A 288,358-nucleotide genomic window follows, 5' to 3' on the forward strand; every position below is an offset into this window, starting at 1 on the left:
AATCGGCCCAGTACTAATATAACCGAACCGAACCGATAGTCCTCAGGTCCACTAGAATTGGGGTCGAACAGGACTGGGGCCTAGGCTACTAGGCCCCAGTCCTGGTTAAGTCAAGCTACGGTCACACTCGAGCTTTCCGTGCAATAAATCCACAGTAGCATTTTATCCATAGGCAATAAGTCAACGGTACGATCCCAATACTAGTCACACTTGCGAAAGGAACCATTGGCCAGGCGTCCAGTTTATGTGGCTAGTTTGAGCTCAGATGAAGAGCAGGATGGCTTCACTGTTTGTTTCTATGATAGCATTAATCACTTTAGTGAGATGTGTGGTCCTGTTAAAGAAGCCCAAGACGAAAAATAAACGACTGTAGTGTCAAAGCGATGTTTGTTTACAAAAGAGAAAAAAGTACTCTAAGAGTCGAGTGAAATTCCTGTTGTGATGTATTCTTCTTACGATTATTTTATATTTACTATGACATTTTTGCTCGTGTTTTGTTACTGATATACACTTTTTATATTTTTTTGTACATTTTAACATTAGTAAGAAAAAATAAGAACAGTGTAAATTTTATAATACAATGGACTCTCTATATCAAATTTCAATTCACTGTACCGAGGATTTTCGGACGCACTGTATCGTCCGACTTTCGACAAAAAATTTATCGCTTTAGAGACAACTTGACTAGTTCGTTTAAAATTCAATGCAAAGGTGGATTTATTTTGGGTAGAAAGTCGAGTGTGACCGCAGCTTTAGGTTATTATTTGAATCTATTAAGACTGAAGCCCATGAATCCTTGGAGACCTTACTGATACTGCTACTGTACATACAAAGAACAGTACTGCACAGTACTCTGGGGGTAACACCCAGTAAGTTAAAGTTAAATTTTCTTTTATAAGTTCCATCCTCAACATCACTCCTCTCTTATTTCAAGGACAGGTAATCAAATTAATACTGAGGAAGACATTAATCATTAATTCCATTTGTTTTTGTTTGTTTTTATAATACAAATAGGTACAAAACAGGACTACATTTAATCACTACTGTATATTGTTTAAAAATATGATTTGCTAATTTACTTTTTGCTGAACCACTAAAAGTGACTAATGAGCAAATACATGCTCAAAATAAGCTATAAAGGCATTCAATATTAAGTAAATACTGAGTATATGTGTATACTAACATTACATAAATATTATCTATGCTCTACCAGGAACAATTAGCAAAGAAAACTTTAATGTGATTTTTTATGTTATACAAAATTTCTGCATGAACTGGTATATTATTCATTAACAAACACTTAATTCCTCAATAAATGTAAAGTGTAAAGTGAGTGAAATACCAATACAGTACTATTTTAGTTCTGTAAACCTATGAATCACATTATTCAGATCTGCTTCATTGGTTTACTTGCCACTAATTCAGATCTCTAATGGTGTGTATCACATATATTAACTAACCTTTTAAAACATACTGAGAATCATTCAACTCCAACTTAATTACACAGCACAGTACTGTACACGGTCTAGAACGTAAACATACCATACATTTATGTTGAGAAGACCTACTGTTAACAATGGGTAGAGTAGAATGACAAATATAAGAGACTCTTAGGCATGATCACTGCAACATACTACAACATAATCATTCTCCTCAAGAACACTCTCTCTACACCTGAGAAGGCCATCAACTGAATGCTTTATAAAATTTGATTAGTAATGGATGTAGGACATTTAGTTATGGACCTACAGTACAAATACTATTTTAATGAATATTACCAAGTTTTAAATTTCCTGTACAATTCCTGTGCTCATAAAATGCAAACGAAATAAATGTAAAGGAAATGATTGATGAGGTAATTTTGGAATGTAATTTCGAATTATTCCCACCTTGCAGCTTCTAGATGTCCATGCACAATAATTATATTATCAAATACTTGACTGATAATTAAAATTGAGATTGTCACAATATCTACTCTCAAAGAAATACAGTACACAATGAATATCATTATAGCATGTATATACTGTACTGCACTGTTCTATACTGTATAATGTATATAAAATTCTTCCACTCCCTAAGGAATATGCAGTTTAGTTTTACATAATGTGCTGTAAATAATAATAATAAAAATATATATTATCCAGTAAGCATTATACTAGAAGCACTCTTTAGCCCACTATTACAATAAAATAGTGCAGCAGCCATATTGGTCACCGGTTTAATCCTGGGGCACTTCCAGTCCACCCAGCTATAAATAGATACCTAATGTTTTACAGAAGTTGGGAAAGTGAAGGAGTGTAATGCCAACTATGATGCCTTCTGAACTGAAGGTTTGGTATAAAGTGAGCTGCATCCCTAATGGGTAGTCATGCCTGGGGGACCCACTTTCACCGTTGACAATGTAACAAAATTAACTTACCATTTCCCATCACACTTTATCCAAGCTAGTTTCTATGCCACATAAACTAGATAATAGATACCCCTGTACTTCTATTTTCCAGACTTAATAAATAAAAGCTTGCATGAAGATACACCTATAACATCCAGATAAACAATGGCTTGCTAATTACTACCAAAGATGAACCGTACTGTACTAGTCAACGTCATAATAAATATAAACTTAAGATTACAGTTGTGTATATGGCTTTTGGTCCCATTTGTTCTGTAAGTGCTGTATAGACTTCATACTACTCTACTACAAACATTTAAAAAGAATTTCATGTGAATACAAACACACGGACCCATACAGTAAACCCTGGTCATGTGTTCCTGCATAACACTACAGATATCAAATCCATAAAAGTAAATATTAATAACTTATTAGAACAAAAGAAAAATAGACTGAGCAGTGGTGAGCCTATAATATGCAACTGATTTTAGGTGCCACCACTGTTAGCTAACCCACGAAAGCAGAAAAAATGGTTGTAAAATAATAATGATGATGATGATGATGACCACTACACATACTCAGCACTGTGGATACCATACCTAACTGGAATGCACTACCTGCTTCTGCCTTCTGTTTGTAGGTACTGTACAGAAAAACCTGCCTGGAGCATGAGTTTCTACACTATGATCAGCTAGCAGGAGCTACTTCACAGGGAACATTGTTTAGCAGTGGATGGCCTTCAAGCACTGAGCAATATCAAGATCACTAGAGGTCAATTTCATATGATGCTTGGGATAAAATAAGAATACAAATATTTCATCTGATAGATTTGTAGGAAATCTCATATGGATTAAAAAAAATCAATTAAAGCCAAGAAATCAGTACACAACTGTCTCTGAGCTTCTAAGCAGAATTAATTGTGTATTTTTGCTGTGGTTGGCTGATACACAGATTATTCCATGAGCTGTGATGCATATGTGTCCACACTAACAATACTACCAGTATCTAAAACAGAAAACAAGTAGATTCCTGGCACCCAAAAACAAAAACAAAAGAGAGAGAAAATATAATAGATGCTAGAATATTAAATATATGGTTAAATACTGAAGTTAAATACATGGTGAAAGTGACCTATGTGAAACCTACGATTTACCCTCTAGTAACGAGAGGGTAAATCGTTGACAAACCTTGTCTCAGGGGGGATATCTGGCATCTACTTCTGAGTCATTAAAATCCCAATCTTCCTCACCTAATGATCCTCAAGTACTTACATGACAGATACTGCTAATTGCCCAAGGAATTTTGTCTACAACTGTACATACAGAGTAAATGGTTATGATAAATGAATTTTCCTCTAATGTAACCACTTCCTGTTCCTTCACACTATTGGCAAAAATAACAAGTGATGTTTTCAGTACAGTACTTGCTGCATTGTGCAATATTCAACAGCCCTGTTGTTTGATGCTGTCTACAAGCCCACACTGTTTATGTATATGTTGACCCAAACTAAAAACTTTTTATGATTTTCACTGAATAAGCATTTATCTCCCACTGTTTCTGCTACTACCTCTCCAACATACAAACACAATACAGTACTATTACACATCCAAACTTTTTCACACACTCATACATAAACTTAGGTACAGCCTCACCCAAGAGTTTGTTAACTCTCCCAGCCAGCTACTGCTACACTGCCTGCTTCAAATGTATGAACTCGAGTCTGTTACTTCGAACCTTTAGATTCATTCATATCAGTTTCATGTTCTGGTTGGCACCGAGACAGTTTCAAACATCTGAAGCAGGAAGTGCAGCAATAGCTGGCTGGGAGAGTTAACAAACTTTTGGGTGAGATTGTACTATTACAATTTTTCACACTTGTTACACACCCACACTTTCTACATAACATACTTACTGTGTTTTATTATAAAATACAATACTACAGTATATGTAATGTACATAGATGCTATAAAAGAAATACAGGTACTGTACACTACTGTTTTAGTAATTTGACCCTTTTATAGTAAGAATACTGAACAGCAGCAGATGATACCATTGACGCTATTAGAATGACACATTACAGGTAATTACACTGTTGTGATTTTAATCTATTTTCCAGTTCCTTAACATACATGTATATAGTACTTTATATATTTTTAAACAGTGCTATATTGTCATAATTTCAATATGAACTTTCTAATCACTATGTTATAAATATACCTGTAAGTTTACTGTAAGATATTTTACATGCCACAAATTATTTCATTTTAATAGTCTGAAAAACTTTCACAACTGTATTAACAAATCATAACGAAATACTATACACTCAGAATTAAGTATTGTAGATTGTAAGATTGTATACAAGAGCCTGAATACTTACAAAAACTAATATACTGAGCCAGGCCGTACTTTACTGAAGGACACTTTTAACAATCAATTATGTAAGTCATGTTGTGCTCTCATATGGAATACTGAACTGTTGTCGTCTGTGGACTAAATGTGGTCTTGGTGGGTACTTCACCTCCTTGATTCAGTGCAGAAGAAAAAATCATGAAAACAATCAACAATAATGAACCTTCCAGAATGTTTCTAGCACTGCACATTTACAGGGGTATCTCAGTGACACCACTGACCATTATCAAACACTTTATGAGGATATCTTGGAGGGGCCATGACTTTTCTGTTGAAATTCCATTCTACAGATTTTTTGGCTACCTAAACTCAACTGATACCCCAGATCACACTGCTGGTTTAATGATAAGAAATGGGTGCACAGACCTCAGATCACAGTCATCATTATCATTATAGGAGTTACAGTTATAGTGATCTACCTTCACTTAAGGCACTAAATAATCATTTATAATAAAAACAAATGTGATGAAGACACTGGAGACATCAGGGAAACAACTGAACAATGACAGGAAGACCTCACAAGAAGTGATGACAAGGGACAGAATGAAGCAATTACCACAGTTCAGGAGGAACAGTATCCATAAAGGGGATTGTTGAGTTACTGCAACAGTTAGTCATGTACCTGTGCACACCAATAAAATTTGGACTAGGTGGCAGGAGATGTCTATGTTTGGGGCTAACTAGAACTATTCTAAGAATGTAAGACAAAGGCAATTCTTGTTATTGGTTGAACATTTGTAATTTCAAGGTTTGAGGAACAGTCTAGTAATGTGTCAAATCACTTCCTTGTATAATTCTACAAACAAAATTCTGGACATTTGCTGTTATAGTATTTCACTGTTCTAGGGTGAGCCTTGGGTGCCATACAGGGGCTTGTGGCAAGCTGTGGTGTAATGATCAGCAAGCTCGCCTCGCAAGCAAGAAGGCCTGGGTTCAATCCCAGGGCAGGGTGAAACTATGGGCAAGTTTTTTTTATGCCATTTGCCTCTGTCTACCCAGCAGAAATTGGGTACCTAGATGTTAATCGATTTGCGGATCGTGTTCCGGGTTAATGGTTAGCCAGCGCAGTTGACGAGTTGTCCGGTCTGCTTGGACTATTCCTTGACACTGGGTCATGCAGCTCGTTAATTCAGGGTCTGGGTGTCATGTTGGCGACAGCTTCTACACTTTAAACAAATTCATATCTAGGTGGCCCTAGGGCCAGCCATCCTCGAACACTAAGGGGGCAACCATCAATATTATTACTGTATTTTTATTATTATTATTATTAATGGGGCTTATAAATATACATGCAGTTGTGTGGACTGTAGGATGTAGGATAACTCTAGTAGTGGGGTATGAGGTTAGTGACTCAGGTGGACTACCGGAGGATTAGCAGTGTCACAGTACGGTCAGATCATGGTCTCATACTTCTGCTCCTGTATGGTGATGAAATATATGTGTTAATTATTTGCTTCTTAACATGTTGGGTTGACTATAGGGCTGCACCTTGTGGTTCTGGAATGCCAAGTGAGGATGACATCACTCACAACTGAGGGGTGAAATTACCAGAGCTTTTTATATTTTCCATAAGTGTCATTTTTTATTTTATTTTAAGGGGACACACACTATTTGTTTGTGTTGTTGAAGTACAAAAGCATGGTAAGTATCATCACTCATCATAGGAGCAGGAGTTGAAGGCAGTCATCAATAAACAACATTTCTCACTACAATACATCCCACTAAATTATGACATAATTAAGTGCTCTTTAGTATACTGAATTAGATCCAATCAAAGTAATTGTTTGTATGTGTGTCTCTCTTGTTTTATATTCTATCCCTTTATAATATGGAGATAATTTCAGAGGTAACAAAAATAATGTCCAATATGAAACTGCTGCGACACTAACGATCACAAACGACAACTGCACATACTAACCAGGCTTTACTGTATCTTCATTTTAATAGTTTAATTTTATATTCAACTTGAAAGAAACTGTTTACGAATAACCTCTTTGTCATGAAAACTTTGGACTAATGGAATATATGAGGCCCCAGCTATATTGGATAAGTGTTGTACTTCATTCAATAAGATGATATTAAATTTTTTCACTAATTATTCACAGTACTGTACAATACTGGGATTTTTTCTTCTCCAGAAATTAAATACCGGTAACCTACACAGTTTTTACCTTCAGTTCCCAGCAATACGTTTGTGATGTAGTTAAGACGACGGCGTGGATATGGAAATCATGGTCTAACTTGGTTCACGATAAATCAGAATCACAAACTTTGTACCGCTGGAGACTGAGGGTTACTCTATAGTATATTAGGGATGTGATGCACTCTTAACAATGATGATAATAAAGGGGGGGGGGGGTGTTCTAGATGGCCACCAAGGTCCCTAGGGGCAGCATTGTGGTAGGAGTACAGAGGAGCAAGAGTCCTAAAAGCTCCAGGATTTTCACCACTTAACTATCCTTAAAACAATGAAGATACAATTAATAACAACATAACTTTACTTCTCTGCACCTTGGACTACTTCAAGTCTGATTACTACAAATAAACACACTTCAGCACCACTGCCCGGGCCACATAACATCACGTCACCCCATAAAGATTTTCTAATCAGATCAAAATTATTTACACAACTCATCAAAACAGTTCCCACCAAAAACTGAATTTCCAGAAATATAAATATATTTAATAGATATACAGCACTGTACTGTACAATAAACCCCAGCAACTTCATCTGTTTTAGACACTTTATGGCTACTGAACAAACATATGATTTTAAAATAATTCAGAATCCTCACACTCACCTGGTGACCTCACATGATTAACATTGTTGCTGCCTGCATCCACTTGGCTATTTAGTAACCTCATAAAAGTGGAGCATTGTTGGGTCACTTACCAACACATATTGTCTTTATATGAGTAGCACATAGTGTGGAGTCACTGCCCATATGTGAACCTCTCATGAAAAGTGTGTTATGTGGGAGGTAGCTGGCCAACTCTGCTTGTCCATGTGGTGACCTCACATGAGTAACAGCTTTATGTTGGGTTTCTCTGAATTACTCCAAAATTTTTGAGAGTTTGCCAGACTGTATAAAGTATTGTACTTTTATTCAATGTATTTACTAAAGCTTCAAGTGAATTTTAATGGCTGCATAAAACAACTTGGATACATATGCTTAAGCTTTCTTTAATATCCAAAATAATGAGGTGATATAATATTTTCAGTATCTAAAATGGTATATCGTCTTATTTTAAAAGTAATAAATATTGAAATAAAAATATTTGTTATATACTTTAAATAATTGTTATAAAATAAATAAACTTATTGCATAATTCACTCCCCAAATTATTTGTTCAGATCACCATTATGTAGACCAATTACATACCATCAGGTCCTATTCCCAGCCCTCGACTACAGCACCACCCAACACACCAGTACGTTAATGTGGACGCCAACATATGAGAGACCCTTCCCTTGAACAGTAACCTTGACCTCTGAGCATAAAAAACAAATGGTAAGCGTGATGACTACCAAGACTCAAACTGATCCGCCCAAAACTGTAATATTAGAGACAGACACACTCGATGAATGACAATATCCTCGACCAACACTGACCAAGGAGTAATGAGCTATATGCCATGCTAACTGTGGCATGATCCACACACAAACACAAATCATTTCCTACAATGTATAATAAAAACAGGAAATGTCAGGGCCATCATACTGTCTTATCATCTGCCATCTCAAAGTTTTCACTGTCTAAGGTGGCGGCAGATGAACTTAAAATGATTGTTACAGTATATAAAATCTATGAATACCAGTTTCTTTGTGAATAATTGTAAAACTATCTATTGTTTGCAATTACTTTTCTTACTAACACAGTTAAAGTACAGTACAGTACAGTACAGTACCTGCTATTATAATCTGCCACATACCAATTGTTTGTATATAAATATTTTGTCATTGGCAACATCCCAGTTCTAATTACTTTTGAGTTCTCTAATTCTCTTATTCTCATAACTGACAAAAAAATACATTTAACCCCTTCTCTATGGAGATGCCACTTTTAATATTTTATTTGGCTAATGCCAAATCATTTTATTCACCTCAGAGGCAACCCCATACACAAGGGGTTAAGAGCTGAATTCTTTAACAAATATATATACCCTGTCTTGTTTTTCACCTCATTCACACAACAGGTTGCCATAAAAAGCAATGTTCAAGGATCTCTACCATGAGCAATAGTGACAGAAATGAGAGACTAATCTTAATCTCATTTTAGAACAGCACCACTAAAGCCTTGGAACCCAAGGAAGCCATAAACTAGAATCTGAGAGGTCAAAGTTGCCCTGAAGGCTGACCACTCAGGATAGTGAGCTTGTACAGCACATATGCTGCCTGTTCTTCACTCGTCACGATCTGCCAAAGGGCAGGAAGCAAGATCAACCCACCAACCTCCAAGGCAGACCCTAGAGAGATGGCTGGAATCTGAGTCATTCTTTTCAGTTTGTTATAAAACGAGATTCAAGGATTCACAATAATGTGAATGTCAAACTTGAGCATCAAACCATGTTTAATGATAAAAATATTATAGTAAATCAGTGTTGGCAAACAGTGCACATGCAAGCAGGTGTGCATGTGTGCACACACACACACATTTCTTTTTCTCCTGCAACACAGAAGAGGGGAATAATAATAGCTACATATGCAAACACTTATAACAAATGAACTACTAAATGCTGGAAGGGAAGAGTTAGAAGGTATGGGGGAAATGAAGTCTTAACTGGTTAAGTGGAAACAAAGGGTAAAAGTTGCCAGTACTGTACCACTTGTTGTACTGTACATGAATACCAATGTTATCTTACTGACATGTGTAGAAAGAAAAAAGCAAGCTGAACATTTTAGGTGTTGATGTAATTGTTGTGTGTGCGACTGTATACATTTTTTACATCCTAGAAACACCAAGGTAGTGAGAGGAATAAATGTGTTGCTAAAGCTATGGCATCTCAGCCTAGATCCTTAAAGGGCCCCTAACTTAAATAATTCCCCAAGCTGGAGTTGTAATAATGTATATAACCAGCTCACTAATCTATGGTGTAATATTGGTTGCTAGAACACTGTCAAAGCACCAAAGAGACCAAGTAATAACTATATGTGTTATCTTATCCTCAGTTACTTTAGAAAAATCTCAGAGAATCAGGCCTGTTATACGACGTGTCCGTGAACTAAATTGCCTTATAATCCTTTTTAGATAAAAAAAAAAACAAGGCACGGGTAAAACGTGCCAAGCTCAGTTCCCTTTGCTTTGCTTGAATTTACTAAATTCAAATGTTTCAATGGTAAGTCAGTCACAGACGGTGTTGGACACCCCTGACTTACTTCCTACCAGGCTATATGTGTAATAAAACCTCCAACATTATCTGAGTGTAACCAACTCAATGACCTATCAGTAAACTACTACCACCTAACCTTAAGCCAAGTAAACAATGTGTTTTTGCTCGTAACAAGGCTACCTGGGTTCATACAAAGGAGTTTTAGTTACAAGACTAGCGAGGTCATCCTAAAACTATATCTTGCGCTTGCGAGACCTCACTTGGATTACGCAGTTCAAGTCTGGTCACCGTATTACACAATGTATATAGAATCCCTAGAAAGAATTCAGAAGAGAATGACAAGACTAATCCTGGGCATTAGGAACTTTGAGTAGAGAGACAGGTTAAAGTATCTTAACTTGCACTCCCTCGAGAGATGTAGAGTGAGGGGCGATGTGTTAGAGGTGTGTAAATGGAAGTCAGGGCTAAACAAAGGTGATACTCAAATTATCCAACCAGGAGCGAACTCGTAACAATAGTCTTAAATTAGACAAATTAGATTTAGACGCGGAATAGGTAAACATTGGTTTGGAAATAAGAGTAGTGGATGAATGGAACTAGTTACCAAACATCATCATTAACTCAAATACGCTGCATAGCTTCAAACATAAGTTGGATGCTTATATGAGCAATAGGGGTTGGGTGTAAATGGGACTGCCCAGTATGGGCCAATAGGCCCACTGCAGTTTTCTCCATTCCTATGTTCTTAAACTGGAGAGACAAAGTACCTCTCACAAATATTGTTGGTGTGTGAATGTGTGTTAGTGCATGTGTGCCTGCATATATAGTATGCAGTACATGTCAATGTGCTTGATTGTTTCATACATCATTCAAGGCCTTGCTTGAAATTACTACAGTATGTGATCTCCAGTCCAAATTCTTTGGGTTATGCAATGTTCAAATTATGGACATCTTAAGATTATACAACATGATTTTTTTAAACAAAAGTGTTCAAGAACTTGGTACACCTTCACTGCAGAGGAGCTTAAACAACTCATGCACAAGGTTAAAATGTTCAGCTGGTTTAACTCCATGCATGTTTTTAGTTAAATCACTCTCAGCATAAAAATTCAAAAGCCTTTCACACTCTTTCTTGATACTGTACATGGTCATGCACAACATAACACTTCCTTTAGTTACACACCAACTTGCACTTATTCAATTTCTATAGAATTTCAACTTTCTGCAGAATACAACAATCAGCATCATCAGTTGCTGAACACCACAATAAGGCCAAAATGAGTTTAAAAAGGGAGTGTGTGAGTGAGCGAGAGAGAGAAAACTATATAGCTGACTACTTTGGATTCAAAACGGTAAACAGTGACATGAGGGTGACGACAGTGAATGGTAAACAGAGCAGTGATCTTCAGAAACTGATGTGCAATTTTGATGGGAAAGTTTTGGATGCCTTCAAAATTTTGGATTTTCAGACTGGAGATCATGTACTGTGCTGTATCTCATAGATTTCATTAATTATATTTATTCATCTTTCTTCATCACTGCCACTGAACTACAACCTGAATTTCACCCACATTCTTCTCTTATGAGACACAACTTAAGATACAATTTTCAATTAAAGAATACAATACATCCTATTTAAATCCTATGTATAAGCTGTTTTACATTTTACTTACTGTATATATAAAAGTTGACTCAGTACAGGATTCCCTAACATGACATTATATATCATGAATATTACACAAGTCATATATCCTGTTCCCATAGTTTACAAAGTGTATTCATGGTACAACTAGTACATACCAGTTAAATACCATTTCACATAATAGATAAGGAAAAATAAACTGAATACTGTACAGTATTACAAAAGTTTTTCTTTAATACTAGCTTCAATTTTTGTAATTGTGGCACCTTATTTGAGATAAAAAGTGTTTGTATACTTATTAAAACTTTGTACCAATCATTGTTTCATTGTTTGGAATATTTAACAAATATGAAGTCATTGGCTAACCAGTTGTAGTGTCTAACTTCCGAATGAACGTAATAGCCCCTCTCCTTCATATAATCCTGTATGGCATCCTTCCCTTCTGGGTCGTGAATGAACTCCACTGACAGAGTCTGTAAATACACAACAATCATAAGAATTAATCATCATAAGATGAAACAAAACTTTCAAACTAAGTAAATTTTACCTCAAGCATATGTTTAATATCATTTTCCATCTTAAAAAATAATATTGTATAAGTATGAGACAAATATTAATTTGCTCAACCTTTCTCATCTGGGCCAAGTAATTTATACAGGAAACATTTTCCTTTATAATAATGAGCATAACTTCATACAACACATATCTCTTCTGTTCCTTGTTATGAACTTTAGTATCCAGTGTTAGTTCAGTATTGTACAGGAGGAAACCAGAGTATCCAGAGAAAATCTGTGATGTTTGGTAAGGTCACACAGGATAACACCCTTTTCACATCCAACCATGACTAAGTGGGGCAAGAACAGCCCTGCTGTTGCTGGTGTTGTGTGTTTATGGGTATTAAATCACTACTGTACCCCAGATTTATAATATATAATATCATATAAGTGACCCTTAAATACTCCTGGCTAGTTCTCCCAAGAGGAAGACACACACACACACACACTGACCACAGTACAGTATAACAACTATGCAAAACACACAATGTTGTTTAGTGAAATACTAAAGGTTCCCTATGGCTTCCCCTTGTACAACGAGACTCCACGATATCTATCTAGTTTTTCTCTTTCACTACGCATCCATTAGCACCAACCATTAGTCCATCCCCATTATATACTCAATACCATATTTTCCTGTTACTTTAATGAACACACAAAATCTTCATTCACAATAAACAGCAACCTTCCTAATGTATTAATGTTAGTTTATGACAAAAAAGGTGTAATAGTGAACATGTGGTTTTAAGCCAACCAAAACAGTGAGAAACATACCGTAATATCCACTTTATCCCAGGGTATAGTCTTGAGCACAGCAAACTCTGCCCCCTCTACATCCAAGCTGAAGTAGTCAATGGTAGTGACATTAAGTGCTACCATGTAAGAGTAGAGAGGAAAGCACTGCACTTCTACAATATCACCAACATCAGACCCACTAGATGATGGGTGTTCTTGTTGTTTTCCAAGAATATGGCCTTGGTTATCTTGCTGTTGAAACATTACCTATCAAAGATGAAAATTTTATATATATATATATATATATATATATATATATATATATATATATATATATATATATATATATATATATATATATATATATATATATATATATATATATATATATATATATACATTACTAAGAAAACATAGAACTATCAAGCTATGACCATAAGAATATCTTAATATTACCATTTCACATTTCTCACACATTCCTTCACAACTAAAAACCTGGAACGTCAATGTGGCATTTAAAAACTCATGCACTGTTAAACAAATGTTAATCAAGAACTCCCCCAACAACACAATTGGTTGCATTTATAAAGTTCCTTGCAAGGAATGTAATATGTTTTACTTAGGCCAGACAGGTAAAGATCTTGCAACTAGAATTAAACAACACAAATACAGTGTTAGGACAGGCCAGGAATCCAATGCTCTGTTTGTTCATTTGAGGGATAACAAGCATTGCATTGACTGGGATAATGCCTCCTCAATATTACCATGTAATTCAATTGATAGTAGGAACATCATAGAATCTAGTCTTATTAAACATACCAAAGCATTCAACATAAATTTGAGTAACAGCATGTACAAGCTGGACAATTTTGTAATTAAGAAGATTTGTAACCAGGTGAGAAGGTCGGGTCACCTGACCATCTGACCTGACCACCAACCGTTGTGTGCTATTTAAAGATTAGTAGGGTCATTACCTAATACCTGACCATTGTGGACCTGGTCTCACCCTCCTCTGTATATATACACCTTGGTTTGTATTTCTCTTTAGTCTGTACTCACCCCTGAAGATGTGAATTACACGAAAGCGCTTGGGAACTTCGTGTTTTCTTCTTTCCTTGTGGTTATCAGCATATATATATATATATATATATATATATATATATATATATATATATATATATATATATATATATATATATATATATATATATATATATATATATATATATATATATATATACAGTGGTACCCCACTTAACGCGGTCAATTGAACCCAGAGGGTCCCGCGTTAAGTGAAAACCGCGTTAAGTGAATAACAGAACATATGGGATTAATTCCAATAGAACCCAGCCCGACCCCCAAACTCCACTTTTTGACGACAAATAACTATGTTGTAGTAAAAATAACATCTTAATTTTATGATGGTACATGCACACAATTAATACTTAAGAGAAATACAGTCGCCAAGTTAATGTCCATTCAAATAATGGACTCAACTCCCTCCCCCTCTCACACTACAGTACACAGCCAGCTAACAGATGGTCGGTCGGTCCCTCCCTCCCCCCCCCCACCCCCCACCAACCGTCCCAAGGAGATGTGTGGGATAACCTCAAACTAAAGTTAGGAAAATATAATTGACATTGCTGGATTCCTTGTAAGACCAGGAATATTTTGAATATAAATGTCATATATTTTTCACAAAAGATAACATACTTACTCAGATTAAACATTTTATCTAAAAATTGTATGTTTAATGCAAAAAATATGTTGTTTATATTCAAAATGATCACCAAATTATAAGAATTCCAGCAATGTAAATTATATTCTGGCCGGATAATTTGTATGAATTTTATGAGCTAAAACAAATATCTACAGTTAATAAAAAAAAAATATATTCTTCAACACTATCTGTCAATCAAAGTACCCCACCTTGCCTCCCCCCCTCTTCCAACCGCGCGGTCAGTCCCAACCCTCCCCCCACCCCCCACCAATCCTCCATTCAAGAGTTTTTAACATTTAGTAATAAATAATACCTCAGATTAAAGTTAGGATAATATAATTGACATTGCTGGATTCCTTGTAAGACCAGGAATATTTTGAATATAAATGTCATATATTTTGGACAAAAGATAACATACTTACTCAGATTAAACATTTTATCTAAAAATTGTATGTTTAATGCAAAAAATGTGTTGTTTATATTCAAAATGATCACCAAATTATAAGAATTCCAGCAATGTAAATTATATTCTGACCGGGTAATTTGTATGAATTTTATGAGCTAAAACAAATATCTTCAGTTAAAAAAAAATAATTCTTCACCGGGTAACAGATGGTCGGTCGGTTGGTCCCTCCCTCCCCCCCACCCCCCACCAACAGTCCCAAGGAGATGTGTGGGATAACCACTAAATTGTAATAAATAATACCTCAAACTAAAGTTAGGATAATATAATTGACATTGCTGGATTCCTTGTAAGACCAGGAATATTTTGAATATAAATGTCATATATTTTGGACAAAAGATAACATACTTACTCAGATTAAACATTTTATCTAAAAATTGTATGTTTAATGCAAAAAATATGTTGTTTATATTCAAAATGATCACCAAATTATAAGAATTCCAGCAATGTAAACTATATTCTGGCTGGGTAATTTGTATGAATTTTATGAGCTAAAACAGGCAGTCAGGCAGGGTGGCGGGTGGGGGGTGGTGCGAATCTAAAAATAGCTCTCGAGCCGGACACTCACCGCGTTGCTGTGGAAAAATCCGCGTTAAGTGAAAGTTCAGCTTTGGCAAGGCACCGCGTATATGCGAAAACGCGTTAAGTGAAAGCGCGTTAAGCGGGGTAATACTGTATATATATATATATATATATATATATATATATATATATATATATATATATATATATATATATATATATATATATATATATATATATATATATATATATATATATATATATATATATTTTCCCCCATGTTATAGATAATATTATTTTCTATATCACACATGAAACACCAATATAAAAGTAGTAATGAGGACCAACAACTACTGTACTATACATACAATGAATGGTACCAAGCAAGATGTTAGTCATAGTCTTATGAGCCTCAACATAAAAATTCTTGGTTTCAGACTTAATGTCACGTTAATTTAGAGTCCCAGAATTTGTTACTGATGTCAAGATATAAGCGGATCTGTTGCAACGGGAAGAACTTTACGGTGAGGATAGTAGGTACTGTACACGTGATATCATTATGGTGACTAAATTTCACTAACTGTAGTAGGATGAGTCGTAGGAGCGAGGCAGCTGGAAGACATGTATGCCTTTCTGTGCTTCTCAGTCATTTGATTGAAGTTCTTTGGGTCAGCTTCAATTAGTATACCATTCCAGCCTCTCTTTCGTTCAAAAAATAATGTGTTGGAACGAATTTCTCCATCGAGGGCGCCACACTCCACGTAAAACCCGTTCCGCTGAAAATGTACATAGAGTCAACAATATAGTACTGTAACTGAACACTGTAGGGCCTGAAGATGTTTGGATACCTGTGATAATAAAACTTTTTGGAGGGATAGAATGGTTCCCCAGGTAGAGTACAGCTGCATACAGAAAATAGTTATTGGTCACCAAAATTACACTAAAAGAAAATAGATTAATGCTTTACCTACATGTACTCACATAAAAAAGATGAAGCAGTCCTCTTCTGGTCTTCATATATTATTAATAAGTGCTGGACTGCATTACTAGTTGGGTGGAGCAAGGGTAGAATTAGATGGCCTCAACACTTTTACTATCTAATTATAACTTAACCAGATCATGTTTTTGTAGTAAATTATCATTCACAATTGACTTTCCAATATTTCACAACAAATCTCTAGTATGGGAGTGCCATGTTTGACCTGCTGTATGATGTCTACTTTTTGCTCAATGCTGATCACCTTCCACTTTCTTTTCTGCTCAGCAAATGTTGAACTTGCTGAAGCTATGCTAGTGTTTTTATCCATTACTGTGAGGAGATTCATCCAATTTTCAAAGATATAATCAAAATGCAAGGCAGGAGGCACTGGCACACGTGTCTGACTGGCACCAACTGCAGTAGATCAAAACAAAGATACTGTACTGTACCATCTAGTGGCCATTTTGTAAACTTCTGCATTTGGGAAGTATGTCTACTTTTCTGAATGGGATTTTTCAGAAATAGACTGGATAACTAAACTTTCTGTGTGTTAGACATTTACATGTAGTTGACAGTACCTGTATTCCTAATAATAAATAAAGGTTTCTGGTAACATCATGAAAAAACTTGGTTGTTCGGTTATCATATTTATTCATTTTGAAGATATTTTTACTGTGGAAGTAATCATAAAAATCGCTTTACCTTAAAGCGAGATTAAAATGAGTTGAATGATTGTCATGAGAAAGAAAGAAAATGAATGAAAAGGCAATGAATTAAAAGAACCTTGATCTCCTGGTGACAGATAAATGACAACAAAGAACAGTGCTGGTGCCAAATCTGCACCTAGCAATGCATACATCAATTCATATACAGCACTGTAGCAGCCTTTACTCACCCAGTTATATAAGTTAGACTCTCTTGTGTGCAGGTTCTCAGAGAAGAGTTGAAATGACCTGTGTATGCTATGTTGTGAGCAGTTCCTTCACAAAACTCTCACCACTACCACTAATCCTTAAGGGCCACCATATTACTTGTAGCTTGGTTCATTCACATTTCTTCTGAGCTTAAGGAAAAGCAAGAGATTTCAAGCCCCAAATCTTGCCCCATATGGAAAACACAAGTAGGCTTTACTCCCTCAATTCCTCTTGTGGGAGTACAATATCTTGCTTCATAGCCTCTCTAAGAGCGATGGGTCATGAAACGGCGGCTTGTTACCGATCTTTTACCAAAGGGAGAGCCAAGTGAACACATTTAAATATCTTTTAATAGTGTAGCATAAAGAGCATCCAGCCCTCAGTACACAATAACCTTCAGGAACTAATACAGTATTAGATAAACTATGCAGAAAAAACACCATTTTTGATACCTCATCATAATTATTTATACTTAATAAGCTTTGCTGCTTTTATGTTATTTATATTACCGGTACAGTATAGTTTTAACTTATACGTAATTGTTATTTTCAGTGTCATATAGCAACAGGCTGCTGCGATGCCAGATATTCTACCTAATTAATCAATCGTCATAATTAATCAACGACGAGCATCCTTGGTCAAATTCCGTAATTGTTTACTATTGTTGTATATCTGCACTGTCTAAGTTCTGTAAATGGGAAAATGGCATAACTCCACAGTCTATGTATATTATACAACTGCATTGTTTATACACTTGCTGAACTGTATACCTATACAGTATAGTAACATATAGTCTACATACATGCCAAACCTGCTGTAAACCTGTGTGGTGATTTTACTGAATAAATAATACCGTACTACCCTTACCTTTCCTTTCAATATGAAGTCGATTCTCTGAGCCTGACCCATCGAAGGATTTTCTTCCTCTGGCTGAGACAAATTGTAAGGCAGCGTTGATGGTGGGACCAGGAATTGCTCTCGTAGGGCACGTATAACTTCTGGATTGTCGGCTGCCATGCTAACACTATTATAATCTAAAGAAAAGACTCTTTGAAACTTAAATTCTGACATTAACCTCATAGACAATAAAACCCTAGTGTCAAGACATGTCACAGTGTTCCTCTAAGTGTTGTGTTACTCTGTGTTTTCTTTCTTTAGCCCATCTACACCATTAGTTAAACACAGTGCTGTACTCTGTCTAATACTGTATACATGAACCCTCTACTTCTATTGGTGCTATCAAGACAAAAATAGAAAGAAAAATGTGAACTTCCTGGCATTAAAGCAAGGATAAGCACCGCAATGTCAACAACCTTCAAATATAAAAACTTTATTCACATTCATATTTAGTACTGTACTGTACTGTACTGAACTATACTGTACTGGCCAGGTACAAATGACTACTTCTTAGTCCCCTTAACTGTAGCAGGCAGCCTTAGTAGCTATTATCCTTTTCAGAGAGATAATTGTGACAAGGAAGGATGAGTTATTATAAGATCAGTCCTCAGCTGCCAGTTAGTCTACCCAACAGCTAGACCTCCAAAACAGCTTGTGCATCAACAGGTGCACCTGGCTAGGGAGAATATGAAAAGAAGGACAGTTGTCTCAACAAACATAAATTAAAGGGGGAAGTATGAATATTAAACTTACCTTGTGTATAAACTTTACTAATACGTGGTGAACGAGGGGCAGGACGGAGGAAACTATTCAGGCTGAACGACTCAGACGTGAAGGCCACCATGAAGAGAACTAGTACAAGCGCCAGACCAATAACAATCATTCCCCGCATACGAATCATTGTCACACATTAACCTGCCAAAGTATGTGCAATTGAACGTTGATATAAAATGCCAACTAAGTACTATACAAGACATAAAAGCCTTAAAATAAATGATCCATACAATATATTAATCCATAATTAAAACATAATAATAAATAAGTTTTGTTATATTATGTTAGGTTAGGTAAGTGCAGCTTTCTAATTTCTAAGCAGACAGCCTCTTTTTCTTAGTTGAATATCCTCTTCACCAGTTGTCAGTTTATATATATATGTCAGTTTGACCCTTTAACCAGCAACTTGAGGAACTTATTCTGTGGAAGACAAATGTGTTCTCATCTCATGAAAAGCCCCAAAGATGGGCAAAATATGTTTTTCACATTATTTAGAATAAAAAATGTGTCCTAAACATATATTTAGCAGCGCAAGATGAATTACCAGCTACTGCTACATTAAATCTTTTATCAGATATACTATGAACAAATGTAACCTATCTTAACCTGGGTTAAATAGGTTAGATTGGTTCTGTCTATGACCAGTAAATGACATAAAATAGATATAGCTAGTAAGGATGTAAACAATGGAGAGATATGGTAACTCAAGGACAGTGCTCAGAGTAACCAGCCACTTAACACAAAACATCAAAAGAAAAAAATATTTCTTACTCAAGAATAAATAAAATCAGACAAAGTAATGACACTTTTCATTCTCAGGATTTTTGCTGGCACCCACAGGAGGCCACCATCCTTGTTTACTCCACAAACACATCAGGTGGCATCATAGTTGTCATGTGAATGTTTCACACACAAATAATAACACAAACCCATTTTATATATCACTAATAAACACAGCAGCAGCACCAACACTAACTTTTCCTGTCGACAATGATATATTACTTTCAGTTAGTATGACTCGTGACCATCAGTGGTTCAGTAATTATGAGGGATTTTAGACACAGTTTTGTATTCTGATTACTTTCACATCTAGTCATTTTCTTGGGCAAATGCTTAGTTTTCTAGTTACAGTATATGCGAGTTAAGATGTAGGTTAGGTTAGCTCATGATTTCAGCAATTTCTATATTTTTCCCAACATATTACAGTAACCTCCAATAACATCAGTGAAAACTGGGCATTTTTTAACCATTTTCAATGAAAAGCAGCGGACGGTCACGATTCAAATAATTACCCTTTCTTCTTATAATACTGTACTAATAATATAAAAAAAAAGTAATAAAATGGTATTACGTACCTTAGTTTCAGTCATCTGGGGAATTTTAGGGGGTCTGGGGGGCAAAGTCCCCTGGTTAGGTTAGCATGGTTTGGTTACGTTAAGTTAAGTTAGGTTAGATTTGTTTGGATATCTAAATACAGGGATGACAGAAACTAAAATTTTACCAATAAAATTACTACGTGGCAGTAGCAGCAGCGTCTTTATTTATGGAAAAACAAAAATCAGGATAAAAACCTATATACAAAAAATCACTATTCCTCCATCCAACTTGAGTGAGTCTTGAAGCAGGACATATTCAACTCTCAAAATATTTCATCAGGTGACTCCATAACCCGTGGTACTCTCCTTAAATATTACCACATAGATCAGGATTTGAGAAGGAAAATTTTTAAAAATATTATCAATAATTTCTTCCCATTTCTACAAGTTGATTTTGATAACTTTTTGAATAAACAAGACAGAAAATATTGTCTATACAGATACCTAGTGTTAACCCCTATGTCCTGTTGGTCGGGTTAATGGCCGCAAATGGAATAAAGTACTCCTATATTTTTCTTAATTGTCAACAAATGCATGAAATTATAAAATGACAGATGATATATATTCAGTAATTAATTATACAAGTTCACCAAAGAGAGGTCAAGAAAGGTGTCAAAAACTTGTGGCCATTGAGGAGTTGGCCGACCTTCTACAGACACCAACTGTAACACCCATTGTTGCCGAGTTGCTCATACATTCCTGACACTTTATAGTTACAAGTGAACGAAGGATAAACTTACCGATTACCTCTAAAACGTTAATTAAAAACACTCTCCACATTGACTTCCGGAGGGGAATGTTTATGTTCAATGATAATGAGAATTGTAGAAAGAGGAAAACAAAAATTTACGAAAATTAGAAAAACAAGTAATTATCTTAATTATAATGTAACTAATAACATATTTAAGGTTATTAAATGTGTTATTAGCTCTTACATTTAAAATCTGAAAACTAACAATTGAAAATAAAATATATTGCCCCGTATTATGTCCCCGATGTTCACAGCTCATCTAACACACATTGTCCCAACCAAAAGATAGAGATTAATAGCTATAAATTTATCTATACAAATATTTATATTTCAAATCGAACTTCCTTTAGTCCAAGTCTAAAGAATATTACAACAATGAATGATATCCTGTCGCTGAACTAAAGCAAATAAATCAGCAATTTACTACATTTCATACTTTCTTCATTCTAAGGCTCCTATTTCAGTTGGCCTTATTGATCTTAATATTTGCCGAGTTAAAAACTACCATTCAGAAACAAAATTATACCCACAAGTAGTGTACAAATATAAGTAGTAAGGTAGAACAGTGGTAAGGTGTCTGGCTTGTGTCGCCGGGAGAAATATTACGTGTTTCCTCCAGGTCCTCCTGTACCAACATGAGATAATAAATGTACGAGTAAGCTTATGTGTGCTAAAATTATAAAAACAAAATATTTATAAATGGTCACAAATACAGAACTTAAAACTATAACTATACTGTACAATACATGATCAGTACTTGCCAACAGTGAACTAACAACTCGGTTATTGCTGGCTGGTGTAAAAAAAAAAAAAAACCCACTTCTGGTATATTATGTGTGTGAACATTTTTCAAGAAGGTATTCTTTCTTTATATCAAACGTAAGAAATTCCGTCTGTAAGCGTAATCACACTTTGGACTACTTTCAGTTCTAACCACTGGAAAAATATATCGTGTTCCCTAAATATTCGTCTCCACTGATTATTTTACCTAAAGATTAACCACCCTAACCTAACCGCCCGTCAACTCCCCTTCTTTCAATGCACAAGGTACAGTATAACATCTCAAACATTAAAAAAATAAGTCACTGGCTGTAGTTCTCTAAGGCTTTCTCGGTATTGATAAAAAAAAAATATGTTTCAAGTCAGTTATCCCTTCATGCGCATGTTGGGTACCAATGACCTTCATCCCTGATAATTAAAGAGAAAATTAGCATAACAGGCTAGAGGTGCAGCAGCCAAGTGTATCCTGTGCTTATCTCTTGTCCTAAGGATCACTAGTTTGTGTTTAGGGCACCCACGGTAAATGGTTACCTACCTTTATAGTTGAGGAAATATAGGGCATTAAGTACAGAACTAGTTACAGTGACTCTTGTGAACCAAAAAATTAGTTAGTTTATAATCTGCTGTATCTGCACAACTCCTAATGGGCTGTCAGGCCAATTGGACCCAGCTTCATGAAAAACCCTGTGACTACCCAAGATTGAAACTGGCACACAAGGGTTATAAAGATTTGATTTTGTTCACTTTGTCTTTTCATTACCTGTGCTCATATGGAGAAGGAAGCAGTAGTAGGCATAGAGGTTAATATAAAACGACATATATAGACAAACAATCTATTTTTTGTTCTTTAGAAAAGGTGACAATTATGCTGTAATAACAAACTATGATATCAAACATGCACAAATAAAATACCCGCTATATTACAATTTCAATACAGTACTGTACTACTAATGTTATGTTAATGAATAAAGTGACAAACTCTAATTCTTGCACTACGTCTACTTGACAATACCATATAGTAAACACTCACTCTATGTTAGTAAAGGTGTTTATATTTAGAATGTTTACTGACCATAGAAAGAAGTCTATAACGTTATAAACTTTTCCAGTGTTATAGGAACAATAAAATGCTGTTAATATATCATACATGTCTAGTCTAAGAAATTACTTGCACTATAACTACCAACTACTGGATGACTAGTATACTGTACAGGCCTTCCTTCGTCGAGTTATAGAGGGGTTACGTTCCTGAAAAGTTGTCCATAAATCAAATTTCATAACTTAAAACCCATCTCCCCATAGACTTTCAATAAACACTTTTTAAGGTGTGCTTAAGTGACTGGTCAGCAAGCAGCCCGCTACTGGCTACATCAATCATCCATCACTGTTTTGTTAAATGACTTATTTTTATTCATGTCATGTCATCCAACCAGAATGTAAAACCCTCTTCAAGTTTTCAGTTTAGGGATAGTCTTAAAATCTCTCTCTTGAGCACCTGGAGCCATATAACCTTTAATTTCCAATGATTCTGTTCCGGGTATTTTAAGGGCGCAGCAGCTGAGTGGTACAACACTCGCCTCCTGGCATTAAGGTTGTTGATTCACACCCAGAGCAGCCCCCAGTTCACCCAGCTCTTATTAGCTACAGCACCCACTTTTACAGTTGGGGAAATGATGGTATTTATATGCAGTGCTGGCCAAGGTGCCTCCTTATGTACCAAAGGCTTAACATAGTGTGCTTTACTGCACTGTCTTTAATGGTCTGTCAGGCATATGGCACCCAACTTTGCTCCATTTAGGAGTTTTACTGTATTTGGATGGAGAATTAAAAAATTACACATTTAATCATGCTATGTCCCATTTGACTTAGAGTTACCATGGTGAGGTTTCAGTCAATTGATTTTGCCGCTTTAACTCATTCACTGCAGTAAGCTTAACAACTGATACCCACCTCCTGTACAGTAGACTTGGGGAAATTAAAACATATCTTTTATTTTCACCACAACAGTGACTAGAACTTATATCGCTGACTACTAAAATATTTAAATAGGAATAAAATTATTTATACACTACAACACAGTGTATGGAATCTGCTGAAATTAGTTAAACTGTGCTGCCAGATGCATGAGTACATGTACACAAAACTTTTTTGTTTTATTATGTTATTTCTCGTTTATTATACACCAATATATATTATTACGCATCACTGTGTAAGTAGATGATATAATTCATCAAACTTAATGCTATTCAGTCAAACCATAAAATGTGGATTATTTCCCTTGCCTCTGCTGCCACATAAAGCTCTCACACAGGAGTCTGCAACACCTAGAGTGAGACTACCACACAGAAGGTGTTTAACAGTCGACTCATGTAAGGCAACACATGGTGGGATTTCATTGGATAGTATCACCACTAATATTTATGGGTCAACACCTCACATGGCAAACTTGAAGGCAAGAATCCAAATATTTCACAGCCACAGAGAAGGGAAAACATAGAGACTATTACAGTACCAGCTGCAGTGAAAGGATTTATTTATGCTTTCCTGCATTTAATCACAACAGTGCCTTAAATAATTGTCTTTCAATGAAGCAGTAACACTGGATACTGATAAATGGTTGTGTTTACTTAAAAATTAGTACTGTACTGTATACCTGTAAATATATGACTAGCCTAATTAATAAATTATCACAGATGTTTATATTACAATTTCATAGTAGCATCAACCTCACAGTTTCTCTCATTACTGTACTCAAAGTATAACAAAGTAACTATACAGACACACTCTTAATGGCACTAAGATAAATACAAAAAAATTTACACTTTTCACACACAGTTGTAATGCAAAACTAATCAATTTAAAATTCACATATCTCACTGAGCAGATCTGGTGTGGGGTTACCGATTCATAATATTCTATAATGACTGTGATTACAGCTCATCTCTTTGGACCACTTCATCATTCTTGTTTTGGACAGAGTATTGTACTGTACTGTAAACCCTCTTAGACTTACGCTAATCCTGATAAAATAAACAATAAATTTTTACATACTGAGTTCTCTGAGTTGGATACATTGTAGACTGACTAGTTTGGCTGACTTTATAATCACAACCATAAGAAAAATAAAGGAGATACTGAACTCCTTCTCCTAGAAATGGTACTTCTCTGAGGCAGCATCTCCACTTGGTACCACCTCACCACAATCCTTATAATAATTACTATTTTTCCATCAACTTATTTTTTTTGTTTTCTTCAGTTATGCATTATTGTTCCCTTTCTATTCCTTCCATCTCTTTCACCACATATTTTCTTTCCTCAGTTCTAACAGATGATGCTGCTTCATATACTGTAATGCATATAATATCCCAACAAATGTGAAATACTGTAAATCATGTTGTTACAGCTCATAAAACTGTAACAACTGAAATTTTATGTAAGAATCAACATGAGGTCAACTTTCTGTCTCATCATATTTCCTCAACACTTAACCTTAATCTCCTTATTCATAAACATTTGTCATCATTACATATCTACAACGATGTTCTCTGACACAAAAGCTCCTTATCAATATTGTACCTACGTAATACTTGGGACAACTGACTAGATACATACAAATAACAACTGTGGTTATAGATACAGTAAGTCTTGCCTGAGAACTGATGAGAAACGGGAATAATAACAAAAACATAAAGGAGTAGAGACCGTCACTCTTGTTGCCGTCATCAGCCACATTCACTGCTGGGGAAAATAATGAGAATCCAAGTTGATTAGCAAAGTATAACATTATATTCTCAAGCAAAAATTATTTTACTGATACACAGAAAATATTTTTATCAGTATTTAAATGGATAACTTTAAACTTTATAAACTTTTAAAGACCACTGCACTCTCACACATGTACAATACTGTGTTAGAAGATGTTATAGCAGCTGCAAAACTTTATATTATTCAGGGTGAAATATTAATCACTATGGGTGTACAGTATACAGTAGTGTTATAATAAACATCCAAATTTAATTGTACCACCTTTGTCTATAGAACAGATCACCAATTCTCTGTACAGTAATAGAGAAAATTACTTTCAGAACAATGCATTACTAACCTCTATTACGCACTGCCAGTACGAATTATTTTAGTCAGAGCGTTTACATTGTTGTTCTTTATGGCTTGGCGGCAGGCACTTATGACCGCCGTCTTGGATTTCCCTGCTGTGAAAGGAAGAATATTAAGAAATACTCTCATACATTATTTCTGAGAATACCTGTACTTTACATCCTCTTATCAATTACTTCAGACTAGCTGTCTTCAAGTGGCCATGAAAGAACTAGTAAAATAAAAATATATATATATATATACGTATATATATATATATATATATATATATATATATATATGTGTGTGTGTGTGTGTCATCCCCCAGGGTGATATTTATGCTGCAGTATCACCTGGGTGTTGTAATAAGCCTTAGCCCCCACACTATCCAGACAACTCCCCAGTACAGAAGGCACCACCTAGTGTAAGATGGGCTCTCACTCAGGTGTAGTCTAATTAATGTTCATGTTAGGATTCACACTCATTACAACAGTTACTAATGACATTAATCACAGTTATGACTCAAGCACACAATTTACTGTATGGTGTATTTCACTCACTTCTAAGTCTTCCAGCTTTCTGTATTGTCTGGTTGACTTGCTTAAGGCAGTTGAGAAGCTCTTGGTGATTATTACAGCGGATTTTGTAACCACTTATAAGGTCTTTATTAAGGTTGTACAGCTCACCATACCACTGACGCATACTATGCCTAATTGGGAAAAAACAGATAAGTTCGATGATACATTGCAAGAGTCTGTGTTAGTATATGTGCATAAATAGGGAATTGATCTTAATATTACATTTTCTGATCAGAAGTGAACAAATGGCTCTTGACATACAATTACTATCTAGGATGAGAGGCCAAGATGGTTACCCATGAAATGATCATTTGTCTGCTATATTGAAATTAATCACAAAAAAATGGATATCTAACCATTCCCAGTAATTCCATGTTCTCCCAAATCTTCCAGCTCCTTTCCACACCACAGGGAGGAAGGCTAGTAACCAGAGCCATCTGTTCACTACTGGTCATAAGCAACATTCTATAATTACTTCTCTATGATCAAAAAGTTCTGCAGATGGGTCATGACACATAAACCAGTAAATCATGAATGAAGAAGATTAATCAGGACACAGAATTAGTTTCTAAATTAGCTGAGAAGCCGTGAAAGTGGGTCCTAGAGACCTGAAGGCCTATAGGTTCAATGAAGGACAATACAAACAAGCAGAAAAACTTCATTAAGAATAAAATTGAACAAATAAGTAAACACAAACAAGAGAGGAAACTATACTAACATATCAGACATGAGCCTGGCATCCTCTGCTCTGACTACTAAGGTGCGAATAACACCCGAATGATCTGCCATCTCTGCTGAGAGACGTTGACGGGTGGCATGGTATTCCTCTACTCGCTCTAGCACTGAGCCAAGTTGATCAAGTTCCACTGGGAAGTCAGCCTCCACCTGATTACCAAGAAACAGAAAGTGGCAATTATAATCTTTTTTACTTAACATAAAAGCATGAGCTTTTGAAACTATTTATTGAGTAATACAAGAATTACTGTTGAGATTAGAGAGTGTGCACACAGGGGTTGAATATGTTAAAAAAAATCCGAAGAAAAATTTATATAACAAAATTTAAGAAGAAAAGTTTGTTTATTACTTTATAACTTCAAGAGAACTTGCCGGGTACAAAAGTTACTTTAATAGCTTGTAAAGAAAAATATGATCAAAGTTTTAAATAGGTAAAATTCCTACCTGTAAATCTTCCAAATTCAGATAATTACTGAGTGCCTGCATTATGTCACCAGCCAAGTCCATGTCATCTGTACGTACAGTGATTTCACACTGAGGCGAGGCCTGAATAATGAGCGGCATACTTGAGCGTAGTGACAAGAATGACACGTCCAGTCCACCATCTTCATCTGCTTGCAAGTCTTCTAAGAGCAGGAAACTTGAGTTTATCCACATTACAATCTGCAGAACATAAATCTTATTTATTAAATTGTACTTCACATTTGTACCACCTTCCTCATTAACATCACTTGTCATGTTATTCAGATATCATTTACAGAATATTGTCAAACACAAAGAGAGGCAATCAGAAACTTTATTTCAGTTATTTTACAGTAAATGTTAAATCTAATGTTAAGTCTTTACTGTGCTCTAAAATAATGGAGGACTCAGATACAATATACCAACCTATGGTCAAGGGAAGAAGTGTGTACAGTACTCTGGTGATATCCAGACAAAAATTACCAGTTGACTGAGTCCAACATCACACTAAGGCTTATTTGTTTAATGACACAATACACTATCCTTGCAGATAATACTTTTATTGTTTATTCTTTTCATCTTTTGTACTGACCTTGTGTTGGTTCTACAGATGGTCTCATTGACCAGGTCACACCAGGCATCACTGTACAGTACGTACTATGATCCCCGTCCCCAAAAAGCATCCAAATCCAAATTCACATTTACCGTACCTACTGTACTGTTTCAAGAGTGGAATATCCAGGAAACTCACCTGTTTTCTCAGCTATGGTTGTCTTCCATAATATTAATTTTACAGTACTGTATAAACTCGACCTACAGACTTCACTAACTGATATAATATTACCATTAAATCTTATTCCTTTATTACTACTCAAAACTTTCTCATTAATAACCTACATACCTACTCAATAGCTGTTATGTACCACTGGAAATAGCATGCAGCCATATTTAGCTCCCTGTCTAACTATAAAGCAACTATGGTACATTATTTACTAATACCTCTACTACAGTTTCCTGATGCCAGTTATAATTTTTTCATATCATAATATCTGTAATATTAATGACTATTTCATCCAAGACACATTTAACATAATTGACTTGACACAATCTAGTCCTTTTTCAAAATTCACAAAACATAGAAATTGGTTTGAACCTCTAAGGCCCTCTCACTATATGAATGTAAAACATACCCTTGCAACTCGTTCACTCAGTTTGAACTTGACAAATCCCTGAGGTTGATTGACTGCAACCGTGCAGAGAGCGTACATTGAGAAGCGTGGCAGCTGCCGAGTCAACTCAAACACGTGATAATGTAATGACCCTTTGTATCCCACCATGGACTTGATGTGGAGATCAACTGGAACATCCTCCAAAGAAAAGAAAATTAATGTCACTTAAAATTCTATTCCATTTTCATACAGGTATATAGTACAGTACCAAAATTTTGTGGGGGTAAGTGCACGGAGACTATACTGGGTTACAAACAGGTTATAGGCCATAAAAGGGTTTTCACATGGACAAAGGCCAACACAAAATACAGTACATAGTTTTATTTTATCAAAGTCTCGACAGTGAAAACAAAACAATTAAATTTACCTTAGGTGGGTACAAGGGGATCCTTATATTGCTACTGAGTGCTGCTTCCCTGGGATGGAAGACATGGCTCTCCCCTTCAAAGATTCCTTCAGCAAATATGATGACAGCACGGATAACAGTGTCATTCGTGGTGGCAAGAGCAATCTCAACATGGGGCTGGCAAAAAATCAGGCATTATGTCACACAAATTAATATTGGCAGAGCTAGATTTAAATATAACTTCATGATGATATTCAAGACAAACCGAGCAATGAAATATAGAGTTAATAAGAGTAGCTGATATATTTTTCCATATAAGTACTGTATTATCAAAGCAGAAAGTATTTATTTTCTGTCTACATTAACTACTGGCTGTAAGTACTGGTTGTGGTGCTGAAATACTCTACTGTTTATCTTCTGCATCAACACGGAATTCTGAAAGGCAAACTCAAACAATACTTCTACCACTACTAATTCTCAATTCCATATTATTTATATTGTTTACAAACAGTCAGCCCAACTCACACCTTTCCAGACCTAACACAGACACTGTGCCAAGGCTGTAATGTCACCAAGATCCTCCAATATTTTCATGAATGGGTAGTAAGAGTGGTGAAAGCAACAGTAAGGATAAGGGAAGCAAGTTTGGTATGTAGGAATAAGGAATACAAATGGGAGATGAAGCTCTGGTAGGTGAATGAGTTTGAAAGATTGTGGAGGTGATTCTATATGTTTCAATAAGCATTATGATATTTAAGAGACATTGGTAAAACAGAAGTTCAATTAGCACACAACCTCATGATCCATATTTTCTTATTTTATTTCAGATGAGCTAATAAAATTCTAAGCATGTGATCATAACCTAACTTAACCTAAATACTTACAGGTTTATTTTTCTCTTCACTACCCATGTTAATAGCCAATCCAGTCTGAAGTTGAGTATTAGCCTAAAAATAAAGAAACACAATATTTTATCACATTTCAAATAATTCTACAATTCTGGTCAAGGAGAAAATTAGAAAAGTGTATCATGAGTAAGCTGACATGGCTTTTGTTTAGGGTTCAGACACACACAAACATGTATACAAAAGAGAGGCCAGGCTTTATGAACACATCAGGAAGGTTTACATACTGTCACTTATATTTAGCCCTTGACTGTTACTGTGATGGGAACTTACAGGTATGACACCAACTTGATCTCCAGCAGTGGAAGGTTTCCCATATAGAATCTCTCCTGATGATCCCATCCGCTGGTTCTCCTCATAATTTTTCAGCTCCAGCAAGAGGTTGTGGCGCCTCTGACTCAGTTCTCTGATTGTTTCTTGCTCAATATTCACATCCATCATAGAGTACCGGCTCTCAGGCGAGGAAGACTGGTAGCCTCGAACTTCAGGAAAAACAGGAAATTATCTTGGTGTGTATAACAATGATATATAGAATCTACTTACTTCATTTTTTCTTTTATTTTACACCTTCCTGTTTTACGTAATGCCCCTTGTGGAACATGCTTCAAAATTTAAATCACACATACACGAGCGCAAATAAGATCTCATAGCGTTTTATGAAAGTTGTTCTCACTTTGCTTTACTTTGGGAATACTCTCAGGAGTCTAAGACATTGGTTTAATACCCCCATAGACTGTCGACTGTAACATGAGCTGCCCAAGAAGTGTATAGGCTATTAAACATTATTTCCAGTTCAGCACAGTCCATACTAACCTTCACCATCAATGGAGCAGCATATGAGCTGATTTTTGCCATCCATGCGATAATCTCCTTGAACAATACCTGCCACAGTTGACTGAAAGTTGTCCTACAAAGAATTAACTTTATTAACACAAGGATATATTTTGAGTAAACAGTCTATCTACCATTTCACTTCCATTGCCTCCTCTCCTATGGAAGTGGAGAGATCAAGGACAGGACAGTATAGTTCATTATGACTTATCAAAGGCAGCGGCTGATACTCCAAACAATGAACAAACATTTACATCTTATATCTTTATGTGTTTATGTACTTATTTCTCTCTTTACTGTATAGCAGATTCACAACTATTCACTGCTTAATTAACTATGAATGATAAGTACAGTTACTCTTCTATTTTAGTTATCCTAAATCTATCTGTAATTTGCTCAGCCAAATGCACAATGAGTGTTAGCAGTTGATAGCTTCTTCAATCTGTGGACAATCAACCAATAAGTGAATTTTTGGCCAAATATCTAAAGCATCTCTTGACACTAGATAGTACACAGACAAAACGTATCTGAATACAGAGGAAAAAGTCTACAAGTAAAGCTAGGAAATGAAACAGGTAATACTGATGGAGAACTACAAAGATAATAAAATATAAATATTCACTAACTTTAAACAAAACTTCTCCACTACGATCATTGCGAGCATCCATCTTGCCATTACTCCAGCCTGTGATCAGTTCAGGAACACCATCGCCATCAAGGTCATAACTGAAGATTGAAACTGCCTGGTTCTTGGACTGGAAAAAAAATAAAAACAATTACACAATAAAAAAATTATGTGCTTCAATTTTTATTCTAAGGATATTTTACTGATGCTACTGAATAAACTCTTCCTTCTCTCACTGATGGTGACAGATACTGAGCCACAACCACACACCTGACTCCTGGGTACTATGGCACTCATTCTCCAACTTAAACGATTCTCCACATATTACCTCCATCTCTTTACATTTACCACAACAGTGTCTCTCGTTTTCTACTTCCCCAGCATTACATCACCTCTTGTGAGTACCTGCTAAGACACCCACCACCAACAATGTGTCTCACAGCAAGGAAGAGCAGTGGTTGAGGATGGGAAGGCTGGTAAGGGGAGTGGATGGATAGGATCACTGTGTTAGGAAGGACTTGGGTAAGGTTAGTTATAATGGAAACTAGAGGGTGATGGCTCAGGGTAAAGAGGAGTGGAGGAGGAAGATAAACAAGCCAGAGTTCAAAAGGAGACAATAAAGAAAGTGATACTGGTGGTAAAAAATAGAAATGTAGACAAACAAGCAGCCATCTTAGACAACACCTATACAATACACACCTTAATTCTCCACCACCTTGCCAGCTTCTCGTACACTCCAACAGTCCCATTGGCAAGAGCATAACCAAATCGAGAGCCTTGCATGGGGCACAAGGCTGTCACCGCCTCAGTTTCTGACATTTCAAATAGAATCTCTTCATGCTTGAATACCCTTATCTCAAAATCCTCAGAACCCACCAAGAGCTGAAAAAACATGAATTAAATATTTTTTATAAATTTTTGCCATAGTCCATAATACACATACCTGTATCACTGAAATACAAACCTAAAAAACCTGTCAATCTAAGTATTACCAACACTTCCTGCTCAATCTTCATACAACAGGTGAAAGCTGAAAGCACTGATAGACAAAGTAAAAGAAGAGAGTGAAAAATAAAGACTAAATTTAAATCCAGCACAGGTATAAGAAATATAGTAACAATGGTAATATCCAAAGACTATGAATCCCCACATGTAACATTACAGTGAATGGAAAAGCATTAAAACTTAGCAGGTATACTAGAGTATCTGAGCACAGTACAGCATTTTAATACTAAATATTACATAGATACAGTATACTGTAAACAGAAGAACATAAAACAAAAGCCACCATGACATTCACCTTAATGTACTTTGGAAGTTAACTAACTGCTCAAGATAAGGTAAAAGGGGAACTAACTTTACATACCTTCCAAAGTCACACAGTCACACTCTTCACAACACCCGGGTACTGTACACCATAAACACTTCTACTCTCTGGGCTGCAGCTGAGCAAAACATTGACCATAACAGCCTTCTGTGTTTCATATTAAAGCAAGATGAAATATATCATGAGAGATATTTTTAACACAATATTATAATGAATCTTTTAAGTACGTAATCTTTGATATCTACCTCATTCTCATCATCTCCATCAAAGTCCGTGAGGGTAATTGAAGAAACATTATCACCAGTCACAGTCCAAAATGGGTCGTTTCCCTCGCTGTCAAAGCCGTGGATGGAGCAGTTACCCCCAATAAGTGCCAGAGGAGATGTATAGTGACCTAATTTACCTATTGTGATAGCATTTGCTCCATCAGATACCTGTTGGGGTGAAGCGATATTAATTAACAACTATGTCGAGATCTGTCTATTAGCTGAGAGAGGATTGTCATATTGGCCAAATCTGGTAAGAGTACAGAGAGTGTGTGTGTGTGTGTGTGTGTGTGTGTGTGTGTGTGTGTGTGTGTGTGTGTGTGTGTGTGTGTGTGTGTGTTTGTCAGAAGATTTTTAAGAGCTGCCAATGTTGAACATCACAGCAGCCACATACATTGTTCCTCTCATCTCTATTTTCCCCTGCATTGTACCGAACAAAAGAGGAAAAAATAACAGTACAGTACAGTAGTCTTCAAGAGAATATCATCCTCCTGAAATGATTACCTGTACTTGGGCAACTTTTGTATTTTACACTAGTATCCATTGATTCTCATACATCACAACTTTTACCAAAACTTTATGCACAAAGTATTGAGGATTTTTATGTTAATACACAACATGAACCTCTAAATTTTGGGTGATAAAATTAGTTTTCATAACATATATTTTCCTGTGTATTAGGCAACTTAAGCAAGAGATCACAAAGTAAAGCTGAAACTCCATCCACTATAATTATTTCACAGACACAAATAAAATATTTTCCTAATAATGTATAACAAATAGTGGAAGATAAACTTACATCTTTATAGAAAACATCCGCATTGTTTTGGACGTCATAGGCAAGGACGTTAGTTGGTGTTCCCACGACGAGTATGTCGCTATGTTTAGACGGGGACAGTCTGCCGGCCGTGAGTGCTGAGACTGTCTGGTTAATGTTGAGGAGGGAGACTTCAGCACTACTCTGGCTGATGGACATGCGGCCTCCTGACACACCAAGACGCTGATGGGAGTTATGGATGAACACCTGTGAAATGTGATGCATGGTACAGTAAACATGAGGTGATAATTATTATACAGGACACAAGTATAATCATGTACTGGACTGTATGCAGGTAAACCCAGTCCCTTGTATTCTTTGGCATTTCAAATATGTAATGACATGGATCAATCAGCTTATTATATCAAACAATTGATTATCCATTTTGCACTGAAGGTCAAACCAAAAGTGCATTATTTTGTACTATGGAATGTCTTTATAATCCTCCAGGAGGGTGAGAGGTGAGGTAGAGTGAACCAGTAAGGAGGAAGCCCACTTAATCAGGAATAAAAAGTAGGTAAGAAATCTTTACTTAATTGTGTTGAGCAGATCTTCTAAGAATTATACTGGACTGTACTAATATTCTAGTTACCTTGTCAGCAGTGGTGGAGGCTGTAAGGCAGGAATGAGCACCATCATATTTGCCGATACAAACTCGTCCAGGCAATATCTTCTGGTTGAGATTTATTGTAAATACTGGAATTAACATGGTGGCCCCTCATGCACTGTACTGGAACCAAAAACAGTTATTGGTGTGATGAATTACTATATACTGTATCAAACTAAATGATATCGGAAAACCATAAGAAGGAAATTCGCAATTCTTCCACCCATTTTTCTTTACATGAGGCAAGAAACAAGTGTTCTACAGAAAATTTCCCTAGAGTGGCTCCTTCCCATGAGTCTGACATGTACTCCACTATAGTATTGATTGTTGCATTTGAAAACTCCTCTTCGGAATTCAAAGTCTGAATGTGAACATCTAATATCTGGTTGGGCTCTACGACTCCTTTGGCAAGCAGACAGAGTTTATACAGACTTGTCAAGAGATGTTGAAACTTATCTCTTGAACTCTACTAGAAGGAATACTCAAGACCAGTAGTATAGCCAATGTTATCTTTCATAACGTCTTACAGGTTATACATAAACCCTAACATATTGACTTACTTTAATACCGGCAATATAAGTACTGTAACGGATAAAACAAACAAGTTCTTACCCAATTTGTAAAGGTTAAAATAGACAGAAACTCTTAACCTGAGACGACCATTTGTTTACTGTCACGGGAATTTTTTGTCCGAATCGGTTTGTCGTATTAAGTACTGAGTTGATTTTAATGTTTCCCATCCATAAGATACTTTTTAATCAAAATATATAATTTAAAATAATTACATTTGTTTAAAACGCAATTATATTTAATATCCATGTATTATTATACTTTATTAATTTTCAGAACACCACTAGAGAATTTGAGAACGATCGAACGAAAATAGAGTGTGCTGACTAATACTATTTATTGTAGACTTGGGCTAAATATTTTTAAATAAAACTATGGAGGTAATGAGACAAAGGCTGCTGAAAGGCTTTATATGGCAAGGTCTAGTTTATGGTGGACACTCAGCAGATAGCACAAAGAGGTTGGAGGAATGGAGGATTTTGAAATGTGGTGTTAAAAGCCAATGCTATATACAGTATGTTAAAAAAGCTACTGTACACTGAGGGAAAACAATAATATTGAAGAACTACCAAGATTAGCAAAAACTTAAAGAAAAATGATGTACTTGAAATATACAGAAAATGAAAAATGAGATACTTTGGTTATAACATTAGGGATGAGAGGATAATAAAATAAATATTAATGAGCAAAGTTGGGGTTAGAGGGCCAGGGGAAGGCAGAGATGGAAAAATTTAATTAATAACTGGGTCCCCAGAGATATAAAACCTTAGAAGATTGGTAAAAATATCCCGTGAACGTTTAGAGTGGAGGACTGTGGCCACCAACTCTCAGCTATCAGGACTATACTCTTTTTAAATAGCGGAACAACCAAGGTTTTGTAACTTCTAACCACTTCTAGTCTGTCTACATCTATGATAATGAATGATCACCGGATTAGGGACACTTTTTGGTTTATCTCGTGAGTGTTGATATGATCTCCAGAAGCAATTTATTGTCATCTATCAAACACATATCCCTTCTTTCTCTGTTCTCCCTCAATCAATTTGATCACTTCCATCATGCATTTAAAATTATCCATGCGTTCTTTCTTTTGTCTTGCTAACTGTCATCACCTGGAGATCGTCTAAATTTATGAGAACCTTGGCCTGCCTTGAGCTGTGTTAGCAGTTGTGAGACCAGGATGAATGGGAAAGGGGGCGATGGAACTAAAAAAGGGTTAGTTATAAAACGCTTTGGCTAATGACCAAAGCTATTTACTATTGTGAGTTCTGACCAAGGAATTAAGTTGGAACTTCAGGAATTATTTTTACTTTGTTAACAGAAAGTTTGCCAAAGTTACAGGCAGTATAAATCTGCAGTAATTTAAATGTTTCCAGTTTCAGAATGAGACTTGTTTGTGATCAGCTGCCCTTTGACAGGAAAGCTTGTGTGTGTGTGTTTATGTGCACATGTTCCTCTGTATTCACACAACCAAAAGACGAAGGTAGCAGTGCTAACACCATGAAGTTTGGTGCTAATGTATGGAACTTGGGGTTAAAATGAAACAAAAATTACTCAAATAAAATATTAAAATTGCATCTGAATGAAAACAAGTGTCTTAATATAGTTAAATAAATAACTTATTTGATTAGTAAATAACTTATAGACAGAGATTAACAGTCTTATGTACAGTATTATATTATATATATTAACAAAACACTTTCATCTGGAAACAGTTTAATGTTACAACTATATATGGATGTTAGTTGGTTCACACATCATTTGTAAATTTTACCAAAATAAAATGTATCATATTGTAAGAATTTTATTTGATGGTCTTAAATGTATATGGAACTTCGATCAGACGAGTCATCAGGACCCATGAGTGTTTGCCTCTCCTCATGTGTAGTCCTGCCAATCTCACCATCTTCTCTGTTGATGCCAGTAATGTATGATTCATAGTCATCGTCGTCCTCTAGTATACATCTGCCTATCTCGCTGCAGTTGTCAATCACATCTGGCAACTTTTCATTTAGAGTCTTCATAAACATTCTTGGCAGAGGAGTCATCTGGGGATCGTGGACTGAAATCGAATCCATGCCTTCAGTAAAACCTCCTTGCATTGAATCAGGACACTCACCACGTCCTTGCCTGCCATGAGGTTTAACGTTATCATGGTTATCACATTTGTCTTCACACAACGCCATTGCTTGAGAGTGTACATAGTCGTCTCTAATCCCGCTATCTCTCATGAAGTCTACAAAGTCTTCCATGACAGCCAATGTCTCAGGGGTCCTGGACTCATCATCCGCGGCAGCGTCCTTCCTGAGAATATCCAGATAATAATGAAACCACTGTAGAGACGTGCGACTCTTCCATTCTTCGGGGATGTTGGGGCTGGCCCTTAGTCTATCCTCGACGTCTTGCATGACAGCCTGGCCCTCGGGGGAACATGAATCCAGGAGCCTCAGACTCTGCGTCTCCTCATCGGTGGAACATACACTACATCTTCTTGGCGGGGACTGCTCATGCTCCGCTCTGTGGGTCGTGTAACTGCAGACATTGGCAGATAAGTTTTTGCCACTGTTATCTGTAAACAGTATACAACCCAATAATAAATACAATCAATATTACTATCAACCTTTATCCTCTTTTCAGCATTCAAACACTTCCTTTTTTTTTATAAAAGGCTCAAATAAGGTGACTGAAGGATTACCTGGAGAGTCGAGGGCCCCAGCATGGCAACACTCCTCCTCTGATGGATAAACCTCTGCTTGTGTTGTGGCTGTTCTCTGGCAACAGTGACACCTCGTTATTAGTCATCACTTCAGCATTAATCAAAGAGTTTGATGAAAACTGTCGAATTATACCATAATTACAATGAAGTAATGTATATTCAAATTAGTAATTAGTATATCAATATCAATAAGACAGTATACATGTGTGTGGGAGGGGGGTTGCAGGGCTGCCGAGAGCTGGTCAGGGCCCCAGGGAAAGATAAATTTATGGGCTCCCTTTACAGATATATTTAATATTTATATCCCACTATTCCCAGGTACAACAAAAATTTTTTTTATATGAAATACACCCTGGAATCACTTCCAATGTAAGTGTTTTTCCCACTTTAACACTTCCCAAACACCTGTCTTCAACACCTACCTGATCACCAACCTTTAACAACCCTCCGACCTCATCCATGCTGCTAACACCACCACCACCACCATCACCACCACTACCACCACCATCACCATCATCTTGCTGCTGCAGATGGCTGTCGTCACTCCCTCCTCCTCCTCTGCCCTGCGTGGGGTTCCTCCAGCGATCGTAGATGATCTCGACGAGGATGAGGAAGGTGCCACTTAAAATACCGCCAGCGACCATGATGAAGATGCCCTCCAGGTTCTTCAGCCCCAGGCGCTTGGAGAAGTCCAGGCTGTGGTGGTCGTCTTCAGAACACTCGGACCCTTCAGTCCAGATCCACTCCTTGTCCAGCACCTCCATGTAGCCTCCTGCCCATGACCACCACACATGAGGGACTGTCGGTGTCATTAGCTGTGTGTACTATTGTGTAGGTGTTGTGTGTACGTGTTGTGTGTACCATCAGTCGCTGTATAGTGTATAATTTCTCAAGTTTATATCGGTGATAGAAAAAGTGAAATAAACTAGGCCATTAATTTTATTTATTTCATATTACAGTATTTAGGGATGAATAACCAGTAAGTTTTATAGTTCAGCATCATGTTTATACTCACGTTCATGTAGATCTAGTATGTCGAGGGTGATCTTGTCAGCCCAGGGCGACCCCTTCTGCAGCCCGATGCCATAGCCGGACCGACCGAACAGCTCCCCTACAGTAACCAGCTCACAGTCCCGTGAAGCCTCATACTCCAGTCGGGAACTCTCCCAGATGAACGCCTGCAAGCTTCTAAAAGGCCAGGGAGTAAGTGTAAAAGACAGACAGACAGACAAAGAAGAAAACCGAGTCAGACAGAGAGGCAAAGAGACAGAGATGAAGATAGCTTATATATGTTTAGTAGAATATTAGGGTTAAGGCCCATTTAACCAGTCACTAATTCACACCAACCCCAAGTTCTAGGCAAGCTAACACCACCTCCGACCAAATAAGTCCACACCTCCAGAGACCAACTCATAACACTCAAGATATCCAAGTTCAACCCTAGACCATATATATCACGCCAGACCAATCTAAGCTTACGTGTCGTAGACTATTTAAAACTAGATCCACGACCATTCCAGAACAACTCCTGATCAGATTAAGCTTTCCCAGACCAGAAAAAGCCAATGCATCGGAACCTAAGCTTTATTAGACCACGCCTGACCAACACAGATATCCCCCAATCAATCTGGTCAACATTATGAACATCCCAAATTCAGCCTATATATTAAACCTGTCCTACCAACTAGAACACACCTCAACTACCCAGGGAATGTCATGATGAACCAACATGAGCCATATTCTCTAGGACTTCCATAAGGTTACTCAAAGACACCCATGGACCTATCAAGATACACCCAGGGAAATCACTAGATCAACTTACAGATCATATAAAACCCTAGTAAACCTGTCCAGAACACCAGGACCAATTTATTCCAGCATACATGAATCATACTGACCCATTGCGCACGGCATGGATAGCCTGGTCAACGGTGGGGTAGTTATGTGCCTCCATCACACGGTACATGTTGGCCCACTCTGTCTTGCGCCTGAAAAACATGTCCACCGAAGATCCCCGCACCGTGGCGAAGGTAAAATTCTCCACTGGGTTCCTCAGCTGTGGGGAGGAGGAAAAGTTTTAACTGTGGGCAGAAGGAAAAAGAAGATATTTAACTGTGGATAGGAGATTTATTTCCTTTGGGGATGAGAACTTTTAGCTGTGGGCAGAAGAAAATGTGTTTGCTGAGGGGGAGAAATTCTATCTGTAGGTATATGGAAAAACCTCAGCATAAAATTGGCATCTCTGTTACAGAAAGAAGAACAAGTAAACCCTCATCTGTGAGTGGAGAGACGAGTCTGATGTTCTCTCAGCTGATGACAGAAGGAGATATAGCATATTAAAAATTTGAAGTCTCAGTTATGAATGAAAGGAAAAATCTCAGACCTTCATCAAAGGAAAGACAAACTTATCTCTACTTTTCTCTCTCTGTCTGTGTCTCTCTACTATCTCTAGCTACCTTTGTCTGTCTCTCTCTCTCCCTATCTCTTTTGCTCACCCTGGCGTCGTTAATGCCGGTGATGGCACTGATGGGAGTGTCCAGTACGAGGAAGGCTGCAAGGTTGGCCGTGTAGGATGCCACGATGATCATAGCGAAGCCTCCCCACACGATACCCAGCACCCGGCCACTCACACACCTCGGAGTACCTACACAAGGATCACACATCAACATTAAGAATACGAGATCTTGGGCGCAAAAACACGAGTGATTTACAGGGTGTATCGTTTCATAAATTTCTAGACAAATATATGAATTTACAAAGGGTCTCATGAATTTATGAACTTACATATTCACTTCTCATCTAATCTATGTATCTGCTTATCTAGCAGCTGTATGTATCTATCTCACTTCTCTTCACTCATTATTAATTATAAACAGCTAAGCTTTATCCTCACCCTGACTAGCATTATTGTGGCTAAACACCAAGATAATGTAAAATACAGTACCAGTAGTAGTGAGTGGGAGGAGGGAGAGGGTAGTGTGTGTGAGTGGGAGGAGGGAGAGGGTAGTGTGTGTGAGTGGGAGGAGGGAGAGGGTAGTGTGTGTGAGTGGTAGGAGAGTGGGAGGACGGAGAGGTTAGGTTAGGTGTGTGTGGTAGGAGCTGATGTGTGTTTACCGTCGGTCAGGCCGCTATTGAGGATGACAGACCACGAGAACCAGAAGGACTCCGACAATACGAGTGAATCTGTGTCCTTCCCATCAAGCCTGTGTGAGGAGAGAGAGAGGACCTGATGGTAATTCTCTCTCTTTCTTTCTTTTCACCCTCTCTTTCTCCCCCCCCCCCTCTATCTCTTTCCCCCTCTGGATTAAAGGCTTTAAATTAATTCTGGTTTAATTTGTCTTGAGTTCATTACTTAGAACAGCTGTGGTTCATCTTATTTTAGTTATTTATAGAAGGTAAAGACATTGTAGTGGATTCCTTCTCTACAAGCGCCGAACCTTCTCGAATTCCCCAGCCTACGCCTCCAGCGCCGCCTACGGAGCGGGGGTCAACTATCTACCCACGCCTACCCCCGCCTTATAAGACCTGACACCGCTGTGACCACCCTCTTTCTACCCAGTGCCACCAGCAAGCAACACCTCCTCCTCCTCCTCCGCGCCAGCCTGGCAGCTCCCGCACCCTCGCCACCTTGGCGTCCCTCAAGCCACATACTCCTCTGGGCACCCTCACCAACCAGCTCTCTCCTACTCAACGCTTGTTACCATGCTGTCTACCCAGCAACAAGCTGCACTGTACATCCAATACAATATGTATACAGTGAGCACATTGTGAGTTTCCTTTCTCCATCCCATCCTGAGTGTGAACCAATATACTACCCCCACAACATCACCCGCCTTGTACCTCCAATCCTCCCTCGTGAGACCACCAGACAGACAGACAGAGGTACTGTACTTGTAGACGGGGCTGAGACGGTCCAGGAGCCAGATGAAGAAGGCGATGATGTGGACGGTGACCAGCAGGAGGAGCCAGAGAGTTCCTCGGAATGGCTGTAGGATGGACACCAGGGCAGGCACCACAAGGGTCTGCCGAGGAGATGCAATCAGGGTCAAATTGGGTCACAGGTCAAACAAGGGTCACAAACCATCAAATGGGGTCACAAGTGGTCAAATAAGAGTCACAGAGAGGTTAAACAAGGAACACAGAGAGGTTAAACAGAGGTTACTTAAAAGAAGTTGGTGTCATCGTGACCAGGGGGGTCAAGTTAGGTTAGGTTAGGTTATCACAAGTCATAAGAGATGATTGGTTCCTTCACTCTCCAGGATGGGGTCATTAGTGGGTGCTGCCAGGATTTCGATCAACGTGTGAGTCCAGTCAGGTAAATCAAAACACCTCTTTGGTCTATTGTGAGGAGATAACCAGGTGATGAACTGCAGTGGTTTGTTCCTCTGATGGTCAACACCCTTGGGTCTAGTGACACAATGTTATCGTTATGTTATGTTTTATTTGTTTGTCTCTTGGGCTGTCTAAAAGTGATTTAATGACTGCTCACAGTCTCTCTGTCTCTTTCTTCCTGTCTGTCTGTCAGTCTGTCCGTCTGTATTTCTCTGTCTGCTGACCCGCTTGATGAGGATGGTGATGCCGTGGTACTTGAAGGGTTTGGTGAAGTGCAGTGCCTGGGATCGCTCCGGGTTGATGGTGAGGGGCGCCATGATCATGTCCAACGCCTCACTCTCGTTCACCAGCTGACCAATCATCCCATTCCAAGTCTTCTGTCCTGTGAATGATTAATGCATAATAGTCACTCTCCATTGCTCCAGGTCAGTCATAAACACACTGTGGTAAATATATAGTTTGAATGTTTGTGTTTACTGAAGATCTGCTGACTTTGAGAGGTAATCGTCTCTCTTCCTCCTCTTTCTTTTGTTTTCTCTTCCTCCTCTTCTCCCATTCCTCCTCTCTCACTCATTCACTCACTCCCCCACTCCCTTTTTAACACCATCTCCTCCTCCTCTCTCCCTTTCTGTCCTGCCCTCTCTATATTCTACAAGCTTTCTCTCATTCCCTCTCTCTCTCTCCTTCCTCACTTCCCCCTCCTCTCCCCTGCCTCACCTTCCTGGTTCTCCTCAAGCTGGCCGTAGTTGCCGTCAGCAGAGAGCGTCAGGTTGAAGGTGAAGCCGTTCTTATCGGACAGAGTGAAGAGCAGGTCCAGACAGTATCCCCAGCAGCACATCCTCTCCCACTCTGAGGATAATGATGCTTGTTGTGGTATATTGGTACACTCGAGAGACAGACAGAGAGAGATATACAGACAGATGGACAAAAAGATAGAAAGATAGACATACATCCTAAACCATACTTACCAACCCAATCTTTAACTTTGTAACACTACTAATGCGATCCATACTCTACCAATTTTTCTCCCTTTCAACCACCCCTCCCCCTCTCTCTACCCTCCCCCAGGCATTACCTCTGGTGGTGGGGTTCAGGAGGGGGCACAGTTCCTTCCCCTTCCCCTCACACTCCTCGTCAGCGTCAATGGCAGCGGCATACACGAAGGGCGTCTCCAGGAGAGTCATCACCTGCAGGAAGGGGGGAGAGAGAGAGAGAGAGAGAGAGAGAGAGAGAGAGAGAGAGAGAGAGAGAGAGGTCATAAATAAGTATCTAAGATCTATGGTGGCTGTCTGTATGGTAAGTGGCTAGTTGTAATAAGCCCCAAGTCATAACAGGCCCCAAGTCTTAATGGGCTCTAACTACAGCAAACCTATTACGACTGAGAGCCATTTGATCTTCAACCACTAATATCAGGGTTTTTTAGTCATGAGAAAATAAATTTTTTTATGAAAAATGAAAGGAGACAAAGGGATGAAAGTAAAGACTTACAATTTTTGTAATTTTCGGCCAAAAAACGGATTTTGTTCAAAATCTCAGTATAGGTACTCCTGAATGTGCTGCTTAAGGATGTGTTAACCAAAATTTGATATCTTGATTATAACTTGTTCAAATGGCTTTTAGAAAATGTTCAAATGTTTTTTAGAATATTTTAATTACTTTTGCAATGCTAATTACTCGCCCACTTATGGGTTTTCGAGGTCATTTCTTGGTGCTTGTGTATTATTCTGGATGTACTTAAATAGTTAGGCACATTAAATTTTAGTTCAGAGAGAAAAAGTATTTTTGGCCAAAAATCCTTTAAGGCATAAGACTTACAATTTTTGGCATTTCGTCCAAAATTAGATTTTGCTCAAAATCGCAGTATAGGTACTTAAAGGATTTTTGGCCAAAAATACTTTTTCTCTCTGAATTAAAATTTAATGTGCCTAACTATTTAAGTACATCCTGAATAATACACAAGCACCAAAAAATGACCTCGAAAACCCATAAGTGGCGAGTAATTAGCGTTGCAAAAGTAATTAAAATATTCTAAAAATCATTTGAACATTTTCTAAAAGCCATTTGAACAAGTTATAATCAAGATATCAAATTTTGGTTAACAGATCCTTAAGCAGCACATTCAGGAGTACCTATACTGAAATTTTGAACAAAATCCATTTTTTGGCCGAAAATGACAAAAAATGTAAGTCTATTGCCTTAAAGGATTTTTGGCCAAAAATACTTTTTCTCTCTGAACTAAAATTTAATGTGCCTAACTATTTAAGTACATCCTGAATAATACACAAGCACCAAGAAATGACCTCGAAAACACATAAGTGGCGAGTAATTAGCATTGCATAGTAATTAAAATATTCTAAAAATCATTTGAACATTTTCTAAAAGCCATTTGAACAAGTTATAATCAAGATATCAAAACCCATAAGTGGCGAGTAATTAGCATTGCATAGTAATTAAAATATTCTAAAAATCATTTGAACATTTTCTAAAAGCCATTTGAACAAGTTATAATCAAGATATCAAATTTTGGTTAACAGATCCTTAAGCAGCACATTCAGGAGTACCTATACTGAAATTTTGAACAAAATCCATTTTTTGGCCGAAAATGACAAAAAATGTAAGTCTATTGCCTTAAAGGATTTTTGGCCAAAAATACTTTTTCTCTCTGAACTAAAATTTAATGTGCCTAACTATTTAAGTACATCCTGAATAATACACAAGCACCAAGAAATGACCTCGAAAACACATAAGTGGCGAGTAATTAGCATTGCAAAAGTAATTAAAATATTCTAAAAATCATTTGAACATTTTCTAAAAGCCATTTCAACAAGTTATAATCAAGATATCAAATTTTGGTTAACAGATCCTTAAGCAGCACATTCAGGAGTACCTATACTGAAATTTTGAACAAAATCCATTTTTGGCCGAAAATGACAAAAAATGTAAGTCTATTGCCTTAAAGGATTTTTGGCCAAAAATACTTTTTCTCTCTGAACTAAAATTTAATGTGCCTAACTATTTAAGTACATCCTGAATAATACACAAGCACCAAAAAATGACCTCGAAAACCCATAAGTGGCGAGTAATTAGCATTGCAAAAGTAATTAAAATATTCTAAAAATCATTTGAACATTTTCTAAAAGCCATTTCAACAAGTTATAATCAAGATATCAAATTTTGGTTAACAGATCCTTAAGCAGCACATTCAGGAGTACCTATACTGAAATTTTGAACAAAATCCATTTTTTGGCCGAAAATGACAAAAAATGTAAGTCTATTGCCTTAAAGGATTTTTGGCCAAAAATACTTTTTCTCTCTGAACTAAAATATAATGTGCCTAACTATTTAAGTACATCCTGAATAATACACAAGCACCAAGAAATGACCTCGAAAACACATAAGTGGCGAGTAATTAGCATTGCAAAAGTAATTAAAATATTCTAAAAATCATTTGAACATTTTCTAAAAGCCATTTCAACAAGTTATAATCAAGATATCAAATTTTGGTTAACAGATCCTTAAGCAGCACATTCAGGAGTACCTATACTGAAATTTTGAACAAAATCCATTTTTTGGCCGAAAATGACAAAAAATGTAAGTCTATTGCCTTAAAGGATTTTTGGCCAAAAATACTTTTTCTCTCTGAACTAAAATATAATGTGCCTAACTATTTAAGTACATCCTGAATAATACACAAGCACCAAGAAATGACCTCGAAAACACATAAGTGGCGAGTAATTAGCATTGCAAAAGTAATTAAAATATTCTAAAAATCATTTGAACATTTTCTAAAAGCCATTTGAACAAGTTATAATCAAGATATCAAATTTTGGTTAACAGATCCTTAAGCAGCACATTCAGGAGTACCTATACTGAAATTTTGAACAAAATCCATTTTTTGGCCGAAAATGACAAAAAATGTAAGTCTATTGCCTTAAAGGATTTTTGGCCAAAAATACTTTTTCTCTCTGAACTAAAATTTAATGTGCCTAACTATTTAAGTACATCCTGAATAATACACAAGCACCAAGAAATGACCTCGAAAACCCATAAGTGGCGAGTAATTAGCATTGCAAAAGTAATTAAAATATTCTAAAAATCATTTGAACATTTTCTAAAAGCCATTTCAACAAGTTATAATCAAGATATCAAATTTTGGTTAAGAGATCCTTAAGCAGCACATTCAGGAGTACATATAATGAAATTTTGAACAAAATCCATTTTTTGGCCGAAAATGACAAAAATTGTAAGTCTATTGCCTTAAAGGATTTTTGGCCAAAAATACCTTTTCTCTCTGAACTTAAATTTAATGTGCCTAACTATTTAAGTACATCCTGAATAATACACAAGCACCAAAAAATGACCTCGAAAACCCATAAGTGGCGAGTAATTAGCATTGCAAAAGTAATTAAAATATTCTAAAAATCATTTGAACATTTTCTAAAAGCCATTTCAACAAGTTATAATCAAGATATCAAATTTTGGTTAAGAGATCCTTAAGCAGCACATTCAGGAGTACCTATACTGAAATTTTGAACAAAATCCATTTTTTGGCCGAAAATGACAAAAATTGTAAGTCTATTGCCTTAAAGGATTTTTGGCCAAAAATACTTTTTCTCTCTGAACTTAAATTTAATGTGCCTAACTATTTAAGTACATCCTGAATAATACACAAGCACCAAAAAATGACCTCGAAAACCCATAAGTGGCGAGTAATTAGCATTGCAAAAGTAATTAAAATATTCTAAAAATCATTTGAACATTTTCTAAAAGCCATTTCAACAAGTTATAATCAAGATATCAAATTTTGGTTAACAGATCCTTAAGCAGCACATTCAGGAGTACCTATACTGAAATTTTGAACAAAATCCATTTTTTGGCCGAAAATGACAAAAATTGTAAGTCTCATATGAATATTATGAATGTTAAATCAAGGAACAGACAAACAGACGAGAAAATAACTAAACGACAGGGAGACTAACAGTAAGGTGTAGAAACAGTTGAAGATGAGAAATACTGTAGGTGCTGGTGAGAGATGCACAGTACTTACGTTGAGGTGTGTAGGGAGGGAGTACCCGGGCGGCGCCGTAGATGACCCCCCAGGCCACACAATACTACTCCTGTTTACCTCCAGTACCATCTGACCTCTCACCTGCCGAGACGATACCACCATCTTCAACAAACACACTAAGCTCTTTAATATGCAGCGCCACCTATAAACATGCTATAGTCAGTGTTATATTTCATTTAATTCCAAAAGAACAGTAGGCCTATAAGGGCTAAATAAATAAACTTGTGGGATTGTGTACCAGTCTAAAGATGGCACAAAGTATTTTAATTTTCTCCAAGTGGCCTTTTAATTGAAATACATTCTTCTCCAAAATTTGTCATCATGATCTAAATTCAGACAAAATAAACTGATTCCTTGTCTTATATATAACTTTCATATTATCACATCCACCACTCATCAGTTTACTAACCGTTCAGGCGTTTGGTCTGTTCTTTGATACAACCGCCATTACCGAGCGTTAGTTTTAGTGATATCCCAACCTTAAAATTCTATTACCATAAAAGGTTAATGAATAAAAAAGAAACAAAAATTACATTATTCACTGTTAATTTCGCAACACTAACTCTGCCAGCTTGGCCTCCAGATAAGACTGTATACTGTGCTTGTAACCTTAGCAAAGATAAAGGTACACTTTTACTTTTATCCTCTTCACCATTGATCGGCTCGTTAGCCGCTTGGGCGATCGGTCACGTCTCTGATTACAGTATGTCTATATCACATAAACACAGTATATTCTCTGTCTTACGCTGAGTAATGTGAATATTCTTCTTATATCTAACTTGTATAAATGAGCTTAAGTTACGTCACACAGATTTCTAAGTTATATAACCGTACAAAATATAATTCTAAACTAATCCTGGGTTATATTAAACAGAATATTTTTATGAAACTCTCTCTCTCTCTCCCAAGCTATACCTTATCATAAAATAACTCGCCAACGTGCTGAAGGTTCCTTTGGCCGAAGTGCTCCTGGTGGTGATCCTGGACGTTGACCACGGAGTACTCGGCATGGGTCCTGTCCCCGTGGCCGTCGAAGGCCACCTTTCCCGTCTTCCCGTCTGTGAGCACCTGCTGTTGTATAAGCCTGTAGGGGAGGAGGAGGAACCATGTCAAAAGAGAGGAGAAAACTTAGTACAGTACTAAAATCATCCGATCAAGGAGCACGACATCCTATCGGGGAATACAACATCCGATCAGGGAAAACAACTTCTTGTAACAACACAACACACTTCATCATGCCAAAACAAATATCCTAAGATAAATCCTTGAGTTGTTCTCATTATATCATCTAGAAACTAAAATCAAGGAATGTAATAAATTACAAAATGGAAAATCCAAACAGAGTAAGACCATGAAGCATCTCCCTGATAGAACATAATGTAAAAATGTTAACAAGAGGGTTCCCACACTGAGGCAATTTCAAATTTCTGGACTTTTCCATTTAGGTTTAAAAACAAAAGAGATGTTATGTAGCTTCAGGGCTTTGTCAACCTTTTTATACAGTTCCTAGCTGATATAAAGGTCCAACTCAACCAGAAATAACAAAGCCTTTCCTTTTAAACAGTTTGGGCAGCAGCTTGGGGTCCCTGTAATTAGAGTTAACAGACCTGAAAAGCCGGATGCCGGTTTCGTCCCAGCCGCCCTCAGCCTCGCAAGTGATGGGCGGGTCCGGGATGACCACCTCCTGCTCGTGCAGTTGACGTAACGCCAGTGCCACCACGCGTCTGTCAGGGCAATTATTAAAATACTGTATATAATGTCAATGGTACGAGGCAAATCAATAAACATTAAAAGTTCCACCAAGGATTCTATGAATCCTTGGTGGAACTAACGCCACTGCTTCATATCAGATCAGAATTAATTGTTTACAATTCTTCGTCACATTGGACAATAACACTGTGAAAGTGGGTCCTATAAGCATAACTGCCAATTAGTAACAGTGTGAATACAGCAGACTGTATCGTAAGACGTAGGTATGTAAGGAGCCAGCATGGTCGGTGTAACAGGTCACATTACATCCCCACCAGTTTAATCCCGGGGCATATTCTGGCCTAGACCAGGTAACACCCCAGGGATAAACCGGGTCTATGCTGTTTTGCACCCCCCCCCCCTTCTCTTACAATTTTAAGACAATCATAAAATTTGAAAAAAATTAAATTACTTCAGTAATATTATTTCTTAACATATTACATGTTAGGCTGGATTAGGTTAGGTTGAGTTGAATGGGATTGGGATGGGTTGTGTCCCTCTGGAGCCCCCTGAGACTTCCTCGATCAAGACCCTTTAGTGCCCAATCGGTTCGGTCCTCCTGGGAACCCTTACAATCCCCTGGGACCCTCTTGGAACCACCCAGGGCCCCCTAGGACCCCATAGGAACTGGACCCTCTAGATATCAGCACGAGAACACAGGAAGAGGAGATCAGTGTTAACCTATGATCGTCTAGAAGTGACACTGTTTATTAGAAGCTTATATTGTGATGATAGCATAGCATCTCTCAGTCTCCTCCTGCCCTAGCAACTCACAGACTGTCGGTGATATGGGCGTCGTAGTCGTCAGCATACTTAAGCTGGAGGCCAAGAGCGCCAACTGGGACGTGTTGTGAGTGGAGGGCCTGCTCGGTCACCAGCCACACATAACCGTCCTCCATCATGTTGAGATAGGCGGCGTCATGGAAGATTCTATCAGCGTCCCTCTCACTGCCGGGGTGACCACAAGAGATCCTTAGTGTATGAAGGCCTTACAGCAGCTAAAAATAATCCAGTGCAATAATTCTATCAAGAGCAAGTAATTAATGAACTATTCCATAGTGTAAATTATTTAGTTACCAATCATGGTCTCAAGTCCCCAATTCCTTAGTTTTATCAAATGATATTTACAAGTGTAATATTTACACCCATCAAGCCAACAGGGGTTTTCAGTGTTTGAATTTTTGTTTATACTGTATAACATTATGAAGTTAATAAGACTCTGGCAGTACACTCACTTGGCATACAGCAGGATGACCTTTACCAGTTCCTCGCGGATGGCAGCTAACTCCACCACGAAGGAGTCCTCCCCGGTGGTGAACTCAATCACTGACACCAGCTGTAACAAGGACGCCTTGGCTTTCACACGCAATGAAAAATTAACTCTAAAGAGTTTATGAATATTCTTTAGACATCTTTGAGTAACTTTGTTTTAATAAAGTAATGTGGCACAAATACTGTAGTATCGCTGCTTGTTTTACATTTTTTATGCCAACCAAAATTAACTGTGACGTCATCAATCAACAGTTGTAAAGCTTATGTCACTTAGTTGACTAAAATAAATCATATCTTTCCTAATGTTTAATAGTCGTTGTTTAGTATAGATAATGACCTTGTGTTCTGTGAAGCATGTTAACATCAACAGCATGACTCTATGATACTTACATTATTGCAATATAACTGTTTCCCCCACTGGAAGTTAGCATTAATGTCTCCATAACTCTCAAAATGGCGTGTTGTAATAATTTTCTCTCCAGCTTTACTAACCTTGATACCCATGTCGTCGTCACGGTGTTGTGCTAGACTCTGGAAGCGCCTGTAGAGGGCGCGGCCGTCGGTGTCGGAGGAGTGGAGGAGGATGACCTGTTGGTACTGCAGGTGCTTCAGGAGGGTAACCCACACGTCCGCCTGGTGGTTGTAGGGCGGCACCGTCCGCAGTAGTGATACGTGGATGTTCTGGTGGGACAAGTGTACAGTACACCTGTACACTCTTGTACATCATGTGTATCGATTGCTACTTAAATGTGTGTAAAAAACTGTGAAAATAAGTACTGTACACCTTGAAAACCACCTTTTTACTTTTTTTTAAATTAACAATTAACAGAATAAAACTATTAGTCTATCAAGTACTGTACATTACAGTATATAGAAATGTCTATAGCTTATCAAAACAAAACAAATAAGAATAACAAGAACATGGCTGACTATCTGGTTCTCGTATTGAAGCAGATGACAATGCAGACGAACCTTGTTGGAGAAGGATGAGTCCCTGGAGTGTGTGCAGATGACGGGGATGTGGTAGAACCCGCACGTGTACGACACAGCCGCCGTTGTCACCGACCCTCCAGGGGGACTGGCCACCACCACAGTGTACACCTACAACCACAACACACCACACTAAATATTATAAACATGATATTAAGCTAATTCTGGGTTCAGGTCATCAGCCAGAGCCAGAATGTTATTGTTATCTGATTTGTGTTAATTTCAGTGGTTTACCTAAACATCCTCCATCTCGTAAAATCATGAATGGTTTACAGATATCCAGAAATTATGGGTTGAGACATACCTATCTTATTTCACCACATGTGATGACTGTGTCCACACCTAATTACTGTGAGCTGAGACTTGAGAAAAAAGCTCGGTGTCGCCAAAAAAGCCGAGCTGTCTTAAAGATAAGTGTTGTACTTATGGTCCGGTTGTACTCACAGCCTGGGAGATTAGCATCTGGCAGAGCTGTAAGGAGGCTGTGATGGGGCTGCCATGCAACACTGTTGTCACGTCATACAGCGTAGTCTGCTCTGCCACTGATACTCCGTCGAAGTTGATCATCTACAATACAAACACCAACAATATTATTGTCATATTATTGGTTGTAATAGATGCAAACTTAATACGTATTGGGAAAGCTTTTTTGAAGTTTTTCCAATACGTATTAATGTCTCTCATATCATCGGACAACTGGTATTTCAGATCCTTCATAAGTACACTTCTATTTCTTCCCTGAGAAGCAAAGATCAAATATATTTTGTGTGGATATTTCCACAAAGATTAATGTTTACTGGAGAAACATTGATATTACAGTTAATTTTTCATTGCTTCCTCCTTTACGTAAATCCTGTACTAGTGCTGCATATATCCAATTTTAGAAACTTCCACACCAGGATCGTCAGGTTAGCTTTGCATCTGCTTAAAAAAATATAAAAACCGGAAGAATCTGTTTTATTTGTGGTTTTACCTGCGCCAACTGATTAGAGTACTGTATGCACTTCAAGTTTTGCAGGTTTATTACTGTTCTCTTTAATACTTGTATTATTATTGTTATTGAGGATAAATTATATCACTTCATATGATTTATTATTATACATGTGTAAGTAATTTATTATTCTATATGTATAGGTATTGTCAAAAATTCGTATCCTTGAAATATAAGTAGGTAAATTTGCATTTACAACCAATTTGGCTCTCGAGTTGAGCAATGTGCTTTACCGATGGTCGAGACATTTTAAAAACACTTCTTTCTGTGTCTTTTCCCTCGCAAATTACTTAAATATACTGGGGGATCCAGGTGGCGAAGCCCTCCCACCAGTTATAGCCATATTGGTTGGAGATGCAAATTTCCCCGTATAAGTATGGTGAAACATTCTTACCTTAAGCCTAAACTAATAAACAGTGTCAGAGAGAAGCAATATATAAATGTGAATGTACCCTTAGTACTGTACTATGGGTACCTAAAATGAAAAAAAAGGCCACGTACCCTGAGCGCCCTGGTGAAGTGGTCTTGTGTTTGGTTATCGTGTAGGACGCCACCGATGAAGAACCTTCGGGAGGGAGGCGTCGCTCCTCCCACCCTCCTCACAGACGTCACCAGGACCACACACGCCGCCCACTCTATCCATCTGTGGTAGGTTTACGCCTTTATCTTTCTGTCACGTCGGTTTGTTTTGTCACATTGAATGTTTAGAAAGACGTCTAGCAACAGCCAGCGGACTAACGGCCATGTTTACAGTGGGGAGGAGATACGTACTGTACATGTTGTGCGGCGTTTGTCCTTGACCAATACAAGTCACCTCAATCTCAGGCCCGTTTAGGATAGGACGGTCCGACTAATTACCCAAATGTAGCCGCAATGAAGTCAAATAATGGTCCTACAAGCGTAAATCGGGCTGTGAATCACTTCTCGATTATTATTTGGTGTCATAAAGTCACTAAAAATTGGTAAACTTAATTTAATCTGAGTTGTGTTAGGTTAGATTAGATTAGATTATGTTAGGTTAGGTTAGGTTAGGTTAGGTACATGCACTTGATCTATTAACTCAAATTAAATTACGTTTTCCAATTTGTTTTTACTTTGTGACACCAAATACTAGTCGAGAAGTGATTGGTAACCCGATTTACGCTTGTAGGACCATTATTTGACTTCATTGCGGCTACATTTGGGTAATTAGTCGGACCCCCGTAGGACGTTGATATTGAAACACCACGCCTATATAGTTTTATTTAAATTTAGTATCAAAGGGAAATGTACTTGGCAACAACGGGTAAACAAACCGACCCTCTAAACTGCGAGTGATGGTTAAAATTGGGGTGAGCGAGTATAGTATGGTGGTGCTTGGGTTTTTTATTGCGTTACTTGCTATTTATAGTGCGTGGTCCTGTAGGGGAGAGGAGCCACTACAATAGTCCGCTTTCCCCCACGTGTATATGACAAGTTGTTAAGCCAGAGGAAAAATGTGTGATTGTACTCTTAAAAGCAAGTTCTGAGGTAACGAGTGAGCTACTGTGCAAGGAAGCATAAACATAAAGGATGAAATATTGTAATGAAACTGTGTAGAACAATATCTCCGTTCCGTTTTTTAGCACATCATCACACTATCAAAAATTTTATTAATGCCATTAATCAATCAGTGTAATACATTAAACTTAGATATGAATAAGTAATAATTATGAGTAAATTGGTGTAAGGAGATGACAGGCTGAACGGGTGCCAGCAGGTGGGGGTAAGCGTGGGGCATATGTTCCCGTGTGTGTTTACAGCCGTCTAAACTAAGGAACATTATATGTCCTCACCTGCGTCTTTCACCTTTCACAATGTATGTTTCAAATTGTGTAAGAAATGAAGAAATACCGAGAAAAATTAGACGAATACTGTATAGTGAGACCACTGGCGCATTGAGGGGGAGGTGGGTGGTAGCTGAAATCAAGGATAATATACTTTTTTAATAGTCCTTGGCTGAAATTACAGGGTGTTAGGTAAAAATGTACTGGAGGATACTGAACATTAAAAAAATAACAGTGGGTGCAAATAATATCATGCTTGGGGGTGATGCAGCATTGATGTTTGAAATGAACAAACACAAATTGCTCAGAAGGGGAAATAAACAAGGACATGCAGCTGGGAAGCAAACATTGGAAATAACTGATTACTAGACCACCACCAAAGGTTTAAACTGTTGCGGGAGAAACTGAAAATGTAGGAGGGGAAATATGTGAACAACGAAACTGCTCTGGATACTGAGAACTGCGTGATAGTGGGGGTGGGGTATGAACATACTGAAGGGGGGTGAAAACTTTGAAACTTATCATGGGGGTGACAAACACTGGACATACAGGGGGAGAGAGAGACACAAACATAGGCATTTGATTACTGAGGAGCAATGCAGCTGTTAAGTGTTTACGTCTGCCAATAATACAATGCTCCGAAAGACGCAGTATATAACAGCGAAAATTGTAATAACAAAATCTATGAAACCAAACACAATTGTACAAAACTTTAAAGAAAAATTATGGGATACATAATTTACGTTAACTATAACAGCCTACAGAGTCGGTGTTCATGTCCGCATTGTCATATTACAGTACTTTATCTTCACAGCATAGCACAGCGGTTTAACTTCGCACATTGCTTAACACAATAGATTACACAGCACATCAGGTAGGGCTTAACAAGACTCAGTAGGTCTTGACAATACGGATCAACACAGCATGACAAGGGTTAACGCAGGTCAGCACGGTGGTGTGACATCACTAAGCTACCTGGACATTGTGGAGTACTTGGGCTAAGCATCAGTGAGACACACGAGCACTGAGACAAGCTGCCTGGCACTATTGGCATCAGGGACACACTGTGTTGTCATGGGCAGGGGCATACTGCCAAGTGCCTACCCCGACTTCTATCATCCAAACATCTGCTTCCCGACATTATTAAACACAATTTTCCTTGACACTGTTTAGAACCATAAAGTGATTTTAAACTTTTTACTAAGGAAGGAAGTTATTTAATACATTTTTGCATTATATTCTATTCATCTTGTACGCATACTTTTATTATTCACTTGATGCATGAAGACTATCTTTACGTTCATCAATACCTTAAAATAAATTATAAAGTCTGTGTACAAAAATTCCATAGCTAGCTTCATTCTAATTCTTATGTCACTGCCATGGGCCAGGAGAGTTGATGTGTTTGTCATATGCTACAACTTTGTCATACCACATCCTACATCTTAATTGTGTCTGGGTTGGCCTTAAGCACAAGTGTTCAAAATTCCAAAATACTACAGGGTAATCATTTATGGACACCCTGTACTTCACTTGGCATTATTATTCATTTTAGTAAACAAAAACGTTGTGTGAGCTTGAAAATCGAGTTGCAATACAAAAAAATTTTATGATGGTGTCTGATTAATTACATATGCAAAACACCATTAGTGCACAAGTGAATCCAACAAAACGACTACTTAATGCGCCCTCTTAGTGTGATGCACACTTAAGGATGATCAAAATTACATTGCAACATAAGTTGTACAGTTACTTGACCACGATTCCATTACTGAATTTCTCATCCCTTAGGTATTTAATTTCCTTATCACAATCACATTTGATACGAAAGACTTTGAAACATTGACCTGTATATCTCTCACTAGTTTGTCATGGGCTCGAGTCCTGGCCCAGTACACAAGTGGGAAGGGTGCTATCCAGTGTGACCCTACCAAATATCACAGGTTTTCTCCAGTATTAACAATGAATTTCATGACAAAGTGACAAATAACAAACCTACCAACCCAATGGCTAGAAAGCTTATTAGTGGTGAAATGATAAATTGTGTATGGACTGTACAGGTATCACCGAATTACAATGGGGTTACATTCCTGAAAAACACATCGCAAATTGAAATATTATAAATTGGGAGCATCATAACACGGGGTTCAATGGGATACATTGCCAGTCAGTCCAACACCCACATGTATCACCGAAGAAAAAATTCCTACACTAATAAAATAACTACAAGACAATTGAAAAACACTCACCACATCATTAAAAACAAGCCTGGTGATCATCACATGTCCCCTTCGAGGCCTTATAAGGGGACTCTTGTAGGTGGAGTGGAGACGTCACTCTGACTCACACAGCTTCACCTCCAGACACGGTTTCCCTAGGTGCTTTGGCCTCCCAGAAACAGGAGCCTTGCCAACACACTTGCTAGACATTTTCAAAGTTACACTGCTCACTTCAGTCACAAAAACTGAACACAATCTGAATGCTATTGATGTCCTCTCACTGTAAGGGGGAAAAACACCGATGAGAACGTAAACACATTGATAGCAGTCAACACCGCTCACATCATGTTCACAACAGAGGCAAAGCACTTTACAGTCACAAAAAATATAGGAACAATCACTTCCTTCATCAAAACAGAGTAGTGTGTACATTAGTGATATCCTCTCACTGTAAGGTAAAAAAAAAAAAAAAAAATTAAGTGATAAGTAACAACACTGATACTGACTGATAATTATCATTGAGCTACACTATCACAGGCAGATGCGATCACCTTGGAACAAAGAGTGGGAGTGTAGTGCACGGGCTGACAAGTGCAGTAAGGGATGCAATAACATATTCCGCACATCAGCAATTTTGACCGGACGAAGACCATCATTCACAAATTTTTTTTTATCGTAAATAGGGAGATGGTATTAAATTATCACCGTCATTCAAGCAAATTAATGTAAATAGGGAGATCGTATATTGGGGGATACCTGTACTGCTGTATGTTAATTAGTGATGTAAAAATATATTTAGTGTCTATTAGATATTGAATGAAACCACGTGAATGATAAATTAGTAAACAATACAAAGGCTCTGCTGACTGATAAACAGTTAAGGAACAAAGAATCCAAGCCTTTTGATTTTCTGTTATTTGTTTACTATAAGAAATTCTTAAATATAAAAATACTAATTGTCTTCTCTGAGGAATAATTAAAAAGTAAATGATTTCATTTATATTTATTACAAGAAGTGCAAATTGTGAAAATACTCATACAGTATCTTGATACGATATATTAACATGTTTGGTGTCACACTTGCAGTATCCCTTATATCAACAGCACAGTATTAGTGAAAATAAATTGGTTCACATCATAATCAGAGCAATACACTGCAGTACATATACTTAATTTTTTATCATTACGTGCTAATAAAAATTCTTTTTGCAGTACAGTAGATTCAAAATATGTTAACTTTTTTTTTTAAACTTACTGTATAAAACCTCCTCAAAACATTCTGACTGCTGATAATTTCCAAACATTCAAATATCCATCAAAAACTCGATACCAACTCTCAAAACATTTGCCCAAGTGAAGCAGTCATTATTTGCATACTGATTAAAATATGATAAACCAATGAAGGAATTGTTTGCCAATGAGCACATGGAAGGTGTTAGTACAGACTATGAGAGGACACATAGGATGTAAGGAAAATATTGTCATCTTGGGAGGATGGTCTGGGCTTTATGAGGGCCTGACTCACTACTAGGAGAAAGCACAATCACTCTCCCATGGCTATACATCCTTACATGAATAAAATTGACTAATTTCCTCCAAGTTTCAAGTCTACTGTACCTGTACTGTACTTGTGAAAATAAATCTAACAGCATTAAACTTTGGCCAAAGTAACCACTTTTAACAACTGTTGCCTGTTCTGCATAATATAATTTTACATGATCACTGATGAATTGTAAGATAATAATTTTCTTTGACATACAGTTTCTTCAGATGATCTGGTACTGTATAATGTTACTTCTAAATACTGAACTGTAGTCAAAATGTAACACTTCTCATGTAACTCACCTAAAAAAAAAAATATATATATATATATATATATATATATATATATATATATATATATATATATATATATATATATATATATGCAGTAGAATTTAATAAGTGTTAATTTCTAAGTTCCATAATATGAGCCTTTTTTTCATCTCTAATCTTTAGTTTAGTTCAGCCACAGTAATAGCCACACCAGGGAGTCTTTGGTACAGTTTTGTGTTTACATTTACTGGTAACAAATAGTACAGGAAAGATAACAGTTTATTCCAACAGGTTTCTCACACACCAAAATCTTTCTCATTAATAAGAGTAAATTTCAGTATGTAGTTAAGGGTTATAAAACTCTGGTGTGAAGTCACTCAAATAACTCTAATACAGCAGTGATGTGGAAAATGGTGAAAAAGGATTACCAGGAGACCTTTTTAATTAAAATTAGTCTACCGGTACTCTTCAAAGATTTTATAGAATTCAACTGAGTATAAACAGAACATGTTATCAATTAAATACTTTATAATATTCAATGTATTCTAACTTAACTTAAATATTCATGTAACAAAATTGTAAATGCTTAAAAAAAAGTGTTTGTGGTTAGATTCAGTCAACCTCCAAAAGTAACCACTACAGTACACATACAAGCTAGTTTGTTCAGGTTATCACACATGTGTACATTTTGTGACTGGTTCTTTTTAATTGTGATCCTTGGACTATAGGAGTGTAATATACAGGTAATTCTAATATAGTTTGATAATTTGAACATTATTTATCCTGAAGCACATTCTACAGAGCTAATATATATTGAATCACAGTATACTGTACTACTTGTATACAACTAAATTAAAAATTATTTATAACTTACTTTTTTTAGAGAGAGAGAACTAAAAGCAGTCAATACACAGTTAATTTTGTGTGTGTATGAAGGAGGGAGGGAGGGAGGGAGGGGGGAGGAGGAAGATGGTACTATGCCTGTGGGATATATATGAGGTGTGCCTGTGGGTGTATAGTTAAGTCAATCAACTATGAATCTCCTGTAAATCAAATTTACAAACTAAGAAGATGAGGAAACCATATAACACTGCATCATACTCTGAATGGCCAAAACACACAAACTACACACTGCTATAAAATATTTAAATCACCTTATTTACCTAATGGCCACTCAACCTGTGGCTATAATGAGGTAAGGAGGCCAGTGGCCTGTGTAGGATCCCCCCATTTATCTTGATAGTCTTGTCTAAGGCTATTTTAAAGTCTAGTACTGTTTTCAACTCTACAGCTGGTAGACGGTTCCACATTTTGAGTGTGAAAAATAAATAAAATCCATTAATTTCCAACTTTTGCTGAATGTAATAGTGAATTAGGATACTGTATTTACAGTAGGCTCTCGCCAATAACGACTTCCACAATAACGTTAAGTTACAATAGATACCCATTTTCGATAATAACGTCTGGATTCTCTTGAATAACGGAAATTTCGCGGGAAGCGTCCGAGCGCATCAATGATAGTGTTTGTTTGCTGCCATGTTGATGACATAGTTGTCCGCTCCGCCTCACTGTCACACACGCTCAGTGGAATACAGCGCTGCGCCCACGTGTGAGATTTTCGCCTCTATAACCAGTGGTTGTTAGAGTCGGTGATCAATAATGGCTTCTGCATTTTTGCCTGTGGGGGCTAGGGGAAGTGGTGGAGGGAGTGATTTGCCACCTGAATGACTGGGAACTTTTAAAGTGAGGAAATTGAACTGTCCTGAGTCTACAGTGCGAAATATTAAGAGGAACTTAGAGGAGACCAAGAAGAGTATTGCGCTGGCTAAAAATATTTCGATAGTGATGGAAATGCGAGGCGAGCTATGAATGATAAAGGCGATAGAAACAGGTTGTTAGTGATAACAGAGCATTATCTTGTGAAATGGTTAGCTTGTAGAATGAAAGACAGTGCAAGTGTTAGCGGCCCTCAGATACAGAACAATCATCACACCAAGCACCTCAAAAACTCCCCCAAGCTAAGTGTTATATTACTCAAACTCTTTATTTTGATGATTGAATCGCAATTCTTTTTATTTCAGCGAACAAAAAGTGTAAGGAGGGCTTCAAGGGGAAAAAATGGGTGAAATTCTTGTGGCGGCGGCACCAATAAACCCTTTTTACATGTATTTTAATGTCACACAAATAACGTTTTCGCTAATAACGGTGTTTTTCAGGCACCTACTAAACGTTATTGGTGATAGCCTACTGTACATTGCTTAAACACTACATATATTCAGTAGAGTATTCATTTCAGTCAGTTACAAAGTTGATTTGTCAGAGATTTTTCATATCCATTCATACATTCACTTTCAAACTGACTTCTTCTCCAATGTCAACAGTCTTGTGTCACTCTTGGCATATTCCTGCACCTTAACAATTCAATATTGATTAAAATCCTGTTTTACCCATTTTGCTTCTCTTGTTCATGCTCCTGTAGTGCTCAATACAGTACAGTATACAATCTTCAGTAATCTACCATTCAATGTACTCTTCATGACCATATCATATTAATATACTTTCACATAGGTATTTTGCAAAGCGTTTTGTTGTCCCACATATACTGTATTTCACACATCCACCATCATTTCCAACATAGGAAACGGTACTAAAATAAGTATGAAAGATTTATGATAAATCTAACATATTTAATTAACTGCATCAAACCCAGAGGACAGAAAGGCTGGTGACAAATAACATACACAAGGGATCCAGCACAATCTACTTATGCAATAAATACTACCCTGAGCACACACACGGTTTTAAACCTCTATGACAAGTACAGTTACAGAGGAGAAACAAAGGAACATTGACAGCCATCATCATATTCCTTTGTTTCTTAAGCCAACAAGGGGAACAAATTGACACCACACAAATGTAAATAACAAATATGACACACTGTTGTATGTATCTCTATGTATTAATTTTGGTTCACTTGAAGATTCACACCCCAACCCCAAGCATATTTCAGCTGGAGATTAACCACCTTAATGCTACCTGGTGGAAGGTTAATCTTCAGGTGATCCTTACTACCTTCACTGGGTAACTTAATTGTCATCATAAGTAATAAGTTATTGGTACTAGTACAATATACTTCCCTAAGAATGTACAGATAATTCCCAGAATGATTTCTAGAAACAAATTTAATAATGTCAACAACTCAATATCTTAATAATGAAGTCTTGGTAATTTGGAATGTATGGTAAACTTTAAGTGCATACAAATAAAACTATTCAATATGCTCTATATTCACAACCATTAAAATAATATACGTAGGTATAATTCTAGGCCCAGGAGGCACTAGTGTTATCCCAGAACAAAACAGCATAGATTTATACCTGAGGCCAAGTTGAGTTTTAAATCAGGGTTAACTCAATCCTGGGGCCAAGAAGTAGGTTTCCCTTTGAGCTGGGAGATAGAGGTTTGATCCAAGGGTCAAGAGTTGGGAGTAATTCTAGCACAAAGAACCAAGGTTTCAATTTTTGGGCAATGAGATCAACAACTAATTTTACACAAAAGATATGGGCTTAATTTTAGTTATCAAAAGGCCTGAGTTTTGTTGGGGGACCAAGCGATTAAGTTAAGTTTTAGGTCATAAGCCGAGTATAATTCTTGAGCCAAGACATCTGGGATGAAGGACCTTACATATTTAACAAGGAACAGTTTGCTACAATCACTCTCACATGCACACAACAAATTAATCTAAGTCTAGTATGTTACATTTATCATTTAACACTGTGTAATTTAAAAAGTTGTTAAACAAAACAAAACACTTCATAATCTTAGATTTTACTAATTTATCAATCAATAATTACATAAATCACTGTTTATCATATGTCTCCCATGTTCCAAATGTTTTGATTGTAAATAGTGACACTTAGTCTTTACTGAGCCCTAATAATTGGTTAGGACTGGGCCGTACTTGACTAGTTACCTATATAAACTGCTGGACTTATCTTCCAGTTCTCTTTAAGTGACAAGTATTGAGGCTACCACAATATAATTTTACAAATTACTGTTAACTCAATCCAACACAGTGTTATCACTGAGCCAGTGTTTTTATCTTTATCTTAAGGAAAGTACAGTACAGTTTTATGATTTATATATTTAAAATATGTTTTCACGTTTATGCTTTACAGTGACAATTATGAGATGATAAAGAAAAATATTACAGTGTTGTATGCAATACACATAATGATACACTAAATACAAAATACCCATAAGCTAAAACACACATACTGTACATACATACTGTACATTCAAACATATATCTATACAGTCACACTTAGGTACATGCAAATATATACCTATACATTATATCTAAAACTTAAAACATAATTGGTAACAAGCACAATGTCCGTAAGTCTCATTAAAATTATAACAGTAAATATTTTTCCAGTCAGAAATACATAGATGAACTTAAACAATATACGTACAACATTAATCTTCCGTCACTGGTGTAATGTGTCTGGGTATTAACTATGAGTAACTACAAACAAATTATTTAAAATTGTCTCCAAACAAATAAACCTTAGGTACATTCGTTATAAAGATCACAGCTAACATTGAAGCTTTAGGCACACGTGACATACAAATAAACACTAGGTCTTATTTACACACCTGTACTGGGTATGTGACAAAAGATACAGCAAAAATTTTATCATTTCATAAACGATTACAGTTATATGATTCTTCCCTTTAACAACACAAAATAGTTACCAATACCAGTACAGTATCAAGCACCAGTTACATAATCAGTATCCCCAGAAATAGTATTACAAATCATTCAAATTTCCATGAGACATATGAAGAAAAGTCTTAACAGTCTAAGACACTGTGTCACTTATACCCTGAGACAAAACCACCTAAATCAAGTTCCTCAAGATGGTCGACGAGCTGCTGATCTCTGAGACTAAATGGCACTATAATCTTAGCTACATCTCAGAGAATGTTGTCAAAACACTGTACTTGAACATTTTGGCAAACATATTAACTAAAGTATCTCAAAATACTTTAGTCAGACAAATCTTCAACATATTAACATAAAAAATTACTATTACTTGTATGTGAATTACTAAGACTAACATTGGCAATTTATTCTGAAAAAAAAAACCAAGGAATTTAGCTGTGACTAATAGCAGGTTGCATTTAAATAGCTGTATAAACAACCTCTGACTAGTATACATGTTATCTATATAAATTCTAGTTAATATGGAGATTAGTGGAATTAGGAAGTAAGGAGGGTGTGGGGGACGTCTTGCTAACTACTGATCCTTCACCACCAACGTCTTCATTGTTCTTTAGTTTTTTCATTTGGGCAGAAAACTGTTGGAGAGAGACATAAGAGAAGAGAATAAAATACTAAACAGGTAAGTCAGGTGCTGTAATTCAACACAAAGACTAAGTGTCAATTGAAGAGGGACTTAAATTTTCTCATAAATTAACTTCACTATTGATATAAGAACACACTGACAACCAATACACAAAGATCATTAAAAAAGAAAATACCAAAGAAATAGAAAAAAAAACACCTTTCAAATAATTGTAAGCTAGGGCAGCATTTTGTAGCATACCCAGTCTTTATCAGCCATGGTAGATGATCACAGGCCTAGTGCTTTTTATACTTAGATCTAGAAGGGAACTACACTAATGCAGTATAGTTATGTGATTTATGGAGAGCACGTATGGTAAGTTTTCTGCCTCGATATATGTTTGTCTTCCTACATAAGGTAGAACTCATGTTTCCTCCTCCTGCAAAGTCAAGCTGATTTTGAATACAGTAACACAAAACCACTAAGAAAGTAGAAAGGTTCTAGGAAATGTTTACGTGGTTATCAATGAAAAAGAAAAAAGTGTGATATGTACAATTTACCTTATTCGATTCTTTGTGCTTCTTTTTAGTGAAGTCCACAATGCAAATTCTGAAGAAGAGCACTATGTTCATCAGCATGATCATTGCCAGTCCTGAAAATAACAAGTCACTTAATATACTGTACTACTGTATGAGAGGAGAGTCATTACCAAAGCATTAAACATCAGAAACAAAGAATATAATAATAAAGGAACTACAGTACAGTAAGTATTAAAATATCTATAACTAGGTAAAAAATAGAGGCTATATAACCGAGAGCTAAACTACATTGAAAAAACATTTACACTCCAACGTACAGTATGTGTAACAAAACAAAATGTGATAGAAAGTATATTTAAATGCTAATTCAAAACTGCAAGATTCTAATTCTCTTTAGGTGGCTGAAGAGTTTAAACAGCCATCGGTATATCACCTTGTAAGGATAAACTTCCAGTGTTCGACATTTGAAAATTATGAATGATACATCTAGCATAATAATCTAGGCCACTTATCAAGACATACCTGTAGTAGTATATACATAAACATACAGATTGTCTGAAACCTATAGGTACTCTATATATACTGTCGACTGATTTAGAGACAGGTAGACACATACAGTTTAAGATATACTGTATATACCAGATAACTTTTCATTCCTTAGTTTAATCTTACGAACTACAATTACTGACACATACTAAAATATCTTAGATGTATATACTCAACAATGACAGTAACCCTTAGAATATACTCATCAAGAACTAAATATTCAATATAATGAGATGAACAGTAACCATTACATCTTGATGGGCATTTCTCTTTTACACTAGAGAGAGGTATAGTGTATAAACTAACTGCTCATTGCTCTTACCAACACTGCCTAATGTATATACAGGCAAAGAAAGGTCGTCTTTGTGTATAACAATCCAGCGCGTCATCCATCCCAACACAGCAATTCGAAATACTACAAATGTTCCAATGTTGAGCATAGAGTTGAGACGATATCTTGGCTCCTCCTTGCTTGCTCCTGTTATGATGTATATCTGACGTATGTGTAAGAAGACGCTGTTCACCTCAACAAACAGAGCCACCACTGCATACCTGTTGGTTGTTATTTTTGTTATGAACAAATTCACTGTTACAGTTCAACATTGATAATTCAAGCTATAATAATTCAGAATTATCTGCTTGGGCCACTAATATTAATAGACAGTTGTATTAATTAAAGAAACACTCACAATACCTCAAACTTAAGATATAGTTTTGTCAGGAACATGGCACATAGATCAAACACTAGGGACCAAAGGTGTGTAAGGGTGCATGGCTTCCTTCTCTCCCAGTTTCATCAGTACAGTACATGTATGGAGGCCAAGACCCAAGACCCTCATTGTCAACTCATAAAAATGATCATTAATTTTTAAGTACCTAAATATACTGAAGGTTGTATGGACATAAATATCCTGAGTCATTATGCATGATCTATCTCTAAAATTTGTGCTAAACTTGAAATTAAAATAAGCAGTACAAGTCTTTCAAAATACATAATGATGATTGGTTGAATTCTTCTCCCTTTAACTTACCTCAGTTCTCTTACTTTCATAACTTTAAATACAGCAACATATTATGAGAGAATTCAAAGGAGATAATGACCAAGAGTGGAAGATAAACAAAATCTTACCCTACAAACATGGCACCCCAGACAGCCAGACCAAAGCAGCATATGACACACACGTGGTGAACCATCAACTCATACGAGGAACGTTTCCGGTGGCACAGAGCCATATCCAAGAAGTCGTGTATGAAATAACCTGGGGTGAAAGATATTACTTTTGAATACAGTTTTAAGAAATATATAGTTCAGTATAGAAATAATGACACTATGCACTCAATACCACACTCATGCTATACTGTAAATTCTCTATATAAACTATTGCTATATTGTACTGCTATACTGAGTAACGTGTTTCGTTGAAGGAAATGCGAAACTGCTCGGAGAAAATGAGAACTAACAGAAACCTTCAGGAGCTGTAGAACCAGTTGTCTTCCTGCAAATAATTTCTACATAACCATTAAAAGTTCAACTAGATGGATTGTAGTGGACAGCTAAACGCACCCACTTCAGATACCACGCCCACCAAGCCAGGTCACGCACCTCACAGCCAATCAGAGGGAACTAGTAATTTATATGCACACCTCTCCACCAGTCAGATTAGGCCATGCACCTCTATCATCCAACCAGAAGAAAGATCACCCTGGTTGGCTCCTCCCACAAGTGTTTTGATAAAAGGTTTGAAACTTGCATCAAGGCACTCACTCTCTCTGTCCAGCCACACACTCCACCAACACTTATCCAGTGACCCAGTGTAACACCCATCATCTCTGCCACACCAAAACCATGTGCATAACTAATGCCACCAAATAACAGCATTGACCCTGTTTTAAGTGAAACTCGTCAACATTGAATGGACGAATGGACAGACAGCTATATTTATTTTGCTTGTAGGTATCTTCATATATCTCGTGTGCGAATATAATAAACATGTGTAAGTGAAGTCAGTGTTTCTGTTATCCCTTAGCTGGTAAATTATACAGGGTACATGTAACAAAGGGATTTACCTATAGTGGTAACCCCAGAGTGACAGCAAAGGGTATGGCAGCTCCACGCCTAGTGATTTCCACCTTCCACCATGACCTAGATGACTAGCTCTCCTCACCTCATCCCCCGCCAACGACAAACAAAACACCATGCTATGATGGGAGCCTTCCCCACTGATGTTTCATTAGGGTCAAAGAGGCCATCACCAATCCTCCTGAAGAAGGGGCATACACAGCCCTTAAGATTGCCCTCACTACCTGCTTCAAGAAACCACGAGCACTTCTAGCACATACAGAGCCTCACCCTCAGAGACCAGACGCCCACAGCACTCCTGGAGAGCATGCAAGAACAAATTTCTGCTGCAGAATGTCCCTCAACAGCAGCCTCCTGCGTCAGATGCACCTCTACAAACTACCACGTGCTGTCCAAATAACACTGTCCACAATCGTCGACGACTATGGACTGTTATGGTAAAGTACAAGACAGTCAGGGCAACAAGTAGACATACTTCAGACACACTTTCCCTCATCCCCAAGTTGCAAACATGGCCTCAAGTTGCAAACACGGTACATACCGTAGCTATACAAAGTTAATCCTTAATCTACATATTGATTTACAATGCTTCCTATCACCCACTGTGTGCACCAAGTTGACGTAATACATATAATCTAAGCATAACATGAAATGAAACCATATAGCTCTTTGCACTAAACAACTAGGTAACAGTTTGTAATAACAAAAATGATAAGCCATGCGATCAAATTCTGGAGATACGGGCACAGTATATCTATGTATAAAATAATTATTTTTGCATCATCTACAGAGTACAGTATAACCATTATCACGTCTGTTAAACCTATTCTCAAAGAACACAGTGTATTTTATGGTGAGAAACATGTTCACCAAAATACAAGAGCATCACCAAAGTTTTTAGGACCACAAAGGAAATTAAATGATTGAGGCAAATTAAGGATTACTTTTACCACCGTGCTATCTAACATTATGATGGCTTGTTCAATATTCCTTGTAAACATAACAGAAATAAACTAACTTGTTTTAATAAATAAATATCCATATAAATCACAACCCATAAAAGTGTAAATAAAACTATAATTACATCAGAATAATCAAATCAATGTAGTGTTATTTAATGCATAGGAAGCCGAGAACGGGAAAATATATTGCCAAACTGTAGCTCATAGCATCTACTGTATATGTACACCATACTGTACATGTTAAGAAGCAAGACAGAGTAGGGTAAGGGAGAGTAGCTGTAAGAAGGCATTACCTACAGCCAAACATCATACCAGTAAGAGAAGTCACAGGAGTGGATCTTATCTTCTTGCTGTCAGACATTCAGGGAAGAGAGAGAGAGATCAGTGCACATATTACACCCCCCTCCCCCAATTCAACTCCTTTTAGACAGGAACTTTCAACATATAAGCTTCATCTAAATCATGATAAGTAGCTACCTGGTCTGCAGTGATACTTAGCGTTAACACTATGGTAATATGGGCCCCCTCCGATAAAAAGATACTCTCGGTAACATGTCGGTGCATCGGACAACATGATCTGACACATTACATTACTGTACTTCCAGTAGCCAGAGCCACTGAACATGTCATGCATACGCGGTTTAAGGATTAGTGGGTGAACATGAGCTACAATACACGCTAAACCATATCCACTCACCTACTGAGAATGAGATGAGCATGTGTGACGAACTAGTGTATGTATTGATGAGGTCCTCGGCAAGCTTCGGATGTTCGTAGAAACTGCAAAATAAAGTTCCTGTTTTAGGATGATGAAGAAAGTCCATGAATTAGGTTTGATAAATGGAATGTGTTTATACTGCATCCCTTCATTACTTCAAAGAGTGCCTGCTGCTTGGGAGAACATCTGGATGGTTAGATCAACTCTGGAGAAATTCATCCAGAACCAGGTCATCTCAGATTGACTTACACTGCCCTAGACATGTCCTGGACACTCGGGTTAAGATAATAAACCTTTTGACTTAATCGTCTGTTAGGTGGTATGGTGAGGCTATCACCGTTCACAACTTCACATTCAGTAAAACATGCTCCCCTACCCTAGTTCCTACCCCTTAAAGTCATGTTCACTATTTAGAATTGCATAATCTCCTCGAGGTCATTTTAAGTATGTCTACGAGCCCTACGAGCTGCATGACCCAGTGTTTAAGGTCTGGAAGCTGTCGTCAACACAACAACCACACCCTAAGTTAACGAGCTGCATGACCCAGTGTCAAGGAATAGTCCGTGAAGACCGGACAACTGTCTTCTCGGACTTGTATTGGTGATTACTGGACACTTCGCCGTTAGGCTATTTCGGCCGTCTCGGACTTTTTTTTTTCGGACTATATATACGTTGTAGGAGGTAGTGAGCGTCGTGGTGCTGCATGCGGGTGGAATGTGGATCGCCCGGATATGTGAGACGGACCCCAGCTGCCCTCATTTTACTGCGTACCATCTTTTTGTTTACATCTTTACTGAATAATTACATATAAACGAACGTGTGTCTGTGTGTTGAGTGCAAGTATACCCGGGTGTGGCGAGGCAGTAAAGAAGCTGTGGTGAAGCATTCATATTAATAGCCATGATGCGTCTACTGTCGGATACTAAAACTTTTAACACCCACACTGTCCACCCCCCCCCCAACACTACCCACGCCACCCCAACACTTCCATCCTTCTACTTTATATTAATATGGAGGAACACAGCCCCACACATCCAGCATTGGCCAGAGAAGGGAGCCTCTTACTGAACACCATTCATAGTAAGCTGACACAACACACAGACACAAATAGAGACAGACTAACGTATACATAAACAACACACACCAGACAGACACAGATACACACAAGCACAGTTACCCGAGTCCGAGGTCACATTCTCAAGGGTTCCGAGTACAAGGTCACATTCTCAAGGGTCATTCTTAAGGGGTCGGTACATGAATTGTCTTATAACTAGTGCTAAGGAAACGTATCTTATTTAAGGTTAGGTTAAGTTAGGTTAGGTTAGTTTTTTTAGCTCAAGTGTATCAGTTCCCTCACTAAGGTCCGTTCTTGCATCTCCAATAGAGAAAAAATAATAAGGTGATTAAGATAAATACGGCCAATATTTTTTCTCGTAAATGATGGAGGAAGAATACAGTTAATGGCATAAAAAAAGACCCAAAACGGCATTAACGTTTTCACTACGGGGACGCCACTTTTACTATGTTATTTAGCTAATAACTTATTCAGTACAGAGAAACCTCCCCCTCCGCCCCCGTACATAAAGGGTTAATAAACTAACCCCACTATAACCAAAGTGGGTGGACCCCATAGTCTTCACTGTACTCAACAAGGTGGCTAATATTTCAGCGCTGACTATCTATCTCTAAAGGCGTAATTCTTGGGTTCTGCTTGGCATCCAATCTTCACCTTGACTTCACCTTAACGATTACTGGATCACGTGAAAATTAGCCCTCAACATAACCTAACCTAACATAAACTAACGTAAATTAACCTAACCTAACCTAACCCCCTGAGGTAGCGTAAGGGGGTGGCTAATCTTCAGGTGATCCTATTTAGTATGTGATCACTACGAACTCAAAGGAAAACTGAATCTATATGAATCTGATCCTCGAGTCGTGTAAACCCTCAGAAACAACGAATCACTGCACCTGTACGTCTAAAAGTTCTCAGACAGACACTACAACGCGCACACGATTGGACTAGCAGGCCAAACACCCACGCAAGCAAGTAAACATATGTAAATTAGCTGTCGAGTACAATATACCTCTGACAGCGAGCGTTAGTTTGTAAATCTTAAGTCAACAAATATTTTTTCCTCACACTTCAGAATAACCTGATGATTTATTAACTGTAGCCAGGAAATCGAACGAACTAAGAGGTAAACACTGAGGAATTATTAGGTACACTTACGCTACGCTACCACGTTTTCTCTTAACTAATAACCCATGTCCCCAGTTTGTGTGTGTGTGTTAGTAAGAGGGGACGGGCGGCAGGGGGGATGGCGGGAAGAAGTCAGTCAATTCAACATGGGTGCATCAGTGTTGCCAACACATTCTCATCGGCCTCACCAGATTGCACTGTGTTGAATGAGGCCGCACACCTTATGGTCATGTTTTGCTTCTGTCACACCACAATTTGCTTTTAAGTAATCTTCCTATACATATTAACGTTAGATTACGTGTATATCTGAATAGACAATCCATAATAAGTCACTACACTACCGAGAACACCAAAAATATTTAGAAGATATTATAACTGGCAATTATAATTGTCATTGTTATAATTATGTTGTGTGAGTATATAGTCATTACAATATAATTTCAGAGAATATAAATTTTAAGTTAAAAGAGCGTTAAATAATAGATTTGTCAGGAGGCAAGAGCGAGGATCCCGTACAGTCAGGAACACGTCCACCGGCAGTGTTCCTTTATTATGGGTAAAATAACGATATGTTAGTAAAACTTAACTTATTTAATCAATTACATGACCACAAGCACTGCGACGGATTTACACTACAGAGGAGTGACTCGTTTGTAATAATTATCTACTTGTCAACTTTAAACTCCTTATAAAATGATTCCACCAGTCAGTAGCCCTGTGGAGCAATACTTAAAAAAGAAACGTGGCATTTTATACAAGGACAATGGCAAGTCAGTACGCTGTATAAATTAAGACAGGAATATACACTGCGACTCCTGTTATCTAGGTCATGGTCTACTACGACTCCTGTTGTCTAGGTCATGGTCTACTACGACTCCTGTTGTCTAGGTCATGGTCTACCACGACTCCTGTTGTCTAGGTCATGGTCTACTACGACTCCTGTTGTCTAGGTCATGGTCTACTACGACTCCTGTTATCTAGGTCATGGTCTACTACGACTCCTGTTGTCTAGGTCATGGTCTACTACGACTCCTGTTGTCTAGGCGTGGGCAGATGTTCACAAACAAACATCACATGCCTAGTGTAGTGAAGCAACAGGTTGAAGGGGGGTTATTGTTCACCCACGCCAGACTAATGCGCCTCCTACCCCTTGCAGCTGCCGTTTAACACTACAACTTACCACACACGTTAAAGTGATATATACAACCTTCTCGAGGGTGAGAGGAAGATGCATTTGAATTGTTCTGTACCTAAAAGAGCTAAGTTAGTTGATTCATAAAGTGAACTCTATGGAACCACGGGGCAATGTTCGGTCGCTTTCACTCTGTAATATCACCAAAGTGTCGTAACACCTTTAGATTATAACACTGTTATTTATAGTGAAGTTCTTCTTGGCGAGAAGTGAATAATGTGAGAGTGAATGTGACACGACGTGACTTCAGATTTATATTCGAAAAAGCTGGACCATTAACGACCAACCGCCTGGCATTACCCGTCATCCAGTAACTGACGCGCTTATGTTAGATACACAAGACGAATGTTGGCCAACCTTCTATATGTAGTGGTAAGAGGATAATATACAGTAAGCCGACCAGTTTTTCAATAACCAAGGAATTAATCTTTATTTGGGAGTGTTAACACGTGGCAGGTCCCGGCGCCGTCTGCCATTTCGCTCACGGTCGTGTTTGTGTACACCTCCCGCCCAGCAACTAAATGCGTGTGGCCACTTGTGCAAAATGTTAAACGTAAAACAAGATGATAGTTGTGTAAGATGTGTTGAGGTAGAATATCCATTACATGTATTTTACTTCTGCTTCCATAACAAAGAGATAATTAAATGGTTTAAAAGTATCCTGAATACAGTCTGCAATGTCAATAGCAAATTATTTCTGCATTTCTTAATGTTTAATATTAACTGTAGTGATAATAAGGATAAGAATACAATGATCATGCTAATGTCAGATTATATTTACTGTATGTGGTTAAGTAGGAAAGAAAATTATAATGCTAAGGAGACTATAGCCTTTATTAAAGGCAGGATATATTATAATAAATGGATGATCAAGTGTATTTTAAAAGAAAAGTCATCCAAATATTTCACTTACAAATATGTTAATATGTAATATTATGTATACAGTATATATGTAAATTGTATAATTTATAATAATAAAAAAAGATGTCTGTCATATGCCACACCAATAATTTTTGTAGTGTGTGTGTCAACTACCCTGTATTTTCATCAACTAAAATATTCCACCACGTTCATTATCATTATAATTGCAATGAACACGATGGAATTCCTCTTAATATACCAAAATTTATAAATATATATATATATATATATATATATATATATATATATATATATATATATATATATATATATATATATATATATATATATATAACCAACCCAGAACAAAGGTGATAACTATAAAGTTTCACACCCACCAGGCCCCTTTTTCAGACACTACATAATTATAATACAATTCCATGTAGTAAATTCTAAGCACACTCCATCGATTAACCAACACGTTCCCCAAAGATTTATTGTCTAAGGAAAAAATGTCATCCAAGGTATTCTCGCGTGATTGCTGGTAGAAATGATCGGCGTTGACGCGGAGGGAGTACTGTAGTCCCGTATCACGACCTCTCATAATAACAATACAGTATATAAGCCGTCTCTTGGGTGTCGCCACTTTATCTATTTGTAATCATATTTCGCGTCTGAGTGTAAAACATGACTTTTTATATAAGTACTTATAATTATAGTTGGGAATTCCGACGCCCCTCACACAAATACGCGCACCACAAACCACGTGACTGGCCATAAAGCGACCGATCAAGGCTGCCAACCCTACTGACACACGTCGAACCTTACGTAACTCCACATTTCTAATATTTTTAACGTTATTTAGATATTTGACCATTTTTTAACATGTTATATTGTTCTATATTTTAATTTAATGTGTTTTAATTAATCTTGTTTTCAAACATCGATTCTCAAACCCATCAAATAAACGTTCAATGAAAACGTTTGAAAATCACTGCTTTCGTATATTAATACGGGATGGTTATATGATTTATTTGTGTTGATGTGCCATTTAATATTATTTTAGTGATCCTTATATATACTGGACATATATGAAAATATATCTTGCATACAGAACTGTGTTTAAATGTCTTATCTCTCAAGGCTGTACCGTGGGAGCTGTTTTGTAATGAACTGACGAGTTTTTTTTTTAAATGGTGTCACCCTGACCCAGCGGCGTATAAGTTCTTATTATAAGACTATATCGAAAAAGTTATCAACGTAAGAACTGAATTATCTTTTTTCATAATTCACTGCTCGGGATTTACTTATGGGTCACTTGTGTAAGTCATGCTCTCTCTCTCTCTCTCTCTCTCTCTCTCTCTCTCTATATATATATATATATATATATATATATATATATATATATATATATATATATATATATATATATATGCCTCTAACGTCAATGTTTTAGAGGTAGATGAGCTGGATATACTGTGCAGTACTGTGCATGATTGGCTCCGTAGACCAGGAAAAAAACACGAAGTTACGTCAACCTGACGACTGACGAGGATCACGTAAATCTGAAGACCACCTCCATGTTGGCACCCCCGATACCATTAACTGCTTCCTGTCATAAAAGCATTAAGTGGTGGCTATTCATTGTGCCATACCCTCAATTCCTCACCAGTGGCGTGACCTCAAGGCGCATTACCAGCTGGTCATAGAAGGTTTTTGACAACCAACACATGTTAAACTAGTCACTCTTATATGTAGTGTTGTGGCCAGCGGCAAAATATATTCACACTCATTTTTATTTCGCAATATGTAATTCACGTGATATGATAATGAGTAAGATCAAATACAAACTATGATGAAGACATTATGGAGGACTACTGTGGTGAAGCTTATAGCCGATTTCATTGTTACTAAACACTTATTTCCGTGGCGTTGAGTTGATAACATTTACCTGTGTGGTGGCGCCAAGAATCGAGACAGGGCTGCCAACCGTACCATTCCTCCCGGGCTTGCATAAGCGCCCATGACGTGAAATTTCATAACGGAAGAATCTCCCTCTTTCATAAAAATCATCACCGTTTCTCATTTTCACAAGTATAATGAAATAAGAGTAAATACATGCTCTATTTTATTCGTACCATCATGATAACTATAAACTAAATTAAAACCTATACACGGAGTAAAAAATTAATGAGTCGAGTTGACCCATCCAAGGTGATGTCCAGAAGCTTCCGGATACGTAAAGATCGCGTAACAAAATAGCTAAAATTATGGTCTTCACACTGACAATAACAACTAGAGGTATTTACCATTTCAAAATATTCCTGAAGTCAGTTGTAGATCACCATATAAATATTTCCTATGGTAGCCGTTAGGAGGGGGAAGTTAACGTAAGAAAATACTCCATAGCCTTGGCACCTCCGACACACCCTTCACTGTTCCGAGGCCTCGTCGCGGATAGGTAATCACTTTCTTGCATGGCTACAATATACAGTATTACCCATTCCTTTTCCTCGCCATTACTTTATCGAACCCCTATAATTTGACCATCGCCCACACACACACACAAACATGACTACTCTTTACCACATAAATTTCAAAGGGATAATCACAGTACCTTTTAATATGTCAGTTATCAAACACTAAAACTCTACGGTAGTTGTTCGTTACATCCTGCATGAGAGAGAGAGAGAGAGAGATTGATTTCTGGTGACGTCGTCAGTCAGCAAACCAACGTTCCCGCCCAAACCAGAACTACTCAACAGTTCACCATCAACAATACAGTCACACTACAGTACAGTTCAGCATATCGGTGGCAGCTATGAGTGGTTGTCATATCGCCACACACTCAGTTCAAAGTGTATCGTGTTCTCACAAAATTTGATTTAATAATTCACCGCTTATGTATGGCACTACACTGAGAACTTGGGACCCTTATCGTTAGTCAGACTATTTACGAGAAACAGTACAAGAATTACCACCAGGGATGCCACAGCTGTGAACCTAAATGATCCCAACCCCAAAAGCCTACAGGTCATGTAAGGTCAAGTTATAGGTTAAGTTACAGGGACATAAAATAATTGGGGCACAGGGGCTAGTTTATTGAGCACCCACTTTATGTACCATCATATAAGACGCCCAATAAGGACAAGATGTGGCGTTCATGTTCTTCCTCTTAAGTTACGTATGGCCTTGGGTCCATAAGTGTCCATAGGTCAAGTCCCAAGTCTATCTGTATGTTGCTGGACGCCACTTACAAGGCCAATCCTAAGTCCTATGGATGATAGCAGTGTTTACAGAGGCGCTCCCTGATCATGAGAGAGAGAGAGAGAAAGAGAGAGAGAGAGAGAGAGAGAGAGATAAGACTGTCAGTCGGTGCGAAAATCGAAAACTTTGACAAGACACTTTCACGTCAACCCTCTTTTGTGGAGGAGAGGGAGTGAGGAGGAAGTAAATATGGGGAGCAACGAGGAACCTTACCCTCTGACCTAACCCCCCCCCCCACACACACCCAGGTAGCATTAAGGTGTTTAATCATCAGGTGTAATAAAGTGCAGGGTGGCTAATCTTCCATCATGCTATTTTCTCCTACTACTTCATCTTCACGAGAGAGTAGCGATTCACCTAACCTTCTACCTTTCAGTCAGTGTATAAAGCATTCTCGTGGCTTCAATCCAACAGGTAGAACCACCTATCACGTCCCCTTCCTCTCCCTGTCCCCCAGGGACTTCCCACCATGACATTAGCCTTTATCAGTGAAGAAAAAGCGTGATGTGTGGATCTGACTGTCTGGTGATATGACTGCACACACACACACACACACACACACACACACACACACACACACACACACACACACACACACACACACACACACACACACACACACACACACACACATCAGGGCCTGGACAGAAAATATAATAATAATAATAATAATAATAATAATAATAATAATAGTAATAAACAAAAGCCAATAATAATAATAATAATAATTTGGAGACCATATGATAAAATATGAAAATTAAAAAATAAAATTAGAAACAATATATGTATGTTGTGTTGTCAATAGTAAGAGAAACAATTGAGACCCTGCAACTGTGTGTAAAATGGGGAGAAAGATGTCATCAACCCTGGGACTTAGTCACATGTGGGGTCTGCACCATTAGACAACACATTAGCGCAGCCATCTTTTCGGGCGGTAGTGCACTCTGTTTCATATGCCTCACACCACCATATATATCCTTGCTGACATAATTTACTACACAAGTTGTATATTTGAGAGAGACCCCACATAATCCAACAGAGACAAAAAACTATACCTGTACAGTACAAGAACGACCTAACCTAACCTTGCATAAAAAATATAACACGACATTATCTCCAGACAACAAAATTATCTATCTGAACATCGTAATTACTTCCTGAGATAATAACACACACATACAAAACTCCAGATTGTGTTGTGATAAGGGCATTACATATACCCAGGGTCACCACACACACACTACTGCGCCACTCTTACAACTACTACAGTACTTCAGACAAACAAACTCATCTCACGTAACCTCCATCTCCGTTTAATCACCATCTAAACACGCTAATATAATCCCTAAGTCTCATTATTGATTGAGAATTCACTGATAGTAAGATAAAGCAAACCTTCCTAATGACAGAGTTGTAGTTTATTTTTTATTGTTTTGTTTTCAGGGTGGAAGTAGGAGCCAGGGTCGAGAATGGTGCAGAACCTTCTCCCCCAAATTTGCAGATGACGTCGAGGTGATAATCAGAGAGAGTCGAGAGGGTCAGTGTGTTGAGCGCTTCTTGGTGTGTGTGTGTGTGTGTGTGTGTGTGTGTGTGTGTGTGTGTGTGTGTGTGTGTGTGTGTGTGTGTGTGTGTGTGTGTGTGTGTGTGCCATCCAAAGAAAGAAACTCCTTAAGATATTCAAGATTCCCTCGCTCGCACCAAGGCCATCACGAAGGGAGTAATTTTACGATTTAATGTCTCTGGTTTTTGTTAATAGTCTTGATGCTGTTCTCTGTCTGTCTCTCTCAGCGCTATACATACACACACCTCACCACCAAGGTTGATCGCGGGCCCTCACAAGGTACAAGTCATCTCCACAAACTAAGAACATCTCCCCTCCCTCCACGACCCCTTCCTTCACCCTCCCCCTCCCACTTCTACGATCACTTCTCTCACCCACTCCCCCCTTTTGTGACCCTTTCGCTCACACCCTCCCCATTTCCATGACCCTTTCTTTCACCCCCTTCCAGGACTCATTCCCTCACTCCCTCCCACTTTCATGACTCCTTCCTTCACCCTCCTCCCCTTCCATGACCCCCACTATCATCTACCCCTTCCTTCACCCCCTACCACTTCCCTCGCATTAGTGTAAGTCTGTTTAAATTATTATATATACCATGAACTTTGAACATAACAGACTAGAAAAAATATTGTCCAATAAAAATTCCGTTTCGTCATTATTGTGCAAACATTGAGAGGTTTATGATACAGCGCTTCTGTTTGTGACACGTAAACCGGTTTTAACTAACGTGAGTTTACGACAAACCACAAACCTTTAGTTTTTAGTCTTTTAACATATACAGTCCTCTTCACTAGTGCGTTTACAGGAGCTCGTCAGGTTTTGTGCAGTGTGGCAACCCTGTGTTTGTTTACATTCGACAGGTAGAAACTCGCAATAGTAAACATACTCTGGAATCAAATTAAAACAATATTAAAAGAAATATCTCAATGTAATGATTTGTAGGAATGTTTATATGAGGAGCCCCTGTAAACGCACTAGTGAAGGAGGGACTGTACCTTATATTTTCCGAGTTGTTGTTGTAAGTTGAAGATAACAGTCATTCACGTCTGTATTGGTGGAACTTAAAGAACACAACAAACATATTATATTACGAGCTTCTGACATAACCACTTGTTGCTCTTGTGGATTTACGACCAAAACAACATAAAACACTCGTATTGCTGTGAGGTGACGACAAAACAAAGTGATCATAAATAGTTAGCACAGGACGCAACACAGTGAGGTTAGCTTCAACAAATTAAACTCAAATAGCCTCAGCACCGGGAATTAGCCGGTGTGAGAGTCTTTGAGAGGGTAGTGTGTGTGTGTGTGTGTGTGTGTGTGTGTGTGTGTGTGTGTCTTGAACACCCACTCACTCACTCAGAGGAACTCAAGCTTAAAGTTCATTGTATAACAGATTTTGATGGTGTTTCCGATGATGATGGTGATGGTGATGATGGTGGTGCAGTAGTGCTTCACGGTAATAATAATAAACACAGTGATGACGTCAGACAGCCCACAAAAATTCTCAATATCACACGAACAAACAAACAAACTAGCAGGTGCACTCGGCAACAGGTGTACACACACATCAACAGGTGTGGCGGCGCATCAAGCAACACACCCGCGGTCAATGAACACCTGTGGACAAGGTAACTAATTATAACCACACACCAACAGCCGGAGGTAACGGTACGTGTAAGCACAGGTGAGGGGGACAGAGAAAGAGGGGAGGGGGACGGGGAGGGAGGGACGGGGGGGGAAAGGAAAGGTGGTCACCCTCCCAAAAACACGATGACCTTCAGAGACGACTGGACAGGCAAACATTTCAGCAGACGATAACGACGACTAGTAAACTGATCAGTGTTGCAAATGATGTCAATTAACACAGCCTTTACAGATATGTCATGACAGTAATACAGTATTATACCCTTACTCACCAAGCACACGCGCGCGCACACACACACACACAGACGGACCACGATGAAGGGGGTGAGGATGGGGGTGGGGGTAGGGAGGCACCTTGTTCCCTTGTCCCCACTACGCCAACCCCCCCCTCCCCCCCTCCTCTTGCCCTGCTTCCCCTCCTCATCATACCCACATTGTCCCTCCTCTCATTACACCTACCCCACCCCCTCCCTCCCTTGTTAGTGTTCAATTTCCTCCTATCCGCAAATCAATACAAAGCCTCCCCCGCCCCCACCCACCAACCCCCTGCTCCCGTGACCACCGGCTATTCCCCACTACCCACGCCTACCATACAGTATAGACACACACGTCCTCCACTTTGTTCGCTCACTCACTGCATCAAAGGTAATTATAATGAATTTACTCTTTCAACTCACTAATTAAACTGCGTGCGTGTGTGTGTGTGAGGGTACAGTACAGCCAGTAGAACATGATACCAGGTGTACACAGTGTGAAAGACAAGTTGGGTAGCTTATTCCTCCACCTCCACTTACTACTAATAATAATAATAACAGATAGAAAAGTTTGTCATAATAGATAACAGGTGAGTGAGGGAGAGATCAGGTAAAGGTGACGGAGAGGGCAGGTTAGAGTGATATAGGGTGTGTGTGTGGGTGTGCGTGTGTGTGTGTGTGTGTGGGTAGGGTGTGTGGGTGTGTGTGTGTGGGTAGGGTGTGTGTGTGTGTGTGTGTGTGTGTGTGTGGCGTACAGTTCAGGTAGGCGTAACCTCAGATAGCGTTACCACCAAGGTTATATAAGTAACTTCCCAAAAGTTAACTTTCCCCTTTCCATAACAGCTCAAAACAATCACAATTTAACACAGAAACCGACACCCACCACCCATTTTATATAACATACAATATAACTTCATATTCCCGCAGTATGTTAAAAAAAATAGAACAGAGAAACAAGAAAAAAAACAACAAGTACTAGTATAAGACAACATCGTAAACAAAGGTAAAATAAAAAATATATTCACTAACTGGTTTCTCACCCCTGGGACGGGTACGGTTTTTCGCTTATGACGTCATATCCTAGATGACGTCACGGACAAAGGCGGGAGTTTTGGTCATGTCTCTTGTTTTGTTTTGGTGAAGGTGACGTTGTCTTAACCAGGGACGCGGCCAGACCATGTTGGTGGCATATTTCACGACCCTACACTCGGCACTGTCAACGTCCAGGGTAGATAGATAAAGAGATAGATATAGTCCTGACAAGTTAAAGAGTCGTCGTTAAGGGGTTAAAACACCGTCGTCATGAAAGGGTGAAATCATTATCATCACAAAAGGTTAAATTATCGTCGTTAAAGGGTTAAATCCTCATGGGTCACAATCAAAGGGTTAAAGCATTCATCAAAGGGTTAAATCATCATAATCAAAGGGTTACAGCAGTCATCAAAGGGTTAAAACAGCCATTAAAGGGTTAAATCATCGCCGTCAAAGGGTTAAATCCTCATGAGTCACAATCAAAGGGTTAAAGCAGTCATCAAAGGGTTAAAACAGCCATTAAAGGGTTAAATCATCATAATCAAAGGGTTAAAGCAGTCATCAAAGGGTTAAATCATCATAATCAAAGGGTTAAAGCAGTCATCAAAGGGTTAAAACAGCCATTAAAGGGTTAAATCATCGCCGTCAGAGGGTTAAATTTATTTCCAGGAACCGAAAACAATAGATCAAAGGAAATATATCCTCTTTATGCCTTTATTCCATATTAATTACAATTTTGTATCTTACGTAAATAAAATCTGGTTGACGTACGCGCTATAAATTAACAGTTATGGATGACTATGTATATTTAGTCTATGTTTACTACTCGTGCAAACTCAGGACAGGTTTTTGTACGATAATAGCAACAAGAAGAGTGTCCTTGATCTTTGATGTTGTTTAACTTTTGATCAAATACTACGCGTGTGTGTGTGTGTGTGTGTGTGTTGTCTTTTGTGGTTAATAGACAGTCAATAATCTCTACAAAAACAGAACTAGCTACCACCACCATCATCACTACTACTATTACTACCATCACCACAATCACCATCACCACCACTACTACCACTACCAGTACTCACATCTGCTAAGGGTCAAGTTGATTCACTGATGGTTAGCTACTTCCTGTTCTACCACACTACCACCACACTCTACTATAGTATTATCATCACACACCACTACACAACACCACGCTTTACTATATTATCACTACACTATATTTTATCACCACAGCACCACACTCCACTAAATTATCCTCACACTCCACCCTATCACCACCCACCACCACTATATCGTTAACAAACTGAAGAAAATTTTCCACCATACACCACCACACCCCATTACAAATAGCAACGCCAAGTACCACTATGTTTCAATCTAAGTGCAAATTTCTCTATATCAAATTTTTCTATAAATAAACTTAAAAAAAACCCAGCCCACACCACCACATTTTGACCCATGAAATAAAAAAGTTGAAAAAAGGAGAATATTTTTGCTCACTATTAGAGGACTAGGTGTGATGGCTGGTGAGGGAAGAATAACTGGCTGAAAAGAAAGTCAACAAGTGATAATGAACCAATATTCCAATACTGAGCTGAGGCCTTCGTTCACTGACACTATCTACAGTACAGCGAAGGGGCAAAATGATATGAAGGTCTCTTTGGATCCTCGAAGGTACAAAATATCGCTAAGGAAAACTAGTAACGAGGCGTCCCTAACACACACACACGGCCTCGCAATGTTACTACTTCTACGTATTGACAGAACACATCAACTGATCCTGACATTTTGTGAGTCCGCGGCGTCACTCGTTTAATATTGACTCTGAAAACATAGAAGACCTCGTGATTTTATTTGTTGTGTTGCATTATCAATATTTACACACAGTACAACAAAAAAGACAACGCCACTTTATGCATCAAGAATTTGGAATGAATTTATACTTAATTTTACCATTCTAAAATAATGAATAATTATGAAGCTGGAAGCCGAAGTTTTGGTATTTACTAACGAGGTGAATAACTTTCTTTAGTCTTTCATCACCTGAAGATTAAACACCCCAAGCTTATTTCACCTGATGATTAAAACACCCTAACTTTAGTTGTGGATTAGGTTAAGTTAGCGTAAAGGTGTTTAATCATCAGGTGAAATAAGCTTGGGGTGTTTAATCTTCAGGTGCTCCCACTCCCGCAACCGATTTCCCGCCACACCGCCGCATTCAGTGTAGCCAAAAGGAAGTACAACACAGCCTCTCCCTAACTGACCTGTCTTAAAATCTCTCTAAGACTACCTAACCATTTAAAAGACGACTGTGGTTAATAAAAGACCATAGGCTGCCGTGGTTTTGGGTGATAGGCAGAGTACAGGTCGTTTACACTCCCAAACAATCAAGCACTGAGATACATGACCGAGAAGACCTCATATAGTATAATCGTCATCAAAGTATTCCCAGAAAAAAAATGTTTCATTAAAAGTTTGCGCGTGCTGAGAGCAGAGGACGACCTGACACCAGCCTCTGGAACGTAAAAATTTGTTGTTTATGAATTAAAATGTCGTAACTCCTGATTCTCGGTTCATATTCGTGTGACCGTCTTTTACGATGTTTTTAACATGTATTGGAAAAATTAGCCGAATCCAAGAAGTATTTTGTTGACACGTGAACATAAATCATTGTAAAAGCGTTTATTAGTCCCTTAATTGAGGAGTAAAGGGTGAGGTGACAGTACCCATGGTGAGGCGACAGTACCCATGGTGAGGCGACAGTACCCATGGTGGTGACAGTACCCAGGGTGAGGTGACAGTACCCATGGTGAGGCGACAGTACCCATGGTGAGGTGACAGTACCCAGGGTGAGGTGACAGTACCCAGGGTGAGGTGACAGTACCCAGGGTGAGGTGACAGTACCCAGGGTGAGGTGAGGTGACAGTACCCAGGGTGAGGTGACAGTACCCAGGTGAGGTGACAGTACCCATGGTGAGGTGACAGTACCCAGGTGAGGTGACAGGTGACAGTACCTAAGGTGAGGTAACAGTACCCAGGGTGAGGTGACAGTACCCAGGGTGAGGTGACAGTACCCATGGTGAGGTGACAGTACCCAGAGTGAGGTGACAATACCCAGGGAGAGGTGACAGTACCTAAGGTGAGGCAACAGTACCCATGGTGAGGTGACAGTACCCAAGGTGAGGTGAGTTTTGGTTTAGGAGGGAGATAGGAAGGAACTGGTTCACAAATAGGGTGGTGGACGAGTGGAACACGCTTAGCAACTTTGTAGTAAGTGCTGGAACGCTGGAAAGTTTAAAGAAGGAGGCTGGATAGATTCATGGATGATAGAGAGTGGTAGTAACTCTCGACAGGAGCTGCCATGCACAGGCCAACCGGCCTATCGCAGACTCCTTATTTTCTTATGTTCATATGAATACTTAACCTCGTATTATTGGCATGATGTTGCTGGTTGTATAAACAGCAATTAAAACAAAAACTAAACAATAACAATCAAGTAAACAATATATAAACCCAAGAGATTCTTTTTTTTATTTATACTTTGGATAGATAATAACATTTTAAACTAACGAATTTCGACAAATCCCAAATACAGTGAGAAAATTTAATATTTAGAAAAATGTCCAAATCAAACTGAATCCCCCCCCCCCAAAGGTTATAGGGTCTAACTCTATAGGAAGGGATAGGGAAGAGAGGGAGGGGGGAGGGGAGGGGGGGAATGGTGTTGGGTATCGATTCGGTCGTCTCCCAGACAGGAAACACGTGGCCAAGCATAGCAACGAACACCCAAGTAGGACCAGCGGCATCATCACAGAACCCTCAAGCCTAGCGTCATTCCTAAGATAAGGTCAGGGTTTTCTTCCTACCCTCGCTACCATTGACTACTGTATGTTAAGAACTATAGCTCACCACTTGCCCGGTTACTTATACAACAGGAAAATTATTTATAAGGCTAAAAAAAATTATATCAGCATCTCTTGCTCCTCTTAGGCTGTGTCTATATGTGTGTCTTATATAACACATATACACACTATTGTCCTACTTCTATAGATAACATGTAGTAATTGTGCATATCTCTGGGGTAGACAGCAGATAACATTATCACACACACCTGTCTCTTGCCTAGTCGTTTTTCTTCAGCCACTTGTTGACCCAAGTCACTTTTAAGGTAAATAAAAATGAATGGTAATCATAACCCCACAATCTGACTGTTATAAATATGACCATCGTTAGAATGGGTGTGTGTGTGTGTGTGTGTGTGGTTAACTACGAGTATATGCAAGAAAAGGGTCCGGTAAGCACATAGATATGGTTTAAAGTTCAAACAAGCCTCATTCATACAAAAACACCAAACCTAACCTAACCCAACACCTAATTAGGCATCACATGAAGATTAAGCACCACAGTTTATATCCCCTTAAGATGAGACACCCTAGCGTATTTCAACTTATGATTAAACACACTAACTAAACAACACCGAACCTAACTTAACCTAACCAAACAACACCTAACCTAACCAAGCAACACCTAACCTAACCAAACAACACCTAACCTAACTTAATTAATGAACCAACCACACCACACCCCCTCCCGCCTGTCTCGTCTTGCATTGAGTGCCATTCTTGACTCATTCCGCATTATAAAATGTATTTCTCCTGTACCAGAATAATACCATCGTGCGTGTTTCATTACAATGGTTAAAAATGTTCGATGGATTGGAAAGTTCATTGATAGCAGAGGGGAAAATTAAAATATGAAAAGGTGATCGGCTAGAAATTTGAGTTTTAAGCAATTCACAAAGAAATTCAACAATAACAGAAAGAGAAAAATAATGTACTATATGCAAGGGTACACGAGAGGGAAGGTTCACGGTCGACAGCTACTGACAGGAGACGAGCGGGAGGAGGTGGCGCGGGGAGTGACGGAGTTATGGGGTGGGAGGTAGCACGGGGAGTGACAGGTACTGTATAGTATATGTTACGTATATATGTTACGTAACGCAACGCCGCGAGAAAATGTCAACAGCAAAATCATGTTCGGTGTTTCAGTATTGACAACGACTGATACACCACCACAAGGTCACACTCGATAGCTACGAGGTAACTAAAACTGTACGTAAGATTAAATAGATAACATCATCACTACTATTTTTGTTTAGTGAGATGCAACAGTTACCGGATGCGTCTGTACGAAAGATGAGAAGATTCACCACACTTGACACTAAATGTTCTGTTGTTGCTGTCGTGAGGTGATTAAAGGCAAGGGTTGTTAATAAGTAAGCTTGAATGGTAAAAGGATTGTTAATAAGTAAGCTTGAATGGTAAAACAGTTCTAAATAAGTAAATTTGAAAAGAGAGAGAGAGAGAGAGCAAAGCTTATGTACCCCCCCCCCTGTACCCTGTAAAGTGAACACCGCAGATGTGACCAGAATAATGCATCAGTGTAGGCGGCCGATACGGTGCGTGACGGTGTAAAGGCAGCCTGGGAAGTACATAATGGAACGACTGATAAAAAACCATTATTGACCTAAGGAATAAGGAGATGGGAGGAGTTTTCAATTTAAATAACGTATTGATGTCGAGCTACATAAAGAACGTCTCTTGATTCCCCTTCATTAATACCAATCAACACCAAAATGCAAGAGACTGAATGTAAGAAAGTAAGCACAGCCTACTGTTAAGGTCGTTAACTGTGGACTAGTACTGATATTAGTTAGCTTACCTAAGAATTATTTTAAGTGTTCTTCAAGATGGCGGATATAAGTCGCTTTACCGAGAACAATGTACCACCAGTTATATACATTTTTGACTGAACATTACCTAAAAAAAATTCTGGGGAGAGAGTGGAAAGAAAGTTGAAGGTGAAAATAGATACATGATAGGAGTGAAGGGGTGTACTACGTGAAGGGAGGTCAGGTTTGTGAAGGGGATGGGCGATGGGGAGCAGCAGTGTGTGTGGGGGGAGTGTTTAGGGGAGGTAAGAGGGGAGGAAGGACATAACTGCCATCCATCGATTTCCAGCACCCCCAGCACCATGGTCCTCCCTACGCCTGGCATCACAACAATTCGACTAACTCAACAGTGAAGCTCTCTTATGGACAGTTACCGTAAATGTAAAGCCACAATGAAGAAATACCTTTGTCTTGGGGATTTTTCTTCTTTCAGTACAAAACCAAGCGTGGCAGTCTGAACCATACTTTGGACACTTTATAGACAATAACATAACACCATGAGACCTGAAAATATCATCAACAACGGTTTCATTTTCAAACACAGAGAAGCCATCTTGCCACTGTATGCAATTCAAATTCTAAAGCTACCAAAGACTGCACATGGTCAGTACACTTGTAACTCGTGACATGAGACTTCCACTGATGGGCTGAGTAAGAAGTAAACAGTGTTAGGTTAGGTTAGCTCTTATCTTCAAACGTGTGGGAGTGCATCGGAGGCCGGAGGGTTCGTTTTTGCCCCTGCCCAACACGAACGGACGAGATACAGTACACGACCATCCCTGGGCCACCCACATCTCCCCACGAAACTTTAGCTCCAGTATCTTGAAAACAGTGGAAATATGAACATAAGGAACACACACACAATATATATTCAATCGGAACAGACAAACAGCGGAAGGAAGGGTCTGTTACCCGGCAAATAACCACTCCGATGAATAAATAAATAAATTCATACTTTTACCTTACCTTTATCCTCTTCGCCACTGATGCTGCTTGGGTGGTCGGTCACGCCTCTGTTACGCACTGTTGGCAAGTACTGGGCATGCACTCGCTCCTGAATGTATCTGAACCTGGTCTTGAAAGAGCTTACACTCAATGTCGTCACAACCCTCTCCAGTAGATTGTTCCAAGAGTTCACAATTCTCACTCCGAAAAAGTTTGCCCTCACAGTTTTCTGGAGTTATGGCTTCATCAACCTTGAGCTGTAACCCCTTGAGGCGGGCGTCCATCAACTCCAGGTATGGGACACTCGACTGAGATGTTTATACACCTCAATTAGGTCACCCTTTGCCCGGCTGTAGTATAAGCTAGGTAGTTGCAGGCGCTCTAATCTCTCTGGATAACTGAGGTGCCGAAGTGGAGGTACCAGTCTGGTGGCCCTTCTTTGGACATTTTTAATCAACTGACAATCTTCAGCATATCTCGGGGACCTGACGGGGTGACAGTATTCCAGAAGGGGAAGCACCTCACTCTTGAAGAGCGTTACGGTGTGTTAGGTGAGGCTGAGGTAGGAAGACCCTTGTGACACGTCTGGTCCCGGAGGAACAGTAGGTAGTAGTAAACCAAACAATAGAATACCCCCCCCCTCCCCACCAGCTGCAGTTAAAGACTTCCGGTAAGTAGTTCTTACGGTGTGGGGGAGCTCTTGGAGGGTGGGGGGGACGAATGAAGAGTGCAATTCGCCCTTCCTCGTCGTAAGAACTCTTGAGTAACTCAGGAATTCTTACGGGGTGATGTTGTCTTGAAGGCAACTCGGGACTAAAAACTCACCGCAGGAACTCTGCACAGGTTTACAAAAATGAAATTATGTCCGAGTGTATATATGTGTATATATATATATATATATATATATATATATATATATATATATATATATATATATATTATGCCAGTGTAGGCGGCTGATGCGGCTTGAGTAAGCCTAACGTGTACGTTTTCTAAATATGTAGGCTATAACACACAACAGAAGACCTATTCTTGGCGCATGTACTGTAAGATGGTGCCTCATATTTATACCGTATACATCTACCATGAGAAATACGCCAGTACCATTAGGCTTTTCACCCTAATTTGGAAAATATGGGCGTGTGCTTAACTCTAACGGCCTACCGCCCATCATTGGCTGGCTCACATAACTAAGATGAAATTAAGCCATGATTTACTAGAATCAGATTTACTCACCAATAGAGCGACCAGGAACCCGTGATGAGGGAGTGTGTCAGCGACACGGCAGTGTTTTTCCATTTCCAGGCCTGAGTAGGTGTGTTCCTCGCACTATGGGGGATGACAAAACGCAACAGTTGATTCCATAATGCGAAGAATAAGAAGCCCCCTAATACCCATTTTGGACCAGATATAATGCCTTCCTTCAGCATATTGTAATATTTGTGTCTTTCACCTTCTGATGATGTAAGAAAATAATAAGGTTTATTTGGTATTAACTGATGCCAGCAGAGCAGTCCTGCGCGGCACCCTTCCCCTGCGCTGTTACAAACGCTACTAACCTGTAACGGCGAGCCTGGGTGAGGCGGGAACCTCGGCGACGATGGAGTCGGTCTCGCTGTGGACAAGAAGCTGCTGGCAACTGGCATCAACGCTCATGATGCCAGAATCGTTCGAACCATATATTAAACAGATTCTCATAGTAATTCTTCTTAAAGTTTTCTGATAATTTGGTGTCTCTTTCAAAACTATTCTCACTTGTTTGATGGCACACTGTATCTGTATACGCTGAAGAAGGCTCCCACATGATGTTTGATCATGCATCATACATCTCCACACATTTTACAACTAGAAAGACTGAACTTCAGTTGGTGTCTTGGTACGCGCCGCATCAACATTGGGTGACAGCATGAGTAAGGAGCCAGCCTGTATTGCTATTAAACTTGCTCTTGAAACAAGGACTTCAAAGAAAAAACGAAACAGAAAATTATGGATGAAGGAATGGCACAGAAAGAAACCCAAGTTCTCTCACGGCGCCTTATTAAAGGAACTAGTGGTACCATCTCAAAATTATAAGAATTTTTTGAGAATGGATAATGAATCTTTCGTTGAAGTGTTGGAGAAAGTGACGCCATACATAAAAAAAGAGGAAGGAATTAATTTTCTTAGTCACTTGCCTTGGTCGCAGTAGGGATGATTTCTTTCATCTTTTCCACTAATTTCCCATAACATTCTTGTTTAAGAGATCTATTCTTGTAATCTTCACTTTTTGTGCCACAATGATGGAAATTACTTATAAAGGTTAATAAACTCTCCAAAACTCATGGGAGTCCCGTGCGCCCGCCAGGGCTACTGCTTCTCGACTGAGTATGTTTGATCATACATTGCCACACACTATCCAAAGTGATTGACAAACATCATGTTGGACGAGAAATTATCAAACTTGTTTAATTTTCTTCAAACATGTTGGTATTACCTTCAAACTTACTAACACACTCTCAAAGTGTATGATCAAACACCATGTTTGACAAATATATTTGATAGTGTGTGGGCGCAAGATCCGCGATAACTAATTAGACTTATCTACAAAACAGTACCTCTTTAATTATCCTGTTTACCTAGCGAACTTCATTGAGTATTTATGACTCAAATGGGACTTTTTTCAAACTACACCTACAGCCAGACAGCACCTGCATCAAACTGCGGTAGCGTGCATGCCTCTCACAATGTCGCCCTGGGTTCGATTCCTGCATGGGTCGGATGTAAGAAATACGTTTTCCAATAAGACCCAATCAACCATCGCAGGTTTTATCTGGGTACAGTACTCAACACTGGACAATGAAGGTCATAACAGAGAACAGACTGACCGGATGATAAGCTGCCATGTGGCGAAGACTATAGAGAGCGATGATATCAATAAGCTAAAGATCTTTGAAATGTCGGTTTGAAGTTTAGAGATATTGCAGGAAATGACAGGATACGTGACGAAGCAACACCAATAATTGAGATCATATGTGAAGAGTGTGCATGTTGATAACGAACTGAAGTTGTCGGACAATTATAAGAAGGTAAATCTAATATGATGGTCGTTCACATACCTAGGAGGTCTGTCCCTCACATCTTTCTTCATAGGTGAGGTATACCTGTTTGGAGGACTGTCTCGACCCCGAGATGTGCTAGACTGTCAATTGATCGAGAACGTCCAAAAGAGGGCTAAACATTTTGTGGGGGCCCCTCGCTATAGGCTGAAATTAGCCAAAATTGATAGGGATGTGTATATAAAAATTGATAGCCCCTTTTTAAATTAATATGTTCATTTTTTAACATAAACTAGTACAATTAAAATATACTGAATTGCTGATTATGTACATAAATTTATAAAGTACAGTATCCCAAAACAAGTAATTTTCAAACTTAATCAGTATTTTTAAATGCCGGCCTGCATCTCGAGGCCCGTGCTTTCGTTCTAGTTGTAGTACTTGGCTGAAATTCACTATAACGGGTTACGAACATCTTAAGTGCTTAGTCGTCACCAGTGCGTGCGATCCAAACTAAGTAAACTAACTTTTACTTTACTGTTATCCTCTTCACCACTGATCGGCTCGTTAGTCGCTTGGGCGATCGGTCACGTCTCTGTCACGCACTGTTGGCAAGTACTGGGCATGCACCGGCTCCTGAATGTACCTGAACCTGCTCCAGTGTTGGTCAAGTCTGGTCTTGAAAGAGCTCACACTCGGTGTCGTCACAACACTCTCTGGTAGATTGTTCCAATAGTTCACAACTCTCACTCCGAAAAAGTTTGCCCTCACAGTTTTATGGACTTGCGACTTCTTCTATCTTGAGCTGTGACCCCTTGTGGGGCGAGCGTCCAAGTAAGGACACTCGACTTGAGATGCTTGCACCTCAATTAAGTCACCCCTTGCAGGTCGGAAAAGTTATAGAAAAGCCTATAATGCAACCTGTTATCTATTTATGAAAAGTTCACTCTTCAAATTTGTTTTGTCATTCTATCTGATGGTGCGACACCCAGCCTTGAAGGCCCTTACACTCAATATCAGTGGCGGCTCGTGAAAAATAAAATGGAGGGACTGCAAGCCTCACACAACAGTAGGATACACAAATTTGACCTACCTCAGGTATGAGTTGTAGTTGATGTCCACGAATTCCCAGGGCATGGTAGTAGTGTTGGTGGTGAAGGACCAGTATTAATTGAAAATAAAGTCCGCGTGTCTGCTCTTTGATGTAGCAAAATTGTTTATTACTATTTCATTAAAATCCTTTATTTCTGTTATCATTTTATTTTCAATGGATATCACTGCTAAAGCAGACAGTCTGTCATTCACCATGGTACTGTGCAAAAAAGTTTTAATTCTCTTCAAAGTTGAAAAGCACCTTTCTGCTTCTGCCGTTGTCATTGGAGTTGTTATTAAAATTTTCAGCAACTTGACAGTGTTTGAAAATGTTGACTGTAGATTATTGTCATTCATCATCTCCAACAAGTCTATGAGACTTTCTGATTTACACAAATCTTCTCTTGTGTTTCACTATTTTCTGTGGCAAATGCCTCAAGTCAGTCACACCACTTTTCGTCCATGCCGAGTCCCCACCAAACAATAAGCATGGAAAGCAGAATAAAGTATTTGCCTCGTCACAACCACAGAGCCATAAACACTCATGTTAAACTGGCGTGTATATTCTTTGTTCCTGCTTGTACTGTTCTGTTCAATGGATAAACCTGGTGTAGGTCTTCCTCTTGCTTTGATTTCAGTCTTTTCATTTAATGTCAGCTGGGAAAAGTTGATGTTTTGCAAATACTTCACTCGATTTTCCATCGTCAAAGGGTAATTAAAGAAAGCACGATTTAACCACACCGTCCACACGTTGTACGAGACTGAGCTGCTTCAGGTGTGGCGGCGGCGGCGATAATAACAGACATGAATCGTACAGCATTGACAGCAACTATGAAAGTAACTTAAATTTTGGTCTGATTTTAATGAAAATTCACTTAGCAACGTATTGAAAATAATTAAATAACATATAAAATGATATATTTGTTGGTAGTGTATTATTCAGCTGTCTCTCTAAAGGAATCATACGCCTGGCAGTGAGTGTCTGGGGGGACTGCACCAGCCGCCACTGCTCAATATTACAAAATATTCTCGACTTTTGTGGGGCGGCCCCGGGGCATTTGCCCCAAATGTCGCGCTTTGTCAATTATTGGCACATGACCGACCGCCCTGCCGGCTAACAGGCCAATCTTTGGCGAAAACGTTCAAGAAAAATACAGTTATAAAGTATTCTGAATACAGTTAACTAAAAATGATAGAACGGCTGGTCCTACACCGATGACTAATGATGATAACGTCAACGCCCTCTGAAAATAATAAGAGAGGGTTAACACAAAAGAAAAGAAGAAATAGATGCCGGAGACCTACTGCACAACAGAGAAGTAATGGTCATAATATCATATACACCATATCAACATATATTTTAATAAGAATGTTATGAAATGACATAGAAACATTTAGAGGTATGCTCCTTCCTCCGCTACTCTGATTGGCTAAAGTATGATAGTATCTCCTTGATGATTGGTGACACCTGCCAGTTACAGCTGATGACACAGGAGGTGAAGTGGGCGGATCATGTTGGTGGTTTGGTGAGAATTTAACTTATATGTTGTACAGGACTATGTTATTAAGGTGACATTATCTATAAATTGTGCAGTACTTTTGAGCAGCAAGTATGGCACTGTAAGAGCTTGGCACTAACTGTAACACTGCGTGAGAGCCTTACCCCCAGGGAAGGCTGAGAGAGTACAGTATAGTGTGATGGTATAGTTATACCTAGTCTAATTCACAAAGTGCAAATCACATTAAAGAGCCAATGCATGTAAGAAATACTAAAAAAGAGTAGTGCCCTTTAACTATAGTGGAAATAAGTACTGTGCTGTAATACTGCTATGTTGTGCTGTCCTCTGGTGGTAATGCCTTACATGGCAGACTCATGGGAACAAGTCACTTTAAGGAAATTTTCTATAGAAGGAAATTTGTTTCTTACCCCATGAATAGAAAGAAATAGTTGGAGGAACTGCAGCATTCTCACTGTTGATTTCTGAGGTTAGGTTGCATTTATTTTTCTTTTACTTTTTTTTTTTACTTTTATCTTTTATCATTTTATCTTAAATCATTAGGTAATGGACCAGCAGTTGTGAGAAGTAACCGGTGGAATCATTCCCCAAGAACGGGGAATATTCGTTTATAAAATGAACCAACCTAACCTAACCTAACCTAACCTAAAACTCTCGTCTATAAAAGGAACCGTTAAAGTGCCATGACAAATTGGTTAAAAACATCCATTAATTATCTATTTTATAACAGGAACAGGAATTCAGTGGTTAATGTTTTGCCATAGTGTCTAAGGCATAGAGGCCATGGCCCACTAGTTGCTTAATAAGTGCTGAACAAGGCCATAGAAAATAACCCCTGGAATTGGATTGAGATAACTTGTATCGTATGTTAGTTTTAGGGGATAATATTTTTTATTTTTTTATTTATTTTATTTTTACAAGGTGGTAATGAATGCAAAGATAAAACCAGGTAACTCTGTATTGTACTTACCTTAAACATGTAAACTACTTGACTTGGGAATGAAGTCGAATAAATAAATGATAAAGTACAGTAGTTAGAAAGATAAAGTACCTGTATGTTCAAATATTCCTTCTGTTATATTCTAAACACCCATTCTTCTCTCTATCACTTAATACATTATATTTGTCATTTACAGGAAAGTGGCTGCTCGACAATGGGGCTTAGAAAAGAAACCATTGATATCAAAGCCAACAACAAGTCATCCACTACAAGGGGTTAGTTAAAAAGAAGCACAGTTGTATTCTGGTGACCTATAAAAACTCTCATTGAATTAGTTTCCTACGTGGTGTTGTTAAGTTATTGACAATCACCAGATATAATAGACTGTTGTGTATATCGTATGTTTATGTGTGTTGTATATTTCTGTATATTGTATGATTTTCCTCACATGCATAGTAGAGTTATGCTCACTACGTTTACTATGAATTGTGCATATTGGTTTATTCATTAAGTCATTGGTTACATAAGCTGGTCTCACAGCCTCAGAGAGAGAAGTACAGTATATTAGTAAAATCATAAAACCCCAATGCATTTTTGTGTCAGGATTCAGTATGTTCTGTTTTGTGGTGTGAATTTCGTAATGTGAATATTTATGTAGAGAGAGAGAGTGTATGATAAACCATTTTTATTTATTTTTCGCAGGTAAAGGACCGAACGCTGAAACATGCCGGATCACCACACGACAAGAGAAGCAGGCCCGTTGTTCAGCCAGTAAGGAAATCAATTAACATATATATAAGAAATTCACCCTCAGAGCTGTACTACCTCTTTATCTTTTGTGTTTTATGGTCATTTTCCACAATTGTCTGGGTACTATAGAATGCAGCTTAATCTAGAAAGAATTTATTTCATTAAGTTATCTTTCTTGTCACTGTTATGTACTGTATCAAGTTGATGGTCAGCTGAAATATTGCATTTAAGTTATTTGAGTATTTGGTACAGTATTGTTTTGTTATTGTATTTATTATTATTTTTTTAATATGAAATTTGTCACATTGTTTCTTATCCTGATAAATTATAGATAATGGTTGATCCCTTATCATCCGTTCTTGATGGACCTGACCCTCTGAGTGACCTGCTTGGTGCCCCAGACCCTCTCTCTGGCAAGAATTTTTTGTCTACTTCCCGCCAGGTGACCACAAATCGGCTCTTTGGTTTATTTATTTTTTTTCTAAATGCTTTATTTTTGCATCAGATGTTTGACAATGATTTACGGTAGTTGTACAGCCAATCCAAAAAGTATTGATACCCCAAGCATTCAAAGCATCAGGCAGAGACCAACCCAGCCGGTACCTGAACGCATTTGAGGTTATCGCTTTTTCTATTCCACCGTACCCTGGAGTCTCGATATTTTTATGATTGACTGTACTTCTTTTCACTGTTCTAGGGTAAATTTTGTTCCCAGAATGAATTTGTTTATGTTTGGCATTTACAGGTTAGTTAAAACTTCTTATTCACTGCCTTGTAATGTTCATGATGTACTGTAGTGCTGTAAAGATATTGAGATCATAAATTTTTCCCATTGCTCCATTGCTGGTTACTTCTATCCTCTTGGTTAGTTACATGAAGAGACTTTCTTTTATAGGGAGTGGAAGACATTCAAGGAGCAGAGATGACCATATCTGACAGCCGATACAATACATGGGAACAGTACCGAGCATTTATACTGTCTAACTTCACCACCACGGGGACACTCACGTTCACGTCAAGTTTCCTGCAGCCGTCGGACTCGGGTGAGGATGTAACGGAGTCTTAAAGCTACCTCACTGATGGGATATAATGTACAGTATTCTGCTTAATAATGGTCTGGGCAGGATAATATGCATTACTTACACAGAAGCAAAGTTTTCTTATCTGAATATAATAGCGAGTACCTGTATTTATTGCACATACTGTATATTGTTTTAAACTCTCTCTCTCTCTGTTTGATTCTCTTCCACTCAACATTCTCTCTCTTTGGACTGACTTAACCCTCTAATGATACATTCTTATCTGCTAGTGTGGAAGTATGCGGCACTCACTTTGTTGATATAACAGCCAAACCAAAGTGCAGAATGTGATACCATGTTACTCTCCTGTTTGGTGGTATTGTCCCTTCACTAAGATTTATTACATGATGACTGAGGAAGTTAGGTACCAGAGTAATTTATTTTTCCTTCCATAGTGTAAGCTACTTAAGTTACCAGATCTTATGGTAAATATATCATCATCACTGCTCTTCACTGGAATAAGATGCTAAGCGTACTTGATGGTGATCTTTAATATGACATTTCCAGTCTCGTCAATAGGGATTATATGAGCAAAGTTTTCAGTGTGGGTCTGTGCCAGTCTCTATAATGGCAGCAGTGTAATATATTTGTATAAAATATTCACCATTTATTTTAGCATTATGCTTAGCTTTTTCATGGTATGTTTTTCCCTTCATGACTGCTTGTGTGAAGTCAGTATATAAGTATTTTTCTCAGGTTTCTGCTTTCCTTAAAGTCCAACCTTGATGTCTCATGTGCTTTTGGCTATTTAACTATTGAGCTGTTTAGGTAATGTGTTTGATTATACAAAGCAGTAAGAAAAAATATTAATTATAATAATAAATTTTTAAGTTTAGGGGCAATAAAGGAAGAGATTTTGTCATTGGTAAATTACATACAATAATTTTATCAGAAACAACAAAATCTTCCTGTGATGTGAGATAAAATACTGTTCTTTTGATGCTTAATATTATACTAATGAAAGAGTTTTGCATTTGACTTTTTTTTATGTTTATTCAAATAGCACCCTTGAAAGTCAATGCCATATGTCTCTATTGGTTTGAAATCTTTGTCATCTTATATTCTTGCTGTTTTGTGTTATTTCAATAATGTTCACTTATAATTTTGCCTATTAAGTGTTAGGTGTTACCGTATTTAATAAATGAAAACTGTTATGTGTTGTCAGAAGATTAGGCATATGAGTTGAGTGCTTCTTTTATGTTCTGTCCCAATTCTACCACTGCTTAGCTGAGAGCAGAGCCGTGCCATCCCAAAGACGTAAGTAACATTCTCTCAGTAGCGCTTATAGTATGTATATAATGCAGTCCACCTCATTCCATCCAAGTATTCATCTTTGCATAGTGTGATGTGAAGTCTGAATTATTTTAGCTGAATTACTTGCAGTTCTAGAGAATTGAGTTCAATATTATTATTATTATTATTTTAAGAGTAGTGTAATTAATGACTTTGTAGGGTATAAATACTTTGGATTCATAAGAGAGTGACAGCATTTTGTGTCTTGTCTCTTATGTGTAGTAGTAACTGTAGATGGTAGAGAGAAATATAATGATTGCTTTTTAGTCTTCAAAATTAGAGTACTGTAGTGGTGTAGTAAGTCAAGAATCATGTCTTAAATTTATTTGGTGTTATGTTCTTAGCTTCTAGGTTGTGGTTGTCTGATATACGATGCATATTCTGAATATTCTAGACGATCTTATGTGACATACACTCCTGTTTTAGATAGAGTACTTTATACTTTAAGGTCCAATGATGCTCATCTACAGGTATATCATGATTGTTGTTCTTGTTAAGGAAATGTCCCTCTGCCTTGATAAGCATGTTGTACCAGTATTATTATGGAGGTAAGTATATTATTTGGGAATGTGAGTATGGTACGGTACTTGTTTTATATTTATTTATTATCATGCCCAGGCTGTTTGGGTATGTTGACCTTATAGCAAGTAGATAAGAGTAATTTTTCTTTGCTTATATGTGGATAGTTAAGTTGCCAGTCGATTTATTAGTATTTTTGGCAGCAGGAATATTGTTAGACGTTGTTAGTAGCAAAGTTTGGGTATCTAGAATATGTCTAAAGTACCGGGTATCTTATTGACAGCATCTTGTTTGCACTAAAATTTTATATAATAAATGATGTAGAAATTACTCAAGGTTGAAATGTGAATTTCCCCATTTAGTTATATCAGAAACATTATAATTTGTCTTATGTATTTTTTATTTTAATAGATTTGATTATTATTACATTTTATTTGGGGTTTATGCATGTGTGTCCATGCGTGCATGCGTGTGCGTGTGAGTAACTCTTCTTCCGGCCTAAAGTACAGTTCTTAGGTTGAATCCCAGTCGGCTTTATTATGTTGTGACCCATTGTACAAGAACATGTCTTCACACTCCTTCATTTTGTGTGATACACATGATTATTTTTCTATGTTATTTATTTAGTGCATTGTGAATTATTAGGTAAATTCCACCTACCAATAATTTGAAAGGTTTGAGCCTCTCCTACAGGCAGTCCAAGTAGAAGAAGGATTACTGTAGGTAAGAGGTTTGGATTTACTGATGGATTTTTAACATCAGAATGTATCCAGATCAATGATGACAACAATATTAGGGGACGGCCATGCACCGTCCAGTTCTAAATGGGATAATTTCCTTATTAGTAGAAGGGGCATATACTGTACACTGTAGAATTAAAAGTCAAGATACTTACAGTACAGACAGTTGTACTGTATTAGGACAGCGCTGTAAACATGAAAATTTGAATTTCTTAAGTTGCAAAATACTACAGAATCTGTTGTACAAAAACAGAAACATTATAATACATGTCCCTGTTTAACAAGTCATTGTACACCTCAGCTTCTTCATCTTACTATTTTACACACTGAAATTGCGCAACTTTGATACAATCTGTTAGTATGGATGTATAGCTCAAGAGAGTAAAATGCTAAATGAATAAGTCTAGAATTTCTTTTTCAGATAAAACATCATCATATAAAAAGACAAAACAATAAATTAAATCAAATCTTCTCAAAATGTATACAGTATATGATCAGTGCAGTGGACTTACTCTTGGCACGTCACTACTTGGCCTCCATAGTCTTGTACTATCATTGGTACAGTTTCTCAGAAATTTCCATATGCTCTACTGCCTGTACTGGTATTTTACTTCTTGTGTTTATTATTGGATTATAATCATTGTGTACACCAAAATTTTGTAGCCTTTTAAGACTTTTTCTTTGGAATCTCAACTTTAATTATGGGAGTCTTTTTCATGTTTGCTCCATTTTTTTTTTTTTTTTTTTTTTTTTTATAACTCTTTTATAGTTTGATCCCCTTTGCCAAACAGCTCTCCTCTTTGCACTAGCCAGTTCTAGGTGCTTGGTGTTACATCTGTCCCCACCTATTCTTCTTCCTCATAATCATCACCCTTGACACAGGAAGATTAGAAGCAAAGATGACCCTCTGGAGGCAGGTCTTATTGTATCTGAGCTACTTGACTAATACCTTACAGACACTGTTGTGAGTTACCACCTCTGATCTCAACACCAATCCACCATCTTGCTTCGTTCCCCAGTTAACATTCACAGAGAACAATCACACTTGCTTTACTATTCTCTGCTTTATGGTTCAGCTCAGTTTTGGCCAAATTTGAAAATTGAATCTTAAATCCAAATCCTTACAGGAAGTTTAAACTACAGTACCTCTATTTCCATCAGCCTCCAGGCACTTAAGAATCACAAGCTTATCCACAATTTTTAGGTTTTTGTGCTTATAGTTTACTTTACATGCCATGACAAGATCAAAATGTACATATTATGAGTAATTTAATTTGTAGGATTTTAATAACCCAGGTGACACTATACTGCATAGCAATATGAGTCTCTTAACCATAGTCATGTTGACACTGATGGAGACAAACCTTTAACTAAACTTGTAAAGCTGAAGTACTGCGCAGTTGTTCCCTGAATGCTTGTGATTCTTACAGTGATGATTTTACTCCTCCCAAGGCATATAAAATTACCATTATTTCGATCAGAAATGATTTCCAACTGCTAGTTGAGTAAGTCCGTGGCCTGTGTCAGGAATGCACGGAGAGTCATCTACTAAGCATTAGCAGCACTGTACTGTATGGTGTAATGCCTTGCTGTATGAACCCTTTGACAAAGCCTTTATTTATAAATGACTGGGACTTGGATCCAAAACCTTGAAATTTAAGTAGTTCTTCAACCATTGACCCAAGGCTGTAGACATAAAAATTCTTTGTGCAGTACTTGTGAGTACAGTGTAAGAGATTTAAAGAACACATTCCTGTATGTCCAGATCTAATATTTCATGCCAATTGTTCCTCATTCTTGCTCTTCCCTTCTCCTGCACCACATTGACAACTGATCATCAGAGGAGTAGATAGATTTTCAACCATGTTCTTGCTTTCCTTTACCTTAATGAAAGTACATTGACAAACAAAGTGTGCCAGCAAGGCATACTTTTACATGAAGCTACATTAAGGGCTTACCGGTACAGTATATGGATTTCAGTTCCCCAGTAATTTATTTATTTATAATATAAATTAATTTTAAGTATGGTACCTTGTGGGTTTCATAGGAGACCAAGTAACATCAAAACTAAAGCCATTTGCATGATATTTTTGATTGGTTTGTTATTATTAATTTTTTATTATTTATCATTTTGTTAACAGGCGTTGTGAAGACCCAAACAGCAGTCACAGAGAGACATCGGGCACAAGGTAAGCTGACACAGTATACAACATAATTATGAAAGGCGGAATATTGTGTATTTTATTTATTGACTGGTAAGAACACAAGTCTTAGTATATATGTAACAAAATATCTCTAGTTCACTGTAATTTATATTTTTGTGTTATAGGTGTTTTGTTTTCCTTTGTGTGCATGTTAAGGATGATTGTAAAATACTTCAGCATTTTTAATTTTGTTTTTGTTTTTCCAAATTACAAACTAGTCTTTATATAAGAGTTATTTTATATTTATTCATAACACAAATTATAAATGGATAATGTAATAATTACCGGGCACTCACCTAACCTAACCTATTATGGTACATACAGTTTAGTTATTATATGATATTAAACAACACACTACAAGGTCAGTATCTTAAATGTAACAGACATCATTAATTATGATAACATACCACACTATATACTTACTACATTATTAGGTTAGCTAATAATAATGTTATGTGTATACACTTTGCACAGTATGAGATTATCTACTTGATGGTTTGTATATACAGACTAGTTTGTAATTATGAAAAATAAATACAAGATACAGTACTGTTAAGGATTTTTTATACATATACACCCTGTACTGTACTGTCAACTTATAAACACTGTAACTTATACTGTACTCTGCTGTTTTGTCAGGTATGAGCGGAAGTGAAAGAATCCGAGCACGATTGGAGCAGATGGATACACTAGATGAAATTAGTGGAGGTGTGGTGCGTGAGGTCGGCGGGTTGACGCAGGAAGAGTTCACCCATCGCCTCTTTGGTCTGAAACAAGAGCTGAACGAGGCCTGGCAGTCTGACCAACGCATTAAGGCTCTCAAGATAGGTATCCAGGTAAGTAATTCCATGTGTGCGGTTTGTAATTCTTTCTGTAATGGTTTAGGATTTATTTCTGATGGTATGTTTATGAGTAGAAGTAACTGTGTGTTATATATTGGTGTGTTAGAGTTGTGTTTATCTGGCAAAACAGTGAGGAGGAAGAGTTTACCTGTTATTTTTGTCACACCATGAAATAATTAGATTGGTAAGGGTGGGTCTGGCATCATCCAAGGTGTGTCTGCAGTCTGTTTTCTTGTAGACCTTGTGACCTTAATAAATTCTATTGTAATTTTAATTCTCATAAAACTAGTTAGGAAAGAAGTTGTCAGTAAGATCTTGAATGGCTTTGTATTTGAGCTGTCTGTCACTTATCTCCATCAAATTGAGAGATAAAAGGAATATGAAAATAGTACAGTATTTCTTCCTCATCTGGTAGTGTGTGAAGCTGCTGAGTCTCTCTGCTCCGGAACATTTCTACCCAAGTAAATTTATCCTGGTGATGGAAATTTTGGACACCTTGGCTTTTCTCGTCTATCAGCGGCTTAAACAAAAGTACCAGGATGACAGGTGAGTATTGGCTTTGCTTCAATAGGCTGTTCACAAAAAAAAGTCAAAGGTGAAGCATGGAAAGACCTAATGAAGTGGTAGTACAGTATTGTATTAGAAAGCAATAGAGGCTGAGCATTGAGAAAATCACAGTACTGTATATGAAGAAAAAGGTGGTAAAAAGGGGCATTTGTTTAATATATATTCCAAACAAATGCTTCCATGGGTGACTACCGTACCTTCACAAACTAGTACTGTATCATAACTCAGTGAAGACAAGTGTTTAATATGTAATAAGTTTTGATAAAGTAGACATAATAAAAGACTTTCACATAATAAAGGACTTTCTCTGTGGTACTTTAGACCTTTCTAATGTATGAATGTGTGTAGTCCTTCAGTTAGTGGCGGGAGCACAGGAAAACAAGAAGCCCAAGAGACAGCTCGGAATTGGTTCTACAAGGTGGCATCCATCAGAGAACTTCTCCCAAGGTTATATCTTGAAGCTGCTCTCCTGCCTTGCTATTCGGTCATCGATATGCAGTAAGTACATAGGTATACTGTACAGTACTTATGAATGTGTCACAACTTCAAATATTTATATTTTTCACCTTAATTGCAAGACATAAACAACCTAGATTTAAACTACTGTATTTAAGTTCAGTTCAAGGCTATAGGCATTCCATCATCTATACATTTTACTTTTTACTTTTATCCTCTTCGCCACTATCGGCTCGTTAGCTGCTTGGGCGGTCGCTCACATCTTTGTTGCACACTAAATCTATAAAGCAGTTTTACTTGATAATTGTAGCTTAAGGTCTCGGGTCATTCGGCTATAACTTACCTGCAGTATTATGATTTAGTTAACATCAGACTAGGATTACACGTGCAAGTCACAAGATTCAGTTGACATGGGTGATTGCACTGCCTCATTAAATATGTTAGCCCAAACATAATTACCATGTAATATAAATTACTATTGTCATTAATCAATACAAGTGATATTTTGCAATAACTGTACACTAACTGAGAACCAATAATAAGTCCCATGAAGATATTAAACAACTTAGTTGACATTATGTAATTGTATTCATACACTAAACCAGTTTCCCTCTTCCTGATAAACCCTTAATGCCAGCACTGTATATATTTCATTGGGGAAAATATGAAATATTTTTTATAACAGCATAATTTTTTCCATGTGTTACTTTTTATGGTGAACACAAAACTGATCTCTTGCTTCACAAGTGCAGTAGTGTTAGTTAACATAAAGAACTTTCTTGTGCTGAGTTCATTTTAAAACAGTCTACAGTATGTGTATGATCTTGTATACTGTACTCTACATTAGAGGATGTTCTATTTGATTTATGTAATTTTCAGAGAAGGGGAGCTGGCTCTCTCGAGGATATCACGCATGATTCGAGGTATTGGTGATCCTCTGATGGCTGCTTATGCACGAATGTATTTGTGCCGTATGGGCATTGAGGTTGCTCCTACCCTTACACAGTATATATCAGAAAGCATAGAAGATTTCCTGCATGCCCTCAAGCAGGTACAGTTAAAAACAACTTTATAAAATGTGTTCTATACACATACTTTAATGTTTTAAGATTTATTAATAAAACCTATTTTACTAATTGTTCAAGATGTTAAATTGTCTAGTCCCTGGAAGCATCACCTGGCAATAATTTAATGGATTGTACTGTTCTTATTGATCTATTATTTAACCACTTTTAAGATTGTTAATCTGCCAGCTGTTCTCAACCTTTGCTTTGTGGTTATCTGAAGAGAAATGTTAGTTTGTGTACTTTTCAGTATTTCTTATTGGTTCCTCTTTTTTATCTATATTTATTTATTTTTATAGTTTCATCCCCTTTGCCAAACAGCTCTCCTCTTTGCACTAGCCAGTTCTAGGTGCTTGGTGTTACATCTGTCCCCACCTATTCTTCTTCCTCATAATCATCACCCTTTACACAGGAAGATTAGAAGCAAAGATGACCCTCTGGAGGCAGGTCTTATTGTGTCTGAGCTACTTGACTAATACCTTACAGACACTGTTGTGAGTTACCACCTCTGATCTCAATACCAATCCACCATCTTGCTTCGTTCCCCAGTTAACATTCACAGAGAACAATCACACTTCTTTTACTCTTCACTTCTCTCCAAGCTTGACCTGGTATACTAGCAGTAACAAGCATTGGAATCAATATTTGTGAACTTGGTGAACTTGTGGTAGAAATGGACAGTACCTTAGTGACCTTTCATTATTAGTGGCTACAACTAGCATTTTGTGGATCGATCCAGGCAAATTGGTGTCAAGAGAACTATTAGCCTGCTACACTATGTTATGTGTTATGTAGGAAACATTGTATGATCCCCATTGAGATTTTAAATACTCTTGCACAGGAAATATCCCCTATGGTATTTTATGATACTTATGATTTTTATAGTTAAATCATGTAGAAACCCTTTGGGGGAGGTCTGAAAACTACGGTACTGGAAGTTCAAACAAGTCAGATATGGTCAATGGGTATATTTTTGCAAGGTAAGGGGGAAACATTCAGAGCTGAGGTACCCCCTATTATCAGGTTATATACTATGAGAAATCGGTACAATATGACAGCTCCAAGCCTTTCATACATGGGGGACACAGTCTTCAACTGTGCAATAGAAACAGTGTTTATAGAGTGTGACATGTTAAATAAATGATAAGACATTTTATATAATATGTACGCTCCCTAATGTAGCACTTGTGGAAAATCCTTCGTGGAGGTGATTTCATGACATATCTTTGTGAGAATTAAGACAGTCTTAATGATACAATGTGTTGTTCATGAATTAAATATTTTGTGTTCCTAGGGGTTGTGGCCAGAAGGAGAAGCAGACATGAACATGGGCGAGGATAAGGATGCTCTGGCAGCTCGGCTTTTCTCTCCTCCTCTAGAGTGGATGATGCAGTGTCTGGCCACCCGGGCTCCACATCACGTCTTACAGGTGAGGAGGAAACTGATGATTTTAATTTTGGATCTGAGATGTTGGTTAGCTCCTAAGTGGATCATACACCCCAAGTTTGAGAGAGCAGACTCTTTTCTTAGGCTATTTAATAAGTGGATTGTAAGAGGAAGAGAAATACAGGCTTACAGTTTCCCTTCATTCTGGTGTTATATTGAGATAGTGGGAAGTGCAAGATAATTAAAATGTGTATGATTGAAAAGTGAAGGATAGGAGATTGAAGGGATTTAAAAAAATAAGATTAAACGACGGGCGAGAGAGGGTGTTAGTTATCCAGAAGGCAGACGTGTGCATGAACGACCGAACCTCCTCTTGGCACGGAGTTGGTCTACTGGATGAACATGTTGTAGATGGTGATGCTAGGTTATGTGAAGTAACTGGGATAAACCGGATACTAGATACATGTTGGGGCTTTGTTGTAGACGGGGCTACAGTACCATAACAATAAAGTACAGGGTGTCTCATAAGTCATGTACCTTAAGTAAAGTTATGTTTGTGTTTGATTTGTTTTTTTAGGAGAAGAAATAAGCAACAAGTTAACAAAGATGGTTGAGATATGAACTGAATCTTTCCTCTTGTGTTAAATTACATTGTCATCTTTATTAATTTGTTATTATGCCTTTACCATCGTTGTTAATTTGTTGTTTATTTTTTCTCCTAAGGAAGAAAGAATATTATTTTTATTATGGTGTGTGACCTATGAGACACCCTGTACAACTGTTAAAAAAATGTATCAAGGAAGAGTCTGTGTATGATATGTTATTCTGGCTACACTGCATCATAGTGGGAAAGGACTTGGAGAGGAGAAAAGTTGATTTTGCATTATAGATGTAGAATCCTCAAATGCATTATACAGTTAAAATGATGAAACTGTAAATACTACTGTAAAATAATATGGTAGAAGATGCTTAAGATTGAAAAAAGTATGTAATGGTAATGTATGTGTGTGTTTACAGAGCATACTACGTCAATGTGAGAGTGGAGAGGGTCTGGGTCAGAACCTGCTTGTTGGAGCTGTTCTCACTATGTTTCCTCATCACTTCATAGCATTGCAGGCTCTCCCTCTCACCCACCTTATTGCTGGCTGCTCATATCCAGGTCAGTTGGGTGCTTTGATTATTTTCAAGTTTTCTTATAATGCATCCAACACTTTCTCCTCCTCCTCCCCTTTACTCTTTTGATTTTATGCTTCACTTGTCATTATAACATTATTTAACCTAACTGACTTAAGTTTTACAGCCAGTGTTCATCATAAAGGATCTATGCTTAGATAACCTCAGTCAAGATCCAACACTTTTTATATTTCCTACAATCATCTCTCAACCCTTTAACTCAGTCTCAATCAAAGGTCAAAAATAGTAACCTCTTGTTTTGTACAGATGTTTGGTACTTTCTTGTTCTTTGGTATTATTTGTTTCTATCACAGTCTAATCAGTCAATCATCTTCTCAGGCTTATTATATTTTTTGTCATTCAAACTCGTGAGACCTAATATATTTTTGTTAATATGTACATAGTGCTATTGGGTAACGAGTCATCATCAACAAAAGTTAATGACACCAGTGATCAAATAAACTTTTCTACCATTTTAGGTAAAAAACAGCATGAACTGTTGTCAGTCCTCGGGAGTTGTGTCAACCAGGTTGCTCCTCCTCAGCAGCAGCAGCTCCCTCTCTTGAATGCTGTGTGGAAACTCATCACCCGTATTCCTGAAACAAAGGACTACCTGTCTACTGCAGGAGTATGGCTGGAGTTTACTGCCAAAAACTTTACAGTAAGGTTTTTGTTAAAGTTTTAATGGCCTCGGGCTTTGGTGTAATTATATTTTGAGTTAACTGAAAATGCCAAGCTTACCTCTCACTAAATTTAGGATAACTATGAGGCTAAGAACCTTTTTACTTCCTCATAAATATTAATACAATTATTTCTCATATGAAACCTCATGCTTTACAGTCAGTGGAGGTGAACACTCTACTCGGAGATGTTTTGAAGCATGTGGGGACAGAGGGTAGCCACGAGCAGGTGCACTACCCTGCTCTTCTAGCTTTGGTCTCCACAGCTCTTACTAACTCCACAGATTCCCACGCACTCTTCTCCATGGTAGGTTCCTTCTGGTTATTATAAACAGTTTATAAGAGAGAGAGAGAGATATTGGCTAATGTGACTTGATTCTGTAGTGTGAAGTATTTTGGTGATAATTGGTATAGGTCACATCTTCCTCCCTTTCCAGAACAACTTCCTGGGTCTGCTGAATGTATTCCAGCGTGACAGTGTTAGTGCAGGTGATGGGGTGACCCGTGGAGTGGTCGAGGCACTGCTCGCTCACCACCCGGGGGACTTCACAGATCCTACCTTAGTGCAACACCTCCTCACTCTGTGTGGTGCACTGCATGACTCTATAAAGTGAGTAAAGTGAAGTTATAATCATTCTTACATTATAGGAATAGAATTATAGTTTTCCCAAAAGGTTATGTTATTTGTGTAATACTATAACACATATTTCCAGCTGTGCTTTAATTTGACCTTTATTATATAATTATTTCAGATTAGCTTGAATCAGCATTGCCTACCAATTTTCCACTTTTTACTTTATATAAATTATTATATCATAGTATTTGTAACTGTATTATGATTATTAGTGTGCCAATACAGCACTACTGAAAACTCTGATCAATGTTGTGTTTGTATCAGACACAGCTGGCCTGATTCCACTCACAGTTAGTAAGTTAACTTTTTTTAGGGCTGAAATCACTATTTAGAAAATATAATGCATGTGTAGAGAAGTAGAATATACTGAACTGTTTAGAAAGAAAATAATGGTTATCTTTTTCTGCAGTGCTCTAACAACAGATGATGAAAGACGGCAACTATCCCAGCTCATCATCTCATTTATTCGGCAAGTTAATTTTGGACGAGACTTTGAGCAGCATTTGGATTTTTATGTGAACTCCAGGGCTGCCTTCTCCAACCTAGACCCAGTGTTGGTCTCTCTGGTGCAGGTAAAATACAATTACTACTATTACAAATACAGTACAGTATAAGCGAAGTTTTAAATTACAGTGTTCTCAAAAACAACAAAAAGTCTCCTGTAGAATAATTCTTTGCTGTTTAAACTTTGCTTGTAATTTACTGAGTTATAGTTGGACAACTTATTATATAACACCTTTAGTTTATGGGAGTGATCCTCTTATTACAAGCTTTAATATCCTAATTACCTGTGCTATTTCTCTCTCCCAAGTGATACCATTAATATCTATATTAAATGTTTTGATTATGATGCAACTGTGATGACTGGGTCTTAATGAAATTGATCAAAGAATTATTTTAGAGATTAGTTGGAAAATGTGATGGTAGTAAGTTAATTCATTATATTGTACCAGACCAAAGCTCAGATGTGGAATTCTAAAAACTTGTTTCTTAACATGAGTCAACTTAGTGTGGTTTGGGTCGAGAATGGCACTCTAGGATTAATGCATGAATTACAAACATATTAGTCTTACAGTGTATTGATTTCGAAATATTTTATAGAAATTGAAAAATATATTATTAGTGTATTCAAATAATTATTATATATGTTTTTTATTTCAAGTGTGTGTGTCGGTTGGCCATGGCAACCTGGAGTGTGATGCACGGGCAACACTCGGGCAAAACAGCAGCATTTGTACGTGCTTGTGCTGCCTACTGCTTCATCACTATACCTTCCTTGACGTCATCTGCAGCCCGCCTGAGACTATACCTACTCTCGGGAGCTGTAGCATTACTGAATAATTGCTTGGGTCAAGGTAAATGATGTTGCATAAAGTAAACCCACAATAACCTCCCATTATTTTCTGTGAGCTCTATAGGATGTGTCACATGCTCTTAAACCAAATATTACAAGTCAGTGATCTTCATGGTTATAAAGTAAGTCCAGCATCACGAAGATAACGCAAGTGGGTGATGCTGTACCAGTGTGACTATGCTTAAAATGATAATTGTCATCTCAAGTATCAGAGGTTCATCTGTAATTGCAAGCAAACAAAGCTTATCAGTTAACCTGCAGTGAATGTGTATGGTGATGTACGGCTCGACAATTAAGTTAAATAAATTTTTTTGGTATAAATGACACCTTTATAATTTGTCTTTGTTATACATTGGCAGGAATAATTATGTGCATGAAGTTTTAATACCTCAGATGAATTTTCAAGAATCACTGTTACTGTAACTTTTAAAAAATATGCTCCTGACATATTGTACAGAGGGTTATTAGTGCAACTGCTGCCTCTTCTTTTTGTGTTTATAGTTAGTACCAATTATGTGTAGTTGCTCAAAAAAGTATCTGAAAAATATTGTTCATGACAATATGACACATCTGACATGTTTTGGGGAAATGGTAGAGGACCAGGAAACAGGGGTTTGTATTATTCATTTTGACATCCATTGGATCCCACTTTTCAGATACTTTTTTGAGCGACTGTACATACCATTTGGAGTTACATGAAACACTGCTTTAATGGTTCAGTAAAAATTTACCATTTAAACCGTGTGATGTAATTTCCAACAATTTATTATTTCAGGAGATGCATGCATGAAGGCAGCTATCAGGGAGGTAGTGGAAGTAGACGGCTCACAGGACACAGAAACAGCAGGGCAGGTTGCCGAAATTCTCCGCTTGTCAGTTGCCAATTTAGCTTCTACCCTGATTGCTACACCTGACCCCCCCGATGCCTCTCCACCACTATACTTGCTCCGTGGTCTCACAAATGCTGTACGCTCCAACACCTGGCAGAAGGATACTGATATTCAAGTGTTACTATCAATATCATTACTACATGCACTGTCTGCTGCATCTCAGGATAATTTACCTTACCATATTCACTCAGGTGAGGCTCAGTATTTTATATATGGATCATTAAATATATCAATCTGTTAATTACAGTTTGTGACTAAGTAAGAACTCGTCAGTCATATATTTTTCTTATATTCAGTTAAACAGATGCTGATATGTTGAACTAGTTTAGGTCTTGACAGATGTATTGATACAGTACATCTCTGTTGCTGCTTCTTAACATTTAGGTTGTTGTATGTTTTGTGAAGAATGAAGTAACCCAAATTCAGACAGCCATGAAGAAACATAGATAAAGACAATTGGAAATAATAGTTGGTAGTATTCTAGACTTGCAGCCCAAAGACTTGGATTCAATCTCAAGGCCAGGAGGATTGGTGAGGCATAATTTATTGTGATGTCTTGAGCTGGACCCTTACTGTAAAGCCTCGGTCTAAACTAATCTGGCATTAAGAATGCTACTTTTTACATGTGTTTATTGTTTAAAAAGCTTAAGATTAAGAAATATTTCACCAGTGAGCCTCTGCTCTGGATCTTTTTATTGTGAAAGCATTAATCAGTGACCACTATCCTGGTGACTGGGAGCCTGTCAGGATGCATTTAGATTAGACGGTCTGTTTATAAACCGGATTTAGATGCCTATTGGTGTTGCACGTGTATTACTCTGGTTAAAGTGTATTTTTTCCCAGCTAAGAAGAGATGTCCCGCCCCCTCCTCAAGAATTACAGCTGATTGGCTGTTGCAAATCTGTTTGAATTCATCCTGAAGTAATGATGTACTGTATTTATAAATAATACTAAATAATACTACATTATGCAAAAACTAACCTTTTAAAGGAACAGAATCACATTGGAATATTACGTGGCCTCTGAAAGTTGGTGGATGAGTGTGACAGACTTGCCTGCTTGAACGAACAGCCGTCAGCAGAGGCGGGAAATATGACTGCGAACTTCATATAACCTGCCTCTGCTGACGGCTGTGTAATAATATTTCAGTGTGAGTCTGATCTTTTAAAATGTTAGTTTTTGTATAATGTAGTTTTACTTATACATAATTTGTCTTAGTATGACTTATTGTGGGCAAAAATAAGTAAACTGTACTACCAAAGTTTAACAGTTAATTCATGTATATAGGATTTCTGATAAACTTCCTATGTGCTCATGTTAGAAATAATGAATGTATGTATCTTTAAATGATTTAGCTAAATATCTTTGTCGTCAGAAACGGTCATCCCAACGATTATGAATAAACTCATTTATAAATACAGTACATCATTACTTCAGGATGAATTCAAACAGATTTGCAACAGCCAATCAGTTGTAACTCTTGAGGAGGGGGCGGGGCAACTCTTCTCAGCTGGGAAAAAGTGCGCTATAATTGTTGGATAATATTTTTGCAAAACTATAAGTATACTGTACTCTTAAGATCATAAGAGTTCACAGGGTCAGGGAGAGAGATCTTTACATACGACGTAAGAAGCTTCAAGTTTGTCATGCCCAGTAGAGGTGCTGCAGCAGTGAGTCAGCTTCCATTATTCTGATATGGTGACTTATTTTGTCTAAGTAATAAAGAGTACTATGGTTGATTTTTTGGAGGAAAGTTACGTATTATTTTATTGTAGATGATTCTTGAATATAATTTAAGGGATTTCTACCACTGACTCAATACCTTTGTGTTGAAAACTGAATGAATTTTTTTTTTTTTTTTGGGGGGGGGGATTAGCAATGTATCTAGTTTTTAATTGAATAAGGCATCAAGCATAGGTTGATTAAAGTAATGTGTTCTTCAGTTGAGGGTAATGATTCACTCTATGGAGGAGACATACAAGTACAGCAAGAAGCAGAGCAACTGTGTACAACTTTATTACAAGATATTCTCTCACATATACAAGTAAGATACATACCAGCATTTTGTATTGTAGAAGAAAAGATTAGGGAAGTTCAAATGTTGAAAGACATCATATTTTGCAAGAGCTGAAAATAAAGACAGAGGAAAGGTTAAGAGCTTGGTAGTACTGTATGGTGAAGTTTATTGAAAGATTGATGGACCCTTCTCCGTTGTAAACACATGATACATTGTTTTACAGTTTTAGAACAACTAGTAGATAATGAACTGAAGGAACCGCAGTGAAAAGGGATGAAAGAAATCAGAGATCTATAATCAAGATATCTTTCTTTTCAAGTTTTATACATTCTCAATTTTTTTTTCTTCTATTGTGGGTAAAGGTATCTAGTACACTACAGTTAATGGTTATAGACAGATAGACCATGCAAAAATAATATGCATTAAAGATGAGCCATACAAGATAAAATGAACTTATATAAAGAGGGGTATTAGTTGATGGAGAGGAAACTGAATGTAAGACAATTAAAATAGTTAAAATTTTTGGTACTTTACCTGTAATGGATTAATTTTGATTGTGGAAGTGGAGTAACCATGATGTTTGAAGTAGGGTGAGCGTAGGCCCATGTTACTAAATAGTAATACAGCATTAGAGGGTTGGAATGTGACTTCCCTAGAAAATTTAAAAATCTAACTGAGAACTGTGTATGCTACTTTGTATTTGTAGTACCGTTAATTTGTTAATACAGTACAGTTCAGTATAATGTACCATAGGTAACAGCTGGAAGCATTGTGGAGAGTGAAAATGAGAGTACAGTAGATGATATAGCTGATTAGTACAGAGAACAAATTATTCCTCTCAGTGCTGGAAGTTTTCTCTAAGCTGAATAAAAAATTGTGTCGGTAGCCAGAATGAAGTCCTAAAGTATCAAGAGCACTGAATAGGTTAAGAATTGAAATGTCAAGTATTAACCTTCACAGTATAAAGACAAATACTGTATATTGTAATGCTTTCATATACAGTCCAGTATTCTGTAAGTGTATGTCCAATCATGCTACACTGTAATGAAGACTTTATTACATCACATTCATTTGTCAAAAGTTTCTAGAGATTGTTTTCAACCATCACATCTTCTTTTTGCTGTTTACTATTTCATATTTTAATTAGTGTGTGTTTCAGGGCCTGACTGGAATTCATGAGAAACGTTGTGGACCGTTGGCCTTAGGATTGTTTTGGTGCATAGTGACCTGGTGTGACCTAAGGCAGCCCCAGATGATGAATGTGGCTTCTCTGATGTGGTCTTTGGTGCTCAAACACAACCGTCGAGAAGTAGTGGTTAGTTACCTTCAGTTTGGTCTGTGGAATGACTTACAAGTTTAATTTTCTCATATAATTATTTTACTTACCACCGAATCCCACATTTGGTAATTGGCTTACAATTGATAACTGACTTACAAGTAATATGAGTGAATGGATTGATTGTCTGTGCAAAATTTACCTTTCTTGTTCCATAAATTTTACCCTTTATGAAAGATCTGTGGTAAAGAAACACATTTCCTCTTGTTACTGATTGTTTGTTTCATGTTATTGGTAATATATACCGAACAATAAGGAAAGTATCCAACAGCCTTGAAATGGACAGAAGGGGTAAATAAAGGTGCTACATATGAGTGCTGGACATTATGAAGTTAAAATACATTGTGACTAGAGAAACTACAGTACTGCCTCAGTTGGTTTACCTGCTTTATGAAATACCACACAAATATTTGTGAGGGACAAATTATTTGATCATATTAACTACACAATTTTCCATGATGAAAATTTTAACAAGTTTTGTTATTATTAGTTGTGTGTTTTGGGGGAAGTGTATTACATAATTTGAGGCCCCCGCATCATAAGGGTAACTCAGACCACCCAGTTGAAACCCGTTTTTTGTTGGAAAGAACTCTTTTTGGCCTAGCTCTATATGATGGTAGTGGATAAGATCTCCTTACTAGACTGTAAATAAGGTTGAAATCCCTTTGAAAATAGGGTGTAACATCGGTTTGTGGCAGACAGGAAAGTATGTGCTTGGCTTTCACGTCGTCAAGTGCTCTCGTCCCGTCAGTGAGTGAGTGAGAGGAGCGGGCGGCCAATCACAGCAGCCGACCTGCAGCCTCCTCCCCCGTCTCAGCCAATGACAGTGAGCATCTGCTATCTACGTCACAGCCCCTCCCGCCAAAGATTGCTGAATCCCTCCCTCTCTCCTTCAGTTCTCTTTTGTTGTGGTGGGATCTACACTCTGATATCGATTAAAGTAAAAAAGCCATAAGCAAGTGGGAGTTTTGTTGTTTCAAGTCAACATTGCAACAACCCAGTACATTACTTAATGATGCGCTACCTACCATCTGCAAGTACAGTTCTTCAGCTTCAAAATGCATACTGTATCTCAAGAATCAACAAAATTATGCATGTTAGAATTTGGAAAAACTTAAAACGCGGTTTTCTCGGTTTCAAATTTTGGCGCGAGTAACCCTTACGATGCGAGGGGCCTCATTTGATATCCTGCATTATTTGTTTCTTTCATCAGGTCCACACAAGTGAGTGTATATCAAGACGCTCACAACAGTTGAAGGATGGAAGCCTCGCTCAGCTGGTTAAACATTGTCAAGTATAGAAATTTATACTATTATATTTATTTAGTTTGTGCCGTGTTTACAACTGTGTAACACATGATTACTACAGTAAGTTATATAGTTCTTGTTTTTCTTATTAGAAAAAATTTTGTCTGTATTATTGCAACTTGAAAGTAAGATTCCATTAAAAAGTAATTAAGCATTAGTTTACAGACCTGTCTAAATTTGTTTAAATTTTATTCCTATTTTTTTTTAATGTCTATACTGTACTATACATGGTTCTTCCAGTATCTACAACTGTGATAAACTTTGAGATATAATTTTAATCAAGATTTTTAATTTCCCTATACAGTATATGATCTCAAATGTTCTTATTGTTGTTTATATGAGGTGTGACAATTAAGTTCGCGAACTCGCCGCATGGCTCAACAGGTGGCAGCACTGGAACGAGTGTGAGTGGCGTGCGTGTGACCTTGATCCCTTCTCTTACTACTACAACTGTGTCGTCGATCTCAAGTTAGTCAGATGTGTGCAGTGGCAGCTATTGTATTAGATAGAGCGTGTTCTGTTTTTTTCGCAATTATGACAGATATTGTTTTAAAGCAAAGAACAAACATCAAGTTTCTAATGAAACTAGGGAAAACTGGTCCTGAAATTCAGGACATGTTAATCCAAGTTTATGGGGATAATGCACTAAAGAAAACATCAGTTTACAAGTGGATTAAGTGATATTCTGAGGAAAGAGAAGACGTGACAGACGATGACAGAGAAGGACGATCAACAATGAGCAGGACTGAGGAAAACACTGAAAAAATTTGTTCCCCCCGGGCAGAGTGTGAACCAGTTTTACTATCTCGGCGTGCTTAGAAAACTCAGAGAAAAAGTTAGACGAAAACGCCCAGAACTTTTCACTGGAGACAAGTGGATCTTGCATCATGACAATGCCCCAGCACACACGGCATTGATTGTGCAGGAGTTTTTGGCCGAGACACAAATCATCTTACTGGAACACCCTCCTTATTCACTGACCTGGCCCCATGTGACTTTTTCCTTCGCTGAAGAAACATATCAAGGGGACACATTTTCAAGACTTGGATGACATTCAGAGTAGCACGACAACAATTATAAAAGCTATTCCAGAAAGTGAGTTCCAGAAATGTTTCCAGTACGTACGTACGTACCGGCGCCTGTAGCATTAGTTCACGAACTTAATCGTCAGACTGTGTATTTTAATACTGTAGTACTGCCTGATACACTCACTCTCTCTCTCTCATCATACATTCCTTCAAACACTATCTCTCATATTTTCTCCTACCTCAGCTGTATCATACTTTTCTACTTCTAACTTCCCTTTTAATATTTCCATGCTGACGCTCTCCTTATTTTCATTCTTTTTTGTGGCCTTAAGGGACTTTGTTTCTCTACTCTCATATATTTTGGTGCTACATTACCAGCCTTCAGCTTGAAAATGCCAACCCTTGTATATATATACAGGTACCAACAATTGACTTGTTACATGGAAAGTGTAGTTTCATAATGAAGAGGAGATCCAGGGAAAACACAAACATCTTGACTATGTTGGGTTTATTTACTAACCCAGCAGTAAATTTTATGGCAACCTGTTGTGTGAATGAGGTGAAAAGCAAGACAGGGTATATATATTTGTTAAAGAATTCAGCTCTTAACCCCTTGTTTATGGGGTTGCCTGTGAGCTGAATAAAATGATTTGGCATTAGCCAAATAAAATATTAAAAGTGGCATCTCCATAGTGAAGGGGGATTAAATGTATTTTTTGTCAGTTATGAGAATAAGAAAATTAGAGAACTCAAAAGTAATTAGAACTGGGATGTTCCCAATGACAAAATATTTAAATACAAACAATTGATATGTGGCAGATTATAATAGCAGGTACTGTACTGTACTGTACTATAACTGTGTTAGTAAGAAAAGTAATTGCAAACAATGGATAGTTTTACAATTATTCACAAAGAAACTGATATTCATAGATTTTATATACTGTAACAATCATTTTAAGTTCATCTGCCGCCACCTTAGACAGTGAAAACTTTGAGATGGCAGATGATAAGACAGTATGATGGCCCTGACATTTCCTGTTTTTATTATACATTGTAGGAAATGATTTGTGTGTGTGTGTGCGTGGGGATCATGCCACAGTTAGCATGGCATATAGCTCATTACTCCTTGGTCAGTGTTGGTCGAGGATATTGTCATTCATCGAGTGTGTCTGTCTCTAATATTACAGTTTTGGGTGGATCAGTTTGAGTCTTGGTAGTCATCACGCTTACCATTTGTTTTTTATGCTCAGAGGTCAAGGTTACTGTTCAAGGGAAGGGTCTCTCATATGTTGGCGTCCACATTAACGTACTGGTGTGTTGGGTGGTGCTGTAGTCGAGGGCTGGGAATAGGACCTGATGGTATGTAATTGGTCTACATAATGGTGATCTGAACAAATAATTTTGTGAGTGAATTATGCAATAAGTTTATTTATTTTATAACAATTATTTAAAGTATATAACAAATATATTTATTTCAATATTTATTACTTTTAAAATAAGACGATATACCATTTTAGATACTGAAAATATTATATCACCTCATTATTTTGGATATTAAAGAAAGCTTAAGCATATGTATCCAAGTTGTTTTATGCAGCCATTAAAATTCACTTGAAGCTTTAGTAAATACATTGAATAAAAGTACAATACTTTATACAGTCTGGCAAACTCTCAAAAATTTTGGAGTAATTCAGAGAAACCCAATATAAAGGTGTTACTCATGTGAGGTCACCACATGGACAAGCAGAGTTGGCCGGCTACCTCCCACATAACACACTATTCATGAGAGGTTCACATATGGGCAGTGACTCCACACTATGTGCTACTCATATAAAGACAATATGTGTTGGTAAGTGACCCAACAATGCTCCACTTTTATGAGGTTACTAAATAGCCAAGTGGATGCAGGCAGCAACAATGTTAATCATGTGAGGTCACCAGGTGAAGTGTGAGGATTCTGAATTATTTTAAAATCATATGTTTGTTCAGTAGCCATAAAGTGTCTAAAACAGATGAAGTTGCTGGGGTTTATTGTACAGTACAGTACTGTATATCTATCAAATATATTTATATTTCTGGAAATTCAGCTTTTGGTGGGAACTGTTTTGATGAGTTGTGTAAATAATTTTGATCTGATTAGAAATTTTTTATGGGGTGAAGGGGCAGAGATCCAGCTCCATGGTGACTTGATGTTATGAGGCCCGGGCAGTGGTGCTGAAGTGTGTTTATTTGTAGTAATCAGACTTGGAGTAGTCCAAGGTGCAGAGAAGTAAAGTTTGTTGTTATTAATTGTATCTTCATTGTTTTAAGGATAGTTAAGTGGTGAAAATCCTGGAGCTTTTAGGACTCTTGCTCCTCTGTACTCCTACCACAATGCTGCCCCTAGGGACCTTGGTGGCCATCTAGAACACCCCCTTTATTATCATCATTGTTATGGAGAGGAAAAACAAACAGGTACTCAGTCATTCACTCAAGACAAACTAGAAGATTAAAGTAATTTTTATTATCTGGGTACAAAATTTTCTTATTTCTATTTACTGTACATAAAAAAAATATATATATATATATATATATATATATATATATATATATATATATATATATATATATATATATATATATATATATATATATATATATATATATATATATATATATATATATATATATATATATATATATATATATATATATCACCTCATATTTTATTAAAACTAAAATTAACAGATTTTTTATCTTACTTTGACAAGAAAGTAATAACAAAAGACACTGACATTTAAAAATCCCTTACTTTTTTACAAATGAGGACAACTTATACATGTACAGTACACTATTACTATATCTAACTGTACACACTTCTATTAATTGCAATATGGAAAGATAAAACAGAGCACTGTATATTTTTACCCTAACCTACACTCATTTTCAGCAGTGTGGAAAGAACAGATACAGAGGGAGTTTTTATAGGGACGTCAAGTGACGTGGCCAGGCAGGTGACTGCGGCAAATGTCAGGTAAGGTCTAATGAACAGCCACCGAGGTGATATAGGGTCGTTACACCACCCGACCGGTTGGGAGCATCGTCAGGTGTGGTTATTCATGGGCGCCACAGACACCAAAGGCAATCCCGGTGGATCAGGTTTGCTATTGGGATCGTTGGAAAATTTCACCGGGAAGTGGTAGTTGCCCAATCCATGGCAGTTCCGATGAATATAAAAAAATTTCACTCTCCAAACTTAGATATATTGAGATAGAATATATTAAAAATTTGTTGGAAATTAGTTTGTTGGTAACAGAAAGTCTTGTTTCCATTTACATTTAGAGAGACAGTTATTTACAAGTGTTAAATACATACTCCCAGCTGATCATGAGCGTGCAGCTGTATGTAACCAATACCACGCCACCAAATACCCCAGGCAATATTTTAGAGAAGGAACAGACACATTTACTTGTAGAGATGTCAACATACCTGCATGTTTATGTACATGATAACAGATGTTCCTCGAGTAAGAATTGTAATTTTCATTTGGCAAGAACAAATTATAGGCATCCTTTGTGATACAAAAATTCACTTGTACAAATTTTTTAAATTGACACCACTTTTTTTAAATACAAAAGCTTTGCCTGCTTTTACAAATTTGGGTCCAGGCAAAAATAATGGATAAGGGTTGCGTGACTCAGTCCAGTAATGGGAGGGTTTACTGTAGTTTGATACTGACATGATGAAGGGGGAGGTGGGCAGTGTGTGTGCATGAGCACGCAGCGGCCATACGCTGATATGAAAAAAAGCACTTTTGAAATTTGTAGTGTTGATAGTTTTCACACTTTATACCCTTGGCAGAATCTGTCAGCCATGCCACCTCCAAGTACAGTATAATATACAACCTGTATTACAGAGGTGCTATTACCCATGATGATATCACACTGTTAGGAAAATAGTTCTACCTGCAGTTTTCCTTGTTCCAGGTCGATTCCATTCTTTGTTTTATGTATCCCAAAATGCCCCGAAGTAACTGTAAGAGAAAAAAGTGGAGATTAGTATTCCTGATTATTGGTGAGATAAAAAATATCACTAACACTCTGTATGTCATTCTCAATTAAAAAACAAGAAAAAATGTCATGTTATGGCACTAGATTATCATCCCTTCACTAGATGGCTCCTATAGTGGCATCAAAGCAGAGCCGCCTTTATCTAAGACTCTGCATCAAAGTTGAACCACTGGTGTCATTGAGTTTAATTGACTTTGTGGAACACTATTACTTGACCGTCATTTTAAGTTATCAAGGATCATAAAAAAAAAAAAAGATGGAATGATGCTGGATTTCTATTTTTATGATGGAGTCAGTAACCAGGAGACTAAAGTAGTTAGCAACAAAGCATCTCTAGACCTTGCCGTGAGTAACACTCTGAAACATCGGGTGACGAATTGAAACGTATTTCTGTGGTTATTGTTGTACAGGAGAAATCCCGGTTACCCAACACCTACCAAGATTGAGAGGTGCCCGATAAAGAGTTTTCCGGTTAGTTGAACCTCACTCTTAGGATCCCCCAATAAACCCTACAATGCACAGTGCTACAGGCTGACTTCGCCAATTCGTGTCTTAGATAAACGTACTTCTTTAACACTTATTCCACTATATAAATAATATCTTATTTGTTCCTATGTTTTATGTACAGAACATTATCTTGGTTGTGTATAGAATATACTGTAAATGCTTCTTTAATATGTGTATTTTCATAATGGAATATAATGAATTGTATTAAGAAAAATGACTTACTGGCACGTGGCAAAGTTCACACATTCGTGTCTCAAAACAAACCTTTTAGTACTTCATAATCATAACATTGTATTCACTGATACTATCACTTTTGGAATAAGAGGAATAACTCTCAGGAATGGAGGCGTCCAACTGGTAAAAAAATATGTAGGAAGTTAACTTGATGGTGGATCTGGTTCAAATTTGGAAACCAACAGCTTGTGCTTTCTTCACGGAGCATCATGTCATATAGTCAACGCATGCTTGGTAACATTTCAAGGTCATGAGTGTGTGTAATTCCACTTTGTGCTAAATCTGAGTGTGGGTGGAATGCTTTCCTCACCCTGGGCATTTAAATCAACCACTTTAGCTCTACCGACTCTTATGCATGGATAATAGCACATTCTAACTATTTTTTTCTGTTCTGAAGTGGTTGAATGGTGAGAACTGCTTTGGGGTGTGGAATTTGACTATTACTTCTGTGAACATGTTGGGTAGATAGTGTTCAACCTTGCTAACTAACTGCTTTGGTTCTGCTAACCTAACTTATGCATGTATAATAGGGCATTCCCACAAGGAACTTAGATGCCAAGGACTGGTAAATATAATTACAGTATTCATTTATTATTTGTATTATCGTGAATTATATATATTGAGGGACATGGCATATAGGTAAGTTCATTTGCTTTATAAAAACATGTAGTACAGTATCCCAAAATATAATCATGTTATACAGTGCAATATGTTTTCTACAAGAAGTTGTGCTCAGATAAAAACGTGCATAAACATTACAATCGGGACGTAATTTCTCTTTTTTTTTAAAGTCTATTACACCATCAGTTTTTACAACACATAATTTCTAATAACATCACTGTACTCTTGAGCTTTTCCTTTGTTTTGCCATGAGCAACACAAATTATAAAATACAGTACTGTATATATATCCACTGCAAATAGAAAAAATCTACTTTTCAAAAGCACTTTACACTGTATTTTGAATTTATTTATTTTATGTGATTCCTCGCATCTTTTTATGCTGAAGACATTATTTACATCATTTTGAAATTCTTTAGATGCAACGAGTGCTCCAGAAAATTATGTTGAAAGCACTTTAGAGTTTTCCTAAATTTTTATTTTGTATTCCACTAATCTGTGAATTAACATAAATTTTTTGAGAGTAGCCTGTACAGTACATCCTTTTTATGACAAAAATAATGAAATTACAATATACTGTACCTCATTCTGCTTCTTCAGTTTATTGTGCATCTCATCAGTTTTGAGTTTAGCATCTCCCTGGTACACTAGGGTGACATTGTGCAGAGATTCGGCAATCTTGAACATCAAATCAATGGCTAGCTTAGCATCCTCTGCAGTTTTAATATCACTCTCTGAAAGTAAAAAATGGGTTTTATAATCAAAATACTGTACACTGTTTATTTACATCAGTATAAAAACAAGCAATCTCTTCAAAATGTGAACACTTAGGTTGCCTCCATGAATTAAGGGATGGATACAAGTACTGTAGAATACTTCCCATATACTTTTATTTAACTCCTGAATATTTCCACACTTTCTCAGTTAACCCCTAAACCTTGGGCCACCTCAGGCTGCTTCATATGAGGGTTTTGATTTGATGACAAAATTTTAAAATCTAGTCACTTATTTGTTTGACACTTTAAATCTGGAGGCCTATGGCATCTTCTTGAGTAAACCACAGTCATATTCTGGACAGCATAGACAGTGCTACATCTAGTGACCCCAAGCCGAGGAAACCCTCCCTCCCTCCAAGATAAGATTAGGAATAGTTCTATACCAATCAGGTATATAGAACATGGTGACAACTTCAATGTTCACTCTAAGGTCAGCACCACAATGACTTCTAAAAAAAAGAAACCCAAATCAAATACAGGGGGTCCCCGACTCTGAACGCCTGCTGATACGAACGAGGTTAAACTTTAAATTTACAGTATTTTATTTACCTGATGACTTGTTTTTACTTTCATTTACTGTATTTTGTCATTCTATTTCAATTTTCTCTTAAATTTAGTGATTTTAGAAGTATATAAGAACTTAGGCTATGATATAGTGGGATTTTAAACAATGTTCTGTAAGTACAGTGCATGTATTTCAACTTACGTACATTTTTGACTTGAGAACGTCCTCAGTAATGAAACCTGTTCGTGACCCAGGGACCCCCTGTATAGAGAGGCTGGAATTCACCTTACCTTCTGCCACCGGCAGCCCCCCACCCACCTCGCGCAGTCCGCCATGTTACGTTTTAAGTGCAGGGAAGTGGCTTTCTTACCGTAGAACTCGGATACCTTCACACTGGTTACTCACCCAAGAGATTATGGTGTATCACTACGTAGAATTTTGCTCTGCTTCCGGCACTCAATGCGTTATGTACTTGATAAATGATGATTTAGTGAATTCCACTAACTTCCAACATCCATCTAAGTTATTGGTTATACTTTGTCATAACCAATGAGTCATTAACCTTGGTAATAATGATAATAGAGGGATCACAGATACGGGCAGATGATTGCACTTACGTTTATTTGGCACAATTCCATACACTGGACTTATAATTTGCAGGGATAGGTCAGTCACTCACATTCACGCCACAGTACCGTAAGTTATAAGGGAGAGTTTGTCAACCTGGTGAATTAATCGTTTAGATCTATTAGGCCGGCCTGGAGTGCTCTTGTAGCAAACAGGCCCTCACCATTGATCACTTCCTTTACAGGGTGTGTTAACTTGTCGCTGGACTTTACAAAAAAATCTCGGGGATTTGCACACACAGACCCGTAGCACTGGTAGGACTGTATGGCCCCTGATAAGTCCGCGGAGCAGGAGGTCTTCTCTAAACCAAGGTCTAAAGCCCACTCGCTAAATTGGTTTTTTGAGGCGTGAAGTGAAGAACAGTACACCACTGTCTCACTGGCCTGCCCCCCCCCTACATGTCCCAGTCATGGCTGGCCGGTTACCTTATCTCTACCGTAAACAAACATTTGGGATGGGTTGTGCGGGAGGCCCAACGCAACCCATGACACGCCACTACAACAAAATTCAGCCCATAAGAGCCCACACCGACAGATATAAGAATAGCACCATCCCATCTATTGTTAAAATAATAAACAACTCCTGATTTATGTACTGTACAGCCCTGTAAATATATTCAATGCATATTATGTCTAAATAAAATGTAAGTCTGTATATTTTCAGCCACCAGCTGCAACTCTATTAATAAACAGTTTTTTATTATTAAAAAATGTGTGGACAGCTATACTGTATATACCCTAAGTGTTATATATGATTCTAGGAGGGATTTAGCTGGACTGAAGCTTGTTACTGGAAATACAGTATGATCTGTGATGGGGAACGTTTCAGTACCCCTCTCAGGTAACTGTCACTTTAGATCTCCCTCTTTAAGGGTGACCTTTGTACTGAGAGAAAGATGCATTAATATTTGACTTTATGGCTAAAAAATAATACTAACCTGACATGGTGTGAGATTTCACAATAAAGTTGAACTGAATCATAAGTTCCTCAAGATCATGTTTTTGAACACTCTTATCTCGGCTTTCCACAACTGGTGGGGCAGGCGGTTGTAGTTGTGGTGGGAGAGGTATTGATAGTAGTGCAACAGTACCTGCAAAAATAGTAAACACACATGTTATTCCTTTTTATAGATCTCATTTTTATCTGTGTAATTTGGAAGAATGAAACTTCAGATCAATACAGTACAACCTCCAGAATCAGAACTCTAAAATCTGGCTCCTTCAGTTATCACCATAATTTACTAAAGATTCTTGGTGTCTCTTGTCCAGAAACCCCCAGGAAATTTGCAAGGATTTTGTCATAGGTACTTATAGGGCTAGTTCTGTGGGTCAGTATATACAACATTGTTTATGAAGCTTGTATGTACAGAGGAAACCTTGAATATATCTTCTGACTCCAAAATTAAAACCACGCTAAAGATAACTATAGGGTGACAACATTTTGGGGGGTCACCATACAGTACAAAGTTGGCACAATTGATTTGAGCCAACAGACAGACTATTGACATCACCAGTGTGCACGTAGGCCTCTAAAACTGTAACATATTAACTCAATTATTAGAATTGGATCCTTTAAATTTCACAGCTGAATGATGGGTTAACACATAATGGTAAAACAGATTTATGGTACTTTTGTCTTAATCAAGAGCCACAGATTAACAGTAAAAAATGTGCCAAGTGAAGACAAAGAAATAACACCAACAAATCAAACCTGATCCACCTACCAGAGTTTGTCTTTGCAACAACTGGCACAGAGGTAACTGTTGGAGGTGGAGATTTATTCCGATAGTTAGACAGTGGAGATCCATCTCTTGACTGTGATCTTACTGGAGACCTGAGTGAGGGTTTTGGGGATTGTCTAAGAGACGGCATTGTGCACCGTCTCTTGGGAGATCTCGGAGGTGAACGTTTGGGAGAGTGTTGAGGAGATCTTTGACTGGAAAGGTGATAAGATCTACTCCGGGAGTCCTTGCTTCTTGATGGTCCTGGTGATGGGGACCTAGAAGACGATCTGAGAACACAGTTAATTTCAATGCATATGTATAGAGTGGTACATATACACCTGGAAAAGCTGTAATGCTCTGTACTGTATGTAAGTAATAAGAAAAAGACAAGTTAAAAATTATTGATAAACTTGAGAACTAAACAACCATTATCACACATTATGCTTCACCTCACTTGTTACATGCTCCTTTATCCTGTGAGCTGTATATTTCTTATGTTTATTTTTCAACTGGTAATTTCTAGTAGATATACATAATTTCCTTTTTGTTTTTACTCCATTACATGCACACACACTTCTAAATACAGTACAGAATGTGAAGCCATGTGGCAAGCTTGTGGAGATTGGAGGGTGTGGTTTTTGTGTTTACGACAGCATCTACACCTTAAACAAATTCAGGCCTAGGTGGCCCTAACGCCTTCTATCCTTGAACGTGAGGATCAATCATTATTATTATTATTACATGTACAATACAGTACATGTGTGTGTGTGTTTGAGTACCTCGCACAGTTTATACATTATTGCTTTCATCCAACTACAAAATACAGCACTAAGTGATTTAATGTGATATAATTTTCAATTTTTAGGGTACCTGGGGAGCTTGCCCTCTATACCTTGGTCTTGGGGCAAGTAATTAGTTCACAGTAGAGAGGGGCTACTTCTTATTACATTAGTATTTACCAGGCATCAACTGTCATGCCCGTTTGTGAAGTACTGAACACGTAACACCGAAATTTTATTTACATATGCTGTTGTAACACTACACCTCATTGGATGCCACTATGCTTAAATTGTTCTTATGTAATGATCCCTAGTTTAGACAGTCAAGCACACCACCAGTTCACACACTAACTACAATAACCAACATCTCAAATGCCCTATTTACTGTACTGTACCTGGACTCTCTTTTGGACAGCTTTGCCATTCTTAATGCTGTACTAGTAATTGCTTCTGCTTGCCACTTTTTGGGGAATAATTCTTGACCTGGAATAGACAAGTAATATATGTTGTAGCATTATCTACAGTAAATAACTGCACTATCATCATTTAATGAACATACTGAAAAGGAATGATACTTCCCCTCTGAGTTTACTAATCCCCGTTGTTTAACATACAAAACCAAAAGAAAAGATGCAACTTTTTTTTACTTAGCACTAGCCTTCAATGTAAATAAATAAATATATTTCTTTCAATAAAAATTAAGAAAAATTAAAGCTAGGCTACCGGTATGTACCAGGATTGAAATACTCATTGCAAATATTACCTGATAAGATTTTATAAAAAAAAGGGGGAACTGATCCAGACATTCCAGTTTATATTCAAATGACTTAAGTTATGGTTCACAGTCCCTGGGGGTTGAATGAAAACTCAGGATCTGGAGCTTTGATATGTGTGACTGGGTGTTAAATGTTAATCCCTGAATCTGGATAATCCTTAATCCTTCCCTGCCAGAACCATGAGGCCTAGAATTTACAATGGTCAATATTTAAAAATAGGCTACACTTGAGTCAAAATTCTTGTAGCACATTATTTGCTTCAGCAATAACTGGTCCATCAGGTTTAATGACAACCATATGATATTTCATCTCAGGGTTATTATATATTCCTACCTTTGATAGTTTTTAAAGCTCGAACATTAACACCTTCTTCTTTCACCAGTTTACGGCGGATTTCTTCACGTTCATTTACAGTTAATATCGAGGATTCCAATACACAACCAGATTTCTGGAAAGAAAATCATAATAATACAGAAATATATATCCTCAGCACTAAATCTCTCCATTAATAGTACAGAATTCTTTCAGAAATTTAAGTGAGATACAAGTGTTAACACTTAATATTTCTTCCTAGGTGTAAATTTTTTTTACAATGCTAGAGGTACACTGGTAACAAGGTACAGTATCATATGTAACATTTAACAATGCTTCAAATTGTATACAGAACTAGAATGGGTACAAATAAGCCCTTGAAAATGGTGTGCCATGTTTTATATTTTATAAATAGTGCTCATTAAGGTATTCATGAATGTATTGAATTCAAAGATAATTTCAAATGTATTTGCACTGTATTCATATTTTAATTCTCTTTTTCCCTGCATTCATATTAACATTTGTATTTACAGGAACATGAAGTACAGTACACTACTGTATAGTTTTCACATTCAAACACCAGTACTTTTTAATGAAAATTCTTTTGCAATTCTGACAAATAATATTTTTTAATCAACGATGCATTTTGTAACAAGTAGAAAAAGTACAGTACGTACAATTAAGCCACTTAAACCCTACCTAACCTAACCACCCCTCTCAGAAACTCCCCAACACTGAAAAGGTACGTACGATGTACTTATCGGTGTGTTTTTTTCCAATTAAATGGTGGTACATTGTGTCCAGCTTGCCATGAGCTCCACAAAGGATGCATTTATAATACGTCGTCCCATGTCCGCGGTCATATTCTTCTACCATCTGCAAACCTTTTGAAGAAGAAATCACCATGATATGTCAGTCCTGAATAAAAGAAAATATACGTATCAAAAATTTTAAGTTTTATGTATGAGGAAGCAGAAATTTTGATGTTAATATTTTACATGAAGGAACCATCTATGGAACTGTTAAACCACTAATACAGTATCAAGGAACAGTGTACTGTCAAATGAAAAGAATACTTAAGCTTAATAATGACAAAATCCAGAGCAGTGCCAAACTCACTTAACCTTTACCGGATCCTTCCAGCCACAGATACGTCAGGGCCAAATACTCCTCAGATATAAGGTTATTATATCGAGCAAATAAACACTACTGTACTTCTATAATTACTGTAAGATTAAAAGGCTAGTTGAATAAGTAAAACCGACTTGTGTGGCCAGAAAAGAAAGAGTTTTGGAACCTGTGCAAAACTATACTGTACTCTAAGTCTGGATATATACAGGCCTATACAGTTGACTACAGTGAGACCATCAATTACAGTGCAGTATATACTAAGAGTCATACTGCCATTACATGCAACACAAGAGAGTAGTCAAATGAAAATGAAGAATTTATCCTAAAATACCATTTTATGGCCCAGCTGAGAACTAAGTGCCTCCTGTAATGTGCTCACTACGCCGTCAGTCTAGACCCTGGAGATGTCACTATTAAGGCAGGGTCTAATATTATAAATGATTTGTCTCCCCAACTGATTCCTTGATAGTAAGCACATTTTGCTCTCTAGTAAACTACACATATAATGTACATTGAGAGTGTGTAGTGGTGTTACATCCATTAGTATTCCACCTTGTCTTATTTCTCAAGCTCAACCAAAATGGTCTTCAGGAGTCAATCCTCACTCATTTAAAGTCTTTGCTAAACAGTTCTTGTTCACTAATAAATTGGGAGAAAGTTCTAAAAACTATTGTTACACCTCGCCAGTCAAAAAAGAATTGCTTTCACACAAAAATTAAATTTACTCATTTCTTTGCAGCTCTACAGGGCTTCACTTCTTGGCTGTCCAATATCCAGGATTCAAAGGGAGGAAGTGGAACATGGAACAAGCAAAATCAAGGGTAATTATGATTTTTAATAGACAAGGAATATGGTCAACAGATTACAAGCCTAGTCCACATAGGAATTCTACTACACAATACTAAACCTAAAATCCACATACCTAAAGGGTTGACTTGGCTATTAAGCAGTTTAAAATGAATAGAATGAGGTGAATAATTTGCAGACAATGCATCAATGTTCACTTCTCCACTCTCCCGATACTTCTTGTCTCGATTCTGAGAAAGAAAAAGTACAAGTGATTTTTTTAAATAACATGCAACATAGAAACAATAGATATTATATTAAAGGTAAACAGGTAAAAACATCTTACAAATATTGAAGATATACTTTGCTACTCTCACTTTTACATCCAATATGCTAAATTCTTGTTAAATTCAAACTAAATCACTTTACCTTTTGGTGGCCCCCTGATCTACAATGCTCTGCCAGGGCATGCTCCGAGTTCATTTCTCTGTTGCAAATCTGTGAGAGGAAAATACAAGTACTGTACATATAAATTTCACTGCAGAATGTAGAAAAGATATATACAGGTACAGTACACACAAAATCTTTTTATGTTTATAGTCACTTTAACCAGCATACCTGATGTGGTATATGACAGAAGAGGAATCAGTTTATTTGGCACTAAAACGAATAACAGAGTCAAATGCAGAACTGAGGAAGGAAGGCCGAGTGAGGTACTTATCCAGGTACTTCTATAATTATATGCTATTATTATAAATCCTTTCATTTCTACTGAGCTATGACCATATTCAAATAAAGAACAAATATACATGTATTGGGGTAAAAATGGTGATGTTCAAGTAGTGATTGCTGTCGGTACTATACTTCACAACAAAATAATTTACCAGTTACCTACCAAGGACTAATAATTGTGTGCCTTACAGGAAATTGGATTTAATGATCAGGTTTTAGACCAAATTTAGTCTGGTAATGTAAAGTTCTCCTGTATCACCTAAGTTAATTGTTGATGACCTATAAGTTATTAAACAAGGCAATAAAATACATAACAAAGATACCAGACAACACATGAAAACCTGTTACACCAAATTTTTAATACAGTATCACTTTACAACTCTTTCAAGCCTTTATCACTACACCACCACTACACTAAACTTTATCCAGTCCTAATAAAACATGGTAGCAATTAAGAGCTAACACACACAGACTCTGCCTTCATTCATTCTTACTGCTGTTATACATGTGTACAATATAGTAGTAGTTTTCTTTTCAATCCAGGGGCCAGAATCCTTAATCAGTTTTACTTAAGTCTAAATAAGATCTTACCAAACAACGGAACTGCAAGCGCTTGGAAAGATCAATACTCATGACGAAATCTTCACTGTACAAAATACCTGAAAATAACAAAGGCTGAGATGTTACAATTGATATTCCGAATACATTTTCTCCGATACAAATAAGTATCAGAAAATCATTTTTACCAACTCATAAATTAGTTACACTGAAAAAAATAGCTCAATGAGGTATTTAAAATGTTACTAAATATTATAACATCTGAGTAGCATTTGAAAATATATTACAGTATACAGAACTTGATAAGAACACCCCGCATTCTCTTTTCTTTCCGTAATATTAAGTCCCACGATTAATATTTTTGGCTGTCATGACAATTATCAGGGCGAATTAGTGCAATATAGTGAAGGTTTACTTTATCTCAAAAACAGTATTCTCTTCCCACCTTGAAGAAAAATAAAACTTACGAATTGCTTCCTGAAATATATTTATATGAACCAGAGAATATGCCATGTCCGAAAACTTCTTCATCACATCCCTGGCGCTAGACTACAAAAGAAGGAAAATAGTTGTCAAATTAGTGTACAGTAAAACAAGAGACATAAAAAGCCAATAATTTTCCATAATTATGCAAACAATATTTATGAATCTATTTTTGGGATAATCTATTCAATCATTAATACTGGATTCAGCAATAAGTAAGAAATAAGGTCAATCATATCGAGACTCATAGTAGTAACAAAATGCAGAAGAAAAAAATCCAATAGTTATTATTATAAATTTCATAATCTAGCATAACGACTAAACTTGATGGTACAGTACGGTACTAGAAGAGAGCCCACCTGATCAATGGGGTACTTAAGTCGAGACATGGTTCCTGTATTGTATTGAGCAGCACTCATGGGGCCAATCTGTAAAATGAAAACAAAAATATTTACACTTCATTTAGAAATTCCAACAAATTAAGTTTCAGTACTGTACTTGGAAAACAAGAGAACTGTTACCCAAAAATTATGGTAGTACCTGTACATGTATTTGTTATAGTGACATATTGTAGTGTATACTTAAAGGACAATAAGTTGACAATGAAGAGTACACCAACCATCTGAATGGCTAGTACCAAGAGCTGATAAGTAGTGAGATAATCAAGTAATAAAAACAATTCTCTGAGTAGTAAGTTAGCCTGGATTCTTGTCCTTAATTATTACTCCAATTGGCAATTTCTGAGAACAGCTTTACCAACATGACGCTTCAACAAAGTACGTAGTTTTCATTGGTACTAGGTAAGGTTAGGTAGGTTTCTCTTTGGTTGGTTAAGTCTGGTTCTATTAGGTTCTTATAAATGTCGCCTCTTTTAAAATATTTACTACAATGATAATAACATCTGTGAACAAATTTAAAGAAATCGAAAAACTCCTTCTGGTGGTAATCGGCAAATTTTTAGTTTTCATCATGCATGTATTTAGATACCCAAAGAACCTGGGGTTTTGGGAGGGGGGAAATCACAAAAACTAGTTATTACCGACAGATAAAAGTCCAAATCGTTCAAAACACACAACAAAAACAATTGCATATCTAATTTAATCTAACCTAACCTTTCCACAGCTTATCAAATTCCGCCAGGTTAAGGTCCAGCAAAATCAACAACCTGTGAGCGAGTTTGGACGACACTTGAGCTTTGAGAAATTTACCATACTGATATAACCTTAGTGTATAATAACCTTTTATCTTTATGGTGAGACAAAATATGAAATATATACGAGATAGAAAATAAACTTATAAATACTTTTCAGTGGTGCTCCTCCTAATGTTTACACTCTGGAGAAGTTAGGAGAAACATCTTTTAAAATACTTCACTTAACATTTTTTTTTATCTGATAACTAGATTAAAACAGAAATTAGAAACTCGTATGTGTTCTGAATAATAAAAAAAAAAAGATTGAGATAGGTTAATTATAATTACTAATGATAAAAAATAAGAACACAGGCTATACATATTTTACAGTTTCCTAATATCTTTTATGGCTGATTATGGTTTGGTAACTATTCTATTTTCGCCAATTCCTTTCTTTTAATATGACCATTTCTTTCTGCTTTAGTTAAATATGACTTTCATTTCTTGTGCAAATGAACTTTGTCTTTCTTTAGAAAATCGACCTGACCTTACCTAACCTGGTATGATTTAACTAATAGACGAGAACAAATGCAAATGTTCTTTTAATTATTGTGTTCCTGTGTAATTTACAGTTTGGGTAATCCATCAGTCCGTTCCTGGCTAAGGATCTGTAAGGATTTATATATTATACCAGAGAAGATATGTATAATATTTTGTGTCCCAGGAAAATTGTCCGCTCTCTTGAGGTACAGGACTCGCTAAGTCCCAACAATGTTTCCATAAAGACCTACAAGTGCAGCTGCTCTCAGTCTCACCTGGGCGGTTGTCGGTCGGTCACCAGCTGTTCAAAGTTCAAACATGGGTTAAGCTGCTTTGGTTAAGGACGAATATTTTTTGTTGGCTTGAGAGTGAGTGAATTCCATAATATTTTGCCAAAGACAAGGAGTTGTGGGTCGACTACAGTAGTAGTTGCCAACAGCTACTGTACATATATAATGAAGCAGAGGGAATCATTATGTGGGGTGTACAGTACAGTCTGTGTACATGTTACACTGTACTCCTTCATGTCGCTGGGCAGTAGAGGCAGTTCAGCTGTTGTTCAACTGTGGAATGCTCCAACTACAGATACAAATGTCCAAATTTATAATTTTTCCTGTTCCTTACAGATAAATTAAGGTAAGCTTAATATTTTGTTACAAGTTTTGCATGATTAACTGTAGAATTACAGACACGTACAATAGACGGGCAAGGGGTGACCTAATTGGTTGATAAATACCCCAGAGGGGTCCGACTAATTACCCAAATGTACCCATATGTAGCCGCAATGAAGTCAAATGATGGTCCTACATGAATTAATCAGACTGCCAACCATTTCTCGACTAGTATTTGGTGCCACAAAAAATTGGTAAACTTAATTTAATCTGAGTTAATAGATCGAGTGCATGTACCTAACCTAACCTAACCTAACACAACTCAGATTAAATTAAGTTTACCAATTTTTTGTGGCTTTATGACACCAAATAATAATCGAGAAATGATTCACAGCCCAATTTATGCTTGTAGGACCATCATTTGACTTCATTGCGACTACATTTGGGTACATCTGGGTAATTAGTCGGACCGCCCCAGAGGGCACTACTCAATCGAGTGTCCATACCTGGACCTGGGGGACGCCTGCCCCACAAGGGGTCGGTGAACGGAAATAAAGTCACAGGAAAAAAAGTCACACGACTTGTACACATTGACAACACAATGTATATATGATGGCATTGCATGTAGGTTAGGTTTAATTAGGTTGGGTTTTTCCGTGCCTTTTTTTGTGACTTTCCTGGATTCAAGGGGTCACAGCTCTAGGTTGAACATGTGAACATAAGAATGGAGGAAACTGCTGCAGGCCTATTGGCCCAAACTGGACAGTCCCGTTTACACCCAACATCTATCGCCCATATATCCATCCAACCTATATTTAAAGCTATCCAGCGGATTTGAGTTAATTGTGATGTTTGGTAACTTGTTCTACTCATCCACTACTCTATTTCCAAACCAATGTTTACTTATCTCGCACTTAAATCTAAATTTGTCTACTTTAAAACCATAGCTACAAGTTTGCTCCTGGTTGGATAGTTTGAGTACCTTTGTTATACCACCTTTGTTTAGCCCTGACTTCCATTTATACACCTCGATCATATCGCCCCTCACTCTACGTCTCTCGAGGGAGTGCAAATTAAGATTCTTTAACCTTCATGTGAGCATGAAATTCTTGTTCCTTTAGCATTGGTTGTATCTACTGTATATAGTAGTAAAGAATAGGTAGGTCACATCATCAAGTACTACAGTACTGTATTTTATTTTCCCCATAAGACGTGCTTAGTTTCTCCAAAACATTAACTTTGATTTTTCGTGGAACATTACTGTACAGTACTTTCTTGACATCTGAGTTTTTTGTGCACATACGGTATACAGTTTTATGTACAAGGCTTTGGATGGGGTGATTGTGTTAGTAGCATTATCGGTTAAGATTTACTCTATCTGCTTTGCTACTGATTGGCTCGTTACCGTACCTTACTGGTAATAATAAAGAACCATAAAGAAATACCAAAATGAAAAAAAAATCAAAATTGAGAAACAATATACTGTATGTATGTTGTGTTGTCAATAGTAAGAGAAACAATTGAGACCCTGCAACTGTGTGTAAATGAGGCAGAATGTCAGATCAGCATCCTGGGACTTGGTCACAATTTTCGTGATGCCATATCGCAGCAGGGTCTACCATTAGACAACACATCATGCTTCCAATATCTTCCCAGGCGGTAGTGCCTCCCTGTTTGGTAGCGGCAAATCTCGAGTTGTCACTACTCTCAGTATGTAGGGACTCTAGGTGCAAGCGTTGGGTTGTCAACTGCAGAAGGAAGGATTTGGACAAATTTGAAGCGGTATATCTTTATGAAAATTGTCGTCTCTGTGCTCTACGCTTTGAAGAATTGTAGTTTGTGAATCCTACCTTGAAAAAACAAGCTTGTATGGAGTGCTATACCAACATTATTCCCAAATGTGCCAAATCCCTCTTCACAGCTACAGTCTACAAGACCTCCATCTAAGCAGCATTATCTTAGGCAACTTGTGGCAGAAGCCTAGGAGAAGAGGAGCGCGTAGGTAAGTGAAATGGCCGACAAAATCATTTGGTGTATAGTTTGCACGTGTTACTGTACAGGTATCCTCCACTTTAGGGAAACTCAGGTTATGGACATTCACCCATACAGAATTTGTAAATTGTAGCCACTAAATTTGTTTCCATATCACTACTGAAATGGCAGTCTGTTAAAAAAACTACAATATAATACATTGGTTAACTGTCTGTGATATATAAATTTTCTTATTAAATGGTGGGGTGTTTTTGGTTACATGTACTGTATCAAAAAATAAATACAAATACTGTAAATGTTTTTGAATGCAGATTTTCTTGATTCCAAAAATATAATATAACTTAACCAAACCTAATAAAAATAATATATATATTTTTCACAAATAATTTCTTAACAAAAAAATTCTGTACTATATATTTTTGAATCGGTGAGACATTTTTCATTCAAAAACATTATTTATATATAATACAGTACTGTACAGTACATGAGGCAGAAAAGACCCAAATGGTGTAAAACTGGTGTAAAGATGTGGCTACCACCAACCCTTACTGAACAACTGAAGGAAGAATATTACCTTAAGTAGGCAAATAATTAACTATAACTGCAAAATAATCAATGTGTTGCTTTGAGAAATTATCCCCAGGTATCTAAAGTTGGATGTCAATAACTTACGATGTATAAACTGTTTTTATTTAATAATCTGGTATTATCGCACAATCCTGTAAGGCACAATGGGCTTAATTTGATTTTTACTTTCCAGCCGCTTGGCGATGTCACCGTCACGGAGAATAACAAATTTAACATTGACTGGGGCTATCCTCCAACTGTCTCAGAATCCTTGGCTGGACTCGGTGTGTTTTTATCTCATCCAGCGTGTACACTTGACCCCAGCTCTTGGATTTAACTCTTACGTACATCTTATTCAAGACTGTCCAGTGTATTACCCTTGTTCACAATGAGTGAAAAGAGGCCATCAAGTGCAAGTGAAATCAGTCGTGCTAAAAGAGCCCGTAAAGGAATCACATTGGATATAAAACTTGATGTTTTACGGAGGTTTGATGCGGGAGAAAAACTTACCCAGATTTCAAAAACATTAGGGCTTGCCACATCTACAGTGGGTTCAATACGTTATAATAGAGACAAAATTAAGTCAAGTGCTCAAGCAGCTACTCCTTTAACTGCCCGTACGTTGTACTTTCATAGGAGTCATGTGATGCTTAATATGGAGCGACTCCTTAGTGCGTGGATCGAAGACCAGACCCAACGTAATGTACTGATAAACACGATGATCATTCAAGAGAAGGCAAAAAGTTTGTATAATGATTTACAGAAAAAGGAAGATGCAACTTCTGAAGCAAAACATTTTCAGGCTAGTAAAGGCTGGTTTGAAAGGTTTAAGAAGCGCCATAATTTGCACGCCATTAAGACGATTTGTGAAGCTGCCAGTCCTGATACAGAAGCCACACGTAAATATCCTGACGAGCTGAAGAAAATTATTGATGAAGGAGGCTACACACCAGAACAAGTGTACAACGTGGATGAAACTGAACTTTATTGGAAGCGCTTGCCTGCTACGACATTTATTTGTAAGGAAGAAAAGTCTGCATCAGGTTTTAAAGCTTCAAAAGATCATCTAACAGTTCTTTTGGGAGGAAACGCTGCTGGTGATATGAAATTAAAGCCCCTACTTGTGTATCACTCTGAAAATCCAAGGGCTTTCAAGGGCTATGCCAAGTCTAATTTACTTGTGATTTGGCGTTCAAATAAGAAGGCTTGGATGACTATAGGTCTTTTTCAAGACTGGTTCACAAATTATTTTTGCCCTGCTGTTGAAAGGTATAGTGACAAGCATAATATATCCAACAAAGCATTGCTCCTCTTAGACAATGCACCAAGCCACCCAGTGAACTTGAATGATCTTTCTAATCATGTGAGAGTGGAGTATATCCCCAAGAACACAACTGCCTTGCTCCAGCCAATGAATCAAGGTGTGATCACAAAATTCAAGGCATATTATCTAAGAAGAACTTTTAAACAACTCTTAAAAGCAATTGATGGGGAGGATAAACCTACAGTTAGGGACTTCTGGAGAAAGTTCAACATCATGGATGCGGCGGAGAACATAGCAGAGTCGTGGGATGAAGTGACACCATCAGTTATGAATGGTGTTTGGAAAAACATTTGGCCAGAGTGTACTCACGACTTTCACAGTTTCCCACAAGCAGAAAGTATACATCAAATTCAACAAGACATTGTGACACTTGCAAATGATGTAGGCTTTGCAGAAGTCATAGAAGATGATGTGGTTGAGTTGTTACAGTCCCATAGAGGAGATCTGTCTAATGAGGATCTGATGCTGTTGGAACAAGAGCGAGCTGCAGGAGAAGAGGAGGCTACAGAAGCTCCACCCACCCCACTTCAGTTGACTACAAAGCAAATGGCTAAAGGGTTTGCACTTATTGAGGAAGGTTTGCAAATCTTTGCTGCTAATGATCCCAATCGTGAACGTAGCCTTAAAGTTGCAAGAGCAGTTCGTAATGGCCTCAGTTGCTACAATGAGCTGCATAAAGAGAAGATGTGCCGTAAACATCAAAAAACAATATTTACAGGTACAGTGCGTATATATTATTTTATGTACAAAGAATAGCCCCTTCCACACTTACACCATCCTCTGGGCAATGTGATACATTTCACCCACTTAGTTGGGTTGTCACCCAGCTGACTCACACCAGAGGGAGGGAGAGCAGACTGGTGAGCTGTTTTTACTCAGTTACAGCTCACTGCCCCCACACACAAAAGTTCACATCCCATACATACACACCTATACCTGTACTCTTCATTTTTCTTATTTTATAGTTCTAGATTATATATTCTTTATTTTTAAGCCACATTAGAACATTGCAATTATTTGATTTGATTTTTGTCAAACGAATACAGATGAGTAATAAACACAATGTGCTAGCAAGAGATGGTGGGTTGATTGGCTCACACAAGGGCGAGACTCAAGTGTAAGGGTGGTTCAGGGGGTCAGACACGAATGGGTTGAGTCGCATTCTATGGATACATATACTGTGAGACCCTATTGTATTTATTGTGGGTACTAAAAAACTCAATAGTTTAGGTGATTCCATGTGTAGGTGCTTCATTTTTTGTGTCATTGCATTATTTGAAAATTACAGTATAGCAGTTTTGTTTTTCATTATGTCCAAGGAGCAACGACACCTGTGAGCCAGCAAGAAGCATCAACAAAGAAGAAACATAGAACTAAAGACCAAAGGTTGAAGGTTGTCACAACAAAACAGAAAACCAGTATCAAGAGTTTGGAGCACACTTACACAACAAAGGCAGAGAAATGTGTAAGTTCAGTACAGTACCATTTTTTATTGTCCTCTTGAAAAGAAATGCATTGTATTGAATTACTAGAATGTAAATTTAATAATAAAGGAAGTCATCTGAAAAATTATGTCAAAACCCTGTTTGTCTCAATGAGATTACACATCAGTCTCAAACTCAACAAACATGTACTGGATTTGTTACATTCAGTTTTATTTTCTCCTGTAGGATAGTACTGTACTTATTCTTTCCACATTTAACTTAAACCTAAAATTTGATATGAGGACATTAATGGTACCAGGTACTGTACTGTATAAATATCCTAAAACAAGACCATGAATATATATACTGTTTTATTAACTGCTTGAGTCTGGGGCCCACTCTTTGTTGAATAAAATCGTCTGCCATTACCCAAATAAAATACCAGAAGTGGTATCCCCATAGTGAAGGGTTTAAAAATAAGAAAATATGAATATCTTTTATATGAATACAACTTATGTTGTCATAGTGCCCAACATTGTTTTACTGAGCATATTTTATGATAATGATTATTTAGTGTACAGTCATGGTCAAAAGTAGAATTACAATATTAATCCTTTTTAAGACCTTTGACTTGCAAAGGGATCATATTCCCAAACCAAAAGTCTTCAGGGTGATAAGGAAATATGGGATACAATATTATGAAAGATTTACGTAGTGAGTAAAACTGATCGTGAAGGTAGTTTCTGCTGCACCATTACAACCAGGACCACCTCACTCTGCCCTGTTCTATGTTTTTACACTATTAAATATTTACCTAAATTATTTTCGGTTTGTTTTGGTTGAACATTTTTCATCTATTATCTCTAAACTGAATTAACATGTTATATTCTGTTGCAGAAAGAGGTATTGGAGAAGCATGACTCGGCCGCACCCACTGCCGGGGAAGCTGGTTCTGGGTGGTTATTTGGCAAAGCATTAAAGGAAGAAAATATTAATAATAATGTGGATGTTCAGAAAGAATTAATGAATAATGTTTATACAAGACAAGATAACCTGTGCAGTATTATAAAGGAAGAAGAAGCAAGTGATGTGTGTTTAGAGAAAGACGACCTGAATAGAGCTGTATATTTAGAGATAAATACAGAAACAGTTTTAAGTGCCAAGGTGGAGGACAGAAACAGTTTTGAATCCATAAAGAAAAAACACAAAAATACAAAGAAAGGTAGTGCGGACAATGTTGTGTTCATGGTGGAAAAATCTGTCAAAAATGAAGTGGTGAACAATGAGGATTTAGAAATGCATGGCATATTGTCTACACAGCCAGGAAACCAGTTGTGTACGTTGCTCATGAAGGAAGGATCAGACGGTATTGGGGATTTCAAGGAAGTAGAAAGTGATGGAGATGTACAACAACAACAATTTAATTATATTTGTAAGGAGGAAGAGGTACTGGATGGAGAATATGTTTACTGAATGTCAAGAGAATCTACTACATACAGTGAAGTGTAATTACCAGGGAAACAGAATACTGTACGTAGTGATAAGCTCTACATTTGAAGGTACCGGTAAGGAAAATGCAAAAGTAGAAAATACATAAGAAAGTATAAATAAGTGTTTCCCTTAAAAACAAGTTGGTATTAAGACTTTTTGTAACTACTTGTTGGATTTGTGATAATTGATTAATTATGATCATATAAAATTGAGTATGTCTTTCTTGTTCATAACAAACCAATATTGAACTGTAAATTAATAATACTGTACTGGAAATTCACTAATGTTAATACTGTGACATGCCACTAATGACTAAGAATATAGAACATTTAAATCTTAATAGTAGAAAGCACTAGCAGAAGTGGTCAAACTTTTGTTGACCAATTAAATACAAGTCACGAGTGTGTGTGACGATTATTCACAGCTACACACTAAATGACAAGGAGTTTCTTCACTTGTACCAAGACAGTTATTGGTTGTAAAATGCCAAAGCAAGTTTATGGTGCTGTTAGAATTTCCTGCTATTGTACAAAGATAAAAAATATTTCCTTGTAATATGAAATTCATATATGCAACATTTACAAAAAAAAATGAGAAATACGATTGGGCGGAATCCTAAAGTTAACATGTTTCTAAGATAATTGCAGAAGTGAAGTATGATAAATAGTACAAATATTTCCTTTAGTTGTATCACGAAATGTTATGCAAGTGACAAATGTTCATACCTGTAATGAACATTGAAAAAGAACACTGAAATAATGTATGCTGTACAGTTTACAGTCAATTATTTGAGCGTAAAAGGTGGGTTTGTGAAGTGTGTTAGTTATTGTCTTGTTATGTCAGGAGAAAAAAGTAAAACCAAATGAAATAAGTGCATTGAGTTTTCTTTAATCTGTCAAGTGATGGCCACTAGGGATTGCAAGTGTGTACTGTTCAAGCTAATCAAGATCATCACTCTAAATACAGTAAAAGTAACTTAACCTTTGAATTTAAATAGTTGTCAGTGGGTGAAGTTTTCAAGAAGAGAGAAGTTGGTTATGATGGCTCCTTAGGTGACAAAATTTTCATTTGTTTGAGATGGTGGCCGGGACATGGCATTAGGGGTAAAGTTTGAAGAATGGGGCCGGACAAAAAGTGGAATGGTGGTAATCATTATTATTTAGTTATTTCCCCCCCCCCCCCACATGTAACCATAGAATTGAATGACTGGGTTCATTCTTTTATACTTTACCCACAAAACTGAAGTTACTTTTATACTGTATTAGGAATCAGATGTGCCTTGTTATTATCACTACTTTATCATCAGGAGCTCAATCTATCTGAATGTACTGTACATCGTTGTTCTACGTCTCGGGTCACAACTGTCTCGGATTATCATCACAACTCAGCACTTCATTTCTAGAATTTGTGAAGAAGCCCTCAAAAGTGTTCACCCTCAACTGAAAAGAAAACACACTCAAAATTACTGTACTGTGAGTTGATCTATAATCTTCTCATTTATAATGTATGATTACTCTTCCTAATATCATAAGATTTGATGGGTTTATCGTTTCTGTTGGCTCAACCAGATCCTGCACTTACTAGACTACTGCTGGTCACAAGTGCACTCCTGGGCTACCATATATGTGAACAATCCATTTAATTTATTTCTGCCCCTCATCAGTGGACCCCTTAACATACATACATTTATCTCTTACATATAACTTGTAGCTTTTAAGATATGGAACATTAGTCATCCCTTGATCTAAAATAAACATTGGCCATTTTTGCACCCAGCCAAAGAAGTCAGGGAAGCCAAGGATCACTAAACTGATGATGTATATAATACCTCCAGTCACACAAGCTGAAGCCTTTGTTAATCAACCTGTTATGTGATGAAGTAATGTAATAGTCGGCATCACTCAACTAAGTGCATATATAGACCCAGTAGCAGAGGTTGAAAATAATAAACACCCCGGCCACTATGACTCTGGTCGCCATCACCATCCGTTGGCCATTTCTGTTTGAGCTAACGAAGCCACCTCCACTTCCGACTGGAGACACTGTGATGGTGTTGACGAACGCCTTCCCGGGTTGTTCCTTGTCCGCTACCTTCGTCTGATTCACCATGTAGTCCACCAGAACATGGAAGATGATGGTGAGGAAGGTGAGGCCGATGCAGAAGATAAGCCACACGTCCACCATCTTGAAGTAGGACGTCTTGGGCAGCGAGGCAGAGACCTGGGTGAGATTTACCTCATTAACAGGACAGGGACAGAATTAAGTTTGTGGGTTATAAGTGGTTATTGTAAGTGCACACATCCCTCCCTGCTCCTCTCATCAGCCAAATGGTACCTGGCGGCTACAAAAGGGGAACCACCTTTCGTGGACAAGAAAACACCAAGACAAACCCAAGTCAGCCTTCATCGACTACGACTAGGGTACAAGTGCTCCTGGCAGATGATCGGAAATGACGTCATGAAATGCACCTACTGCCAGGAGCCAGCAGCCAACCCACTTGAACACTATCTCCTCGACTGCGAAGTCACACAAAGCCTCCGAAACAGAACTCAAGTCTCCCAAGAAGAACACACAACACCAGCGGCCACTCTAACCCGAAAGGCCCAAACAAACCACATTCACCACCTACTCCGGGTCATCACACGATACCCACCACCCAGATAGCTTAGAAAGTATCCTCTCCCAGCAAGTGCGGACCCCAGTTTGGGGGGTGCGCCACTCCGAAACTGACCACGTCCAAGAGTGGGGGTTGGTGGTAAGCGTCCACTGATCGGGGGTCCGCTCACACTTGCAACCTGCAGTATCCTTCCAAATCTGCAGGTAGGACCACCTCCAATCCCAATCCGGTCTGGCTGCTTCAGGAGCTCCAGCCGGAACCACCAAACGGGCCGCCTATAGGCAAAGGCCCGTGTCGGACTACGGTCCGACAATCTCAACAGCATAGGTTGGATGCTCATATGAGCAATAGGGGTTGGGTGTAAACGGGACTGCCCAGTATGGGCCAATAGGCCCGCTGCAGTTTCCTCCATTCTTGTGTTCTTAGGTTCTTATGTAACACTGCTACTCTCTTCCACATGACAATGAACATCTCCCTACCTGTAAAACTTTGTGAATTAATCTGCTGGGTGTATTCCTGGGACAATTATTCTAAGCTGCAATGTATAACAGTTAAACCCATGTCAAAATATGAGTATGGTTTGCTAGCTACAACACATGAAAGATGTTGAAGTAATGATAGTGAGATTGGAGTGATACAACCGTAGATTTTTGGGTAATTTTATATACTGTACTGTATATGGCTCTACACAATGATGCAGTTGCGTTATTTCATTAAATTTTCAAACTCTCTCTCTCTCTCTCTCTCTCTATATATATATATATATATATATATATATATATATATATATATATATATATATATATATATATATATATATATATATACCAAATTTGTGAGGACATTTTTTTTACAATGGAAAGTCAAGAATGCATTGTAAGTAAATTATAAAATACTTAAGAGTGTAAAATTTTTAAGCTTATCAAATTGCATTATTTTTGTATCATTCCCCGAGAAAGATACACTCGTGAATTTTATGTATTTGCTAAGTGATACAATCAATAATAGAGGATTTAATTTGACCATTGTGGGAACAGCTGACCCATGACCCGGCGAGGCGGAGACCGTCAGTTGTCACTTGGCGGGAAGACAGGTGTTAGGGTTGTGAACTCTTGGAACAATCTGCCAGTGTGTTGTGACGATACCAAGTGTGAGCCCATTAAAGACCAGACTTAACCAACACCGGCGCAGGTACTACATAATTATATACAGTACATTCTGGAGACAGTACTTTCATAAGTGTAAAACAGACGTGACCGACCCCCCAAGCAGCTAACGAGCCGAGCAGTGGTTTCGGGAATGGTTTGGTGCAGTTGTCAAGACATCTTACAGAGAACACTTCGAGTCTATTAAGTAAGTACATAATATTAACACATCTCGGGTTATTCTTATTGTGTTGCTGGGGTTGGGTGACTTGGGCGAGTGTTGAACTGAAGCACCATCTACAACTGTTGCAGTGGTGTCGTACGTACTGTATTTGCGTGACGAAAGTGATAAAACAATAGTTCAAGACACCTACTACTGCACTCTTGTTTACAAAATAGCTTTAGTATTTCTGAAATTCCGTTATACTGAAAATAACATCGTAAGTTTTTTTTTTTAATTATCCTAACCTAACAACCTCGGTTAGGTTAGTTAAAAAAATTAATAAATCTTAAAAAAAAAATGCTGGATATAAGGGAAAAGTGCCGTATTTCTCATTGCAGAAACAGGTTGGGGAGATTAGGATAAACTACATTAGCGTGAAACGAACCGCTAAGTGTATGGGGGTCATTTACTGGTGAAATTAGACGTAATTCCGTGTTTTTGTTTTGTTTTTAATCACCAAATAAGATGAACGGCCGAGTTATTGTGTATGACAGTAATTTGTGCATGTATGTGTGTGAACCTCTGTTTTTTTTCTGAAAGAATTGAAATTTTAGGGGAGAAAATTTCAGTCGACTCCATCCCCAAATCCCTAGTCAACCGCCAAACTCAACCCCAATAAATTTATTGATCTCAACCACCTGTATTAACCTCATCCATCTATATTAACCTCATCCATCTATATTAACCTCAACCACCTGTATTAATCTCATCCATCTATATTAACCTCATCCATCTATATTAACCTCAACCACCTGTATTAACCTCATCCATCTATATTAACCTCAACCACCTGTATTAACCTCATCCATCTATATTAACCTCATCCATCTATATTAACCTCAACCACCTGTATTAATCCTTCCCTAACCCACCTGTGAGAACAAGGTAGCAATCACCAGCTGTACGGTCAAGGCAGACATCATCCTGGTGTCGAAGATGGCCGGCCTGAAGAAGAGGGTTACGTAGCTAACGACGAGTAACACCAGCGTGGGGATGTAGATGTTGAGGATGGCGTATCCGTAGCGTCTCGTCAGTGGGATCCGAACCATCACCTCGCTGAACATCCCCGCCTCTCCGTGCTGCAGGAACAGTTCGCCCACCTGAGGGAGGCAGAGTCAACACGCTTAAAGATTCTCTAGTTGTTGAAGCGCTGTGATAACATGATTATCGTCAGCGTCCTTCCGTCCAGCACCGCGGTAGAGACGAGAGAACACAACAACAAGAATAAAATAACGATGAACTTAAGTGTCTACCACTCACTCTCAAACCAATAATAATCCATTGCTCATTGACGTTCCAATAATAGTATGAAATTAATCTCCACGGACAGGCACTGAATATTAACGTAAAGAAACTAATGTTCTTAATCTACTGTACATCCATTATTCTAGACGATAATCATAAATCTTAAGACGTAAACAAAATAAATTCGAAAAGATCCATTCTCTGCAAAATCCATAACATTGGCAAAATGGTTAAGGGAACAAAACAAGTCCTCAGTGGAACTATTATAGGTAGTGCCATTAAGAATGCTAATAGGTGGTACAATACAGCACAGTATTTTGTTACCACAACTTATTAGTTAAATCTGCTTAGGCTATGCTGTAGCCATAATAAAAGATACACACACACACATATATATATATATATATATATATATATATATATATATATATATATATATATATATATATATATAATGTGTGTGAATGTATATAAGTGTTTGCGTGTGTATGTGTGTGCGTTCAGCCTCCTCCACTCACCTCATACTCCAGGAGAAGTTTGTTGGCCGTGGAATTAACGGAGGACTCGATAGTGTCAAACTCGAGGAAGGACTTGGAGGCCGAGCTGATCCTGAGACGCATGTAACACTCCTGGGCGTCGAAGGGGTAGAGGGCGAGGTCAAGGTCACACATGAACACTGTACCGTACTTCCTCCTCGTGCTCAGAGCGTTCTTGTCCCCCGAGAAGATGTCCACTAACACAAGAAGAGAAATTATTCACAGGTGAAGGAATATTGCCATGTGAAAGGAAGTGAGTAGTGTTGTAACTTCAGTAATTTAAGATTCTTGTGCAGTTCGTTACAGGGTAATGGCTGAGATTGATCCGTGACATGTGCGGGTTATGTTATGTTTGTTGTTGTGTAAAGAGTGAAGGCTTACCCTCAGCAGGGGCGGTTTTGTCTCTGCCGATAGCATCAGCGCGGCGGTGCACTACCATGGTAGTCTCAGCGTCTATGAGGGTGCGCTCATTGTTTTTGGTGTTGACGAAGCTCACCTGCGGCGTCCACAGCTTCATCATGGTGGCGGCTGGCAGGCTGTTCATTGTGTTATCCTCTTTCAGGTTTTGGTAGAGCAGTCTATTGTCTATCCAGGATAAGCCGAACTCATGCGATATTTCCATGGTCATCCCCATAGTCTTGACAGACAAGAACTCCACGTTTATGGTGAGAACTATCGCTAAACTCTTTTCCCCCCTGCCACCGGCCCTGGGTGGTAGGTGGTTCTGGTAGTCCTGAGGGAAGGCCACCAGCTCACATTCTACCTCATCACTGTTGTCACGACAGTCGTATTTGAGGTCACAGCGATTAAGGAGAGGTATACAGGTGGCGTCATCACAGGTAAATTGGTCAGGCAGGCAAGGTGAGAGCAGGAGTCGTCGCCGCCCCCCGGGTTTCTGGCCACACACCAGTTGGTTCAGTCGCCACCACCGTCGGCCCATCGGGAAGTTTGGAATAGTTTCTTCCATGCGAGCAATTGTTTGGTTGGTGACCGCGTTAGTCCACGTCCATACCCCTTCTACTTTCTTGATGTAGTACGCCCCGTAGCCTACAAAGTCTATCTCGCCCGTTGTATACTGGAATGCTGTCAAGTAAAAATTACGCAGTTCTGTCTCACATGTACCTTGAAGAGAGAATCTTTGTTGTTCTTCGAAAAAACAAGCAATGCACTTCGTGTTTGTGCTGCAGTCAATGTCAGATACTCCTCCTTTAGTTACTGCAGCGCAGTTTTCGTATTGTAATCCGTTTGGTTCTTGTCTGCTCCAGCCGATGGTGCTCATGTCCACTGGGTCGTCGCCTGCCTTCCACACTCCTTCTTCCTCTATGTCGTTGACCTCCAGCCAGTAGTCCGTGTAGCAGTTGTCACTCTCTTTAAACTTTCTTTCTCCCACTTCAAGCATAGCAAACGCCTCCCCAAAAGTCCTGGGTAGGCGAGACCCCAGTGCCGGACACAAGTACTGAACTAAGGGATACTGACCCGCAGGAAACCAGAAATATGTTGGACCCAGATCACGGTCACAGAGATGCGCCAAAGGTACCTCGTAGCTGGTGACGTTATGCAGGATCCAGCCTTCCTCCCACGCGACGTAGTTCCCTTGTAGGTTGCTCCTACACTCTGCAAGGCTCTGTATCTCCTCCGCGCTAAGTGGTTTATCCCAGACGTTGACCTGTAGTATAGGTTTTCTTTTAATCATCCAATATGGCATGAGGGGAGCATTTCACTTACCAAGAGACTATACACCGTTTACAGTTGACCATTTTATACTTACAGAAGAGCAAGAGAAGATTGATAAAAGACGTACAAGGCCCTAGAGGTCAGCCTCAAACTAAGGAAGCTACAAACAAACAAAAATGTCAGTACAAACATATTAGGAATGAAAATAATGAACTCTGAGAGATCGTTATGTGAGCACCAAGTGAAAAACTCCTTTATCTCCATACAGGCTACAGCAACCATGCACACCTAGTCCTGTCAACAAGGAACTGACCGACCGGGTATAATAAACTGACGAGGATAATCGTAATCATGAGACTACTAAATCGCCATAGTTTTATTATACTGTTTTTCAAGATAGTAAAAATGAACATGTTTCTATCGGTCAAATATTGTAGGTGTGTGTTCTGTTTTTGTCTTTCATTTTATGTTCTTTGTCGTCTTTTATACAGTTACAAAGAGAAGTTTAGGTGTTGGATGGCACTGAACACTTCACTCAGTACACCTGTTTACCTGCGCCCAAGTCACCCTCACACCTGCCTTACTTTTGGCCTGTACTGAACATTTATATGTCCGGAAGTTTCATTATTCTCCGCTTTATTTATGATTCCTTGTTTTATTAGTTCTCTCGTGTTTAGGCTACTTATCTACTGCTGCTACTCTTGCTACTAATAATAATAGTAATAGGAAGAAGGAACTGGAGGCAACAGATAAAGTGAGAGGGGGGGGGGGCGTAGTGGGATTGACCTGGGTAAGGTCTCCACTGAAGCTCCTTTCCGGGGTGTAGCCCTGGCCCAGCCTCGCCCGCGCTGCCGACATGGTGCGGATAATGTCGTACTCCTGGTGGTTATTGAGGCTCCCGTCCACGTAGGTGCTGATCAGGTGCCGCTTATGGTCGTAGGTGAAGCATAGGTGGTGCCATCTGTAGGTGACGTTACTAGTTATACTCGAGTTTATTTATAATTATTTGATTACTGTAATAAGAACTTGCCCGCCCCTACACACACACACACACACACACATATATATATATATATATAGAAAGACTTATGGTATTCACATGAAGGTCAGGCCACCGAGTGTTTGGATAATGACAGGAAGCTTCGTCGTCAGATTGCGAGTCGCGGCAGGAAGAGCCACAAGTCATGAAACTCCTTCATATGTAATTTACACCCATTGATTTGTACGGCTCGTTAATATTACACACTCCACTTTGGACAATTACTGTGGTCTTCAATATCAATCGACAGTTCAATAAGAAGAGACGCCATTACCACACCCAACGCCCGCAGACTCTCCCCGTTACCATTAGTACACGATACTATTACCTGTACTGTTGCCCAGCCGCTTTCCATCGACACATGACAATTAAACTACCAATAATTATACCACGAATGTCTTATTTATACTTAGCATTTATTCTATGTTTATCTCTATATTCCTAAGTTCTTTATATGCCCCTTCCTTATTTATACATTTACATAATTCAATTCTTTACATTAATAACCCTCACTGATCTATACCACGACTTTGATCTTACACACCGGAAATATCAACTGATTTTTTTATATATACTCTCCAGGCCGTAGTTGAATACTCCATTATATATCCTAACACGGAAAACTCCTTCATTTAAGTACAATAACAAGATCATAAGAATATTGGTGCTAAGGAATGACATATTGTTGTTATTATCGAATCCCTGCATCCGAGTTCCCATGCCGTGATATAACTACTGTATTTGTGATGGTGTTTTGAATTTCATGAGATAAACTGTGATTTAATGTTGTAAAGATAGTTACTAAGATTAAATGGTAATGGGTTTTGAACATTGACATTGAATACAACCCATTTGTGTGTGTGTGTGTGTGTGTGTGTGTGTAAAACCAGTGTCTTCAAACGTCATCCCAACATATCTGAATTTTCTGTCCACATTTAATTTGGTGTGACACTGATATTTTTTTATTCCCGTAGACACACACACAAGAGCAGCATCAGAGTCATACCAGCTCTGAGCCTTATAGGTATGACCCCTTTATAAACTTCAAAACGGAAAAGGAATTGTTGATGGACAGACAGGCAGGGTGATTACAGTAAGATTCCAGTGTAGTCGATGTAGTATTCTCATATAAATCGATTAAATAAATTACCTTCAGGACTGTAATGATGAAATACGATGATACATAATACAGTCTTTTTATTACAGAAAGTACCCGGCAACTTATGTGTGCATATGGCGGACCTTACCTCGGCTTCACTCTCTCGTAAGTGTTGGCTTTTATGTGTATTGTATAATATTTACGTGATATTTCAACACAATGCAATGCTCACTTATGACGTAACAGCTACCATCATAGAAAACGGTACCTACTAAATAGCTCCGGGTACGGGAGTAGGAGAGAGATTTGAAAATATTATTGTGGGGTTACCAGGGCGTGAATCACCTTGACTTATTTTTAATTTACGTATCTGTTAGATTTAAGACTTTTTTTTTACGTTATCGACGGATGTAAACAGAAGGTCAGATGTAATCCTGTCAGCCCGAGTCGTTATCCCTGTTAAAGGTTTGTTGACTGATGGACGACTCACTCCTACCCCACACACACACACACACACACACACACACACACACACACACACACACACCGTCAATTAATTATTATTATTATTTATTATTACACACACTCAAAAGGGGGAACTCACCTGAACACCCACATCTTCTTTTTAAGTAATTGAAAGTTCCAGTTTTGAGCAAGGACAGGTCTAACCCTCTCCACCCACACGTCTGGGGGAAAAAGAAACAACCCTGTGTCAGTCTGAATCATGGTTCCTACACTCATAAGTTACTCACACCGATAAGTAAATATTGTTTGTCATTGAGCTAGTAACCATGGTAGTACTTCTAGGGGTGGGGAAAGCAGTGAATACAACTCATCTTCGTAAACAGACTATGAAAAGATGAGTCACTGTTAGCTTTAGGTGGTGGATTCTGTACTGGTCATACATACACAGTTAAAGTAAAGGATCATGCAGTACACAGTGTTGAGAAGTTTTACGTAATCAATAAGTAACACTACACAAGTTGGTCATAGTAATGTAGTGTTGTGTAGTAGTGCTGTGTTGTGTAGTATAGTGTGCAATAGTAGTTACTTAACTGGGAGAGAAACGGCCAAGATCACTATTCTACAAACGTTATACAGTGGAGGGTTAAGTCGTGTCATTCATCGTCAGGACACTCAGAGGTCACTCGCCTCCTTCAAGGATAGTTAAATCTCCGCTGGGGCTGACGAGGACGAAGATGGTGGCCCAACCGTGGAGGGTGAAGAGGAAGAACCTGGTGCAGAGGGTGACAGAGTACAGCTCGCGGGAGGGGTCTAGGTCGTGCTTGTACCAGGCGTAGGTGTCCTTGGTGGCCACACGGTCCTCCTGGAAGCGTAGCACCAACACCGCCTCCCCCAGACCTGAGACATACACACAACAGATCACCTGAAGTTTATCCCCTCAGCTTATTTCACCAAGTAATTCCCCTCTTTGACCCACATGGCTGACACTATGAGTTGACATAGGTAAATATGTCAGCCTTGAGCGTATGAATGGCTAGTTAGTTGTCTTTATAACTCGCATAAGGTTTCACTGTAGAGAGACAGACAGAGAGAGAGAAGAGATAGACAGACAGACAGACAGAGAGAGAGAAGAGATAGACAGACAGACAGACAGAGAGAGAGAAGAGACAGACAGACAGACAGACAGAGAGAGAGAGAAGAGAGACAAAGATGAAGGATGTCATTACTCACGGAGGTAAGGCCCGGGGGACGTACAATACACCAGTAGTATCGTCAAGACTGTCTTCTTAGTCCACATGATGACCTAGAATGGTAACACGTGACCTGGGGTGGTGCCAAGTTAACCTGGTGACCTGGGTTAATGTAAGTTAAGATTAGGGTAGACTAGATATAGGTTGGTTAGCGTAGGACAGGGTAGGTGTGGGTAGATTAGGTTAGGGTTGGTCAATGTCTAGGTTAAGGTTAGGATGGGTTAGATTGGATTAAATTATAAACCTAAAGCAATATAGACTCCCAAGTAATCAATTCCCAGCGACACACATACACACCCCATCAATTCTCACTAACACGGACCCAAATTACTCGCTACACCGCGCTGAGTAATGATTTTGAAGTATTATATACAGTACGGTCCATTCACGGTCTTTATGAAGAATGGCAACTGTCCCTTAAATCATTGCGGCCGCGGGAGTCTCTAGCCCTGGCGCTGTAATAGTGAGTCTTGATAATGTGCTTCACCTTCCTACACACTCGAGGGGTTATTACTGTCACCTGTCCCTCAAGAACCTGTACTTTAATGATCGTTGTTGATAGTTGTTGACAGTGATTGACGTAATATTGAATTTTTAAAGGGTGTTTTTGAGGGAGCGGTATTGATACACTAGCCTTTTATATTTGGGTGTTTGTTTACATTCATGCATACGTTTGTTTACATTTATCCACGTTTGTTTACATTTATCCACACGTTTGTTTACATTTATCCACACGAACAGCTTCCAGCGGTGTATTGGCAACTGACACACTCCCCCTCCCTCCTCCGACATACACTGATAATAATTAAGTCAGACGACATTAATATATTATTAGGTATAAGGAAATTATTATATTCTCAGAGGGTTATTTGTCAGTCCCTTATAGAGGTACACACGACCCAGCCCTCCTGCCACACACACACACACCATAACCCAACTAGTGCCCTGTAATGATGTATTAACACACTCCACATCATCATCTGAAACAAATTGTCAGCTATTCATCTACTGCCACTTATGACACATGGCATCATTCGGGTGTATATTGAGTATGGTGATTTAGTTGTGGGGAAAGGTTGATGGCTGAGAGAGACAATTGTGTAAATATATTAATGTCAACACAGGGGGGGGGGAAGGGTCCTGGTAGTAGAGTGCTGCTGACCAGAGAGTTTGTTTACATCTGCAACACCAGCTTATAAAGGCTTTCTAGTCCATATTGTTTACATGTGGATCATCTCTCACGTGTTTACAACTTGGAAGAAACAACTGATAGTACCCGATATGTTTGTAATAATGATATAACGTAATGTGACCAGTATTGGTGGATGCACAGAAGACCGACATTACTGTGTGGGCCTTGTGTTTAGTGGCGGGTGATCCGTGAGTGTTGTGAATAAATGGGCTAAACGGAGGCAGTTGTTTTGGGCTGTCTTTTGCATACACAGAATGTCAACCCTAACTGTGCACTGAAGGGGTTAAAAGGAAAGTTGTTAGTGCTGTAAACTTAATCCACATATTGGGAGTTGAGTGGATGTGTGGACACTAAAGGAGAGATTAATAAGGGATAGGAAAACTAACGGGAAGCTCATTTGATTAGGGAGAGTCAGGGAATAATTGATTTGTTTTTTATTTTGCTATATACAGTCCCCTTCACAAATCATTATCTTTGAGATATTTGTTTTAATGCTGTTTTAATTTGATTCCATATATGTTTACTATTGCGAGTTTTCTTCTGTCGAGTGCAAACAAACACAAGGTTGCCACACTGCACAAGACCTGACGAGCCCCTGTAAACGCATTAGTGAAGGGGACTGCACAGTACAGCGGCTTGTTTATTGTGCACCCCAAAATAGAGGTCACGGAAGGTGTTTATAACAGACCCCAGTGCTCAGGATACGTGGCTTTGGATGTTACAGAATATTTCAAATACATTGTGTGTTTAGTTCTGTTCAAGTGACGTTCACAATTGCGCGAATGCAGCAGTGTGAGGTAATATGCCTGGTCACACACTTTGTTTTACAGTACACATCTGCGTGAGAGGTATAGGTCCTGGGATGACAGAACGCCACGCACATCAGCGAGGTCTTTGTACCCGCCAGTGAATACTTGTACAACAGAGATACACTCGCAGGAATATGAGACCTGTTCAGAGTGGTACAAGGACATATGATAGTAATGTCACCTTCATGTTTCTCAAAGAAGCTGTGACAAAGGTAACTGTACAGCTTCAGTCAGGAGAGGAGAGCCGTGACGTATATAACTAAACACTGTTACACCAGACTATAAGAACTTGATGAAGCGCTTCCTTCACGAGTCACGAATTGATGGATGGTGCGTGTCTATTTTTCCTATGATGTGTAAATCCTGAAGTTTTATTCTTATCTTATGCACCGTGTTCTATTTATAATATATTTGAGATTATTACGTTTTAAAATACGTCAGAAGATCTACACACACCCTGTATGGTACATAGTAAATACTTACTGAACTTAAATTTGGATATGAAATAGGGGTAAGTTAGATGGGGGGGGGGGGTGGTGAGGACTAGGCTACCGGCGCGTCCAGACCAGACAGCAGCTGAACCAACAGTCGGCGGTCCTCAGCCATCGCGCGGGAATACACCATCATCGAATACACTCCAGCCATGCGCGAACACCCTCTTACTTCACATCTTCCCACACATTTATTGATGATGCTATAAGTACCTTGTTGTGTCGGGTAATAAACGAATTTCAATTTTCCATTATTGAATAAGAGAATATGTTTAAAAGGATAATATCCGCTTGTCAATGAGTTTTCAAATGGTCGTTAAGCTAGGATTCCATTCACGCGTTATCGGTTGCGTTAGCATTATGCGTTTGCAGTACGTGTCAATCGCTCCCTGTAGCGATTGAAAACGAAAACGCGTTAATGGAATCCTAGCTATATATTCCATCGGTTCTGTAAGTCCGTCCCATCAACCCTGATATAGTACGACATTTATAAAGTAATGATAACGTGAATTCTGTCTACTGTATATTCTCTCTATCTCGTTCCATGATTTATGTATTCATATTGGATTAAATAATTAACATCATTAAACTGATTTTTTTTCTTGAATCAACTCATTAAACAGTGATTATTCTTAAAATAGTTCGAGAAGAAAATCACTGTTATTGAAAGTTAAAGTGGTTCCCATAAGCATGACTGGCCGTTAGGGACAGTGTGGATACAGCACACTGCACACAAGGAGGCATCAACTTGGCCGGTATTGCTCTCGACCGCCTTTACTTTCCCATTTACAGCTGAATGAACTGGGAGCGCCTGGGGATCGAACCACCGACCCCTGAAACAGGAGGCGAGTGTATGTTACTTTCCCCAGGACGAACATCACCCTTACTCTTCCTCCAGGATGAACAAAAGTACGTAATATCATAAACACCGGTGATTTGAAGAATAAAAAGACAATGTTGTGTTCTAACAATATATTTCTACAGTTTTTGATTCAATATTCGCCTCTTATAATTACACAAAAAAATAACTACAAATTTTTGGATCACCTGAAGATTCGTCCACCCAGCTGATTTCACCTTAACATACCCTCACGCTACCTGGTGGACTAGGTCAACTTAGGTTAGGATTAGGATGGTTAATCTTCTGGTGATCTCAATATCCTTCCACCTATTTCTAATCTCACCTAAGAACCACAGAACATCCACCCGTAAGTGTGCGCAAAACCTGAGCTCTCATTCTCAGAGACACGTGTACAGTACTTTACTTTTCCCGTGTATCTGAGAGAACTTTGAACCACACGGAGCTGGCTGACGCACGATACGACTCACAAAAACAAAACTGGTGCCCGAATTGAATTGAAACCACCATACTTGCTACCATAAATAAGTGCGTTGCCTCATGTAAGGGTAAATTAAACCTTTGATATTACGAAAAGGAATATAGCAGTGGGTGTTGTAATGTGTGTTTGGTGATGGTCGTCCACTTGGCTCTGTTGCAAAAATGTCGTCCTCCACATCTTTCGTGTTTGAGGGTCGTCCACCGCCTACGTGTGATGGAAGTCGTCCTCCTTCGTGTGTTTGAAGGAGGTACAGTGTTTCTACTTACAACGTGTGGAGAAGAGCCTGAAGAAGGTCCTCCTCCTCCAACATCTATAGTGTCGCCCTCCATCCCCCGTGTGTGGAGGACGAGTTACTTAGTCAGCATAAAGGAAGACCACGTGAGGTAGCCGTCTTTAACCCACTGGAGCTGAAAAGACAATTATTGTTATCAGTGACTAGAGATCCTGTAGGAGTTACTGGGAGCCTTTAAGTCTTTATAAAGTGAATTATTAGATACTGTTTTCCCTCTTGTAATATAGTTATTTATCAGTACATCTCCTCATTAACACTCAATTATTTTCACCACCTGCATTATCTCTCAGTGCTGCGTGTAAACATTGTCATTGGGGGTGATATGTGATGCTTAGATCTGTAGTCAAGCAAAAAAAAATCACGTTGTTTCTTCATCTTGTGAATGGTGCATCGTGATGTAAGTGGTGCGTCACAAGTGGTCCAATGGTGCATCAGACAGTCAAGTGATCCCAACACAGTGGTGAGCGCCCCCCCCCCCTCCCCACCTTGGAGTTCCAGAGGGCGGTGACCTGACTGTGATTCATCTTATCTTCGTCAGTATCACCGCAGGTAGTGACCAGGATGCTCAGCTCATCCTGCAGGGCCTTGATCAGCTCCTGACTCAGGTCCTTGGCCACCACGCCCTTGAAACCCGCCATCCTCATCTTCTCGCTGTAGGAATCCACCGTCTCAAGGTAACATGCTGGAGACGTAACAACCGTATGTAGGATTATAACACTGTAGAGACGCTCATGTTGTCGTTTGAGCAGCAGACATACTGTACTCACTCATATTGTGATGCGCGTTATTATTCCTCACAACCTCCGTATTAATAACGTAATAATATTCACGTGAAAAATTATTACACCGTGATTCTGATGTCCGTATCGGTCAGATTATTCTATTGCTATCCAAGAGGTGACTGTGGCTTCAAATTATACATATGAATCGTGTTGTCGCCAATCACAGAACCAGTTAGGGATTTAGAATCATTTGGGTAAAGTTCACTAAATTTGGCTTTGTAAATTAACCCAGTATCTGCCTTCCCTGACGTGACTGATGGATGACTTTGACGCTTGAGAGATTTAGATATGACATTTACAAACTTAACATAATTGTACAGTATTTATGTTGATCACTATCGTCTGACTGGAGTGTGTGTGTAGGTTAATGGAGACTTACGTGCGATATCGTGAGTATGGGCGAGGAAGGGCTGGGAAGGCGGGGAGGAGCCGAGGCAGTAGTCGGTGATGAAGACGGTCCCTCCCGGCTTCACACACCGCTGTAGGGAGATGCAGTTACTACTACTACTACTACATGATCGTCTGCTTCACACTACACAGCAGTCGATCATCACGTAGTAGTAGCAGTATATTAATAGTAGTAGTAGTAATTGTAATAGTAGTAGTAGCAGACAACCGGACTTAACATACAGTACATAAAACAATGACTGATATGAAAGAATAACAGTAAGATATAGGAACACCTTTTCTTCAATGTTTACAAAAACTTAGGTGAATTAAGACTGATTAATTTACAGACAACAATACTCGTCCACAACACCGTCCCCATCTTATTGTTGACAGATAATGGGTTCACATTCACAGGTGAGCAAACTTAGGTGCAACTTATGCCAGACGAGCAAACGTAACTTACAAGTAACTTATCAAAGAGGTGCTGCTTCTCTGACACGTTATGACAGGTCTCCCGGCTGTGTATGACATCGTAGGTGTTGATGTCACAGTCCACTGCCAGGTCAGGACTCATCTCGAAGTGTAACTGAGAAGGAAGAGACAAAATGAGTGTTTCCGTCCTCTCTGTGATGTGTGACGTAGGGATAAAAAATAACATTAACCAGAATTGAAATGTAGACAAAAATCACCAGAATACGTGAAATATCTCAGTTAAATACAGAACAATGGGTGGTAACTGTGTAGCCTGAGGGAGGAAGTGGTGGTGAAATTTGTATATTTAGTGTCTACATCCCTTTTCAAAAAGACGCATTACAGAGTCAGTAGCCGGTCTGTAGGTGTTGATGTAAGGTCTCTGCACGTGGCTGGTAGTGGGAGCTGAAGAATGATTAGTGTATACATTGATTGAGGATAAGTTTAAGATCGTTTTGACCGTGTGTAGGTAATGTACCACACTCCCGCTACGTCTCTTCGTTCCGGTGTGGTGAGGGAGTTGATATATATATAAGTATATGACAAGTCTCGGGCCAGGAGGTGTCACTGAGAGTAAGAAAGATGAAAGACTGTACCATATTCGAGGAACTTCAGTGTGCGTGTGTACTCGTGACCGAACTACAGATGTGTAGTTGAAAATGGTTGTAAACATTCCCTAGAGTTATACTGACCTTCTTCCTCACTTCCTCGTCAACTTGTACTTGTCGCTCGATGGCTTCGTGGATCATGTCGGAGGAGAGGTCGACGCCGTGGACGTGAACACCATAGTGTCTGGCCATGAAGGTGGCTGACCCGCCCATACCACAGCCTACGTCCAGTACCCGCTGACCCGGCCCTAACCCAAGACGAGCACAGAAGTCCTGGTGATGAGAAACAGTGGTGACCTCTCCCTACAAGGTTGACCTGACCTGGCACCAACTCAGGAGAAACACACACACACAAACAACCAGTGTTCACCCAGCCACGTACCCTGGTGGAGACGTCGCCGCCCACTGTGACACACGGCCCCTTGAACACCTTCTGGAGGGCCGCGGCGTTGAGAGGAGAGAGGCGACACTGCTGCTTCTGTGGCTCCTGAGGTATCCCGTCCCCGCCGCACACCTTCGCCAGGAAACACACTTGGTTGGGAGCGTTCTGGTACTGTGAGGGGAGGAGGAGACACCGCTGCTTTCAGTACTAGTTCATTCACTTATTCTACCAACCTCCATCATTTTCTTTCAGTCTTAATACCATTTTACCACACCTCTTTTAAGATCTTGAAAGGAATAATAACATGCCCTATAATTAATGATAAACCTATATATTTTTTTCCCTTGACGTAACAAAAAGATTCGTTAATATAGTCTAAATTACTCTTCAAAATTTACTCTATAATCTACATCAGCGAAACTCACAGACACACACACAAAGCATCTTTACGGAGGGGCGGTCAGATGAATTTCAAAATACACAGAGCGAATGCCCGTCGTCTCGGTAGTCTTGTCAAAATCATCCTTCGTCCGGTTATGTCATCTTACCTAACACAAAATCGTAAGGATATTTTTTTTTAGCGTATGTATATCAGTAAAGTCCAACAAACGGAAAAATAGAACCTAGAGGAAAAAAAAATAAGGATACTTAATACGAACGTTGATGTAGGCGAGGATGTTTTTGACGCGAACGAGTGTGAAGGCGGATTCGTCGTCCTGAGCGGGTATGGCGGTGAGCTTGTCGCAGTAGTAACGAGAGGAGCGGTACATAGTGGGGTTACCGTTCAGCTCCTCAGTGCCTGCCAGGGGAGAGACGCCAGATGAGTTTACTGTGTTGTTGGATGACTTGATTTATAGAAGTGTTAGGAAAGTTATCTATATATTAATCTTTTTCTGTATATCTTCTCTCCTTCTCTTATTCTATCTAATTATTTATCGTTTTTCTCTTTCTTTTTTATCTCTCTCTCTCTCTCTCTCTCTCTCTCTCTCTGCCTTACCTGAGTGCGAGGTAGCAGTTCTAACTAATGGGGTCAGTGACTTTACGTAAATATTAAGGTGATTGACCTGACCTAATCTACTGAGGGTGACTGACCTGACTTAATCTACTGAGGGTAACTGACCTAACCTAAACTATTGAGGGTGATTGATCTAACCTAAACTACCGAGGGTGACTGACCTAACCTAATCTACTGAGATAACTGACCTAACCTAAACTACTGAGGGTGACTGACCTAACAAGCCGTAGCAAGACTCCCTGAAGAAGATAAACCCGCCGGGGGAGAGCCACTTGAGGGCCCGGGTGAGGAAGTGAGTGATCTCGGCGTCACTAAGGTACTTAAGCAGCCAGTTACTGAATACCAGGTCCAAGCTGCCGGCCGGGAAGTCCAAGCTGGGAAAGGTGATGTCAGATTTTAGGGTGAAGAAGTCATGGACTGTAGAGGGTGATGCTAGCTTTAGGAGGTCCAAGCTGGGGAGAGTAATGTCAGCTTTAAGGATGAGAAAGGCCAAGCTGGGGATAATGACGTCAGCTTAGGAAGTTGGAGCTGAGGATGATAACGTCAACTTTAGGAATCTTGAAAGTAAGCTGGAAAAATTAATGTCATTTAGAAACGAAGAAATATAAATGCAGTGATAAAAGCTTCTCTTTTTTTACGGGGAATAGCTCACCTGGGACCTGGGGGGGGGGGAGATAAGAGTAAAAATAAATTAAAAATAGAAGAGAAAAAGACTATATCTACAGCACGGAGTAGTTCGTTAAGTGGAGGTTTTCCTATATAACGGACCCTCGATATAGCGGACTTTTCTCTCTATATGGTCCGGTAAACAGCCCTGATTAGGACACTCACTTGACCACATCGTCGCAGATGAAGGAGATGTTGCCGAGGTGTTGGTTGGCGACTCGGTTCTCCATGATAAAGGCCTGAGCTACGTCCACCGCCGTCACATGCCTCGCTACCTTGGCCATCCGCGTCGTGAACCTCCTGTAGTAGAAGGTGGAAGTGAGTGGGGGTAGGGTTACTTTGTTGTAAAGATTTGCTGGGTTCAAATCTCTCTCTCTCTCTCTGACTCACCCTATCCCTGCGGCTAGATCTACGACCCTCTTGCCAGTGAGGTCGGGAAGGTAGGCCATGATCTCGTCGGCGTCGTCGTCAGCCAGGCCATCGGAGCTGACCGTCTGTATCATGGCCTGAAGGGAGGGCTCCTGCTGGTCCCAGAACACCTTCCTCCGTTGCAGCAGGACCTCATCTACCCTGTCGCTCATGGTGTTCCTGCTGAGAGAGAGAGAGAGTCGGGTAATATGAGTGAGGTGAATTGAGAAAGTAGTGAGTGAGACCCTGTTAAAACTGCAGGTACGAGGATCCCATTCTTAGTGCTAAAATCTCTCAGAGGAACAGAATCGTTTAATGACCTCGATGATCGCTGCACCACATGGGGGGGGGGGTCACTGTCTTCGTGGGAGAGTTGGAGTAACTTATACTAACTTTCACCCTGAAGGCAAGGCATTAGTTGTGAATATTTCAGAGCAGTGTATGTAATGCTACGAGAAACCGGTATCAGTAGCACACGCCTCCGTATTTTTATATAGGTTGTACAAGTGTGTGTGTGTGCAGATACATCTCTCTTTTACTATGTTGGTTATTATACATTTTGTTTGGATATTTGAACTACCGTGAGATAAACAAGACGCTGAGATTCAAGAGTTAAAGCGAGAAACCAGTATGAACTAGGCACGACTACTATCCTCGGGGAGACAAAATAACTCACTGGGTAATGTGGACGTGTGGAACAGCTGACTATTATCGTGAGAGCAATAGGCATTCAGGCCAAGCGCTCAAACCTGATGATAACCTTCGAGAGACGACTGGGCAAGCGAGGAGGGAAAGAGATCGTGACATTTGTGCGATTTGATAACTGATTTGATATTTGAAAATCTACTCAAACCTATTTCCCGTAAACCTAATTACTTATTAAAAAAATCTAATAAAAATTTAAATAAATTGGGTCAAACCTTTCTACCAGAAATATAGAAAATATATTAATGTTTTTATATTTATCGACACCAAGTAACTAACGTGTGTCAACGCAAGGTAGGTTAGATACCAGGTAGCCTCACGCAGGCCCAAAGGAAATCACTAATTGGCAACTCTACTCTCGAGATCGCTAAACCACGCCCCTTTTGTCACTTCATGCGTTTGTAATATTAGGTTTTATTACCTGTATAGATCCTTTCTCTAATCAAAATATACTAGCATAAAATGTTATTAATCTGATATCTACCTATCTTGTGTCAACCTGCCTGCGTGTGTGTGTGTGTGTGTGTGTGTGTGTGTGTGTGTCATTGCAGCCCCAGAGAGGAGTGCGTGAAGCCATGGGTTGATTCATTAATATTTCATCGTTCTTGTGACCTGTGACTCTCATGGCTTTTATTATAGAAAAAAAAACATTCAGTGGTCCATGTTGTCATATTCAGGGGTCCGTGTTCTGTTATACTCTGAACATGTTCTACTCAGTGAACTATGTTATATACTCAGCTTATACTCATATAAAGCTTACTCATCGATCCACACACACAAAGGGCAATTACAACGCGCGCAATGGATAGCCTAACACGGCCCCAACAGTACCACCTAACCTAACACGGCCCTAACAGTACCACCTAACCTAACACGGCCCTAACAGTACCACCTAACACGGCCCCAACAGTACCACCTAACCTAACACGGCCCTAACTACTTCCTAACCTAACACGGCCCTAACAGTACTTCCTAACCTAACACGGCCCTAACAGTACTTCCTAACCTAACACGGCCCTCACAGTACTTCCTAACCTAACACGGCCCTAACAGTACTTCCTAACACGGCCCCAACACTAGCACCTACCCTAACACGGCTTTCTTAGTACCAACGAATATAACACGGCCCCAACAGTACCACCTAGCCTAACATGGTCCTCACAGTAGCACCCAACCTAACACGGCCCCAACAGTACCACTTAACCTAACCTCTAGACTAAAATACACCACGTTGTACAGGGCCGCATTCCACCGATATGGACCAGAGTAGAATAATTAATGAAGCAATAGGAACTCCCCCTATACGTTGCCCCGCGATGATATCTGTATATAGCAGCACGAACAACACGTCTCACGTTAGGTTATGGTGAAAAGACCATTCAGGTAGTTCTATATCCATTTAGGTTTATGATTTCTGTTCGACACATATTTGGAGCTTCTCTTGTTAGATCAACGTGGATGGAACAGGTGAGTATGATGATAGTATGACGTAGCTTAAAATAATTTGAGTAAAGATTAAAAAGAATATAGTGAGCGTGAGGATTGTAGTGGTGTAACGGGCCGAGTTCTTCTCATTTTATAATTTACCATCCAGATATTCTTTTCTGTTATTATTCTTCGTCTTTATTTATAAATATATTTTATACTCTTGCCCTGGGATTCTAATCTCGCCACCTTAAAGACATCCTTCGAGAGCCATCGTGCCCATAGGCGGCTCCCGAACCTCAGTCGTTTGCCAACACACACCAACAGGGTCTGGAGACGTGGAGGAGATATCACAGAGGGATTGAATATTTAACTTCACTAAACAAACATACGTCTGGCAACGGTCCAGACGATATCTAAATCGCTACGTTACTCGACTTAATTGGCACGGGAGTTACTATGTTAAAACATGAACACTGATATTCACAAAATTGACTAAGTTAAACTGAATAAATATGGCGGCGCGGAACACCCGTTAACATACCTGGAGACGTGGAGGAGAAATCACAGAGAGAGTGATTTTTGAATGAACGAATAAAAGCTAGTGACAGGGGGGAAAGAGGTTCAGGGGAAGGATAAAGGGAGGATAGAAGTGAATTTTAGAAGGAGAGAACAGGTGCAGTGGCTAAACACCGCTTGCGTGAGGGGGTAGGCAATGTGCCCGGATGGTGTAACAATCACAATCAGGACGAGGCAGAGGGGGGGGGGAGCAGGATCGGGCAGGCAAAGGGCCAACGCGGGTGCTCTGGATGTCGTCTTAGCTGAGGCAGTGTTGGCAAAGCGGAGGAAGAACCGCCCCACCACGGCGGTGGCTCAAGCAGAGAAACGCAAGTGGACGGAGGCACAGGCACACTCGGTCAAAGTAACAGGGAAGGTGAAAATGGAAATGTAGCTAGTCGTAGGGTTGTTTGGAGAAAGATGAAGGTAAAGTCTTTCCTCACGCGCCGGAATATATATACGGGCCTGAGGGCATATCCCTACTAGAAAGACTAATTTTACTAACAATAGACCCTCTATTCAAAGCAGACGTTGGACACCTAGCTGTGACCGTCAGTGTCACAGATCAGGCTAATTTTCTACATCTATATTTATGATCTAATCAGAGATTGAGTTTGTCAGTAAAGAGGTGAAATGGAGTTATATATGAGCTCGCAACTCTATTGGCCTGACCGCAAACCACATCCCAGGTCAAACGGCCGTTAAGTCTTGGAGAATTTTGAGTTTGACAGGAACTGTTCAGGAGATTAATGACTTTCTTTTCTAGACAACTGACACTAACTAAACTATAAACATCAGATTCTCTGATGTCGGGGTGACAAAATAATATAACTTCAGTAGCGATCAGAAACTCATGGGTATCCCCACGGACGACATAAAATACGCCACTCTAGCTGGCCAACTCGACACTCACTTTCTTGACACGTCTTACTAACACTAAGGACAGTTGAAGCGTTCAACACCACTCACAATGGATCTTGAATGTTCCAACTGTAAACAGACATATCTAAGTTGACTCAAAACAAGGGTGTTCTCTCTCACATTCAAATTCATTTTATAGAGAGGTTGATTTCAATAAGTCAGAGAAAATGGGATAACGGAGGGCTGAGGTGTCTTGAAGTGATGAGAAAACGGACTCCTCAGATGGAGGACTCAAACGAAAGCAGAGGTACTTGTTTTTTGGGCTATTGAACGTAATATGAATCATTAGATTTTGGCGCTAACTGACGTGTATGACCGTGGTCGTTACAGTGGAACATTAACTAATCTATATTATTGTTCGCTTCTTTCCCCAACAGACCAGGACTCCCCTGATGTGAAGTAAATCTAAACTTACATAATAGTGTGAATGAATTATCCGTCATTGCAAAATAAGTTTGCTTTTATTTTTTTCGAAATCGTATCGCCCCATTTGTATGTAACATTGCGTTAATTATATTTCCTTCCATTGTTATTCCTGTGCTTATATATAGTGACCCTTTTTTTTTACAGCAATTCAAATGTCTTGGAGTGCAATGCTTAGTCACTTTATTGATATATCGATGCACAAAATAGAATTATATATTTTTTTTAACCTCACTTATAAACAAACAGTTAATCATAATTACCTGTACCTATGGGTGATAGAGGAATGTTGTGGCAGGTTGTCAGGGTCTCTAATTTGGCCTCACAACGTCCGTACATGTAATATATCCAACACTCAGGATTGAGGTAGAATAGAAAGTCACAATGTGTTTCCCGTAATATATATTGTTGCACAGCACCGTGTTAAAGAGATACAGGTCGGGCGAAGCTTGCTCAGAGTTCCTGTAGGGCGAGGAGCTTTCTGAGAGCGTGTGGTGTGGAGCTGTTGAGAGATGTTGCTTGCTTGTGGCGGTAAGTAGAAAGAGAGTGATGCCGGCCAGGTGGGGTCTTATATAGCGGGGGATAAGCGTGGCTTGATGGTTGGCCCCCCACTTTGTTCGGCGTCACTGGTTACCTGACCGTGACCACGACGGATACCTGGTAGATTCGCGGGGGGTCGGCCAGTCAGCGACACACAGCGTTTGTAGGGGAGGAATCCACTACAATGTCACTGAACGTAATTTTATACCTAATCAACGTAAATTTACAAACACAAAGAATATTTATTTTGGTAATTCAATTGGTTGTTTTGAATGTTCTTATATTTCAAGGTAATTTGTAACTATAGAAATTAAAACTAAGGCCGTATTACATTAACGAGTCGCTCACCTGTGTCCTGTGAAGACGGTAACCACAACACAAGTCACACAACCACCACACTCACTACCTCGCCGCGACAGTCACAGTCAGCCACTGGAATCGCTCAACTAGTATTGATATTCCACAAACTCGGCGGCCAATCAAAATCTCATGAAACTTATTCCTACCCTTGTGACTGGTTGCAAAATCACTCCCCTTCTATAAAGGTGATCTCTAGTATATGTATGCAATTCTTCTTGCCGATAATCAGGTACCAGAGGTATGCCTTCAGCCTAGGGAAGTATAGAAGGTACTCAGGAAATCTTTGGAGGGATATGTTACAACTCGTAAAACTAAATGTCAGCAGAGCTTGCCAAAGGTCACCGACTATCGACTAGGTTTATGTGTGGATCTTCCTCGCGGTATAGACTATTTTTTTTTAATTCTTGCTTTATATACCCGATTTATGCCTTTTCTTTCATTTTCCTTCCGTCATTCTCATGAGTGTCATAAGGTAAAATTACTTTAATCTGAGACACTCAGACATTTTTCCCCTAGGAAGTGAGTAACGTTATGATATCGGAATGTTATAATTCCGTTGTTGATGTTATGATGTACCATACATTAGTCGAGTTACCCTGGGTGGAGAGGCAATAGAGTGCATACCATCACCTACCATCTGTGCATGGGAGTAACGGAGCTACATTTCGGTAGTGATTTATCAGACTTTAATGTCTTTTATAGCACAACACTTGTGATAATCATTTTCGTCATGCTGGATGTAAGTCTTACCAACTTGTAGCATTTACTGCCATGAAGCCTTTTGGTCTTTGGGAGCAGAGGATGCTGGTCATCATATCTCCCTGACCAACAGACAATTAGGGTTTTGATTTGACCCTTTTGTTAGTCTGTCTTAATATATATAAAATAATTATTTCATAAACATTATCTTTATTCTAAGGGGTGGTCAGACTTACCAGCTGCACTGTACAATTTGGGATCTAAACTGACCTAATATTAACCTTTAGCAGGGCCGTGCACAGGATGTCAGATGGGGGCTGAGTTTTGCAAAAAAGGGGAACCATCCTTTGAGGGCTGATCTGGCTTATTTTTTCATGGCTAGTGGGTGCCCTACCCTCATGTTACTGATGATTGAAAAACAAATCGAGGGCACTTTGTAACTGGCAGGGCAACGGGTCCTACCTGTGCCTGACCTTTTGTGTGTGTATATTTCATGAATCCTTGGTGTTATTTGATATAAAAGTACTGTATTTTTTGTTTTGTTTTTATCAATAAAATTATTTAATTCAACCACACAGGTTGGTAATTAATTAAAGGCTTCAGGACAAATCTTCTGAGTCTTATGTTAGATTTTTATGAACAGTCTCCTTGATCTCTTACAAATGTGTGTGGCTTAGTGAATCGTTCTTTGTGGTTTGGGACGTATAAAAGGAAACTGAAATAATACTGGATTCTTATTTTATTAATATTATTTCATTATTATTAACCTATATGAAGGACTCCTAATAGCTTACATAATGGGAAGTTTAGGCACCCCCCTCAACTGTACTGTATATGAAAAAGAGTAATTTTTGTGCATACTGACACATCCTGTGTTAATTAAACCTTTTGTGAAGTAAATATCTCACTCTGCAATAAAATTCATGGGGGGAGCCCATATATTTTATCCCCATTCTGTTGTATGAAAAATACTGTATATAAATATTTTTGTATTTTTCATTCTTATTCCGTCACCTTGGGTTATTTGGCATTTTTTTTTTTTTTTTTTTAAGGAGCAGCTACCTAACATTACAGTATTTACATACTGGACTAAACCACCATGGAAAATTAAGAGTTGTACAAAATTGAAGAAAATTGCAACAAGTGATGTAGTCTTTCCAGTACCAGGACTTGCAGTGAAGTTGCTGTCAGTAGGTAACTAACTTGCCGTCTCTCTTGAGCTACCAAGTTTGAATTTTCATTAGACCGCTCATTGCAGCCTTACATGCCTACTATCCAAGCCTTTGAAGGATCCTCCATTTGTTGTTACAGTGGTGATCTTAAATGTTGGATGGTCTTGGGTATGGATGGCTGTGCATATTATGCACAAACTTTGCGAGTCTTCAGTTTCATGCTGTGAATCATAGTTTCATTTACCATTTCAGTGTGTCACAACTGATGCACTTCACTGAAACTCAGTTTTTAATTTATCTTCTAAATTAAGCATCTTTCTCTACTTATTCTCACTGAGCATTTAGACATCTTGGTAAGTGGTACAGGTGTTAAAATTGAGGGTAATTACGACTGAGGAAGTGTGCGGAAGTTGTAACAGCACAGTGCTCGATTGGAAATCCTAGTTTTTCATGGGAAATAAAGAAATTCTTGCAATATATGAGAAAATGGTAGTACAGTACTGTACTCTAATACTTTTAAGCATTGTTTAGTAAATTATTTTGGTTTCTACTCTATAACCCATTAATTTGTACTGGATTACCTGTATAATTTGTACATGTATTTACCGGGTATATATAAGAATTTTTTACATAACCATTCTCAGTTCCTATCTCGTGAAATAACCTAAGGCTACTGTACATAGCAGAGTACAAACTTACAATGATTAACAATATAATGACAACAAAGTGTCTAATGACAATGATTAACAATATAATGACAACAAAGTGTCTAATGCTGATAGACTATTGTGCAAGTGTCCCATCCCACTGTTAAATGCCTGATGATCAAGAGTAACTTTTATAAAATGGCCTTAAATCCTGGTTCAAGGGTAAAACTAACAGGGTTTAGGTTAGAGGTGAATAAATACTATGCAAATATAGAAGGAGTTACAATATTTAGCATAAAAAAGAAGGTAATACTGTACACTATATATTTAAGAAAATCTATGCACTACAATTCCTGTGTTTGACTGAGTTTACTGGTGTAAGCGGCCTTAGAGAGACGGTGAAGATGGTCAAAGGCGTGAGGGAGAAACGGTCTTATGCTGTTGATTTCTAGCAATGTGAGTCGGTCTAGCTTAGCATGTGTTCCTTCAATCTTGATGAACTCTGCCACAGATGATCGTAGCTTGGAGATTCTGAGGTCCCACATGTCCTGTAAGTGAAGAAATTATTTTTTACATCCATTCAAGGAAATTTTATGCAGTGTTTGGCATTTTGAAACTTATAACCTACATCATATATTACTGCAATCCATAAAACTGTATTTGATTGTTTTTCCGTCTCAAACTAATCCCGTCTCTTACACTAACCTAAGCATTAAGTAGTACAAAAACAATTACTTCATTTCTAAAATTTAATAGAAAGTAATATTTGCTGTTCTGCATGGTGGCTGTAACTAAAATCATACTTAAAACTCTTCATTTGGTGTCATATAAAAGAATCTATACAATTACTTCATAAAATAATCCTGATTGTGAAGCTTGGCATTATATTGTTAATTTGTATGGAGCAGGACATTAAGGTATGTCTTACCTTGACAAGTGTTTTGACCTGTTGAGAATTTGGAATATCCTCAGGGGCAGCTGACAGCAGCAACTGAGCAACCACCAGATAATGCTCACATGGCATTTCTGTGAACACCTGTCGGGATAAAAATAGATAAAAAATATACCAAATTTGGCCCTAGCAAGTAAATCAGATTATGTTAATAACAACTGCAGGATGTTCCAATTCCTTGGAACTAAGCAGTGTAGAGCGAGAGGTTAGTGAAGAATAAGAGAAATCTTTTGTTCATACAGTGTGTTAAAGTTACAAAATGTTGGAAAGTTCAAACTATAAAGGAATAAATTTTCTTATTTCCTAATCCTAACTAACTCTAACCCTGTTTGGTTCCATTTAAACAGTGAAACTATGGGCAAGTTTCTTTACGCCATTTGCCTCTGTCTACCCAGCAGTAATTGGGAACCTGGATGTTAATCGATTTGCAGATCATGTGTTCCGGGGTAATGTTTAGCCAGTACAGTTGGCGAGTTGTCCGGTCTTCTTGGACTATTCCTTGACACTGGGCCATGCAACTCGTTAACTTAGGGTGTGGTTGTTGTGTTGGCGATAGCTTCTACACCTTAAGCGAATTCACGCTTAGGTGGCTCTTGGGTCGACCATTATCCCATACTCAGACATTAAGTCCTTACAAGAAAAGCGGCAATTAGGTTTTGGATATTTTCATTTGCTTCCTTACGGCAAATATTTATTCTTATTCAATAACATGAAAAATCTCTGTTGTAGGGTGAAAGGTGGAGACAAGTGCTACATACTGTCATCAGGTAAACCCATTTTACAGAGTAGAACTTCTAAGCTCCCTCTTAACTGGCAAGACAAAGACGTGCACTAACAAAATATGCTCATGCCGGAAGATGGCAGAGTAATCAGCATCATCTCAATATTTGTTTGTGAGAAGAGACTTTTAACACGATTTTTACGGTGACATTCACAAAAACACTCGTAGTACAGTATCACCAAAATCAAAAGACGGAGTTGGCTAAGGTTACAAAGGTTTGACTATCATTAACCCTGGACCATCTAGGAGCTAAGATATCAATAGTATTAACATCTGTATACCTTTGATTGGCTTTCTTCTTCTTTCTTCTCAGCCAGCTTCTCTGCATCCATCCAAGGAGGTATAACTAGTCGACACTTTCCTCGCTGGCGAAGGTTCATGCCCAACCACATTGGCACCTCCAAGGGTATACCTACAGGTACAGAGTAAAAATCAGATTTAGTAATGCAGATACCAAAACTTTCCGTTCATCCTAACTTGAAATTTTGTTTGAGGTTGTATATACAAAGAAGCATATTCCTTACAAACACTCACTTTAAACAAATATTCATAAGTATACTTAGAGAAAGAGGTGACATAAGTTATGAACAAAACCTTTGACTGATTATTTAATAGTTGGTGTGATGATCAGAAGGACTTACAGTAATGTGGAATAAGATGACAGGTGAAGGATACTGTCTGGTGTTTGAAAAAATTAAAAAAGATGAGTGTAAACACAAAAGAAAAAGTCAGTCCTCATTATATGCAATCCCATTAAACGTATTTTTGCATATACGTACTGTACTGTACTGTACTGTACAAAGTTAGAAAATGAAGTGTACACTACACTAAGCACAGTGAGTATTTGCTGATATGCATTTTTCCTGTCATCTAACCAAGCTTCTTCGATTAACACCACTCTGCCACAACCTGAACCACTCCACTAAATAGAGTTCACTGCACAGGTACTATTAATTTGCCAACACAAGAACCTCAGGTCAGGTACCTGTCCTTTGTATCGAGTGACTTATGTTTTTGGCAATTTTTTTCCTGTGCTTTATTTTATAAACAAAACTCTAGTTATAACTCTTTTTTCTTATCATCGGAAGATGATAAGGTCCTGACACAGGTATCTGGGAGCATCCTTACTTCAGTCAGTTAATGATCTGGGTTTTACATAGATTAGAGAGGAGGAATGCATGGCAGCTACACTTGTATCTAACCCTCCCTCTTGTAAAGGAGGAACAACTGGCCACTGTACCAATGTCCTTCCTTCTGTGAGGACAACCTACAAGAAGTTTCTGAAGTGAGATAATACTGCAAATAAGTCAGATCCATCCCTTATAATGTAAAAAAAAAAAATATGTTTTGTTTTAATGTACTTCTGGCAAGATGTTATTTAATTGTACATTAAAGATGTTCTGTATTTATTTATACTAGCCAATTAGAAAAAATAATGTTTAAATTTCTCTGCATCACTGTGTACAATATGTCGAGTCTCAAGGAATTATGTCTATATTCATATGGATATGAAAATTTTATCACATTTACTTGAGATCTTGTGATACATCTATATTTTACATCTTAATACTGTACATAGTTATTTGTTTGAGTCATTGTTCTAACAAATATGGATGAGCATCAGCACAATGACAATTACCACTTTTTTTTTTCTTGCCAGAGTAGCAAAGGTTCTTAATTAACAACAGTGTACTGTACAGTAATCCTTAGATGCAAAAAGCTAATTAAACACGGCATTTATTTCATGATTAACAAAATCTTTTGTAAAAGACGAGAAAAGTTCTCACCTGGATTAAATGGCCCCACATCTCCTGATATGAGGTACAACTTCTCCTGAGCAAAGTTTGGCACTATAGTAATGGGAAATTTCTCTGCCAAGAACTCTATCTCAGTTGCATCCATTATTAACCTGTAATATACATTATTATGATTAATGATATACGTACATTACATCTACTATATAGCAATAAACTCGACTACTTCTTAACATTTATATAATTAATATATTCTATACAATGTACAGTATAATGGATGCATATTCATAAACAATACACGTATATCCAGGGATGTCTGTACATTATTGCATTTCACAACTTAGCATAAACTTGGCATAAAAATCAGCTGGCGTCAGCCAGAATAAAATACGTAAGGGATACTTCGCCCTTCAAAGGGTTAATATTGCAATACACTGTACAGGTACAGGCATCTCTTGATTCGTGTACATGTTCCGTTCCAGAAAATGTTTCATTAATCAATCCTTTGTAACTTGAGATGCCTGTACAGTACTGTACAAAATTAATAGTACTGTATATTCAAATACCCTGTATTACAACAAATCACATTTGGGCTGTCATAGGAATAGACAATCATCTGAGTGTGTTTTATTGCAGAAAACTGTTGGTGAGTAAAAATAAAGGTAATCATGTATATAATGGGAATAAAATCTCATGTCGTTGTTAACATTGGGTAACTTTCCAAATTATTGTATCCAGATGTTATATAATTATTGTTCATTAAGTGCACCAGACTAACCTAACCTATTATAATAATAGTTAGGTCAAGCTTAACTTTACGTTGGGTTGGGTTAGGTTAGGTAGGCGAGTTTGGTTCATTTTATCAATTATAAATTATAAAATGTAACCGAATCCGATAGTTCGAAAAGCTCCCAGACCCAAGTCTCACCGAACGTCAACACCTTTTAAACAGAACAAAATAAATTTTAATTTGCCAGATCACATTAAATGTGTACAAAAGCAACAGTTTATTTCACCGCCCTAACACTGTTTCGGGGTAAAGTTAGGTTAGCATTAGGGTGGGTAATCTTGAGATGAAATATATGGTGGAAATTTTTTACGTGATCCCATACACCAGAGTATAACCATAGGTTCTTTAACTGATGATGTTGGGTTAGTTTAGCTCATGTCATCTTCCATACATGGTTTACCGGTCTTGTCTCACTGAACCATTTGTATGGAGACGCTCAACAACGTTTGTGAACATAATTAATTGTTGCATTAATGTTGTTTCTAATATCTTTCTCTTCTGTTACAAGTACAAGGTGGTTGAACTCTTTAATCCATGTTGCTAACATTTCTAAATACCTTAATAGTAATTTTGAATGATAATCCAAAAGGAAATTATACAAAATAACTAGTTTATGGGGAAATATATCCACACAACCTTACCCCTGACAGTTCCCGCCAATACTGACGTCATATGTAAACAAAGTGATGGGGAATGGAAAGCTTTCTTAGATCTGATTACAATATTTTTATTTAGATATTATTTATTACTTTATTCAACGTGTTTTAAACCATGAAAATGCAAATATTATTACTATCGTTAAAAAATACAATATTATTATCAATACTCTTAAATGTTCCGAAAACTCAAATGAGAAGATTTCTAAGAACTCGTTGTATACGTATAATATGTCTTATTACATTATTCAAAATTTAACATGTTTTCAGAGACAAATTTTTTTAGTTATTGACAGAATTCGAATTATTATTATCAACCTCTTTTGGGGGCTCCTATAAATGCCCGGGTTGTGCCTAGCAGACGACAGCACTGCCAGCACCACGGTTCTTTGATAATTATTACCACGTACTTCTATGTGAGGTCACTATTCACTCCCCCAAACCTACTGTGACCATGAATATGAAAGTGTGTTGAAAGTGGGCGCATATACATGACAATATATTTACTCAATCGTGATATATGCCCGGTGTTCATTATCAGTCAATCACGCGTATAGATATTGCATCATCGTGTTTGAAATCAGCTGATATAAACGTTCTTCAAGGAAAGTCTTAGCATTACGTAAGTGTCATACAGCGTGTGTGGGAGTGTCGTTCTCTTTTGCTCGTGAAATAGTTGCAAACACGTAAAGAGTGTTAACAGTATGTCAGTATCACACCAAGTGGAGCTTTTACTTACATCAACGGGAAAAGTAAGACAATTGCTATTTTTTTAACAGTATTTCATTACAATCTAACTATTATAGTAAAATTTGTAGAGAAAATTTTAAAATGTGGGGTCTTTTATTCATAAGTTTAAAGAACTGTACTCGTAGTGCTCAGAAAATAACAAAAAGTATCATTTTTATTAACATTTGTACGTGAATGAGTCACATTTTCTTAGGTTTCCGGTGGATATATTTTCTTAAAACTGGCCGTGTTTTCAGAATCGTCCCAGGCCTGGTTTACGTTATAGGTTGATTTGGTTATACTGAGTCGTTTTGTGGATGATAAATCGAAGAAATCAAACCGGATGTGATGACGCGAGACAAATGTGCGATAATCCGGACACGACTGACTGTTGCCGGTTTATGAAATAGTTCACTCAGTGTTACACAAACATTAAGACGGCGTGTTTACTAAAGTCCCTTGAGGAAACTACACATTCAAGACATCTGACTTTACACTATAATATTTTACACATAAATGTATTTTTCGCTGTGTTCACTAAACATTCTCCTTTGACCTGCCGACGTTGTGCTCTTTACATCTTCATCTTCAGGTAACCGATGTTTTTTATCATCCAAAAACCTTGTAACGCACGAGACACGGTCGGGGTCGTATGAAGAACAGCAGTACCGGGACATGAACAGTCAAGGACATCTTTATTGATTGATGACAGTTACAGTGATCTTGTTAGTTAGGTCCTGGTGCTGGTGTTCTTTATACAGTACACTACAGCACAGGTATATGCTGGAACCTTTGATCTGGACTGTCGATAGTCATGACACATTAATGCTGATGACTTTTCTTAGTCATAATTATTATACTAAATTAAATATTTCCATTATATATGAATTTACTTAATGGTCACCCACTACAGGTGACCAGGCCGAAGGAAGGAGGCCAGTGGTTTGGAAATCGAGTATTGGATGAGTGGAACAAGTTACCGAACTTCACCATTAACTCGAACACGCTAGGTAGCTTCAAATATAGGTTGGACGGTTATATGAGCGATGGGGGTTGGTTTTAACGGAACTACGTAGTTTTTTTTTTTATGGGGATTAGCCGACCCGGGCACAAGTCACTGACCCACATCGGGGCCTGGGGGGCGAAAATGTAATAATAATAATAATAATTCATAGTAAATAAAATTTTGATATAAAATACAAAATTGAAAATAAAATAAAAAATATAATAATAATAACAAAGAACCATAAAGAAATACAAAAATGAAAAAAAAATCAGAAGTGAGAAGCATTATATTTATGTTGTGTTGTCAATAGTAAGAGAAACAATTGGGACCCTGCAATTGTGTGAAGCAGAAAGACAGATCAGCAACCTGTGACTTGGTCACAATTTTCGTGATGCCATATGGCAGCAGAGTCTACCATTAGACAATACATTGTGCTTTCAATATCTTCCCAGGCGGTAGTACCTCCCTGTTTGGTACTACCTATGGGACAATAGGCCCGCTGCAGTTTCCTCCATTCTCATGTTCATTGTTGTTAATAGTCTTTCGTCTTTGACTTCTACAGCTTAAGTTGGTAGACTATTCTATAGGTCTACCAGCCTCTGTGTGAAGAATTATTTCCTTATATTCTTCCTGCGTGACACCTTGGTGAGCTTCAAGATGTGTTGGTGGTGCGTGACATCACGAATAATGGCCCAGGTTTACATTTTCCATCCCTCTCAAGATTTTGAATGGCTATGAGCTCCATCCTGTTGTCATGTCTGGACAGTTGTTAGTCCTAAGGCCCTCACTCCACTTGGATAACCGATAGGACCTGACACGTGTAGTCGGCGTCGCAATTGTCAGGTCTTTTGGTTAGTTCAAGTCAGTTGATGTTATGAGTAGTCGTGGGGAGATCTCGTTACAGGGACAAGCTGTACCCTGGGTGGCTCACCAGAAGACAGTGTGCTGGAGTGTTGAGGTTATCGGAAATGACACATTTACGAGTACTGAAATACCCAGTGAATCTATCAAACATTGACTACCTTACCTTACTCTATATAAACGACTAACTATTGATTGTGATCATTCTGTGCTTCATGCCACCAGTTGAAAGAAATCACATTTTGTTCATTGACTAACGAATGTTGCATATATCAACCATTTTGTAACAATTGTTCTTATCTATTGAGTTTTATCCGTATTCGCTAAAGAGGCCACCTCGCTGAAGCGGACCACGAGTGTCCTAATTACCGACATTCCACTATACGTAACGAGTGAGTATTTTTTTAGGCGTGACACTTATGGAGTGCCACACACCTTGTCAGTAAGTTATCAGTGCCATGTCAAGTGGAGGAGAAACAGGGGGTGCCAATGTCCACTACTCTGGCACACCCCGCTTTTATAACCTAACCTAATGAGAGAACTTATAGAGAGAGAGATGAATACAAGGACAGATGTAGGTATAAAGTACAGATACGGGAATTCCCTAAAACGCCATCTCTTTAAGGTCATATGACAACACCTCAAACTGTGTAATGATATTAATTCAGGTCTCGGTATATCAACACACAGACACCTCGGTAAAAACAAGTGTATGTGTGTGTGTGTGATTACGACTTGGCTGTGATTTTCTGTCACTAAAGATAACGTGAGGGAGATAGTGGTGTGATGAGGTTACCACCGCCAAGATGCTCAGCAGCGTGTGTTGTTCTCTCTACCTTACTGTGTCGTTGTTGTTATTATTATTATTAGTAGTAGTAGTATATCATCATTACTACTACTACTATTAGTATTAGTATTAGTATTATTAGTATTGGCTGCGAAGGTTCTCTTAAGTTGAATCGCATCGGCAACGTTAACTTCCTGAGTATAATGACTTAACCCTTTGACTCGAGGGGTTAAATCATCGTCCTCAAGGGGTTAAATCATCGTCCTCAAGGGGTTCAATCATCGTCCTCAAGGGGTTCAATCATCGTCCTCAAGGGGTTCAACTCATCGTCCTCAAGGGGTTCAACTATCGTCCCAAGGGTTCAATCATCGTCCTCATGTTAAATCATCGTCCTCAAGGGGTTAAATCATCGTCCTCAAGGGTTAAATCATCGTCCTCAAGGTCAATCATCGTCCTCAAGGGTTCAATCAAATCATCATCCTCAAGGGGTTAATCATCGTCCTCAAGGGGTTAAATCATCGTCCTCAAGGGTCATCGTCCAAGGGTTCAATCATCGTCCTCAAGGGGTCCTAATCATCGGGTTCAATCATCGTCCTCAAGGGTTCAATCATCATCATGAAGTACCATTATCTGTTCATCAGTTCGATAGAGGGACAACACGTGGGGGGTCACTTACTGTACTGTGCCCATTACCTGTCGTCCATTACTAGGTCAAGCTTTTACCGATCTGTTTGGGTATTGTCGTGTTGATGTCGTGTTGATGTTGAGTTGATGTTGAGTTGTTGTTCTGTTGTTGTCGTGTTCTTGTATTGTTTTTGTCCCTTTTGTTGTGTTGTTATTGTCGTGTTGTGTTATTTTGTCGTGTTGTATTGGTGTCGTGTCGTTGTTGTTGTCGTGTTGTATTGGTGTCGTGTCGTTGTTGTTGTCGTGTTGTATTGGTGTCGTGTCGTTGTTGTTGTCGTGTTGTATTGGTGTCGTGTCGTTGTTGTTGTCGTGTTGTCTTGTTGTATTGGTGTCGTGTCGTTGTTGTTGTCGTGTTGTCTTGTTGTTGTTATCATTTTTGAAGATTAATATAAAAATGTATGAGACAAGATCACATGTACCTGCCTTGTGTAGTGCTAAGATAACTCTCAGGTGTAATCAAGAACTGTACCTTCTGGAAACACATTATTCGCTTTATCAACTGTGTTATCAGCTCTATGTGTATCAGTCCTTATTCCCTAAGTGATTGACTGACTGACAGAATGATTGATTGACTGACTGACAGAATGATTGATTGACTGACTGGCAGAATGATTGATTGACTGACTGACTGGCAGAATGATTGATTGATTGACTAACTGGCAGAGTGATTGATTGACTAATTAACTGACTGGCAGAATGAGTGATTGACTAATTGACTGGTAGAATGATTGATTGACTGACTGACTGACTGGCAGAATGATTGATTGATTGACTAACTGACTGACTGACTGACTGATTGACCACATGACGTCCCCACAAGATGATTAACAGGCACACAATACTCATTAAGAACTACGGACCTTAAATTCTGACTAAACAGCCTTAAGAAAGCTAAATATCTGGTCAACACTGTGTCTCTAGTTCTGTCCCCGTACAGTGCAGGTCGTGATCGAGGAGGTTAAGATATAATACAAGGAGCTCATTGATGGTTGAGGGCGATGATTTAACCCCCTGAGGATGATGATTTAACCCCTTGAGGATGGTGATTTAACCCCTTGAGGATGATGATTTAACCCCCTGAGGATGATGATTTAACCCCTTGAGGATGATGATTTAACCCCCTGAGGATGATGATTTAACCCCTTGAGGAGGAGGATTTAACCCCTTGAGGATGATGATTTAACCCCCCGAGGATGATGATTTAACCCCCCGAGGATGATGATTTAACCCCCCGAGGATGATGATTTAATCCCTTGGGGACGATGATTTAACCCCTTGAGGATGATGATTTAACCCCTTGAGGACGATGATTTAACCCCTTGAGGACGATGGGTTAAATCAGGTTAGGTTAACTTGACTTGACGTCTGTAGATAAGGTAGAGGGCTATTGCTTGTAATGCTGAGTGAAATAAACTGGGTTGGATACTCTCTCTGTTATCCTCCCAAACTGACGTGTTCAGATAACTGCTGTGGACACTGATTTATAGATACTTAAGTTGATTGATATGATCTCTCTGAAGCCAGCCATTATCAATACAAGTGACCCTGAGAGCATGTTCACGGGTCTCATATTAAGCTATTGATAAAAATTGGCTCACGTCACCGTAAAGACGTGTTGTCCTTCGCGCATCTCAAGAGTGGTATGTGTCTTGGTTGATATGTGGGGAGAGCAGACCAAAAAGTATTATCCACTTGTTTAATAATAATGATAATTATAAGAGTAATGATAATAATAAGAGTAATAATAATAATAGTAGTAATTATAATAGTAATAAAAAATAACAACGAATGCTACTACGCTACTTGCACCGCCATCACTACCGCCACTTGTTAACATAATTCCAAATATAAAAATGGTAAACACAGTCTCCACAGATCACATAAAGTTTTCACAAACATGATGGATGACAGATACAGACAACAGAAATACAGACACAGGCGTTTCAAAATGACTTACGTGGGTTACAGAAACACTCGACCACGTCACCTTGTATGCATCGCCGGGCAATAAGACATTTTACGTGCATGAAGGAGTCAAGGTTTAGTCTCTCTGTATTGTTCGCTAAAGTTACGGATATTTTTTATTTTTTAATTTTTTTTTGACAGAGCTACGACCTTGGTTTAACGTGACACAACGGAAAGAAATAGAATAAATTGATTAAGACATTTATTTTTATTTAATTCATATCTGTCTGTCTGTATCTTACGTTCAGAATTTGACGACGAAACAAAAAGAAAAAATAATTCTCCTTAATATTATGTTTAGGAATTTAAGTTGGAGGATGTGTGGTATTTTTATTATTGTTTTTTCTCGAGAATTGGAATTGGTAAGAATTATATCTGCTGCCTTTAGTTATAACGGTGGTGGTGACATTAGCGGTGGACGCCATCCATTGTACCTTGATGATGATGCAGTGTTAAGTGACAATGATGATAGTGATAACGTGATGGTGAAAATGGTGATATTAGTGATGATAGTTATGATGATGATGAATGTTGCGATGTTAAATTATAATGATAGTAAAAATGATGAAAATGATGATAGTCGTTATGATGATTATAATGATGATAGTCGTTATGATGATTATAATGATGATAGTTATGATGATGGTAATGACAATAATGAAGAACACACAAACAAACAGACAGTCGATTACAGGAGGCGTGAGAGGTGGTGCCAAGTCTTGTCAGACCAGCAGGCACTGTGCCATCCCCAGTCACCACACCTCTACAGGCCAGTGTGCATTGGTACTTACTGTTATGTTAGGGCGGATATTTACCCCCACACAACGAGATCCTGTGAGTAAGGCGTCTAGTGTTCTCTGTGTATATTTGTAGGTATTATGTATGTATGTAAGCAAGTATGTTTATATGTGTGGATTTTATGTATGTGTGTATGTATTATGTATGTTTATGTATGTATTTATGTATGTACGTATTTATGTAAGCAATTATTTATGGATGTAGATAAGCAACTGTGAATGTAGGTATGTATTTGTATATGTATGTATGTATGTGTGTGTGTATGTACGCTCACGGCATAACTCAGACCACAATATCAACACTACACCCCCCCCCCCTCCGCCATACATCCAGAAACTAGGAGGTGACATGTCTAGGTCAGGTCAGGTCACAGCTAACGACACATAAAACACCATCCAGCACGCGTAACCGCCTTCCTCGAGTACAGCCGAGTTAGTGAGTTGATTTTTTTCGTTTTTTTCTCCCCCCAGATGACGAGCCATGAGGAGACGAGTGACGAGGAGGCTGAGGATGCGCTACTGACGAGGTGAGGTATTCTATCTCTCTACCTTTACCTTCCCTTACTTACTTTCGTCTTTCCTTCCCTCCTTCCTTCACACTTGTGGTTGATGTAGTGTAGTGTAGTGGGTCGGTTCTATCAACTCAGGATTGGCCCAGTGCCCTGTATAAGCCTTATCAAATTATATTTTTTTTTACATTAATAATATGTGTAATAACCTCGACACCAGACACTAATACCTTATACTCCTTATATTCTCTGGTTGGTGGTGTCCTAGGTGTCCCTCCTCCCCCCCAGACACCAGACACTAATACCTTATACTCCTTATATTCTCTGGTTGGTGGTGTCCCAGGTGTCCCTCCTCCCAGACACCCAGACACCAGCCACTCCTGGTACTCTCAAGTATTCTCTGGCTGCGGTGTCCTAGGTGTCCCTCCTCCCCCCCAGACACCAGACACTAATACCTTATACTCCTTATATTCTCTGGTTGGTGGTGTCCCAGGTGTCCCTCCTCCCCCCAGACACTAGAACCTAACCTAACCTTACCTAACCAGGAAACATATGTCATTGTTTGTAAATTTACCGAATGACGTCATGATCTGCGAACCAATCAGATGCTCTTGAAGTTACTCCTGTCGAGTTACTTGACACACACACACACACACACACACACACACATGTACAACTTACGATGCAGTCCAGTTCCATAAGACAGTAATGAGAGAGAGAGAGAGAGAGAGAGAGAGAGTCACAGTAGAAGGGAGTGAGAGGGAGAGGGAAGTAAGAGAGAGTAAAGGGTAGCAGGACATGCAGAAGTAAACAAACACTCACCTTTGGTATTGTAAAACCAAATAAATACACTCCTTGACTACCAATACTGACTTGACTGATATCGTTTTCCCCTAATTTTTTACCTACCTCACATTGACGCAGCTTAGCGTGTGTGTGTGTGTGTGTGTGTGTGGTCGATTCTACACTACTACATGTATTAAGCTATGTAACGTCAGCTCTCACCTGCCTGCCCCCCCCCCCAGGTCAGTACAGTACTTCCCTATAATGAAAATAATAATAATTAGTGTTGATCATGTCCCCCGCTGCGTCTCAACCAAACCTTATCCCAGAACAATTAATATTTACTCGTGTTAACAGGCTCTTAATAATAATAATAATAATAATCATCATCATCACTGGACATTATATAAAAGGACTTCCAAGCTCCCTTTAGTCCGGTAAGGCAGGGAAGTTCTACATAAGGTAACCGATCTCTTAAAAGCCTTGGGTATTTAGCTTGTGAACACTTGGCTTGGAGTGTTTACAAGTGAGGGCAAGGCGAGGCAGTCCAGTTTCGAAGAGTCCAGTAAATATTTGACACTTCTGCTTTTCTATAACATTGAATCATTGTTCTCCGTTAAAGTTATCTCTATTAATGGTGTTCTGGTACTCTTACTACCTGTTCATTGTAATATAAAAGCTGTTTTTATTTTCGCTGGTGTAATATTCTGCGACATTTGTCTCGAGTCGCTCATCCAGTCTACCCAAAAATATGAACAACCGCTCTATTTCACCCAGCTGGGGATAATATAATAAAATAATAATAATAATACGTTAAGATGCACGACATTTCAGTTTTGGCGATAGAAACCAATTAAACACCTTCAGGCGACTTTATTCAGCTCAGAGGCGACAACGTACACAAAGGATTACAACACCGCATCAGTCTGTCTAGAGAACCCAGACAGACAGATTCAAGGGTTTTTTTCTGTGTGTTTCTGACGGACTGATACGATGAAGTGGTTGTCTTACTGACCCACTTATTGAGGAGCAACACGGTAAAATTGAGGGTATTCTAGCGCTCCTCATTATACCGTTGGCAACATCAGTAGTCATCAGTCACTCCTACACCACCACGCCGGCCACACATCCCTACAAACTGTTATTTTTCTGTCTATAACCAAACCCTTTAGTGAGGTAAGTTGGTTGAGAACTATACGGTGATGTTTATAAATTTACGAGAACCAATCAGCAGCCTTTCTTATCTTAAATGGACATGATGGTTCTGTGGAGTTGTTGTGATTACCGCCTCTGACGTCACATCTGTACCCGGCGCTTGGAATTTCAATAGGATGATTTTTGTAATGCACTTTATTTAACATCCAGGTTTTATGCTAAATTGTAATGATATTTTTGTTTGTTGTTTATCCATAATGTGAATAGTAAAGACGATAGCCGCGAGTAAAGTGCTTCTTTTTTTTTTTAACTGGAGGGTTATGGATAATGGTGATGTTAATGTTGGTTCACACAGCCCTAACTTGTATTGTGTGTGTGTGTGTGTGTGTCAGTCATTCAGTATATGTGTTTGGACTTGTGAGTGAGTGTTTGGTACCAGCGAGACGAAATACTTTTTAAGTTACTGGTGTCATGAAATACTTGCAGTCATGAGTAGGTGAGGGGGGGGGTAGGTGGTGTTAGTATATAGTTGGACCAAAGAAATAGCTAATAAACTCCACCCCATTTCTCTCTTCCTAACAAAAAATAAAAAAAAAATTAAGCGAGATAAATATAGTAATTATCATAAATAATAATACCGTATTATATAAATATTTCCTTGCCATATTACCAGAGTAAATAAATAAATAATCAGATGAGATTTTCGACTTGTGTTGTCTCCCTATTAGTGTTTCCTGCACAAGTTTTTCCTTCCCTAACACACCACAAAAAGCATCCGTCATGTTGGGTCTCGGACACTTACTGGTAACCAAACAAACCTTGTGTGTAAGTTAGTTTCAAGAAGTGTGTGTGTGTGTGTGTGTGTGTGTGTGTGTGTGTGTGTGTGTGTGTGTGACAAATATTATAAACTTCTTTGACCGATCGTTGACTAGTTCCTGTTGGTCTGAGTCTAGCTGCTGTGGGTTATTCCGTGTTGTGTTGTGTTCTTGTGAAAGTATTCATCACTACTACTACTTCAACTACTACTACTACTATTCTACTACTTCAACTAATACTACTATTATTTTACCCTATTTATCTGTCGTAGTTATCTGAATTATAACGAAAAACTTCTGTAACAAATATTTCGTTATAAAATTTTTCTGACCTGTAACACAAGTATTAACATATTGTATATTATTGATATTTCCCGACACCCTTTACATATAACAAAAACACATTACACCCCCTTGGCTCTGAACTGTGTATAACATTGAACTTCAAGGTATAAAAATCTTGAACGTGGTGCTTGTATATTTTAACTGGAATTTGAACGTGTGGCGGGTAATTCTGGCGCTATGACTCGACTGCAAATGCGATCGACCGTGCGATGTGTAAACTGATATATATATATATATATATATATATATATATATATATATATATATATATATGTATACGATGATTAGTGGTGTAGTATATTGTGTTGTAATGTTTATGGTGGTGAAGATGGCGGCAACTGTGACTTTATAATGAAGGTGGAAGATGATTTGAGGTGAGAGAGGAATGGCGGCAGTCTTGAACACCGACAGTTGGTACAGGAAGTACAGGAAGTTTACGGAGGACATCGTACCAGGTGGGCGGGGAGTCTGTAGTGGATTTCTCCCCTACAAACGCTGTTTGTCGCTGAGTAGCCAACCCCGCGAATTCCAGTGTATGCCTCGTGGTCTCGGTCAACCAGCGCCGCCCACGGAGTGTGTTAACTATTCACCCACGCCTTCACCTATAAAGACTCAACCGTGGTGACCTCTTCTAGCTGCAGCCGCAAGCAACACTTCCTCCTCTCTGTTGCCTGGCGTCCTCGTCAAAGGCGACCCACAAGCTGTCCTCCTCTGAGCACCCTCACCAACCAGCTCTCTCTACATCACGCTAGTAACCACGCTGCCACTTCCCAGCACCAAGCTGCATTGTACATCCAATGCAACATGTATACAGAGATCACATTGTGAGTTTCCTTTCTCCATCCCATCCTGAGTGTGAACCCAAACAAACAACCCGTTCCCCACAAGTCCAGGGGGATGGCTGCTTCTCGAGCTTCTCTCTGTTTGTGGCGAATTTGGGTCCTAAGCTTTAAAAGTGTTCGAGGAACAACGTAGTCAGGTGTGGCCTTGTTACAGCCAGTCTTGGCAAGGCTATATTATTTTTATATATAAATAATTCGTATTATTGCATAGAAATAATTGTGAATTAAATTAGGATTGGCAGAACTGTGAGATAACGATTATAGATTAAGGGGTAACTCGCATGTTTCCAGCTTGACGCCAACTTAAAACTAATTAATGTTGCGAGACATATTCACATACAATAAGAAGCTAAGTGAAGGCAAGAGACAAACTACATTATAAGAAAGCCTCAGTGTTGATGTTATTTTGACGTGTATATTTATTTCATATTTTATAGTGAGTTACAGGTGTCATGTAACCCGTTAGGACGGGAGGGAGGGTGGGGGGTTGACTGTGGTATTGTGAGGGGAGGTGGGGGGATGGCGCCGTTCTGCCCAGGTGAGGAGGGTTGTGTCAATTACCTGGGGCTGCCCTGTACCACACTTGGTAAACAGGACCGCATACTTTGCCTATCTGCTTCCATGTTTACCTGCCTGCTCGACCTGGTCTTCACGCCCACACACCTCTTACAGCAACTGCCTCCCCCGCCCACACGTCGTCGAATAATAGCTGCCTAAATTACACACACACACAGCTCAATCTATCATACCATGCTAGATGGTTCTTTTCGACCCTAAGTGACTACTGATATCTCCCCTTTTCAACCTCCGATCTTCCTCACCCCCCCACCTTTCCATCGCCCGCCTCACATACGCCAGTCACTATTTGGTGTGTAAGGTCTTCTCACCCCTCCCCCTCCCCTGTAAAGCTACGTCTCATCCTCCCCATTAACCTGATGCTAGTGACGACCAGCAAATACCGCGTAAAGTAAATTCTGTTCTGTCCTGCTGTGAGGTTGGTACGCTTTTCTCTCTCAAGCTGTACACGTGGATTTATTTCCCATTTTTTTTATTCAATATATAAATAAACGCAACAATGTTCTACGTGCATTAAGTATTACAGTCGTACATTTTTTGGTTTAGTAATTCTCTTCACTAATCGGTCACTGTTTAAAGTCACTGGCGGATAAAAGGTTTAATTCCCGCCACTGATGACGTCACTTTGGACCAGCGATGCTTATTGGTTTTGCTTCTGTTCCCCCTTCCTCGAATTTATGACACGCTGGCGTTTTCTTATTACCATTATTATTATTATCAATATCTTATAAACATTTAATAATTGTTTTTTTATCATTTTAAGAGTCAAACGTGTTCCTAAACTCCAAATATAAGTTGCTTTACGCAGTACTTGTCAGCCTGTCTTGTACACACACGCACACAATGCACTCGCTATTTGTTTTAGTTCCTGACGCCACCGCCGCCACTGGTCTGGGAGTGTAAACATACCGGCTAAGACCACAACTACGCCGGCACGAACACCAACCTCGACCACACCTCCTAGTTGAAGATACAAAAATGCACACACCTGGTTATTAGTACAAACTGTAAAATAACTCAAAATTAATAAACACTTCGTTAAGTTTACTCCGTTCACGTGAGCTGATTGGCCGAGCGATATGAGGAGCGTTGGGCTAATTTGGAGCTCTTCATTATTTAACTTATATTCTTTCTATTCTACAGTTGCAAGTAATATACTCACTCGTAATTGGTGCCAAATGAAATTAATTACTTAAGGTAGCCTCAATATAATGTTGGTGGTATTTGTGGATGTTTTAAGTCAGGTATAGTATCATAAATTCATCGCTGTCGCCATCATAAATCCGAATTTGGGATTTTCAAGCATTTTCTCGTCCATTTCGTCACCTGAAACCGAGAAAAAGTTGTGCAAAGACTGTAGTTGTGGTAGTGTAGTGTAGTGTATATGATGTTGGTGTAGTTGACAAGGGTAAATGACGGAACACTATACTCGCCATAATATTTCTCTGTCTCTCACTCACAAACACACATGTTTTGAAAGTTATCAAGGTCAAAATGTCATCCGAGTTAAAAGCAAGACCGTGGAGAATTAATTTCCTACATTCTGCACACGTTTCCAGGTTACCATCTTACTCCACGTGTGTAAGTTAGCTTCGTGTTATATCAACGTTAATTAATTGTCCAGGTAAGTGGTTGAGAGGCTGTGCAGGTAGATGTGTATTAAGAGTCCACAGGTACAGTACAGTAATGGCTTATTTAGAACACTACACCTGGTTACCTGTACACGGCACTACCACTACACTCCTCTCACCTGCACCACACCTCTACACACTTGTCATCCTTAACACTTGTGAAGCAAGCAACGCCCCCCCCCCCACACACTCACACACCTGTTGCTTTTACCCTTCACACTTCTGCTACCCTTCCCACTTATAATGGTCTTATGCTTTCATCTTAACACACTTCATTCTTTCTTCATTTTAACGCATTTCATTCTTAACCTTGTTTATATCCATTTATCTATCTATCTATCTATCTATCTTTCTTTCTTTCTTTCTTTCTTTACCTTTCCCACTGAATGTCTATCTATCTATCGATCTATCTGTAATCATAGGAAAAATTTGCTCGAGTCGATAAGTCTGTTAACTCATTCGATGATTTAATTACTTTACCTTTACTTTACACTTAAATCAACACTTACAATTCTCAGTAAAGTGTTTATAATCCACTCCCCTTAATGGTACCTCAACGGGAATTTTATACATCAGTTTATTTATTTTTTCACGACAGTATTGTTTATAATATTGTAATGATGTAAATTGAGGACAAAGTGTTGCTAGAGTCGGTCGTATTGTAAGTCACCCCCCGAAAGACTACCTGTACTTGGGGTGATCGATGAATCTCCAGAATGAACACTGTGATTCCTGTTGTCTTGGTAAGGTTGCCAAAATACTTCGCCCGTTGTGTTATATTTTTTCAACCCAATTTTGTAGATAGTTTTTTTTTTTAGGTGACTGTTTAGGTAAGGATGATACTAACTCAATACAAAACAGGTGTGAGTGATAAGATAGGCAGATGTAAACACTTTGAATTTAAACAGGTGAATTGGTATATATAAATCAGATCATCATTGAAGGTATAAATTTAAGGTCTATAGGTCTGACGGCTTGTTAATGGCGGTACAGAAACGGTACACAGTGGCTTTACTTTCAACACAAGAATAAAAATTATCTACTAATATCAGGCAACAGATGTGAGCGCAGCAGGTAGAAGCAGGCAACAGATGTGAGCGCAGCAGGTAGAAGCAGGCAACAGATGTGAGCGCAGCAGATAGAAGCAGGCAACAGATGTGAGCGCAGCAGAAGAGGCATGATGAGAGCGCTGCAGGAAGCAGGCAACAGATGAGCGCAGCAGGTAGAAGGCAGCGATGTGAGCGCAGCAGGTAGAAGCAGGTAACAGAGCGTGAGTGCAGGCAGAAGCAGGCAATATGAGCGCAGCAGGAAGCAGGCAACAGATGAAAGTAGCAGGTAGAAGTGAGAAAACAGATGCAGGCGGCAGGTAGAAGCAGGGCAACAGATGTGAGCGCAGCAGGTAGAAGCAGGCAACAGATGTGAGCGCAGCAGGTAGAAGCAGGCAACATGTGAGCGCAGCAGGTAGAAGCAGGCAACAGACTTGAGCGCAGCAGGTAGAAGCAGGCAACAGATGTGAGCGCAGCAGGTAGAAGCAGGCAACAGATGTGAGCGCAGCAGGTAGAAGCAGGCAAAACATCTTTAGTCAAGATGAACTCATGGAAGGACATGTACTGTATGTAAAGCAGAAAGATTAACATGCCTTCCTTCTTCCTTAGCTGCTGTAGCCTCTCATGACATGCTTCTCTCTGCAGTCTTCAATCTTGTATACTGGTCTTAACTCATGACTGGTGATGATGCTGTTACTGCTCTGGCTTCCCATACTCTCACTTATCGACTCATATAGATCTCTCCACACCCTGAACGTCCACAGTTGGCGAAGGTTATGGACTTAATTTTCTCCCTGCGTGTGATGGCTCCAGTGTTAAAAGAGCCTTCATAACTAACCTAACAAACAGGACTTAAAAAAAAACAGTACTTGACTATTTTAAAAGAGATTATCAGATGTTTGAAGTGTAATAGCAAATGACCTAGTTTCAATCCTAAGGGAGGGAGAGTCGTCGAAACTGGCACCCACCCCTGACCTCCCTCCTCCTCAAATGATTACAACTCTGTACTGTCCTAACCTCCTGCCCCACCATAACAATCTCTACCTTTTCCCTACCACCCACCATAACACCTCAGGCCTCGCCCTTACCACACATCATATAACATCTTACCTCTGCCCCTACCACCCATCATAACACCCACTGCCCCTACCACCCACCATAACACCCCGCCTCGCCCCTACCACCCACCATAACACCCCGCCTCGCCCCTACCACCCACCATAACACCCCGCCTCTCCCCCGCCACGCACAGTATACAAAAGGTACACCCACCAATATAGCCTCTAGGATTATATTATACCCTTGTAACCTCGACCTATATTAGTATACTGATCCACCGGTGAGTCTATGCTGATGTCTTATTCATTCACCTGTACTCTTTTCTCTTCTGCGAACGTGATATATATCTTTTATCTCTCTATTTCTCTGTTTTCCTCTCTTTTATGTCCTCTCTCTCCCGGCCACACCTAAAGCACACTCACCGTCTTACCGTGTAATGAATACTAACCATCTTATATACATCCCTCACCTGCTAATTGCCATTACATTACGCCCCTCTTACCTGCCTTGAGGTGAAGTGATGGGTTACCTTGACCGGGTTGTCTTGTCTTGAAGAGATGTGATATAGGGGGGAGAAGGGGAGAGAGAGAGAGAGAGAGAGAGAGAATGACGTGACAGTGCAGAGAGAAAAAAGAGATTATTTTGACATGATTAGTAGAGAGAGAGAGAACTCGGTAATACCCAATAGATGATACTTCTCTCTCTCTCTCTCTCTCTCCTTATAAAAAAAATCCATGATAAACCAGTTCTAAGATTAATCGTCTGTCGATATTTCGTGGAGATCAGATTAAAACAACCGTCAGGTGATCGGGGTTGGAACACCTGCGATTCACCTGACAACATCTGGGAGTCATTACGAATGCCTTTGAGTCACTTAAGAATCATTACGAACACCTATAGTCACTTAGTCATTACGAACACAGAGGATTCACCTGGAGGTCATTACGAACACCTATAGTCACCTGGAGGTCATTACGAACACCTATAGTCACCTGGAGGTCATTACGAACACCTATAGTCACCTGGAGGTCATTACGAACACCTATAGTCACCTGGAGGTCATTACGAACACCTATAGTCACCTGGAGGTCATTACGAACACCTATAGTCACCTGGAGGTCATTACGAACACCAATGACTCGTCTAGGACCATCCTTATAGTCAATGACTGTGTCACAGAGCCAGGTGTAGGCAGTTAGGTCACCCCCATCCCAACCTCCCTCTTCTCTTCCCTCTTAACTGAAGCTTAAATCAATACCTAATTCCTTCATTATCGTGTAAATTCATCTAATTGCTCAAGAGTTTCGTGAGTTAGTTCCTGTATAGATCATTTTTTATTATTTTTTTCTTCATGTCCACAAAGTTATATAACCAGTTGCTTGTTTGGGTTATACACTATGGCGGTGATAAATATTGAAACAGTTTATTTTGTCCAGAAAAATATAGATACAGAGTGGATAATAATAACAATATTAACATGGCTGTGCAACGTTGTCAAGTTACACAACAATATGTCGCATAATGGGGGTGTTTTGGCGAGTTGTTGTTGTTGTAGCTGTTGTTTTTACACTACAACTAGGGATTGACCAGGTAAGGGTAAGGTCCTATGCCATATTTTCTCTTGGATCATATTATCGGGAATCCATCTTTGCCACATCTAAGAAAACGCATCAACAACTGTACCAGGTGTAAATGCAACCGACAGTACCAAGTAAAATTTGGCATGTTTTAGCCCACCAGATCCCTTAGTTATTGTTCTTAAGTACCTCCCCCCTTATTTACAACCCAGTACTGCACCTCCTCACGACTGCCAACTACCCCCCCCCCCCACTGTAAAGTCATCTTGTCAACCTTGATATAAATATTTTCACTCCAAATTAAGTAGTTGTTTACAAGAGTGGGTGGTGCCAGAGGATCGTTACCATTCTCCTGTGGTTCAGTGTTTAATAATTAATTAGAGAAACTCGTGTTGAAGACTTCCTTGTGGTGGATTAGTGTGCCAAGAATAACCACCACAGTTCTGAGCCTCGTAAATAATTAAAAGTGTGAGGTGAGATGGGGATAGTAATTACCCCTCCTCCCCCCTTGAGAGGTGTAGTGGATCAGGTGCAGAACGTATACTACACCATCTACACATAGAAATATAAACAGCATTTATCCGTAAGAATAGTTAGTGGATAGGAATGTAAACACAGATATAAATAGAGAAAAAGTGTGTTTATTATGTCGTGGGCGATGATGGATGAGTAGAATGACATAATTGATCAGGTTCTTGTGCGTCAGTGCTTGGCGGCCATCTTGTAGCTTATGCATGTTGGGTTTCTTGTGTGTTGTGTATAGTATCACTGTGGCACCTCATGTTGTGTAGACCCTCTGTGGCACCTCATGTTGTGTAGACCCTCTGTGGCACGTCATGTTGTGTAGACCCTCTGTGGCACCTCATGTTGTGTAGACCCTCTGTGGCACCTCATTGTATAAGTGTGGCACCTCATAGAGAAAGCCTTAGACCACCTCGAGTCATAAACCTTCAAAAGCACTAATAATTCCTTCTCGTTCTTGTTAACACATTTGACATTGATAATAAAACGAATATCTAGAAACCTTTTAAAATACAGTATATCATTGGGGGTCAAAGGTTCACTCACTCCCTCCCTGAAGCAGTATCGACTCCCCAATGAAACAAAACACTCACACCAGATGGCACTAAGTTCGGAGTCTCATTCCCACGAGGAGCTAAAATCATCCCGTATCCCTCAAAGGAACATCAGTTGAGTAGGACAGTACAGTCACCTACAAAAGTCCTGTCGCCTCTCCTGCTGTTCCACGAACCCCGAAATTCAGACTCGTGAATCCGAAACATATATTGACAGATTAATACAACAGTTTCTACTGCTTCGGGTTCACGATTGTTAATCTCGGGGTTCGTGGAGCAGTAGGAGAGGCGACAAGACTTGTGTGAGTGACTGTACAGTACACTCGCAACAAAAAGTATCGGTGCATACTGTAGTGTGAACAATTTGAGACCAGTGACGATAGGTATTGGGAAAGGCGAGTTGTTCCAGCCGTATGATGGCAGCCCTGTAATCCTGCTGAGCTGCTACGATGGCCTGGTCAAGTGAAACAAACCGTTACCTGTGCTAATATGTCTTGGAGGACTTGGTTCACGAGAGGAGAGAAGAGGGAGTGAGGAAGCACCTTTGGGTCACATGAGTACAATGTCTGTCTGTCTTGTCCTTCAAGCTCGAGAGTACATTATGTGTAACCCTGAACTAGTTTACTGTGTACTCGTATAGATGTGTGTGTGTGTGTGTGTGTAAGTAAGTGTATGTGTGTATAAGTATGTATCTGTGTGTGTGTGTCTCCTATCACGACCTTTATGAAAAAACATCTTCAAATTGTGTTCAAGTCTTGGTTACCTACACAGCCTTGTTCACGTATACGTACAGCACGTGTCACACCTTCCCAACACACCGTCTCATTATCTCAGGTGTGTACCTCCCCTCACCTGTGCTTACCCTGAGTATAATTACCTTCAGTGTTTCATCCATATATGCAAACATACATACATGCATACATACATACATTACATACATACATACATACATACTCAAAAGAACCTTCAGTTTCTAGTTATCATGTATTGTCTCTAAGTCCATTCATTATAGGCCGGATACAGGAGCTCACCCTCCCCCCTGTATACTGAGCTTCCCTACACCTAGCTGTCACGTTGAGTCAAATAGAGAGATGGTCAGCAGAAAATTTGGTGACGTTGGTAGTGGTGGATCTTGGTTCTGTTGGTTTATCGATCTGACTCATCAGCTGAAACTAGGGTAGACAGTGTGTGTGTGTGTGTGTGTGTGAGAGAGAGATAAAGTATGCGTGTGGGAAGAGAAGAGTGTGTGTGAGACGGGGAGAAAGACTGTGTGTGTGTGTGTGTGTGTATAATTATGTGTTATGGTGTGGAGTAATAATAATAATAATAATAAATGGTTTATTGAAAGAGCATGGCATCCGGAAAGCTGAAAATATACAGTTACATAATTGGGGAATGGGTCTCTTGTTTGACATATAATATATAAGTAACATATGTGATATAAATATGATATATAATAACTAAGTGGGGAGGTGTGTGTTATGGTGTGTGTGTTATGGTGTGTGTGTGTGTTATGGTGTGTGTGTGTTATGGTGTGTGTGTTAGTAATGATGTGTGTATGTATAACGATTCCGAAGGTATAAGTTAAAGAGGCTGGAGTGAGGAATGACTGAACTACCCAATTCACCTATCCACATACATATATTATTACCCTTTGAACTACACGCCAGGACAGTGTAACACCTTCCTGAGTGATGAATGTGTGTGGCTACGTAACGAGTTCCTTATGTAACACTTGGTTGTGTATGGCTGTCACGCTCCGTAAGTAACTGCGTCGAGGTAATGAATAAATAAATACCAACAATGATTATGATGTTAGGATGAAGTTATGCAATGAAAAATAATAAGAAATAATAACAATAATTATGGTTGATAATAATAATAATAATAATAAAATAACTAATAATAATAAGACAGGATCAAACAATAATAACGGTTAATATATTTGTGTTATCGTCAAGTGAGTTTTTTTTTTGTCTGAGTCACTCCCGAACACGAGAACTAAACTACTATATTAAATCATTTCGCTTTGAAGTAATGGTGCACAGGTGTGGTGAAACCGTCATCCCTCCCTCTCTCCCCTCTCTCCCTCCCTTCCCATCCCTCCCTCCCGTCATCCCTCCCTCTCTCCCTCTCTCCCTCTTCCTGTCATCCCTCCCTCTCTCCCCTCCTCCCTCCCACCCTTCCCGTCATCCCTCCCTCTCCCCTCTCTCCCTCCCACCCTTCTCTTCATCCCTCCCTCTCTCCCCCCCGCCCGCGGCCACACAGACACCCTCAGTCGTTTCGTGGCCCCCTCAGTGAATACAGTGAAATACTACAGTATATATATTTTTTTATGAAGAAATATACTGTCGACTGGTACTTATATTACGAACATTTGTGTGTATGTGTGTTTATATACTACAAATGATTTCCGCAAATACGTGTCAGTTGTTGCAAAAAATTAACACTGTAAAATATATCTGAATTTATTTATTAACACATAAACACACAGGCAAGCAAGTTCCACGGCATTAGTAAATAGATTCTCAAGATTTGTTCGTCATATTGTCGTTAACTGGACATTACCGAATACCGATTCACTCAAACTACGACACAAAGATGGCTGCGTGACCAGGTCTGCCGTAGTTACCCTAATTACAATTTACTCCGGATAATCGTCCCCCCCCCCCTTATTTCTCAATGATGTGACCTTAACCTTTTATCTTTCGACCTTAAAAACGTGAGGTAATTATAGTAAATATATCTATTGAGTATAACAGGCACTGCTTTATGGTTTCTCTTCCTGCCTCACTTTGCTCAATTGTTGTTATGTCATGTACAGTATTACTACGCTTCCAAAAACTAACCGGGACGGTATTTTTTTGAAGCATGTTGTCTCAATAATGAAATACACTAGTCATCCACGATAAACAATTTAGGAAAGACAATTTTTTGGGTTTGTTTACACATTGTATATAAAGTTAAATAAATAAAGCAAGGGATGAACTGACGATTCTCCGCCTCCCTAGCTTATTTCACCTAAAGATTAAGCATCCCAGTCTACCCTATCCTTTCCTATCCTCAATCCCCCAAATAGTGTTAGAGCGTGTGTGTGTGTGTGTGTATTATAGTTCGTGTGTGTCATAATTTGTGTGTGTAATGGTGTGTGTGTGTGAAGTTGCGTGTGAAATAAGAAAGGAATGGACTGGACTTTGAGTTTTACCTCCTGAAGTGTGTTGGACGTGGTGTTGTATAACATTACCCTGCTTCAAGCTGTTACTGAGGCCAACCCTCTTCTACTGTCTTGCCAGGGTTTTCGTGGCGTGTGCAAAAGGGCTCTCGGCAGCGTCTGTTTATTTGGTATCTCAAAAGTCCATAAATATTTTCATCCCTTTGACAATTGTGTTTAACCATTTGACGATTGTGTTTTAACCCTTTGACACCCATGATTTAACCCTTCAAAAATAATTTAACCCTTTGAAGACGCTGATTTAACCCTTTGACTACTATGATTTAACCTTTTGACACCCATGATTTAACCCTTCAAAAATAATTTAACCCTTTGAAGACGCTGATTTAACCCTTTGACACCTATGATTTAACTCTTTGTAGACGATGATTTAACTAGATGCGTGCAGTCACCAGCTTAACGTTAGTATCGTGAAGATGTACAAAACGCTCGCTCAGTCATCCAGTGTTGCAGAGGAGACGCAGATGTTGTGATGGTATGGTGTTGCATAGTGAAGTTTGATGGGAAGGTCGCTCCTCTCTCTCTCTCTCTCGCTCTCACACACACACGAAGCCAAAATGAACAGAATTCACCAACTACATTTAAAATTTATTAATGAAATCTAGTTGTGACGTCATGGGTCAATGTTCGTAGGTTCTCTTCCCTTTCGGGGTGACAGGCTGGGGAGAGGGTGGGGGTTGGGGGAGTGGCAGGGGTTAGGGGAGGCAGGGATGGGGGTGGGAGGGGGATGTCTGGTTAGGTTATGACGTAGCGGAATATGAAATAAGGCCCTTAAAACACCCATGTATGGTATAGGGTAGGATGTTTAGTGGCTGTACCGACAGACAATAAATAACCCAGTGCTGGAACGCTGGAAAGTTTCAAAAGGAGGCTGGATAGATTCATGGATGATAGAGAGTGGTAGTAACTCTCGACAGGAGCTGCCATGCACAGGCCAACCGGCCTATTGCAGACTCCTTATTTTCTTATGTTCTACTTATGTTCTTCAACCCTAACACACTATTAGCTTAGCTAGGCGGTCAGCTCGCCCTCTCTTACCTCCTCCTAAACTTCTTCAATTTCCGAACTATAACTTCCTTCCCCCACCTCTAATCTTCTTTCACCCTCCTTTCTCTACAAACAAAAAAGTTAGATAGGTGAAATATTAAAAGTATTTATTTTAGTTAATGAGGTGAATTGTTAAAATGTTATTATTATTATTTTTTATTGTTATTATATTGTTGTTGTGCTCTTATTATTGTTATTATTATTATTATTATTATTATTAGTAGTAGTAGTAGTAGTAGTAGTAGTAGTAGTAATAGTGGTATTAGTAGTAGTAGTAGTAGTAGTAGTAATAGTGGTATTAGTAGTAGAAGTAACGGTAATGGAAGCAATAACAGGTTTCTTTTAAATTAGGCTTAACTGGGGTTAGCTTAACTATGACTAGATTAGATTAAATTTGGTTTGGTTAGGCTTAATGGACTGGGCTGAGACAGTGGGACTAGGTCGGCGACGAAGGAGGAATCGACCTGCTTTGTCTGACGTTCACGAGATGTTGTGCTACAGTGTCCATCTCTCTATCGATATAATACCTTCATCCTGGACCACCCCACATTATGTAACATCTCCTCACACAAACACACACACACAGACATAGTTACAACCTCAAGTTACCCACATAGTTACAACCTCAAGTTACCCACATAGTTACAACCTCAAGTTACCCACATAGTTACAACCTCAAGTTACCCACATAGTTACAACCTCAAGTTACCCACATAGTTACAACCTCAAGTTACCCACATAGTTACAACCTCAAGTTACCCACATAGTTACAACCTCAAGTTACCCACATAGTTACAACCTCAAGTTACCCACATAGTTACAACCTCAAGTTACCTACATAGTTACAACCCCGGCAGCGACCCACATGGTTACAACCCCGACAGCTACCCACATGGTTACAACCCCGACAGCTACCCACATGGTTACAATCCCGACAGCTACCCACATGGTTACAATCCCGACAGCTACCCACATGGTTACAACCCCGACAGTGTTTATAATGTATTTCTAGAATTAACAACAATATTTATGGCGTAAATGGTATAGGATTTTATTTACACGGAGACTAGCCTATGGTGATTTACGTTTATTTGATACTTGATTGTGATTATGTAAAGAATATGGTGATTGTATGTATGTTATTACCATTGCGTTAGGTTACGTTACGTTGGGTTAGGTTATGTTGGGTTTGGTTATGTTGGGTTTGGTTATGTTGGGTTTGGTTATGTTGGGTTTGGTTATGTTGGGTTTGGTTATGTTGGGTTTGGTTATGTTGGGTTTGGTTATGTTGGGTTTGGTTACGTTGGGTTTGGTTATGTTGGGTTTGGTTACGTTAAGTTTGGTTATGTTGGGTTTGGTTACGTTAAGTTTGGTTATGTTGGGTTTGGTTACGTTAGGTTAGGTTATATTGGGTTATGTTGGGTTTGGTTACGTTATGTTGGGTTTGGTTATGTTGGGTTTGGTTACGTTGGGTTTGAAGTTTGGTTATGTTGGGTTTGGTTATGTTGGGTTTGGTTACGTTGTTTGGTTATGTTGGGTTTGGTTACGTGTTGGGTTTGGTTATGTTTTTGGTTATGTTGGGTTTGGTTATGTTGGGTTTGGTTATGTTGGGTTTGGTTATGTTGGGTTTGGTTATGTTGGGTTTGGTTATGTTGGGTTTGGTTATGTTGGGTTTGGTTATGTTGGGTTTGGTTACGTTGGGTTTGGTTATGTTGGGTTTGGTTACGTTAAGTTTGGTTATGTTGGGTTTGGTTACGTTAAGTTTGGTTATGTTGGGTTTGGTTACGTTAGGTTAGGTTAGATATTAGAAAGACTTGTGTCCATCATAAAGGTTCGTAATGTGATTATGGTGAAGAATTCAGTCATACCCATAAAAAAATACCCCCGTATGTGTAATGTTGTTTGAGGAGTGAGATGAATGACAAAACTAAACACTGTGTATGAGGTGTGTCGCTAAAGATGGTTGATGGAGCCTGTAGGTGTTGGGTGACCAGGTACAGCACGCAACACTCACAGCTATTCAGTGTATAAATATGATGATAAAATGCCACCCATCACAACGGTGTGTACGTGACAAAGCGAGTGGTTTGAGTGCGTGCATGTGTGTGTGTGTATGTGCGTGTGTGCTCCAGTTGTAGAGGGAGATGGTGGTGGAGGAGGCGCCTCATACCATCTCGGGACTCCCTCTTGGTCACATCTCACAGCCATTCTGCCGCTACTGTTGTCTGTTCCAATCCTCCCCCTACTCCTTTGTTTACTGTAACGAGATCAAAGTGTATATCATTTATACATACATACATACATACATACATACATACATACATACATACATTCATACATACGCTATAATTACCCTGGGTTTGTGATCAGGTACTACGTGCACAAAAACAGTATTTATTTGTATGCCGCGTCCCCCGATGTTGGCAAGGCTATATGTCCGCCGCTGTGAATCTTAAATCAAAATAATATCACCAAACGAAAGTCTAAGAAGGCATAGCTCTTCGATGAACAGACAGACAGACGCGCGCCGGCTACCCAAGAGTAAAGCTGCTTCTCCCTCGCTCCAGCCCTCGTATAAAAGAAACTAGGCTTACTACCATACCAACACGGGTGAGTCATTTACTTCCTTTACAACACTGTCGTTCTTCACTACCATAACACTGTGACGATTTTTTTTTTTCATTTTTTAAGTTTTTTAGTTATTTATTTTATTTTTTATTAAGTGACAGTCGAAGTGAGTTGTGTTATTAGTTAGTCTTTAAGGTGTGGGTGAAGACTCGATTGTAGGTACTAACACCGCACGTAGCAACAAGGCTAGGCTCCTCATTTACACACATTTATCATATGCTACGACAACCGTTATGTTTTAGGTTTTATAAGGATTATCTTTTGTTAATATTTTGTTAATTATGAAGACCAGTAACGTGGGTCGTCTTTGATTTTTTTTTTTTTTAATTATGAAGATCTAACCCGGCTCACTAGTTGGCGTCTTTCGTACAAATTTTCTTGACCGGGATAATGTTGGATCAGGTCGTGGAGTTGAATGACATTGTTGACTTAATACAGGGACTAGCCAGGGGGGTCTCTCAGCTGGGTAAAGACATCATAAGGTACCTAAATGAAACATTATTAATAGATTAAACTTGAGATTTTGTAAGAATCATTTATGGTGAAAATTTTACAAACCACTTTTTTTGGATAAGGCAAAAAGACTTATTATAACCTTGCCTAACTCAACCTAACCTGCCAAACTTATCCTAACCTGCATAACGAAACCTAACTTAACCTACCTTACCTAACCTGCATAAGAACAAAAGAACATAAGAAAATAAGGAGTCTGCAATAGGCCGGTTGGCCTGTGCATGGCAGCTCCTGTCGAGAGTTACTACCACTCTCTATCATCCATGAATCTATCCAGCTTCCTTTTGAAACTTTCCAGCGTTCCAGCACTTACTACAAAGTTGCTAAGCTTGTTCCATTCGCCCACCACCCTATTTGTGAACCAGTTCCTTCCTATCTCCCTCCTAAACCTAAACTTATCCAACTTAAATCCGTTGCTCCGAGTCCTATCCTGCTCGGATATTATAAGAACTTTATCTATATCCCCCTTCATTGATTCCTTTCACCCACTTAAATACTTCTATCATATCTCCCCGCACTCTTCGTCTTTCTAGGAAATGCAAGTTTAGTTTCTTTAACCTATCCTGATATGGAAGGTTTCTAAGTCCCGGAATCATTTTCGTCATTCTTCGCTGCACTGACTCCAGTGAATTGATATCCATTTTATAATAGGGGCACCAGAACTGAACCGCATAATCGAGGTGCGGCCTGACTAGCGCAAGATATAGTTGAATAAGACCTCTGCACTCTTGTTACTTACACTCCTAGATATAAAACCCAATACTCTGTTTGCCTTATTTCGAACATTAACGCACTGTTTTCTAGGCCGTAGGTCCGGGCTTACAAGTACCCCTAAGTCTTTTTCACAAGTCGACTTCTCTAGGTTGATGTTGTTAAGGCTGTATACATTGACAGTATTTGTTCTTCCAAGATTAAGTACGCTGCACTTGCTGGTGTTGAATTTCATTTGCCATTTTTCAGACCACCCCTGCAGTTTATTTAAATCCTAACCCAACCTAACCTCCCTAACGTAACCTGCCAATCCTAACTTACCTAACCTACCTATCCTAACCTACCTGACCTAATCTAACCTAACCTGTCTTACTTCCCTAACCTAACCTAACCTAACCACTTGGTTCCCTTGGTGTTGAATGAACTTGTTACTTGTCTGTCGTCAAGCCAAATAAATTATGACAAGTGGAGCTTCTTTTTTTGTTTATACACTGTCTCATTATGTCTTCCTGGTGGTGTCTCGTGGGGCGACCGGGATAAAAAAAAATGCCACAAAAAAATATATCAGTTTTGGTTCGGTTCGGTTCGTTGATTTATTTCCTTATGTTGGGTTAAGTTAGTTGACTTTATTTGTCCATGTTGGGTTAGGTTAAGTTACTGTAGGTTGGATTACGTTAGTTGACTTTATTTGTCTATGTTGGGTTTGGTTAAGTTAGGTTGGATTAGGTTAGTTGACTTTCCCTGTTGGGTTAAGTTAGGTTAGGTTAGGTTAGTTGATTCTTTTTCCTGTGACTGTGTTCCCTAGTTTGGTTTTATGCAGCAAACGTCAGTCAGCTGTTAAACTAAAGTAAACATTGTGTGTGGTGTTTTATTATGTTTCGTTTTCTCTGTGTGAAGATGTTTTATGAAATGTTTGGCTAGACTCGACCGTGCACAGCTGTTCAACTTCGCCACCCACAGACACACATATCTCCAGCAGCGGGGGTTACGTTACCTAGTTTCTTGGTAATATGATATATTTATATATTAATTAAGATACGACCATTAAAAGATATAATGATTTTCTTTAATTTTTTCTTCCGTTTTCAAAGTTTTTTTTTTTCACTTATTTATGTTAGTTTTTAATTTATTTTATAGAGTATGTGCTACCTACACAAGATCGTCAACTACCATGTATGTACACACAGTCACCAGTTACCACGTACACATAGTCACCACCTACCACAAACACAGTCACCACGTACACACTACCTACCACGTACACACAATAATCTTCACTATATTCTACAAAGTTTCAGACAACAGCCACCACCAACACCTCTCTCTCTCTCTCTCTCTCTCTCTCTCTCTCTCTCTCTCTCTCTCTGTTTAAAATCGAAAGTTACAGAAAGTCGAGACATTTGCATAAATTATCTTAAAATTAAATCAGGTTAAATTTGGCTTAAATCAGTTAAGTCAGGTTAACCAGTTGATTAAGTAAATCTAGTTCTGGGTGTGGCTGGTAACCTAAATTAATGAGTTAAATTGAAATGTTTTACGCTTTCACTTCCCAAAATATTGATTGAAAAAAAAATGAATGGAGAAGAAAAAGCTATAGAGTGATATATAAAGTTGGTTCTTAAGCCTTGTGGGCGTCATGGTGTGGTCCTCATGGGCGTCATGGTGTGGTCCTCATGGACGTCATGGTGTGGTGGTAGAGTAACAGTAAACAGGTTAGTTAATAATCACTGTGTAACAAGTGTTGTGGTTCACCCCCTTGGAGAAAATTCCACTGAAAAATAGGCCTAACCCGGTCAGCCATTGTGTGGAGGAGACCTATAAGGCAGGTTGTCAGGTCAGCAGCTCTGGTGATTGACCGCCTCTCGTCTCACGCCTCCCAAGATTTCATCCCTTGATAAAAATTCTCCGCCAGTTTACTACACCGGCTGCCGGGTTAACATACGGTCTTAAATTATAAATCTTCTACAATAACTTACAATATTTTTTTTTTTTACTTTGTGGCAAATTCACCTGGAATATAGTGGTTACAGTTGAATGATATAAGACTCTCATATTACTTAGAGGGAAGGAATTAGACTTAATAAACTCCATACAACTCGATCTCAGATTTTACGCCAGAGAAGCAGACGCCGCCCTGGTAACACTGTCTACACTCACTCCCAGCCGTTCAGTTTTATTCCGATAGACTACATAATGAAGTCAATCGCATTATTGTAAGCGGGAAATAAAATCATAAAGTAATGGTATAGTTTGTCCTTTAGGCCCCTCTAGCTTGTGGTGATTTATCATATTAAAACGGGTTAACTACTGTAATTCGTCCTGTCCAGCACAACCACACACTAATACAACAATGAAGAGTTTTGTCTACTTTATCGTCACTTCGCCACTGACTTAACTATATAGAACCACTGACTTGACATAACCTAGTGATAGTAGGTCCACCACATGACTCCTTGCTGGGGGAACACCTCCTCTGCAAGTGTTACCCGCGATACGTGTCCTTTCTGGGTGGTGCTGGGGGGTAGTGGTGGTGCTGGGGGTGGTGGTGCTGGGGGTAGTAGTGGTGGTGCTGGGGGTAGTCGTGGTGGTGGCGCTGGGGGTAGTGATGGTGGTGGCGCTGGGGGGTAGTGGTGGCGCTGGGGGGATAGTGGTGGTTGTGGCGTTGGGGTAGTGGTGGTGTCTCTGAATTGATGCACACTCACAAGAAAGATATATATCTGTAGTGATCACGTGGGATTATTATTATTATTGTTATTTTTTTTTTGGCGGCCCCTCCCCCCCTACATCCTTGTGTAAGGTGAAGCTCAGAAGCGTTTAGATGTCGTGACTCGGTCTGCACGGGGTGAGTTACTAGGTAGAGGCATTACCAAGAGTGTAACAATGCGACCTTGAATGTGACGGCGCGCGAGGATTTTTTTTTTTCGGTGATGTTTCAATTTTTCTCTTGATGTTCTTTATAATGTGAGTGATTTTGGGGGGGGGATTTGTAATGGCAGGTTTGGTTTAGGTTAGGTTAGGATGACATCCTTAACTTACTCTTTACTGTACTGTACTACCATTGCCAAGCTAACAACAGCACTTGGTTTGGTTAGTTAGGTTAGGTTATGATGGCATACTTAACTTAATCTAGGATAGGTTAGGTTAGCATGCTTACGTTAGTCGAGTGACACTATCAAACTTTTTTATGACGTTTCCGGAGGTTATGAGCCTTATCTGGTATTTGTTAACCTTGGCCTTGTTTATATACGACTGTCACCGCCTCCTCATTGGTCTTCAAGTTTGCTGTCACATCTGAAGGTTGGCGACCACAGCCCACCACTAAACGTTCTCTAGGGACCCAGTTTTTAATTTCATTCATCCATCCCAGTCTCTGCCTCCTACCCTCATCTTTACCCATTAATATCTCTGTTATTATCCCCTCATCCTTAATGACCAAAGTATCTCATTTGATATATAATATTTGGTATTATTGTCGTTTCGGTCATCCAGTGAATTTTAGAATTTTAAGTTTAGTTTAGGTTGGGTTAGGTTAGGTTAGGTTAGGTTAGGTTAGATTAGGTTAGATTGAAATTATGTTTTTCCTATGCTTTTTTGGTGTTTTGAACAACTTCCAAATACGTGGATGACCGAAACGATAATTTTACCGACTATTTTAACACTTAAGTCTGTTCTTGCATCAGCCCCTTCCGTATGTACTGTAGACTACCCCCTCAGGCCCGGCCGTCATTCTTTGCATGTAGGAGCATCTCTTAGTACCTGATGTGCATGATGACTTGTCCAGTTTGAGTAATATCATCTCTTGTGTGGGGTGTTTGTATCCCTTCTCGAAAACAACCCTAGTAAGGTCATAAGAATATTGACCTGGGTTCCAATTGCTTGAGTTTTGTTTACGTAGCCTATCCAATTGTTTTCAGGATTTCATTTTTTTTTAGGTTGCAGGTGGGTGTGGTAAGCAGGTGTATTGAATATCATCAGTGCGCAACAAGGAGAAGTGTATAAGTGTTTTTTCTGGTACACATCGTCAATCGTGATGTTTCATAATTTATCAGTGTGCGTGTTTATCGTGTTGGTTGACGGTTGGTGCCGCTATTACTTCACTTCACGAATTTTTCCATCGACCACACTTTGACATCTCTCTCTCTCTCTCTCTCTCTCTCTCTCTCTCTACCTTAACTTCCTCGTCATATTATATTCCTAATGCGATATTTGGTTAATTTAGGTTAGGTTAGGTTGTAGTCAGTATAAGGCAGGTATGTGTTCAGTATATCGTCAATATGTGGCAGTATCTGGTAAGTACAGTATGTGGTTAGTATGAGGAAGTATGTGGAGAGGAAGCGGAAGTACACACAGTATATGGTTCAATCGTGGTGTCAACCTTTCACCAAGGTCAACATTGCCATTAAAGGCGTTATATAAAGTGGATTACCTTCACTATATATAACTAGACAACACCTCACCTTGACTCCTAACCAATACACCTGAGTGAAGTGGGGGGGTCCACGTAGTAACTCTCCTTGTGATCACAGAAACACCTTTTAAATTTGTGGATTAAATTTTTTTCCTACCTAGGTTAGATAAGATAGCTCTGAATCCCTTACCTGAGCGACACCTATGGTCAAACAACATAACCTTGGTAACCTCCTTGCCCCCTTAACCCAGTGCTGGCATTATATTGTTTTTTCTCTATCAACCTTCAGCAACACTGGTCACAAACACAAATCACTTTCTTCACCCCTTCTCAGTTCCTTTCCTCTTCCTCCCTCTGGTCACCTAATAAGAAATCATGGGGATTAGTTTCACCCTCTAGTGTAATGATAATCTTCACCTAATTATGTTTGATATGTAAAGTCTTGATTTTTTTTCGGATTTAATTTTTCTCTTTGATATGAAAATAATTATAGATGATTTTTTTGTTACTGAATTAAGGAATATATTTTGTAACCAACACAAATATGTCTGAAATGTTTACACTGTCAATTCGAGGTCATGTTTCATCATGTCTACTCAAACGTTGGCGCCAAATATTATTGATCAGTCTGCGACATCAGTCTCGGTGAGGTATATAACACGTATATTGTGGGGTTTCGAAATCGGCTAGTCAGAGACAAACGGCAGTTGTAGTTGTAGGGGAAATTTCCACTACAATATCACCTTCTTTGTTTAAACATTTGTGAACGCGTTTAAAAGTTTATAGAGTGTGTAGCTGAGTTGGCCCGAGTCGGTCAATTTTATTAACTGGTTGACGAAGAGGATTTTTATTTTATTTTTTTTAACCCCTGTGCTCTCACCCACGAGGAGCGATGACTGTTCCTCTTAACTGAAGGTATAAGAATGCACCTAACAGTTTAACGCTAACTAGAACAGATAAAAATCACTTTCAAACACACCATCATAATATCCTGAGTATCTTCACTACACGCGTTCACTTGACAGACATGAAATTAAGGTCCAAATCTGAATGGATTCAGGTGAGCTATTGTCGAGTCAGCGTCCACAATCGAATCCCAATGGCGCGAAAATCCTTCCATTGTGGGTAATTTGTTCCAGCGAAATCTTTTCTCGTCGGTGTGATGTAAGAGACAACTGTAACTTAAACGTAAGCGATCCCTAGAGTTGTGTGAGAATGTAAGTAAAACCAGACACCATAGAAAACTGAAGACTAAGCGTTACTTAACGTATTATAGCATATACTAACCTAATTCTCAACGCGGAAATTTGATCAAACACTCACTCAAAATTAATATAGTCTCTGCCAAAATAAGTTGTGCATCACTCACAAAATATTCAAGTTCCGATTAAGGTTGTGTTTATGTGTGCACTCTCAGAACTCTCAGAAAATGTTAAACTAGGATTATTTATTTTACTCCACATCAGCCACATTCACCTATCTCCAGGCATCAACTCAGCCTTGGGCCTTCCTGAGGTAAAATTTGTCCCTGACAATTTTTTTTATCTTAATTTAATCGACATCACATTAGAATGTCTGCTCGAACAAAAACTAATTTATTCCCAAATCTTAACCTTAAATATAGGAGTAACAGCATGAAATGTCTCAGACCCTCCACAGCGGTGCTCACGTGTTGATCATAAAGTTTAAACCTAACTTCCCCATTATCCTTCACGCTTACTTGTTCGTGTGAGCAGGACACCCCGCGCACCAGCACGACCTTCTTATTTGGTTTTGTGGGCGTTCTTTAGTGGGTAACCTTATGACAATTCTCTGAGGGTCTTAGGAGAGTTAGTCACCTCTGTCCGGACCGCCCGAGAGGTCGTGAACGCTGGCTGAACAGTGTGTGTCCGTAAAACAACGAACCTTTGTTAGCACCAGCTACGGAACTTATAAACAGTTTTAAACAAAGAATTGGAATTACCTCAAGTTATTCATACCAGTATTACTACCAGTACTTAACTATTAAGTGTTGTGTATTATGAACTATGAGAGTGCCTGTTAAGAGAGGAGACTTCACCGGCCACCCCAACAGGGCGGGGGAGCAAGGGAGTGGGAAGGGTTATGGTGTGATACGGTGAGTTGTTTTGTTGTGTTGTAAAATACAGTATATTTGGTTGCAATTTGAGCGTAAATCTTTTATTATGCGTGAATATATATTATGTTAAGTGATAATATGATAAAATTATATTGAGAAAAAATTATTTGTTCCTTTTTAATCTCCGAAGCGAAGCCAATAGAAACGAAGTTAAAACGGTTTCTCATTTTCGTCAGATTTTGTAGCCGATGAATTTGAAGCAACTTTCTGTATGGGAAGGTTTATTTAATCTTACTAATAAAGTGGCTTAACTCTACCACAATTTTACCAATACTGATATACTGTCTGTGTAAAATACTTCCCGTGTAAAATACATCTCGTTCACTATACGGTATTAACAAGTGTGTGTGAAACTCATATAAGATGTAATGAGGGAGGATTATATTCAACCAGATTCAAAATAGGAAAAAAATATTCAGAATCATAAGCAAAGAATACCCTGTACAGAGTTAGGCAAATAGCATAGGTACAAAATTCCTATAATGAAGTTACACCATAAAATTAGCGCCATATTACACAAATAATAAAATAATTAAGGTGTCATATTGGTAGACCTATTTATTACTGATTTTCTTCTACAGTAAAAAAAAAATCAATAATATTTTTCTTGAATGTGATCCAGAAACGTCCAAAAAATCTCTATCTATCTATGTTTTATCTTTTTCTCCACAGTGAGGTGGGGTCGCGTGCCACCGTTCTGTCGACTATGGGTCACGGCGAAAGTCATGGTGACACTGGTGCGGGAGGAGGAGGAGGAGGAGGAGGAGGAGGAGGAGGGTGCGAGATGTGTGTAATGAGACCGGCACTCAACGTCACTCAGCGCGCCAACAGCTACGACTACCGCCCACCACACAGACCTCGTAATTATGCTTTAATTTATCCTTTTCGCCACTTATCGGCCTTTTACTTTTGATCTTAGCTAAAAAGACGAGATGCTGTAGTGAGTAATGTAAACTTGAACTCTTAGTGTTCAGGTTTATATTTGAATGAGTGCAGTATTTTGCAAGGGAATTGTGTTTTTTTTTTAGCTCTGCCTGGCCATCCAAGATTGTGTGGGAAAGAGCTAACGTGAGTACTGTTGATTTTTTTCACTTTTTTCTTTTAGGTTTCCTGGAAAGTGTCCAGACTAAAGTTGCAGAGTCATGTGCATGTTCGGGGAGTTGCATACTGTCCACCATCACGAATCGGTTGCCCATCCTAACCTGGCTGCCAGCTTACAGCATACGATCCTCACTCTTTGGTGACACAGTGGCTGGCTGCACGGTAGCCATTATGCACATACCCCAAGGTCAGTTCTACCACATTATATTATACATGCAGGGTATACACTATTTATAAATGTTCTGTAGTTCCCTGTAGCTTACGCACTTGGGATTTTTAAATAATGAATACCATTCTGCTCCTTTTTTTTTGTAAAATTTACAATATTGTATTAATATTTTCAAATTTTTGGGTGGTATATGCATATTAGTCCTTATAATCGTTTAAATCTTTCTAAGAAATTTTTTTACAATTTAGAAAATAAAACATTTCACTGTATATTTGTTCTTAATCATTTGATACTGTAATTTAATGTTAAAATGGTTATAATTGGCAGGGATGGCATATGCATTGTTGGGTGGACTGCCTCCCATCACAGGCATATACATGGCCTTCTTCCCTGTCCTTATGTACATAATCTTTGGTACCTCACATCACTGTTCCGTGGGTAAGTGTGTCAAACTTCCTCTCAATAAACTTTGAAGTAGTGTGAAAGTCTTTTATCTCTCTCATTACAATAGAGTTCTTAAGTCTCCGTGAGGCTTTGGTCTAGCAGTTCCATCTACTTTGTCAAAAAAAAAGATTAGAATTAAGAGTTTTTTCCATTTAAAGTATGAAAGCATTTTTTTAACTCCCCAGTAACTACTTTCCTTCTTGTGGTTCACAGGGACCTTTGCTGTTGTTTGTCTGATGACGGGAAAAGTTGTAGGAGACTTCGCTACAGACCCAACCGAAGATCCAGATGCATTGCTTGCTGGGAACTCAACTGAGGAACCAACTTACACCCCTAACCAAGTGGCAGCAATTGTGGCGCTGATGAATGGAATAATAGGGGTATGATATAACAATACTGTACTGTATCGTTGTTATAACTTTATTGCAGAAATGCTGAAATAACACATTTGTAGTACTGTACTGATTTTTTCCTATTGTTATACACACATGACTGGTGTCACACATACACAGTACCAATATAGAAGCTCCATAATGCACATTCATGATAATATTTGTGAATTGGGGAAAGGGTAAATTAAACTGTAAATGGTGAAGCTGGTCGTCATTCTTAGTTTTGTACAGTAACAGCATTCTTCCAAAACCCAGCCCGCTTAAGACATGCTCGATAGTCCTCAACGTCTTTCTCAAGTGAATGTATTTTGTACAGATAGTTTTTTTTCGGTAACTCATCGTGAATATTAAGGTCACTACATGTGACTTATAAACTTCAAAGAATTATTAAATGAAAAAAAAATCTAAACTTTCTCATGAAAATTTCACATGCACATTCTTGAGCAAATTTCCCTGCAAAATTAACTTTAGAAATATTCTCCTGTATTTGTTTTGTTTTTGTTTTTAAAGAAAATGAAGGTTGGATGTTAAGCAGCAATGATATTAAATGACTGAGTTAGCCAGTCAGGATTAATATTCATGATATTCATAAAGCTTCTCAACACAGCTAAAATAAACTTATGGTTCACAGACTTTTACTCTTGTATAACGGTATAATTTTTACAGCTGGTGCTTGGTGCGCTGCAGCTGGGAACCCTCTGTGTGTTTCTCTCGGATATGTTGGTGTCGGGATTCACCACAGGAGCAGCAGTTCATGTTCTGACTTCACAAATAAAATATCTCTTCGGTTTAAAAGTACCAAGATACAGTGGCCCATTTAAAATCATATATGTAAGTTTATACATTACATGTATTGTTTATGTCTGATGAGGGTTTATTTATTTATTTTTTACATTCAAATTTGGCCACTCATAATATGAATAATGTCTTCTGATGTGCTTGTAAACTTCTATTAATTTATCTGTTGTCCATCTATAGTACAGTATAAGCTAGGCAACTGCAGGTGTTCATATCTTATTTGAGGTGCTGAAGTGCTAGATATTCTCAATCAACTTGCAGCTTACCATATTACGGTACAAAAAAAATCAATATGCTTTTTATTAATATTTTTTTCAACTTACAATTGTTGCAGTATATACCAGCGATATATGGGGGGGGGGTGAAAGTAGTTTGATAATTACTGGAATGAATACAGTACTGTACTGTTTATCATGTTCACCTGTAATATTGAATACAGTAAAGAATTTATATTTATTATTTTTTGTGTTTTGTAATTGCTTTCATGTTTCTTTACAGACATATAGGGATCTCATCAGCCAGTTGCTTGCTGCTAATCCGGCTGCCATGGTGATTTCTGGAGTAACAATAGCAGTTCTGGCTTTAAATAATGAGGTCATAAAGGTTAATATCTATCCTGTTATTTTCATTTTTTATACTGTATTCTTATCTGATATACCATATTGTATTGTACTGTCAAACCAAATACCTGTAAAATCATAGTTGAAATTGTGTGTAGTTGTATAGTTGATAATGTTTTGTTTTTTAACGAACTTGTCTTACAATAATTATTTCTCCGGAATATTTATAGTTTCTAGATAATAAAGGATTGCTAGTTATGGTTTGTTATTTGTATTGCTGCTTTGTAAAATTATATGCAGTGCAGTGATTATTTTTCTTTTTTGGGCCCAGGTTGCATAAGAATATGTAAATTATTTCACTCTTACAACAGTCAGGTTTGTTTATCTTTGGCAGCCGTGGTTCCGTACAAAAACTAAGATCCCCATCCCAATTGAACTCATAGCAGTCATCATTGGTACATTAGCTTCCTACTTCGGCCACCTTCATGAAAATTACGACATCAGAATTGTTGGTGAAATTCCCACTGGGTGAGTTAATAATGACGCAGTGGATAAGTGTCGTTCTTATTTTGTTTTATTCAATATAATTTAAATACAGTGTAATAACTCGCCCCTACAGGAACTGTCATAAGTGTTTGACTGTAGCTGGCCCCTATGGAAGGTCATATAAACTGAAAAGTCCTCTTTTTTTTTACAAATTGGCAGAAAAGAGCAGTACAGTAATAGAGTTAAGAGTTGAGCTTTGAGTTTACCTTACACCAATTTAGTATAATACTTTCTAGTTACATTGACACAAGTTGAGAATATGTGTTTATTGGTATTACTGTATTTTCCTCTTTTTTTTTCTTTCCAGGCTACCCATACCTACAGCACCGCCCTTTGAGCTCATCCCTGACGTGGCTGTTGACTCTATTGTAATCACCATTGTGGCTTACACGGTGTCCTTCTCCATGGCCAAGATTTTTGCCAAGCGACACAGTTATCAAGTCGACGCAACTCAAGAACTTTATGCACTGGTAGGGTCTTGTTTCTTACATGAATGTTAGGTAATACAACTTATTTCTCCAGATGAAAAAATACCCTAACGCTACCTGGAGCATTAGGGTGTTAATCATCAGGAGAAATAAACTGAGTAGAATGACTAATCTTCATATTTCTAGGTGTTGCATAGTAATTTAACACTACCTCTGACATGGAAAGATCAATAAAATGTAACCCACAGCTCTTATCAGTATCAATTCTCACTTACAATTTTAGAGATTGAGTGAGAGAGAGAGAGCTTTGTCACACACATTATCAACTACCGTAAACACCAGAAGACATAGAAAATTAATTCAAATCACTGTATTATCCACAGGGCATAAGTAATGTATTCGGATCGTTCTTCGGCTGCGCCCCTATAGCCGTCTCACTCTCCCGTTCACTCATCCAGGAGGCTGTGGGCGGAGTAACGCAGATCACGTCTTTAATATGCTGCTGCCTTCTTCTGATAGTCTTATTGTTTATTGGGCCTGTGTTTGAGACCCTCCCTAACGTGAGTACTGTGTGCTGTTTGTGTGTTGAGTGCTCTTAGTGATGGGTGAGTACTGAACTCTTAATGATGGATGAGTACTGTTAATGGTGGTTAAGTACTGTACTGTTGATGATGGGTGAGTACTGATAATGAAGGTTGAGTACTTTTAATGATGGTGGAGTACACTTAATGATGGTTGAATACTGTTAATGATGCTTGAGTACATTTAATGATGGTTGAGTACTCTTAATTGTTGGTTGAATTCAATTATTGATGGTTAAGTACTCATAATTAAGGTTGAGTATATTTAATGATGGTTGAGTACAATTAATGATGGTTGAGTACAATTAATGGTGGTTGAGTACAAATAATGATGGTTGAGTAATATTTATGATGCTTAAGTATTGGTTGAGTTGTTAATGATGTTTGAGTACAAATAATGATTGTTGAGTACTCTTATTAATGGTTGAGTACTTTTAATTATGGTTGAGTACTCTTAATGATGGTTGAGTTGTTAATGATGGTTGAGTACTATTAATGTTGGTTGAGTTCAGTTAATAATGGTCGACTACAGTTAATTATTGTTGAGTACTCTTAATTATGGTTGAGTACTCTTACTAATGGTTGAGTACTCTTAATGATGGTTGAGTACTATTAATGATGATTGAGTACTCTTACTAATGGTTGAGTACTCTTACTAATGGTTGAGTACTCTTAATGATGGTTGAGTACTATTAATGATGATTGAGTACTCTTACTAATGGTTGAGTACTCTTAATGATGGTTGAGTACTATTATTGAAGGTTGAGTACTCTTACTAATGGTTGAGTACTCTTAATGATGGTTGAGTACTATTAATGATGGTTGAGTACTCTTACTAATGGTTGAGTACTCTTAATGATGGTTGAGTACTATTAATGATGGTTGAATACTTTTACTAATGGTTGAGTACTCTTACTAATGGTTGAGTACTCTTACTAATGGTTGAGTACTCTTAATGATGGTTGAATACTTTTACTAATGGTTGAGTACTCTTACTAATGGTTGAGTACTCTTACTAATGGTTGAGTACTCTTAATGATGGTTGAGTACTATTAATGATGGTTGAATACTTTTACTAATGGTTGAGTACTCTTACTAATGGTTGAGTACTCTTAATGATGGTTGAGTACTATTAGTGATGATTGAGTACTCTTACTAATGGTTGAGTACTCTTAATGATGGTTGAGTACTATTATTGAAGGTTGAGTACTCTTACTAATGGTTGAGTACTCTTAATGATGGTTGAGTACTATTAATGATGGTTGAGTACTCTTACTAATGGTTGAGTACTCTTAATGATGGTTGAGTACTATTAATGATGGTTGAATACTTTTACTAATGGTTGAGTACTCTTACTAATGGTTGAGTACTCTTACTAATGGTTGAGTACTCTTAATGATGGTTGAGTACTATTAATGATGGTTGAATACTTTTACTAATGGTTGAGTACTCTTACTAATGGTTGAGTACTCTTAATGATGGTTGAGTACTATTAATGATGGTTGAGTACTCTTAATGATGCTTGAGTTCTATTGGTTGAGTTGTTAATGATGGTTGAGTACTCTTAATGATGCTTGAGTACTATTGGTGAGTTGTTTGCTAATGATGGTTGAGTACTATTAATGTTGGTTGAGTTCAATTAATGATGATTGAGTACAATTTATTATTGATTAGTACTCAATGGTTGGGTACTCTAAATGATGGTTGTGAACTTGTACTGATGTTTGAGTACAATTAATGATGGTTGAGTACTATTTGGCTGAGTATTGATAATAGTTAAGTACTCTTAATGATGGTTGAGTACTCTTAATAATGGTTAATATTTGTCACTATACAGAACACACTACAGGTTGACATTATTGCCTCTTACTTGAAGGATGAAGTTAATTATCGGAAGGTATTTAATTATCAGAGGTTATATAATTATCACAGGTTATTTAATTATTGAAAGTTTGTATTTCAGAAGATGTCATTACTTCAATTTCCTTTATAATACAGTATATTTATATGTATAGTGACCCACAATAGTCTTGATGTCTTTCCTCCTGAACAATGAATGACTCGTGAATTTGAAGCCTTAATAGACAGAATAATCTACTGCTTCGGGTTCATGAGTGAATCGTGGTGGTTTATGGAACAGTAGCTAGGAGAGGTGACAGGAATTCTATGGGTGACTACATTAATGTCATGGTTACAAACATTAATTTTCTTTTCTTTTCTTTTCTTTTTCACAGTGTGTTCTCTCCGCCATTATTGTAGTAGCATTAAAGGGGATGTTCTTGCAAGTTCATGACCTGAAACGAGTGTGGGTTGTGTCTCGTACTGAGGGAATGATATGGCTCTCGGCTTTCCTGGGCGTAGTAATCATCGACATTGACTATGGTCTGGTGATTGGCATTATAGTATCCCTAGTGGTACTCCTGAGCCGCACGCAACAACCCAAAACTGCACGCCTTGGTCACGTGCCAAACACCGACCTGTATTTGGACGTCAAGAAGTATTCTGCGGTAAGTTTCTTGAATTTTTGGGTTAATGTTATAACTGTGGCTTCATTAGATTGACTGTTTAATGTTTGTCTTGTTGTAAGAACCATAAACAGAAGAGAAATATAAAAATTAGGTACAGTAGAGTTTATTGATTTATGAGTGTGGTAGAGTTACACCAGCACATGTAGTAAACTAACACATGAGGTACAAGCAACTCATCAGTGGCCAAGAGGATAAAGTAAAGAGATGACCATATTTCCATAAGTCTTACCAACACTTACCCAGTACAGGTACCATGTTTTACCAGTCTTCACCAGTCAGAGGAGAAGTTGAAAGGTCTAACTGGAAAGCAATATTGTGAATGACATCTATTTGAGATGTACTGCCAATATAACTGTGGGCCAGTTGAAAAGTACCATATCGCTTATATTAATGATCATCAACTCTATGGGTTCCTGTAATGTTTCATCATTTACGGTAATCAATGGATTTTGTATAATTATACATGGTTAGTTAATTATAGTGAGTTTTTAAGTAAAAGAATAAAGATATATCTGCATAGTATACATGTTAAGCCTTTTATTTTGAATGTTGTTGGATTTGATTATTATTATTTTACGATTATTACTGTAGGTGATATTTGTTTCAGTGTCATGAAATAGTGGTAGACTTGGGTCTGGGGCAGTACAGAACATGTTGTGGGTGGCTTCCCTATTATTTACATTTAAATATATTAGTTCTGTTTATAGTATTGTGTTCAGGTAATACAAAGTTTGAGGTTAGGAATGTCTGAAAATGGCCAAATTATGAAGTATGGAGGTTTTGCTGTAAATTAAAATTAATATACTGTAGTATATAGTCGACTCACTGGACCTCGGACCCTCACTTATTCAAAGGGGACTCAACAACCCCGTGTCATGTGGGTGAGACGGTATTAACAGGATGGGGTTCTCATACAGGTTGTTCACATGTCCCGATCTCGTAAAGTGGGATATCGTACAGGGTATTTAATTCTGGTCATGGGGACCACATTAATGTTCTATTCAGTGTTTTTAACTCATTGAATCACAGATCAAAGCCAATTGGCAATACTGTACAGTATATCCAGGGTACAGCAATTCTATAATCAGCTGGAAATTTCATCCATTATTTTGTAACAACATTTTATCAGGAAATCTCGTCTGTTTAAGCTGAAGTTTCTATAAACTGTAATTAACTTGACTCTTGCTTCTTGTAAACAGGTAGTAGAAATACCAACAGTGAGCATCTTCCAGTTTGGTGGGCCTTTGCACTTTGCAAACACTGAATACTTCCAACTACAGTTGGTGTCTATGACAGGTCTAGATGCATCCAGTATTGCCACAACTAAATCACTAATCCAGAAACAATTGTCTGAAACAGATATTGCCAGCCAGTCAACTAAGGTAAGATTTGAACTGTACACACATACAGTATCTCTTGAACATAGGTCCTGTACAGTACATCAATTGAGATATTATATTATTTTTCAATCATAGCATTTATTGTCTCAGGGAGACATTAAAGTAAAAATATCATATAGTAATGGAAATATCTCCTGAAATTATTAATTAAATACAGTACAGGGGGTCCCTGACTTACAAACACCCGCCGATATGAACGAGGTTAAACTTGAAATTTACAGTACCGTATTTTATTTACCTGATGTATTATTTTTTATTTTCATTTGCTATACGGTACTTGTTGTGTAGAATTTATTGAGTTGTTTCCTGTTTTCTCAATATATCACCATAATAACACTTTATGCACCTCACAAGAAGCATTACAATACTGTACGTATTTGTAGTAAATTACTTTACGTTTTTTTCTAACATATTAATAACTAACCCTCTCAATCGATTAAACAATAGGAAGTCAATGGCAGTGCCTCCACTGACAACAACAATCAGGCCACCACTAAGGGGGCCGCCAGTAAGGGGATCACCTTCATCAAAAACAAGTTCAGCGGCACCAAGAAACCAAAGGAAGTGACCCTGGCTGTTCCTGTAAGTTTTACAATGTCACATTTATTGTACCATGGACCTGGCTTGTAGCTCACTACACTCGCCATTGAATCCCAACACATCAGAGTGCCCCCCTAAAAATATTTTTCTAGATCCGCCACTGCTTTACTAAGGCTTTTTTCTCCATACAGAACAAAATTTACACTTATATGATATGTATATAACTTGATTTGTTTTTCCTTTATATAACAAATACAGCATACAGAATTTTGATGATAATGTAAGTACAGCACTGTGTTAAATATTACATTGTACATTATCTTGCAGGAGGTTCAGTGGTTGGTGATTGAGATGAGTGGTGTCAGCTATGTGGACACAAGTGGTGGAAATCTTTTGGTTCAGCTGTATAAAGACTACAAGAAAGCAGGAATTGTAATATGTCTGGCAGCGACCTCAGGTTTGTCACGTTTATATACGTTAGTCTTGTGAATATTGTCCCTAAATGATTGAAGTTCTTTTGTTTGATGATTCAGACCATCCTGGGACATGTAGAATATGCTAACAGTTACTGACTATGTAATCTCAACAGATGTATCTCATTTTCAGAAAGTGTACTTGAATCCCTGGAAATCTGTGGGACTCTTAAAGTTATTCCCCGCGAACGCATTTTTCATTCAACCCACGATGCCATTATGGTGCTGACCCATCCTGAGCCGACCACTGTTGCTGATAATTCTTGCACTAAATTATAATGCCTGCATAAAGCTAATGATAATTACAGTATCAGTTGTGTGCGTATATTATAGAATCTGTAGAGTGAACTGTTAAAGAAATTATTTTCATGCCAGATCCTTTTTAATTGAGTCTTGTGAGGATTCTTGAATTTATTAAATTTGTATTTTCAGAGGTGACTTTGGTTTATCATCTTGCATACGTATAGTGTATAGTAATACCTGTACAGTGAGGTGCAGCAGTGTTAAGGTATACATGCTTTATAGTACACTTATGCTGCTTAGCCAATGAACAGAAAATTATATAATGTACTGTACTGTACTGTACTGTACAGTGCCATATAGGTAAGCAATAATTATGAAACACAAAGTAAGTTCAATTTCAAAACATAGAAAAATGTGTTAAAATAAGTGTACTTATTGTTGGGAGAGTGTTGAGGGCAGACAAAACCACTACACTTAATGTATGTACAGTAATTCAGTTTTCACCAGGAGGTACTGTAAGAGTATAAGATTATGTATGAAGCCACTTTATTGTCCTCCCCAAACAAATCTTTGTCTCCTGTAATTATAATCACAGTACAAATGATGGTAAATCACAGTTCTTTTGGTACAAAGTTAAATTTGTAATTATGATGAGTGATATAATGATGTGTTTCTTAACCCAGCAAGTTATTCTGATACTCTAGCAGCCATCTTTGATAGAGTTGGATTTGAAAACAAATATTTTTATATACCCTATACAGGTATATATACTGTACTGTACTGAACATCACTGAGTTGGGGGATAAGTATGGTTATAAAACTTAGATTTGCGGTCATTTATAAATACACTTTCTTAACAATCATTTCTGAAAAGAAAATTACATTTATTAAAATCGAAAAAAATTTGCTTTCACAAGACTGGACACCGTACATTTTAATAGTTATCTCCAGTCTGTATTTTAGAATGTGTTCTAATTTATATTATGAACTTTTTCTGTTACCTTTTCCCTTCGCCATCGATCCGCTCATAAGCCGCTTGGGCAGTCGATCACATCTCTGTTATGCACTGTTGACAAGTACTGGGCATGTACTGGCTCCTAAATGTATCTGTACCTGCGCCAGTGTTGGTCAGTCTGGTCTTGAAAGAGCTCACACTTGGTGCCATCTCAACACTGGCAGATTGTTCCAAAAGTTCACAACTCTCACAATGCAAAAAGTTTGCCTTCACAATTTTCTGGGCTTGTAGCTTCATCAGCCTTGTGCTGTGACCCCTGTCATGTGTTGTGATCAGACTATTATATTTTACACCTGACCATAGTTACTTTTTGTAGCTTAAAACAATATTCATACTACCAGTACAGTACAGTATATGTTTTGATAAAAAATTCCGATTTTACACTTGACCCTAGTAATGTAGGAATTAACAACTAGTAATCCAGTCTCTTTCTCTTCCGCAAGGTTAGGCAAGAATAGGAGAAAAGCTAAGCACAGCGCTGCAATAATGACTTACAGTATATTATGAAATGTACAAACAGGAGTTGGTTCAATAAAGTCAGGACTTTATTGGAGGGAGTCTTGTGGCTGCCATGGGTATCACAGAAACAGGTAAGAGAGGTGGTTACCTTGGTACTGTAGAAGAGTTGTGTCCCTGGATGAGAGTGTAGTTGAGGAGGGAGAGTGATTGAGAGTTGTCCTGGCCTGCCTTTATGCGGAAGTCACTTAGACTTGTAGGAATTGAACGGCCTTTCCATTGGTCAAACAGGACCTCTAGGAATACTGCGGTCACCTCATTGGCTCAAATGCTAGCAACTAGCAAAATGTACTGGACCTGGACTCTGTCTGACTTGCATGTACTTCACTTTTCAAACTTCAAATAGTATTTTTTCTGTGATTTTGTGTTGATGAATTAATAGATTCATTATCAAACTAAATTCTCACTATCTTAGTAAAGTTGCAATCATAAAGGACTATGAAAATTGTGATACTGTATTAGGTTAGTACTTAGTTATTTAGTTATTAGAAACAAGCAGTCATTTTTTTCAAATATTGTACAAGTAATTCCCAGGCAGGTTAAATTAAGTCTTCTATAGTTTTGTAGCTGCAACCTCAATGACTGAGTACATCAGAGGAAGAGGTTACATACTGTACTGTACCGTGAGTTACCACTGGTGACACAAGAGGTTAGATATTATGAGCTCTACTGGTGAAAAAACAATAACTGCTCTGATGAAGTTGAAACCTGGGTGTTGGATGTGTATTAGTGCGTTGCTCAAGCTCAGTCATCTTTTCATTCATCCATTCACAACCAAACTTCTTTTGTTTTGCTAGTTATCAAGTATGGTTGCCAATCATTTTTATTACAGCAACAGATTCCCTATTCTTCATAAATATTCTTGTGGAAGTGCTGTGAGGGCTTCTTACTGCATTTCTGCCGAGTGTGTTCAAAGAGGATAAAATAAAGTGAAAGTGTGCCAAAGGTTTACATTGTTTAAAAGTGACGAAAATAGTCTAGAGTATTTTAAATGCACCACCATCCTCTTGAATAATAATAACAGTACAGTGTGTGTATAGTTAGACCTTGATGAGTATATTTTGTATGCACTGTACTGTAGTTAGATGATAAGATGGGTATATTATACTCTCTTTAGCTTTTAATTATTTTTTTTTTTTTGCTGCTACTAAAATTTGCACATTGAATTCAGCCGTCCTGTGGTCGGTCACAGCTAATTATGATAGGAAATTATTTCAGTTGTAAATTATCATCTAAAAAATCCGCTTTATATTTACTTTAGTTATTCAGTTTCATATTTAATATGATTGAATACATTATCTATATGTATGGAAATAAATTAAAGCCCAGTTTATACTTGTGACCTAAGAGGTTACCTTTATGTGGTAGGAAATTTGGGGTCAGTTTTGAGGCCATGTACTGTGTATATTGGTACTGGGATACTTACATTTGAGTGAGGTGTTAGCACAAATGAAGGTGCATATACAGTACATAGAAGATAATGATGCTAGTCTCAAAATACAAAGAGGTAAATACTTATCAAGAGTGACGAATAACTGGTCAATAGCTGTGTCATTGCAGGCTGGTCAAAAAATTCCTTAGTGAGTCAGTCAGGATTGGTGTTCATAGAAGTGGCTGACATTGGTTAAAGGCATATAATACTGTGATAGTGTAAACCCCCATCAGTGATGAAATAATTGTATGTTTGTATGGTAATGATATTTCTGTACTGTAGTCTTGTTATTTTATAGTATTTACTGTAGTTATAGCTTGGAAGGGCTTTGTGTGCTTTTCTCTGTACTGTAGTTTAATACTCTTGAGTTAACGTTCCCGAAGTAAACTCTTGTTTGTTAACAGAAGGTGCATTATAATGCTATACTTTTGCTTTAATCATCTTCTTCGCTGATTGGCTCATTAGCCGCTTGGGCGATCAGTCACGTCTCTGTTGCACACCGTTGGCAGTATAACAGAGACGTGACCGGCTGACCAAGTGGCTAACGAGCCAATCGGTGAAGAAGATAAAAGTAAAAGCATAGCATAATAATGCACTTTCTGAATGGGTAAAATTTGACAGGACCATTCATGTACATTTATATGAATGCTGTTTTATTAGAAGTGTAAATAGAGGGAACTATAGCAGTAAATATTAATATTTTACTAATAATATTTTAACTGCTTCACCTCTTTATTTTGTTTAAAGGTATGTGAAGCTCCCTTAGTGTCACTATATCCTTAAGGACCATACTTATTGAGCTGTGTATCACAGCAAGATTATGGTACTGGCACACAGATTATACTGTGGCAATCTGCAACATGTTGTTCTCTAACTTATAAGCACAGGGTAATTTGGTAAATCTAGGAGTACATTACAGTATTTGTGACGTAAAAATATTTTACTATTGAAATCATGAATTTTCTTTATACCTTAATATACTGTATTGCCTACATTCTGGAGCCAATACATGTCAAGTACTTGCCAGCAGTGCAATGATAAAAAATGTGACCATCACCAAAGAGGCTAACAGGCCAATGAACCAGTGGTGAAAAGGATAAAGTAAAGGAAGTACTCCAGTAACATATTATGATAACCTGGTAAGAGGATCACAACATCAATATCCAGAAAAAGACAAAGGACATGATTACAGTACTGTACTGTAATTTATACTTGCCTTACAGTAGATACATTATAACTGAACCATCAATATTTTCATGGTTCTCCCATAGACACTGTTACTAAACTGAATGGATGAAAACCATACACTGAGCGATTACATGGTTAATGTAATCTTTTACTTGGCCAGTTGTTCACATGGTCACTAGACTGGTAAATGTTTTTAGCAGTATAAAACGCAAGAATGCACGTGATATAAAACACCTCTAATCACAATTATTCTGTTAATTACACTTTCCTGGAAACTGTTGATAAGGAAAAAGATTCAGGATTTGTAATTGATGACTGAAGGCAACACAGCAGTGAAAAAGGTAACCAAGATTTGGGAATTATAAAGTGTACAGTGCCTTCAAATACAAGGATAGGAAAATGCTCCTTTAGCTTTATGTCACATATGTCCCAGTCTGGATTACTGAATATTGTACAGGCATGGAACCCTACCTCCAGAAAAACTTGAATAGCATCCCTAAAAAGGTGCAATTACACTGAGCGACAAGATGATTCCTGAACTATGCCATCTTGGTTATCCCGGTAGACTGAGGGGGAAGTTTCATAGAGACATTCAAAATATAGAAAGGGATGGGAAAAATTAACCCAGGCCATTTTTAAGAGATGTTACGCACCACCAATACGAGGTGACATAACTTCATGCTCGCCGAGGTATCATGCAGGAATATATAAGGAAATATATCTTCACACTGAAGGTGGTAGTAGACCTATGGAACAGTCTACCAATCCAAGCTGTCGAATGAAGGGCAAGTGGAGAGATGCTACACAGTGACACACAGGCCACTTTCTTACCACTTTCTTGTTGGGTGAATCAGGTAAGTGAAATTTATTGAGATAAATTAGAGATTACTATTACCCCCATGTCTTAAGCGAGAGACGATTACTGGGATAATGATTTGAACAAGTTTAGTTGATTGTTGATTGATTCAGTTAAATCGTCATACAATTTTACATTTGGTTTGGCACGTGTATAGAGGATGTAAGTATACAGGTCGGCAAACACTTTTTCTTATTTTTTCATTTCACCATTTACTACCTGTTCCCGCCGGTTGGTCTGGTCTTAGTTATTTTATCATGAAACTTAATTATCCTGTGTTAGTAGAGGAACGAGTCTTTTGGGTTATTGCATACTTGTGATATTCTTTAACACTGGACCTCGTTTTAGTTTAGTTTAACAAATTAATTGACAAAGCTTGGAGTACAGTTTGCCTATTCTGAGTAATTCAGTCAGGTCTTGACAGCCGACGCCTTCGTCAGTTTAAGAGTTTAGATTTTATTTAATTTATTTCATTCATTGATCGTTGACAGTTTAATGTTATTACTTTTTGAGCAACTAAGGTCGTTTAGCTCTTAACGAGATTATTAATTGCAGTAGACCATCTCCCATAAGGAAGACGTCACATCAGCGGTCAGCCAATCAGGACCCGCCACCGTCGACACTCGGCTGCATTGGAAAACTATTAACAACTCACAAGGAGAATATCTATTACTAAGTTTTAAATAATTTCTTCCAATTTTGGTTTTATATCTATGTATAAACAATATAATAAATTAATAAATACTTTGAATTCAAATAAGTATACGGTTTAATTTCACTTTTACATAAACCAATAGGTGGAACATCGAGAACCTAACCCTGGTATATATGTCAACACAACCATCAGGGAGAGACTCGCCGGCCAGGATGTTGAGGTGTGTTTGGCTTCCTATTTCAAAACATCTGTTGATTTAATGAATTTAGGACTATATTCATCTAAGAACTTCATTATTTATGCCTGTGTAACGTCGTTTAAGGACTACCATATACAGTGGATGGTTTTGTAGCCTTTGACACCTCATTCAACATTCCATAATTTGATTGTTTGTTCATCTATTCATTTAGTGACATTCTTTTATTAATATGAGGGAATGTAGTGTTATAGTAGGCCTTAAAAACCCTAAAAGCAACAGAAAAATACGGGTATTTAGGATGTATCAATGAACGTCGTGCCGTGCCTACAGTATATCCTGCGTCTATAAAATAAATAGCTACTGTATAATCTCTGTAGATCTAACTATAATGTAGCTACAATCTGATAGGAAATACATGTAGCATTACAATTAATATTGGATTTATGACTGACTGGGTTTTGATATTTACATAGTGATGATTCTGCATTGACGAGCTCTGGTAAACTGTTCCAAATGTCAACACCTCTGAGTGAATGACTATTTCTTCCTTTTTAGTGTTGTTCTTTGCTTGTAGATTTTAAACTGGTGTCCATTAGTTCTATCATCTTCTGGAACAACTCATTTGACACCATTATATTGGCCCATTAATATTTTATGCCGTTCTATCATATCTCCTTGTATACATCTTTGTGGACTCGATATTTTTCTTCGAATATGGACACCAAACCTGATTAGTGTATTCCAAGTTCGGGTAGTTATTGACGACATAACCTTCGCTGATTTTTCATACAAAAATTAATTTAAAGATGCTGCAATTTCTGTTTTACAGTGTTAAATGGTGATATTTCTAAATTAACCCAAACCTAACCTTATTCAATAAACACAGCGGCCAAAGCATTCTTAAAAGACCGCACTGTATTTATATAGGACTAACCCGCAAGCGAAATTGCTTGAAAACAATTTTAAAATGCTGGATTTTCATTTTTATACTGTAATATAGTGTACACTTGTAGTTTGTGGAAATATGTTAAAAAAAAATTTTTTTTAAATAAATGCTACTTATCATTTGTGGGTATGAAGAACAGACCTAACCTTACCTAACTTCCCGGTATATTAAACAGAAAAAACTTACTATGATATGGTGAAATTTGAGGCTTTTTCTGGATGATACGGCCGCACCGGCGCTATGCAGCCCGGCGGGTTAGTCCTATATATTAACCGACCGCTCCAACCTAACCTAAGAAACCTACCTTGCTTAACCTTACCTAACTTCATAGCTGTGGGGGCTAGGGTAATTTGCTTCCTCTTCCTCACCTCTTCTAAGATGACTATCAATTCCTCATCAGAGAAATTAGGTTCACCTTCTCTTTGATTTTGGCACAATGACAATGTCAGCGGTGTCCTCCATCTTCGTGTTTTTGTTGACATTTTCTGCTGACGGACTAGTGTTGTGTTTGGCAGAGCAGCCACCACAGTAGTTGTTGGGATTCGTTGACGACCATGCGCTTGATCACAGACTGTGACGTCATTTACGGTGTCACATTTCATGGCCAAGATGTGACCACCATATGACCTCATAATTTTTTTGTGTATGCTGTCATAACAGACATCATAAACAGGTCGCAGCTCGCCAAGTCATAACTTACCACCACTTTTGAGCATCCCGTCCCGGATACCGTGCTAGTTATATCAATAATATTTTTAAACCAGAGTGCTGCTTGGGCACTTCAATTTTTTTTATATGATTTCTCCAAATTAGAAGTAAATTAGTCAATTACTGTACTGTATTACCCATTCAATTTCGGAGTAATAGTAGTCATCCTCTTTTTGTTAGCCATTGGCTTAATGACTGCCTTGATTTATTTATTTTCTTTTTTTTTACCTTTAAAAAGTATGTAGATGATAGTCTGTATAAGAGAATGTTGTGTTACAGGTTGGCTGTGTTTGTGGTGTGTTTGGCCTCTGCCCTGGGGTTCAACACGCTGGTCTTGGTGGACACACTAGCCACCCGGGAGACCCACTCCATCTTTCTTAAGTCCCTTCAAGGTCAGTTAAAACAATACATATAAGGGTAAAATGTTCATCTGGTAAAAAATGCTGAATTGGGTGAATTGTCACTGTTGGATATTTTGGGTTACTTAATAAGCAAGTCCATACTGTATAAAGCTCAAATGTATTGTAGGTTTAGAAGTGTCTGACAATACTCTACTGTTATTAAACAGAACGTGGCCATGAAGTGAGTGTAAAGGCAGCAGACGACCCATCCTTACAGCTGTCTCGGTATGGGGAGTATATCTACCAGAACCTGGTGATTTTGGCTCCTGGTGTGGAAGAATTTGGTGGTGCTCTTAGTGTTGAGGTCAGTACTGTACTGTATAAGTATTGGTTGGTGTTGTATAACCTACTGAAGACAATTTTTCACTTTAACTTAGTATTCCATTCATGATGTTTGACATAATATTTGGATAAAAAGGCTCTGAAGATTTCTTTGTAAATGACTGTTAGGATATTGCATTATTCAAATGACCTTCAAAAACTTGTAATTATACCATTTATTGTCCTCTAACCAGTGAAACTTGCCTAGGGCTTATGCAGTGAATAACTATATACTTTGGCTTTCATGCTGCTCCTCAGTCTCGTTCACATTTATTGACGAATCTGTATTCTTTTTTTCTCAAAGACGATTGTGGAGTTTGTTGACGGGGGTGGCAACGTGCTAGTGGCAGGCTCCCGTGATGCTGCAGACTTGATTCGTGAACTAGTGACTGAGGTTGGGGTCGAGATGGACGAGGAGGGGGCAGCCGTTATTGATCACCTTCACTATGATGCCAATGATGATGGCCAGGTAATGAGATGAATCATTTTTATATTCCATGTACAGTATTGATGAAATAATTTACAAGTATCTGTAGTACTGTATATTTGTCTAAATCAGTAGAATGGTGTAGAATTTCTTGAATCAGGAATTATATTTGTTCGTATTTTTCTGTTCTTTTAATGCTAAGGTTATTATTTTTTTAATATTTTCACAGCACACGCTCATCGCTGCTCCTAGCTCGGGGTTAATTGAGTCAGAGGTAATGGTAGGACCAAGGGATGCTGTTCCACTTTTGTATCGTGGAACTGGATTGATCACTGATGCTGACAACCCTCTGGTGCTGCCTGTGTTGAGGGCCCCTTCCACTGCCTACTGTTATAACCCAACACAGTCCATCTCTGATTATCCACATGCTACAGGTGTGTAACTTGAACGTTTATTCTCATTGTTTTTATGGCATGCATCACTCACTTTGTAGTTTCAAATAGAGATGTGCTGTAATATCTCCATTAGCCAGAATCCTTGTTCCCAGAAAGTTGCCAATAGCTGGGGAAAATGAGTATTCAGCTAAATATCTGTTCTGGGCATTAGTTAAAGTGTACATTGTACAGGCAGTTGGGGAACATAGCACTTGGGTACCTGCCTTCACTGTATTAAATATGTATACTGTAGTGTCTGCTTTGTTGTAAATTACCATACCTTTTTCTCAGGAGAGAATTTTTTTGTATAATAATATTGAAGTATGAAATTTGTTCCGATTTTACTTTACCAAGTTTGTGATTGATTACAACACTCAGGAGTTATATATCTTAAAGTATGAGAAACTGGATGATCAAGTTTGCATTAGGTGCTTGCTGTCACTTTAATCTTCTTGTGATTCTTAATGTATTATAAATGTCTTTTGATCCTTTTCTTTCAACATAAAAATGAAACGTTAACTCTAGTTGTTCCATGTTGCAGGTCAGAACATGCTGTTGGTAGCAGCACTGCAGGCCCGCAACAATGCCAGGGTTGTGGTATCCGGCTCCCTCGAGTTCTTCTCTGATGCATTTATCATGGCCTCTGTTCAGACACCACAGGTGAATACTGTAGTGAAGGAAGTAATAAAAATTTGTGTAATAAGACATGGTGTTGGTAATTTCAAATTAGTGTTACCACATTTATCACTTTTTTTTTTTTTTTTTTACATTATACTGTATAAAAAAAAGTGATAAATAATAATCTGGTATGTTTGTGAAGTACAGTGGAACAATAAGACAAGTCACTGTCAGAATCATGTGATGGTAAATTATAATATAATCATTGCAATGATAAAGGTAATATAAATAGCTCGAAAATTTTTGGGATTATATTGTCTCCTGAATGTATAAACCGATACAGTAAAATGAATGCTTTATATTATAATGGTACTGTACATATATTGCAGTGTCTAGGTAAAAATTTTAAGAAGCTGCTCAAGTGCCAGTGTAGATACTCCTAAAGGTGCTGTTGTTACTGTATACTTTTTCATAGATATCCTATTTTTGTGTATTGTCCATTAATTATTTTTATTTTATGCTGTAAACATGTTTCAGGGCGCTTTCTACGAACGCTCGGGAAATGGTAAAGTAGTGGAGGCCCTGAGTCAGTGGGTGTTCAAGGAGGAGGGTGTCCTTCGTGTTGTGTCGGTACAGCACCATCTACAGGGCGAGAAAGAGCCCCCAGTAGCCTACACCATCAAGCAGGATGTGGTATGTTTTACCAGTTTGTTTGGGATTGTAAACTTGAAAATTTACTTTTATTTTACTTGCCAACCATTCATCACCTGATGAGCTAATGGTAGTTATGGTTACTTCTTTTTCATCTCTTAATATCCGGTGGCTACATTTCACCTTTCAGCAGCAAGAGGGTTAAGATGATAGGAACTTGTGGATTGGATGAGTGAAAATTTTGATAAGCTGGAAGGAGTGAAGAAAAAGAGGATAGTGACACTTTATCCAAGAAGTAATAAAGTACAGTACAGGAAAAAGTTCTAATACAGTACAGTATAGTTGGATATAAATGTATCATCTAAAGACATGCTTTACCATCTGGAACAAGTGAATTGACCATTTTCTAACCATTGTCTTTTTTCTTCACAGGAATACAAGATCAAGGTTGAGCGGCTGGTGGATGGAGTGTGGAAACCTTTCATGTCTAATGATCTTCAGGTGGAATTTGTACGCATTGACCCATTCATCAGGTTGATTATGACGCCCAACAAGGATGGTGTTTTCTCTGTGACGTTCAAGGTACTGTACTGCTTATTAAGTACTTCTCTACTTAAAAAATTTTTTACCTGCTTGAAAAACTAAATATTAATCCCTAAATTATTCCTCAACTAATAAACGTCTTTTACCCAGGTGCCTGATGTGTATGGTGTGTATCAGTTCAAGGTGGAATACAATCGAGTGGGCTTTACTCGGCTCTTCAGTACAACTCAGGTGAGTTTAGTGGTCTGCTAGATGAAGGCTTACACTGTATAAGTGGAAATGACCTAAAGGTACATTTACTATACATGTATCTGTAAAAGAATCCGTGAAAGTGAGTTAGTTGAGAAAAAATTAGTTTACTGTAATATATACTTTGAGTAACAAAAATGAGTAGTATAGTCTTAGACATGCATACTATTAGTTTAAGTAGTGAGAAAGCTTACAGTATAAATGTATTGTGGTTATATGGGTAGTGACTGATAGGCAATAGTGTGCTTAGGAGTTGTGATGTACCATTTGAATGGTAACCTGTACAATACAGTGCAGGTATTTGTAGGAAGGCCTTTTGGCAGTTGTGAATATTTTATTACTTTTCTTTATCATTAATTTCACTCATTGCCATTCTTGAATTTTTCTCAAATATTTTTTTATAATTATTTTTATTTCTGCATCATAACTTTATCCATTTTACTTTACTTCCAGGTTTCTGTGCGACCATTCACCCATGTGGAGTACGAGCGGTTCATCGAGTGTGCATACCCTTACTATGCAAGTGCATTTTCCATGATGGTAGGAGTCTTCCTCTTCTCCATGGTGTTCCTCCACCACAAAGAGTCACCTCATAAGACTAAGGCAGAATAATGTTTTGTTAGTTACATTATACAAAACATGCTAATGAATTTTCTAGCTGATTACTTATTGTAGATTTTTGGGGGTAGGGTGACCCCCTTTTTCATACATTTCCATACAAATACTGTATGTATTTTCTGCATATAATATCTTGGGTTAGGTAAATGCATTCTTAAGTTTGTACAAATACTGTAATAGCTTTTTGGAAGAATATTTTATTTGTTTTCTACACCCTGGTTTTAAAAATATCATTCAGAAAATTCCTTGGCACTAGTGATGGTGATGAGTGAACTGTTAAATATGTATTGATTTACCATCTTAAGTGAAACTGGATTAACATTTGATGAATAAAATGTTTAGTAATTCTGTGCTTTTCAATATTATTTTTTTGTATACATACATATGTAAATAACTACATTAAACCAGTGTTAACAACTTGTACAGTAGATGGATTAAGGAATTTATGTAGGATAAGAGAATTGTTTCTACTAAAGGGAGATATATTGTATTTTGTATATTTTTTTATACTTGGGAATGTCATCAGGAGAAAGAAAATGTAATAGTACTGATTAATTTTTGCAACTACAGCAACCAAAAGCTGAAAATATTTGATAGGTTAGTACATGTATAGTACAGTACTGTACAGTATTACATTAGCATATTCATATGAAGTGTAGCATACTGTACCACATTTTAAATAACTTAGGCTTCAAGGTCAAATTGTATTTCATTTGTTAGAGTTGACAGACTACTGTTGATAAATATTTAGTCCTTGGAGCTGGAAGTACAGGTGTCGTGGTGCATGATACCTTCGACCATCGTAAAAAAATTCCTCATGTTTTTCTAAAGTAGATGTACCTAAAGAAACACACATTCCTTGGCTCCTAGATGAACCTTTTGAAGATAACTATAGTACGGGTTCCTAATCTTCATTATTAGCTTCTGCCTCAAGCAAGCACACGACCTAGCAAATCAATCAAATTTCTGAATCCCGTCTTTTGATCTGCTTGTTATTTTTTTTAATCCTGTTTCCTAAGTAGCAACTGTATGTGTTTTGAAGGTTGGAGAAAGGGAGAATTTGTACGTGTATTTTGCTATATTGGGTGTTTGCATCTTGATATTAGTGTACAATTACGAGATGAGAGTAACTGTCTTGCATAATTTGATGATTCTACAATACCAGCTTTGGATGAGTGGTTCCTCCCAAGTGAAGTAACCTAAGGATACTATATTTTTCCTGAATTCATTTTAACTCATTTGAGCGCTGGAGAACTACCATAAGAGAAGATTTGGAGGGAGATGCAGGTGAAGAGAAGAGGAAAAGAAAATCGAGAATAAGAAAACAGATCCTGGAGGAGTGAAGAAAAGGGGAGGTAATATAAGTTAAGGTTATTAAAGATTTTAGCTAGGCGGCACAGTCGGTGAATGGGTATATAAGTGTAGTGCTGATTATACTCCCTCCTTGGATACCATAAGCTACTTACAGTGCTGTACTACAGTATTTTGTGTGCTGTATCCACGTTGTTCCTGATGGGCAGTCTTGGCTTTGGGATGACTTCATTTGAACCAAAAGGTGATGTAAAGAGAAAAATAATGGGAAAAGGTGGGAGGGGGGGAATATGGTGGTCAGACTTCTGAAATAGGCAAAATTTAAAGGTTTCTGATAATTACAGTTGCATTGCGAGATACCTTGTAGGTTACAATGTGTTTTTATCTACCCTACAAGTCGCAATACTATGCAGTATATACGTAGATCCATTGTGTCCCAGAGTTTTTTTTTTTTTTACCCCATTTGTGTATTTTTTCTAACCCACAATCACAATACCCAAGGTTATTTGTGCCCACTGTCATAAGTATCATCAATGGCGTAAATCGTGTAATATCTGATATGGGTCCAGAATATTAAAAGGTTCAGTTGTTACCTAATAATTTGGAAGATTTTAAAAGATTGGCACATTAAATTATTTCAGAAAGATTGCAAATATAATGCACTTGTGTGGATCTGCTTTGGTTTCAGGTAGATTTTTGGTTCAATTAATGGAGTTGGTAGGTAATTTAGAGCTTGAAGAAATTTAACTACAGTATGTAGTTTGGGATGTTAGAGGAAAGTCATTGAATTTTTACTTGGGAAGGAAATATTGGTTATACGTATCATTTGAATGGAAGGTTAATTTATAATATAAAGTGAATTGTGTTGGTTTCCAATTTAGCAATCCGGTACAGGTATTTGTAGGAAGGCCTTTGGCAGTTGTGGTTTATTGTTGACAAATTATTTAGCACCGTAGTGCCCGACTGGTCACTGGTGGGTGTTGGCGGCAATCACGGCAGAAGCCTCCAGCAGTTTGTAAATGGAGGACATTGCTCGCCACTCCGGGCATTTTAACATCTATTTTTGGTAAGTTGGCACTTGTTTTTTCGTTTTCTCCTTCGGACAATATACATTAAAACGTGCATATGAAAAGCAATTCTGAGTAGCGAGTGATAATGTTCCCGTGATCTACACCATTACACATTTTCTGCTTACCAATGTCCTCATTCCTGTATATGTCGTATTTGGTGCTGTGCTGTACCGAATAGAATGAATGCATTGAACTTAACTGATGTGGAGCTTGTTAATTTTGTGAGGAAAGAATGCGTGATGCAATTTTCATTGTTATAAAATAATAATAATAATAATTAACGGTTTATTGAAAGAGCTTGGCAGCCAGACGGCTGAAAATACACAGTTACATATTTGGGGAATGGGTTTCGAATTACAAATAATATACAAGTAACATAAGTGACACAAATAAGACATATAATAACTAGATGGGGAAAAGCTCAAACTACAGTTCATTTCAACATAGTGACAGTGCAAGGAGCAGTGTTTACTGGGAGTGACTTTGTACATTGAGTGAAGGATTATACTCGTACTTCATGACACTGATGTTTCTTGTCTAAACCAAGATGTTGGCAAAAATATATGTGATATTCAGTAGCTTCATGAAACTTACAAGTGTATACAGTTCGATAGGAAATAAATCCAGAACCCAGACTCTTTTATACATGAAAACAAAACTGACGATACAGCGACTCATATAGTTATCAATGAAGCGACAATTTACAGTCACATTCGCTGCTGATGAAAATTCAGCATTATTGGTATGGCATCAGAAAAAAAACCCAAATGGAATTAACATCATTTTGTCTGACTCTTCCCTCAGTACTGTAACAATTATATCCGATCATGATGGTTACTAACGTCAAGATGATAATGTTTACCAATGTGAGTTATTACATGCAGAATTTTCTAAGGAAATTTGAATTTAAGGAATTTACCACACCCACGTAAAGTGATCCCGCAATTTCCAACACGATTTCTGGCGTTCGTCTCAATTTTTTTTACCCAGTTGGTTCTTCTGCCCAGCAAGTCCTCTATACCTTCGTCACATTGCTTTAAACATCGTCCCTGAAAATAGTTTGTATGCATGTTTGCTCTTAATCAGTTGGACAGCATTTTTTTCTTTTTCTTTTTTACCGTGTCTATTATTAGTGTAGTATTTCAGAAAAGCTTTATATTACAGTCAGTAATGGGAACGGACTGACATGACAGATCTCACTGGATCAAAGGAAACTGCTAATAGTCTTCTCTAGTTTATGGTTCCGTGCGTTCTTCAGAATTAAAGGCCCGACGGACCATTAAGGTCATGAAGTTCCAGGGGCCTTTAATATTGCCCAGCAGACGATGGTTGACGTCAAATGATTTCCTAAATGGCGTACGATACTCAGAATCAGGGAAGCCTCGTATAAACACAATAGTGATGAGAACAAAGGTGCAAGGCGTAATAACAAACATCGGGGAATATTATGTTACTGTATATCCTAATGACTTAGCGAGAAGTCCTTGTGAGCATGACAGCTTACTTTACAGTACTAAGAAATTCTGTAGTGAGGTGTGTGGTACGGGAATGTACTGTCCTACCCAGGGGGATATACTGTTCTGTACTGAACTGTCCTGCCCAGGGGAATATACTGTACTGTTCTATCCAGGTGGATATACTATACATGGTGCAGGATCAAGTTTGAGAGTGTGAAGTGAGCGGCTCTGCTGATTGGCTGAGGTGAAGGTTGTTACTGGCCAATCACCGCTCAGTCCGAGAGTGAGACCCAGTCTGTGAAACTCGCTGCTGATTGGCTGGTAAGCGCACGGCAAGTGATCAACCAGAAGTTGTAGGGGAGAGTATCCACTACAACACCACCGAGAGACTCAGTGGTGAGTATGAAAGAGATTGAAAGAATTATGACCTTTGTTCGCGAAGCGCGTGTGTGTAATGGAGCAGAAAGGATTATGGACACAAGTGTCTGGGTAGTAGTGAAGCGCTGCCTTTGAAACTGAATGACACAGTGGGTAAGAAATGTTTACTTAGATGACCAGACCATCTTCCTGAACATTTTAACGTGATTAGATTGAGGAACTGGTAGAAGACTAGTCAGACGTAAAGGTTAGTGTTTTTTATAACAAAAATAATCTGGAGTCTCGTTTTAATGTTTTAAATTTTATGTTTGTCATTGTGAGTGAAATTGTAACATTTCTTTACATAAATATGTGTTTTTCGTTTAAGAGAAGAAATATATATCAAAGTACAGTGCTGACGTGACATTCAGTTGAATGGCGTGTTAGTAATGCCTGGGACAGATGGTCGAGCTTGGAGACTCGCAGGCTTACCCCTGGCTTGTCACAACTTTAGCAATAGGACACGCATTTTTAAATTTGCATCTAGGCACCGTTCACTCTAGTGTGCATTTTACCATATTTATGTATCACTATTATGTAGAGTCGTAGATGAACACTTAATTTTTGGCTATGTTCGGTCAGCCTATAGGTTAGGTTAGGTTTGGTACTTTTCTTCAACTCTCCCTTGTTCTCCGCCAGGCAACTGTACCATCGATAGGCGTTCAGAAGTAAAATAACTGTCAGGTAGCGTCGACCTTCGTGCCAATAGTTCATTCGTCGCATGTGGACAAATTTCTGTATTTATTCTCTAACAGACAAACGAGATAGCAGAAGCAACTTGTGCACCTGTGATGAGGAGCAATATTGGAAAGTGATTGTGTGGGATATTGCTTTGTGGCCATGAATTTTTATGGCGTGACAGAGAGAGACGAAAGTTTGGTTCGGAAAGAGGTAAGATAGAAAGCTAGAACAAGGAAACGAGACAGAGAGAGAGGTAAAAGGCAGTAATATGAGACAGAGAGAGGAGGTAGCGAAAAGTCTGTTTGTATCAATATTTCCCATAGGCTATGCGTCTCTCCCCTCTCCTTGCATCTCTCACCGACTTTAAACTCCTACTGGCTGCGGTGTCTGCTTCAATGTCCACACTTCTGACCAAACACAACAGCACTGACCATACGTTACATTGCAGCGGCTTCTTTGTCAAATACATTTTAGACAAACAATAAATTCATCCTTGCTCGTATGTTTTTGTTTGTGTTTTTAAATTAGTATCTTGAGCTTTATATTCTTTGTCTTATTCGCCTCTTGTTTATTTATTATCATTGAAATTGGATCTTATTTTTCTTTCTTATAGCCACATACTTATTTACGTTCCTCTTTAAAAAAGATCATTTCGCCTTTCTGCTTATTTCCCTGAAGTTATGTCCTTTATTGTAGTCTTCTATTTCCTGGCAGTTATTTTTGAGAACATCTTATTTAACCTCTGTATGTTGTTGTGTAATTTCTTAGTGAGGTTGATAAACCACACTCCTCTTACCAAGTTTATTCTCCCGTCCGTGTTCTTTCGACCTCTCATCTCTAGTGAGTCACAAATATAAAAGATTTAAGGTAGAAAAATACCGAAATAATTGCAACTGAAATCCAACAGACATTTTATCTTAGTCGTTATTGAATAACCCAAGGGAACAAAGTGTTGCAATTTGATTGTGTATAGACCAGGGACGCTGCTGCCCTGGGGGAGATTGACTTTTATCCGCCAACTGAAACTGTGAGCGTCGTTATAGCAGTATTATATATATAATTTAATTTACGCTGTAGTAAAATCTTCTAGGTTTAAATCATACTTTTGAATATTTCTTTTTTGTTTACTAAATTGTTTATATGTTGAGAAAAGTCCACTGCAAAATACGAAAATATGACCTTTACAAAGCCTGAGTCACAACATGTAATCAAAACACTTAATTAAAAGATTGCATCATGTGGATTTTACACAAACAATGCTTTACAAAGAAACATCTAGAAATATGGAATGGCAATGTTCATCACTCGTGGTAAAACTCACCAGTTTTTTTCACGTTCGTTGTATATTACTGTGCGGTAATTGTTGCCTTAGGGAAACCTTTGTGTACAGGGTGTCTCAAAAATACTACACATTTCCTTACACATTTTCCTGGTGATCTTTTGTATACTTGTGGAAGACCGCGAAAATCTGTAAGACGGTGTATGCATATATAATGAAATATAACGATGCATTTTTTTGGGGGGGGGGGAGGAACGAAACGAGTAATTAATTATGAAGGAACATAAAGGAAGTTAAGTGCTTCTGTGGTTAGGATCATTAAGTAAAGGTTCACTAAAACTTCTTCTGTATACTAGACACACTCATCCATCGCCAGTCAACACCTGCATTTGGTCGCTCGTGTTTCACCGCATAGCTCGCCAACGTATCTATTCTGCCTCTCTCTTATAAAGCAAAGTCGGGTGAAGTGATATCCTGACATTTTACCCATTATGAATAAAAGCATCATCAAAGCCAAATTGACGTTCGCCTCCACTTTTAACTCGTCCAATAAAAGCCTTGTTGCACTATCATAAAAAATTCCATTGCTATGTTTTTTAAATTGTGCGCCCTCAATGGGTATAATCTATCACATGGTATAAACATGTAGCGGGGTCATTGTACTGCCTCCTCTCTCCACCCTGCAGCCCTGTGTACGTTTTTGTGGTGTTGTGTGTGTCTGTCTGTCTCTGGTCACGTGTGTGTGTGTAGGGTATATGTGAGTTTGTGTAAATGTATGTGTGTTTGTCAGTAACCACGCGTGTGTGTGTGTGTATTTGTGTCTGACCGTGTCTGTGTTTATAGTGAAGGGGTCAAGACAATATAGTTACCTAGTTATGGTGAATGATGGTGGGTGGTCGATTATGTTATTCTTCCATATTAATTACATTACTTATATACTGCTGTTGGTGTTACATTCTCCCACATTGTGAACCTTTATTGTACTGTATTAATAAATTATGCACTGGTATAACATGTATATAGATTTATAGTATGTACTGGATACTATAAAGACAATATTAATTACAGTATGTGAATAACCAGAGAAAAAACTACTCGCCGCTCCAACACAAAAGAGATCTAAAAAAATGACCTGTTTGTAGTGAAGGCTAACTGTACTGTACTGTATTGATGATTGTGAACTTGTGTGAGTCTTTTGAATGGTGTTATGGAGAGTCGTGCACGGTACACTAGTGGTTCACGGTACACTAGTGGACTAGATGTACTGTACGTACAGTACAGTAGCTGGCTAACACACGTACCTCACACACTGCTAATAATAATTGTTAGTTTCATGAAGTCACTGCACATTACTTGAATGTGAATGTGAACACTTTTAAATCAATCCGTGTAGATGTACAGTCCCCTTCACTAGTGCGTTTACAGGGGCTCGTCAGATTTTGTGTAGTGTGGCAGCCTTGTGTTTGTTTACATTCGACAGAAGGAAACTCGCAATAGTAAACATACTATGGAATCAAATTAAAACAATATTAAAAGAAATATCTCAAAGATAATGATTTGTAGAATGTTTATATGACGAGCCCCTGTAAACGCACTAGTGAAGGGGACTGAACATACTTAAAGATTCTTACACGTATGTTTACATTACATTATATATAAACTTAGCAATAATAATAATGATGATAATACAGTAATTACTAAGACTTGTGATATCAATAACATTACTAATACTATATAATAATAATTATAATAATGTTTGAGTATTAACAATATTTTTTTTCCTTCTTCAGTATTCATATATACAGCATTAAATTACCTCCAAAGCACCATGTTATACTGTAATATCACCCCTGTGCCTCGTATATCCCCGCGCTGGTTGTGTACACTTGAGAGCACTTAACGGTTAAACATTTTTCTTCAAGGCCAGGATTCGTTACCAGACTACAGTTCGTGTTGCTTCACTCAATTTATCGCAATATAATCAAGGACAATCAGTGAAACGGACTCTGTTTAGGACTTAACTTACATCACGACCCCCACGCCTCCACACCCCCACGCCCTGCAACACCCCCACGCCCTGCAACACCCTCACGCCCTGCAACACCTCCATCCGTGCCTTGATAAGCTCGCGCCATAACGTTATCGTGGGTGTTGGCGTTAAAAGTCGCAGTCTCTCCTTATCATTCGTTATCTACAGGTGTATGACGTTATGTTTGAACTATTATGAGTAAGGTGAACAGTAAACACCTGCTGTGTCTCGACTCGTCTACAAGCTATGACAGAACTGTAGTGATGATGACGCACAGTAACAACACATGCCACTCTGAAGGTTTTGTTGCAAGGCGTCGAGTTTCAATATATCCTTCCGTTATAATGTTATCAACGGGTCTAGCACACAACAATCCTCAAAAATATATGGAATTTTCCCTCGAGACACCGGCTGTAGGTATACGTGAGGAAGGAATATTAAATTTCCCTGGAGCAGCGTTTTATGAGTGAGTCGTGCTTGTTGGTCCTGGGAGGCTGTGTGGGAGCTCTCCTGCCGTGTTTGCATGAGGTCCAAAGTGGTCATTATCACTGCTGCCTTGTTACACTACCGGCTGAGAATTACTGGACTTAATATTCCGTCTTGGAAGATTTACAATCCCTTTATCTGCCTCCCAAGCCTATGTTAAGTTGTACAAAAAATATCACCTGAAAATTAGACACCCCAGCTTATTTCACCTATTAATTAAACACCTAAACATTAACTTAACCCCAGGTAGTGTTAAGGGTGTTTAAATATGAAGTTAAATAAACTAGGGTGTCTAATCATCACATGGTGCCCCAAAAATATACAAATACTCAAAAATAATATAAAGTTTGAGAAAATTTTGGTTTCATTAGTTAGAAATATGGCGCCGTTATTTTATCAAGGGATTCGGGAGTTCAATTGTGGCATTTTCGCTCCGTAGATTACACCTTCAATCATGTCAAGTTATAGGTTTAGGTAGAGTGGTAGGAGACATCAACTCTGTACTACATCCTAACCTAACCTAAACTAACCTTAATTAACTCCATCGTCCACATCAACCCTGAAGCGACATCCAAGTAAACTCAGCCCAACACCAGGAATCTGTTTATTCTTTTTCTCAGTCATTAACCTTAAAGAAAAAAAGTTTTATTCGTGGTGTTGAATCCAGATGATAAGATTTCCACAACTATTCTCCTCCCGGGTTCCAGATTATTAGTTATTCACGTCGAGAAAATATTCCAGAGACGCTGAAGAGTTGGTCAGTCCGTTGTATGAGAGGAAACAACAGCACGAGAAGTTATCATTTACTGGATAAGACTTGTATAACATAGACTTGTGTTACTAGGACTACTGATGTTTGGGATTAAATAACACATAAAAGCTTAACCTAACCTAACTCAAAATTTAAAAGTGTAGAAAAGACGACCCAAAGTTTACTATACTGTTACTAAGATCTAAAAGCCTATCCCATACCGCCTCAGAACCTACGTCGGGTTCTGTACTTGAGGAGACTTATGCCCTGCCAACAACCACATCATTGTACTGTGATGTCTGTTGTTGATGGTGTCCAGAGAGACTCTACCAAAGGGAACGTCCAGTCTAGAACAGCTGCTGGTCCACACACACACACGCACACAACGACAAGGATTTCCATAATGCCCTGAAAATCGGCGTCTCTTTCCCACCCAGCTGAGGCGAAGTGCTGTCTGTTGGCTGTGTTAGTAAGACACTGGACACTCGCTGACTCGTTACTTGTGAAAATCTTATACATTCTCTGTCATCAGTTAATTATTCTTAGTTTTATATCATTCTTAGTCGATTATTGATCATTCTCAGCTAATTAAGATAAAATTCCATCAACTAGTACAAACCTAACTTAACCTAATCTAACCTCACCTAACTTCATTCCCCCAAGTAGTATTAGGGTGGTATCTGATTAATCTTAAGGTGAAATAAACTGGGAGGAAGATTCTTCTTGTGATCAAAGCATTTTTGGGGATACAGTATTTTAATATTTTTTGGTTGAATAAAAAATAATTAAATTTTTTGCAGGGAAAGTCTTGTAAAAGCTCGGGAATCATGTGAGTATTTCTACACTATACATCATTCATCGTATAATACAGTCTTACTCTTTCAGTTTAATAGATTGAGTGAAAGTGAAGGACCATCGTTGGGACGGGCAAACCGACCAGCATTCAGGAATCCAGAGCCCAGGACACCACACCGCCCGACTGCGACAACACCACCACCTCCAGGTACTACTTACCAATACTTATCGTTGTCGCCAATTGTCACGTCTCTGTTACACAATGCAGACTGTTGACAAGTACGGGCATCTACGTTCTTGTAGCAGAACGTGTGCCAATGTTAGGTTAGGTTTTCGAGCAATTATACAGTACATCCAACGTGGCCTCATTTGTATCTCTTTTGGTGTAATATTAATCGTTGTTCAACTAAGGGGTTGAGGCGCCATTATGATCTCTGGGAGCTGTTGATGGTAATGATACACTGAACACGCTTTTCCTTTTACTGGTGTTGGAGTAACTGAGTTGTGCATCACTTTACTTTGTCCCAGTTCTAGCTTGGTCAAACACATTACTACTTGGCTATAATTAACTCGTATCTAGGTTTAATTGATTCGTTTTTGTTTGTTCGTCGTTTTCTGTGTTTGTTGTTTACTGTGAATAAAATATCTCAAACGGATGAATTAAAGTTATTTTAGAGAGTAAAAATAAAAGATCATTGTCATGGTTGTTCTGAGGTTTATTTAAGCTGTTATATATTAGATTATTTTTAGTCTTTGTATAAACCTGGACGACGTGGCGGACCGTGATGGCCAGCAGGCGTATTCTGTACTGCCTCACACATTCTCTCCCCGGATCGTTATGGAGATTATAGCCCCGGGCAGTACAGAGGAAAAAGTATCACTGGTCACACGTTATTACTATAAGAAATCTACACACTGCACCAGACAGCATTAGAGGAGGAATATACAATGACTTTGTATCTTGTTTTCCTTGAGTACCCTACGCTCTACCATCCCTGCCGGGGTAAAGAGATCAGTGTCACGGTAGGAGGACACCAAGAACGACGATGGGCTATTGCAGAAAGAACATGAGCACTATGACCTAGTTAAGGGCTGAGATAAGCAAAGCGGTGTTATGGTTTTAGGTGTTCCTCAGGGCGGGTCACTGGCAGCCAGAATGATCTTTCGTGGTGGCGGGGTGGAGGTCACAGGTTGAGGTTTGAGGTCACGAGGAGGAGCCTGATCCTTGAGGCTGACAGTCACGTGTTTGGTGAGTCATCTGGAGGGGGAGGAGGAGGAAGAAGGTCGTGGGCAGGGAGAACGGGAAGAGGAGGGGGGGGGGGGTTGAGGAGGACTAGTCTTGACTTATTGGTGCAACAGCTTATTCTGGTCTCGGGCGGAGAATCAAAGGAATTTAAAAAGGACTTAAGACTTTATCCTCACTACCTCGTCCTTGGAGGGAATTATAGGGAATTATATTTACCACATTAATTTGGGTCTGAGGAATGGATTATACGTCTGACTATAATTATTACGTGTGTGTGATCAGTTACTACCTGCGTCATCACTAAGGGAATATTTGCGTCAACTTCTGCAAAATATACACTTAACAAATTTCTGCGTCGTGTGTGTGTGTGTGATACTAGAAACTACACCGTCTCATAAATAGTAACTCGCTCACTCACTGACTCACTCACCCCAGTCATGTTCAGAGAAGTTTCATAGCATCCTCCTCCTATTTCAGCCCAGCCATCCTCTTCTTCCTCTTTATTCCAATTCCACTCCTACCCTAAGCCAGTACTGTACGTGCCATTGGTTCTTCTCTCTCTCACACACACGTCCTAACATATTCAGATTAATGCTTCTTCACTGTTACTAGCTGAAAGGCGTCGCTCGTCTGGCTGGAGTTGGTAAATGCAAGCGTCGTCGTTGTTGTTGTCAAGGAGCGTTTACTGTGACTGTTGGCCGAGCTGAATGATTAATGGTATAAAGAAGGCGGCTACTACTACTACTATTATTATTATTATTATTATTATTATTATTATTATTATTATTATTATTATTATTATTGCTGCTGCTGCTGCTCTACTACTATTACTACTACTTCTACGACTACTACTACCACCACTACTACCACCACCACCACTACCGTAGCCTTCCCTCACCTCTCTCCCCATCATTCACCCCATCTCCCTCAGCCCCTACCTGACCACACACACACGTTCGTCGTTAATTGTTCAACATCACACACCTGGGTATACTATCTGTAGTAGAATGCCTGTATAATGTTGGTCTCCCAGCCAGGCCCTTCTTTATCATTATACTGTAGGTGAAGTGAGGGTGTTGGAGGTGTTGTCAGGAGGTGTCACTTTTTCATTTTTTCTTGCAATTAACTTATGATTTTTATAGTTTTGTTTATTTATATAGTTCTTGTAATTAGTGTCCATAGTTCACTAATTTTTACTGCGTCTTAATTAGCTGTTGTATTTTCTTCTTCCTCTTCCTCTTATTTATGTTTCTTCTCTTCGCTAATCGATTCCCCCCCGTCTCCTCTCTTTAATCCCTTCTCTTCCTTTGTCTTATCTCTAGTTTATTCTCCCTTTCTCTCGCCATCCTCTCCCTCTCCCCTCCCATTTTCTCTTCCATCTCCCTCCCATCCTCTCTTCCCCTCCTCTCTTATCTCGCGCACACTTTCCCTCTTACAATAATTATAACCTTGAGTTTACACAGATTTCATGTGCGTCCCCGATACCTGTGTGTGTGTGGACAGGCACTTACAAATACCCCTGTGTAGATGTGTGTGTACATCTGCCCATAGGTGTAGAGATATATAAACACACTCTCACATACACAAAAATCTCTCACACACACACACACACACACTCTCTCTCTCTCTCTCTCTCTCTCTCTCTCTCTCTCTCTCTCTCTCTCTCTCTCACACACCCACACGCAGACACACACAAATGCATGCGTGCATAAAAACGTCCGCCCCCACAAGTTACGGCGAATCATCAATGGTGCGGTAAACAGTTAACAAGTGGACCCACACGACCGTGACCGTCAAGTTGAGGCATTTAGCTCCCAGTAACTACCAGTCTGTCAAGCTTCAATCCTCTCTAACTGTACGATAACTGGCCGTGTTAAAACCACTCTATTCCTATAACTGTTACATCCACTCACTCACCAGTCACTTGTTACCCAGCAGCAAAATGTTTGGGATAATGTTTGAATGTTTTGTGATCTGTTGTGTTCCAGTAATGTTGTTTATTTTGTTTCATTTTAATCAGAGTTTGACGTTTATATGAGTCGTTTGGTGCCACGAAAATTTACTCTCTATTACTGCAGTGTTGGAGAGTTTTATGAAGCGTTCTCAATTGTTTCCATGCAGCGTTCGATAATAGTTTCAGAGAGCGCGGTGTTCGGTGTGTGCGTTATGTAGCGGTCTAATTTGTTTTGTGTGGCAGCGTTCTGTGCAGTCTGATAGTGTTTGGAAGTTGCTAGGGGGATGGAGGGAAGGTAGGTGTTGGAGGGAGGGAGGGTAGATATGTGCTAGAGAGAGGGAGATTAGACAGATGCTTAGCTAGAGGGAGGGAGGGAGGATGGGTAAATTCTGAATGGAGGGTTGTTACATCTTTGAGGGAAGGAGGGAGTGGATGGGTGCATATTTAAGGGAGGGAGGGTAGAAGAGCGTCAGAGTAACAGACGAGTCTCTTTAACGACAATAACAACGAGCAATTAAAATTATCATATAGCAGTGTTAAGTAAGTCATTCTGACACATACAGCGCGTGCGGCAAATTGTAGTTTTACGGCTCGCACGCCACGTTCAGCGTATCCTTCGTTCACTACGAGTCTGCGGTGCCTTTTTTTTTATATTTCTGATCGATCCTCATTACCCTGGCAAAATTTCTCGGCAATGGAGCCATTCAGTTACATTTAACACTATAACATGAGTCACACGTGTGGGAGATATGTAAATTGAGTACAGACCTGTAGTTAAACCGTTGCTGTACTGGTTTTCGTGAATGAAATAAAATTTTAAGAGCAGTGTATGTATATTGAACTGAATTAGGATACAGATGGTAAGGGTGGAAAACGGAACAGCTGCTCACACAGGGAAGGGGGAGGGGGCAGAGGGATGAAGAAGCGCTGCTGACGGACGTAAGAATAATCAAAAATCGATTTTGATTTACATATAACACCGATAACAAGAGTATCTTTATTTATCATATATTATATCAGAATATAATTGAATATGTTTTCGTAGATGATGAAATAGGCGAAACTAAAAACGAGGAAATAAATATTTACAGTACGAGACTTGAGGCTAAGTGACCCAACCACCGGCAGCAGGGAGTCCAGCGAGTCGTCTGTTGCCTTGTGGAGTGACGGGTATGTCTGTGTCTCCGGGACCCAAAATGAAAGTGTAGTGAGTGAGCCTTAGCGGTGTCTCCAAAAATCGAGCTCTCCAGAGTTCGACGACAGGAAAAACCTTCCCCCACTACCAGCAGGAGTGGGGTGGTCGAGTAAATTCCGTGGATTAGTGTGGTTGTGTGTAGCATGGCGAGGTTGGAGCGTGTGTGGGTCGTGGCGGTGATGCTGCTGTTGCCGCTGTTCGACGTCGCCTCTGCCGTCACCGAGTCCTGCGCCGCCGTCAGGAGTGTCTACCGCCGCAAGGGCTTCCGGGATGACGTACCCGATCAGCCAATATCAGGTGAGAAATGAACAGAAACCCTGTTAGTAAGTGTGGCTTGGTTACATGACTCCCCTCCCTGTTGTCCGGCCACTGTAAACAACTGTGTTCACCCCCTAGGACCTCACATGGTTCACACACTGCCAACCTTCTGGTACTTTTTACACAAATAGATCATTATTCTGTATTTTTACCAAGTTTACAGCGTCAGGCGAGTCTTCAGTAGTAAAAAGAAACCCATCTGTCCAACGCCCCCCCTTTGTACAGTACATCTTTCGTACCCGCTTATTATACCACAGCACCTTTAACAGTTTAATATAGCACGACAACGGAGTGTACTCTATCCCACCACAAGACGTTATTGTACTCATATACGTCAATTATAACTTCAACCACTTCTCCAGGATTAAAAGCCAAAGTAAATACCAGTAATAATTAACAGTTGGTAAATTCTAAACTACGACAAAACAAAATCGCATCTGATCTATCCTGGCCCTCACAAACACGACATCTAAACACAACTGACCAGTGCATTGTGCTTCTACATTCTTCTTTAAATCTAACTACCTAACCGTACCGGTCCTATTACCTAGCCTCTCTGTTTCTTCCCTCGTACCATTCTCTCCCCCTCTCTATGGATGTCTGTATCATATCAGCTGCCCCCACACCCGAGAGACAGAACAGTAATGTTAATTGACTCCCGGACGAGCTTTGGACGTTTAGATGCGTCTCTTTTTCCCTGTCTTGTATGAACTGAACCAACCAAGCAAGAGGCGTGATGGAAGGTAAGTATCAATCACATACATGCAAGAAGAGCTGTTTGTAGGCGGCCTCTTACCAGGCAATCAAATTAAACACCTTAGTACAACCTGAATGGATTAGCTTTATAACCTTGATAACTTGCAATGACCTAATTCAAGGAGCCTAACCATGTATATTTTGCTACCTTAGTACAGTTTGTTACTTCCTTAGTACAGCCTGTTACTTCCCTAGTACAGCCTGTTACTACCCTGGTACAGCCTGTTACTTCCCTGGTACAGCCTGTTACTTCCCTAGTACAGCCTGTTACTTCCCTAGTACAGCCTGTTACTTCCCTGGTACAGCCTGTTACTTCCCTAGTACAGCCTGTTACTACCCTGGTACAGCCTGTTACTTCCCTGGTACACTACCACGCCTCCCTTCTCCCACATACAGCCTACCACCTCCTAGTACACTACCACGCCTACCACCTCTAGTACACAACCACGCCTACCTCCTCCCTAATATTCTACCACACCTACCACCCCCCCTAGCACACTACCACGCCTACCACCTCTAGTACACAACCACGCCTACCTCCCTAATATTCTACCACATCTACCACCCCCCCTCCTAGCACACTACCGCCCCTCCCCCTCCTAGCACACTACCGCCTACTTAAGACAGGTCGCATAGGCTTATAAGTCCCACAGCTCAAAATGGGTAATCCTTGTCCGCCATGTTGGTAGTAAAACTTTTTATTATTATCGTTATACCCACCTTTATGGCGGCCGGAAAAACCCTCAGCATAATTGATATAATTTAATGTTGCAGACTATAATGTGTGTGTTAAGTAGGGTAAATGTAGGTGTAATGGCCGATAAAGGCTAAGAGGGGGATGATCGTATTGAATAATAATAAATGTCGCTACAGAAGTTTCCCCCATTTTCGTATAGGTAGTGGGGTAAATATTTCATGTCTGGGTGTTGTGTATGTGAGAGAGAGAGAGAGAGAGATTGACTTGGTTTATAGTCTGCGGTACCCGATGATCGTATGTTATCAGACCAACAAGAGTTTGCTGTGAGGAGGTAAAGTGTGGTGGTTAGGTTAGGTTAGGAAATATGTACGTGCAGTACCTCTCCAAATACGGTTAATTGACTTCTCAGTAAAGCCTTATCACTAAAGTACGATTATAATTGGTTAGAGTCGAAGCAAATCTTATCATATCTGCCATTCTGTCGTCAGGTTTGCTAAGATGATGTATATACCGGGTTTAGTGGCAATAAAAACCTTATCTTAGTGTGTTTTGGAAGTGTTTACTGTGTTTGTTGTGCCTTTTTAATCCCCCCTCAGATACCCGTACAGTTTTGTCAGGTGATATATATTGCCAGACTTCTATAACAACAAATAAACGTCACTCTCCCCCGCCTGGATATGATATAAAGCGTCACTGACAACATATGGTGATTTTTTTTTTTTGGCGGGATAACGGCTCACTCAGTGTACTTCTCTCGTCACTACACCGTCATGAAGTGTTGACCATGTGTGTATGAGCAACTAACACTTGACCTTTAGAGTACATTCTTGTTAAATTTAAAAACACTTGGTGGTAAAATGCCGCCGACTGTGAGTCATCTGTAGATAATATCTTTGGGGAGGAGTCTTTGAAGTTGCCGTGTGATGACTGCCTTAGCTGCCCTGTAGTGCATAGTGTAACCTAACGCCTCTCGCTGTAGCCTGACATGCTCCCCACTGCTATGTCCCTCTCATTCTGTATTGAACTTGTAACATTTCATTAGTTCTTTATGATGCTTGTAGTGTAGGATATCTCACCGTGGACTGCGTTGCAAGGTGTATCGTAATATTCATTGTCTGATATTTAAATTTGACTTGACAACTAAGTGTATCTGGCCTAATGGCTCCTTGGAGTAGTTTAACTTATTTATGTATGTTAACACTGTTCTTGTGCAACTTGATATTTATTTTAATTATTAACTGGCGTTATCTAACCATTAGTCTACCAGATGAAGCCTGATAGCGTGTGACATGGCTTACTAATTACCTAATGTAGCAGTTAGTGCCAATTGTGGTCCAACTCTGGTTACATCGTTCTCTCTCTCTCTCATTGTTCTTTTATTATTCTTGATGTGTCTTTCTAACAACAAGAATTTTGCAAGCACTTCAGTTGGTTTTATAAAGTAACAACTCTCAGCCTTTTAACTTACATTGAAGTAGAACGTCTCATATTTAACATATAGGTTTACTTGTAATCCCAAACCACATTTTAAAGGGATAAAATAAGAACATTGTAAAAGGTGACTGTACAATGGTCCAAGAGACGAGCCTCCCAGGGTAGGTTAGGTTAGGTGACGATTACGTGTTTGCAAGAAGGAAGAAGAAACTTAAGGGAAACATTTACAGTTCGGTATTTGGTGGAAGATGAATGTTTTTACAGCAGGGTAAAAAATTTTCAATACTGTATCATGTTCAGGGTAGCCCCCAAGGTCACGTCCGAACGCTCGGCCTGCCACCACTCGTCTTGGTCAGCGGCTGTTGATGGCTGTAACCCACAATCCTACGTAATCACTACTGCCAGCTTGATAGTTGACCTTTCCCAGAAACCTGTCAACTTTTCTTTCGTGCATACATCATGTTTTTTGTACTGGGCCGCGGCTGGTAACACTATTGTCTGACTGTACTAATAACACTCCTATTATTATTTGGTATGTGTTGCAGTGTGTACTTTGTCACGCCGATGAGTCATTAGTTTTGTGTGACGAGTTAGTGACATATTGAACTATGTCCCGTGTATTATGAGTTATTTCTCCCGTGTACGTTCCAAGGAATACAGACAGAGCGTAATTATGTTTCCAGTAGTGATGTTTGGTGCAGTGAGTTCGGGCGATGTACTGATGTTGATGGATGTTTCTCTGTAGCGACGGAGATCTCGTTGGCTTTTATGTTCCACTACAAGTTCCCGGAGCGGTAGAATCACCTCCCTGCCTTCCCCCTGTCTTTATTTAAATGTTATAATTATCACTTATTATTATTATTATTATTATCACTTATTATTATTATTTATCTTACCACCCAGAGTTTGGTCACTTAATTATAACTCTGGGCTCGGTTACTTGTCGTGTTAATTGTGTGATAAGTCTCAGTAATCTATGTACGGTACTCGTGTCAGATTGGTATATTCCTTCATTACTTCCTTCATCATAAGTTATAATTTATCTCCGTTGAACATTCTATTTCATTAGCTCTATTAGACGACGAATATCCAGTTATCCACCGCCCATTGATTATCCAGTTATCCATCCACCACCCATTTGGTAATGTTATCAGCTGTAATGTCTTGGTTGTGATCAGCGTAATTATGACTTATGGGGGGGGGGGGAGGACTTAAACGTGGCATCATACTCTCTTCAGTGCCACAAGTAAATGGTAGTTACAGTAGTTGATGGTTCTGGCCGCCAGGTGATTGGATTTTTCGTTTCGTTTTTCCCATTCGTTGGTTCACCCATTGTTAGGTCACGTACTGTAAGGCTGTCTGGCACTATCACACGCATACATGAACTCATAGTCGGGTATGTTATCGTTGTGTAGATAGTTGGACTCGTATCACTAATAATCTTTCAAACTGTTTACTTGAGTGTCTCGTTATGCCCTTGTAAGCACAGCGTCATGTATACATATCTAACGTGTACGTTCTATTATCGTTCTTCTATGAAAGTGTCACTGGAATATACGTACACAAACTCAGGTATTTACACACATACCGAGAGACATGATGTATTTTAAGAATAAATAGAATGATTCTTACACTCTCTCTCTTGTGCAGGACCAATGCACAAACACAGCCACACGTGCGCGGGGTCTTGCCAAAGCTGCAGGCGTCTTTGTTTACAGAGGGTCATGAGGGCAGGCCTCCCGGGGTCGCCCAGGGCAAGAGTCAGTGTCACTAGGCAGCCCTACGACGCCCTCACTGTTGTCATCACAGCTTTACACGCACCACCAGTTGGTTGTAGTAAGATCAGATTTCAGTGAGAATCAAATACTCAGGCGTGTTATGCATCTTTTTTGTGTCGAGGTGATTCATATATTTAACACAAGTTATCTTCACTGTCGTAAATTATAACAGATGGCGTGTATAAATTTAACATTAGTAAACTTTAAACTTACCTGTTGTCGGTACTTGAGAATGATTATTAAATACAGCAAATTATTTATGATGAACTTGTCATGTGTCGTGTAGTGTTGTGGGCTCTTAAGCACTTGGGAGTGAGAGGAGCAGTTTATGATCCACTTCTTGGGTCGTGATGGTGGACACGGCAGTCATGTGACCAGCAGGTGATAGTGTTAGGCTAGGGTGTTCCTGCCTGTGTGCCCTGCTGTGTATTAGAGTTTATCATTTTTATTATTTATTTATTACTTCTGTCTCTTTCTCTTCCTCCTCCTCTTCGACATCTTCCTGTTCGTCATCTTCCTTGTTAATAATTCTCCAACATTTCCCTCTTTATAACCCCCCTTCCTCTCCTCCCTTCCTGCTTTTCTCCTTCTTCCCTCCATCACCCTCACCCTTCACCCTCCCTTCCCACCCCTCCCTCCTCTCCATTCACCTTCCCCACCCATCCTCCCCCTCTTTCGTTCCTCTTCACCCCTCCTTCATCTTTTATTTCTCTCGCCGCCTCCTCCTCCTGGTCTTGTCTTGCATGGGTCATTTACCAGAGATTGATTATCGCCGCCTCACCTCCAGGGTCACGTGTGGCTGAGGAAGAAATTTTGGAAAAGGTCATTAAAAATTCCAGCAACTGTATTTGTGTTATTGGACTTGGTGAGAAGCTTGGGGGGGGGGGTCTGAATTCGGTTTTTATATTAGCCAGATGCTCTACTGCTGTTCGCTCTGTAACGTGTATTTAAAATCACGGTACACAAGAGGTTAGGTCATTGTACACAAGGATTAGGTCACTGTACTGAAAGGATTAAAAATTCAGTGCTACGGGTGACATCCTTTACATGAGAGAGAGAGGGAGGGAGGGAAAGAGGGAGAGAGAGATGTGCTGACAGTTCTAATTTTGACCAACTTATTATCTTACCCCTTTGAGGACGACGGTGTGAACCTCTCGAGGATTATAACTCAGATTCATCATTAAAGAGTCCCCACATAAACCCCTCGTCCTCAAAGGGCTGTCTGTAGCCTTAGATCATCGTCCACAAAGGGCTGTCTGTAGCCTTAGATCATCGTCCACAAAGGGCTGTCAGTAGCCTTAGATCACCGTCATCAAAGGGCTGTCAGTAGCCTTAGATCACCGTCCTCAAATGGCTGTCAGTAGCCTTAGATCACCGTCCACAAAGGGCTGTCTGTAGCCTTAGATCATCGTCCACAAAGGGCTGTCAGTAGCCTTAGATCACCGTCATCAAAGGGCTGTCAGTAGCCTTAGATCATCGTCCTCAAAGGGCTGTCAGTAGCCTTTTTTTAGATCATCCACAAAGGGCTGTCAGTAGCCCGTAGATCATCGTCCTCAAAGAGCTGTCAGTAGCCTTAGATCATCGTCCACAAGGGCTGTCTGTAGCCTTAGATCACCGTCATCAAAGGGCTGTCAGTAGCCTTAGATCATCGTCCTCAAAGGGCTGTCAGTAGCCTTAGATCATCGTCCACAAAGGGCTGTCAGTAGCCTTAGATCACCGTCATCAAAGGGCTGTCAGTAGCCTTAGATCACCGTCATCAAAGGGCTGTCAGTAGCCTTAGATCACCGTCATCAAAGGGCTGTCAGTAGCCTCGTTCTGTGAGACTCGTGGTGTATGAGAGTTAATTTTGCACCAGAGGAGGTAGCTTGTTATTGTGTGGTCCGGCCTCGCAAATTAACCTCCAGTTGTTGGGAGGTTTGGTGAGCGGCGGAGGTAATGAGAGTGTTTGGGTCAGCCTCAGGTTAATTACTTACACAGGTAGCACCAGGTATATTTCTCCCTCACTCCCTCCTTTCCCTTCCTCTCCCTCCCCTACACTCCTCTCCTCCTCCCCTCACTTCCTCTTCTCCTTGGCTGGGTCTTAAAGTAACCCCCTCCTCCCTCACTCGGATTATTTTTACTCATTTAATCCAACATCACCAAAAGGTTCCAATGAGGATTTTTTTTTACGAGTGGGGTATCACCTGAAGATTAGCCACCCCAGCTTATTTCACCTGATGATTAAAAAACCCTGAACTCTTAATACCGCGACATAGTGACTAATTAACTTACCTCCCTCCCTTAACGCCACTACGTAAAGACGCATTTACCGCGTACCTTTATATTATACGCCATAACATTTCCTCCTCCCTTTTTACCCCTTCCCCCTTTCCTTTTCCGTCCCCTTATCCCCCTCCCCCGTGTTACCTCACTCCCTACCTTCCATCCTTCCCAGAATTAAACAAACAAACATCGAATTCTTCTTCATCATCGTCATCAAAGTCCTCCTGTACACGTCTTCCCACGGTACAGGCTACCCACCCACACACATTCTCCTCCCCCCCTTCCTCTTTCTCCCTTCTCCCTCTCCTCCTCTCTCATGATGACAATATTCACGTGCCGGACGCGCGCGGTTCCTTCTCCCAAACAAGACCCACTTAAAAATATACTAATAATAACACCCTTCCTTCTAATTCTCCCTCCCTCCCCCCCTTCCTTCATCTCCCTCCTCCTCCCCCTTCCTTCATTCTCCTCCTCTCTCACCCAATTCTTCTCCCCTCCAGCTGCTGTCTCCCTCCCCCTCATCTATATCTCACACCCCTCCTTCCTTCCTTTTCTCCCCCTCCCTCTCTCACACCCCCTCCTTCCCTCCATCTCACACCCTCCTTCCCTCCATCTCTCACACGCTCCTTCCTTCCTTTTCTCCCCCCTCCCTCCTTTCATCTCTCATACCCTCCTACCCTCTCTTCCTACTCTATACCCTATCGCGTGAGATTTCGTAATGGGTATACACACGCTCTATAACGGAGAGATCCTGTTGTGTTGCCCCATCCCCCTGCCCTTCCCTAGTCACCCCTTTGTCCTCCTACCTCCCTAGTCCCTCCTACCTTGTCCTCTCTCCCCTTTGTCCCCCTTCCTTATCCACCCTTGTCCCTTACCCTCTAGTCCCCCCCACACCCCCTTGTCCTCCTCCCCTTTGTCCTCCCTTTTTTTGTCCCCCACTCCTCCCCGTCCTCTTTGTCCCCCAACCCCCCTTGTCCGTCCGTTCATCCCTTGGCGTGTGTGAGACTTGACTCAGACTCTCCACAGCGTGACAAAAGACCTTAAAGAACACAAGAGTTGTTGTATCCAGTAATTTAAGAGGGTCAAGTACCCGGTTAGGTTTGGTACTTTAGTTTATCGGATATTATTTGTAGTGTGTCCTTGTTCGTACGCATGTGTTGATTGTGCGTATTTGTTCTGAGTTCTCTCGTGTATGTATGTGTGTATGTATGTATCTTACCTGTTGGTACAAGTGTGTGAGCGTTTTGCAACAGTATACTCAGTGAGGTATAGACAGAATAGTCAGCACAAATGGTATCCACACCACTCGTAAGAAGACTTTTATTTACCTCTGTGTGTTGGTCATTGTGTTAAGTGAAGCTCTTGTGTAATTATCGCTCGATTAAAAGAAACGAATTAGAATTGTAATTAGCAGGTGTGTGTGTGTTCGTTCTGTGGGGGAGAGGTATGTGCGTTAGCGAAAGTAATTAACTTCCTGACCTGAATTTATTTTTGCTTTAATATTTTGGTTTGAATTTTTTTTTTGGCTGGAGTAGTTAAATTCATCACTATGGGAGGCTCTCTCGACCACAGCACCTGGTGCGGTGTTTGTGACTGTAATGACCTATCCTGCTATTTTCACTGCCCTCTGTACACCCCAAGAGATAGGACCTCCTGATTGCTACTGTGTGTGTGTGTGTGTGTGTGTGTGTGGTCCCCCCCCCTGCCGCTGATCACTGAGTGAAACCCCACAGGGGTTGTGGGAGGGTTGGCAGCTCGATCTAGACCGTCTTAGGTTAGGTTAACTTAGGGTAGGTTAGGTTGTTAGGGTTAGGTTGGCAATTAGCAGCAGAGTATCCAACACCATCACTGACAGCAACAGACAGACCAACACCAGCACTGACAGCAACAACAGAGTACAGGAGTTAAAACAAGGGATGCACTGTGAGGCTAACCACTGGTCCTGCCTCTACACACACACACACACTGGTTCTCTCTCTCCATATTGTGTTTCACTCCAGGTGCCAGACTGAAGGATCCGGACGTTCCTTTGCCAGAGAGACTTGATTATTTGACTTAAGGGTTGTCAAGCGTCTCACACACACACACAACAAGACCTAGAGGACCACAAGCTCAAGGGAATGGTGCCAGGAATCGGGACTACACTACAGAGGAATGTAATATTAGGTAGGAGTGCCAAGGTGTTTAAGGCAAAGGTGGTAGACGGTGCCAGAATTATGGAATGGGTAATGGAAGTGCCAAGGTGAAGGTGATAGACAGTGCCAGGGTGATGGAAGTGCCAAGGTGAAGGTGATAGACAGTGCCAGGGTGATGGAAGTGCCAAGGTGAAGGTGATAGACAGTGCCAGGGTGATGGAAGTGCCAAGGTGAAGGTGATAGACAGTGCCAGGGTGATGGAAGTGCCAAAGAATAAGACATTGTGACGTTAAATAGTACCAGGGTGACCAGATTGACAGACTGTTTTGTGAAGGGTGTCAAGGAGAGAGTCAGGCAGTGGACACCAAACACTCCTAGATGTTTGTGTGTGTGTATACTGTTTCACCGAGGTTGGGTGCCAGAGTGCCAGCCACCACACGCTCACATGAAATCAAACACTGGAGTCGATTTTTTTTTCTCTCCCCGTGTCCTGGTCTAGAATAACATGGAGCGTGGGGAAGTTTTTTTATTTATTTTTTATCCCAATGACGAGAACTTTTAAAACTGAAGCTTGGGGTTGTTTAGCACGTGTGTGTGTGTGTGTGTGTAAGTTTAGCTGATGATTAGACACGTTAGCTTATTTGACCTGATGATTAGACACCTTAGCTTATTTGACCTGATGATTAGATACCCTAGCTTATTTTCACCTGATATTTAAACATCGTAATCTTCAGGTGAAAATAAGCTAGAATTTCTAATTATCGGGTTAAAATAAGCTGGGATGCTTAATCTTCAGGTGAAAATTAATTAGGGTGTCTAATCTTCAGGTGATCCAATAGTTGATTTTTTTCCACTGTGGTGACGAATCGACCAGGTGAGGTAGGGAGAGGTGAGGTTAGTTGAGGTGAAGTGAAGAGAGGAGTGCAGAGGCGAGGCGAGAGAAACAAAATTCGTCCCCAGCAGAAAACACAACTGGGACACAAGGACGACTTTTCACCCCTCCGTCATGAGTTAAGTTGGGGTCGTGAGGTGGAGGGAGGGAGAGGGGGGGGTCGTGAGGTGGAGGGAGGGGGGGTGGGTCGTGAAGTATTTTTCCCACCCTGTCAGAAGTAAACTGAGGTATTTTTGTCACCCTCTTTCGCTAATGAACTAAACTCCTGCTTAATTAACGAGTGGAGGAATGGGGTAGTTGAGGTAGTTAGTGTTTCACCTTTGTGTGTTTGTTAAGATGATATTTTATGTGTGTTTACTGTTGCTGTTTCACATTAGAAGGAAAATTGTGAGTGTTGGAAGTGTTACAAGTATATATTTTACCTGTTGTGACGTAGATAATCGTAACAGATCTATATAATATTTGTATTGTACAGTTTCTGGATGACGCTGGGTCGTGACGTAGAATGTAAACTAATGAATCACCGATACTTCATGTGATTATCTTGATCTTTATTGTGTCACATCTTTTAGTTTTGTGTCACATTTTTGAGTGTTTTGTGTCACATCTTTTTAGTATATTGTGTCACACCCTTTAGTATATACCGCCACATCTTTTACTAAAGTGTCACACCTTTCACACCAGAATGGAATAACTTGTAGTGGAGTTATGTGGTGGCAAACTTGGTGTTGTATTTTGTGAGAGTTATATAGGTTGTAGATCTCGGTTATTAAGTTGTTGGGCTGAGATAGACGGTGGTGTCTCGTGTGTGTGACGTGACTAAACACTGGTAACGAGGCAGTAAGTGGCGTCACACGGGAGAGGCTTTACTGATGATCACACTACCATCCTATTGTTACGCATCCTCATTATCCTCTGCGTATACGGTGTGTGAGTATAGAAATAAAAATACGCACGAGAGAGAGAGAGGGGGGGGGGAGGGAGGGGGTAAGGAGTGAAACACAGGCCATCATTTGGGTACACTTATGGACCTCCTCCCTCCCAAGTGACATAGCGTGGCGTCTGTGATATATGACGACACTTTTAATAGGCCTCTTAATGTGTGGTGGTGGTGACGGACATTTAGTTAGTCTCACGCCCTGCTGCACGGTGGTGAGAGAGGTGGGTAGTTGATTATGACCCTGTACCATATTGAGGTGTGTGTCTGCCTGTCTGTCTGTGTCTCTCATGGGTAGATATTAACTACAAAAAGAACATCTGTGGTCACCTGGGTCTCGCTGCTTCCCCCTCCCCCCTTTTCTCTCATCTGTACCCTACCTAGACCAGGGATCAGTGAGTGAGGAAGGGGGGGTCGCCTGTGGATGCCCTATTCGTATAAGGGTTTGTGGCCTTGTTGAGATGTAAAGCTTGGTATATTAGTCTCGCTCTTCAAGGTTAGGTTAAGGGTAGATTTAGGTTAGGTTAAGGGTAGATTTAGGTTAGGTTAAGGGTAGATTTAGGTTAGGTTAGGTATATACCGGTGTGTTATGTGCGCGTCAGGCCAACAGTATCTGCTGGCTTCAACTTGTGTGTGGTCATGTGTTGAGGTAAGTACACTAGCTAATGAAGGAGGCGTCACACACACCTTCACACTCACTCCACACCTCTATTTACACCTTACTCCACACCTTTACACCTCACTCCACACCTTTACACCTCACTCCACACCTTCACACCCACCACATCATTACCTAGAGAGGCGAGTGTTCCTAAAGGTGATCCGGAAACGCTTTTAACTATCGGAATTGTGTTTATTTCTCTCTATTATCTCGCTTCATTATGGTATTAAACGTGTATTGAACGTACTTAGACCACCAGGTAGTGTTTCCCAAGTAGGCAATAAACCCCCCCCCCCTTTCCGCCACCATCAGTTTACACGTGTCAATACAAACGGTTCATGATCTCTACATGAATTATACGACCTCAGTTCCGGGTAGTCTCACGGGGTAGGTTAGGTTAGGCGCCCGGCAGCATGGAACAACAACAGCCTCGTCGGTGTTGACTCGGTGTTCGGGAGCCTTAGGGACCTCCTTATCATTATCGATAACAGGATAATAGTGGTGGTGTGATCACTGGTGGTAAGGTAGTTATTGGGTCTTGTTTTCCCTTACTCTCTTCTCTCCTTCCCGTCTCCCTCTTTTCCCCTCCCTCGTCCTGGCAAGTATTGGCTACAACCCATTAACCCCCCCTCCCCTTACACACACCTTACCTGAAACCCCTCCACACACACACACACACACACACACATACACATATATCTAGGAAGCAACAGGCTCACATTTCATAATAACTAAAACCTGTTTCTACCTGTGTACTCTGATGTAGGAATGTTAGTCAGGTTTAATATTATACACACACACACACACACACACATATCCTTAATGTACCTGAATTAATAACTACTGTACCGGTATATAAATTTCTTGACAGTAATGAGTTTAATTAGGCAAATGGTCATAAATATCGAGTAATCATGTGTTGGACTTATGGCTGGTGTTGGACTTGCAGTTGGTGTTGGACTTGAGGGTGTTGGACTTATGGTGTCTAATCTTCAGGTGAAATAAACTAGGGTGTCCAATCTTCAGGTGATCCAGGTATTATTAAACAAATCCAGTGAAGTAATGCTCTGTATGTATACCAGTAAAGGAATTAACACTCACCCCCCCCCTCCCTCCCTATATGTATGTATGTATCAGTTTGGTGGCGTGTACTGTATACATTATTTAGTCTTCACGCCACACTATGGGCCCTCACGCCACACTATGGGTCCTCACGCCACACCATGGGTCATCACATCTCGTAGTGACTAAAACAAATTGAAACTCTGATTAACTATTGTGGGAATATAACAATGATATAAGGAACTCTGTGTGTCTGTCTGTCTGTCTCTGTTTTTAAGGGAGGAAATCAATACTGTAACCCGTAACATGTAAAGGAGAACGGGGGAGTAACGTTATATCGAGGTCGTGTTGCCTTTTTTGAACCGCGTGTTACTGAGTTTGTTTTGTTATTTTTTTTTGTAAGTTATCCTCACATATTGAGGACGACGTTTGTGTGTATATAACCCACTATTGCTAACACACACACACACACACACACACACACACACACAGTATACCGGATGCTGTACACCTTGAGGACGTTGATCTGGACAGTCTGCCCGCAGTCTCCCTCACGTACACACTGAGTAATGTTCTGGTGTACGTAAGACTCCCACGGACATACACTCAACCTCACGCACACGGACATACACTCAACCTCACGCACACGGACATACACTCAATCTCACTAACCTCACGCACACGGACATACACTCAATCTCACTTCAACCTTGGCTAGTATATAAATAACGTTATTGACTATTGTAAGTTAGGTGTTGGCTAGTATGCCCAGTGTTGTTGGCTAGTGTGTCCAGTATTAATAGCTAGTGTGTCCAGTGTTAGCTAGTATGTCCACTGTTCTTAGCTAGTTACGATGACATAGTTTGCAATCATTAGTTCACCTTCTTCATTAAGCCAAAACTGATCAATCCATTTGGTTAAGTCTATAAATTCTCTACTGTAACCAATATGCAAATTACTTCTGCATATTAAACCTGATATTCTCTCTGTGTATATAATCTCTTCTCTTGTTAATTACGAGGTCATAAGGCAATTGGATTTCATTGTCTGGTGTAAGTTTATTAAATTGGTGGTTGCACAGGTGAAAAAATTGCTGGTTGCTTAGGTGGAAAATGGTGGTTGTCTAGGTGGAAAATTGTTGGTTGCACAGGTGAAAAAAATTGCTGGTTGTCTAAGTAAATATATTTTTTTTTAATCTGCATTGGTCTCCTCAATACAATACGCCATGATTTTATTGCATATTGGAAATAACTAAATGTGGATGGGTTTATATTTTGGTGAGATGTTTTAATTCCAGGTTCAGTAATATACTGTAGTTGGTGGCATTGGATTCCCACAAAGGAGTTGGATTGAGAATGGTGGTGGGGGGGGGGGAGGTTTCTATTGACAAGGTTTTGTGGTTTATGTCGAATCTCTCTCTCTCTCGTTCGTATGATGGTAGTTTCCCTTCTTTTCCTCACCCCTGGAAAGAGTTGACTGGGCAAGATGGTGGCAGGTTCTCAGGGTAGGACGGCGCCGGGTCTCAGGGCAGGACGGCGCCGGGTCTCAGGGCAGGACGGCGCCATAGTCAGCACGGGTGTTCCCTTATGGTAATTCCCCCCGGCGGGTGTATGGTGCATTATGGGTCTGCTCTAGTGACAGTAATGGCCGCCCCGCACGCTGCTACTGCCGCCACAAGCTACAAATTGAGATATCGTTGCCTCTTACTGTCTCAAGATGGAGACTTAACTTATTGCTGTCTGGTTCGCTATTTTTCCCCCTCGCTGGTTTACGCTAAAGTTAGCTTCTCTCGCTCTCGTTGTGTTCCAAGATGGCGACTGATTTGTTTTGGTTTTGGTTTGTGTTCCAAGATGGCGCGTTGGTACTGTGCATGTGTAGTCAGTTTTACTAGGTGTGTGTGTGTGTGTGTGTGTGTGTAGAGCAAATCATAACACAACCTCACCTCACCACCACCACCACCCCCCGATGTGTCTTAAAGGAGCGTTAGTACAGGCAGAACACAGGTAAATGTTCGTCTGGCGTACCTGGCGCCCACAGATCACAAGCTAGGGACCACTGCTTTATACTCAACTAGTGTCTCCAGGTTTGGGTATTATTAACTCCACCCCCCTCTTCTTATATATAATTACCAGGCAGGTGTATTGAGACGCTCCCGTAACACAGGTGAGGTGAGTTAATGATAAATGAGGTCTGAGCGTAAGACGGAAGCCAGGTAGGAGGCAGGTAGGTAGAATGTTAAGATTAATGATGCGATGGGGGGCAGGGTGGTGTATATCGGGTGAAGATGGTGTTATCGGGAGGCTCAATTGTGTTATCGGGCTGATGTTTGGGATATCGTTTTTGGGGTGTTTCATGTAGGATTGTTTGTTGTGATAGGGGGGAGCGTTATCGGGTGAGGGAAGTTTTATCGGGTGATTTGAGTGATATCGGATGTTGGGGCGGGGGGGGGGTGGAGAGAGGGGAGAAAGTAGCGTTAGCGGGTGAAGGAAGTGTTATCGGGTGTCGGGGTATCGGGTGAGGGGCGGCAATTGTTGGGGCCACACGGAGCTATCGGGTGACGTCCTAAACCCGTTACCCGCCGGTTCAGATTACTCCTAAATTGGCGCCCCCCTTGATCACCCCCCCGGTCACCCCCTTCACCATTCCCTTCCTCTCTTTTCCCACTCCTCCTTCCCCCTCTCCTCCTTTCCTCCCTCTCCCCTTCCTCGTCCTGTCTCCTACCCCTCCGTTCTCTTCTTCCTTTCCCCTCTTGTTTACCTCTTTCTCTTCCTTCCCTTTTCCACCCATTATTCCCCCTTCCATCTACTCCCTCCCTCCTTCCTACCCCCTCCTTCCCTCAACCATGTTCGGGAAGGTATTTTATATTGAAGTGACTTTCTTATGCTAGTGACTGAGTGGTGATGGTGGCCACAGTCTTGGTGGCAGACAGACGTAAACCTTGGATACAGGACAGTGTGTAATAGTGGTAATAATGGAAGAAATGGTCGTAATCTAATTTAAATCTTGAGGAGAAACAGCCATAAAGGTTAAGTGCTTCTCTCTCCCCTCCTCCACTCCCTCCCTCTCTCCCCCCCCTCCCCCCCCCCCCACCCCCTCGTGTTTCACTTAGACAGAAATGCGTTTAGCTACGGAAATTAAACTAACAGTGCACTAGACCAGAGAGTTTACACCTAGGAGCTTCAGTAACAAGAGTAGTGAGGTTAGGTCAGGTCATACTTGGATTATGTGGGTTAGGTCATACTTGGATTATGTAGGATAGGTCAGGTCACACTTGGATTATGTAGGTTAGGTCACATTTGGATTATGTAGGTCTGCTTTGGTCACCGTGCTATAGAATGGATATTGGAACATTGAGAGGAGGATGACAAGACTAACCCCGGGCATTAGGAACCTGGATTACAGAGACAGATTAAGAAAAACTAGGATTAATTTAATTTACATTTTCTTGAGAGATATAGGGAACCGATAATCATCCAAGAGATTAAATACAGGATGAGGTTTAATAAAGGTGATAAAGCAATTAACTAAACCATTAAACCAGGAGCCAACACATGACAATTGGTTTAAATCAGACCCCCCCCCCAGAAATTAATTACTCTGGAATTAGATAAACATTGATTTGGAAATTGAGTTGTGGATGAGTGGAACAAATTACCCCCCCTCCTCCCTCTCCACCCCCCACCCTACCCCCCCATCATTAAGTGGAACATGCTGGGAAGGTTAAACTATAGGTTGGAACAATTATATGGTTGGTTGGAACAGTTATATGGTTGGTTGGAACAGTTGTATGGTTGGTTGGAACAGTTATATGGTTGGTTGGAACAGTTGTATGGTTGGTTGGAACAGTTGTATGGTTGGTTGGAACAGTTGTATGGTTGGTTGGAACAGTTATATGGTTGGTTGGAACAGTTATATGGTTGGTTGGAACAGTTATATGGTTGGTTGGAACAGTTATATGGTTGGTTGGAACAGTTATATGGTTGGTTGGAACAGTTATATGGTTGGTTGGAACAGTTATATGGTTGGTTGGAACAGTTATATGGTTGGAACAGCTAAACGAGTGGTAAGGGATTGGTTGTAAACAGGGTCCTGCCTTGAGAGTGGACCAGTAGACATAATGCTGTATATTGGGTTTGTTATTCTTGTCTTATGTACCAATGTTGTTATTGTCGTGTGTGTGTTGCTTGATTAATTAGGGTTCTTCTACTCTACACACAAACACACACACACACACTCTCTCTCTCTCTCTCTCTCTCCGTTATTCTTCTTTTCCTCATCCCTCCTCTCCTCCTGTTCCACTTATCCCACTCTCGCTACCCTCCCTTCCTCCCGCTCTCCTCTTTCTAGTTTTTCATCCTCCTTCCCTCTCTCTCTCTCTCTCCAATCATCACTTTCAGCCTCCTCTCACCCTCTCCTTTCATTTATACCACTATTCCCCCCTCCCTGTCTCTCCTTTTCTCGTTATCTCTTCTCCTCTCCCACTTATCCCTTTTATATTCTTTCCTCCTCTTCCTCTCCATTCCGTCTTTCCACTAACTGTGTTTATTTTCCTCTCTCCCTCTTCCCTTTTATTATTTTACTTCCCTCTTCTCCAAATACTACCATTTCTTTTCAGTTATTTTTGGTTATTTCTCTGATGGGTTATTAGAGGTTATCTTAGTTATCTCTTTGTGTTAGAATTATAGGTGTTATCGATGCAGTGTTATAGTGAGGTTGTTATGGTGGTGGTGGTGACCTAATCTGGTGGATGACAGTCTTTGGGGTGAGTAATGATGTGGCCTGTTATTAATATGAGCTCTCTCTCTCTCTCGCTCTCTCTCTCTCTCTCTCTCTCTCTCTCTCTCTCTCTCTCTCTCTCTCTCTCTCTCTCTTCTCTTTCTCTTTCTCTCTCTTTCTCTCTCTCTCTCTCTCTCTCTCTCTCTCTCTCTCTCCATGAACTAACCAATGACCTCGCCACCACTAGTCACCGACCGGATACACAGGACGTCCATTGAGATAAGTGTCTATCGTGTGTGTGTGTGGGGGGAGGTTACACAAGTGGGAGTATATGGCGCAGGTTTCCACAGTGTATCAGGGGTGGGCTGGTTGTGAGGGGTGGGCAGGGTGGGTGATAGGCCTGTTTAACCTGCCCCTATCTTCGCTCCTACCCCTACTTCCCTCTCTTCTTCTTCCTTTCCTGTTTTCTTCCCTCTTTTCCTTCTCTTTATTCCTCTTTCTCTTTTCTTTCCTCTCTCACCTCCTGTTCCCTCCTATCTCACCTGCCCTTTACCTCACCTGCCCCTACCTCACCCTGCCCCTCTACCTCCTCACCTGCCCTCACCTCACCTGCCCTCTACCTCCCAAACACACTCCTCCCAGGCCTCACCTACCCTCCCTCTCATCCTCCACCCCCCCCCTACCCTCCCCTTCTCTCCCTCCAGTATGTGAGGTAGCGTGGCCAGGGGCATGAGCAGGCCACAGCTTGTCATTATCTTTATACCTGCCTCACTACAGCCTGTCAACACTCCTCCCTCCTTCCTCCTCCCCCCCACCCCTTCCTCTCCACCTTACCCCCCCCACCCCTCACCCTACCCCTCCACCTCCAGCTGTCTAGTTCACCACCTCCCTTCACCTTCCGTATTCAAGGGGTTAAGTCATTGTATTCAAAGGGTTGAGTCATCGTGCTCAGGGTTTAAGTCATCGTATTCGGGTTAAGTCATCCTACTCAGGGGTTAAGTCATCCAAGACAGGTATTTAAATCGTCATACTCTGAAATCATCATAGCCGAGGGGTTAAGCCATCATAGCCGAGGGGTTAAGCCATCATAGCCGAGGGGTTAAGCTACCACAATAGGTTAACACACACTACACCTGGGATTGGCATCGTATTCAGTTGATTTGCATATGAACTGTCCCACTGTGCTGCCGCTGTCGTATTCATAACTTCAATAGATATCTCGAGTTGATAAATAGTATACTGGCTGGGCGCGCTCTGGGTGCATGAACTGTCGTTGGAAACTGTGTACTATCAAACCTCCATATAACGGACTTGAATCTAGTATATGGTCCGTTAGAAGGTTTCATATATAACGGACTAACGTATCTCTTATTATAGTCCGTTAAAGAGAGGTTTCATAAATAACGGACTAACGTATCTCTTATTATAGTCCGTTAAAGAGAGGTTTCATATATAACGGACTAACGTATCTCTTATTATAGTCCGTTAAAGAGAGGTTTCATTTCTAACGGACTAATCCCACACATAAAATTCGTTAAAGAGAGCTTATACTGTACTGTAATTTCAATTGAATTTAACACAGACCTTTATATTATATTTTGTCGCACCATAAAAGATTCCAATTTATTCTCTCATTTATAAAAGTTATGAGCTGTGTTTAAGCCACATTCCAGTATTTTCCTGTCAAGTTTATTTTATTTATTTCTATTAACCGTTTTTTTTTATATCAAAGCAGTATTTTCTGTATAAATCTTTAAACAAAATCGAATCATATTACAATATCTACTTTATAATTTATACTGTGTGTGTAAATTGTAAATCTGTTTATTTTTTATTCGTGTAAGTTTTGAATAATATTATGGTCTTGTTTACATATAGCTCATCTTCAGTCGACATATGTAACTTAGTAAGCTATATACACAGGTAATTTATATACTATACTGTATCTAATTATTTTTATTTGTAAAGTTGGTCATTGTCACACACACACACACACACACACACATCACAACTAACCCATATCCTAACTAGCATTCCTCACATGTATAAATTCTACAATGGAGTTCTCACGTCACCTTGGCATTCAATCCCCTTCTGTGTCGTCCGTTGGTACACAGTAGGAGGAAGGAGAGAGTAGGATCCCCCGGAGAAGAATGATTAACTGAGAGCAGAAGAGATGATTTAATTCAGAACCATTTGGTTGTTTATGGAATTCAGAAATATAGTTTATGGGATTTAGAATCAGTACATTTATTGAATTAAGAAACTAAACCAGTATTAATTTAGAATCAGAATCTTAAAAAAACAGTAATTCGGAATTAGAATTTTGAATGAATCTAGAATCAACGTTTATTCAGATTCAACTACAAAAACACTCGTACTGTAGCTATAATACTGTAGTTCCCATGTAGTGACGGTATCAAACAGGTATGTAGCCATATTCTAAATAATAACAGAAATGTCCCAGATGATTACCTACCAAGTCTGGCCTTTTAGTAATTAATATAATCAGTTTTCTTCATTACTTAACGTGTGTATGATTGGGTTAAATAATTTTTGTAACGACTGTAATGCTGTAGCTAGATTACAGGACCACTATCTTTATTATACTGTACTGTACCATTGATTACAGGAGATGTACTCTACTTAATACTTAAATTCCACTGTAACTCTATGAAACTTGACACCATGTGGACAATTTCAGTATACGTACTGTATTTATGTATGTACGGTTCAGTATATAGTTGACTTGATATAGGATTTCAAAATTCAGGAAACGTTTGATTCTGAATTTGGTTGAATAAATTAACTCTGAATTCATTTAGGTAATATTTTGCCTCGAGTCCAGTCAGATGCGGGACATGTATAAAGGAAGGAAGGAAGTGAAGGGGAGAAAGAGGGATTGAAGAGAGGAAATAATTAGGAAAGGGAGGATGAAGGAAAGGGGGAAAGAATGGAGGGAATAATGAGAAAAGGAAGAATGAGTGAAAGATTGGAGGAAGTAATTAAAACAAAAGGGGAAGGAAGAAGAGAAAATGATGAAGGAGAGAAGGAAATTAATGCAAGTTAGGGAAGAAGGACAATGACGATGGAGGAAGGAAGGAAGTAAGGAAAAAAAAAGGTGCCGTGCTTGGTAGTCCTGAGTGAACGACCTGTGACACCTGCTAGTTGAGTTAATTAAAGACCTCACCTGGTACATCTTCATACCTCATCTCACCTGCAAATTATACATCGTTTTGTGTCTGTGATGCGGCGTCCATTTAGTGATGGGTCTCTGGTAATCTCATTAAATCATCTTTCAGGCTTTTGTAAATTTCCTTTTCTTTATTTATTGTACTGAATATATTTTTTGGGGGGATCATTTGAAGAATTTACACCCTAGTTTATTTTACTTAATAATTAACCTAACTTACTTTAACTTAACCTTATCGAACATAACCTAATCTAACTTAACACTAATCTACCCTAACTCTAACCAACACTCATCTACCCTAACTCTAACCTACCCTAACTCTAACCAACACTAACCTACCCTAACTCTAACCAACACTAACCTACCCTAACACTAACCTACCCTAACTCTAACCAACACTAACCTACCGTAACACTAACCTACCCTAACTCTAACCAACACTAACCTACCCTAACTCTAACCTACCCTAACACTAACCTACCCTAACACTAACCTACCCTAACACTAACCTACCCTAACACTAACTTACCCCAACACTAACCTACCCGAACACTAACCTACCCTAACACTAACCTAACTTACTTAACCTAACACTACACTAACCTAACAGATTTTTGCCTTAAATAGTCTGTAAAATGGCTTGGGACATTTCCATTAGTTTGTGTTGCATCTGTGAACCAAGTCTGGGTTGACCTTTCGAGAATGAGTGTATGCTTAAGAAATTAATTTAAACTATTCTGAAAAAAGGGTCATTTTAATCCAGGTTCATAAATACTTAACAAACTTGCTGTACGGTATTAAGTTTTTATTTAAGTAAATTTGGATCTATTGTTATTATTATTATTAGTTATTGTTATTATAATTTGTGGTAAAGATAATATATCCTTTACTGTTTAATAAAATAGTGGTGGTATTTGCTATGTAAATTAAATATGTAGTCGTCTTAGCAGCTAGTGTGTAAATTGAAGTCTTATCTGGTTTGTAAAATAAATAGTAACTTGGTGTAAAAGAAGTACTGTAGTATACTGTATGTAGTATGTGTGTTATTCCCGGTATCTGTTGTGTAAATAAACTTTGTAAATTAAATAATCATTATATATATATTAATATCAAAGGTTCATTTAACTTATTCAGAAAAAACTATTTGTACGTTTTCTATTTTATATTCATGACATTTATAATATATGTGCATGAAATTTATATAAGAATATTTTTATATATAGATAAATACTATAAATACACCTAGAATATATATAATCTCTTTGTATACTGTAGATAGTTATATAGTCCCCATTAGATACACTATTATTATTTTAGTACAGATACTCTATTAGTTATAGGTATATTAAACCGCTTTACTTTAGATATAGTAATTTATTTATTTCACCCTTGTATTTGGTTATCGCTTTTATTTATCTGAGGGATCCCTTTATGGCAACGAGGAAGTACACAAACAGTAAATTAAACTGGCTTGTGATTGGCGGATGGGGAGATGACGTCAACATAGGGGGGGGGGGGCAAGCAAGTATTGGCAGCCTGTCACGTACTGTAATATTCTTCACAAAGTTCCAGTAATTTATGGATGTTTATGCTTTTTAAATCTCTGTTAGGTGTAGTGACGGTTCAGCAGGAGTTATTTCATCGTGTCGGGTCTGGCCTTTGTGTGTTCCCGGGTCGAGGCCAAGCGGGTCCCTCTTTCTCGATGGGGATCAATAATTAGCAAAAGTTCAACTCGGTGTGTTGGTCCTCGTCCAGTGGGTACTAGGCTCCTCCTCCCTCCCCGGTCTGACGTTTCATGGATTATTATATTATTATTACATATTATCATCATTAATTATTATTTATTTGTCATTGTTACGATTATTTTACTATTATTATTTTAAGTCTTTTTTACATCCAATGTTATAACTATATGAAAGACTATGTATAAATAGTAATTAGAAATACTAAATTAGGAATATTATTGTAGCAACTGTTTAAAAGATTTATATAGGAAATTATAAATAGAAATGGTTAATATTATAAACGATATATTATTACAACTTAATAAATATTTTCGTTTATTGATTTTGTAATAACAGAAATCAATCGGAAGTGAAAATACCATTAGTGTGAGGCAAGGATTGGTGGTCAAATATGGATGGGTGTCTGAGTGTTTGTCTGCTAAGAATAATGTCACCAAATACCACCCGACAAGGCCCTCCTGATACACGGGTCCCATCTGATAAGGTCTTTCCTGCAGTCTTATACAGTATTTGTCTTGTAATTGATGCTAAGTGAACTCTTTCCGGGTTATGGTAGAGTCTTAGTGTTATATATTGAGGCCATTATCCGTAAGTGTTTAGGTTAATTGAGGTTAGGTTAGGGTTGGGTTAGGTTGGGTTAGGTGAGGTAAGGCTGCTGTTGTTGTTGGTTTATTGTAACCTAGCATTAAGGACGGATGCTTTCTGCTGTATATTAATAGGGCGGTGGTGACGTCGAGGTGCCATACTGTTGTGGGGAGAGAGAGATGAGAGGGTTGAGAGAGTGGGGAGAAGAGGGTTGAGTGGGTGGGAGAGAGGGGGCGAAAGTCAGGGAGGGTGGAAGGAGGGGAAAAGAGGGTTGGGTGAGAGGGAGTGAGGGGGGGAAAGAGAAGACATCCGGTGGGTGTAGAGCCCTTGTAGGGGTGTGGAGGGGGCGGGGCGGGGGAGTGAGGTGGGAGGGGTGGTGGTAGTGGTGAAGGAGGAAGGAAGTAGTGAGGGTAGTAGTGAAGGGTGGGTGGGGCAACTTTGGGGGGCTGGTCAGGTCTAGTCGAGTCTGTCTTCCTCCGTGATGCCGCTGTCTGTCTGTCGGTCAAGCGTGACTCGTGTACTCGTATGCTATATAAAAAAAGTCTTCAAGGTTGTGTGGATTGTGGCCGTGTTTCAGAGTTCTTGGCCGTGTTTCATCTACTATACCTTATCTTGTAGGCTTCTTCACATAATAAAGTCTACTTACGTATATCCCAGAGACCCGTCGCCGGTGATTGGATGTTTTAACCTTATAAAACTTACGCATTTTTTTTTTTTTTTGGCGTGTCGACAAGCTCTTAGATGACGGTTAGGTTAGGTTGAGGTGGTTAGATTAGGTTGTGTTAGGTTAGGTAGGTTACATTACGTTACGTTATCTTAGGTTAGGTGTGTTTTCCTCCCCCCCCCCTCAGCCTAGCCCTAGTGTGTTTCATCAAGGACGTAACCAACACACTGCATGGAGAGGGGAGGGAAAAATATTAAGCTCAAAATAAGTAGTAGGGGAAGGGGGGCAGGGAGGGGGGGGTAAGTGTTGAATTTTAATCGGGCGAGTAAACTTTTGTTGGGTACAAGTTTGACATATGACTTATCCTCCCTCTTCTCTCCTCCTTTCCTTCTTTCCCTTCCCCTTGTCCCTCTTCTCTCTCCCCTTCCCTTCTTTCCCTCCCCTTGTCCCTCTTCTTTCCCCCCTTCCCTTCTTTCCCTCCCCTCACTGCCTGTTTCCTCCTCCTCCTCCTCCGCCCCTCCCCTGCCTCCCGCTAAACTTGGAGTCCGGGCTAATTTAATAATAATTTTAAACTTGAAGTAATTGATGCTGCCTGGCTGGTGGAGGTTGGCCACTACACCTGGTGAGGCTGGGTGGTGGTGGGGGGTGCGGCTAGGTGGTGGGTGAGGCTGGGTAGTGGTGAGGGGAGGAGGGGGTGCGGCTAGGTGGTGGGTGAGGCTGGGTAGTGGTGAGGGGAGGAGGGGGTGCGGCTAGGTGGTGGGGGAGGAGGTACATAAAGGTAGAGGCCTATAATTGAACCTAATCTAACTCTAACCCTAATCTAACCTAATACTAACCTAACATAACATAACCCGGAAGTACTTGTAATTACAATGATGACGAAAAATGATAATTTTTTGGTGTAATTATTGTCTGACTGATTGTGTTTGTTGACAGAGAGTATAGGTTAGGTTAAGATAGGTTAGGATGGGTTAGGGTAGGATAGGTTTAGATAGGTTAGGATGGGTTAGGGTAGGATAGGATAGGTTAAGATAGATCAGGATGGGTTAGGGTAGGATAGGATAGGTTAAGATAGGTCAGGATGGGTTAGGTTAAGATAGGTTAGGATAGGTTAGCATAGGATGTAGGATAGGTTAGGTTATTTAATATTGAAATAATAGATGAAAACAGTATCTAACGTTCACACATCAACATACAGCTAATAACATTTAGGTGAAGGAAAATATTTGTCGACCTACCACCGCCCCCCCCCTCTCCCCGCCCCCCTTCCCCCTCCACCAGCCTTCCTTCAAAACACCTGTGGCCGGGAGGGGGAGGGGGGGGTGAGTCAAGGATGTCTTCCCAGAATGGAGAACTTTTATTATTATTGATGGAGGTGAGGAGGTTCCTTTACCGTGTCCCAGGTGAGGGGGAGGGAAGGGTAAGGGGGTATGAGTGAGGGTGGGAAGGTAGGGGTAAGGGGTTGTGAGGGAAGGGTAAGAGGGGTGTGAGGGAGGGTAAGGGTATAAGGGAGGGGGGGGGTGAGTCACTAATAGTTTCCCGGGATCAGTGTTGTAGTCTGAGAAATGTCTGCAGGACCTGACTTATATTGTGATGTGTTTATGGTGGCGAGTCAGGCTAGGTCACTGTAGGTTAGGTCTCTCTCTCTCTCTCTCTCTCTCTCTCTCTCTCTCTCTCTCTCGTACCAGTGGTGTGTACTCGTGTGCTAGTGGCCTGTCCATCGTGTACTCGTTTTCACCTATGTGTACTCATTTTTCTCTTGAGTACTGCGTCTTTTGTTTGTGTACTCAATTCAACGCCTAATTCTTCTGTGTACTCACTACTTAAACTACACCTCTTGTACTCAACCCCTCCATCATGTATACTCAGTCTTGCCTCCCATGTACTCAGACTGTTCTTCTTTTGTCACCCATCTTTAAAGTACTCAGCTCCTTCGTGTACTCACTCAGCCTGCTCTCTCCTCCACCCACCCAACCCTGATGTACTCAGCTTGACTTTCCACCCACTGTTATGTACTCACTCACTCTTCTCTACCCCACCCTTGATGTACTCAGCGCGCCGCCCCCTTCCTCATCCATCCGCCGCCCGCTGCCACCCCTCCCCCGCCCGCTGCCACCCCTCCCCCAACGAGTGAACTTAATGAGTGAGGTTTGCGGGTGTGTGTATGGGGTGGGTGGCGGGGAATCGATGAGCAGCAGGAGGAGGTGGTCATGGAGGGTGGCATCGACCGTCCTCTTGCCGCCCATCACCCCCTCCCTCCCTCTTTCTTTCCTCCTCCCTCCTTCCCTCCCTTTCTTTTCATGGCCTCTTAATTCCCTCCCTCCCTCCCTCCCTTCCCTCCCTCTCACCTACCTTTCCTCCCTCCTCTCTCCCTTCCTCACCCTACCACATTTTCTACAGGGTCGTAACTGTGTTGTGTGAGGCTTGTTTGGTGACCATGGAGAGAGAGAGAGAGAGAGAGAGAGAGAGAGAGAGAGAGAGAGAGAGAGAGAAATGTTTACAGTTTGTGTATTTGTGTGTTTGTGTGTGTTACCAATGTATGCTTTAGGTTATACTGTTACAGTCTGTGTGTTTGTGAGTGTTTGGGTCTTAACTGATGGTGTGTGTGTGATGGTGATATCTGTCCGTGGGGTGTCTATTCCTCAGGTGTCTTAGGTTGACGTTACCTCAAGGTCATAACTCTGTACCCAAGTGACCTGAGACAGAACCTGGAACAAGTTAGGTTTGGTTAGGTTAGGTTGAAGCCGGTGACGTGAGAACCAATCAGCATAGTCGAACTCTTGATTGGGATTGTAGCTGAGAGATGATTGGTGATTGTTGAGGGATGATGATTGTCTTACTGATTTTGATAGCATACGTGGCCTGCCCCCTGACCTAACACACATGGCCAGCCCCCTGACCTAACACACATGGCCAGCCCCCTGACCTAACACACATGCCCAGCCCCCTGACCTAACAGACGCTGACGAGGAGACTATTAAATATTTCTTTTAGCGAAGGGGAGACGAGACCTTTGGGTTAGGTTAGGGGGAAATAACCAAGCCCTCAGTCCCAAGCCAAGCCCTTAGTCCCAAGCCAAGCCCTCGGTCCCAAGCCCCCGCTCAAGCCGCCAAAGACTGATCACATGCTTTAAGGTAAACTGCTGCTATCTGTCCTGGTTGTAATATGCAGCAGGGAGACGATGGGGGGGGAGGGAGGTGAATTTGATGACCGCCATATTCGACACACACACACACACACACACACACACACACACACCTTCTGCTGCGTACCACCAAAGTTAAAGAATTTGTTATATTTGGTGACAAGGGCGTTATGGTTGGGTTGGGTTGGGTTCAGTTGAGATCAGATCAGGTTGGGTTAGGTTTGGTTAGGTTAGGTTTTTGGGTGGAGGTATGGTTAGGTTCGGTCAGGTTTATTAGGTTAGTTTGGGTTAAATTTGGTTGAACTAGGTCAGGTCAGAATAGGTTAGACTTGTTTAGATTAGGTGAGGTTTGGTTAGATTACTTTAGGTTTCGCCAGGTCAGGTCAGGTCGAGGTTAGTTTCATCCCAAGAGTTTTACCGAATCTCAATTAATATGATATAATTTTTTTTTACTTGGCCTTTAGGTTTAATTAACGTGTGGATATATTACCAAACATTTAAACACCTCATAAAAAAATAGCTGGTATTTCATTAACTGGTTCAGAGTTTTTTTTTACTATAAATGTTGGTGATGGAAAAATGACTTTGTAGTTATCATTATTGTTATTATTATTATTATTATTATTATTAGTGTTATTGTTATTATTATTATTATTATTATTAGTGTTATTGTTATTATTTTTATTGTTATTTTTGTTATTTTTAGTGTTATTATTTTTGTTATTCTTGTTATTGTTTTCTTTTTATTGTTATTATTATTATTATTACTACAAATACAGTAAGTACCGTATCATTATTACCGGTGTTACAACCATCATCACCAACCAACCCACCACAAACAAGAACAGTGACGCAGAAATTGGCTCAGTGTCCCATAATTTTGGTTGTGAGTGCGTGCGTGCGTGAGTGAGTGAGTGAGTGCGTGCGTGCGTGTGTGTGTGTGTGTGTGTGATGATGATGGACGGTAGCTTGTGTTACCGAGAGCCCAGTGTAAACAAAGTGATCCTCCCTCTCCCCACTCACTCCCACTCACTCCCACTCCCTCCCCACTCACTCCCTCTTCCTACCCACCTAACCTATCCAATGGTCAGAATTCTTCGTCTTTGTCAGTTTTTATCTAAATTTTATGACTTTTTCATTCAGATTAAACTGATTTGTACTCATTAGTTGTGATGGTGGATTAATCTGTATGGTTGGCTCTCTCTCTCTCTCTCTCTCTCTCTCTCTCTCTCTCTCTCTCTCTCTCTCTCTCTCTCTCTCTCTCTCTCTCTCTCTCTCTACGTGACCAGGCATACATTTTTATTTTATTATTTGCTACTGAGACATAGTTTGTTTTCCTTGGTTCACACTCTCCCCCCTCCTCACACCTCCTCCCCCACTACCTCCCCTAACAACTACACCCCCCCACTCCTAAGCCCTCCGTCTCTTCGAGAGAGAGATGGGAGAAAGATAACAGAAGTAGAGGTGAGGCGAGGAGAGAAAGAAAGGGCGAGAAAGTGAAAGGGAAAGAGAGAGAGGTAGGGAAAGAAAGAAAGTTAAAGAGAGAGTATCGGGTCATCTCACCACCCCAACAACGGCTTTCTTCCCCTATATCAAAAACACAAGTACCTGCAGTTAACTCCTTTTGATCCAGAGTAAAACAACGCCGCTAACTGTTAACCGATAGTACTAACGACCCTAGCCTCCCCCACCTCGCCCTCACCCCCCAGACCGTGTACAGTTATTGTTTTGTTATTTTCGGATTTTATGTTTTTAATCCCTCAACCCCTCACCCCACCCTACACCCCAACCTCACCCCCACCCTCACCCCCAACCCTCACCCTCACCCCCAACTCCTCACCCCACCCATCACACCACCCCACCCGATCCCACCCCACCTAACGAACTACCCTGTATAGAGATGAAATTCCATTATATCGAGGGTTCGTTAGATGTTCATCTAACGGATTATATAAAGTGACAAGTCCGTTATATCCAGGTTTCACTGTTGCTATACGGTTTCTATACTAGTGTTTCTGTTAACTGATTTTGTTATATTTAAAGATTAATATATATAATGTCGCTGTGATATACTGTATAATACAATATATATTTGCAAGAGTGTATCGTCGCCTTGTAAGAAACTACAATATTATTTTTTTTACAAGTACAATAATTTTTTTTTGCAATATATTTCAAGATTTTTTTTTTGAAGGGGAAGTAACGGTTGAGTAAGTCATATATACTAAATATTTTAGCCTCTCTCTCTCTCTCTCTCTCTCTCTCTCTCTCTCTCTCGTGACTAAAAAACATTTCTTCGGTGACTAAAATGTGTAATGGTGGTAGAGCTGGTGGTAGTAGTGGTGATAGTAGTAGTAGTGGTGGTGTTGGTGTTGGTGGTAGTAGTGGATGATCAAGACTGGCAGTCACTGTCTCAGCTTCGTCTGGTCAAGGAAATCCTTTATTTACGTCTTGATTACACCCTGGCGGCGCCCTCATGGGGGGGGGTGAGGGATCATGTCTACTTAAGGGTTGGGGAGGGGGAATGGAGGGTCGTGGTGGTCGTAGGAGGGGAAGGTCGTCTGGCCAGCAGGATGTGTACCTTCTTTTCTGGTCGTTTACATTGGAGGAGGAAAACTGAGGAAGGAAACAAACAATTATTTTAAGCGTCAAATAATGTTTCATGGCGTAGTGTGTTGCTTGTGTCATGGCGTAGTGTGTTGCTTGTGTCATGACGTAGTGTGTTGCTTGTGTCATGGCGTAGTGTGTTGCTTGTGTCATGACGTAGTGTGTTGCTTATGTCATGACGTAGTGTGTTGCTTGTGTCATGACGTAGTGTGTTGCTTGTGTCATGGCGTAGTGTGTTGCTTGTGTCGTCATGACGTAGTGTGTTGCTTGTGTCATGACGTAGTTGCTTGTGTCATGACGTAGTGTGCTTGGTGTCATGACGTAGTGTGTTGCTTGTGTCATGGCGTAGTGTGTTGGTTATGTGACGTAGTGTGTTGCTTGTGTCATGGCGTAGTGTGTTGCTTTGTGTCATGACGTAGTGTGTTGCTGTGTCATGACGTAGTGTGTTGCTGGTGTCATGGCGTAGGCTGCTTGTGTTCATGGCGTAGTGTGTTGCTTGTGTCATGACGTAGTAAGTTGCCTGTGTCATGACGTAGTGTGTTGCCTGTGTCATGACGTAGTGTGCTGTTTGTGTCGTAACGTAGTGTGTTTAGTCGCGACGTGTGTGTTGCTTTGTGTCATGACGTAGTGTGTTGCCTGTGTCATGGATAGTGTGTTGCTTGTGTCATGACGTAGTGTGTTGCTTGTGTCGTAACGTCATCCTCTTCTTCACCCTACCTTTTATTCCCACCCCTCCCCCATTTTTAATCCCCCACCTCATCCCCCACCTCATCCCACCCTCACCACACCCAAGACATAAAGTTGTTGTGATTTCTCCCGCCCCCTGACTCGCTTCTCTGGTAATCACCTGAATAAACAACTCACCAGGTACCACCAGTCAATTCCCGCGTTATGGTCTGATGGCCGGCAATCAGTGGCTGTCACCGTACTACTATTGCTGCTGTCAGGGTCTTTACCGCCCGTCCGTCCGTCTGTCTGTTGTGGTGGGCATATTGGCGCGTATTTTAGGGCCTAAGTTGGTGGTTTATGGTAGTGGCGTGGTGGGTGGGGTGTCTTGTAGGGGTGGTGGTAGTTGTATTATGGCAATGAGTGTTATTGGTAGAGGTTGATGTAATGGTAGTAGTTGGTGTAATTGTGGTAGTTGGTATGGTGGTAATTAGTGTAATGGTAGTAGTTGGTGTGATGGTGGTAGTTGTCGTGATAGTGGTAGTGTAATGGTGGTACTTGGTGTGAACGAAGATATTGTACTCAAGGGGTTAAATCGCTGTTAGGTTAGGTTAAGATAGGTTAGGCCGTATTAGCAAGGGCCAGGATAATATTAATCCTCTCCTCCCCCCTTTCTTCCCCCCCCCACTCATTGCGTCTACTGGAAGGGGGACGGGGAGGGGGGGGGTGGGAGGTATATTGATTTCTACCTGTCACTTCTGTCTGTCCGCCCCTCCTTCCGTCTTATCCTTCCGTCCTCCCTGGTTTAGGGGGGGTTGTGAAAAGCATCAACAAACAGTCCTGGATTATTGGATTATATTTTCAAGTTATCTATCTATCTATTTATTTATTTATTGGACAGGTATGGGAGGTCATATATGTTTCAGGTATATCCTTAAGATGTATATTATATGTTTATTTTATAAATTGTAATTTTTGAAAGGTTATTATGATTGAATCTGACAGTCTTTATTTTTTATCCTGTGTGTGAGAGAGAGAGAGAGAGAGAGAGAGAGAGAGAGAGAGAGAGAGAGGTCTGCTTTAACCCGGTGTATATAACTACTGTGTACTGTGCCTGTGTGTGTGTGTACCGGCCTCAGGTGGGTGTGTGTATGTGTGTACTGTACCTAGGCGTGTGTGTGGGTCTGGGGGAGTGAGGCAGATGATGATGGATGGTGGCCCTGTCACCAGGAATGGGAGAGAGAGAGAGAGAGAGAGAGAGAGAGAGAGAGAGAGAGAGAGAGTTATATAGGAAAGGGAAGGAAGGAGCTAAGCAGAAAGGGGAGGAAGGGAAACGGAGAGGAGGAGGAGGAATGAGGTATGTAGAGAAAGAAGGAAGGAAGGAAAGAACTAAGCAGGGAAGGAATGGAGGGAGCTAAGCAGAGAGGGAAGGAAGGAAGGAAAGAACTACAGGAAGAAATGGGGAGCTGAGCAGGCTGCAGGAAAGAAGGAAGGAAGGAAAGAACTAAGCAGGGAAGGAAGAGAGGGTATATATATATAAACAGTAGCGTGGGTCAGTACACTATACCATCAGGTGTGAATGTTTTGATTGAGGTGAAGGTGTTGGGCAGGTAAGTGAAGCCTGGAGGGTGAGGTATGGTTAGGTTATGTCCCCTCGTGTACAGGTGAAAGAGTGTGTGTGGGGGGGGGGTGTGTTTAGCTTACCGGATGTGTGTGTAGGTTGGTGTATTTGTGTGTGGATGACCGGATATGTGCGTGTGTATGTGTGTGCGTGTGAGATCCATGTACGTACATATGCGGTGGGCTAGGTTAGTCTATATACCTACATGTGCGTGCGTGATGTGCGTGTGCGTGTAGATGTCAGGTAAATCGTGTGTGTTTGTGTACAGCTGACGTGGCTTCATATTTATACCGGGATCAGTTTTCTTTAATAAGTCGTTTGTTAGCCGTGGTTTATTACTCCCTCCTCTCTCCCTACTTCCTCCTCCCTCCTCACTCCATCCCTCCTCCACCCCTCACCATCACCCCCTCTCTACTTCCTTTCTCCTCCTTCCCCTTTCCACTTCTTCTCTCCCCACCTCTCTACTCCCTCTCTCACTCTTCCTCCCTCCTCACCCATCACCCCACCCTTCCTCTCCACCTCTAGAAGAAGGGTAAAGGGAAGGGGCAGTAAAGGGTAGGTGATAGAGGTGGTACAGACACACCTGGTAGTATAGCCCCATGTGTTTACCTGCTCTAGATGCAGTGAGGTCAAGCTGCCTACCATTACTCTTATGTTTTTTACTACTTCAGATGTATACGTTTGTGTGTGTGTGATGGTCTGGTTGCGTGAGAGTGTGGGTGTACATGTGTGACTGTGTGACTGTGTGAGCGTGTGGTCGCGTGGGTGTGTAAATGTGTGTGACTGTGTATGAGCATGTGGTTGCGTGGGTGTACGTGTGGATGCGTGGGTATGTAAACGTGTGGGGGTGTTGGGGGAAGGGAGAAGGAGGGGGGTGTAGTGGGAGGGGTTAATATCAGTGAGGGTGTAGATGAAGGTAGAGAGTGTAGGTGTAGATAAGACTACAAAAACTACATAATATTCCTCTCACCAACACTACAAAACACTACAGAGGATCAACAACACGCTATGGCCCGTCTTTTACATCGACTTCCTTCACAGTCATCACTAAAAGGCACTTACATTTATCACCTTGTTTACCTGAGTCATTAAGTCAATCAGTCCAGGTGTGTGTTGCAAGGTATTAAGTCAGTGGTCGTGTTATTATATCAGTGGTTAGAATTATACTTATTTCGTTACTGTTTTAGTATTTATTTGTATTTTTAAGAGTGTGTGTTGTGGTGTGAGGCAAGAGGTCGGACGAGGTAGTGTGTGTTGTGTTGGAGGTCGGGTAAGGTAGAGTGTGTTGTGTTGGAGGCCAGAGGAGGTAGAGTCAGGTGAGGTAGAGTGTGTTGTGTTGGAGGCCAGAGGAGGTAGAGTCAGGTGAGGTAGAGTGTGTTGTGTTGGAGGCCAGGGGAGGTAGAGTGTGTCGTTTAAAGAGTGTGTTTTTGTAGAGTTGTGAAAATCGTAATGTAAAGCGGTCCTGGTGAGGTGAGGGGAGGGGGGGTGTTGTGTGCGTGTGAGAAAGGGAAGACTATTTACCATGAGAGTGTGAGAGAGTATTTGGAGGTGTGAGGAGGGGTATGGGGGGAGAGGAAATTCGACACTTGACACCATCATCACCCCAACACTACACTAGGCCTATACCCCTCTCTCTCCCCCTCTCTCTCAACCCTCCCCCCCTCACCCTTCTCTCTCCCTCTCACACGTGTTAGGTCGCATCTTGGTGTACATGATTTAAAAGGTTTATCAGAGGAGGTAATAAAGCCAGGTGTTTAGGTAGGTAATAAAGCCAGGTGTTTTAGTTTGTTACCGTAGCCATTGTAGGTGTGGCGCTGTTATGTACACAAGGCGAGGGAGTTATAGGAGATGGTGTGACGTATTGTGTTGGTGTGACGTGTTGATGGTGTGACGTATTGTGTTGAGGTGTGACGTATTGTGTTGAGGTGTGACGTGTTGTGTTGATGGTGTGACGTATTGTGTTGATGGTGTGACGTATTGTGTTGGTGTGACGTCTTGATGGTGTGACGTATTGTGTTGATGAAGACAATTGATTGTTGTTCACGTAGAGACTTGACTGGGGGGTAAAAAATTCCTCACCTGTACACTGTGATAAAGAGTTGAATATTATGTGTTAGTTTGTTTAATTATCTTATAACTATATCCAGGTGTTCTTAATGCAAGTTGTTTACAGTATCTTAATGCAAGTTGTTTACGGTATTTTTACAAAGGTGCTTTATTGTTTACCTGTATGGCTTACCTGTGCAATCTCCGACCTCACCTGTAACCCATCACCTATATCCCTCTTTATCAAGGGTCTCATAACCTAATCTAACCTTTGTTGTTTATTTCCAGGTATGTTAGCTGAGGTTATGGTCACGTGGGAGAGTTTGGCTCCAGTATGTTGGTGAGTATGTGGTGATGAGGGGATTGTGGGTGTGTTGTGGGCGGAGGTGGTGTCGGGGTGGTGGGTGGAGATGATGGTAGTAATGGGTGGAAATGATTGTGGGAGTGGGTGGAGTATCGGGCAAGTATTTCACATCTCTTTTACACTTACCCATCAGAGGAGGGAGGGGAGAGTTGTTGGCGTAGGTGGGCGGTGATTACGGACACATACCCTGGTTATGTGGTAGTGTAGGTGGGCGGGCCAACACCATGGTCTGTTTATCGCTGCGGGGGATCAAAGGATTGTGTGTTTATCTCACCTGTCTGTGGGCGTGGGCGTGGAGGGGTGTGGGGGCGTGGAAGAGGGTTTGAGTGTGGGTGGTGGTGGGTGTAGGGAAGGCGTGGGTGGTGGTGGTGGGGGGGGGGAGATAGATGTGGGCGGCAATGGACAATTTGAATACAGGAAGTAGGGATCACCTGTTGATTAGACACCCTTACGTTACCTGTGTGTCTGTGTGTGATCTGACAGCTGGCCATACATCAACAGGCCTGGCTGCCAGTCATCACCTGTCCACGGTAACTGATAAAGACTGTGTTGTGGCTCTCCTCATAGCTGGATCGGTCCTTCACAAACCCGACCTCGTATACCCGACCCCGTAAGACTCGGGGGGGGGGGGGACACTGGACAGCTGGAGACACAACAGGGCTCTTACCGCTGACAGTTTGGCTGAACGAATCATTTTAATCTCGTGAACAGTGGAGTAGCCGCCGGTGGCCCTGACAGGTGTGTAGTTTACTGTCAGAGATGTGTACGTGATGCTCCACATGTCAGTATAGCCTGATAGTGACCGGAGCTCCAGTGTCGTGTCAAGTGGTGGAGGGGCAGGTGCACTTGACAGGTCGTGGAGGGGCAGGTGCACTTGACAGGTCGTGGAGTGGTGGAGGGGCAGGTGCACTCGACAACCAACACCGTCGCCTCAGGTCAGTAAATCAACCTTGAGTCTTGAGGTGACACAACACGGCCGGGATGCAGCTGACGCTATGGTGACGAAGACCCGGTTTTGTGTGTCACTGGGGGGGCTACTACCTCCCTCCTGACTCCCCCTCTCCATTCCATGATCCTCTCCTTCCTCCAGCTCCCTCCCTCCCTCTTCCCTCCTTCCCCTCCCTCTTCCATCCTTTCCCCTCCCTCTTCCATCCTTTCCCCTCCCTCTTCCATCCTTTCCCCTTCCTCCTTCGTTTAAACAAAATCACATTTGGAAGCATCAACACATAAACTCTTCTCGTTGTAACACCCTGGAAATACACGTAGTTATCTCGTCTTTAATGTCTCTAAACTATAAAACGAACCGTGTGGAACCAGTGTCAAAATATGTAAACAGAATCACGCGTTGAAACATGTACTTGTAAATAAAAAAGTAAACAATATGCAAATACACCTTTTTATTTTTTTATTTTTTTTATGAGGATGATTGGAGGAGGAAGAGGAGGTTTGGAGGAGGAGAGAGTTTGGAGGAGGAAGAGGAGGTTTGGAGGAGGAAGAGGCGGTTTGGAGGAGAGAGAGTTTGGAGGAGGAAGAGGAGGTTTGGAGGAGGAGAGAGTTTGGAGGAGGTTTGGAGGAGGAGAGAGTTTGGAGGACGACCCTGCAGTTTACGGATATGAAACAGATAGTTATTAAACACGGCTGGGTGGGAGAGGGGGAGGAGGAGAGGGGGGGGAAGAAATGAGAAGGCAAAGGGGAGAGAATGGGGGGGAGGAGGAGGACGGAAGATGGAAAAGGGAGGAAGGAAGGGGGGGAGGAGGGGAGGGAAATGAAGGTAGATTCATTAGCACACCTTTCAACGTGTTAGTAAAGGTGTTGCATGTCTTATGGTTTCACTGTCCTATTTTGGGAGGTCATGTTCTATTTTGGGGCCCGCTGTCCTCTTAGGCCCCAAGCTACCAGTGATAAATGGGCCCTGTACTTCACCTAACCCATTAGTATTGGGGCCCATTTGGACTCGGCTCCCAATTTAATAGGTTAGATTAGATTAAGTTAAGGTAGATTTAGTTAAATTAAGCTAGGTTAGATTAGGTTAATTTAGATTTAGTTCAATAAAGTTGGGTTAAGTTAGGTTAGGTGAGAACTGAGGCCCTTTGACCGTTCATCTTATAAGGTGCAAGATGCGTGGTGGTGTCAAGTGGCAGACTTAATTAGTGTCAGGTGTCAAATGGTACAGAGATTCACGGTGGATGGTTGAGGAGTGACTTGTGGCGGGGGTGTCGTGTGTCAGAGGGCGTGGGTGAGGGTGGGGGTAGTGGTATTGCTGGCGTGGGTGTGTGTGGTACTGTTGGCGTGTATGTGAAGGAGGCGGTGGTGGCGTGTCAGAGGGGTGTGAGGGTGGGGTAGTGGTATTGCTGGCGGGGTGTGTGTGGTACTGTTGGCGTGTGAAGGAGGCGGGGGTGTCGTGTGTCAGAGGGCGTGGGTGAGGGTGGGGGTAGTGGTATTGCTGGCGTGGGTGTGTGTGGTACTGTTGGCGTGTATGTGAAGGAGGCGGTGGTGGCGTGGCATGAGAGGGGGAGGTGTCGCAGTCTTGTATCATGATGGATGGGTGTGTGTGGTGCTGGTTGACGAGGCCTCACCTACCTACCTACCCACCCACCCACCCACCCACCCACCTACCTACAAGCACTTTTTCTCTACCTTTAACCTACCCTCCTACCCTTACCTCGTGTGTGTGTGTGTTGATCGTGCTGGTGATTATAAGGTCGAGGTTGTGAAGCTGTTGTTGTGGGTCATGTGTCAAGTCTTGTTTACATTGGTGACGTCACACGGTTGCTGGGGACGTATAGTATATATAATAGAAGTAATGTTAGGGGGAAGATAATGTTGTTGTTTGTTGTGGTGTTGTTATGGACGAAAGCTCTACTATTATACTGTATATTTCCATCTTTATGACACTGGATAATATAACGAAGACACTGAAAGGTTTATAACATGTGGCAGTACTTCAGAGTGTTGTTAAAGGATAATTAAAGCAGAACTAGTTTAGTGGCCAGGGGTATTTTATTGGTGGGGTGGGGAGGCGTCAGGGAGGGGAGATACTGAAGGAAGGGGTGATAGGTGGGGAGGGAGGGTAGGAGAAGGAGGAGGTAGGGAGGGGGGGGTGAGTTGATGACACAGGTGAGGACTGCCTCTATTATCCTTTTAAGGCAATTAATATTTTTGTCGTTTCAAAGTCACAGGAGAGAGAGAGAGAGAGAGAGGAGAGAGAGAGAGAGACAGAGAGAGGTAGGTAGAGATGATAGATAGGGGTGGGGGAGGGAGATAAGGAGGAAAGAGAGATGAGGGTGGGAGGAGAGGATAAAGAGAGAGAGAGGGGGGGGGAGGGGGGGGACTGTGTGTGTGTGTGTGTGTCAACTGGTAAAGGTCAGGGTACACTAAGCATGACGTCACTGAACCTTTTTATAGCGATCATCTGGTTGGCTGAGGACACAGAGCGACGGTCGGGGTAAACAACATGGCCGGGATAGGTTAGGATAGGTTAGGTTAGTTTAGGTTAGGTTATACAGCATACACAATTACACTTAACCTCACATTTTAATCCACGAGAATGATTTAAATCTGAATGTGTGTGTGTGTGTAAAATTTAAGTCTTTGACCCTCTCTTCCTCCTCCTCCTCCTCCTCCTCCTCCTCTCTTCCTCCTCCTCCTCCTCCTCCTCCTCTTCAAGGTAGTATCAGTCCTCATAACTTCATCTTATTGGGTGTTGGTGTGGCTGCTGTTATTGCTTTCTCACACCTCACCTCCACACTTCCCTCTCCTCTCCTCTCTTCCCTCTCTTCTCCTCTACGGCCACTCTTAATCTTTATAATTTCCTAGTGTCATTGTTTATTGCCGGCGTCCTCCATAATCATTATTCTCCCTCCTCCTCCTCCTGTTCCCTCGTCTCTTCCTTCTTCCTATCCCTCTCTTCCGTTATTTTACTTCCTCCTTCTTTCACATATTTCCTCCCCTTCGTTTCCTACTTCTTTCTCTTCCTTCTTCCTCTCATTCTCCTCCCTCCTTATTTCTCCTTCCGCCTCTTTCTCGTCTTCTCTCATTTATTGGTTATTTCTCTTATTATTGTTTCTCCTTTTCTCTCTTGTTTATTAAGGTGTATTCGTGTTTCTCTTCACAATTGGGAGTGTGTGTGTGTGTGTGTGTGTGTTTGTTTGTTTGTTTGTTTGTTTGTTTGTTTCATTGGTGTTGGTTCCTGTGTGTTACTACTTTCCCTTTTTCCACACACACACACACACACACACACACACACACACACACACACACACACACACACACACACACCGATCTGTTACAAGCGAGAGAAGTGAAGCAGAGAACCACACTGTCACGAAGTTTATTTCATCTGATGATTAAACAAACACCTTTACCCTAACCTAACCCAAGAGAGTTACAGGTACAGAGGGTTACAGGTACAGAGAGTTACAGGTACAGAGGGTCACAGGTACAGAGAGTTACAGGTACAGAGAGTTACAGGTGCAGAGGGTCACAGGTACAGAGGGTCACAGGTACAGAGAGTTACAGGTACAGAGGGTTACAGGTACAGAGAGTTACAGGTACAGAGGGTCACAGGTACAGAGAGTTACAGGTACAGAGAGTTACAGGTGCAGAGGGTCACAGGTACAGAGGGTTATATTCCTCCCCCCTCTCTCTCTCTCTCTCTCTTCTCCTACCCCTCTGTCACATCTCCCTCATAGTCTCCTCCCCCACCTCTCGCTTTTCCTTCTCTCGTGTCTCCCCCTCCACCGCCCTCTCTCTAACGTCCACCCCTCTCCTCACATCGTTTATACACACGTGCTGGCCGATGCAATATCCTCTGTAGACGTATTGTTCGCTAACTGAGGAGCGAGACGCATCAAAGGCATACAAAGGTACTTTTTTTTCTCCTTCAGCTCTCTGCCTTTGTTGCTCTCCTCTCACTCAAACCTGGTGTGTGTGTGTGTGTGTGTGGGTGTGTGTGTGTGTGTGGGTGTGGGTGTGTGTGTTTGTTTGAGTGTAAAAACGATAATAACAACCTAATGCAACTTTAATAATAACAGGGTGACAGGTTAGGTAGGTCGTAAAGTGATGTCCTTCTTGACGGTGTGACGGGGGGGTACGCCAACAAGCTTCTTAAGGTCAGCAGATAAGACCAGTGGGAACGAGAGCGGCGGCACCTCACAGCACCGTGTAGGTCGGTCGTCACACAATGTATTCTAGGCACAGCTTCACTCGACGTCTGTGCGTGTATGTGTGCCTTTCCCTGTGTGGTTTTATTGAGATTTATCAAGGTATGTATGTATGAGCAGTAATACCATGAGTCACCTTACCTGCGCTGTCATCTAAACTATTTATTTCTGGCTACTATCAGACCATCTTGTTTTGCTCCTCAGATTAACCATTTATTCCGACCATTATCAGCAGCACTGTTTGTTAGTACCAATGCGAGTCACTTAACGTTATCTAAGACAGAGTGGGGTGTAATTACCACAATCCACCAATCAATCGACCAATCAATCATTCAACCAACTAATCAATCGACCAATCAATTATCGAATCAGTCAATCAATCAATCAACCAACCAACCAGTCAATCTAAACCAGAGACAATTAAACCCAAACCTTTATCAAAACATGAATTTTTTATAACCTTACAGCAACACAATAAAACAACAATACCAAAAACAACAACAACAACAACAAGAACAATAATAATAACAACAACAATATGGTCACCGCTTCACTCTACCTCCTTCATTTTTCCTCAACTGAACTTGGGTACTCATTCACATCTGGGTCGACCAAGGGCGCCCCCAGCTTGTGAACCACCGACGCTTAATACAGGATGTGAAGTGCTGTATCCGCTCGCCCACGTCACTGTGTAGAATATGATGCAAATAATGCACAGCTGCGTCAGATACTTGAGGTGTACACAAGATGAAGGAAAACTGATTCACGTGGAAGATTAGACGCTAACCTAACCTAACGCTGACCTAATCTAACGCTGACCTGACCTGACCTACCCTAACCTACACTACCCCCCCCCCTCCCCTCCCCCAGGTAGCGATAGGGCGTTTAATCACCAGGTGTAGTAAGCTTGGTGGGGAAGGGAGCTAATCTTCAGGTAATCCGAATAAAAATGAGGTGACGTACAGGAGGAGGAGATGATGAAGAGACCCAGTTGCTTCTCGTTGTCTCAAGAGTCATATGAGAAGTGCTCCCACCTCTGTGATAACACCTGCACATACTGCCTCTTATTTCTCACACACACACACCTACCTTAACCCAAGCAGCAGAAAGGAGGTCAAATAATCCTCATTAGTACCTACCTACCTGGCGTTAATTACCTGAGTGTCAGGGGTAGGGATTGGTGTGGCTGGGGTGGGGTATGGTAGGGATTGGTGTGGCTGGTGTATGGTATGGTAGGGATTGGTGTGGCTGGGGTGGTGTTAGGGTGGGTTGGGGATTTGGGTGGTTGCGGTGGGGACAAACGTTTGCACCAGACTACGACGTGCATTATCTTCACTATCAGGCGCTAATCACAAACCTTCTCCCAGTTATCTATCTTACAACATGGTGTTTTATCAGTCACTCATCAATACCATGTTACTGTGTAGGTGTGTGTGTGTGTGTGTATTACCTCCCGATACAGCACGCGAGTCTGTACCTGGAGGAATGTAACCCTTTGTATCTGTAACCCTCTGTACCTGTGACTGTACCTGTAGCCCTCTGTACCTGTAACCCTCTGTACCTGTAACCCTCTGTACCTGTGACCCTCTGTACCTGTGACTCTCTGTACCTGTGACCCTCTGTACCTGTGACCCTCTGTACCTGTGACTCTCTGTACCTGTGACTCTCTGTACCTGCCCCAACTCTCTGTACCTGTAACCCTCTGTACCTGTGACTCTCTGTACCTGTGACCCTCTGTACCTGTAACCCTCTGTACCTGTAACTCTCTCTGGCACCTGTGACTCTCTGTACCTGTGACTCTCTGTACCTGTGACCCTCTGCACCTGTAACTCTCTGTACCTGTAACTCTCTGTACCTGTGACCCTCTGTACCTGTAACTCTCTGTACCTGTAACCCTCTGTACCTGTAACTCTCTTGGGTTAGGTTAGGGTAAAGGTGTTTGTTTAATCATCAGATGAAATAAACTTCGTGACAGTGTGGTTCTCTGCTTCACTTCTCTCGCTTGTAACAGATCGGTGTGTGTGTGTGTGTGTGTGTGTGTGTGTGTGTGTGTGTGTGTGTGTGTGTGTGTGTGTGTGTGTGTGTGTGTGTGTGTGTGTGTGTGTGTGTGTGTGTGTGTGTGTGTGTGTGTGTGTGTGGTGTGTGGAAAAAGGAAAGTAACGACACACAGACCAACACCAATGGAACGTTCAACACACACACTACACACACACACACATATACACACACACACACATCCATCAGTCAGGTCAAGCACGGCGGACACTAGAGAGGATAAAATCAATGATACCAAACATCCACAACACCTTAATATAAGCGCCATAAAGGACCTAAGGGTTTTTGTTTACGCGTTGAACCCAATAGGGTGAGAGGTAGGGATCACGTAGGGGGTGGAGGAGGGAGGGTGGGAGTGGGGTTGGGGGGTCCAGAGTCACAACGACAGAATGAACCATAAGTGTAGTGAGTGTATCTGTATAAGAATATTCCTCTCTCTCTCTCTTCTCTCTCTCTCTCTCTCTCTCTCTCTCTCATATTCATATGAACCCAAATAGTGGCTTGATTGGTCCTGAGCGTTCACCCTGAGAGCAATGACTATGTAGACGCTTACACCCCAGGAGGGAGGGGGTGACAGGGAGGGGGATGGAAGGTGTAGAGGACAGTGGAGTAGGGGTGGGTGAAGGGGAGGGCACAGGGAGGGAGAGGGAGAGGGAAACTGAAAGGAGGGCGAGTGGGGTATATGAAAGGTGGGGGGAGGAAGAAGTTCACTCATTTCAGTATGTGCTCTTCTGCTGTGCCACATGTTCACTACAACACCAGTACCACATGTTCACTACAACACCAGTACCATATGTTCACTGCAACACCAGTACCATATGTTCACTACTACACCAATTGCCATAATATTTCACTTTCAGCATGACCTGCACCCAATGTTCACTACAACACCAGTACCATAATGTTCACTACAACACCAGTACCATAATGTTCACTACAACACCAGCACCATATGTTCACTACAACACCAGCACCATATGTTCACTACAACACCAGTACCACATGTTCACTACAACACCAGTACCATATGTTCACTACTACACCAGTACCATAATGTTCACTACAACACCAGTACCATAATCTTCACTTACTAGCTTTTAGTACCGCATGTTCACTACAACACCAGTACCATATGTTCACTACATCACCAGTATATAATGTTCACAACAACACCAATACCATATGTTCACTACAACACCAGTACAATATGTTCTACAACACCAGTGCCAAGTATATTCCACTACAACACCAGTACCATATGTTCACTAAAACTACCGGTGCTTATAATGTTCACTACAACACCAGTACCATATGTTCACTACAACAAAAGTACCATAATGTTCACTACAACACCAATACCATAATGTTCACTACAACACCAGTACATAATATTTCACTACAACACCAGGCATAATGTATGTTTTCTAACACCAATACCATATGTTCACTACAACATGACACCATATGTTCGAAGTAAGCTTACCAGTACCATATGTTCACTACAACACCAGTGCCATAATGTTCACACCACCGTACCATATATTTCACTACAACACCAGTACCACCTGTATGTTCACACACAACACCGTACCATATGTTAAATGTTCTTTTCTAGCACCATACCATATGTTCACTACAACACCAGTACCATATGTTCACTACAACACTAGTACCATATGTTCACTACAACACTAGTACCATATGTTCACTACAACACTAGTACCATATGTTCACTACCAAACCAGTACCATATGTTCACAACACCACCAGTACCATATGTTCACTACAACACCAGTACCATATGTTCACTACAACACCAGTACCATAATGTTCACTACAACTCTTGAAATACATTTCCCTTCAGTACTAATATTACAAGTTCACATCACTGGCTAGAGTGTATCCGACCTAACTAGTTTCTTGTCCGCGTAAACACCAATTGGGGTTATGTGTAGCTAGGCCTGGAGAAAGTATAAACCCGTGTAACGAAAATGGTTAAAACTTCTTTGATAAATATCATGTCAGCGATAACGCTACTGTCTACCTACATGGTAGTACACCAACAGAGGCGTGCAGTAGAAAACGAGTTTAAAGAATTAACCCAAAGGGTAAATGAACTAAACATTCAGCAGCACACAAAAAGTGAGAAAATAATATATAAAATTTTAAGGGGACTAAATATAATTACCCCTGGGTTAACTGAACTCCCAACCCCACAATGGCCCGAACCATGCGTGTGTGACTTAGTGCCTTTGTTGGGCGATGTGATATCTACCAGGAAAATGCTTACTGAAATAAAGAGGGTGAAGGAGGCGCTGAAGAAGGCCCCCGAGGGCTACGTCCCACATTTTCCCTCCATTATTTTTGTTATAAATATGATGATAATGTTGTTAGCAATTTATTGGAAATTCCAGCTTAGAAAGGACAACCACAACCCAAGCCAGCATGTGTCGGCCCCAGAGGAAGAGGAGTCATCAACTCCACAGGAACAGGAGTCATCAACTCCACAGGAACAGGAGTCATCAACTCCACAGGAACAGGAGTCATCAACTCCACAGGAACAGGAGTCATCAACTCCACAGGAACAGGAGTCATCAACTCCACAGGAACAGGAGTCATCAACTCCACAGGAACAGGAGTCATCAACACCACAGGAACAGGAGTCATCAACTCCACAGGAACAGGAGTCATCAACTCCACAGGAACAGGAGTCATCAACTCCACAGGAACAGGAGTCATCAACTCCACAGGAACAGGAGTCATCAACTCCACAAGAACAGGAGTCATCAACACCACAGGAACAAGACCCATCAACACCACAGGAACAAGAGTCAAAAACCCCAGAGAAAAAGAATTCCAGCCAAAAATAGTTCATAAGGAGCATTAACGTCCCCAAAATATTTCACGGTAGGTTGCTAGGCCACAAGGGGGCCAACATTAAGAAAATCGGCCAAAGGTTCGGCGTTTTAGTGAAACTGAACCCGATCAATGAACGCGTCTCAATCATCAGCACCAACTACGAGCGGGTACAAGATGCTAGACTGCTCCTGGAACATTTGATTCGTTAGTGGTCACGCGTTCATCCACCCAAGTGATACAATGGGTGTATTTTTTGTCTCGTTGTTTTTATCTATCTATCTATTTATCTATCTCTCCACACACACACACACACACACACACACACACGAAGACCTAACCTAACCACGTAGTGATTAGTAACGATATTAATAAACAAATGAAAATCTAAAGCCTAATAAGTCACCAGGTCACGATGGGATATTATTTGCCAGAGTATTAAAGGAATGTAAGGGCGAGCTTAGTATTCCCTTCGCAAATTTGTTTAACATGTCATTAAAAACGGGCGTAGTACCAGAATCCTGGAGGATTCCGAAGCTGATACTGATTTTCAAGAAGGGAGATAGATCACTATACTCTAAATACCGTCCAGTCAGTTTAACATCAATTGTAGGCAAATTGCTGGAAGCAATCATTTCAAACTATTCGAAATAACCTGGAGAAGCACAAGTTGATCAATGATTCCCAACATGGTAACACAAGCGGGCGTTCATGTCTGACAAATCTATTAACTTTCTTTTCAACTGTTTTCGAATCAGTGGACGAGGGGCACGATTATGATGTGGTATATCTCGACTTTAGCAACGCCTTCGATATAGGCGTAGACAGCAAATTAAATAAATTTGCCGATTACACTAAAATCGGTCGTGTAATTAAATCTAACGAGGACTTCGCAAAACTACAGGAAGATCTAAAAAAAAAATATTTCGCACGGTCTGAAAAATGGGAGATGAAATTTAATGTGGACAAATGTAAAGTACTCAGTCTAGGAGGTGTAAACAGAGAAACCAGATGAACAACGTTGTTAAAGAGAAATCCGGCTATGAGAAAGACTTAGGAGCTATGATAAGTGGGGATCTTAAACCAAGTACGTAAGAACATAAGAATGGAGGAAACTGCACTGGGCCTATTGGCCCATACTGGGCAGTCCCATTTACACCCAACCCCTATCGCCCATATATCCATCCAACCTACGTTTGGAGCTCCCCAGCGTATTCGAGTTAATAATGATATTTGATAACTTGTTCCACTCGTACTCTATACTATTTCCAAACCAAAGTTTTCCTATTTCGCGCCTAAATCTAAATTTATGTAATTTAAAACTAGCAGGTACTATACCCGCAACAACGTAATTCAAACCCCAAAGACTTACGCACGGCGCAACGGATCTCCCCAAAAACCACACACACACACACACACACACACACACACACACAAGACGTTCGACGGCCACATGAAAACACGAAGAGAGAAAGCAGTAGGCTGGGCGGACTTCCCAAACACAGGACGCACGCATAACGCAACAGGACGGGCGGGTGGGAGGGCAAGGCGGGGTAATGAAAATCAGTAATTAAATCAAAGGGCGGCGACAAGAGGGGGATACACGCACTCCGCCTCAAAAACAAATACATTGGTCCTCAGAGCTGACTGTTGGAAAAGTTCTCAGTGTGTGTCTCAGTTAGTTAGTGGGTCTGTGTGTCAATCAGGCAGGTAGTTTGGGTCAATAATTAACTGAGGTAATTGGTGTGGTTGAATGGGACTTAGTTTTTCGAGTCCTTAATGGTGATGGTTGAGGTGGTTGGTGATCGTCTTACCTGTCTAATCCGCCTCCTTACCTTCTGCTGCTGACGTCACGACCCGAGGGGAGAAAGACACAATTTAATCCATTTAATACTCTTTAAGTTACTGCCTTTAGTCACCCCTCTGTCCCCTCCCCATCCCCCCTCCTACTCTCCCTCTTTCCCACCTCTCCCTTTCCCTCCTCCTTTCGTCCTCCCCCACCCTGTCCCCTCCCTCTCCCAGTTCCTCTTCCCCTCCCTATCGTCCCCCCTCCCCCCCTTCTAGCGTCCACCATTCCTGATCTGACTGGTGGACGTGTTAGGTTTTTTTGGGCCTCACGTAGCTTAGAGGATTGTAGTCACGCCCTTTAGTCACGCCCGTCGTGGAGGTGAGCGCGATGTTGTTGGCAGGTGATGGAGGTAATTAAGGGAGGGGGGGGGATCACTACACCTGTTGATGATGACCCCTCACCTATACACGTGGGTTAATTGGTCTTCTCTTGTTATTGCCTTCGTCGTATTCCTCCTCCTCCCCCCCTTTCTTTTTCTTCCTTCGTTGTCTACCTCCCTCCTCCTCCAGTAAAGTACTCCTGACGGGTTTAAACAAAGTGTGTGTGTGTGTGTGGTGCCGAAGAGGTTGGCTTCACCCTGATTGTCGGCCACGAGCTTATCAGGACTTTTCTGCCCTTGTGACCGCTACCCCGCCGTCGTCCCCTGGTTAAGTGGCTACTACCGTCACCACTACCCCTACCGTCACCATTACCCCTACCCTCACCATTACCATTATCGTCACCACTACCCCTACCGTCACCATTACCCCTACCCTCACCATTACCCCTACCCTCACCATTACCATTATCGTCACCACTACCCCTACCGTCACCATTATTGCCACCGTCACCACCACCGTCACCAGTGCTCTCGTTGCTCTGTGTGGTGTACATCGCCATATATATATTTGGGGAGACAAAGAGCTCGGCACATCAAAGAGGGAGCGGCACTCTTGGTGCGCTTGTTGAGGCGGAGTGCGTGTATCCCCCTCTTGTCGCTGCCCTTTGATTTAATCACTGATTTTGATTA

General features: G+C 39.5%; 12 protein-coding genes across 36 annotated transcripts; 4 read left to right on the top strand and 8 right to left on the bottom strand.

Annotated features, from left to right (window-relative positions):
• Positions 1–11,632: 11,632 nt before the first annotated feature.
• On the bottom strand, positions 11,633–22,088 carry LOC121870010 (protein Star-like). Of its 3 annotated transcripts, none has more exons than XM_042371720.1 (6): positions 21,987–22,088; positions 19,309–19,470; positions 18,526–18,692; positions 16,347–16,541; positions 13,100–13,327; positions 11,633–12,244 (listed from the first exon to the last, which is right to left on the bottom strand). In XM_042371720.1, exons 2-6 carry the CDS (start codon positions 19,454–19,456, stop codon positions 12,095–12,097), a joined length of 888 nt encoding a protein of 295 aa, XP_042227654.1. In that variant the 5' UTR covers positions 19,457–19,470; positions 21,987–22,088; the 3' UTR covers positions 11,633–12,094. The 3 variants fall into 3 exon arrangements, with proteins under 3 accessions (XP_042227654.1, XP_042227651.1, XP_042227653.1); XM_042371717.1 differs by lacking the exon at positions 21,987–22,088 and adding an exon at positions 21,446–21,544; XM_042371719.1 differs by lacking the exon at positions 21,987–22,088 and adding an exon at positions 21,453–21,531.
• Positions 22,089–23,055: 967 nt separating this feature from the next.
• LOC121870011 (Bardet-Biedl syndrome 2 protein homolog) lies at positions 23,056–35,763 on the bottom strand. Of its 2 annotated transcripts, none has more exons than XM_042371721.1 (16): positions 35,669–35,763; positions 35,042–35,179; positions 34,432–34,656; positions 33,612–33,800; positions 32,739–32,921; positions 32,041–32,169; positions 31,397–31,490; positions 30,857–31,065; positions 30,563–30,625; positions 29,700–29,855; positions 29,294–29,470; positions 28,086–28,304; positions 27,625–27,791; positions 26,889–27,037; positions 26,339–26,444; positions 23,056–25,974 (listed from the first exon to the last, which is right to left on the bottom strand). In XM_042371721.1, the coding sequence occupies exons 2-15, from the start codon at positions 35,156–35,158 to the stop codon at positions 26,344–26,346; spliced, it is 2,178 nt and encodes a 725-aa protein (XP_042227655.1). In that variant the 5' UTR covers positions 35,159–35,179; positions 35,669–35,763; the 3' UTR covers positions 23,056–25,974; positions 26,339–26,343. The 2 variants fall into 2 exon arrangements, with proteins under 2 accessions (XP_042227655.1, XP_042227656.1); XM_042371722.1 differs by having other exon boundaries at positions 35,042–35,174; positions 35,669–35,731.
• Positions 35,764–37,176: 1,413 nt separating this feature from the next.
• LOC121870012 (glutamate [NMDA] receptor subunit 1-like) lies at positions 37,177–55,629 on the bottom strand. Of its 8 annotated transcripts, none has more exons than XM_042371726.1 (21): positions 55,525–55,628; positions 53,246–53,387; positions 52,198–52,320; positions 51,736–51,864; positions 51,256–51,396; positions 50,727–50,827; positions 50,266–50,439; positions 49,350–49,466; positions 48,658–48,826; positions 47,722–47,823; positions 43,750–43,861; positions 43,392–43,523; positions 42,899–43,056; positions 42,234–42,364; positions 41,457–41,545; positions 40,838–40,986; positions 40,241–40,398; positions 39,358–39,530; positions 38,765–39,141; positions 38,322–38,397; positions 37,177–38,195 (listed from the first exon to the last, which is right to left on the bottom strand). In XM_042371726.1, exons 1-21 carry the CDS (start codon positions 55,530–55,532, stop codon positions 37,444–37,446), a joined length of 3,513 nt encoding a protein of 1,170 aa, XP_042227660.1. In that variant the 5' UTR covers positions 55,533–55,628; the 3' UTR covers positions 37,177–37,443. The 8 variants fall into 8 exon arrangements, 7 of the variants coding, with proteins under 7 accessions (XP_042227660.1, XP_042227659.1, XP_042227658.1 ...); XM_042371725.1 differs by having other exon boundaries at positions 38,765–39,114; positions 51,256–51,444; XM_042371724.1 differs by having other exon boundaries at positions 38,777–39,141; positions 51,256–51,444.
• A 7,082-nt stretch (positions 55,630–62,711) lies between these two features.
• LOC121869923 (TLC domain-containing protein 2-like) lies at positions 62,712–89,673 on the bottom strand. The gene is made up of 8 exons (XM_042371488.1): positions 89,644–89,673; positions 89,029–89,108; positions 88,706–88,798; positions 68,759–68,841; positions 66,149–66,278; positions 65,342–65,571; positions 64,495–64,586; positions 62,712–63,947 (listed from the first exon to the last, which is right to left on the bottom strand). The coding sequence occupies exons 1-8, from the start codon at positions 89,671–89,673 to the stop codon at positions 63,825–63,827; spliced, it is 861 nt and encodes a 286-aa protein (XP_042227422.1). The 3' UTR covers positions 62,712–63,824.
• A 3,363-nt stretch (positions 89,674–93,036) lies between these two features.
• Positions 93,037–114,622, top strand: LOC121870013 (VPS35 endosomal protein-sorting factor-like). 3 transcript variants are annotated; one of them, XM_042371730.1, is made up of 22 exons: positions 93,037–93,122; positions 94,250–94,328; positions 94,756–94,824; positions 95,135–95,245; positions 95,699–95,846; positions 97,110–97,139; positions 100,576–100,623; positions 101,278–101,474; positions 101,896–102,026; positions 102,396–102,545; positions 103,383–103,554; positions 104,862–104,996; positions 105,971–106,112; positions 106,606–106,787; positions 106,967–107,113; positions 107,244–107,416; positions 107,850–108,012; positions 108,603–108,795; positions 109,570–109,875; positions 111,628–111,728; positions 112,861–113,016; positions 114,251–114,622. In XM_042371730.1, the coding sequence occupies exons 1-22, from the start codon at positions 93,109–93,111 to the stop codon at positions 114,335–114,337; spliced, it is 2,934 nt and encodes a 977-aa protein (XP_042227664.1). In that variant the 5' UTR covers positions 93,037–93,108; the 3' UTR covers positions 114,338–114,622. The 3 variants fall into 3 exon arrangements, with proteins under 3 accessions (XP_042227664.1, XP_042227665.1, XP_042227666.1); XM_042371731.1 differs by lacking the exon at positions 114,251–114,622 and adding an exon at positions 113,736–114,241; XM_042371732.1 differs by lacking the exon at positions 97,110–97,139.
• A 3,448-nt stretch (positions 114,623–118,070) lies between these two features.
• On the bottom strand, positions 118,071–131,101 carry LOC121870015. The gene is made up of 13 exons (XM_042371737.1): positions 131,083–131,101; positions 130,330–130,398; positions 129,955–130,036; positions 129,521–129,588; positions 128,627–128,695; positions 128,334–128,448; positions 127,031–127,164; positions 126,302–126,416; positions 125,588–125,675; positions 124,414–124,700; positions 123,628–123,780; positions 121,365–121,516; positions 118,071–119,384 (listed from the first exon to the last, which is right to left on the bottom strand). Exons 2-13 carry the CDS (start codon positions 130,387–130,389, stop codon positions 119,313–119,315), a joined length of 1,395 nt encoding a protein of 464 aa, XP_042227671.1. The 5' UTR covers positions 130,390–130,398; positions 131,083–131,101; the 3' UTR covers positions 118,071–119,312.
• LOC121870014 (tigger transposable element-derived protein 1-like) lies at positions 128,140–139,923 on the top strand. Of its 4 annotated transcripts, XM_042371734.1 has the most exons (5): positions 131,572–132,278; positions 134,175–134,255; positions 135,006–136,854; positions 137,456–137,601; positions 138,458–139,923. In XM_042371734.1, exons 3-5 carry the CDS (start codon positions 135,201–135,203, stop codon positions 139,031–139,033), a joined length of 2,376 nt encoding a protein of 791 aa, XP_042227668.1. In that variant the 5' UTR covers positions 131,572–132,278; positions 134,175–134,255; positions 135,006–135,200; the 3' UTR covers positions 139,034–139,923. The 4 variants fall into 4 exon arrangements, with proteins under 4 accessions (XP_042227669.1, XP_042227668.1, XP_042227667.1 ...); XM_042371735.1 differs by lacking the exons at positions 131,572–132,278; positions 134,175–134,255 and adding an exon at positions 128,140–128,232; XM_042371733.1 differs by lacking the exon at positions 134,175–134,255.
• Positions 139,924–140,406: 483 nt separating this feature from the next.
• Positions 140,407–146,631, bottom strand: LOC121869925. Its single transcript, XM_042371489.1, has 5 exons — positions 145,169–146,631; positions 144,800–145,014; positions 143,909–144,136; positions 141,035–141,271; positions 140,407–140,490 (listed from the first exon to the last, which is right to left on the bottom strand). Exons 1-5 carry the CDS (start codon positions 146,520–146,522, stop codon positions 140,407–140,409), a joined length of 2,118 nt encoding a protein of 705 aa, XP_042227423.1. The 5' UTR covers positions 146,523–146,631.
• Positions 146,632–153,793: 7,162 nt separating this feature from the next.
• On the bottom strand, positions 153,794–164,424 carry LOC121870016 (phosphoethanolamine N-methyltransferase-like). Of its 5 annotated transcripts, none has more exons than XM_042371740.1 (12): positions 164,111–164,423; positions 163,492–163,879; positions 159,173–159,373; positions 158,948–159,082; positions 158,333–158,490; positions 157,761–157,900; positions 157,102–157,272; positions 156,804–156,992; positions 156,104–156,226; positions 155,630–155,729; positions 154,954–155,150; positions 153,794–154,583 (listed from the first exon to the last, which is right to left on the bottom strand). In XM_042371740.1, the coding sequence occupies exons 3-12, from the start codon at positions 159,361–159,363 to the stop codon at positions 154,527–154,529; spliced, it is 1,461 nt and encodes a 486-aa protein (XP_042227674.1). In that variant the 5' UTR covers positions 159,364–159,373; positions 163,492–163,879; positions 164,111–164,423; the 3' UTR covers positions 153,794–154,526. The 5 variants fall into 5 exon arrangements, with proteins under 5 accessions (XP_042227674.1, XP_042227675.1, XP_042227672.1 ...); XM_042371741.1 differs by having other exon boundaries at positions 159,173–159,370; positions 163,486–163,879; XM_042371738.1 differs by having other exon boundaries at positions 163,486–163,879; positions 164,111–164,422.
• Positions 164,425–165,548: 1,124 nt separating this feature from the next.
• Positions 165,549–171,602, bottom strand: LOC121870018 (probable DNA replication complex GINS protein PSF2). Its single transcript, XM_042371743.1, has 5 exons — positions 171,559–171,602; positions 170,161–170,282; positions 168,655–168,785; positions 167,569–167,676; positions 165,549–167,188 (listed from the first exon to the last, which is right to left on the bottom strand). Exons 2-5 carry the CDS (start codon positions 170,273–170,275, stop codon positions 166,985–166,987), a joined length of 558 nt encoding a protein of 185 aa, XP_042227677.1. The 5' UTR covers positions 170,276–170,282; positions 171,559–171,602; the 3' UTR covers positions 165,549–166,984.
• Positions 171,603–171,938: 336 nt separating this feature from the next.
• LOC121870019 (prestin-like) lies at positions 171,939–218,610 on the top strand. 6 transcript variants are annotated; one of them, XM_042371748.1, is made up of 16 exons: positions 171,939–172,195; positions 178,874–178,929; positions 205,165–205,352; positions 205,598–205,780; positions 206,090–206,200; positions 206,420–206,586; positions 207,265–207,429; positions 207,895–207,999; positions 208,351–208,484; positions 208,810–208,972; positions 209,314–209,490; positions 211,746–212,018; positions 213,239–213,421; positions 213,887–214,021; positions 214,307–214,436; positions 214,586–218,610. In XM_042371748.1, exons 2-16 carry the CDS (start codon positions 178,874–178,876, stop codon positions 214,729–214,731), a joined length of 2,316 nt encoding a protein of 771 aa, XP_042227682.1. In that variant the 5' UTR covers positions 171,939–172,195; the 3' UTR covers positions 214,732–218,610. The 6 variants fall into 6 exon arrangements, with proteins under 6 accessions (XP_042227682.1, XP_042227678.1, XP_042227680.1 ...); XM_042371744.1 differs by lacking the exon at positions 171,939–172,195 and adding an exon at positions 172,207–172,325; XM_042371746.1 differs by lacking the exon at positions 171,939–172,195 and adding an exon at positions 178,353–178,439.
• Positions 218,611–220,490: 1,880 nt separating this feature from the next.
• LOC121870020 (dolichyl-diphosphooligosaccharide--protein glycosyltransferase 48 kDa subunit-like) lies at positions 220,491–226,818 on the top strand. Its single transcript, XM_042371751.1, has 10 exons — positions 220,491–220,577; positions 222,490–222,602; positions 222,779–222,915; positions 223,237–223,401; positions 223,589–223,793; positions 224,335–224,453; positions 224,949–225,104; positions 225,495–225,644; positions 225,756–225,836; positions 226,308–226,818. Exons 1-10 carry the CDS (start codon positions 220,531–220,533, stop codon positions 226,464–226,466), a joined length of 1,332 nt encoding a protein of 443 aa, XP_042227685.1. The 5' UTR covers positions 220,491–220,530; the 3' UTR covers positions 226,467–226,818.
• The last annotated feature ends 61,540 nt before the right edge of the window (positions 226,819–288,358 follow it).

The sequence above is a fragment of the Homarus americanus genome, unplaced genomic scaffold, assembly GCF_018991925.1.
Source record: "Homarus americanus isolate GMGI-L3 unplaced genomic scaffold, GMGI_Hamer_2.0 scaffold14467, whole genome shotgun sequence".
NCBI lineage: Eukaryota > Metazoa > Arthropoda > Malacostraca > Decapoda > Nephropidae > Homarus > Homarus americanus.

Excerpts from the sequence above, each read along its gene's own strand:
- LOC121870013 (XM_042371730.1), top strand. Across the intron at positions 94,329-94,755 it reads CAAGTCATCCACTACAAGGG|GTAAAGGACCGAACGCTGAA; the intron begins GTTAGTTAAAAA and ends TATTTTTCGCAG. Across the intron at positions 95,246-95,698 it reads TTTTGTCTACTTCCCGCCAG|GGAGTGGAAGACATTCAAGG; the intron begins GTGACCACAAAT and ends TTTCTTTTATAG.
- LOC121870014 (XM_042371735.1), top strand. The coding sequence starts at position 135,201 with ATGAGTGAAAAGAGGCCATCAAGTGCAAGTGAAATCAGTCGTGCTAAA. Across the intron at positions 136,855-137,455 it reads TCAAAAAACAATATTTACAG|GAGCAACGACACCTGTGAGC; the intron begins GTACAGTGCGTA and ends ATTATGTCCAAG. Across the intron at positions 137,602-138,457 it reads CAACAAAGGCAGAGAAATGT|AAAGAGGTATTGGAGAAGCA; the intron begins GTAAGTTCAGTA and ends ATTCTGTTGCAG.
- LOC121869923 (XM_042371488.1), bottom strand. The coding sequence starts at position 89,673 with ATGAAAGAAATCATCCCTACTGCGACCAAG. Across the intron at positions 89,109-89,643 it reads TCATCCCTACTGCGACCAAG|TTGCCAGCAGCTTCTTGTCC; the intron begins GCAAGTGACTAA and ends CGTTGATGCCAG. Across the intron at positions 68,842-88,705 it reads GGTTCCTGGTCGCTCTATTG|TTTCTACGAACATCCGAAGC; the intron begins GTGAGTAAATCT and ends TTTATTTTGCAG.
- LOC121870012 (XM_042371723.1), bottom strand. Across the intron at positions 49,467-50,265 it reads GCCCATATCACCGACAGTCT|ACGCGTGGTGGCACTGGCGT; the intron begins GTGAGTTGCTAG and ends TTGCCCTGACAG. Across the intron at positions 39,142-39,357 it reads CATACTAGATCTACATGAAC|TCCCTCATGTGTGGTGGTCA; the intron begins GTGAGTATAAAC and ends TGACACCGACAG.
- LOC121870015 (XM_042371737.1), bottom strand. The coding sequence starts at position 130,389 with ATGAGTGCTGCTCAATACAATACAGGAACCATGTCTCGACTTAAGTAC. Across the intron at positions 125,676-126,301 it reads AGCTTTAAAAACTATCAAAG|GTCAAGAATTATTCCCCAAA; the intron begins GTAGGAATATAT and ends TGTCTATTCCAG. Across the intron at positions 123,781-124,413 it reads TGTTGCAAAGACAAACTCTG|GTACTGTTGCACTACTATCA; the intron begins GTAGGTGGATCA and ends CTATTTTTGCAG.
- LOC121870018 (XM_042371743.1), bottom strand. The coding sequence starts at position 170,275 with ATGGATGCAACTGAGATAGAGTTCTTGGCAGAGAAATTTCCCATTACT. Across the intron at positions 168,786-170,160 it reads TGTGGGGCCATTTAATCCAG|GTATACCCTTGGAGGTGCCA; the intron begins GTGAGAACTTTT and ends CTGTACCTGTAG. Across the intron at positions 167,677-168,654 it reads AAGAAGAAAGCCAATCAAAG|GTGTTCACAGAAATGCCATG; the intron begins GTATACAGATGT and ends TTATCCCGACAG.
- LOC121870019 (XM_042371744.1), top strand. The coding sequence starts at position 172,278 with ATGTCAGTATCACACCAAGTGGAGCTTTTACTTACATCAACGGGAAAA. Across the intron at positions 205,781-206,089 it reads CATTATGCACATACCCCAAG|GGATGGCATATGCATTGTTG; the intron begins GTCAGTTCTACC and ends TATAATTGGCAG. Across the intron at positions 207,430-207,894 it reads GCCCATTTAAAATCATATAT|ACATATAGGGATCTCATCAG; the intron begins GTAAGTTTATAC and ends GTTTCTTTACAG.
- LOC121869925 (XM_042371489.1), bottom strand. The coding sequence starts at position 146,522 with ATGCCATATTGGATGATTAAAAGAAAACCTATACTACAGGTCAACGTC. Across the intron at positions 145,015-145,168 it reads ACTCTTTACACAACAACAAA|TGGACATCTTCTCGGGGGAC; the intron begins CATAACATAACC and ends TTCTTGTGTTAG. Across the intron at positions 141,272-143,908 it reads TTGCTACCTTGTTCTCACAG|GTCTCTGCCTCGCTGCCCAA; the intron begins GTGGGTTAGGGA and ends AATCTCACCCAG.
- LOC121870020 (XM_042371751.1), top strand. The coding sequence starts at position 220,531 with ATGTCAACACAACCATCAGGGAGAGACTCGCCGGCCAGGATGTTGAG. Across the intron at positions 223,402-223,588 it reads ATGCCAATGATGATGGCCAG|CACACGCTCATCGCTGCTCC; the intron begins GTAATGAGATGA and ends ATATTTTCACAG. Across the intron at positions 225,645-225,755 it reads TTTTCTCTGTGACGTTCAAG|GTGCCTGATGTGTATGGTGT; the intron begins GTACTGTACTGC and ends TCTTTTACCCAG.
- LOC121870010 (XM_042371720.1), bottom strand. The coding sequence starts at position 19,456 with ATGATTCGTATGCGGGGAATGATTGTTATTGGTCTGGCGCTTGTACTA. Across the intron at positions 18,693-19,308 it reads TAGTAAAGTTTATACACAAG|ATTATAATAGTGTTAGCATG; the intron begins GTAAGTTTAATA and ends TCTTTTCTTTAG. Across the intron at positions 13,328-16,346 it reads CTACGACTCATCCTACTACA|GTAATGTTTCAACAGCAAGA; the intron begins GTTAGTGAAATT and ends CATCTTTGATAG.
- LOC121870011 (XM_042371721.1), bottom strand. The coding sequence starts at position 35,158 with ATGTTAATTCCAGTATTTACAATAAATCTCAACCAGAAGATATTGCCT. Across the intron at positions 33,801-34,431 it reads CGGATGTTTTCTATAAAGAT|GTATCTGATGGAGCAAATGC; the intron begins GTAAGTTTATCT and ends TCACCCCAACAG. Across the intron at positions 32,170-32,738 it reads CAAGGTGGTGGAGAATTAAG|TCCAAGAACCAGGCAGTTTC; the intron begins GTGTGTATTGTA and ends TTTTTTTTCCAG.
- LOC121870016 (XM_042371740.1), bottom strand. The coding sequence starts at position 159,363 with ATGAGCGACAGGGTAGATGAGGTCCTGCTGCAACGGAGGAAGGTGTTC. Across the intron at positions 158,491-158,947 it reads ATCTGCGACGATGTGGTCAA|CTTGGACTTCCCGGCCGGCA; the intron begins GTGAGTGTCCTA and ends CACCTTTCCCAG. Across the intron at positions 157,901-158,332 it reads GTCTTGCTACGGCTTGTTAG|GCACTGAGGAGCTGAACGGT; the intron begins GTCAGTCACCCT and ends CTCCCCTGGCAG.